Here is a 233,481-nt window from a genome sequence, read left to right on the forward strand (position 1 = left end):
CCCCAATTCCTTTCATTCATTTTTCATGTACATATAATATCTTATTAATTCGTAATGGTAACCATAAAATTTTAAAAAACTACAAAGCTCACTCTGCAGAGAAAATGTTAATTATCATTTATATGGGGGGGGGGAGGGTTCAAAGATATCAAAGCGGATGACTTTAAAATATGCAATGTCCCCTCTAACTATATATATAAAAAAAAAATAGACAAATATAGTGCAAAATATAGACAGCAGATATAAATTCTCAAAACAGACACATTTTGATCATTCAATTGAAAATAAAATCATTTTTCCTACCTTTGCTGTCTGGTGATTTCATGAGTCTCTGATTGCACTTCCTTCTGACTGCGCATTCTTTTATTTCTTTCTGCACTCAGGACAAACAATTGTCCCGTTCCATTCCCTCCTTCCCATGTCCTTAGTGCCCCCAGTGCCTCCTTCCCATGTCCTTAGTGCCCCCAGTGCCTCCTTCCTATGTCCTTAGTGCCCCCTTCCTATGTATTTAGTGCCCCCAGTGCCTACTTCCTATATCCTTAGTGCCCCTTCCCATGTCCTTAGTGCCTCCTTCCAATGTCCTTAGTGCCCCCCAGTGCCTCCTTCCCATGTCCTTAGTGCCCCCAGTGCCTCCTTCCTATGTCCTTAGTGCCCCTTCCTATGTATTTAGTGCCCCCAGTGCCTTCTTCCCATGTCCTTAGTGCCCCCAGTGCCTACTTCCTATATCCTTAGTGCCCCTTCCCATGTCCTTAGTGCCTCCTTCCAATGTCCTTAGTGCCCCCCAGTGCCTCCTTCCCATGTCCTTAGTGCCCCCAGTGCCTCCTTCCTATGTCCTTAGTGCCCCTTCCTATGTATTTAGTGCCCCCAGTGCCTTCTTCCCATGTCCTTAGTGCCCCCAGTGCCTACTTCCTATATCCTTAGTGCCCCTTCCCATGTCCTTAGTGCCTCCTTCCAATGTCCTTAGTGCCCCCCAGTGCCTCCTTCCCATGTCCTTAGTGCCCCCAGTGCCTCCTTCCCATCTCCTTAGTGCCCCTTCCTATGTATTTAGTGCCCCCAGTACCTTCTTCCCATGTCCTTAGTGCCCCCAGTGCCTACTTCCTATATCCTTAGTGCCCCTTCCCATGTCCTTAGTGCCTCCTTCCAATGTCCTTAGTGCCCCCCAGTGCCTCCTTCCTATGTCCTTAGTGCCCCTTCTTATTTGGTGCCCCCAGTGCCTCCTTCCCATGTCCTTAGTGCCCCCAGTGCCTCCTTCCTATGTCCTTAGTGCCCCTTCCTATGTATTTAGTGCCCCCAGTACCTTCTTCCCATGTCCTTAGTGCCCCCAGTGCCTACTTCCTATATCCTTAGTGCCCCTTCCCATGTCCTTAGTGCCTCCTTCCAATGTCCTTAGTGCCCCCCAGTGCCTCCTTCCCATGTCCTTAGTGCCCCCAGTGCCTCCTTCCTATGTCCTTAGTGCCCCTTCCTATGTATTTAGTGCCCCCAGTACCTTCTTCCCATGTCCTTAGTGCCCCCAGTGCCTACTTCCTATATCCTTAGTGCCCCTTCCCATGTCCTTAGTGCCTCCTTCCAATGTCCTTAGTGCCCCCCAGTGCCTCCTTCCTATGTCCTTAGTGCCCCTTCTTATTTGGTGCCCCCAGTGCCTTCTTCCCATGTCCTTAGTGCCCCCAGTGCCTCCTTCCTATGTCCTTAGTGCCCCTTCCTATGTATTTAGTGCCCCCAGTACCTTCTTCCCATGTCCTTAGTGCCCCCAGTGCCTACTTCCTATATCCTTAGTGCCCCTTCCCATGTCCTTAGTGCCTCCTTCCAATGTCCTTAGTGCCCCCCAGTGCCTCCTTCCCATGTCCTTAGTGCCCCCAGTGCCTCCTTCCTATGTCCTTAGTGCCCCTTCCTATGTATTTAGTGCCCCCAGTACCTTCTTCCCATGTCCTTAGTGCCCCCAGTGCCTACTTCCTATATCCTTAGTGCCCCTTCCCATGTCCTTAGTGCCTCCTTCCAATGTCCTTAGTGCCCCCCAGTGCCTCCTTCCTATGTCCTTAGTGCCCCTTCTTATTTGGTGCCCCCAGTGCCTCCTTCCCATGTCCTTAGTGCCCCCAGTGCCTCCTTCCTATGTCCTTAGTGCCCCTTCCTATGTATTTAGTGCCCCCAGTACCTTCTTCCCATGTCCTTAGTGCCCCCAGTGCCTACTTCCTATATCCTTAGTGCCCCTTCCCATGTCCTTAGTGCCTCCTTCCAATGTCCTTAGTGCCCCCCAGTGCCTCCTTCCCATGTCCTTAGTGCCCCCAGTGCCTCCTTCCTATGTCCTTAGTGCCCCTTCCTATGTATTTAGTGCCCCCAGTACCTTCTTCCCATGTCCTTATTGCCCCCAGTGCCTACTTCCTATATCCTTAGTGCCCCTTCCCATGTCCTTAGTGCCTCCTTCCAATGTCCTTAGTGCCCCCCAGTGCCTCCTTCCTATGTCCTTAGTGCCCCTTCTTATTTGGTGCCCCCAGTGCCTTCTTCCCATGTCCTTAGTGCCCCCAGTGCCTCCTTCCTATGTCCTTAGTGCCCCTTCCTATGTATTTAGTGCCCCCAGTACCTTCTTCCCATGTCCTTAGTGCCCCCAGTGCCTACTTCCTATATCCTTAGTGCCCCTTCCCATGTCCTTAGTGCCTCCTTCCAATGTCCTTAGTGCCCCCCAGTGCCTCCTTCCCATGTCCTTAGTGCCCCCAGTGCCTCCTTCCTATGTCCTTAGTGCCCCTTCCTATGTATTTAGTGCCCCCAGTACCTTCTTCCCATGTCCTTAGTGCCCCCAGTGCCTACTTCCTATATCCTTAGTGCCCCTTCCCATGTCCTTAGTGCCTCCTTCCAATGTCCTTAGTGCCCCCCAGTGCCTCCTTCCTATGTCCTTAGTGCCCCTTCTTATTTGGTGCCCCCAGTGCCTTCTTCCCATGTCCTTAGTGCCCCCAGTGCCTCCTTCCTATGTCCTTAGTGCCCCTTCCTATGTATTTAGTGCCCCCAGTACCTTCTTCCCATGTCCGTAGTGCCCCCAGTGCCTACTTCCTATATCCTTAGTGCCCCTTCCCATGTCCTTAGTGCCTCCTTCCAATGTCCTTAGTGCCCCCCAGTGCCTCCTTCCTATGTCCTTAGTGCCCCTTCTTATTTGGTGCCCCCAGTGCCTTCTTCCCATGTCCTTAGTGCCCCTTCCTATGTCCTTACTGCCCCCAGTGCCTCCTTCCCATGTCCTTAGTGCCCCAGTGCCTCCTTCCCATGTCCTTAATGCCCCCAGTGCCTCCTTCCTATGTCCTTAGTGCCCCCAGTGCCTTCTTCCCATATCCTTAGTGCCCCAGTGCCTCCTTCCCATGTCCTTAGTACCCCTTCTTATATCTTTAGTGCCCCCAGTGCCTCCTTCCCATGTCCTTAGTGCCCTTTCTTATATCCTTAGTGCCCCCAGTGCCTCCTTCCTATGTCCTTAGTGCCCCTTCCTATGTCCTTAGTGCCCCCAGTGCCTCCTTCCTATTTCCTTAGTGCCCCTTCCTATATCCTTAGTGCCCTCAGTACCTCCTTCCTATGTCCTTAGTGCCCCCAGTACCTTCTTCCCATGTCCTTAGTGCCCCCAGTGCCTACTTCCTATATCATTAGTGCCCCTTCCTATGTCCTTAGTGCCCCATTGCCTCCATGTCCACCATCTATGCAGTTTTTTTGGTTTTTTTTAACTGAATCGAATCAATTTGAACCAAGATTCAAACAGCACAACTACATGCAGGAGGACCACAGACCATCCTGCACCCATGGTGACTGCATCTGCAAATTTAATCACTTCACTCCTCGTTCCAATTTTCAGATCATTTATAAATAAGTTAAATAGCACCAGTCCCAGTACAGACCCCTGCGGCACTCCACTGTTTACTCTCCTCCATTGAGAAAAATGGCCATTTAACCCTACTCTCTGTTTTCTGTCCGATTACCAATTCATTATCCACAACTGAACTTTGCCACCTATCCCATGACTCTTTAATTTTCTCATGAGCCTCTCGTGAGGAACTTTATCAAAAGCTTTCTGAAAATCTAGATACACTACTGTATCAACCAGCTCACCTTTATCCACACCTTCAAATAAGTCAAACAAATTTGTGAGGCAAGATCTCCCTCAGCTGATCCGTCTCATTAAATATGGCCTGCAGTAATGTTTTTAGCACGAGGTACAGAAACTGTTTGAGCATTTGGCGCACAATAATGTGCATGCAAAGCCAGCAGTAGCTGACTCAACCAGGACCCATCAGATTCTGGAATTGAGAGGATACCGAGGTTGTGGGTTCAAATCCCACACTGCTCCCTGTGACCCTGGGCAAGTCCTTAATCCCCCATTGCCCCTGGTACATTAGAGTGTGAGCCTGCCCGGACACATAGGGAAAAATACTTGAGTACCTGAATGTACCCCACTTAGGTTATAAGAGATATATAAATGCTTTAAATAAATAAATAGAGATCACTAGGCCACTAGATGTCTCTCCATGCTGCAGTAGCTGCTTCGTGTTCAGTCTCTTCCTGCTGAGAGTTTTCTCTCCCCTCGGTTTGCTCCTCCTCTTTGGACTTTGGAAGAAGCCTTCGGACTGTTCGTGGGATAACAGGTTTGTTTCTAGAGATCAGGAGCCCCGATTTCCTATCTGATCTAATCTGCAGGAAATTCCTGTACAGCAACCCATGCTAAGCGGGGACGTTTGGTGGATTAGGACTCCTTTGCTCTGCATATGCCTCCTCCCTACTTGTTTGATCTCTGCTTGTCTTTTCCTGAATTAAAGAGGTGGGGGATCTGAGGACTCTTACTCTGTTGCTGCAACTCACATAGATGCCAGCACCCTCAATGTTATTTATTCAGGGGAGCTCAGAACTTTTTACATGAAATTATTCAGGTATTCAATCATTTTCTGTGCTGGTGGGCTCACAATCTATCTGGTGTACCTGGGGAAATGGGATTGGGTGACTTGTCTGGGGTCATGGGGAGTCGTAGGGGTTTGAACCCACAACTGCATGGTGCTGACGCTGCTGAAGTTTTGGCTTTGACCTGTGCACCACACTCTACTCCCCCTCCCCCCCCACCTATTGAGCAAATGTTTTTATTTTGGCCAAGGAAGGGATCGTACCCTCAATTTTGGGCCCCCGCCGTATGTGAACTGTCATTTGCTCCTTTCCTCTAACTATTGCAAAACTACGTTGAGGCTTTTCTTGTAGCCCTTCTACCTGGGTACCTCCATTCATGGCCTTTCTGCAGGCTATCTCCTTCTCCAGTTCACCGCTCCTGAAGTGGCTTTAGGGCATGCCTGCACAACTCCAGTCCTTGAGGGCCGAATCCAGTCGAGTTTTCTGCATTTCCCCAGTGAATTTGCATGAGATCTATTTGCCTGCACCGCTTCCATTGTATGCATATTCATTTGGGAAAACCTGGCCTGGCGAGGGCCAAAGTTGTGCAGGCCTGCTGTAGGGGAAAGGTCTGGGGCACAGCTAGCAGCATCAGCAGATTGGGATTGCACTTTGGACCCAGCAGCACAGGCTTAAACTGGAGGAAGAGGTTAGTGGTTAGAAGAAGGATAGCCGTTTGCAACCTGTGCCCGTAGGCAAAGTGTATTTCACCTTCCACTGCTGAGATCATAGTGTGGTTTTCAGTTTATCCACAAACACAATGCATATGCATTATATAAATTGGCTGGTTTGCAAGCTTCTTATTGGTGGTGTGACATTCTCTGGTTTGCATGCCCTTTATTGGTGTGGGTGTCTAGCTGGCATGAGCTGACTTTTATCGGTCACCCACCTAGCAAGCATTGACACTAAATATGCATGTAGCTTGAATGTATTCTCCAGAGATGCAGTAGCACCTTGCATGTGCCTTAGAATTCCTAGCTTTTTTCACTATTTTCGACCACAAAAACGTCCAAGTTTAAAACATCTAAATCTAGACCGTTTGGACATTGGAGGGGCCAGCTCTGTAATGGGCTGGCCAGATAGACATGCCAACAGGGCAGTGGGGGACATTAGAGGGCACTGCTGTGACCTACGCATAAAGGGGCTAGATATACATCTCACCATAACTCTCTTATAATAAGAACATAAGCAGTGCCTCTGCTGGGTCAGACCAGAGATCCATCATGCCCAGCAGTCCGCTCACGCAGCAACCCATCAGGTCCAGGACCTCCAAATCTCCCCCAAAATTTAATATACCTACCTAGCTGTCTACCACTCCAATAGCCCTTATAGCTGCAGGTGGCATCAATTTGGCAGTATAGCAGGGTTTTGGTGGCCTCAAACTTTCCACCATAAATGTAATGGGCTTGGGTCCTTCTGTCTTTGGTTCACTAGCCCACCCACCAGGCTACTTAAGACACCTGTCCTTGGCATCGCTATTGATTCTTCTCTCTCCCTCAACGACCACCTCAGCTCCTTGGCAAAATCATGCTTTTTCAGCCTCCACATGCTGAGGAAAGTAAGATCCTAATTTCACCAAAAACATTTCACCGTCCTCGTCCCAATCCATCAACCTCTCCAAACTTGACTACTGCAATACCATTTACTTATGCCTAACAAAAAAAAGTCTTCAAAGACTCCAGCTTATCCAGAATACTGCAGCCAAGTTGCTCTTTGCAAAACGCAAATCTGACCATGTCTCCCCACTCCTGTCCAATCTTCACTGGCTCCCAGTGATTTCCAGAATCCATTTCAAATGCTCCTGCCTGGCTTTTAAGATCATTCACAGAATCCTTCCTCCCCTAATCCCACTATCCTTTAACTCGAATCCTGACTCCACCAGACCCGCCCAAAGATATAAACTATCCTTCCCGTCTCTATGCGGTATTCTCTATGCAGGTAAACTGGGAAAATCTCTTCTCTTCAAAATCACAGGTCTCTGGAACAACCTTACTATCCCATTGCGGAACCTGGGCTCTCGCCAACTATTCCGCAAGCAATTGAAAACTTGGCTCTTCTCTAACATGTAATTCTATTTTCCCCCTTACTCTTCCATTCTATATATAAGCTCATGTAAACCTTTTCCTTTCTCTTCTTATATTTTAAGTTCTTGTAAAGCGTGCCGAGCTCTACTTCCGTGGAAAGGATGCGGTATATAAACTTAAGGTTTAGTTTAGTTTAGTTCAGTGTGCTACTCTATTTGGCTTTCTCATCCCAGGTGCTGCTATTCTAGAGACAGGTACTTCTTTGTACTGTTTCATTTAGATCTTTGTGAGATGGGAGGGGTCAGCAACCACTGGTGGAGTGTTGGGGGTTCATTACTTAATCCCTTCAGTGGTCATCTGGTCAGTTTGGGTACCTTTTTGGCACTTAGATGCTTTTAAAATAGGTCTTGTTTCGGATGTCTAAGTTCTGTCCTGGACATCTTGGGCAATGTTCAATCATCACTACAAGACGTCCATGTTCTAAGTACGACCAACACCCACCCATAGCAAGCCTCCAACATGCCCCCTTGAGCTTCGGATGCACAGCAGCTAAGAAGCCTAGAAGACATTCAGAAAGCCGGCACTTGGACGTTTGGGGGTCGAGAAAAACATCCAAATGATGATTTGTCATTTTTGGGCAGCTTCGTGTCTTGAAAATGCCCTGCTAGTATCCTGTTTCTTTGCTTGAATTACTTCTGGCACTTTTCCTCTTGCTCTTTGCATTTTTCTAAGAATCTAATACAGAAGATAGATGGTAGCCAGTTCAGGTGTCCTCTCAAGGTTGATCCCAAAATCCGTTCCCACTGGGCAGAGAAGCACAACATCCTGGATACTTCTTTTTACATCTCCTTTTGTGTATTATTTTACTCTCTCAGAATTGGCATAATATTTACCCACCATGGCAGAAGTCCAGATGGCAGAAGGCACCTTTGAGGTGGATGGACAGTCCTTGTTTTACCGTCAGGCAAAACCGGCACATCAGTCGCCCAAACTTTGTGTCCTGCTGTTGCACGGGATTCGCTTTTCTTCTGAGAACTGGCTGAAGCTGAATACATTAGCCAATCTAGCTGAAGCGGGCTATCAGGCTGTGGCCATTGATCTACCAGGTACAAATCTAAGGCTCTCTGTTTTTTACTGAACAACACATTTTCCCCTCTTTCTCTATCCTCCTTGATGATATCCCTATGGTACAGGTACAAACCCCATATTCACTAGGAGTCATTCTAGACCAGGGGTATGGAACTCCGGTCCTCGAGAGCCATATTCCAGTCGGGTTTTCAGGATTTCCCTAATGAATATGCATGATATCTATGTGCATGCACTGCTTTCAATGTATATTTATTGGGGAAATCCTGAAAACCTGACTGGATTCCGGCCCTCGAGGACCGGAGTTGCCCACCCCTGTTCTAGACAATGAGCTCACATTACAACACCGAATATATCAAATGATACAATGTTCCATCTATCAACTTTGTTTAATGATTAGGTCCATCCAATGTTTACCGTTTTCTTCAGCACTAAATATATTGATGCATGCTTTTGATAAGTCAATGCGACTATTGTAACTTTTTATACATGGGACTTTGGATCAAAGATCTCCACAGATTACAGATGATATAAAATACAGCAATTCAAATTATGAGCTGCTTAAAAAAATATACCTTGTCATCCCTCATCTAAAAAGAGCAAATTGATTTCCCATCCCAATTTTTATAAACTCAATATTGTTGCCAATCATTCCAACTGCCTTTCACCGGAAAGTACCATTGAACATCATCTGCATAAATCTTAATACCCGCTCCCAAATTCCTATATATTTGACCCAAGTCAGCAAGATCAACTTTTAAATAACTGAGCAGACAAGGCAGAACCCTGTGGAATGCCGTTTAAAACTGACCTGGTCTGAGAAATAACAACACTTTCACCAGAAAGATTTGCACGCTCAAATATGATTTAAAGAAATTCAGCACCGCTCCTTGTAAAGCCCCACCTTGCAGCTTCTGTAGTACTGCAATACATCAATATCCACTGTATCAAAAGCAGCAGACACATCGAGCATTACCAGACATATCTGCTCCCTTCTATTAAAGCATTTCCTCATACTCTCTACAGTGGATATTGAGCAGTGAATAGCAGCAGATAGCCCCATATAAACCGTTAAATCCTTTTGAATATCAACCCTATTGTTTTAAAATGTATTTTTAGGTTTTTGAATCACCGTAAATGTTTTATTTTCAAGATTTGAGGTATATAAGATTGTAGATATGAATAAATAAAATATGAGGGTTCTTCAAAAAGTTTCAACACTTTTCTATTTTTGCGGAAAATGGTTGGGGGCGAGAGAAGTAATAATAATAATAAATGTATTCTTTTAGACCGCTATTACCCAAGAGTTCTAGGCGGTTTACATCAAAGAAACTGAACAGTCAGCGAAACATATACATAAGGTAAAAACAGAGTAAAAGATTTAAAAAATTACAATCTTAAAACAATCTAGTTAAGTGATAAAGCAGATTTTACTAGTTTACGACATGGCTTGATGGATGCATTCACTGAGCCAACATTGTATTTTGCCTGCCTGAAATGCTAAAGTCCTTTTAAAAAAGGTCTTTATCTGACTCCATTTGGTTTAGGATAAGTAAATAAGTTGGATCTTCTTGTGATCCTTGATGGTCTGTATAATTCAAAGTGAGAAGACAAATAAATTGGTCAAAGAATGTTGTAGAACAGGGTATCGCAAACTAGTGTGCTGCGAGACGCTGGGGAGGAGGAGAAGCGTCAGCTGACTGCCTACAGGACGTGCTTCTCATGGCAAGAGGCATGGCGCCAGCACCTCTCCTTCTCTTTATGCCTCTTCCCTTCCAGCACCCCCAACTGGCAGCTCAGGGCCCGACTGGAGGGCCTTCACGCAAGCACAGATGTCAGCGTGATGACATCACGCCGACATCTGCGCACTTCCGGATGCTCTCGATCCACGAACACCATGTTTAGTGTGCTACGACTTCGCAAAGTTTGTGACACACTGTTGTAGAATGTCATGTGACTAGTTAGGCATGGAGTGATGTAATTTGCTTTTCAGATATTTAATAAATAATGTTTAGAAAAATAGTGCAAAAAACGTATTGAAGATCCCTCGTATTAGCTGAAAGAGACCGCTATAGCATCTTATCAGGACACTGCACTGGTACTGACTGAGAGGCTTAGTGGTAACTCAGATGAGCCAATCACCCTACTGAGCCCTTACCATTGCTTTCTGGAGCACCCGGGTGTCTGAGGATTGGTGTGGCCCAGCTCTGTTGAACCCCTGACATCTCAAGTGGTCTGGTCCAAGCCAAGCTATAAGAGCAAGCCAAATGATCTGACTGGTGCAGTGGTGCGTGCCAGCCAACCACCTAAAGGTCTTAATTTGTAAAAGTTCATTTATAAGCATATGCTAGGAGATGAATCAGGTCTGGGGCTATCCTGACAACTGATTGTGTTTGTTTGCTATTTTCCAGGATTGGGAAAATCTCAGAACGCGACACCCCCGGTCCCTTATGGACAGTTGGCTCCAGCTAACTTCCTGAAGACTGTCTTCGTGGCTCTGGCATTGAAACCGTCTGTGGTGATCAGTCCTTCACTCAGTGGCTCATATTCACTTCCATTCCTCCTCGAGCACAAGGACCTGGTGAAAGCATATGTGCCTGTGGCACCCATCTGCACCGAAAAATTCACTGCAGCCCAATATGCCAACATAAAAGTATGGAGTATAAATGATGTCCTCTTTCATTACTTGGGGAGGGGGGGGGTGGAATTACATTATGCTGTATAAGGGCTGGTTCTTCAGTGATCTTTAGTAAGACCTAAAAAAAAAAACCTGTCTTTTTTTTTACCCATGCTTGCTTAAGTTGATTGACTTTCATCACAGTAAATGACGGCAGATAATAACCAGCATGGTCCCACCCAATCTTCCTAGAAAGTTACACCCGTCTATATTTTTTTTTCTTTTCTTGTTCTGAGTTATTTATTCTCTGCTTTGAGTATAAATACTCTTCAGTTTTTTTCCATCCTCTTCCCATTTAGGAATCCTTCATGTATATTCTACATCTTTTTTTAATTCCTTCATTATTTCCATCCTCCCCACCTCCCACAAAGGAGCATTCTCGGCATCTAGGCCTAGATTCTATAAATGGCACCTGAAGTGAGGTGCCTTGCTCGGCGTGCCTAGCTGATCTTGGCACCTAACTTAATTATTTAAAAAAATTAATTGGGTGGTAGGTACCTATGAATTTCAGGTAGGCATCTAGTCCAAGGTGCTCACCAGAAAGTAGGGGTGGTTAGGGGCAAACTGTGGGTGGATCTTGGGCATGTTTTACATGTAGGCATCTAAACTGGAGTTAGGCGCGAGGAGTGACCGAGTAGTAGAGCTACTGCCTCAGCACTCTGAGGTTGCGAGTGCGATGCTGTGACCCTAGGCAAGTACGAGAAGAGACTGGAAGACCTAAATATGTATACTCTAGAGCAGTGTTCAACTGCCGGTCCATAGACCGGTGCTGGTCCGCAAAAATGTCCGGCCGGTCCATGAAGAATTAGTGTCACCTGCAAGCGCATATCCATCTTCCTTCCAGCTTGGCTGCTCCTTATCTTCAGCGTCAGCTGCACTTGTTTGCTGGGCAGTGGAAGTGGCCCTTGCATGCTGCATGTGACTACCCGCTGTCCTGGCAAATAAGTGCAGCTGATGCTGAAGATAAGGAGCAGCCAAGCCGGAAGGAAGAAGGACATGCACTTGCAAGGGACACAGATCTGGCTTCGGCAGAGGAGGGCATGCCCAGCTGGACGGCCCTGAACAAGTAAGGGAGAGAAGGGATAATGTGGGATGAAGGGAGAAAAGGGGGGAGGAGGAGGAACGTTTTGGGACATGGGAGGGGCATGAATTTGGGACAAAGGTTGAAAGACAGGGAGGGGGACACAAACTCGGGACACACAAACTCGGGACACAGAAGGAAGAGAGGAAGCATGAACTTGGAAGGGATAGAAAAGGAGAATTGTTGGGGATGAGTGTGTAAATGAGAGGGAAAGATGGTGCACATGGGGAAAGGAAGAAAAAGGAAAATTGTTGGGCAGAGAGATAGGAATGAGGTAGAGATACATGGGGAACAGAAGGATGAGAGGGAGAAATGTTGGATATGGCAGTAGAGGGAGTGGGAGAGATGTACCATGGACCTCTCTCTTTCCCCACACCCTGTATACGAGCTGCAGGGTTTTATTTCAGTCTTAGTAGTTTGCCAGTCCCTGAAATAATTCTTTTATTTCAGCTGGTCCATAGGTGTAAAAAGGTTGAAGAACACTGCTCTAGAGGAGAGGAAGGACAGGGGAGATATGATACAGACCTTTAAATTCTTGAAAGGTATTAATCTAGAACAAACCAAATCTTTTCCAGAGAAGGGAAAATGGTAAAACTAGAGGGCATAACTTGAGGTTGCAGGGAGGAAGACTTAGGAAGCACAGTTACTTACCGTAACAGTTGCTATCCAGAGACAGCAGGCAGCTATTCTCACATATGGGTGACATCATCCATGGAGCCCCAATGCGGAAGCCTCGCAAGCATACTTACTTGTAGAAAACTTTAGAAGTTTCGAGTCAGCCGCACCGTGTATGCGTGAGTGCCTTCCCGCCCAGCACAGGGTGAGTCTCCTCAGTTCAGATAGCTAGCAGAGAAGCCAACCAGGGGAGGTGGGTGGGTTGCGAGACTAGCTACCTGCTGTCCCTGGATAACAACTGTCATGGTAAGTAACTGTGCTTTATCCCAGGACAAGCAGGCAGCCTATTCTCACATATGGGTGACCTCCAAGCTAACCTGAATGGGATGGTGGGAGTATTGGCAACTTAGGAGAATAAATTTTGTAATACTTTCTGGCCAAAATGGCCATCCTGTCTGGAGAAAACATCCAGACAATAATGAGAAGTGAAAGTATGAACCGAGGACCAGGTGGCAGCTTTACAAATTTCCTCAATAGGAGTGGATCTGAGGAAAGCTATTGACTTTATGGGCTGTGAAGCGACTCTGTAGATGTAGTCCAGCCTGGGCATAGCAGAAAGAGATACAAGCAGCCATCCAGTTAGAGATTGATGTCCCAATTTGTTTGGATCAAAGGAGACAAAAAGTTGAGGAGCAGTTCTGTGTGGTTTGGTGTGTTCCAAGTAGAAGGCCAAAGCAAGTTTACAGTCCAAAGTATGAAAAGCTTCATTCTCCAGGATGAGAATGAAGCTTTGGAAAGAACACTGGACGAACAATTGACATGAAATTCTGAAACCACTTTAGGCAAGAATTTAGGATGAGTATGAAGGACCACCTTGTCATGATGGAACACAGTAAAATGTGAATCAGCAACTAAAGCTTGCAGCTCACTGACTCTTCAAGCAGATGTGAGGCAATGAGAAACACTAATTTCCAAGTGAGATATTTCAGATGAGCCGTAAACATTGGTTCAAATGGAGGCTGCATTAACTGAGCAAGAACAACATTGAGGTCCCAAACCACTGGAGGTGGTTTGACATTGAAAAGTCCTTTCATGAATTTGGAAACCACCGGATGAGAAGAGAGGGGTTTCCCTTCAACAGGCTGATGGAAAGCAGCAATTGAAGTGAAATGGACTCGGATCTATGTAGACTTGAGGCCAGAGGTGAATAAGTGCAAAAGATAATCCAGAAGAGAAGATAAGGAGGAATCTTGAGGCTCCTTATCATGAGAGATGCACCACGTAGAAAATCTAGTCCATTTTTGATGGTAGCATTGTCTAGTGGTAGGCTTTCTAGAAACCTCTAAAATGTCTTACAGGTTGAGAAAACTGAAGAGAAGTTATATTGAGAGGTACCAAGCTGTCAGGTGCAGAGACTGCAAGGTGGGATGAAGTACAGACCCTTGACTCTGTGTAAGCAGAGATGGAAAAACTGGTAGAAGGTATGGCTCCCTGCTGCTGAGTTGAAGAAGAAGGGAGTACCAAGGTTGTCTCGGCCACTGAGGAGCTATCAGAATCATGGTGGCATGATCATTCTTCAATTTGACAAGAGTCTTGAGAATGAGAGGGAATGGAGGGAATGCATACAGGAAGCGATTCATCCATTCCAGTAGAAAAGCATATGCCTCGAGACGATGATAATATATCCTGGAGCAGAACTGAGGCAGTTTGTGGTTGTGGGGAGATGCAAAGAGATCTATCTGAGGAGTTCCCCACTGTGAAAAAATGTGATGAAGAGGCGAGGAAATGAGTGTCCATTCGTGAGGTTGCAGAAGACTACTCAATTTGTCCGCCAAACAGTTTTTTGCCCCTTGGATGTAGACAGCTTTCTGGAAGGCGTTGGAGGATTGCCCAATCCCAAGCCTTCAGAGCTTCTTGATAAAGGGAGGGGGATCCCGTCCTTCCCTGTTTGTTGACATAGTACTTGGCAACTTGGTTGTCCGTCCGAATAAGCACTGAAGATCGCTCTGAGTTCCAACAGATTGATGCGACACTGACGATCCATGCTGGACTAGTGACCTTGAGTACGGAGACCATCGAGATGAGCCCCCCAAGCGTAGGTCAAGGAATCTGTCATGAGGACCTTTTGATGACAGGGCAATTGAAACAGCAAGCCTCTGGGAGACTGGAAGAGAGCATCCACCAGCAGAGAGACTGTCTCAACGAAGGAATGACTGTAATGTGTTAAGAGTGGTTCTCAAGCCTGCATCCACTGAGATATCAGGGTCCACTGAGGAATTCTGAGATGAAGTCTGGCAAAGGGAGTCACGTGCACTGTGGAGGCCATGTGACCTAAGAGAACCATCATGTGTCTTGCTGAGATTAAAGAGCAGGAAGACACTACATGACAGAGTTGAGGAAGAGCATCCAGATGTTATTGAGAAAGGAATGCTCTGAGTTGGATAGTGTCCAGAACAGCTCCAATTAACTGTAATAATAATAATAACTTTATTTTTGTATACCGCCATACCCAAGGAGTTCTAGGCAGTTCACATTTGTTTATCAAAAAAAAATTACAAGTGGTTCAAAACAATTGAACAATATTAGAAGCAACGAAGTAGTTGAGGTTAGAGAGAGAAGGGAGTGTGTAGGTCAGGGGGGGAAGGATTGAGGTGGGTAGGCTGGGTAGGGAGGTGGAAGGGGAAAGGGGGAGGTTGTGGTTCATTGGAGGGGGGTGTTAGGTGTCTTGACCATGGAGCAGCTCCAATTAACTGTAGATTCTGAGAGGGCTGAAGTTGGAATTTGGGGAAATTGATTTTGAATCCCAAGCTTTGTAGGAACCACATAGTCCGTTGGGTCGCTACAATAACCCCTTGCGATGTTGAATCTTTGATGAGCTAGTCATCTAGATAGGGAAACACCTGAAGACCATGGTTCCACAGAGCTGCAGCTACTACCACCTGGCACTTGGTGAACACTCTGGGAGATGAAGCCAGGCCAAAGGGTAGCACTCTGTATTGATAATGCAGATTCCCCACCCGAAATCTGAGATACTGATGGGAGGTCGGATGAATGGTGATGTGAGTTTAAGCCTCCTTGAGATCTAGAGAACATAACCAATCGTTATGATCTTGAAGGGGGTAAAGGGACACCAGTGACAACATGCAAAATTTTTCTTTGACTAAAAATTTGTTGAGAGCCCTGAGATCCAGAATGGGTCACAGATCACTTGTCTTCTTTGGAACTAGGAAGTAATGGGAGTAAAACCCCCCTGCCCTGCTGCTCCAGAGGAATGTCTTCGATGGCACAGAGACGAAGCAGAGCTTGAGCTTCCTGAAGAAGAAGGGCGGTCTGGGATGGATTGGAAGGGTACTCTCTTGGAGGCAGCTCTGGAGGAACCTGAGTGAAATGAAGAGAGTATTCTTCCCTGATTGACAGCACCCAGAGGTCGGATGTAATGATCTCCCATCGATGGTAAAAATGATAGAGATGACCACCTATGGGAAAGGAGGAGGACAGAGGCAGAACGGAGGTTATGCTCTGTTTTAAACAGTCAAAAAGGCTGCGCAGCCTTAGGCGCAGCAGAAGGCTGATGTTTCTGTTGCTTCTGCTGCTTTTTCTTGGTAGGTGCTCGAGTGTAAGGAGCCGCCCTTGGAGTATAATGCCTCTGGAAAACTGGAGTAGGGCGTGGAGGTTTTGCAGGAACTGGCTTTGGTCTGACAATGGAAGCAAAAGACTTTTCATGTTCAAACAATTTCTTAATGGCAGCCTCTATGGATTCATCAAACAGGTCATTGCCCTCACAAGGAATGTTATCCAGACGGTCCTGAAGATTAGGATCCATGTCAATGGTTCGAAGCCAGGCCAAGCGGCGCATGGCTACAAAGAAAGCAGTGGCCCTAGCAGACAGTTCAAAGGCATCATAAGATGACTGGAGAAGATGCAATCTGAGTTGTGACAGAGTAGCGGTGACTTCTTGGAACTCGAAATGCCTATGTTGATCCAGGTTCTGGAGAAAGCCTGGAAGAATTATCAATGAGAAACTTGAGATAAGTAATGAAGATAAAATTGTAGTTGAGGACTTTGGAGGACATCTTAGCATTTTGATAAAGACAACATCCAAACTTGTCCATGGTCTTACCCTCTCTTCCAGGAGGAACTGTAGCATAGAGCCTGGAAGGATGGGTTCTTTTCAAAGAGGACTCCACAAGGAGGGATTGGTGAGATAATTTTGAATTCTCAAACCCTTTAAAATGTAGAGTCCTATACCTTGAATCCAACTTGCCTGGAACAGCAGGTATAGCATAAGGAGTCTCCAGACATCATTTGAAAGTTTGAGACAAAAGCTTATGAAGAGGAAGCTTAAGTGACTCTGCAGGAGGTTGAGGCAGATGCATGACCTCGAGATACTCCTTAGAGTATTTAGAACCAGCATCTAATTGAATTTCCAGGTCATCAGCCATCTGACGAAGGAAGGAAGAGAAGGAGAGTTGATCCGCCAGGGCCTTGCCTCAAGAGGGACTCAATGACCTCGAGACGCCTCGAGTGGAGAACGAAGGCGAAGCCTCTCTGGAGAAGTGGCAATCCAAAGAATATGGAGACTTGGAGGAGGCAATGGAAGCAGCTGACTCCTCTGGGTCTGGAAGCGGCGACCTCGATCGAGGAGTTGAAGGCCTCGAAGAGCTGGAAGGTATGGAATGAGGTCTAGACAAGGAAGGCTGCTCTTTGGAAGGAGACCTGCACCTTGATGAGGACCTCAATCGACGATGAGAGTGATGCCTGGAAGCAGGTCTCAAGTAGGATCGAGGAGACTTCACACTATGTATGAAAACAGGCAATGTTGTTGGTGAATGAATAGGGCTAGAAGTTGTAGATAGAAACTCAGTGGTTTGGATCGAGGAATCTTGAAGCACTCCCAAAGACTCTGCTCCTTGTATGAAGTGTGAGGATTCCTGTCGAGACATTCGCAAAGAATCTACTCCTTGCATCAAGTGTGTAGATGCCAGACCAGACACTCGCAAAGACTCTGCTCCTTGCATAGAGTGTGAAGCTTCAGCTCCAGGCACAAGCAGCGACTTGACCTCATGGGAGACTGCTGATTGCCCAGGCTGGATTACAGGAGGCATTGTCGAGGCAGAACCATATTTGCTCAGTAATTGAACAAATTGCTGCTCCAACATGGTCTGGAGAGAAGCCTGTAAATGTGGATCCGCATATGAAACCGGACCACTTGCTGAGGTTAAAGGATCTAAAGTGGCAGTGGAGATGTGCTTCGACTTGGAGGTCTTGGAGAGCTTGAGGACCACTGCTGGAACCTTCTGCTTAGGTATGTGACCTGAGGGGAGCTCAGGGGAAGATAAAGCAGGTGTACTCAAGGCTAAAGACGATCCAAACAAAGACGTTCTGATGAGGCTCGAGGTCGGAGTCGTGGAAGCAGGAGGACCCTCATTGAAAGGTGGGACCGAGGCAGCAGTTGAGGTTAAGGGTGTCACTAAAGAGTCCATCTTGAAGAGTTTTTCCACTAAAACCTGATGACGTTTAAGGGCTCGAGGTTGAAGAGTAGCACAGCGCTCGCATGACTTAGGACTATGGTTAGGCCCGAGGCACTTGAGGCACCAGCAGTGTCAGTCCGTGAGAGAGATCGCACACTGGCACTGGCTACACTTCTTGAAGCCCGTTACTGGCCGGGACATAGGAGGGAAGATAGCCACTGCGAAGTTGAAGTCCACAGGCTGCGGCTGAGCGGCCTGCACCGCCAGTCATTCAATGAAGAAAAATAAAATAGTCTTAATTTTTTTTTAAATGAAAAGAAACTAAGTAACACAGTGATTAGCGACTAAAAAGAACACAAACCGCGGTGAGAGAAGCCACGAAGCAAACGAAGTTTAGCACAGATTGTCAAAGTACAGACTTCTCGGCTCCACGGAAAACTGAGAACTGAGAAGACTCGCCCTGTGCTGGGCGGGAAGGCACTCGCGCATGCGCAGTGCGGCTGACTCAAACTTCTAAAGTTTCCTACAAGCAAGTATGCTTGCGAGGCTGTCCGCATCGGGGCTCCATGGATGACGTCACCCATATGTGAGAATAGCTGCCTGCTTGTCCTGGGATAAATAATGTTAGGAAATTCTTTTTCACAGAGAGCACAACCAACCATTTTCTAAATTCTGAGCGTCACTTTGCTCCTGTAGCTGAAGAGCGTTCTTACTTCTTTAAGTGCCAATTTGCTAAAAGGAAATTCTATGTTTCAAAATTGTTTCAGATCATTGATTGAACCATATCCATGTCATTCTCTTCTTGGTTGGGCTGAGAACTTTTCAGCACCCCCTTGTATTTGTTAACAAATAGTCACCCCCTCACCCCAAAGACTTCAGCTTTCCACCATGCTCTTATTTAGCTTCTCGCTCTAGAGGTGAAGAGGCAATAGTCCCCATCACCACTGAACTGGCAATCTCACACTCACTCATCTGGACCATCAGGCTGGCCTAAAATATTGGTGTCAGGTCAAAAGCGCGCCGGGACAAAGGCGCGCCCAGACAATTGAGCGCAGCGCGGAGGCGCGCGCCACTCAAAATTACTGTTTTTAGGGCTCCGACAGGGGTGTGTGTGTGTGGGAGGGAACCTCCCCACTTTGCTTAATAGACATCATGCCGCGTTGTGGGGGATTTGGGGGTTGTAACCCACCACATTTTACTGAAAACTTCACTTTTTCCCTGTTTTTAGGGAAAAAGTTAAGTTTACAGTAAAATGTGGAGGGTTACAACCCCCCATAACGCCGGCGCGATGTCTATTAAGTAAAGCGGGAGGGGTTCCCCAACAAAAACCCCCGGAGCCCCCCAAAACTGTAATTTTCTTCGGCGCGCGCCTCCGTCTTGCGCTCAGTTGTCGGCGCGCACCTTTGTCTTTCGCAGCGTTGTCTATGAACTAAAATATTGGGTGTACTTAAATTACCACCTTTAATTCTATGCCAGTTGAATGGGCTCAATGTTTGTTTATAATTTGTTAATTTTTCTTAAATAATGATATCTCTAACTGTCTCCTGTTATATGGGTATTGATGTCTCTAAAAGAATCCCTCAGTGTTCGAAAAACCCTTTCAAATTAACATTTTTCATTTACACTTCTCTCTCCGTATTGGATTAACAGACCTGTGAACACAGAAAAACCGCAAATAACTTTTTCATATGTTATTCGCTGTTTTCTATTAAAAACTATCATGAATATGTTGAAACTGCAAATAACATGGTGGAAGACTGGGCCTGTTCCTGAATTAGAGACAAAAAAACATGGTGAAGAAAGTGCTGGGAATCAGAGATTTTCTTTGTTAACGCTTGGAATCCGTGATTTCTCTATGCAAACTGATGTAATTTGGGGGAAGCAGCCAGCATGCTAAAAACCGCAAATAATCAAAACCGCGATTGCTGAACCCGCGAATACGAAGGGAGAAGCGTACACATTAGCCAGTGAGCTCCAATGGATGTTTTTTTGTCAGCTGTAAATGCGTGTATCTAATTAGGTCTCAGTTGTTGGAGGGTCATTTAATGTGTGTTCGGGGGGGGGGGGGAGGCAGTATTTTTAGTATTTAGTTAAAATATAAATAAAATTGAACAGGAAAAAACATAACATTGTACAGACTGTGCTAGAGTAAATTACACCTTAAACCACGGTGGAACTTTGTATTATTGATTGACACTGTGACAGTTCACCTTTTGTGGGAGATGAAAAGTAACCAGGAACTTGCCAGTTCAAAGCTAACTTTGAATACATTGGTGTGAAGAATCTAATTTCTTCTGTATGCAATCTTTTTTTCTACCCCCAGACGCCAACACTGATTGTGTATGGAGACCAGGATGAGCAACTTGGCGAGCTTTCTCTGAACAACTTGAAGAACCTGGCCAATCACAAAGTGATGGTGATGAAAGGGGCAGGGCATGCCTGTTACCTTGACAACCCAGATGAATGGCATCAGGGGCTGCTCGAATTTTTGAAGACCCAAGTTTAAAGATTCGGCTTAACCTTTGTAGAAGTCATTATGTCCTTTTTTATGGTCTCTTTTAATCATATATGATTGGATCCACTGAAAAGCAGAAGTAATTTATATCAATTCTTTGCTAATTGCTTTTTACTGCGCGGTAATCATTAGTAGTTAATGTGAATCCAACATACTGAAAATTGAACAATGAAATTAAGAGTCTTTATCTTAATTTTTTTCTATCCTGCGTTTATGTAAATAGTTCAAAGACGGGTAACAGAAATTAAAGAACCAGGCCAGTTTGTCTGGGAATTACAGATTTCAAACAAAACTTACATAGCATAATTAAGCCCAATTTATATGAATCATGATGGAAATAGAAAAGATTTTAAAAAAGTTTTCTGAACCAAAGATAATGCCCACAGATATGTCGTCCCAAAGGAAATTGGTTAAAAAAAACTAACATGTTGATATTGAATTAACAAAGAAAATTGTCTAATAAACTTTACATTCTTAACCATAGGAAATTTCAATTGAAAAGAATTTCCCATTTGATATGTAGAAAGAGGGTTATAAAATAAGGACACTAGATTTGTCAGATAAATCGGGAACATTACCTGTTAAGATCTGATAAAGTGTACTTCTAACTTGAATTTTATTCTAGTTTCCAAAGGTACCAAGTGAAGTCTACTGCAATAGGGTTGCAAATGCTCAAATTTCCGTAAACAAAATATTAATCTTACTGCTGAATTTTGAACCAGCTGTAATTGATAAGAGATTTAGAGCCAGTGACCAATGCTAGGTTGCAGTAATCGATTATGGACAAAATCAAGGACTGCACTAAAATTGGAAAGGATTTAATCTCAAAACATTTCCTTAGAGTTCTCATATTGTACACGATGACACAGACAAGTTATTATCTAATTCTACTCCTAGTATTCGTGAATGTACTCAAGAGGAAAATTATTCCCATCTATAGAAATTGTGGGAACATATCTTGGATCTTAGCTACAGAAACTTTGCTTTATTTTTAGCCAGTTTAAGTTGTTGCATGGATGTCCAGTTTCCAATAATATTAAAATAGACCTTTATATTGGAAATTGTAGTTCTTAAAATGAGGATACTGATAATATCACTGTAATATCTACATATATGTAATGTTGAATTCCTGCCTGATCCAGAATAGAACTTGGAGATTGCATAATTATATTAAACAATGAGGGAGAGAGTATGGAACCCTATGGTCTCCCACTCAAAGGATACAAGGTATCCTCCAATTCCAAAAAATCTTTGGGGTTTATAGGTACTGTTCCTGAAATCCAACTTTTTGTATAATAAGAACATAAGAATTGCCGCTGCTGGGTCAGACCAGTGGTCCATCCTGCCCAGCAGTCCACTCACGTGGCGGCCCCAAGGTCAAGACCAGTGCTCCAAATGAGTCCAGCCTCACCAGTTTAGCATGAACTCGTCCAACTTTGTCTTGCAAAGCTGCTGTCCTCTGATCAACTCTTCTCAGAACCTGTTCCATATTCATACCACCTCTTCCCAGCCAAAGCTTTTTATTTAACATGTTTTATCCAAAGAGTAATTCAATATAGTAGTAAAATAATCATCATTCCATTTGGAGAGTGCAGAAAATAGCAAGCAGATCATTTTATAATGGCCTGCAGTGGGGAAACACCATTCACTTTACAAAAGTTGATACAGAACCAGAGGCTTCCATTTGGTTTAGGTACCAGCACAATAGGTGACAATTACTGGTGGATTCTTCAATGAAAAGAGGAGATTGAAGGGGGACATGATCGAAACATTCAAAATACTGAAGGGAATAGACTTAGTAGAGAAAGACAGACTGTTCACCCTCTCCAAGGTAGGGAGAACGAGAGGACACTCTTTAAAGTTGAAAGGGAATAGATTCCGTACAAACATAAGGAAGTTCTTCTTCACCCAGAGAGGGGTGGAACGCCCTTCCGGAGTCTGTTATAGGGGAAAACACCCTCCAGGGATTCAAGACAAAGTTGGACAAGTTCCTGCTAAACTGGAACGTACGCAGCTGAGGCTGTACTCATTTAGAGCACTGGTCTTTGACCCGAGGGCCGCCGCGTGAGCAGACTGCTGGGCACGATGGACCACTGGTCTGACCCAGCAGTGGCAATCCTTATGTTCTTATGTTAACAAAATTGAAAAGACAAAATGGCCACACTTCAATAGACACTAGTCATAAACTTACTGTTTGTGGAGTCTCACCCACATAACGCCAGCGTGCACATTCAATCAAAGAAAACTCATTTTTTTTTAAAAGACGCCGGTGCATGTGCTGTTTAAGTTTAAGTGCTTGCGTGGGAATCCTCATGACTCAATACTTTGAAAACACTGGCGCATGACTCAAAAGTATCTGATGTCACCAGATCTGGCAACGCTCTTGACTGAAGAATACTGTTCTTTGAATGGAAACCTCGGGCGCACCTCCTGCCTTGCAACTTTTGGAGGAAAGTTGAGAGGGGAAGGGAGTTTCTTTAGACCAGCTGGGCTTTTGTGTGTGTGTGTGTTTGGGAGGGAAGACTACTAGGGATCTTGAGTCAGCCGAGGTGAAGCTACACAAACGTGTTTTTTCAATGTTCAAAGAACGAATTGGAAAAGAACAGCGACAGTTGTCATCATTCTCCTGCTGTAGACTGTCCCAGTTCTCCTTTCTGCAGTTACTGCACTGCATTCAAAGAATGTTCTGCTTCTGTTCCCATCAGCTGGCACTGTCATTGCTTGATCTACAAAGGCCTTGGAGAACTCTAAGGAATAATTGACTACTGCTGCTGCTACTATTTATGATTTCCACAAGGGGGTGCTGAAGAGTTCTCAACCTAACCAAACAACTTTCTAAATTCTGAGCATTCATTTTGCCACTGTAGCTGAAGAGTTCTCTTATTTCATTACATGCCAATTTGCAGAAACAAAATTCTATGTTTTTAACATTGTTTCAGATCATTGATTGAACCATATCCAGATAAGGAGGGAACGGGCAGGGACAGAAAAAGAACTTGCGGGGAGGGGGGAAAAATGTGTCCCTGTGTCATTCTCTACTCAGAAATCTCATGCTAGCCTCAATTCTCCCTCCTAGAATTGGGTAACTTGCAGTGTGGGTCAAAAAAATTGGTTAGGCTAGCATCCTCTTGGCCCACCCCATTCTGCTGCCTCCAGTGTGAAACATTTTATTGTGACAAGATTAAAAATATATATAAAACCCTTTTACCAAACAAGGGACCCGACACGGTCTGTGTTTCGAACAAACCTTCGTCAGGGGTCTATGGTAAAAAAGGGGGAGACTCAAATATGCCACAAAAAATGGAGGATAACAACTAAGTGCCTGTATGTAAAATTCGCCGAGGATCGCCAACAACTGTAAAGCGTTACAATAAAATTTGCCTACTTCTTGTACACAGTCTGCCGTTTTGTTTTGTTTGTTCCTGGTTGGCGTTTTCTCTGCAGAATAGGTTGGACCTTTTTTTCTTTTGTTGCTCCAGTGTGAAACATTGCACCAATGCTCAAAACTTGTGGGCCGTGGGGGGGCTGAAAATATTTTTGCAAACAGCAAGAAAAACTGAGACTCCTGTCCAGCAGCAGAAAACAGTAAAAAAAAAAAAAAAAAGGGGGGGGGAGGCAGTGAACTCAATGAAAGAATATAGAAAAAAGGGTCCAAAATAACTAACTCCTTATACAAGACATACATTTCAGTGAAAAATATTCCAGTAAATCAGGGATGCAATATCAATAATAATAAAACCCTAAGCGTGCATACGCACTCCTACCTCCATGATCCCTGCCTCTTGTGATCCTTAGTTCCTTGGCCCTGCATGTGCAGTAGAAGGAGCCTGTGGCGTTGTGTGTGGCGGTTTTCTGGCTCCTACTGCGCATGCGGAGGCACGGAGTGGCATACACCATGGCTGTGACTCCCCCCTCCCGCCCTTACTCTGTCTAACACCAAAGGTATCCGCCGATGAGGAGGACTGTGTACTGAACCAAGGAGCCATGGAAAGGAGGATGGCCAACCAGCCCGTGATCCTCAACGTGGGCGACATGGTGAGGAAAGCCACTAAAACTTTAGGGGCCCTGCAGGCAACAGCATTGCTTACCAGCATCAGGGCACTCAAGTAGCACCAGAGAGGCCGAGTGGCATAATAAAGTGTTTTTGTAATTTGAGATGGGGAGAAGGAGGGCAATATGATAGGTTATTAAGGGGAGAGTGACAGAAAGATAAAAAAGACAGACAGCAGCCAGGGAGAGAGAGACAGAAAGATAGGGGGCAGGGAGAGAAAAGAAAGACAGACATCCAGAAAGAAAGAAATGCCTAAGTCTACATATCTATTCTAGCACCCGTTAATCTAACGGGCTTAAACACTAGTATAAGATACATGATTAAAATGTAGTGGAATGAAACAAGTTGCGCAACCCTATAGATTGAAAGACTTTGATTTATCGAATGTTATCCACTTAAGTTTGAGATACTTTGCATAACAGTTCCTTTGGGTCACTTTCCTGTATAACTCAGCAACTAAAAGACATTTTCAAAAAAGATTTCTGTCATACTCTGAAGGCAGGATGGACAGGGGGAAAAAAAAAATTAACCTTTTGAAAATAAGATCCATGCACTCCTAGGACATTTTTGCTTTTATTGTTGTTCAAGAAACAATAACAGAAGAGACATCAAAATTGAACAATACAGTCTAGTGGTGTATAAATGCCTCACTGCAAAGCCTGTAAATATGTGTTCATTTGTTAAATGGTGAAAGTGATTTTCTAAGCTTTTGATGTTTCAGACCTTAGGAGTTGTATTCCTGTCAAAGGTACCTGCTGTGATTCCAACCACTTGAAAGTCATTAATTAGATTTAGAGTCTGCCTTCGTTAGCTATTCCCCTTAAGCTCACAAAAAGGGTGCACTATTTTTAGTGTTCTGTCAAATTCCAAAATATTTCTTTAAGAGAAACTGGGATTTAAAGCTCCCTCCCTACACTGTACATGAAGAGAGTGCTACAGTTTGGCAATTTTATTTAACATCAGATACAAAATTGTACCGTTTCATGGCTTGAAATGGGGGTGGGGGGGAAGGCAGCCATCTGACAACAAACTCAGTCATCAGAAGGGAGGGCATGGCTCTCCCCCCAAAAAAATTGGTGGTAGCAAGTTATGACGTATAACTTCCTACTGCCTTCTGTGCAGTGTTTGCTCATCTCCGCCTGCACAGGATCACTGGCACAGCTGCCACAAGATTGCCCCCAAGCTGCTGCTTCCGCCTGCTGCCATCTGCTACTGTGCTGTCCAGGGCCTCCACCAATACTACCACAGGCCACTGCAGTTACCATGGGAGTTCTCTTCAGCTCCCTCCAGCCCTATTAAGGTAAGTTGGGCTGGGGCTTGGAGAGAATTGGATGGAGGGGGGCTGGAAAGCATCAGGAGATCTAGGGATGGAAGCCTAAGAGAACATCCTGCATGGGAGGAGGAGCTGTTGGAGAACATGGAGGGCTTTAGAGAAAAGCTGGAGAGCATGGGAGCTTACAGGAGAGCATCAGCGAGGGTATACAAGAGAGCATTGGGGAGGGGGGTTGGAGAACATGGGGGACTGTAGAGAGGACCATCAAGGAGGGAGCTAGAGAACATGTTTAATATAATATCCCAGAATCCTTTGCTTGCACTCTGGCTGCCAGCTTACTAATGCTGACAAAAGTTATATAAAAATGTCTCTGCATACAGTGTGCAATAGAGTAGACACCCCGGATGGTGTGAATAACATGAAGAAAGACTTAGTGACTCTTAAAGAATGGTCTGAAATTTGGCAGCTAAAATTTAATGCTAATAAATGCAAGGTCATACATTGAGCTGCAAAAACCCAAGGAACAATACAGTTTAGCGGTGAAGAACTTATGTTTACGACAGAAGAGTGGGACTTGGATGTGATTGCATGTGATGATCTTAAGGTGGCCAAACAGATTGAAAAGGTGATGGTGAAAGCTAGAAAGATGCTATGTTGCATAGGAAGAGGTATGGCCAGTAGGAAAAAGGAGGTATTGATGCCCCTGTATAAGACTCTGGTGAGACTTCATTTAGAATATTGTGTACAATTCTGGAGACCACACCTTCAAAAAGATATAAAAAGGATGGAGTCGGTCCAGTGGAAGGCTACTAAAATGGTATGTGGTCTTCATGATAAGGTGTATGTGGACAGACTTAAATATCTCAATCTGTATAATTTGGAGGAAAGGTGGGAGAGGGGAGATATGATAGAGATGTTTAAATACCTACGTAATATAAATGTGCATGAGTAGAGTCTTTCATTTGAAAGGAAGCTCTGGAATGAGAGGGCATAGGATGAAGTTAAGATGGGTAGGCTCTGGAGTAATCTACAGAAATGCTTTTTTACAGAAAGGGTGGTAGATGCATGAACAGTCTCCCAGAAGAGGTGGTGGAGACAGAGACTGGGTCTGAATTCAAGAAAGCCTGAGATAGTCATGTGGGATCTCGTAGAGAGACGAAGAGATAATGGTTACTATAGATGGGCAGACTAGATGGGCCATTTGACCTTTATCTGCCATCATGTTTCTATGTTCTATGTTTCTATTATGTATCGTTAATAAGGTTATATTGTGTGTATATGAAGAATGAATGGAAGACATGGCATTACAATTAGTACTATTATTATGGGGCAGGGTCTATGATGAAGCTTGGGTGGGTCTAGGGCGGAGCTTGGGCAGGGTTTAAGGTGGAGCTTTTGCCCTCCCCCCAAAAAAAACAAACAAAAAAAACAACCACAACCACCTTTTGCTGTCTATGAGTAAACTCCAGGAGCATTTTTACACTAGGTAACAAGACAAAGTTTAAACTTTCTTTCAAATTCAAACTAAATATAATTTGGAAATTTAAATCATAACTCAAAGTTTATTTATATACCACCTTTCCGGAAATGCCTTGAGTAATTAAACATAAAATTCTCAATGCATAAAACATGGCATTCATTCATTCATATAACCTTATGCAATAACATAAGTAAAGCTTTGACAATGCATAGGAAACTTCGCAAAATGTCAAACACCTCACAAACAGTTTCGTCATTGCATTTTGCTAGCAGCGATAAGTGTGGTTGGCCGGGAACATTACTGGATAATGGTCCCTTCTGTATCATTCAACGCTTTGTGTTTGGCTCAGGACTGTGAACTGTCAGCTTAGGCAGCTGTTATTTGATAACGTCGGCTCCTACTGGCACTGTGGCTTCATTGAAACAGTGAAGCTTAGCTCCCCCAGTGCAATCAGACTTAATTTTGATTTTGTCCTTATGTTAGAAAAACAACATTTGCTTCCTATCAAGCTACTTGCATTAAGTTAACACCAGAATGCTGCCTCTGCTCTATAAGTGGGAGCCTGATCTTGCTTATGTGCCATCTTCCATAGGATGTTTGGCAGCCCTGATATGCCAGTTCTTTTTTGTCTCAATTTCCAGACTTATACCATTTAACATCATAGCCCCAGAGTCTTTTCTGCTTTTTCCATTCTCTGCCTGTTGTCTTACCCCCCAGTACCAGTAAAGCTAAATCAGAAAGTCTGAGTGACTCCTGTGGCTGTTTTTGATATGTCCTCCCTGTATGTGGAGAGTTTAATCTAATGTACTATGAATAAATCCCATGGCTCTGCCAGATATTTGCAGGCTTGTGCAGAGAGAAAAAGAAAGGCCCTACTCTGTGAAACGTACATCAAGTCAAGAGGCGTAAAGAAGGAAGTAAGAGGCTTCTAGAAAAGAGAGAGAATCAAGTAAAGCCAGGGTTCCAGAATTCATTCCTTTATTTAAAAGTATTGCTCAATACTGTTCGTTATTTGAAAACAAGCTCATAAGGGGCAAGTCTTTAGGTAGGCTTAAAATAGTGGAGGGAGAGGCCTAGTGGTTAAGCAGGGATGCCCAAACAAACTCAGTTCTGCAAAACCCTAGGGTTTCTCAAACTGTCTTCAGGGGTTGACTTACCATATTTGTGAAGAAAAAAAAAAGGACACATGACCCTACCTACACTCTGCCCACATCCCACCCACTCCACCATTTCCTTGGTCCCCCCCCCTTCCCATCCTCTGTACCCTTTTAGTGCTTCTCTCTCCCTTCTTCCAGCCTTCCTCCACCATGGGTGCTTCTCTCTCTTTCCAATCCCACTCTCCTTTCCATAATGCTTCTCTAGCTCTCCTTCCATGTTGTTTCTTCAGTCCCCTTCATGCTGTTTCTCCCTCTCTCTCCCTCCCTCCATTCCGTTTCTCCTTCCCTCTTTCCCTTCATCCCTGCTATTTCTCCAGCTCTCTCTCTCTCCATGTTGTTTCTCCAGCCCCCTTCCCTCCCTCCTCCAATGCTGCTCTAGCTCCCAACATCCCCACCTACCTCTTCCCCAGGCAGGCTGCTGTAATCAAATCTCTGGGCAGCCAGCAGTAGCAAAAAGGTAATCCTGCTGCTGCTGGCCTGGCCTAGAAGCCATCTCTCTGCAAGTCCTGCCTATGCAAGAACAGGAAATTGCTGCAGAGAGGTGGCTACTAGGATCCCTCATGGACACTGCTTGGCAACACGTCAGCACAGGCAAAAAAATACTAATTATTCAACTTGATCTAACCGCAGCTTTTGACCTGATAGACCATGACATCCTACTTCAAATATTAGACTCATAGGAATCACAGGCAAGGTACTATCATGGTTTAAAGGATTCCTACATTCCAGAACTGAGAGTAAAGACAAACAAAGAAAAATCAGAACCATGGTCCAATCCCTATGGTGTACCCCAAGGATCACCTTTATCTCTCACACTCTTCAACCTATACATTGCTTCCCTCGGCACCTGCCTTGACAAACTAGGCCTGACCTCCTTCAGCAATGCAGATGACATCACCATCCTCCTTCCTTTTGACCAACCAACACCCTCCATGACAAGACACGCTGCACAGAACACTAGAAACAGTAGCAACATGGATGAAAGAGCACAAACTGAAACTAAATCCTGACAAAACAAAATTCATCCTCCTCGAAAATAGCAAAACCCCATCCTTAACAAACCTTGTAATAAACTATCACATACCCCATTCAACCCACTCTAAAACTTCTGGGAATGCTAATAGACAAAGGCTGTACCATGCAGCCACAAATCAACAAAATACAAAAATCATTCACATGAGAAACCTAAGACAAGTTCGAAAATTCTTCGACAGAAAACAATTCCAGCTAGTGGTCCAATCCCTAGTCCTAGGTCTACTAGACTACTACAACATCCTCTATCTCCCTTGCCCCGCAACCATGATAAAACCACAAACAGTACAAAATACAGCTCTAAGACTTATCTACTCACTGAGGAAATACGACCACATCACAGCGGCATACCACGACTCACACTGGCTCCCAATACAAACAAGAATACTCTTCAAATTCTACTGCCTACTATTCAAAGCCATAAACGGAGACAGCCCAGCCTACTGGAACAACCAACTAATTCAAACCACCACAACCAGACATAGGAGAACCCACCCACCATTCACACACCCTCCAATCAAAAACGTCAAACAAAAAAAAATGTACGATGACCTCCTAGCCACCCAAGCACTGTAAGGGTAGGTCATGCCTCACAAACTTATTGTACTTCTTTGAGGGAGTGAACAGCCAGGTGGATAAAGGGGAATCTATAGACATCATCTACCTTGACTTCCAAAAAGCCTTCGACAAGGTGCCACACGAGAGGCTGCTTAAAAAGATATGGAACCACGGGGTACAAGGGGAGGTCCACCGATGGATCAAAAACTGGCTGGCAAACAGGAAGCAGAGGGTTGGCGTAAAGGGCCACTACTCAGACTGGAAAGGGGTCACGAGCGGAGTTCCGCAGGGGTCAGTGCTGGGACCGCTCTTGTTCAATATCTACATAAATGACCTAGAGGCGGGAACAAAGTGTGAAGTCATTAAATTTGCAGATGACACCAAACTATACAGCAGGGCTCAAACCAAGGAAGACTGTGAGGAGCTCCAAAAAGATCTAACGCAGCTGGAAAAGTGGGCCGAAAAATGGCAGATGAGCTTCAACGTGGGAAAATGCAAGGTCATGCACGTGGGGAAAAAGAACCAGATGTTCACATACAAAATGGGGGGAACACCACTAGGGGTTAGTAACCTGGAGAGAGACCTGGGAGTGATGGTAGACGCAACACTGAAGGCATCGGCGCAATGCGCCACAGCCTCTAGGAAAGCAAACAGAATGCTGGGTATCATTAAGAGGGGTATTACGACCAGGACGAAGGAAGTTATCATGCCGCTGTATCGTGCAATGGTACGGCCGCATCTGGAGTACTGTGTCCAGTACTGGTCGCCGTACCTCAAGAAGGACATGGCGGTACTTGAGGGAGTACAAAGAAAAGCAACCAAACTGATAAAGGGAATGGAAAATCTCCCATATACCGACAGACTGAAGCAGTTGGGACTTTTCTCCCTGGAGAAGCGAAGACTTAGAGGAGACATGATAATAATAATAATAATAATAATAACTTTATTTTTCTATACCGCCATAGTCAGGCGACTTCTAGGCGGTTTACATTGTAAGAAGGCTGGACATTCAGCGAATAACAAGTACAGTACAATACTAATACAATACAATAAATCCACATATAATACAGTAGAGTGAGTCCAAATTCAAAACATACAATAAGTTTAAATACAGTACCGAATAAAGAGTCTAGATGCAGTACAATAGTCTAAATGGTAACTTACATATTAATTGGGGATCTAAGGGTAATGAGTGTCTGAAAGATTTAGAACATCCTTGAGGGGTCTTAGTGGGGAGGGGACCGTTTTAGCCAATGAATTTAGCGAAGAGGGTGGTTTTGATCGATTTGCGGAAAGTATTATAAGTCATGTTTGGTTCGTTTATGTGGTTTTTCAGCCAGGTTTGCTGTCTGTTCGCTTGGAACTGGAAGGTTCTGTCCAAGAAGGATTTGTATCTGCAGCCTGTTATCTTTGGGTATGCAAAGATGTTTTTGTTTCTGGTCGTTCTTGTGGGGTTGTGTAGGGTGAAGTGAGTTTGTAGGTAGGAAGGTGCTAGTCCCCAGGCTTGTTTGAAACAGGTGCAAGCGAATTTGAATAGAATTCGCGCTTCTATTGGAAGCCAGTGTAGCTTTTTGTAGTAGGGGCTGATGTGATCGTTTTTTCTTAGTCCGAAAATTAGGCGAACGGCGGTGTTTTGTATTAATCTCAGTTTTATTATTGTTTTTTGTGGGATGCCTAGGTAGATGATGTTGCAGTAGTCAAGGAGGGATAGGATCAGTGCCTGTACCAGCAACCTGAATGAAGAAGGGTCAAAGTATTTTTTTATGGTTCTTAGTTTCCATAGCGTGTAAAAGCATTTTTTCACTAGTGAGTTTGTGTGGTCGGTCATAGTTAGATAGAAACCTTCAAGATCCTGAAGGGCATAGAAAAAGTAGACAGAGACAGATTTTTCAAATTAAGGGGCACCACAAGTACAAGGGGGCATTGGGGGAAATTGAAAGGGGACAGGTTTAGAACAAACGCTAGGAAATACTTTTTCACTCAGAGGGTGGTAGATACATGGAACGCGCTTCCAGAGGCTGTTGTGGACAAGAAAACACTAAATGGATTCAAAGAAGGTTTGGATAGATTCCTAGAAGAAAAAGGGATTGGGGGGTACAGATAGGTATAGACCATTGCTCAGGCAATGGGCCTGATGGGCCGCCGCGGGAGCGGACCGCTGAGCAGGATGGACCTATGGTCTGCCTCAGCGGAGGCAACTTCTTATGTTCTTATGTTCTCTATCTCCCTTGCCCCGCAACCATGATAAAACCACAAACAGTACAAAATACAGCTCTAAGACTTATCTACTCACTGAGGAAATACGACCACATCACAGCGGCATACCACGACTCACACTGGCTCCCAATACAAACAAGAATACTCTTCAAATTCTACTGCCTACTATTCAAAGCCATAAACGGAGACAGCCCAGCCTACCTGAACAACCAACTAATTCAAACCACCACAACCAGACATAGGAGAACCCACCCACCATTCACACACCCTCCAATCAAAAACGTCAAACAAAAAAAAAATGTACGATGACCTCCTAGCCACCCAAGCACTGTAAGGGTAGGTCATGCCTCACAAACTTATTGTACTTCTTTGAGGGAGTGAACAGCCAGGTGGATAAAGGGGAATCTATAGACATCATCTACCTTGACTTCCAAAAAGCCTTCGACAAGGTGCCACACGAGAGGCTGCTTAAAAAGATATGGAACCACGGGGTACAAGGGGAGGTCCACCGATGGATCAAAAACTGGCTGGCAAACAGGAAGCAGAGGGTTGGCGTAAAGGGCCACTACTCAGACTGGAAAGGGGTCACGAGCGGAGTTCCGCAGGGGTCAGTGCTGGGACCGCTCTTGTTCAATATCTACATAAATGACCTAGAGGCGGGAACAAAGTGTGAAGTCATTAAATTTGCAGATGACACCAAACTATACAGCAGGGCTCAAACCAAGGAAGACTGTGAGGAGCTCCAAAAAGATCTAACGCAGCTGGAAAAGTGGGCCGAAAAATGGCAGATGAGCTTCAACGTGGGAAAATGCAAGGTCATGCACGTGGGGAAAAAGAACCAGATGTTCACATACAAAATGGGGGGAACACCACTAGGGGTTAGTAACCTGGAGAGAGACCTGGGAGTGATGGTAGACGCAACACTGAAGGCATCGGCGCAATGCGCCACAGCCTCTAGGAAAGCAAACAGAATGCTGGGTATCATTAAGAGGGGTATTACGACCAGGACGAAGGAAGTTATCATGCCGCTGTATCGTGCAATGGTACGGCCGCATCTGGAGTACTGTGTCCAGTACTGGTCGCCGTACCTCAAGAAGGACATGGCGGTACTTGAGGGAGTACAAAGAAAAGCAACCAAACTGATAAAGGGAATGGAAAATCTCCCATATACCGACAGACTGAAGCAGTTGGGACTTTTCTCCCTGGAGAAGCGAAGACTTAGAGGAGACATGATAATAATAATAATAATAATAATAACTTTATTTTTCTATACCGCCATAGTCAGGCGACTTCTAGGCGGTTTACATTGTAAGAAGGCTGGACATTCAGCGAATAACAAGTACAGTACAATACTAATACAATACAATAAATCCACATATAATACAGTAGAGTGAGTCCAAATTCAAAACATACAATAAGTTTAAATACAGTACCGAATAAAGAGTCTAGATGCAGTACAATAGTCTAAATGGTAACTTACATATTAATTGGGGATCTAAGGGTAATGAGTGTCTGAAAGATTTAGAACATCCTTGAGGGGTCTTAGTGGGGAGGGGACCGTTTTAGCCAATGAATTTAGCGAAGAGGGTGGTTTTGATCGATTTGCGGAAAGTATTATAAGTCATGTTTGGTTCGTTTATGTGGTTTTTCAGCCAGGTTTGCTGTCTGTTCGCTTGGAACTGGAAGGTTCTGTCCAAGAAGGATTTGTATCTGCAGCCTGTTATCTTTGGGTATGCAAAGATGTTTTTGTTTCTGGTCGTTCTTGTGGGGTTGTGTAGGGTGAAGTGAGTTTGTAGGTAGGAAGGTGCTAGTCCCCAGGCTTGTTTGAAACAGGTGCAAGCGAATTTGAATAGAATTCGCGCTTCTATTGGAAGCCAGTGTAGCTTTTTGTAGTAGGGGCTGATGTGATCGTTTTTTCTTAGTCCGAAAATTAGGCGAACGGCGGTGTTTTGTATTAATCTCAGTTTTATTATTGTTTTTTGTGGGATGCCTAGGTAGATGATGTTGCAGTAGTCAAGGAGGGATAGGATCAGTGCCTGTACCAGCAACCTGAATGAAGAAGGGTCAAAGTATTTTTTTATGGTTCTTAGTTTCCATAGCGTGTAAAAGCATTTTTTCACTAGTGAGTTTGTGTGGTCGGTCATAGTTAGATAGAAACCTTCAAGATCCTGAAGGGCATAGAAAAAGTAGACAGAGACAGATTTTTCAAATTAAGGGGCACCACAAGTACAAGGGGGCATTGGGGGAAATTGAAAGGGGACAGGTTTAGAACAAACGCTAGGAAATACTTTTTCACTCAGAGGGTGGTAGATACATGGAACGCGCTTCCAGAGGCTGTTGTGGACAAGAAAACACTAAATGGATTCAAAGAAGGTTTGGATAGATTCCTAGAAGAAAAAGGGATTGGGGGGTACAGATAGGTATAGACCATTGCTCAGGCAATGGGCCTGATGGGCCGCCGCGGGAGCGGACCGCTGAGCAGGATGGACCTATGGTCTGCCTCAGCGGAGGCAACTTCTTATGTTCTTATGTTCTCTATCTCCCTTGCCCCGCAACCATGATAAAACCACAAACAGTACAAAATACAGCTCTAAGACTTATCTACTCACTGAGGAAATACGACCACATCACAGCGGCATACCACGACTCACACTGGCTCCCAATACAAACAAGAATACTCTTCAAATTCTACTGCCTACTATTCAAAGCCATAAACGGAGACAGCCCAGCCTACCTGAACAACCAACTAATTCAAACCACCACAACCAGACATAGGAGAACCCACCCACCATTCACACACCCTCCAATCAAAAACGTCAAACAAAAAAAAATGTACGATGACCTCCTAGCCACCCAAGCACTGTAAGGGTAGGTCATGCCTCACAAACTTATTGTACTTCTTTGAGGGAGTGAACAGCCAGGTGGATAAAGGGGAATCTATAGACATCATCTACCTTGACTTCCAAAAAGCCTTCGACAAGGTGCCACACGAGAGGCTGCTTAAAAAGATATGGAACCACGGGGTACAAGGGGAGGTCCACCGATGGATCAAAAACTGGCTGGCAAACAGGAAGCAGAGGGTTGGCGTAAAGGGCCACTACTCAGACTGGAAAGGGGTCACGAGCGGAGTTCCGCAGGGGTCAGTGCTGGGACCGCTCTTGTTCAATATCTACATAAATGACCTAGAGGCGGGAACAAAGTGTGAAGTCATTAAATTTGCAGATGACACCAAACTATACAGCAGGGCTCAAACCAAGGAAGACTGTGAGGAGCTCCAAAAAGATCTAACGCAGCTGGAAAAGTGGGCCGAAAAATGGCAGATGAGCTTCAACGTGGGAAAATGCAAGGTCATGCACGTGGGGAAAAAGAACCAGATGTTCACATACAAAATGGGGGGAACACCACTAGGGGTTAGTAACCTGGAGAGAGACCTGGGAGTGATGGTAGACGCAACACTGAAGGCATCGGCGCAATGCGCCACAGCCTCTAGGAAAGCAAACAGAATGCTGGGTATCATTAAGAGGGGTATTACGACCAGGACGAAGGAAGTTATCATGCCGCTGTATCGTGCAATGGTACGGCCGCATCTGGAGTACTGTGTCCAGTACTGGTCGCCGTACCTCAAGAAGGACATGGCGGTACTTGAGGGAGTACAAAGAAAAGCAACCAAACTGATAAAGGGAATGGAAAATCTCCCATATACCGACAGACTGAAGCAGTTGGGACTTTTCTCCCTGGAGAAGCGAAGACTTAGAGGAGACATGATAATAATAATAATAATAATAATAACTTTATTTTTCTATACCGCCATAGTCAGGCGACTTCTAGGCGGTTTACATTGTAAGAAGGCTGGACATTCAGCGAATAACAAGTACAGTACAATACTAATACAATACAATAAATCCACATATAATACAGTAGAGTGAGTCCAAATTCAAAACATACAATAAGTTTAAATACAGTACCGAATAAAGAGTCTAGATGCAGTACAATAGTCTAAATGGTAACTTACATATTAATTGGGGATCTAAGGGTAATGAGTGTCTGAAAGATTTAGAACATCCTTGAGGGGTCTTAGTGGGGAGGGGACCGTTTTAGCCAATGAATTTAGCGAAGAGGGTGGTTTTGATCGATTTGCGGAAAGTATTATAAGTCATGTTTGGTTCGTTTATGTGGTTTTTCAGCCAGGTTTGCTGTCTGTTCGCTTGGAACTGGAAGGTTCTGTCCAAGAAGGATTTGTATCTGCAGCCTGTTATCTTTGGGTATGCAAAGATGTTTTTGTTTCTGGTCGTTCTTGTGGGGTTGTGTAGGGTGAAGTGAGTTTGTAGGTAGGAAGGTGCTAGTCCCCAGGCTTGTTTGAAACAGGTGCAAGCGAATTTGAATAGAATTCGCGCTTCTATTGGAAGCCAGTGTAGCTTTTTGTAGTAGGGGCTGATGTGATCGTTTTTTCTTAGTCCGAAAATTAGGCGAACGGCGGTGTTTTGTATTAATCTCAGTTTTATTATTGTTTTTTTTGGGATGCCTAGGTAGATGATGTTGCAGTAGTCAAGGAGGGATAGGATCAGTGCCTGTACCAGCAACCTGAATGAAGAAGGGTCAAAGTATTTTTTTATGGTTCTTAGTTTCCATAGCGTGTAAAAGCATTTTTTCACTAGTGAGTTTGTGTGGTCGGTCATAGTTAGATAGAAACCTTCAAGATCCTGAAGGGCATAGAAAAAGTAGACAGAGACAGATTTTTCAAATTAAGGGGCACCACAAGTACAAGGGGGCATTGGGGGAAATTGAAAGGGGACAGGTTTAGAACAAACGCTAGGAAATACTTTTTCACTCAGAGGGTGGTAGATACATGGAACGCGCTTCCAGAGGCTGTTGTGGACAAGAAAACACTAAATGGATTCAAAGAAGGTTTGGATAGATTCCTAGAAGAAAAAGGGATTGGGGGGTACAGATAGGTATAGACCATTGCTCAGGCAATGGGCCTGATGGGCCGCCGCGGGAGCGGACCGCTGAGCAGGATGGACCTATGGTCTGCCTCAGCGGAGGCAACTTCTTATGTTCTTATGTTCTCTATCTCCCTTGCCCCGCAACCATGATAAAACCACAAACAGTACAAAATACAGCTCTAAGACTTATCTACTCACTGAGGAAATACGACCACATCACAGCGGCATACCACGACTCACACTGGCTCCCAATACAAACAAGAATACTCTTCAAATTCTACTGCCTACTATTCAAAGCCATAAACGGAGACAGCCCAGCCTACCTGAACAACCAACTAATTCAAACCACCACAACCAGACATAGGAGAACCCACCCACCATTCACACACCCTCCAATCAAAAACGTCAAACAAAAAAAAATGTACGATGACCTCCTAGCCACCCAAGCACTGTAAGGGTAGGTCATGCCTCACAAACTTATTGTACTTCTTTGAGGGAGTGAACAGCCAGGTGGATAAAGGGGAATCTATAGACATCATCTACCTTGACTTCCAAAAAGCCTTCGACAAGGTGCCACACGAGAGGCTGCTTAAAAAGATATGGAACCACGGGGTACAAGGGGAGGTCCACCGATGGATCAAAAACTGGCTGGCAAACAGGAAGCAGAGGGTTGGCGTAAAGGGCCACTACTCAGACTGGAAAGGGGTCACGAGCGGAGTTCCGCAGGGGTCAGTGCTGGGACCGCTCTTGTTCAATATCTACATAAATGACCTAGAGGCGGGAACAAAGTGTGAAGTCATTAAATTTGCAGATGACACCAAACTATACAGCAGGGCTCAAACCAAGGAAGACTGTGAGGAGCTCCAAAAAGATCTAACGCAGCTGGAAAAGTGGGCCGAAAAATGGCAGATGAGCTTCAACGTGGGAAAATGCAAGGTCATGCACGTGGGGAAAAAGAACCAGATGTTCACATACAAAATGGGGGGAACACCACTAGGGGTTAGTAACCTGGAGAGAGACCTGGGAGTGATGGTAGACGCAACACTGAAGGCATCGGCGCAATGCGCCACAGCCTCTAGGAAAGCAAACAGAATGCTGGGTATCATTAAGAGGGGTATTACGACCAGGACGAAGGAAGTTATCATGCCGCTGTATCGTGCAATGGTACGGCCGCATCTGGAGTACTGTGTCCAGTACTGGTCGCCGTACCTCAAGAAGGACATGGCGGTACTTGAGGGAGTACAAAGAAAAGCAACCAAACTGATAAAGGGAATGGAAAATCTCCCATATACCGACAGACTGAAGCAGTTGGGACTTTTCTCCCTGGAGAAGCGAAGACTTAGAGGAGACATGATAATAATAATAATAATAATAATAACTTTATTTTTCTATACCGCCATAGTCAGGCGACTTCTAGGCGGTTTACATTGTAAGAAGGCTGGACATTCAGCGAATAACAAGTACAGTACAATACTAATACAATACAATAAATCCACATATAATACAGTAGAGTGAGTCCAAATTCAAAACATACAATAAGTTTAAATACAGTACCGAATAAAGAGTCTAGATGCAGTACAATAGTCTAAATGGTAACTTACATATTAATTGGGGATCTAAGGGTAATGAGTGTCTGAAAGATTTAGAACATCCTTGAGGGGTCTTAGTGGGGAGGGGACCGTTTTAGCCAATGAATTTAGCGAAGAGGGTGGTTTTGATCGATTTGCGGAAAGTATTATAAGTCATGTTTGGTTCGTTTATGTGGTTTTTCAGCCAGGTTTGCTGTCTGTTCGCTTGGAACTGGAAGGTTCTGTCCAAGAAGGATTTGTATCTGCAGCCTGTTATCTTTGGGTATGCAAAGATGTTTTTGTTTCTGGTCGTTCTTGTGGGGTTGTGTAGGGTGAAGTGAGTTTGTAGGTAGGAAGGTGCTAGTCCCCAGGCTTGTTTGAAACAGGTGCAAGCGAATTTGAATAGAATTCGCGCTTCTATTGGAAGCCAGTGTAGCTTTTTGTAGTAGGGGCTGATGTGATCGTTTTTTCTTAGTCCGAAAATTAGGCGAACGGCGGTGTTTTGTATTAATCTCAGTTTTATTATTGTTTTTTTTGGGATGCCTAGGTAGATGATGTTGCAGTAGTCAAGGAGGGATAGGATCAGTGCCTGTACCAGCAACCTGAATGAAGAAGGGTCAAAGTATTTTTTTATGGTTCTTAGTTTCCATAGCGTGTAAAAGCATTTTTTCACTAGTGAGTTTGTGTGGTCGGTCATAGTTAGATAGAAACCTTCAAGATCCTGAAGGGCATAGAAAAAGTAGACAGAGACAGATTTTTCAAATTAAGGGGCACCACAAGTACAAGGGGGCATTGGGGGAAATTGAAAGGGGACAGGTTTAGAACAAACGCTAGGAAATACTTTTTCACTCAGAGGGTGGTAGATACATGGAACGCGCTTCCAGAGGCTGTTGTGGACAAGAAAACACTAAATGGATTCAAAGAAGGTTTGGATAGATTCCTAGAAGAAAAAGGGATTGGGGGGTACAGATAGGTATAGACCATTGCTCAGGCAATGGGCCTGATGGGCCGCCGCGGGAGCGGACCGCTGAGCAGGATGGACCTATGGTCTGCCTCAGCGGAGGCAACTTCTTATGTTCTTATGTTCTCTATCTCCCTTGCCCCGCAACCATGATAAAACCACAAACAGTACAAAATACAGCTCTAAGACTTATCTACTCACTGAGGAAATACGACCACATCACAGCGGCATACCACGACTCACACTGGCTCCCAATACAAACAAGAATACTCTTCAAATTCTACTGCCTACTATTCAAAGCCATAAACGGAGACAGCCCAGCCTACTGGAACAACCAACTAATTCAAACCACCACAACCAGACATAGGAGAACCCACCCACCATTCACACACCCTCCAATCAAAAACGTCAAACAAAAAAAAATGTACGATGACCTCCTAGCCACCCAAGCAGCAAAACTAGACCAGCAATTCTCTAATTTACTGATCTCGACCACAGACTACAAAACCTTCAAAAAAGAAATAAAAACCCTGCCATTCAAAAACTACATAAAGACAAACTAACACAGCAAGATCCATCTCAAGTCCCATTTACAATCCACTTCATCTTTTAGCACCTCCAAAAGTGTCCAGGCAACTCCTAATGTACTCCTAAATGCCCTGACAACTCATATGTAATCCGCCTTGAACCACAAGGTAATGGTGGAATAGAAATCACTAATGTAATGTAATGTAATTACTTTGTTGCTACTGTCGGCTGCCCGGAGATTCAATTACAGCGGCCGACCCAGGGAAGAGGTAGGTGGGGGAAGTCGGGAGAGCCAGTTAAACCTAGACAGACTCCCCCATTTTTGAAAAACAGTTCAGGCACCTGTACAGAACTCGAAAAAGAGGACTATGTCCGGGTTTTTCTAGACATCTATATAGGTAACCCTATATTCAGTGGTTCCTTAAGAATTTGATTCTAGAATCTATTTGTATAAGTTGAGGGTTCCTTGGCATACTTTTACCATAGTAAAAAGTTTGGGAATCACTGGTTTAGGGGCCCTTTTACCGAACAGTGGCAAAAAGTGGCCTTAGCTTGTCTTAGCTATGCAGGTCTTTCCAGCATGCTAAGGCCATTTTTACTGCTGGGATAAAATGGCTGAATTTCCTATTTCTGTATTAACGGCCACACGCTAATTTTACCATTAAAACCGAGTAGTGCATGAGCCCTTACCACCACTGGGCAAGTCACTTTACATTCCATTGACCCAGGTGCACTAGTCAGATTGTGAGCCCACCAGGACAGATAGGGAGAAATACTCAAGTACCTGAATAAGAACATAAAAGATGCCACTGCTGGGTCAGTAAACCACTTAGGCCCAGATTCTCAAAACGGACAAACTGCCGGGTTTGGAAAATCCATCTGGGCAGTCCTCTACAAAGAGGACATTTCTGGGTTTTCTCAGATGTCTGGTAACCTTAGGACTTGGATACCACTTTTCTGTGGCTACAATCAAAGCAGTTTACATATTGTATACAGGTACTTATTTTGTACTTGGGGCAATGGAGTGTTAAGTGACTTGCCCAGGGTCACAAGAGCTGCAGAGGTAATGAAACCCAATTCCCCAGACTCTCAGGCAGAGGTGTAGTAAGGGTGAACGGTGCCCGGGGCGATGGCCACCCCCCCCTTCCTTTGCCCCATACCTTTTTAACTTCTCCGGCATGAGCAACATGCCCATGTCGGCTCACCCTTTGACGTCCCTTCCTAGGTGCGAGTCCCGGAAGTGACTCGGGCGCAGGGGAAGTAGAAAAGGTAGGGGGAAGGCAAGAGGTGCATACATGCAGCAAGGAGAGGAGCAAGGGGGTGGAGAGGAGGAGGGGTGCCATACCCTTAGAAAGACGATGCATGGAGAAGCACACCCCATCCTCCCCCTTACTATGCCACTGCTCACTAACCACTAGGCTACTTCTCCATTCTTTCTCTAATACCTCAAGTAAAGCATTTGAAATGTTACTGAAAAAGATGAGCAAAATCCAAATAAATACAGTCAGAGAAGGTGCATGACACAGAAAGGCTGTACATGGTGCAGACGTGGAATAAGCAAATATTAAGATTAATATTACTTGCTGAAGAGCTTGTGTTGAAAGTGCTCTTTGACCCCCCTTTTACACAACCGTAGCACATTGGAGTTTGGGGGGGGGGGGGGGGGGGTTTGCCGTCCGCTGCAGTAACAGCTGATGCTCACAGAACTCCTTTGGGCATCGGAGCTGTTACCGCCACAGCCGGCATTACAAACCGTGCTATGGTTTTGTAAAAGAGGGGTGTTACGGATTCTAATTTATTAATTTGCTCTCCTGAAGCGATTCTCGTGATAAATCACGACTGTATGAAGTTACTTTCAGCGAGGGGCGCTATCTTAGATTGTAGGGCCATGAGCCAAAAGAGGACCGTAAGAACAGAGGGGTGGCGTCGCAGCGCAACCCGGATGAAACCGAGAAGGCATCGTAGTTTGGCACTGCAACAAACAGAACCTTATTAATGATCTCTTTCTGCATCTCTCATCCTGCTTTATAATGACGGTGCTTGCTTCTGGAATATGCACTCGGCCGCCCCTGAGGGAATGTAACTGTGCCTCTCAGCATGCACTTAGTGCCTTTCAGCACTTTCTTCCTGCACGGTTTATGAAAGAGGGAAGAGTCAAAATCTGAGAGCTTCTAACACTGACATGTACTGGCTGAAATACTCAGCTAACATTTAGCTGCTCTTGAGCTAACCACTGTGACCTTTGGTTTCTCCAGGTTGATAGTCCTGCCTTGACTTTGCCTGGTTGGCGAGTGTGATGTGCCCCAGAACAACTGTGTACTGGGGTTGGGAAGCTATCACAGCCCCGTCAACCAGGTAGAGGAAAGGTGCTAAGTGGGGTACTTCTGGCATACTTGTTCAAGTTTTTCCCCTTCTGCAAAATATGGCAGCAAGATTAATTTTTTTTTAAATAAAAACATTTGATCATGTGCTCCTTTTACTGATTAATCTCCATTGGCTCCCAATTAAGCACATATTGGGTTAGAAAAGTTGTAAAAACCTACCTTTTTGCCTAGTCCCTCAACCCTTCACCAGCAGCAAATAATCCTATGTGAAGTTATATTGCAACACACTATGTGTAAACCCTATATTGTAACATAGAAACATGATGGCAGATAAAGGCCAAAAGGTCTGCCCATCCACAGTAACCATTACACTTCTCTCTCCGTATTTGTGGTTTCAGCATTCGTTGTTTTGATTATTCACGGTTTTTAGCTTGCTGGCTCCTCCCCCCCAAATTACATCAGCTTGCATAGAGAAATTGCCAAGCGTTTACAGAGAAACTAGTTGATTCCCAGCACTTTCTTCACCATGTTTTGCCTCTCTTTCAGGAACAGGCCAGGTCTCCCACCATGTTATTTGCGGTTTCACCATATTCACGATGGTTTTCAATAGAAAACAGCAAATAGCATAAAAAAAAGTTTTCAGTATTTGTGGTTCTGTTAATCCCCTATCACAGTGAATACAGAGGGAGTAACATAGTAACATAGTAGATGACGGCAGATAAAGACCCGAATGGTCCATCCAGTCTGCCCAACCTGATTCAATTTAAAAAATTTTTTTTTTTTTTCTTCTTAGCTATTTCTGGGCGAGAATCCAAAGCTTTACCCGGTACTGTGCTTGGGTTCCAACTGCCGAAATCTCTGTTAAGACTTACTCCAGCCCATCTACACCCTCCCAGCCATTGAAGCCCTCCCCTGCCCATCCTCCTCCAAACGGCCATACACAGACACAGACCGTACAAGTCTACCCAGTAACTGGCCTAGTTCAATCTTTAATATTATTTTCTGATTCTAAATCTTCTGTGTTCATCCCACGCTTCTTTGAACTCAGTCACAGTTTTACTCTCCACCACCTCTCTCGGGAGCGCATTCCAGGCATCCACCACCCTCTCCGTAAAGTAGAATTTCCTAACATTGCCCCTGAATCTACCACCCCTCAACCTCAAATTATGTCCTCTGGTTTTACCATTTTCCTTTCTCTGGAAAAGATTTTGTTCTACGTTAATACCTTTAAGTATTTGAACGTCTGAATCATATCTCCCCTGTCTCTCCTTTCCTCTAGGGTATACATATTCAGGGCTTCCAGTCTCTCCTCATATGTCTTCTGGTGCGAGCCTCCTATCATTTTCGTCGCCCTCCTCTGGACCGCCTCAAGTCTTCTTACGTCTTTCGCCAGATACGGTCTCCAAAACTGAACACAATACTCCAAGTGGGGCCTCACCAATGACCTGTACAGGGGCATCAACACCTTCTTTCTTCTACTGACTAAGCCTCTCTTTATACAGTCTCTTTCTCTCTCCAAGAGATCCCACGTGCCTATCCCAGGCCCTTTTGAATTCAGAGACAGTCTCTGTCTCCACCACCTCTTCTGGGAGACTGTTCCACGCATCTACCACCCTTTCTGTAAAAAAGTATTTCCGTAGATTACAGTACTCTGTAACCTGTTCTGAGCAAGTTTATTTTCAAGATCCGATGGTTTGCCTTTACTAATTTCTGCCTAGTGGCCGAGAGTCTTCCAGGTCAAGGAAGCATCAGCTTCTGAATTTTCCTTCTTTCAATTCAGTTTATAATAGGAACATACTAACATAGTAACATAGTAGATGACGGCAGATAACGATCCGAATGGTCCATCTGCCCAACCTGATTCAATTTTAATTTTTTAATTTTTTCTTCTTAGCTATTTCTGGGCAAGAATCCAAAGCTCTACCCGGTACTGTGCTTGGGTTCCTACTGCCGAAATCTCTGTTAAGACTTACTCCAGCCCATCTCCACCCAACATATTCAAGTTCAATTTATTTAATATACCGCAAATATAAAACCAAAAGGTAAATCTAAGCGGTTTGCAATAAAAATTTAGGGAACAAACATTAAACAAGCAGTTTAGATGTAGAAACATTTACAGTTTATTTAAAATTGGATGCACTGCTTAGCCCTCCAGGATACAGGCAGTTTACAAAATAAAAACAAAATTCATAAACAGAAAATGCCATAAAATGAAATAGTAAAGACCTACATCATTCATATATAAAAGGGACCAAACAAATTTCTTCTTACACGGTGGGGCTCACAATAAAAAAACAACAACCCTAAAACGTCCAAAAAACCGCCTCTAAGTCGGCACTTGGACAGCCTAATTGCTGGGACGTCTAAAGGCTAGATGAACTAAGAGGATTGGTAAGACCATGTGGGTCTGCACCGATCCGATTTTATGGCCGATTCAGAAATTGCTATTGATGCACCAAAAAGTTTGCATGCAAATGATTCACGCAGGTGTTCATCATAATCGTCTTTGCCATCCGATTGACTATTGTGAGAACAACTCTCATACATACAGAGCCCACTTTCTCCTGCCATGCCAACCTCAGGGCCTTAGACTCCTCCCCTTGTATCCTGGGATACAGATGGAGGAGCCTAAGGCCCTGATTGGCTCAGCTGCCTAAGGCCCCTCCCAAGGGGCGGCATCTTAGGCATCTGAGTCAATCAGGGCCTTAGGCCCTTCCCTGTGCATTACATGATGCACTGGGGAGGGAAAGGCCCTCCATTTTGAACCAGCGGGCCTATGAGTAGGACGGACTAAGCTTCCATCCTGCTCCAACTTCTTTAAAAAGTTATGGGGGGGGGGGGGGTTCAGTGGGTTTCCAGTGGCAGGAGGGAGTGAGAATCCCTCTTACCTTTTTCTTCAGGGGGAAGGGGGAGGGTAAGGGATGTTTGCGGAGGTGCCTGGAGCGGGAGTGGGCCTTTGGTGGCATGAGGAAATGGGCATCTCTCCTGCCAATTTTCTTTCATGAGGGGGGGTTGGGATGGTAGGAGGAAGTGGGCATTCCTCCTGCCTTTTTGCTGGCACACAGGGGGTGGGGGGTTCGCAGTGCCGGTTTGTTGGGGAGAGCTGTCATCGGCAGGGAGGGGAGTTCTTTTTTTTTTTTTTTTCTAATAGGGCAGATATTGTACATGTGTAACATGCACAGCATCTGTTCCCATAAAAAAAAAAGGTTAGACAGGTAAGTCGCTTTTTTTGGATTGCTAAAAGCGATCACTTTTTTTAGTGCATTAGGGAAACTATGTTAGAGCATCAATTGCTCTACTAGTTTACATGGCATTTTTATATTAATTAGTTTATTTGCATGGTCGGATCAGTGAATAAATGATTGTACAGAAAACCAGACAGTGAGCCATTTTCTGCATTGGGTTGGCAAATGCGATCATCACTAAAACTGTTAAAATAGGTTTAGTTTTGATCGCTGGCTTTAGTGCATTGGGGCCTAAGTGCCAATAATCAAAACCCTTTTCCTGGACTTCTAACGAGACATTTCTCCCTCTGTGCATCTAGAGGTCCAGGGACATGCTGGGAGGTGGGTTTCGGTGCTTGCTTCTGGAATATACACTCGGCCACCCCTGAGGGAATGTAACTGTGCCTCTCAGCATGCACTTAAGTGTCTTTCAGCACTTTCTTACTGCACGGTGTGTTTAACTTGGATGTCAAACCTGTTAAAAGACGTCCTGGATGGACCTTAGACGTTCAGAGCTAGACCTGTTTTAGAAGCATCTAAGTGCCACAAAGAGATCCAAACTGACCAGATAACCACTGGGTACTTTAAGGTACGACCATCCCTCCTCACTAACCCCCCCAAAAAAAAATTTGAATGAAAGAGTACATACCTGTCTCTAGAACAGCAGGACTTAATATGGGAAAGTCTAGTAAAGTGTCACAGGTGTCTTAAGTAACCCGATGGATGGGCTAGTGAACCATAGCGAAGAGGACCAAGGCCCATAAACCACTCTAACCACTACATTTATGGTGGAAAGTGAGAGACCACCAAAACCTACCAAAATTCCACTATACTGCCATATAGGTGCAACCTGTAGCCATGAGGGCTACTAGGGTGATAAGACAGGTAGGCATAGAAGGTTTTGTGGGAGTTTTGGAGGGATCAGCATAAATTATAAAGGGGTATATGGTGAGATGTACTTTGGCACTCTTTATGTGAAGTTCACAGCAGTGCTATCTAAGGTGTCCCACCACTCTGTTGGCATGTCTGTCTGGCCAGTCCATCACAATGATGGCCCTTCCCACATCCAAATGGATGTTTCAACTCGGATGTTTCTTTGGTCAAAAAAGGAGTATAAAATGAGGGATCCTAAGGGCTGGATGTCCTGTCGGCCTTGACATCTAAGTAGACGATTTTCAAAAAATAAAATTATTGGATGTTTAGTGGTTCGGCTTTCGAAAATGGACGTTCCTGTGCTTCCGACTTTGGGCGTTTAGTGGAAAACATCCTTTTCGAATGTGACCCTCCATGTTAGTATCTATTTAAAAACGGTTTTGTTTCAAAGAATCCTGATTAATTCTGATGGTTGCTAAACTTTATGGTTTACATTTGTGAACTTTTTGTAAATCAATCACTTTGGATATATATGGTTGGGGTTACGGTAGTCTATAAATGCTGAGATTAGACTAGATTAGAACTAATGCACACGGTCCTTCTTGATTTGACTGAGTAAAAATATCTGAGGTTGAAGGGTTTAGGATATTTAAAGCAACTGACTTCAGTGTCACATTCAGGCACCTTATAGTTTACTTATCTGGGTCCCACTGTGCTTTCAGAGCCTACTTTTCCTTCCCTCTAACTTCTGTGTCCTATCCTTTCTCTATTCTGTGTACTCTTATTCATTCTGGTGGCTGTTCCTTCCATTTACACTCCCTCTGCCTGTCCTCCAGTACTCCCCATCCTTTCCCTTTTCCTCATTCTTTTAAATTCCCAGTGGTGTACCACAGTAATGGTGAAGGAAGAACAGATGGGGCACTTTTGAAGCTGCTGGCCACAGGGCCACAGCTGGGCTTCCTTGCTTTATCCCAGCTGTTGGAAGGTCACAAATATGGAAAGATTCAGCAGGAGGAACTGGGAGGCAGATGATCCCCCACAGTCAAGACTCTCTGACTTGGCTGAAGATTATAACATCTCCTTACAGAAACCAAGGGCTGGCCGACAATCTGATAGAATAGAAATCAATCACCGTGTTTCCGTATTTAAATTTGGAAAAAATCAGCTTCATTCATGTTTACTTTTAAAATGTATTTCATTCTTGACTCAAACTAAATGCCTGAAAGCATTGCCCTTCTTGTTATGATAAATCTAATAAAATTGGGAAACCTCTGTGCTGTTCATCATCAGACACATGCCCTGTTCAAGCTTGATTTACTCAGAGTAAGAGTGCAGGGTGAAATGCCCAAAAGATTGATAAACACAAGAGTGCCGTTGACAGATGGGCAAATAAAACTTGAAATCTTGAAAGAAGATAAATACACCAGAAACTTGTACTGGTCAAATAAAATAATCTTCTTATCAATCTTCTTATCAAGTTTACAATTTACAGTAGAAGTGATGCATAGCAATTAGGCAGTGGGTGGGTATGGCCAGTGGTGTAGTAAGGGGGAAAGAAGGCCATCTTGGTGGGGGTGCCGGCACCCAGTCCTTCTCTCTCCCCCCTTACTCCTTCCTCGCCTCCCTTCCCCCATACCTCTTTAATGTTCCTGGCGCAAGCAGCAATCCCAACCAGCGTTAGCTCTTTCTCCGATGTCACTTCCTGGACCTGCACCTAGGAAGTGGCATCAGAGTAGCCGACGCTGGCGCGAGCAGCAGGTTGGGGGTTGCAGCTTGTGCCGGGAACATTAAAGAGGTACGGGGCAGGGAAGGGGTACGCACGTGCGGCAGGAGGGGACGGGGAAGGCGTGGGTGGGGGCAGAGAAGAGGGTGGGGGAGGGGCACCACCACCACCCTGGGCACTTCTCACCCTCGCTACGCCACTGGGTATAGCCCTTTACAAGATCCCCATTTATTCATTATCCCGGATTCCTGTTGCAATTAAAGGCTGGAAGGGAGGAAGAACAGAGCTGGACTTTCTAAATCTGCCCTCGGGCCAGAATATCTACGGTGCATTTGCAAGAAGTGGACTGGTCGCCACGGGGAGGTGCAGGAAGCTCCCGCGATGACTGAATTTAAAGTTTACTGCCGCTGCTGCTGGTTCTTTAAGTCAGTGGTTCCCAAACCTGTCCTGGGGGACCCCCAGCCAGTCAGGTTTTCAAGATATCCCTAATGAATATGCATGAGAGAGATTTGCATACCTGTCACTTCCATTCTATGCAAATCTCTCTCATGCATATTCATTAGGGATATCTTGAAAACCTGACTGGCTGGGGGTCCCCCAGGACAGGTTTGGGAACCACTGCTTTAAGTGAAGTCCACTGCACTGTCCACTAAGCTGCCCCCCTGCTCTGTAGCCAGATTACAGTCATCTCTATGGCTTCTTTTTGTGTGGTTTTCTCTAGGACATTTTTTTTTTCAGTGATACCTAAAGATTTAGATACTGAGCACAAAAACATCTGGAAATTAGAGATTACTGAAAAGCAAACAAAAAAGACATTTTTCTGGCTCAAAGATTACTATGTTCATGATTTAATTAAATTTAAGTTAAATTTCTCCCCCCCTCGTGCCCCTTTTACAAAACCATAGCATGGTTTTTAGCGCTGGCCATGGCGGTAATAGCAACGACTCTCATAGCTGGTTAATGCGGTGTCTTATATACCATTAAATCTCCCAAAGGATTCGAAGCAGTTTACCAAACAATTAAATTGACTTAAGTAATGGCCAAAAATCATCAGGTATTTTGAATTGCCCTCTGTCCCAACTAGCTCACTATCTATAGTACCTATAAAAGAAATAATTACAGTCAAACCTTGGTTTGCGAGCAGAATTCGTTCCAGAAGCATGCTTGTAATCCAAAGCACTCGTATATCAAAACAAATTTCCCCATAAGAAATAATGGAAACTCGAGACCATTCGTTCCACAACGCAAGAACTTTAATACAAAATACTATACGTACTTGTATTGCAAGACCTCACTCATTTAGAACAGTCACTACACTTCCGCATCATCAGAGAGAAAAGAACCATCGGCTCGGTTGTGATGTGACGTGTGTATGCTGTATGTACTCGTATTGCAAGACCTCACTCATTTAGAACAGTCACTACACTCTTGCAGTGTCAGAGTGAAGAACAAATCGGCTCAGTTGTGATGTGTGTATACTGTAAGTACTTGTATTGCAAGACATTGCTTGTATATCAAGTTAAAATTTAATAAAATGTTTTGCTTGTCTTGCAAAACACTTGCAAACCAAGTTACTTGCAATCCAAGGTTTTACTGTACTTAAAGTTTACCTGTACACTTCTCCCTCTGAATCCGCGAAGGTTAGGGGCAGAGCCGGCCTGCGAATATGGAAAAATCACGGATAACTTTTAGAGCTGATTCTGACCCATCCCCGCCTCACTCCTGTGTCCCAGACCTCCCTAGATTTTACCTGGTGGTCTAGCGGTGATGTGGGGCACGAGCGATCTTCCTCCGCTCCTGCCTCGTGCAGACTCGTCATCAAAAATGGCCGCCGTGAGTTCCTGTTGTAGTCTTGTGAGACCACGGGAATTCATGGCAGCCATTTTTGGTGATGGCTCTGCACAGGGCAGGAGCGTTGAAGACCGCTCCCACCCTACATCACCGCTAGACTACCAGGTAAGGTCTGGCGAGGTCAGGGATGCAGTGATTCAGCCTTTAAACACTAGGGGAGGTCCAGGGCAAAAAAATCGCGAATAACCGATTTTGCAGGTACTACGGTAAACCCACAGATTCGGAGGGAGAAGTGCATAAAGAGAAGGAAAAGAGAAAAGATAATACAATAAATTCAATACTATAGGTGCGTAAAAGGCACAACAGAAGGGAAAACCTCAATATCAAAGAACCCCAAAGAAAAATCCTAAAAATAAAAGCAGGAAAAAAAATAGCAAAATTAAACAAGCCCAACAAAAATAAAGCAAAAATAAACCCATCATTCTCACTCCCCTCAATCTCAGTCAGCTTCTAATTCCATGACCGCAGTCGAGCCAGCCCGTGCTGGTACCACAAAAGCGATTCCTCCGTCTCAATTTCCCTGCTCCTGAAAGGCTGAAACCAAATGCCGCAGCTGCAGCTAGGATGAAGTTAAGAGGTGATAGGCTCCATAAGAACATAAGAACTGCCATCTCCAGATCAGACCTTCGGTCCATCAGGTCCGACGATCCGCACACGCACCTGGCATAATTTTAGTCACCCATATCCCTCTATGCCTCCCGTAAGGAAATGTGCATCTAGTTTGCTTTTAAATCATAGAACGGTGGATTCCACAATAACCTCCTCTGGGAGAGCATTCCAGGTGTCCACCACTCGTTGCGTGAAGCAGAACTTCCTGATATTTGTCCTGGACTTGTCCCCACTTAGCTTCAGTCCATGTCCTCTTGTCCATGTCACATTGGACATTGCAAATAATTTTTTCTGCTCTATTTTGTCGATTCCTTTCAATATTTTGAAGGTCTCGAACATATCCCCTCGCAGTCTCCTTTTCTCAAGGGAGAACAATCCCAGTCTCTTAAGTCGTTCCTCATATTCCAAGTTCTCCATACCTTTTATTATCTTCGTTGATCTTCTCTGCACTCTCTCCAGCAGTTTTATATCCTTCTTTAGGTTGGGAGACCAATGTTGGACACAGTATTCCAAGTGTGGTCTGACCATTGCTCTATAAAGCGGCATTATAACTTTCTCCGATCTACTCGCGATTCCTTTTTTTATCATGCCTAACATCCTATTTGCTTTCTTTGCCGCTGCTGCGCATTGTGCCGATGGCTTCAGGGTCCTATCAGTACACCCAGGTCCTTTTCTTGTTCGCTCTTGCCCAGAGTTGCACTTGACATTCTATACTCGTGTTCCTTGTTCTTTCTACCTAAATGCATTATTTTTGCACTTTTCCACATTACACTTCAACTGCCATTTCTCCGCCCATTTCTCTAACTGACACAAGTCACTCTGGAGTTCCTCGCTATCCTTCTGCAATCTGATTGCCCGGCATAGCTTTGTATTGTCTGCAAACTTGATGATCTCACTGGGTGTTCCTTCTTCCAGGTCATTGATAAAAATATTAAATAAGATGGGCCCAAGTACCGAGCCCTGGGACACACCCACTAAGTCACTTTCTCCCAGTCTGAGAACTTCCCATTTATGACCACTCTCTGCTTTCTGTTCTCCAGCCATTTGCCTATCCATCTTAGTATATCTCCCTCTATTCCATGGCTTTGTAGTTTCCTGAGAAGTCTTTCATGTGAAACCTTGAACGCTTTCTGGAATGTCCACCGGTTTTCCACTATCAATTTGTTTGTTCACGATCTCAAAAAATTGAAGAAATTTCGTCAAACATGATTTCCCTCTCCTGAAGCCATGTTGACTGGCTCTCATCAGGTCGTGTGTATCCAAGTGCCAGACTATGCTATCTTTAATCAGTGCTTCAACCATCTTTCCAGGGACAGATGTAAAATTCACAGGTCTGTAGTTACCCGGTTCTCCTCTTGATCCTTTTTTGGAAAATTGGCGTGATGTTCGCTATCTTCCAGTCGTCCGGTATCTGTCCACAGTAATCTAAGCAAATACTTTTTTACAGAAAAGGTGGTAGATGCGTGGAACAGTCTCCCAGAAGAGGTGGTGGAGACAGACTGTCTGAATTCAAAAGGGCCTGGGATTGTCACGTGGGATCTCTGAGAGAGAAAGAGATAATGGTTACTGCAGATGGGCAGATTAGATGGGCCATTTGGCCTTTATCTGCCGTCATGTTTCTATGTTTCCGCCAGCCCACTCTGAGATGGCAGAACAAAGAGAGGTGGACTGTCCTCCCATGGGACTCCAGAAGAAGTCGTGGGCTGGGAGCTGGATGCAAGCGGAGGCTCTGGGCTGAAAGCTGGGTGAAAGTTATTCTCCATGTCATTAGGGCAACACCGCTGCAGCACCAGCCATAAATACTGGTTCATTTTAGATGGTTTGTTAGATGACCCCTTTTTAGATTGTAGATCACACAAGCGTCGGAACGGGGGGGGGGGGGGCACACAGGAGCCATAGCCTCCCCCAAAATTGGTGGTGGCTCTAATTTTTGGCATGTGGTGTTAATTAAGAACATAAGAAGTTGCCTCCGCTGAGGCAGACCAGAGGTCCATCTCGCCCAGCGGTCCGCTCCCGCGGTGGCCCATCAGGCCCATTGCCTGAGCAATGGTCCCAGACTATCCCTATAACCTACCGCTACTCTTATCTGTACCCTTCAATTCCTTTATCCTCTAGGAACCTATCCAAACCTTCTTTGAAGCCTTGTAACGTGCTCCGGCCTATCACAGCCTCCGGAAGCGCGTTCCATGTGTCCACCACCCTCTGGGTGAAAAAGAACTTTCTGGCATTTGTTTTAAACCTGTCTCCTTTTAATTTTTCCGAGTGCCCCCTTGTACTTGTGGTTCCCCGTAATCTGAAAAATCTGTCCCTGTCTACCTTTTCTATACCCTTCAGGATCTTGAAGGTTTCTATCATGTCTCCTCTAAGTCTCCGCTTTTCCAGGGAGAACAGCCCCAGCTTTTTCAGTCTGTCAGTATATGAGAGGTTTTCCATACCTCTTATCAGTTTAGTTGCTCTTCTTCCTTCCTCCTTCCCCCCAAGCGGGTCCCTGTGGCATGGCATCTCTCTTTGTCTCACAACTCTCCCACACCTCCTCCCCGGTTGCTGTTATTTTAAATCTTTGGGCAGCCGCAGTTCAGCCTTCAGCCTTCGGCCTGCCCCAGAACCCTTCATTCAGCGGCAGCCTGCCTAGGCAGGAACAGCAAGTCACTGCTGAATGAAGACTTCCAGGGCAGGCTGAAGGCTGAACAAAAGGGGACCAAATGTGATAGAAGGGGGCAAGAAAGGAGCGGATGGGGTAGGAGAGGGGCGCCATTGCCCCAGGCACCTCTCACCACACCACTGTTTGACATGTGATTTGCATAGCTTTTGTAAGTGTCTAATGTTAAGTCTTTATAAGTGGCTGCTGATTACGGCGCTGTTTGGAAAGTCTGGCCCTTAGTTCCACATTATTTAGAATCAAGACAAATGCATGGGACAGAGAGACACTGGAAATTTTATTTATTACAGAAAATGGTTAAAACCTATAGTTACAAAAGCATGGAGGGGGTGAGTGGCTTGGAGCAGCAGTTAAAACTATGTAACTGGGCAGATTAGATGAGCAAACTGGTCTTTATCTGAACTTAGGAAGGAGGTTTTAACCTCTGAAAGCTAATTTTTTACAAAGGTATCTCCTTATATTATTTTTTAAGTTGTTAAGTTTTCAAGTGGACTACCACAGCAACCACATTTACTAGTAGGAGTAGTAGTAGTACTAGGTTATTATGTAAGAACAATTAACCCTTTAATTGGCAGATGGTGAACCAGCTGCTTTACGCAACTTGATGTCGAACGAGAACAACAGTGTCAAGTCAGAGGTATTTGGAGATGCAGATCTCCCATAAGAGCCATAGAAAACACATGTTGATTCTGAGCAAAAATGCCTTAAACTGGATTTGTGTAAGGCTGGGGGGAGGCAGGAGAGAGAAAGTGCCAGGTTATGGATGTCTAAAACTGCTGTATGTTTATTTGGCAAGAAGGCATGGTCTGGGTGTGTTTTGGTCAGGACTAGGGAAGAGTCAAAAGATGGCCAACTGTGGAACAGGAATGGATCTGGGGAGACTGGGTAACAAAATGGCAGATTAAATTTTATGTGGATAAATGCTGAGTTTATAAACAGTTTGGGTGAAAAAGTCAATTGACTTTTGTTGAGGTAGACCTAGGGAGAGCATCTGCTTATACCCAGAGATAAACAAAGTAGAATCTGTTATGGGATATGTTTATACCTTACTAATCAGTACCTGTATACCTTCTCAGTGCTATGCTTTATATATATCCACACGATATTAGCACATATTCTTATCTCCAGTCAGTGGTGTAGTAAGGGTGAGTGGCGCATGGGGCAGTGATGCCCCTCCCCCTTGACCCTCCTTTCCCTGTACTTTGTACATTTCTCCATTGTGAGCAGCATGCCCATGTTGGTGTGTCACCTTGCCCTTTGACGTCACTTCCTAGGTGTGGGTCCTGGAAGTGACATCAAAGAGAGTATGCCGGTGCGGGCAGCAACCTCGTGCCAGGGAAGTAAAAAAAGGTACAGGGGAAGCCAAGGGGCACATGCGCAGCAAGGAGAGGAGCGGGGTGGGGTGGAGAGGAGAGGAGGAGGGGTGTCGCGCCCTTAGGAAGCCTGCGCCTCGGGTGGACCACCCCCCCCACTGTCTCCAGTGAGGCTCATATAAGCTGTATAAACACAGGTTCATCAAATCTCACTGGACTGTCGCCAAACTTACTTACTATATTTCATTTACCCCGAAGACCTCAGTGACACCACTCAAGACTCAAAAAGCTTTCACTGCCTCCAAGCTCTCTGTGTCCTAACATCATTAGTCTTCCTTCTTAGAGCAATAGGACCAGGAGGGGGTAAGTACTCAAGTGATGTCACCTCGACAGTGATAAATTTATCATTGTTGAAGTTAACATCTTTACGGCATAATGTATTAATGCTGGGTTTAGGTTTTGTCCTGGAGAATAAGACTAGATATATTTAAATTTAAAATTGTGTGGTTTTTTTTATTTTGGAGAAAATCGCAATTAAAGATGCGTTTCCAGGAGAATCCAGTGACAATAGATATTTCTGGCTGTAAGAGAGACTCACAATGGATCCAACCAGGTCCTATGGATCCAAGTATACAAACTTTTCAGGATTTGGTTTTGGCAGACTGGGCTGAATTTGAAGATTTTACATCAGGGGAAGTGTCATCGAAGTAATATAACCTGGGGAGAACGAGAAGCTTTCAATCAATTGACTACCAATGATTATGTGGTAATAACTAAAGCAGACAAAAGGTGGGGCAACAATAGTACAGGATTATAGTCAATACGATAAGAAAGCTCGACGTCAATTGTCGGAGGCGGTAGCATATCTGAAATTGCAAGAGGATCCAACGTTGACCTTAAGAAATGAAATTATGGACTGGTGAATAAGTTCTATAAACAAGGTATGTTAGTATCTCTTGAATCCTCCTGGGTGTCTCTTAATGAATACATTGGTGTTGGAACCTTTGTCAAAATTTTTAGATAATTTTCTGAAGAAGGAAGCAAAGTACAGTCGTATTTAAAGGACTCTTCTCATTTTTTGCATATTTTTAATGATGATTAAGGACTACTTCAGAATCCCCCTCTTTTATGAAGGAATAGCGCAGGTTCTAGCGCCGGCAGTGGTGGTAACTGCTCCAACGCTAGTAGAATTCCTATGCGTGTTGGAGAAGTTACTGCCTGCGCTATGTGTTCGTAAAAGAGGGGGAATGTTTGGTTAGTGACAATGGATATTATTTCTTTATATACGCTGATACTGCAAGAGGGAGCCCTACAGAATATAGAAGTTTCCAAGTTTATTAAAAGTTTTAAATACAGTACTCCCCTGCAAATTTGCAGCCCATGATTTGCGGACTCAAGTCATTTGCGGTATTTTCTGACCACCTCTTCTGGGAACTAAAGTCATGCTACACCAATCAGGAGCTGCTTTGACGCACCATATAGTGTGTGAAAACAGCTCCTGATTGGTGTAGAAAATACCGCAAATGACTTACATAGGCACCCACCGCCGCTCCCAATTCGCAAGCTCTAAGGATCAGTGACAAACAAAAGTTCCCCACATCCAGGTGAGTATACTATCCTAGCGAGCTCTTTAACTCTGGTGTTTCTCGGTATCGGATCTATTAATTCCTTGCCTACTCTTGTGATGGATTCATTTTCAACGAGACAAACTGTTTAAGTTATCTTGACTTACATAGGCACCCGCCGCCGCTCCTGCAGCCCTCTCCCGCCTCCAATCCGCTTCTAAACCACGTCCAATATTCAGTTTTTCAAAATTCGTGGATGCTCCTGGAATAGAACCCCCACGAATTTCGGGGGAGTACTGTACTACCTAATCAGGCTTCAAGGCGGTGTACAATAAAAAAAAGGGATTACTTAAATAGTATTAATAAAATCAAACATTACAATTAGTATATATAAACATCACAAGTGTAAACACATTAGTTAGGACAAACAGGTACAAGAGGAAAAAAGGGAGCCTCTATGTGAGAAATCACTAGTAAATAGATTAAGATGTTTATGGACTGAGATTCGAAGACTGTAGAGTGAACAAATCATACACAATCTGTGGAAACAATTTTGCATTATTGAACCAATTTGGTCATGGTAGGAGAATTTACTATTGAGGATTACTCCCAGTAGTTTAAGAGTAGAAACCTTTTGAATTGGGGATGATTCTATTATGATGGGATTGAGCAGAGAAAGTCAATCATTAATAGGGAAGATCAGTTTAATTTTATTGATGTTCAGAGATAACATGTTTTCGCTCAACCATGTTTTGATCTTACCTAATTTCTGGTTTATGTTGTTGACTTCCTCTGAGTTGTCTAGGTCAGTTAGGTGGATTAACTCAATATCATTCACGTAAGCATAAACAGAAAACCCAATTGATTGTCCTAAAGTTAGTAGAGGAGCCAATAATATATTGAATAGGGGGATAGAATTGAACCTTGGGGGATACCGAAATTATTAGAGAATGTGTTGGCTGTGGAAGAGTTAAAGGTGACTTCTGAGGTTCATTCACTGAAATAAGAGGAGAACCAGTCCATAACTTGACCTGAGATGCCGATTTCACAAAGCAATATAGTAAAAGATTGTGATCGACAGTGTTGATCGCTGCAAATAGATCCAGGGAAATTAGAACAGATTTTTGGTGATCAAGATGGTAAAGGATGTTTGTTGTAAGTCCTATTAAGGAATGCTCTGTAGAGTGATTTTTCCTGAAACCTGTCTGCTTGGGATGCAGTACCTTCGTTTTTTCAACAAAGTCAGAGATTTGGAGAAACACTAATTTCTCTGTAAGTTTAGCCAGAAAAGGAATGTTTATCGGGCGGTAGTTGGGTTTGTCTTGAGGGCTAGCTCTGATTTTTAATGGTGGGATATATTATGGATTCTTTCCATTCTTTTGGAAAGATTCCTGCAGACAAGCTTGTTTTGATGAGGTCTAGAATGTGAGGGCTGAAAATACAAAAAAAATTGTTTTAAAATGTATGGGTGGATTATTTCTAAATGCGATCCTCAGTTGTTCATGGTGTTTAAGCATCTTTGGACATCAGTGAGGGTAGGAAGAGAAAACCCAGAACATTTAGAAAATGATAGAGAATGAATAAATGATAGAGAATGAATTGTCCTCTATATTTAGCAGACTAATCTGATTCGACTAGGTTTTTTGCAGGAGGGTAGCTTTGATTTTCTGTATTTTGACAATAAAATATGTTGCGAGATCTTGAGCTGTGGGAGAAAGACCCACAGCATTGGATAAGCTTTGGATAAAAGAGAACAGCATATTTCAAAATAATTTTTGATGAAATTAACAGACTGGGTGATTCGATGCAATTATTTTTTATATCATGTTGAATATTTCCAACAACTCAGGGCGTAGCAATGGAGGCGACATTAGCCCCGTCAGTGGCCACCTTATATGTTGCTAAGTTTGAGCACCAGAAAACCTTTTCATCGGCGATTTATCAAAAAATTCTAATGTGGCAAAGATATTTTTTTTCTTATGGTCAGGTACTGAAGAGGAGTTGAAACAGTTTGTGATCTGGTTGAATTCTCATGAAATACATCTTCAATTTACTGTGAATTATAACTGTCAGGAGATTGAGTTCCTGGATGTGCTGGTAAGGAAATCTGTAGTGAGTTTTGATACATTATATTGGAAGCCAATTGAGTGCAAAACATTGCTTCACTTTTCTAGTTTCCATCCTTATTAGCTTCCAAGTAGTCAATACCTGAAAATTTGACGCACAGTGCAGGAATTTAAAAATCAAGCAAAAAATTGGAGAGATCTATTTTTGGTGAAAGGATATCCTATGAAAACGTTACGATGAGTTTATTTAAGAGCTCAATTTCCACAGACAGTTGTTGCTACATGAGTCAAATCAAAGGGGAAAATCCTCTCCTGCATAATACCGGAGAAAGTATCCTAAAGTAGCTAACAACTGGGGGAACTAGGCTCAATTCTCACTGCAGCTCCTTGCAACTCCAACCCTCCTTTGTCTCAGATACAAAATCAGATTGTGAGCTCTGTATGTGGTTTTACCCACGGGAAGGCCATATAGCAAGAATCTATAAAGTGCAGGTTCTATACACAATGTTTTGCTCTATTACAACTGCCCTAGGCAGAGAGGAATCTAGCACACAGGACAACTGTGAGCATAGATTTGTGTAGGCACCAGCGCCCTGCTCATTTAAATCTAGTGCTAATGAAGGTATTATGAGGGGGCCGCTGTAAAGTTCTCAGCCGAAACAAGATGTGGAGCCATGAAACTTACAAGTTATTCCACACTTTTCATTTTGGTCCCTCATATTGTGCTGTCATAATGCCTCATTCCACCAATGCCTAAGAGCCAACCTCATCGATGATGTCATAGTGGCTTCAAAGAAACATGACGACAAGATAAAGGCCAAATGGCCCATCCGCAGTAACCATTATCTTCCTCTAAGAGATCCCACGTGCCTATCCCAGCTTTCTTGAACTCAGACAGTGTGGAATAATTTGTAAGTTTCATGGCGCCACATCATTCTCTTCTTGGTTGGGCTGAGAACTTTTCAGTGGCCCCTTGTATCGTGATGTCATAATGCCCCATTCCACCATGACTAAGAACCAACCTCATCGGTGATGTCATAATGGCTCGATTTCCCTACAACTGTGCCCATTTGCTAGATGCATTGCCTTATTGAAATGAAAAATGCCATGAGAAGTGTGGAATAACTTGTACATTTCATGGCTCCACATCATTCTCTTCTTGGCTGGGAGAAGAACTTTTCAGCGGCCCCTTGTAAATATGAAACCTGGATGTACAGAAGGGGGAAGAAGCCCAGCACAGATTCTAACACGGGGGATTTAGCTCACGGGCTGAGAAGGAGAAAAAAAAAAAAGCTGTTTTTCTGTGGCTAATGTTGGTGACAGCTTCATGCTTGTTTCCTCTCTTTTGTGGGAGCACGAACTACCCACAACCCTGTTCTAGTTTTATTGAAGGGGATGGGTTAATTAAAATAAATGGTGCAGGATGAAGAGCTGAAGTATTTGCATGACTGAATGCAGGGTTAAGGGGGAGATGCCACAGCTGTGACACAATGGGCATGTCTTCAGCAATTTAGATGATACCAATCATATTTATGCGTGGAATTGCAATTGCAACATGCCGGCCCCTACAAAAGTGCACAAAATATTGATTCTGCTGGAAATGCATCCCGTGTGGGCATGTATCTCCTGTGTTGTGCACATTTTAGTGTGCAGTAGCTTTGGTCACAGTTTTAGGTGCAAAAACATTTCTTTATGCCTGCAAACTTCAACACACAACCTGTTACATTGGCTCCTAAATATCCGATGTTGGTTCAGCATGGCTCGGCCAAATTAAGTGTCCTCTGAAACCAAGCATTATACCAGTATGGAAACACATTAGAGTCACGATTTGCAGGGTAGAAAATAACCATTCAAGCATTCATTTTGGGGAACAAAATCTAATCACTTGCAATTTCATTTTGAAAAAAAAAAAAAAAGTAGCTGAAGCTTAGAAATTTGTGTTGAACAAGAGATAAAACCAGAATATTTTTAAATCAAATCTTCAGTTCCTTTCCCTAATGCTGTGGTGGGTGCTGTTTTAGGCTAATGACTATTTTGCAATTTTAAAACCTGTTATCCTTGTATTTTTCACAAAATGAATTTATACCGTATAAAGCGAAAAGTATAAAACCAATCTATGATTGTTTTAGGCATTATTCCTCTTTAAGACAAGTGCAACTAGCAATTTTCCAGGGCAGTAAGTACTGTGTTCTCTATTTTATTGGTTGTCATTAGAATTTAGCTAATCATTTTTTCCTAAAGAATATTATTGTATTTAACTTCATTTGCAAACTTGCAAATACAAGATGCTCTTTCTCTAATTGTAGAAGATGATTTTTTACAGTTTCATTCTGTATTGCTAATTGGAATTTGTTTATATTTCCTTTTTTAAATTTTTTTTTAAATTTACTTTTAAAATTATTTCTCCTTCATCACTGCACGTCTGCCCTCATCAGGAATAAGCTGCCCTATATGGGGTGTGTGTGTGTGAAGGAATACTGTGGGCCGGTGGTCGCGTTGGGTGGGGTGCCGGGAACTGGACACAGAGGAGAGGCTGGGGGAAGGGTCGAAATGCCACTGTCCTTGGCAGATGGTCTTACCCGGCGTGCATTGTTCCGCCCAGAGCCGGATTAGTCTGCTGTAATCGGATCCCTAACGGAGGGGGCGAAGGGGAGGGAGCCGGGATATTCCTGAGCCTGTGGTCTGCCTTTCTTCTCAGGCTGTTCATTGTTCCCTGCTGATGTCAATGCCCCCCCCCCCAACAAGACAGACAGACAATTGTCAGAGCCACACCACGCCTGGACAATGTTGGACTAAAGAGTCAGCGCTGCTGTGGAGAAGACACTGAAAAGGTGAGAGAGGGGCGATGGGACGGGGGACCATGTCCGGATTATAGGGTGGAGAAGGGGAAACAAAAAACCACAACTGAAGTAAGCTTAATCTATTTTTTAGTGGGTTAAATGTGTGTACTGAAAGTATCGTTATATGTTGTTCTTTGAATCAATGTGAATGTTTTATCTTGTAAATCGCTTAGTTGTAGGTGATTAAGAAATTTTAGAAAGAAAGAAATAAACCTTCATTGATGTGCTTTGCTCGGGAGGAAGGAGCAGGTGCCTTCTCTCATTCCGTTCAACTTCCTCTGGGGCACTTTTTGACACCCCCCACTTCGAGGACTGTGCTGTGGTTTCTGAATTTGGCGCTGGTGTTGGAGTTTAAGGGGTGGTGTGGGCCCCGTTCTAGCTCCTACCCTGCCCGCATCCTGGGTGACACCGGGCTCCTTTATGAGCTGGTTTGTGGCTGAGGGACGATGTTGGAAATGTGTGTGGGAGAAAATGAATCTGTCCAGGGCGGGCTCAAATACTGCTCCTTTCTTCTCTCTCCCACCCATTTGTTTTGCTCCTCTGCACCCTTTCATTTCACTTTTTCCCTGCCCTGTCTTGTTTTGCTCTGCTTTCACTCTTCCTCCTTGTTCCTGCTGTTTAATGCTGTGCATTTTGTACCTGCTCTTCTGTGCTAGAGATCCTTATCAGAAGAGTTGAGGGGGTTTTATTTTATAAACAGATATAAGTCACTGGAATAAATCACAGCCCCCAAACAGCAGATGGGGGTGGGCTGTTGGATAGATCAAGGCAGACAGGTGGACGAAGAAAGAAAAAGAGCAGGAGATCCCAAGGAAGGAGAGATATGCACCATCATGTTACTGGAACTAGCCAAGGGACTAAGGGCTAGATTCACTAAACCTTCCGATTGTGTCTCGACCAGTTTGCGATCGTTCCCTGACCCGATTCACTAAACTTCTACCCAATCACCTACCCGATCCAATCCACCCATGCAAATGAGTGGAAATGGCATACATAAGTAGGAAGCCATTGTTTCACTAAGCAGAAGAAGAAATTGGGTTTGCCAATGCGAAATGAAGCGATTGCTGAGAACCAGTTGCTTACTGTCGTTGCCGACTCTCTTGTTCTCTGCCGCCCTGAAATCCCAGTATCGAGGTTACAAAACAACAATCAAAATAAATATAAAACTGCAAAACATGCATAAGAACTCCCTTTCTGCAAAAAGCGCAGTGCTAGCCCGTGGTTTTAATCTGCGGGTTTAAAGTGTGTTCTGTTCCATAATCTGGCTGCACAAAAATCATTCCGTTTAAAATGTCCACTCTTAGGGCCAGCAAGTAAACTGCAGCCACCCCTCCCCCTTTATTTTGAACTCATTTGTGCGCAAAAGGCATCTACAACCAACAAGGATAATCTGCACCTGTGTCTCGATCGCTCTAGAGCGATCCGGGAGATCGCTTGTGGGCGTGCGTCCAATCAGATCATTTGCATGCTGAATCTGTAGCGAATCAGTCGCTCGTCAAAACTCGGCCACGAATCATCCAACAACGATCCAGAGCGGTGAGTTTAGTGAATCTAGGCCTATGGTAGGAGACCGGCACGTTAGACCCACACTGCCCTGACAAGTTGCCCAATGCGTTCATTCAAATTATCTTATCTGTTCTGTGCCATTGACCTCTTGAGCAGACAGAAATAGCAGTGTGAACGAGACCAGATTCCTCCTCGGTGTTTAAACCATTTTCCATAAACTCAGGGCAAAAAACCAACAACTAAAAAAACCTTTCAGGCTCCCTTGCTCCATCCAAATTTGATAATTACAGGCAACAATCATGATCACCCTATCATCATATTCTGGATCTATACTCTAAAAATACATAATTGAACATTATACTTCGAAACAAATTGCCCTCATTACATCTGAAACTATGAGGGTAATTTCTGAAAGCTACTTACCCTGAAAATTCTCCACCCTCCTTTAGGTAATAGTAAACACTGATGGATCTTTTGAGTTATGCGTGACTCAGAATCTTATCGTTTTACTTTGAGTGTGGCTGCCTTTTACTTCTCCCCTCCTCACAAAAGCTGTGACCTTAGGCAACTGCCTAGACTATCTGATGGTTACGCCAGCCCTGCTTAAACTGTAGAGCAGCACAGAGGGCCAATATGCCAGAAACAGCCATTTTCAAATGCAATATATGATATATTGAAAAGATTTTTCTAGGAACCCCCCCCCCAAAAAAAAAAATAAAAAATCCAGAAAGTATACAAGTAGATTCTTTGTTCTCGGAAACCAGGCTCTATGCCCTGACTGGCAGACAGTTCCACTGCAGGGATCTGGTGATGTCTGAGGAGGCTTGCCCTGGCCCTTACGATATCACTGAAACTCAGAGGAAGGGGGGGGGGGGGGCCTTATGAAGTCACTGGAATATTATTAGGTTACACTGCTGTAGAGGAGGAATGGTATTTGGGGGTTGGAGGCACCCCTCCAAACTTTCATCACAGGAACTTTAAGCTGTGTGCAATCCTAGCCCATGGACTACTTTAATCTATCCAAAACGCTGACTCACGAAGGAGGAGATTATTCATTGAAGAACTCATCTTTGCAAATGGATGAATGTTACCATTATTGAGGGTGATGCCTCTGAATTCTAAGGAGTCAAGGGAAGCTTTGTTTATAGAGGGGGTGCTGAAATGTTCTCAGCCCAACCAAGAAGAGAATGACGTGGATATGGTTCGGTCAATGATCTGAAACTATGACAAGAGAGACAATTTTTGGTTTTACAAATTGGCATTTAACGAAATAAGATAACACTCTTTTCAGCTACAGTGGCTAACTAACGCTCAGAATTTAGGAAGCTGGTTGGTTGGGCTGAGAACTTTTCAGCACCCCCTCCTTTGCATCTGCTGTATTTGGAGGACAGGGAGAGCTGTGACTTCTTCTTGGACTCTTTCTATTCTGTAGTTAAAAAAAGAAAGATGTAATTCACTGATTTAATTGCTGGAATATCAAGTTTTAAGTGCCCCGAGATGATTTTATAGGCTTTGAAGAGATATTACTATGTGCTACTATAAACTGAGAGGATGGTAAAGTGAAGAGAAGCAAGAATAGCTCACTTATCAGCTTACAACATAATATCATTTATATGTGTATACTGCGTTTGGTGCAATCAGTAGATCACATGTTTAAGATGCTCACGTCCTAGAGACATAGAAACATGACGGCAGATAAAAGCCAAATGGCCCATCTAGTCTGCCCATCCACAGTAACCACTATCTTTCTTTCTCTCTCCGAGAGATCCCACGTGCCTATCCTAGGCCCTCTTGAATTCAGACACAGTCCCGAGTTTGAATCCTGCACTGGGATTTCTGTAAGGTAGACAACCTCTGGCCAATTCAGCTGTCCATCCACTTTTGGTTGCCTCATCTGGAGTAAAAGGGGTGGGGGTGGGGCGAGAGATGAAGACGACCGGAGAAGACAATGGCAAAGCACCCCACAGTCTGCCAAGAACCATCACACAAGTGACTTGTTACTTGCATATAGGAGACTATTACTACTTATTTCTGTTGCGCTACCAGAGGCAAGCAGCACTGGACATTAACACGCAAGACAGTCATAAGAACATAAGCAGTGTCTCTGCTGGGTCAGACCAGAGGCCCATCACGCCCAGCAGTCCGCTCACGCGGCAGCCCATCAGGTCCAGGACCTGTATAGTAATCCTCTATCTAATCTAATCTAATCCTTAGGTTTGTATACCGCATCATCTCCACGTTCGTAGAGCTCGACGAGGTTTACAGTAGGAGAAATAGGAAGGAACTACAACAGAGGGTTAGAGGTAGAAGTGTGAAGAAAATTTAGAGGACTTGGGATGCCAAGATATAAGAGTTTCCTTGATTCCTAAGTTGAAGGGAGACTTACATTGTTTGAGAAAAGCCAGGTTTTCAGATGTTTGCGGAAAACTTGGAGAGAGCTCAAGTTCCGAAGAGGGGAGGTAAGGTTGTTCCAGAGCTCAGTGATTTTGAAGTGGAGGGAGGTCCCTAGCTTTCCTGTGTGGGAAATGCCTTTTAGCGAGGGGAAGGATAGTTTTAATTTGTGGGAGGATCTGGTGGTATTAGGGTTTGAGGAATTCCAAGAAAGAGGGATAAAGGGAGGGAGGATACCATATAGGATTTTGAAAGTTAAACAGGCGCATTTATAGTGGACCCTGGCGATTATTGGAAGCCAGTGGAGCTTGTCCAGGAGCGGGGAGACATGGTCAAATTTATTATCTATACCCTTCTATCCCCTTTTCCTTCACAAAATCATCTAATCCCTTCTTGAACCCCAATGCCGTACTCTGTCCTATCACACCCTCTGGGAGCGCATTTCAGGTGTCCCCAACCCTTTGTGGGAAACAGGACAAAAAGGGTGAATCTATACATGCTACTGAGGTAGGCAATTACAGAGGCAGATAGGGCAGTGAACTATAGAGAGAATGCTAAATGATATGGATGCTTTACAAGTTGGTTGGAGTTAGGAATTAAGTTTAAAAAAAAAAAAAGTGGGCTTTTAGCATGGATTTGAATACTGCCAGAGATGGAGCCTAACGTACTAAGTCAGGCAGTTTGTTCCAGTCATATGGTGCAGCAAAGTACACACACAGATCTTGTAAACACATCCAGAATGCTTCAGGGCAACAAAGACGGCTCTTCGCCTAACACAGCTCTAGTTCCCTGTCTCTAACTTCCTCTACCTATATTTACTGTCCCCCCTTTTACGAAGGCGTGCTAGCCAATTTAGCGCGCTATGTGATTTAGCGCATGCTAATCGATGTAGCGCGTGCCAATGATTAGCGCGCACTAACTGCTAATGTGTCCAGAGAACATAATGGGAACGTTAGCATATAGCGTGTGCTAATCGATTAGCAACCGCTAAATCGAATAGCGCCCGCTAAATCGGCTAGTGCGCCTTAGTAAAAGGACCCCTATATTAGGTGTGATGTACTCTTTAATTTAGTTTTCTGAAACACGGTACTGTACCTTTTGCATCCTATACTCTATATTTTACACATTACCCTACAAATCAGCATCTTAGTTGACTCTATACATTAACCTATCGTGTTTGTGCATATAGCACTTCTATCCTAGAACATTTCATCTTGTTTCTGGAGTACTACGTCCAATATTGGTCGCCGTACCTTAAGAAGGAAATGGCATTACTCGAAAGGGTTCAGAGGAGAGCGACGCGTCTGATAAAAGGGATGGAAAACCTGAGAGATTGGAGAAACTGGGACTCTTTTCCCTGGAGAAGAGGAGACTTAGAGGGGATATGGTAGAGACTTACAAGATCATGAAGGGCATAGAGAGAGGGGAGAGTAGACAGAAAGAGAGAGAGAGAGAGAGAGAGAAAGAAAGAAAGAAAGAAAGAAAGAGAGAGAGAAAGGGAGAGAGAGAGAGAGAGAAAGGGAGAGAGACAGAAATAGAGAGAGAGATAGAAAGAGAGAGAGAGATAGATAGATAGAGAAAGATTGGAGAAACTAGGACTCTTTTCCCTGGAGAAGAGGAGACTTAGAGGGGACATGATAGAGACATACAAGATCATGAAGGGCTTAGAGAGAGTAGAGAGGGACAGATTCTTCAAACTTTCAAATAATAAAAGAACAAGAGGGCATTCGGAAAAGTTGAAAAGGGACAGATTCAAAACGAATGCTAGGAAGTTCTTCTTTACCCAACGTGTGGTGGACACCTGGAATCATCAAGATCATGAAGGGCATAGAGAGAGTAGAGAGGACAGATTCTTCAAACTTTCAAATAATAAAAGAACAAGAGGGCATTCGGAAAAGTTGAAAAGGGACAGATTCAAAACGAATGCTAGGAAGTTCTTCTTTACCCAACGTGTGGTGGACACCTGGAATGCGCTTCCAGAGGGCGTAATAGGGCAGAATTCAAGAAAGGACTGGACAATTTCCTGCTGGAAAAGGGGATAGAGGGGTATAGATAGAGGATTACTGCACAGGTCCTGGACCTGTTGGGCCGCCGCGTGAGCGGACTGCTGGGCACGATGGACCTCAGGTCTGACCCAGCGGAGGCATTGCTTATGTTCTTATGTTCTTATGAAGTAGAAGGGATGGAGTCGGGAGCTGGCAGTAGAGGACAAGGGTACAGACAAGAGACTTACCCGATGTACGGAGTCCCTGGGGAGGGGTATAAGGAGAGACAAGGGAGGAGCTGCAGAGTGAATAAACTTGTAGGTCAATAAAAGGAGTTTGAACTGGATGCAGAAACAGACAAGGAGCCAATGAAGTGACTTGAGGAGAGGGGTAATGTGAGCATAATGACACCGGTGGAATATGAAGTGTGCTTTAAGAGCAAATTAAAAAGCTTTCTTTAAGGATGTATTCGATAATTAGAAATCCTGACTAGTAGCTCTATTTCAATTGCATTTCATTACTTCTCTGAAGTACGATCTCTCCCTTCCCAGTGTTTTTCCCTATAAATGTCTTTACTATCAAACTTGTATTTCTCTTCCCTTTCTTTCCTTTTGTTTTAATATGTTTGTAATATTAGTTTTTAATATGTCTTACAAGATTTAGTTTGTCGTCTGCTTTGTTGTCCCCTAAATTTTGTAATTGTACTGATTTGTACATCGCTTAGAATTTTGAATAAGCGATCAAATTTATATTAAATTTGAAACTTGGTTCAGAATTCTGAACAGATTGTCGAGGGCAGAGATGGTTTAGTGGAAACCCTGTGAGAAGCAAGTTGCAGTAGATTAGGCAAGAAATGATGAGTGTGGATGAGGGTCTTAGCAGTGTGCTCAGAAAGGAAAAGGAAAGGGACTACCTTTCCCGTCCCCAAAAGAAACCTCAGAGCGGTTCAAAACATAAGGTCAGTTACGATTAGGTAAATTCAGGGATACTTTTAAGAAACTTTTGAAGACAGTTATTTGTCAATGTATTTATGTGAACAAAAACACAATAAATATTTTTCTGATACTTAAAAAAAAAAAACAACTCATGAAGATTTAGTTATAGGACAGTTCATTTATGTGAACAAAATGCACAGGTTCGTAGTGGAGGATGTAGGAAAGTCTATGCAGTAGCATAGTAAGGGGGTGGGAGCAGTCTGCCCATGCTGCTGTCTTTGTGTGGACGGCACCACCCATCCTCTTCTCCGTCCCACCCCCCACTACCATGCACGTGTACCGTTTCCCTTCCCCCGCACCTCGTTAATGTTTGTGGTGTGAGCAGCAGCGCCCAACCTGCTGCTCGCACCATCGTCAGCTCTTCCCCCGATATCACTTCCTGCACCTGCGCTTAGGAAGTGACGTCAGAGAATATAAGTGCCTCCGCTGGGACAAACCTGAGGTCCATCTTGCCCAGCAATCTGCTCACGCGGCGGCCCAACAGGTCCAAGACCTGTGCAGTAATCCTCTATCTATACCCCTCTATCCCTTTTTCCAACAGAATCTTGTCCAATCCCTTCTTGAACCCCAGTACCGTACTCTGCCCTATTATGCCCTCTGGAAGCGCATTCCAGGTGTCCACCACACGTTGGGTGAAGAAAAACTTCCTAGCATTTGTTTTGAAGCTGTCCCCTTTCAATTTTTCCGAATGCCCTCTCGTTCTTGTATTTTTCAAAAGTTTGAAGAATCTGTCCCTCTCCACTTTCTCTATGCCCTTCATGATCTTGTAGGTCTCTATCATATCCCCTCTAACTCTCCTCTGTTCCAGGAAAAAGAGCCTGAGTTTCTCTAATCTCTCAGCGTATGAAAGGTTTGCCATACCTTTAATCAGACGTGTTGCTCTCCTTTGCACCCTCTCGAGTATTGCCATATCCTTCTTAAGGAAGCACTGATGCTGGCGCGAGCTGCCACTCACGTTGCAAAAGTTAAGAGGTACGGGGGAAGGGAAGGGCACGTGGCAGGAGGGGGGGGGCAGGGAAGGAGCAAATGAAAGTGGGGCAGAGAAGAGGGTAGGGAGGGGTGCCACTGCCCCGGGCACCTCTCACCCTTGATACACCACTGAGTTTATGAATATATGAGTCTGTATGTTTTGTAAAATGGCTAAAGTTTAGGTAGTATATAAATTTTTAAAACACTTCTCCTTCCGTATTCGCGGTTTCTGCACTCACAATTCTGATTTGCAGTTTTTAGCTTGCTGGCTCCTCCCCCAAATTATGTCATCCATGAGTGTAGATAAAAATTTTGGCACATTTTGCCATGCACAAAGAAAATCGCTGATTCCCAGCATTTTCACCATGTTTTTCCTCTCCTTCAGGAACAGGCCAGATCTCCTACCATGTTATTCACCATATTCCTGATGGTTTTTAATAGAAAACTGCCAACATATGAAAAAGTTATTCACGGTTTTTCTGTATTCACAGGTCTGTTAATCCCCTATTACCGTGAATATGGAGGGAGAAGTGTATTAATAAATTACAAAAAATTCCTGACATTTGCCAATCCAAACCCCTTTCTCACTACAGAGAGAGCTTTGTACCCACTGTAACTAAAGCGGTAGAAATGACACCACATTCCTTCTTGAATTCCTAGTGACAATACCATGACTGCTTACCCTAAATGACTTCTAGTGTCAGAATCATGGATTTGATATACTGCCTTTCTGTGGTACAACCAAAGCAGATTATATATTCTATACAGCTATGAGGGGCCACTGAAAAGTTCTCAGCCCAACCAAGAAGAGAATCTAAACTAAACTAAAACTTAGCTTTGTATACCGGGTCGTCAACCAACATGGAGCTCGGCTCTATTAACAGAGACTAAAAGAAACAAAGAAAAAACTAAAATAAGTTAATGTGCCTGATTTCCGAAGTGTTTAGCAAATAAGTTTTTAAAAGTTTGCAAAAAAGTTGAAAAGGACCAGGACCCGTTAAGGTAAGAGGAAGTTCGTTCCAGATAGTTTCAAGACCAAGAATTGACTGAAATTCCCGATTCCTTTCACTGAAGGAAGGGAGAGTTTGAATTGTTGGGTGCCTCTTGCATAGGAGAATCTATAAGCATTCCATAATAGAGGAACAAGAGGGATGAAGATGCCATATAGAATTTTAAAAGTAATACATGCACGTTTAAAGTGAATCCAGAGATGGACCAGAAGAAGCCAGTGAAGGTTTAGAAGCAAAGGAGACACATGGTCAAATTTACTTTTTCCAAAGATTCATTTTGCTGCGGTATTTTGTATCAATTGGGGTCTTTGAAGGCAGCTCTCAGCCCAGCCAAGAATGATGTGGAGTCATGAAACTTGCAAGTTATTCCACACTTTGTTTCAATGATAAGTGTGGAGTAACTTGTAAGTTTCATGGATTCCACATCATTCTTGGCTGGGCTGAGAACATATCACCGGTCCCTTGTATTGTGATGTCACAATGCCTCATTCCACCAATGCCTAAGAGCCAACCTCATCGGTGATGTCACAATGGTTTCCCTATACTTGTGCCCATTTGCTAGATGCATTTGCCTCATTGAAACGAAAAGTGTCAAGAGAAGAGTAGAATAACTTCACTGCTCCACATCATTCTCTTCTTGATAAAGCTTAGAACTTTTCAACAACCCCTTGTCCTTTCTCTGTAATTGGGATTATGGTCAGGTGACTTGCCTAGAGTCACAGGAAGCTGCAGTGGGAATTGAACCCAGTTCCTCAGCCACTGCACTATTAGGCTACTCCTCCATTCTGCTTCATTTTTCCCCTTTGCACAGGGCAGGATCTGGCATTTTATGAGCTGTCCCCCTCAAATCTGCAGCTAGAAAGTTCTTGTACGTAGCCCATGCAGTGGGGTGAGTGATGTTCTTTAATCAGAGTTGGCTTTTAACATGAACGGCTGAAGAATATATTCTGTAAGAAAAAGTTTTGATTACACAGGGTTTGGACCATAATAGCAGGTGTCTACTCTTTGTTCCAAAAAGGCAAGTAAGCATATGGAAAAGCCCCACTCGAAGATCAAATAACGGAAAAGGAAGCCAGGAATAAATCAGAAAAGGAAGCAGCTGGACCAAAATAACAGACATTGATTTTTGAAGAATCCATTCAGTTCTGGTGCTTTAATCTCCAAAATTAGGCATTGAAAATACTGATCAGACTTTCCTGCATAATTCCCAGTTCCCAAGTCACATGTGAATGAGATCAGTGTATGCATTTGAAAAAGCATTACAGATAGAGGATTTCATTAGACATGTGATGTGCCTTTATCATGACATACATATCTGGAACAACTGTTCTCAGCCCGTTGCAGTCTTTTTTTTTTTTTCATGATGAATATGCATGAGATAGCTTTACATCTGGAAGAAGCATTGAATGCCAATCTAAGCCAGTGGGTGCTCAAAGGGGCAAAGGAATACCATGGGCAAAATATTAGTAAGGTCCTTGCCTCAGTGGCTCACCCCATTCCACTGCCTAAGGGTGCCCACATACTAAATCCAGCCTTGACTATCAGTCCATTAAAGATCACCATTGTCATCCATTATTTTAAAATCCGACACCATTTTTGAAGGAGGATAATCAATGAATTTAGAAGGAGGAACAATTTACCCATAGGCGTCGGAACCGGGGAGGCCACAGGGGCCATGGCTTCCCCCCAAAATCGGTAGCCGCCCACCTTCCCAACTCCCAGAGTTTAACTTAAAATGATCGGGCAGCTGCCACCACGCAGCATCAAGGAGCAGGCCTGCCTCTGAAGTAGAATGAAGACTTCCAGGGGCAGGCCTTCTTCTAGATGCTGCCTGATCTTTTAAAATGGCAGCTGCTGCCACAATTTTGCTGGGGCCAGGACAGCGCGCCCTGGCCCCTCCCAAACAAGACAGAATTCCGCTGCCCCTGAATTTACCTTGTTGGAGAAAGTTTAACTTGGATGAGGGCTGGGATCAAGGTGTTTGAATTCAGCAGTGGGAGAATTTCTATAGCTATTTCTCAGTCACTGCTAAGCAGGCTATGGATAATAATTTGGCAGGACCATTAAGATTACTTTCTGATATTCAGAAATTTAAAAAGATATTGAAGACCATTTTGTTTATAGAAGCTTTTAATTGAATGGAAAGTGATAGTTATTATGAATTTATAGAATGCTATTTTTGTGAGTATGTTGGCATGTTATTTGATGGTATGTACGTAGTTTGGAGGGTTACATGGAATGTTGCTACTCTTTGGGTTTTGGTCGGGTACTAGTGACCTGGATTGGCCACCGTGAGAACGGGCTACTGGGCTTGATGAACCATTGGTCTGACGCAGTAAGGCTATTCTTATGTTCTTATAAATAAAGAAAATAAATAAGCAAACAAGATGGCATCTGTTCTGCTTTTTATTGCTTCTGAGGTCAACTATACCTAGATTTCCAGGTGGAGTTCCCACTTCTCATTGTAACGGAGACACCAACAGAATCAAGTTACTTTTAATCCAGGAAAACGAAAGAAGAAAACCTTCAAATGGTGGATCCTACCTGAAGGAAGGTGATTAAGTGAGAGCCGCAATGCTAACCTCACTTAAATATGAAAGCGGGGGTGAGGGCAGGGATTATTGGAAGTCTCAGGTGATTGTAAAGAAGGCAGATTTTGTATTTTTCTTTGTGTAAGCAGAACTCTTCTAGGTAAACTAACCATCTGCCCAGGGTGGCAAAATATGGGGGTTGCACCAAGGCAGCCATCAGCTTATCTAAAGGCCAAATTCTATAAATGACACTCAAAAATGAAAAATATCAGTGCTGATTCTATAAAAAACGCACAGTATAGAATGACATAGTGACAAATTTTTCACCATCCCCGCAGGAACTCAATTTCCCTGTCCCATCCTCAGAAGTTTTGTCACTGTCCCTGCTCCATTCCTGTAAGCTCCGCCTTAACCGCACAAGCCTTGAACCCTTATGATTTTAGTGTTTGAAGCTTGTGCAGATGAGGACAGAGCTTGCAGGAATGGGGCAGGGATAGGAAAAGAACTCGACGGGATGGGAAAATGAGTTCCCGCGGGGACGGGGAATAATTTGTCCCCGTGTCATTCTCTAGCACACAGCCTTTAAAGAATCATGCTTAGTGCTGATTCCCAGGCCATTACTTTAGGTGTCAGACCTGTACCTACAGAGACTCAGTATTCTGTAACAATGTACACAACATTTTGGAATGCTCCTGACACACCCCTACCCCTCCCATGACCAAACCCACTTTTGAGGTGCACAAGATGGGATTTGGGCACTATGGGGGCTCATTTTCAAAACAAAGACATCCAAAAAATAGCAAAAAGTGGCACGTGGACATTTTTCTTGCCAAAACGTCAAAGTTGCCATTTTTGAAATAGACTTTTTAGATGTTCTGCTAGGCTTTTTGTCTGCATTGCATCTAAATCTCAAGGGGGCGTATTGGAGCTGTGTTATGGGTGGGATTTGGGTGGGCTTAGCACTTGGACATTTTGCAACAATAATCAATGTGTTTACAAAACATCCGGGACACAATTTGGATGTTTGGAGCTAGACCTGTATTAATAACAAATAAGGGACAAAAAGGTACCCAAACTGACCAAAAGGACCACTGGAAGGATGAAGGCATGCCCCCTCCGACACTCCCCCAGTGGCTATTGAACCCTTCCTACCCCCCCCATGATCTGCATGAACAGGCTGTATGAAACAGAACGAAGGAAGACTTAGGAGTAATGTTAGGAAGTCCTTTTTCACGGAGAGGTTGGTGGATGCCTGGAATGTGATCCCGAGGGAGGTGGTGGAGAGGAAAACAGTGATGGAATTCAAAAAAGCGTGGGATAAACTCAGAGGATCTCTAATTAGAAAACAAATGGTATAAATTAAAGAACTACGGTTGGTATTGGACAGACTTGTACGGTTTGTGTCCCATATATGGTGATTTGGTGTAAGATGGGCTGGGGAGGCCATCAATGGGAGCTCCACTAACTTGGAACACGAGGACGTTACTGGCCAGACTTTACAGTACCTGTAGATATCCTGCAAACGACGGGATGGTTGGATAGGCTGGAGTGAGCTTAGATGGCAACTTCAGCAGCTGGAACCTAGGACAATACCAGATGGACTTTAGTCTGTGGCCCAGAAATATCAAGTTAATGTAATCATGTATTTTTAATGAGAATAACTAATGGGCAGACTGGATGGACCGTTCAGGTCTTTATCTGCCGTCATTTACTAAGTTACTGTGTTACTATGGCAGCTGCAGATACTATGGCCAGTCCTAATAGAGCTGCAAGCAGGCCTCTGGAGTAGCCTAGTGGTTAGTGCAGTGGACTGCAGAGAAGGGGACCAAGGCTCATAGGCCACCCTAATGAATACACTTGTGGGGAAAGTGGGAGCCCACCAAAACCCTCCCAAAACCCACTGTACCTACATATAGGTGACACTTGCAGATATAAGGGCTATTGGGATGGTAGGGAGTTAAGGAATTTGAGAGCTCACTATATAACTTATGGGGGATATGGTGAGATGTGCACCTGGCACCCTTTATATGAAGTTCACAGCAGTGCCCCCTAAGGTGCCTACTGCTCTGCTGGCATGTCTGTGTGGCCAGTGTTGTATAAATGGCTTGGTTTTGGACATTTTAAATTTGGACTATTTTTAATGGCCAAATCGTTAAGACACCTAAGTGCCAAAATGTCTAAATAGGTAATTTTCCCTTCCAAAAGTTAGATGTCTTGTGGATTCAAAAATGGTCATTTTATCCACCCAATATTTGGATGTTTTCTGGGAAAACATTCAAAGTCAGACATCCTTTCAAATATGCCTCTGTTATAGAATAGTGTGCAGCCAGATGCTCATGTAAGTCCTAACTGATGTCAATTAACGTCAATAATTGGTTGTTAGTGGCCAATTATTGCTCGTTGGCCAATTAAGCTGCATCTCGGGATTGCACTCAGTTTTAGACACCCAAATCCGGGCACCATATATAGGATATGGAGGATAATGGCCAGCGTAAGGTGTTGGGCTTCCACACATGCTTAAGGCCTGCTGGATCCTGTCCCTCCAAAACAAGAAGTTTGGATTGAGCAGGACCTGGCAGACCTTCAGCATTCTAGCATACCAAGGGCAGGGCGGTGGAGGTGGTCCACCCCAGGTGTAGGGAGTTGAGGGGGTGCATGGATCAGTCATGTGGGCTGCAGTCCACATATGCACGGCTGTATGCTCTGCTGGATCCCTCCCCCTCTGACATCAACTTTATGTTCCAGGGCATGGGACTGGCAGAGATGATGGCTGTGTGCATGCGGATTGCAGCCTCTCAACTGCTCCATCCCCTACACACTGCCTGTAAAGGAGGTGCTCTGCTCCAGGTGGCCACCAAGCCAGGTACATCACTGCTTCAGCATGCATAGATTCTCAAGGCCTCATGTAGGGAGTGTGTGTGTGGGGGGGAGGGGTGCATAAAGCAGGAACTGGTGTCTATGCTAGCAGTAGGCCTATAGAGAGAACGGAGTTATCGGCAGGGATGGTATTAGGCTGGGGCATAGGGCAGAAATTAAGAAGAGACATCCCGATTCCTCTCTTCCCTGCCCAATTTCTACACTCAAATGTCTTCCCATCCAGCATCTCTTCCTCCTTCCTTCCCTCCCTCCCCCACCCCTAGGTCCACCACATACCCTCCCATCCAGCATCTCTCCATTTAAAAATCAGATCTGTGCTGTTCCCCTCCTACAGTCCACCCCTTCTGAAGCAACTTCCTGTTTCTGCTTGAGTGGACCACAGCAGGGGAATAACGCTGAGGAATCTGTGAGCAATGCTAGGGAACTACTGCCATGCTGGCAATCCCTTTGCATTTTAAAAAGGTGAAGAGAGCTCCAGAACAGGGTGGGGAGAAGGACATTCCTGTCTATAGGTCCCCCTGGAGCCATGGAGCCTTCCCCCCCCCCCCTAACATCGATCCTATGTGGACACATACCACAGGTCCCCGCTCCAGGTGTAATTGTTGAACTATGGGGAGTGCAATCTGTTTGATAAGCCTGAATTGTTAATTTATATATGTTAGGTAAGTGTTATACATAATTTAAAAATTAAAAACATATACATGATTCATTACCAGCTCAGTGCACTGAATGAAGCGGGATATAAATGATTCATGCTAAAACCTTGTTGCTTCCTCTTATGGAATAGACTTACATTTTCGGCCGTCATGACATAAAGGATCAAACTTGTCACAACAATTGGAAAACTGTGGAAACGATGGACTTGATGTCAAAGATTGTAATAACAAATAGTCTTCATAAATGAAGGCAATGCAGTCAAATAAAATAAATCCATATAACACATAGAAAAAGATAGTGGTATGGACCTGACAGTCTGTTTCGGTTATGAATATCCTTCTGGGGTCCAATCGGATTGTACCACAAAATTTAGATATACATAAAAGCATCCCAAAATGTAGAGAGGAGTCGTCTTGGCGACCCTGAGTATTTGAAGAAAATTCCACAAAATCCTAAGTACCAGCATATTAAGAGCAGACTAGACCCTGCTCACACATTTTTGGATGCTTTTTTGCTTATCTAAATGTTGTGATACAATCCGATCAGAGCCCAGAAGAAGGTTACTCAACCGATACAAGGACCTTGTAAGGTCCATACCACTGTCTTTTGCTGTGTGGATTTTTGGGGGTTTTAAAATTATTTATATTGAAAATGGCACAACAGCCCAGACAGGCAAATACAATCAATAAAATAACAGTAACAGGGCAGAAAGAACCAAGAATGGAACAGGGAATCCAAGCAGGTACGCACAGCACCTGTAGTCCATGTGTGTTATATGGATTTATTTTATTTGACTGTATCGCCTTCATTTGTGAAAACCATTTCTTATTAAAAACTTTGACATCAAGACCATCGTTTCCACAGTTTTGTTTGTGTTTGGTTTTCCCTTTTTCTCTGTGGAACAATTTGGTGACTTCTTTGTGTTGGACAATTGTAAAAACCATACGAAGCCGTAGGACGTGTATGGTGTATAATATATACATAAGAACATAAGCAGTGCCTCTGCTGGGTCAGACCAGAGATCCATCATGCCCATCAGGTCCAGGACCTGTATAGTAATCCTCTATCTATACCCTTCTATCCCCTTTTCCTTCAGGAAATCATCCAACCTCTTGTTGAACCCCAATACCGTACTGTCCTATTACACCTTCTGGAAGTGCATTGCAGGTGTCCACCACCCTTTGGGTGAAGAATTCATAGCATTGGTTCTGAATATATCCCCTCTTAATTTTTCTGAATGCCCTCTCGTTCTTGTAGTTTTCAAACGTTTGAAGAATCTGTCCCTCTCCACTTTCTATGCCCTTCATATCTTGTAAGTCTCTATCACTCCCTCCTGCAAATCTCTTGAGAACATTCCCACAGCTAGGCCTCTGGATGCTTGCTCCTCTCATTTCAAAAATTAATGTATTTTGTTGAAACTAATCAGCTAAATGCAATCTGCCATCAGTCCCTGGCTGAGGATTAGCAGGCGTTGCCAGAGCCTTACGATTAATCTTAGCACAGCCTAATTTACTGTCTAGTGGAAAAGGGAGACCTGGAAAGGAGGAGATTTTAAACCAGGTTACCTATTCAACCAAAATCGTTTATTCTACAGGTTAGTCACTCCCATGGTACAAGAAAGCACAGTTACTTACCATAACAGGTGTTATCCAGGGACAGCAGGCAGCTATTCTCATATATGGGTGACATCACCGGAGCCAGCGCGTCTCCTCAGTTCAGATAGCTAGCAGAGGAGATGGGTGGGTTGTGAGAATAGCCGACTGCAGTCCCTGGATAATACCTGTTATGGTAAGTAATGGTGCTTTATCCCAGGACAAGCAGGCAGGTATTCTCACATATGGGTGACCTCCAAGCTAACCAGAATGGGATGGTGGGAGTGTTGGCAATTTAGGAGAATAAATTTTGTAATACTGTTTGGCCAGACAATAGTGAGATGTGAAAGTATGAACAGAGGACCAAGTAGCATCTTTGCAAATTTCCTCAATGGGAGTAGATCTGAGGAAAGCTACAGAAGCTGCCATTGCTCTGACTTTATGGGCTGTGACTACTGTGGAGGGGCAATCCAGCCTGGGCATAGCAGAATGAGATACAAGCAGCCATCCAAGTGGATATGGTACGCTTAGCAATAGGATGCCCCAACTTGTTTGGATCAAACATAGAAACATAGAAAATGACGGCAGAAAAGGGCCAAAGCCCATCAAGTCTGCCCACACTAATGACTCACCCCCCTAACTTTACCCTCCTAGATATCCCATAGCCCATCAAGTCAGCCCGCTCCGATTGCCCTCCCCCAATTTACCCTTTTAGAGATCCCACATGTGCATCCCATTTTTTCTTAAAATCTGATACACTACTGGCCTCGATCACCTGCATTGGAAGTTCATTCCAATGATCAACCACTCTTTCGGTGAAGAAATACTTCCTGGTGTCGCCTTGAAATTTCCCACCCCTGATTTTTAGCGGATGCCCTCTTGTTGCCGAGGGTCCTTTAAGAAAGAAAATATCTTCCTCCTAGGTATGACCGGTGATATATTTAAACGTCTCAATCATGTCTCCCCTCTCCCTACGTTCTTCGAGAGAGTACAGCCGCAATTTAGTCAGCCTCTCCTCTTATGAGAGATCCTTGAGCCCCGAGACCATCCTGAAGGCCATTCGTTGAACTGACTCAACTCAGCACATCTTTTCGGTAGTGTGGCCTCCAGAATTGTACACAGTATTCCAGTTGAGGTCTCACCATGGATCTGTACAAAAAGTTAAGGAGCAGTTCTGTGTGGTTTGGTGAGTTCCAAATAGAAGGCCAAATCACGTTTACAGTCCAGAGTATGAAGAGATACTTCTCCATGATGAAAATGAGGCTTTGGAAAGAACACTGGAAGAACAATAGATTGATTGAGATGAAATTCCGATTAGGAAGGAATTTTGGATGAGTACGGAGAACCACCTTGTCATGATGAAACACCGTGAAAGGTGGATCAGCAACTAAAGCTTGCAGTTCACTGACTCGAGCAGAAGTGAGGGCGATGAGAAACACTACTTTCCAAGTGAGATACTTCAGATGAGCCTTGTCAATTGGTTCAAATTGAGGCTTCATCAGTTGAGCAAGGACAACATTGAGGTCCCAAACCACAGGAGGCGGTTTGACATTGAAAAGTCCTTTCATGAATCTGGAAACCACTGGATGAGACAACCGAGCTGAGACATTTGAGCGCAAATTATTTTCCAAAATGTGCACCAGCGGGACAACTGAGCGCAAGACAACTCAGCACAAGGTTTCCCTTCGGTAGGCTGATGGAATGCAGACAACTCGGCGCAAGCAACTGAGCGCAAGACAACTCGGCGCCAGCAACTGAGCGCAAGACAACTCGGCGCCAGCAACTGAGCGCAAGACGGAAGCACGTGCCAAAGAAAAAGGGGGTTTTGTTGGGGAAGCCCCACAGTTTACTTAATACATATCGCGGCGGCGTTGTGTGGTGTTTGGAGGGTTGTAACTTCCCTCATATTGGAAACTTAACTGTTTCCCTGTTTTTTAGGGAAAAAGTGAAGTTTTCAGTAAAATGTGTGGAGTTACAATCCCCCAAACCCCCCACAACATGGCTTCATCTGTATAAAGTAAAGTGGGGGGTTTCCCCCCCTCCACACCCCTGTCAGAGACCTTAAAAATATTAATTTTGTTCGGCACGTGCCTCTGCGCTGCACTCAGTTGTCTGTGCGCGGCCTTTGTCCTGGCGTGGTCTTGACCCGAAACTGTTAAAGCAGAGATGATAGGAATGGGAGAGGAACAAGGACAGCAAATAACTCATAAGGACAGGATGGTGAAATTTAGTTCCTGTGTCCCTGTGTCATTCTCTATTTGGAAAAAGAGTTTAATAAACCAAAGTCTGCGCTCAATTGTCTTGCGCTCAAATGTCTTACGCTTGATTGTCTTTGCGCTTACTTGTCTTGCGCTCAATTGTCTTTGTGCTGAGTTGTCTGCGCGATTTTGTCCACGCGCGATTGTCTTGCGCGCTTTTGACCTGTCACCGGTTAGCTTTCATAAACTACAAAAGATCACAGAAAGAGGAAGACAGGCAAAAATATCTGGAAAAGTTGAGAGGCTGGTCATGTAGTCAGGAAAGCAAAGATGCGAATGGAAGAAAAAATAGCTGACATGGTAACAGGGAGACAAGACATTTTGATACATTAGTGATAGGAATAAGTGCAAAAGTGGCATTGTGAGACTCAAAGGTGAAGGGGAGGAATATGTAGAAGCTGATAAAGAAAAGGCCGAATTGCTTAAGATTTCTGTTCTGTATTCATGGCTGAAGCGCCGGGAGCGGGACAGCAGAAGACAAACGTGACTAGGGATGGAGGAGTAATAGACCCTGATCGATTTTCAGAAGGTTATGTTCGTGATGAACTAGCTAAAAGAAAGTTAGACAAAGCAATGGGGCCAGATGGTGTACATCCGAGGGTGCTGAAGGAACTTAGGGAAGTGCTGGTAGCTCCACTAACTGACCTTTTCAATGAGTATCTAGAGTAGGGAGTAGTTCTAGGGGACTGGAGAAGGGCAGATGTGGTCCCTCTCCGTAAGAGGAAGTAAGGAAGAAGTAGGGAATTACAGGCCGACTTCTATGGTAAGCAAATTAATGGAAACACTTTTAAAACATAGAATGGTCAAGTTTCTGGAGTCCTGTGGATTACAGGACCGGAGACAACATGGATTCACTAGAGGTAGGTCTTGTCAGACAAATCTGATCAATTTCTTTGACTGGGTGACCAGAGAACTGGATAGAGGACGTGCGCTAGATGTGGTGCATTTAGATTTTAGCAAAGCCTTTGACAGTGTTCCACACAGACATCTAATAAATAAACTGAGTGCCCTTGGGATGGGTCCCAAAGTGATGGGCTGGGTCAGAACTAGTTGAGTGAAAGGCAACAGAGGGTAGTGATCAATGGAGATAGGTCTGAGGAAAGAGATGTTACCAGTGGTGTGCCTCAAGGTTCTGTTCTTTAACATAAATGATATTGCTGAAGGGTTGTTGGGCAAGATTTGCCTCTATGCGGATGATACCAAAATCTACAATATAGTAGACATGCCGGATGGTGTGAATAAGATGAAGAAAGACCTGGCGAAGCTTGAAGAATGGTCTGAAATTTGGCAACTAAAATTTAGTGCTAAGAAATGCAAGGTCATGCATTTGGGCTGCAAAAACCCGAGGGAACAGTACGGTTTAGAAGGTGACGAACTTATGTGCACAACAGAAGAGCAGGACTTGGGTGTGATTGTATGTGATGATCTTAAGGTGGCCAAACAGGTTGACAAGGTGACGGCGAAAGCTAGAAGGATGCTAGGGTGCATAGGGAGAGATATGGCCAGTAGGAAAAAGGAGGTATTGATGCCCCTGTATAAGACTTTGGTGAGACCTCATTTAGAATATTGTGTACAATTCTGGAGGCCGCACCTTCAAAAAGATATAAAAAGGATGGAGTCGGTCCAGAGGAAGGCTACTAAAATGGTGTGTGGTCTTCGTGATAAGGCGTGCGGGGACAGACTTAAAGATCTCAATCTGTATACTTTGGAGGAAAGGCAGGAGAGGGGAGATATGATAGACGTTTAAATACCTACGTAATATAAATGCGCATGAGTCAAGTCTCTTTCATTTGAAAGGAAACTGCAATGAGAGGGAATAGGATGAAGTTAAGAGGTGACAGACTCCAGAGTAATCTGAGGAAATACTTTTTTACGGAAAGGGTGGTAGCTGCGTGGAACAGTCTCCCGAAAGACTGGTGAGGTGGTGGAAACAGAGACTGTCTGAATTCAAGAGGGCCTGGGATAGGCACATGGGATCTCAGAGAGAGAAAGAAATAATGGTTACTGCAGATGGGCAGACTAGATGGGCCATTTGGCCTTTATCTGCCGTCATTTATTGAATTACCTATAAACCATGCTGAGCTCTATCTTTATGGAGAGGATGCGGTATACAAACTTAAGGTTTAGTTTAGTCATGTTTCTATGACATGAAATACTGGTTGGAAGTTTTGTTGATCCTTTGTTTCAAATCATCCTTTTGCTGTTAACTTATTAGAAACAGCCTGTTTCCTCATTTCCTTGTATTGTAGTTGCAAAAACCTACTTTGTAATTGTTTGGAAAATGCTACTTCCAAAGAATGAAGTAACCCCCCCCCCCCCCTTAGTAGCAGCATTTCAGTATGACCAATATCCTGAAGATTCTGAATTTGTATACATGCGGTTTCTCCCAGGTGCCCTTTGATTATGGTGTCTGGGACAGAACAAAAAATTGATGTCAGCATGTCAAACTTTAAACCTGCCTTAGAGAAACATGGCTACATCTGGTTTTTGTTTAAATCTCTGAAATGTATTCCATCTGTTTGTTTATCCTAGCACCTGCTCAGTCAGTGATTCCCGTTACTCTTTTCATGCTATGCTAAATTCATATAGACTATGGGCACAACCTGCTTTGTTGTGATTCTATGTTGGCAGCACATTTGGCATGGAAGAACTTGGCATTTGTATTCTTGTATGATGATAAATAATTTCTACTTAGTCTAGATCAGACATGTCAGACTCTGGCCCACGGGCCAAATCTGTCCCGCCAAACAATTCTTGCCATTGCTGAGATTTGGCCCACTGTTCCTTCCCTTCCCTCTAGGTGAGGGAATCTCAAACTGTGTGCCTCCTGAGATTCCAAAGTGTGCCACGGCACACCGAAGAGGAAAAGAGGCACCTGCCAGCTGACTTCCCTATGCGGTACAGCGCCAGCATTGCCCGATTCACTGAAGGCCTGCACATTTCCCCCTTCTTTTTAGCGTCCTCCAGCTTCCTCCCTGGCCTCCCGATCTCACCTTTAAAGCTAATTATAGCAGCCTGCAAAGGATCACTGTAGGTAAAATGATTTTATTTTCAATATAGTGATTGAAATGTGTCAGTTTTGAGAATTTATATCAGCGGCAAGAAGGGCAAACAGAATGCTAGGAATGATTAAGAAGGGGATCAAACAGATCGGAGAAGGTTATCATGCTGCTGTACCGGGCCATGGTACACTACCACCTGGAATACTGCATCCAGCACTGGTCGCTGTACAAGAAGGACATAGTACTACTTGAAAGGGTCCAGAGAAGAGCAACTAAAATGGTTAAGGGGCTGGAGGAGTTGCTGTACAGTGAGAGATTAGAGAAACTGGGCCTCTTCTCCTTTGAAAAGGAGAGACAGAGGGGACATGATCGAAACATTCAAGATAATGAAGGGAATAGACTTAGTAGATAGACAGATTGTTCACTCTCTCCAAGGTAGGGAGAAAGAGAGGGCACTCTCTAACGTTAAGGGGATAGATTCCATACAAACCGTATGGAAGTTCTTCACCCAGAGTGTGGTAGAAATCTGGAACGCTCTTCCGGAGGCTGTTATAGGGGAAAGCACCCTCCAGGGATTCAAGACCAAGTTAGACAAATTCCTGCTGAACCAGAATGTACACAGGTAAGGCTAGTCTCAATTAGGGCACTGGTCTTTGGCCTAAGGGCCGCCGCAGGAGCGGACTGCTGGGCACGAGGGGCCACTGGTCTGACCCAGCAGTGTCAAATTCTTATGTTATGTGTGTGTATGAAAAATGAATGGAAAAAATTGCATTACAATTAGTAAAGGGTACTTAGTTTGAAGTAGTTGAGAAACACTTAATCCTCCATAGCCCCAGGTACATTAGATAAATTGTGAGCCCACCGGGACAGATAGGGAAAATGCTTGAGTACCTGATTGTAAAAACCGCTTAGAAAACCTTGATAGGCGGTATATAAAATCCTAATAAACTTAAACTTAAACTGCTGTAGGCAATCAGCTGGCAACAGCGCCTCTCCTTCCCTCCGGCTCTCTTCCCTGCTGGCACCCCCTACTGGCATCTCAGGGCCCATCTGGAGGGCCTCTGCACATGCCGTGGACGTCGATGTGATGATGTCATGCATGTGTGATGTCATCATGGTGACGCCGTGGTCACTACCTTTAGTGTGCCCCAGCTCGAGAAAGATTGAGACACTGCTCTAGGTTGACATGGTTTCTCATTTAAATAATATCTGAAAATAAGGTCAACAAAAGATTATAAGGATGCCTTTTAATTGGACTTCTATAACAGACAGTAGTTGTCTATTACTACTACTTATTAGACATACAGGAGACAATCCTTGCTCAATAAAGTTTATAATCTAATTAAGAGACAAACAGGATAAATAGGGGTTAGAGAATTTCTTACAGATGGAATGATTAAAAAAGACATGGGTACTTTACAATGAGTGGAAGTTAGGAATTAAAAAAGCAGCCTCGACAAAGTGGGCTTTTAGCCTAGATTTCAATATTGCCTGAGATGGAAATCAGGTAGTCTGTTCTGAGCATACATTGCAGCAAGATAGAAGGGACAGTCTGGAGTTGGGAGAGGAGGGTTCAAATAAGGGAGACTTACCTGATGAATGGCGTTCCCAGGGAGGAATATGAGGAGAGATATGAGGAACTGCAGGGTGATGGGATAATCGTGCGCCAGACGCCAGCGTGCCGACAATTCGTCGGAAGACAGAAGCGTGCGGGGGAAAAAAATAATTTTTAAAGAGCTCCGACTGGAAGTTTGGGGTGGCAACCCCCCACTTTATTGGTTAGTGTTCGCGCTGCCATTGTGGGGGTGGGGTGGGGTGGTGAACCCCCCCCCCCCATTATAGAGAAAACGGAACTTTTCTTGAAAAAAAAATCTGAAAAGTTCTGTTTTCGCTATAATGGAGGTTTCCAACCCCCCGAACCCCCCTCCAACAGTTGCCACCCCAACCCCCCCCCCCCGTCGGAGCTCTTTAAAAATTATTTTCCCCCGAACGCTTCTGTCTTGCGCCGAATTGTCGGCGCGCTGATGTCTTGCGCTCCACTGTCTATGAACCGAGCTGCAGAGTGAATGCACTTGTAAGTCAATAAGAGGAGTTTGAATTGTATGCAGAAACGAATACGGAGCCAAAGTGACTTGAGGAGAGGGGTAATATGAGCATAGTGACACTGGTGGAATATAAAGACGTGCAGCAGAATTTTGAATGGATTGAAGGGAGAGATGGTTTTGTTGCAAGTTGCAGTAATCTAGGTGAGGTGATAAGTGTGAATAAGGCTTTTGGTAATTTCCTTAGAAAGGTCAGATTTTGGTGATATTACATGGGAGAAAGAAATGACAGGCTTTAGCGGTCTGTTGGATTTGTGCACAGAGAGAGAGAGGGAGAGAGAGAGAGAGACAGAGAGAGGAGTCATTATGAAACAGGGAGGATGAGTGTTATCCACAGAAATAGAGAATGGGGAAAGAGGAGAGGTTGGTTTAGGTGGAAAAATAAGCTCAGCCTTTGCCATATTCTGTTTTAAATGGCGGTAAGACATCTAGGCAGCAATGTCGCACAGGGAGACTGAGACTTGGGCCTGGACTCCTGCAGAAATTTCTGGGGCCTGGACTCCTGCAGAAATTTCTGGTGTAGAGAGGTAGACCTGATATAACATGGACTTTGGGGTGCCAAGATATCTGATTGCATTGCAAGTGAGTCCATACTGTATTGGGTACACAGTGTAATGTATAATAGCCAAAAAACAGGCTCTAACCCTTGACAGTATATTGGATCCCATATATCTAGTTGTGTTATATTGGGTCTATAGCCATAAAATTACTAGGACAAAGGTAAATATGATCATGTCAATCCACTGTATAAATACTATTATTGGCTTTCAATTATATATCACATCCAATTTAAAATACTAGTACTCACTTACAAGTCATTTCATTCCTTAGTTCCTAGTAGAGAATGGCACGGTGACAAAATTCATCACCGTTCCCGTCCCCGCAGATAACCGCGGGAAACCATCTTCATGTCATTCTTTAAGGAGAGAGGGAAGAATCAGAGTATAATTGGGCACAACCACTGACCCACAAGCTTTGCTTTGAAGAACGCTGGTGTAGAAGGACTGAGGTTGAAACAGCCACTGAAGAATGACAGTCTCTGGTATCCAGAGCAGATCTTGTGATGTCATAATGCCTAATTCCACCAGTGCCTAAGAGCCAATCACATCAGTGATGTCACAATGGCTTCATTATCCTTGGCTCACATAAGAATCAGAGTATGAATGGCCACAACCACTGACCCACAAGCTTTGCTTTGAAGAATGCTGGTGTAGAAGGATTGAGATTGAAATAGACACTAGAAAATGACTTGGGATTATTTCCCGCGGTTATCTGCGGGGACGGGAACGGTGATGAATTTTGTCCCTGTGTCATTCTCTAGTTCCTAGCATTCCTTAGCTCTAACAATTCCCTATTCTCCAGACGTGTATTGACATCAATACAGGACAATAGGCTTGTTCTTCCGACATTAAATAGAACAAAATGGGAATCAACCCACACCAAGGCCTTCTATTTAACACCCAAACTTTGGAATGACCTTCCAAAAATATTAGGGTGGAGACGAATATAAAAGCTTTCAAAACGCTTCTCAAAACACATTTTTCTCTACAAGCTTATGGGTCAGATTCTCTAACATCAGATAACTATTGAAGATTTCAACAGATTTTCCTTATAATTCACAACGTAATTTACTTTTGAGTTATGTCATTTGTTCGTCCTCTGTGTGCTTTTCTATTTTAAATGGCGTTCTTTTATTTTAATTTACACATTTGATGTTTATGTAAACCGCTGAGAGCTCTTAAGATTTGGCGGTATAACAAATTTACATACAGTAGAATCTTCCTTAGTAATATATTTGTATCCAAGGTTCAAGACAACAGTAGGACCATCTGACTTAGAAGCCTACCTCCATTCTTCCTCACAGTTTTGACAGTCTTCCAAACCCATGACATAATCAGAAGATATAGGGTCAGGTATACTAAGGGGCTCAATCAAAACAGACCGTGTTGGGGTCCAGTATATAAAAAAGGATTTTTTTTATGCCTGCTTCATTTTATGTATATGCTATATGTGTATTATTGATTTATGATGTTTCAATAAATTGATTCTGCAGTTCCAAAAAAAAAAAAAAAAAAAAAGAAGATATAGGGTAAAATTCTGCCGTTTAACCTTTATTTAAACTGAAGTATCTCTCAAGCCCAAAGAGTGCTGCCAGTCTCTCCAGGGCCGTAGAGAACACACAGCAGAATGCGAGCCCTGACCTTTCCATTCCACCCTCCTCCTCTTCTGGACCCTGAACACTCTGGAGATTGTTTTCCGCACTGCTAAGAGATGCCTCAGTTGTGAAGGATAAAGCCACAGGGAGGAGGAGGCTGAGAGGAATGACGGAGAATTGATGAGGAAAATGCCCACCCACTTTCCTTAGCATTTAATTAGCGCTTGTGTAACTGTGTGTGAAAAAAAAATTAAAGGGAACAGAAGCTGTTAGCAGGGTCAGCCTTTCAGTAAGAGCTAGGGTTAAACTGCATTGAGTAACAGCCTCTGTCTGCTCCCTTCATATCTTTACTGTGCTGTTCTCGCTCTGGTTTCTTTTCCACGTGCCCTCGTGCTCGCTTTTCTTGCCTCTCTCCCTCATACTCTTCCTTATATATGCAGCTGCGTAGAGGGGCAGACAATGCACAGAATCCGGGACTCGATGCTACGTCAGTTCTAGTTCTGTCCTTGTACAGAAAATAAAAAGTTAACAAGCAAAAGTATGAGGTGATAGCATGACTTATTACAGTAACAGTTATAGGAAAAATAATGGAAGTGTTGCTGAAAAAGGATAGTGGAATTCCTAGAATCAAATGGGTTACAGGATCCGAGGAAACATGGTTTTACAAAAGGTAAATCGTGCCAGATGAATCTGATTGAATTCTTTGATTGGGCGACTGGAGAATTGAATCAAGGGCATATGCTAGACGTAATTTACTTAGATTTCAGCAAAGCCTTTGACACAGTTCCTCATAGGAGGCTCTTGAGCCAACTTAACGGCCTGAAGTTAGAACCCAAAGTTGTGAACTGAATTAGAAACTGGTTGACGGACAGACGCCAGAGGGTGGAATTCGCTCAAGAGGGAAAGGTGAGTAGTGGAGTCCCTCAGGGATTGGTGCTGGGGCCGATAATGTATTTGAAAGGAGAAGAAGACATTAGCAGCGAGAAGAATTTTGAAAGACATTGATATTCAGGATTTAATTGATTTCCATGTAGCAAGCATTTAGCCCTGAACAGAAGGCATAAACAATGTGAAGAAAAGGACATAAGGCAGCACATAATATTGGATTTAATTCTTGGATCAGGATACTGATTCCTGGATCAGCTACAGTGGGATGGTATGAAAGTGGCACTCTCATCTACCAGGAGGGAGTATGGATCACACAATGATATCATAGGCTAGATATAGGGCCACTGATTCTAGGGTTCCAGCATGAGCCCTGATGTGCAGCCTTTGGCTGGGGACTGTCACTGTAACTGTGAGGGGGATATAAAACAGAAGAAATAAAAAAATCCCACAGTTGAATGAAAGCTTTGGTGCCAGATTTGAGCCTTAGAGGGGTCAAAAAAGCAAACAGGATGCTAGGAATTATAAAAAAAGGGATGTTAACAAGACTAAGAATGTTATAATTCCCCTGTATTGCTCCATGGTGCAACCTCATCTGGAGTATTGCATTCAATTCTGGTCTCCTTATCTCAAGAAAGATATAGTGGTGCTGAAAAAGGTTCAAAGAAGAGTGACCAAGATGGTAAAGGGGATGGAACTCCTCGTATGAGGAAAGACTAAAACAGTTAGGGCTCTTCAGCTTGGAAAAGGCACGTCTGAGGGGAGATAATTGAAGTCGACAAAATCTAGAGTGGAGTAGAACAGGTACAAGTGGATCGATTTTTCACTCCATCAAAAATTACAAAAGCTAAGGAACACTCGATGAAAATGCAGGGAAATACTTTTTAAAACCAATAGGAGGAAATTTTTTTTCGCTCAGAGAATAGTTAAGCTCTGGAATGCGTTGCCAGAGGTTGTGGTAAGAGCGGATAGCGTAGATAGTTTTAAGAAAGGTTTGGACAAGTTCCTGGAGGAAATGTCCATAGTCTGTTATTGACAAAGACAGGTGGCAAGCCACTGCTTGCCTTGGATTGGTAGCATGGAATATTGCTATTCCTTGGGTTTTGGCCAGGTACTAGTGACCTGGATTGGCTACCGTGAGAACGGGCTACTGGGCTTGATGGACCATTGGTCTGACCCAATAAGGCTGTTCTTATGACCTGAAAGTCTATAGAAATAGAAAACTGCCATGCCCAAAAAGAGGGAAAAAAAGGCGAACTCTTCTGAGAAAGTGAGAAGATGTAGAGGAGAAATGATTTCATAATACTCATAAGAGAATGTGATGCCAATCAGGGAGGGGCTGACAATATGGTAAATAAACAAGAAGAGACAAGAAAGGGTGAGTTGTGGTACACAAAGAGTCTATGAAGACCTATAAAGAGAGGAAGGAGTGAGAATGTTTACAGCAGACTAGTTATGAGCAAGAGAGCCAGAGAAGAACGGGGAAATATAATCAAGATGTTAGCATGCATAATTTAGTAAGCAGCAGCTTTCTGGACACACTGGAGCCAGAGAGTGGAGAGATTTAGCAGAGGCAATGCTGAGGATAGGGCAGATTTGGGCAATGTTCCAGTGGTGGTAAAGACGCAGATTTATTCATGGGCGAAACACAAATGTGGTGGAGAATGGTAAAGCTACCAACAGAAGAGGTTTCAGTACAAAGAGAGCTGAGGAGGAAGGTTGTTCTGTTTTGGAGATGTTCCATTGGGACGTGCCAAAGCGGTGACAGAAGTGGCAGTGCTGGAGGTAAGTAGAGCCCTGGGCATAGGTCACTGAAACAATACGAGGGGGTGCTGACTAACTTCCTAAATTCTGAGCGTTATTTTGCCGCTATCTTATTTTGTTATGTGCCAATTTGCAGAAACAAAATTCTACATTTTGACATAATTTCAGATCATTGATTGAACCATATCCATGTCATTCTCTTTTTGGTTGGGCCGACAACTTTTCAGCATCCCCTCGTATACAGTAGAGATGGAAGTCAGGATTGGAGAATTCATATTGAAAGAGAATTGTCATCCATCTGTTTGTGAAACTATGCTGGATATTTCTTAGACGTTGCTGGAGATTCAAATATGGTAAACTGGTTTGGAATTCAGGGTGGTTAAAATGCTAGATGCTTCCATAAAATGGATGGAATCACATGCATTTGATATTCAATAGGCAAAATGACAGTGTGACTTAAGTGACTGCTAAGTCAGTAATGTTTTCCAAGCTTTCCTCTTTATCAATACAGCTAATATATAACTTCCACAAGTGATAAATTACCAGTGCTATAGTGAGCTTAACTATGTATACGCCAATCCTCAGGTATCCAGGGATTTTCAGCCAGCCACCCAAGTAACATCTCATGGTGGTAAAATCCTCATTAATCCCAACCTAGCATTTATGACGTTTTGACAAATTTTTTTCTCATCAGGACAGGTAAATCTACAAAACAAAGATACAGCATTTAAAAACTTAGCATTCCCTACCGGTTCAATATAATATCAGGGGAAGTGCTTTAATTCTAACTACATAACTTTATTCATAATGCTTATATGCTTCAACATAGTCTTTGGCAGCTTAAAATGGCCGAAGCATTCTCTATCACTCTAATATAGGGCATCTCCGATGACATCAGCCCCCATCAGGGCCAATCACAGCTAAAGAAGCTAAAGAATTAAAAAAAGGGCTAAAAGCAAACCCAGGCATACATACTCAAAGGAAGGAGCCCAACTTCAGAATAAAAGAGCTGAAAACCCGGACTGGATTAAAGCTACATCCTGAAGAGGAAGCTTATTTTTTCTTATTTTAAAAATCTACTTGAGCCATCCAGTCCAATGTTTCATTTAACCCAGGAGTCATGGAATTTAGATTATACATCCATCATAGCTCATTGATGTTCAAAATCCTATCAGGGTGGGAGGGAGGTAAATTCCATGACTCCTTTTGGGTTAAATGAAAATTATAAATAAAGTACATTGCATAGATGAAATAAGGAAAAAGAAAAAAATTCATTAAAACGTCATAAATGCTAGGTTGGGATTAATGAGGATTTTACCACCATGAGTTATGCTACTCAGGTGGCTGTCTGAAAATCCCTGGATACCTGAGCATTGGCGTATGCATAATTAAGCTCTGTAGTTCCTTATCACTTGTGAAGTCAATAATGTTAGCACCTCTTTTGATCAGAACCAAAGAAACTGTCCTATGTAATTTGAACCAGGTCTCACCGTGGGCATCCTGCCATCACCTTAATGGTATAGGCTGGGCTGACCAGTGCTGTAGCTGTCTCTTCTGTAGCACAGTGTCAGGGAGCAGCAGAAGCGCCCTAAGATCCGATCTGAAAATAAATCGCTAGTTATTAGCCACACGTCTTTTGATGTTTGGAGCCATTAAGTGTATAGATATGATTCCGGTACCCTGTTTTGTAGGGACCTCGTGGTCTTTTTATTAAATTTTTAATTGTTTTTTTTTATAATGTCAGTCAATTAAAACATTTAACTTAGACTCTGATACAGTGCCTACCAGAATCCGGGCCTAAACGTCATCAATTCATGTTTTCTCATGCGGCTGTGTCATAGGCCAGTCTCCAAAAGATTCATTCATGCAAGCCATGATATTGGCGTTCAATGTCTCCTGCCATTGACTTCTGCTTATAAAGATGTTATTTTATTACAGTACTCCCCAGAAATTCACAGAAATTCTAGGAACCCCTGTGAATTTTGAAAAACCGTAAATATGGTTTTTCGCCTGTCAAGAGGCAGGAGAGGGCAATTGAGGCACCAGCGGGTGCAGAAAATCTCTCGCGGTATGCTCCAACTGTCTCTTCCTGTTACTAAAGTCAGGCTACACCAATCAGGAGCTGCTTTGACATGCCAGATAGCGTGTCAAAGCAGCTCCTGATTGGTGTAACCATGACTTTAGTAAAAGGAAGTGGCGGTTGGAAAGTACCGCAAATTACTGAGCCCGCAATTTGCGGGCGTTTACTGGATATTGAAAAAAGTGATTAAAAAATGCTTAATATAGACGATTGAAAGAAAGACTAAATAACTGGATTGATGACGAATATGAATTTACCCAATTGCTGAATACGCAGAATGCTTTAGATATGGAAATATTCTGAGGGACCCAACACAAATTATATGAATATCACATTTCTGGCTAAGCATAAGGGTGGAAACCTTTAGTGAGAACTGTTTATTTCCCCCTTAAAAATAGTAAGTTTTGGTGGAGTTTTAGGTGTTATTCTTTGGCATATGGGTGTAGGTTGCTTAGCACAATTGCAAGGGGACATATGTGGACAGAGCTTGGATGCATTAAGAGTGTGTTACCAAGTCATGTACACAACTTATAGAATAATATAAGTTGTTTGCATTGCATGATGCTGTGAGGCGTACCATTTTACCCCAGCAATTGATGTGACATAAGTGGGCATTCCTAACTTTGGGCATGCCAGAGCTACTGGGCGCTATTCTATAATGGCTTAGGTGCCCACAAGTTGTTATAGAATCGGTGCTAAATGTGCCCTGTTTTGGTGCCAATGTATAGAATTACCCCCTTGATTATTAAATAGGTCCTATTAAGACTAATGGGGTTTGCATAACTGACTTGGGAAACCCTAGGGCTGCCAGATTTCCTCTAAAAAAAAAAAAGATAGAGTATGGTCCCATCCCATCTCAACCCCCAGCCCCGCCCCCCCAAACCTCAGGACCACGTCTGCGCTTGCAGGCAGACATGACGACATGTGCATGCATTCATGCAGATGTCGTCATCTCGTTGACGTCCGCACATGCTCAGACACCCTCCAGATGTGGCCTTGAGGTCGGGGACTTCCATAACCAGGACAAAATGCCGGGTTTTGGAAATCCCTCCGGGCACTGGGACAGATCTCTTAAAAAGAGGACATGTTTGGGTTTCCATGGATGTCTGGTAACCCTAGGAAACCCAAATCCAAAACTCCCATGTAAGGCACTGCATTGGAAAACCCCTCAGCAGTGGTTCTTAAACCTGTCCTGGGGGACTCCCAGCCAGTCGGGTTTTCAAGATATCCCTAATGAATATGCATGAGACAGATTTGTGTATAATAAGAGGTAGAAGACATACAAATCTGCCTCATGCATATTCATTAGGGATATCTTGAAAGCCTGACTGGCTGGGGGTCCCCCAGGACAGGTTTAAGAACCACTGCTCTATAGTATAACCCTTCCCTCTCCCCTTGAATGCAAGCCAGAGCCTTGATGGGAACAGCTGCCATCAGTGACAAATGGGAGAGATCAAAGGGCTGGGGAAGGAATTTAGAAGCATGGTCCCCACCTCCATCCACCTCCATTTATGCAGCTGTCCCTCTTCATCTCTTGTTTAACAAGAAGCTGCTTAGCTTGTTTTTCTACAGATTCAATGAAGGGGAATCCGCAAGGCTTTAGTGCTATTTTGGACCCGGGTATGCAAGGAAAAAAGTACTTAATTCTCCCCCCGACCAACCTCTAAGCTCCCTGTACTATTTTTAACCAACAATAGCAAAGTGGTGCATGGCTGGCAGAGCCCTGGATTGGATGGGGGGGGGGGGAAGGGGTGTTTGCTAGCTGTGGATTTGGGCACTGATCACAGCCATACCATGCCGCTGACATTCTGTAGATACTTTATACGTGTTGCTACAATTGCTGAGGGCCGCGCATGTGTCTGAAGGGGGGGAGAGGGGGTTCGAAGGTGACAGAGGGTAGTTTGCATGCAGCCTGAATCTTTCAGCTATGGCGTGTTCTAGTAAAGTGCAGAAATGAATTACAACGCTGTTGAATAATGTGTGCATACGTCTGTGAATGACCTTTGTAGTCCTCTTTAATAGGCAAGGCTTAATTTATAGACAAAAGAAAGTGAGCTGTGCAGTAGTGGTGGGGCCAGGTATAAACTGTGGTGGGGTAAGGAGGGAATTGTGGGAAGCATGGGTATAGCCATGGGTGGTCTTGGGCTCACCCAAAATTCCCATGCCCTCGTTACGGCTGGTGGGGGTCCCCAAGCTCAACCAGCCACAGGGGTCGTCTGGCGGCAAGAGCCGCTCCCTTTCCCATTTGCTCCATCTAGTTACATTGTCCAAGCATTGCCATCATGCTGGCCTCCTCTGTGCTGCACACTCTTGTTTTCACACATGCGGGAAAACTTAGCATGTGCCAGGAAACCAGGGCAGGGGCAGAAGCCGTTCTTGCTGCTGGAGGACCCTTGCAGCTGGTGAGGCTTAAGGATCCTCACTGACTCAGGTATTTAATGTTTTTTGAGTTGGCTTGAGTGGGGATTGCCCAGTGGCTCACTCAAAATTTGAAATCTGGCTACCCCTCTGGTGTGAAGGGTCATGGTCAGGGCCAATGCAAACTGTTGCTCTCTAAAAACTCCTTCCCCCCCCCCCAACATAGGTGTGAACACACCCACACTATTCCTCCTTCTTATCCTGGTGGAGCATTGGTGAGTGAAAAGTGGCTGGATTTCAACACTAGCAGAGGTTGGGGATGAAAGAACACGGGGATAAGGAGGAGAAAGAAAGTGGAGAGAACAGGGCCCTTTCTATCTTTGTCCTATTTTTTCCTCTATTCTAAGCAGTGGCGTAGCAAGGGTAGGAGGCGCCCGGGGCCCTCCTCCCTGCCCCTGATCCTTCTGCGCCACCCCCCTCGCCCTCCTTCCGTGCCACACTCATGCCCTCCCTTCCCACTCATACCTCTTAAAATCTTTGCCAGTTTTTCCAGCTTGCTGCTTGCACTAGCTTTCCCGCTGGCATCACTTACTAGCCCTGGACCCAGAAGTGACCCGGAAGTGATTTCAGAGGGAGCCAGGTCGGCACGAGCAGCACGCTAGAGTAGTTGCTCACACAGGTGAAGATTTTAAAGAGGTACGGGGTGGGGTGGGGAAGAGAGGGTGCAAGTGTGGTATGGGGAGGCGGAGAGGTGCCGGTGCCCCCATCAAGATGGCTCCTGGAGCAATCTGACCCCCTGTCCCCCCACCTTACTACTCCACTGATTCTAAGACTAGGCATGCCAAGTCACACACATTAGGCATGCATAACGCGACCATACATCCTGTTTTGAATGTGACATCCCATTTTTAGGCAGCCTGTCCCATTGTCCGCAAGCGCAGCTTCGGGACGCAAAAATGTCCTGTTTTTTAGCAACCCACTGCAAGGTTCTCCCTTACGCAGGGAGTGCCCAAAACGAAGGCAATGCGAGTTGATCTCCTGGGAACAACGCCGACGCAGGAACAGATCAGGTGCATGCAGCAACTGCACAAGCCTGCTTTGTGTTTTAATTTTATTATGGTTACCATTATGAATGAATAAGATAGTGTGTACATGAAAAATGAATGGAAGAAACTGGGGGCGGGACTGAAAATTAGTAGATGTCCCGTTTTGAGGAAAAAAATTAATAGTCACAATAGGCATGCAACACATTTGAGCCCCTTCTCAAGCACAGATGCATAAATGCCCTCATATGAATTCTGGGCACAGGTGTTGCTACAGGGCGACAAATCTCATCCCCCAAAATTGCTTTGCTATCCTAACCAGAATCAGCACCAGAACCCTCCTTAGGCTGCAGATATCCAATCTGGTATTTTCTCCTCTCTTTCAGCACCCCCTCCTCTCCTCTTTCCTGTCTTTCAATCCCCATCCCACTAATCCAGCATCTTCTCTTCTCTCTAGGCTGGAGTGGGCTTCAAAGACAACTCCAGTAGATGGGAAGCAGAACCAGGGCTGGGCAAATTCCTACAGTCTGTGCCCCAAAATTGGCAAGGAGAGAGAGAGAGAGCAAGAGCTTAAGTATCTTATCATATTCAAAGATATGTCAGTGGTTCCAAGGCCTGTACTGGAGGGTTTTGAGCGAGTATAGTAGCCAACTTTTCAAAATAATTGGGGGTGCTAAACCCAAAAGGAAATTACTCTTCCTTGGACAGTCAAGGAATTTGGTCAATATTGGGGGTGCTATAGCACCCACAGAGCTGACTGCTATGCCAGCCAGTCAGATTTTCAGGATTTCCACCATGGTGCTCAAGCCGTGGTCCCGGTGCACTTAGAGCCCTCGCTTCCCCCAGTGGGAAGCAATGTAAGGAAGCCTCATGAGGGAACAGGGCTCAGAAGGGAAGTTAAGAAACATGAAGTAGAATTCCAGTAGCTGGAAAGGGTTGTAGGGTTTTTGCGAGACAGGGAAAGTCAGAAACTGCATGGTTCAAAAAGCATTGGGATCATCAGCTCAGGACGTAGAGGGGCGGAGGAAAACTTTGGGCAGTACCTCTTTATTGGAAGGGATTTTAGTAGCCAAACAGACCCTATTATAATGGAAGGGAGTGTGTATGGGTCCCTTTAAAGGCCCAGGGTACAGGTGAATGTTCCAGCAGCCAGGGAGATGACAGAAGAGTGGAGACAAGCAGAAAAAGTGTTAGTGCTCCAGCCCATAAGGAGCCCAGAGAGTAAAGGAGGATGGCCAGTTGGAGTAAACAGGCTAGACAACCCAGAACAAGAAGGATGCCAAAGTAAGAGTTGTCAGGAAGTCATGGAAAGGAAATGAGGCTGGAGTACATGGACGTAAGAGGCTGATGAGCTGGACTGGAGAGATTGCAGGAAAAAGGAGGCTACCAAGATGAAAATTGTAACTTTTCTACTTTCCCTCCCGAATCATGTTTGTATTTTATGAAAAAATATTGTTAATATGTTAGTCTCTCTGTATTATACTCTATTTTTAATTTTGTTCATCGCTTAGTAATCCTAATAAGCGATTCAAATATACTAATAAACTTGAAACTTGAAGGATGGTGCTGGGGAAGTCACGATTTGGGGTGGAGGGTGTGTCAAGGGACCAGAAAGTTTTGGGGAGGCGCAAGGCTGAAGGTTTACCTAGGGTGCCTAATACCTTTTTACCAGCCCTGTGCAAAAATCAAGGCCATGAGACTGCTGCCATGTCAGGGTAAACAATTCCAAGGTGTCCAGCTCTGCTCTGTTTCTTCCAGAAACTGTCCAGCCCATTGGTAGTTCTGCTCCATTTCCATGGGTGAGTCAGAACTGATTTGCATCACCAGCTCTGCAATAATGAAAGATTGTCCTGCCTGACATTAAGTCCTTGGTAACACACATGGAAATGGATTGAATCTGCACAAATTTGATATTTGCAAGTAGTAATGCCAATCTTCAGGGCCAGGATTGACAACCTGAAGGTTAGAACTTTTATTCTCCAGCTTCAAACTGTGCTATTTCACCCTCATTCTATTTTTTTTCAATCCAGCAGAAAGAATTGAATATATAAGTCGCACCTAAAGTTATGTGCCAATTCTACTTCCAAATTTAGTTGCTGAAAAGTGTTCCAAGGGATGCAACACAAGGCACCGAAACAGGGCCGAAATGGCAGATTGGCATGGGAATACATTTACACATCCAAATGTAGCCATGTGCATGGAGGAACATGGATGGGTTGGAATGTTCTGGAAAATTGCACAGTATTATAGACTAGTGCAGATGTGCACCTGGTTTCAGTCATTTAAGCACTTGCACCCAAAGTTGAGCATGGAATTTGGAGACAACAGTATTCTATAAAGAGAAGTCATCCCAGAGCACCCTTTAAAGAATGGGTGCTATTTTTTTGGCACCCATATGTGGGTAATACAATAAATCCCAAAAAATGGTTGAATGGCATACAATAACGTCATATAAAAGAAACCATTCATATAGAAGTAACATAGGGCTAGATTCATTAAGCTTTGCGAGTCTTCTCCGACCCCGACCTGATTCACTAACCTCCTGGCCTGATCCAATCCATGCATGCAAATGAGAAATGGCATGCAAAGTAGGAAGGCGGCGATTCACTAAACAGAAAAAGGCCGATCCACAAAGAAGCGACTGCTGAGGACCAGTCGCTCACGTCCTTGCCAACTGTCCTGCTCTCTGCCTCCCTGAAATCCCAGTATCAAAACAAAAATAAAATTTTAAGCACATCTCCCTTGTGCAAAAAGCACAAGAAGGCAAGCTCTGCCAACTCTCCAGCTCTCTGCCACCCTGTCCCTGCCATCTCTTGCTTTCTGCCACCCTTCCCCAGTATGAGCCTGTGGTTTTAACCTGTGGGTTAAGTGTGTTCTGCTCCTGGCTATAGCCATTAAAGCCCCCCTCCCCTTGTGCGGAGAGCAATCTAAAGACAAAGAAGATGGTCTGCGCAGTGTCAGGATCGATCTGTGGGATCGGTGTGGGACGTGCCTCTGATCGTGTTAATTTGTATAACAACTCATAGTGAATCAGTCGCCCGGCCACAAATCGCCCACAGATTGGATTGGTGAGTTTATTGAATCTAGGCCATAGCAAATAAGAAAACTTCAGATTATTAAGGGAAAAACACCTCAGTGTTGCTCAGAACAAGTGAAAGGCTACGTTAGCCAACCACCACTGGCTACCAACTACTGATATACAATCAGAAGAGGCAAACACATCATGGGTATAAAAAAAAACTCCCAATGCACACAGTCCAGAGAATAAACTCCCAAAAAAAGAAACAAAAGTACTTCTTAACAAAGAAAGTCTTCAGATGCTAAAGTGTTTTAGTGGCGGGGCTTTAGGAATTCAAACAAAAATCCCAACAGCTACTATTTAGTCCAAGTAGAACGCCAAAGCTAGGAAATATCCAAAATACGGGGTTCACATATGTGGGTGCCCATAGAGGGTAATGCTGTAAGGAACTGCTGAAAGTTAGTTTGCAAGTACACCCCTAAATGCCAGTATTCTAGTCATTTAAGTGACTACGTATTACTACTGTTTAATTCTATAGCGCTGAAAGGCGTATGCAGCGCTCTACATTCTAAAGTCCATAATCTGGTTACGTAACAAACCATAGGCTTCTGTAGTGGTGTAATAAGAGCTAATTACATGGACTGGTGTTACAATGCATCCTCCTAAACTAATCACATATTACATTCACCCTATGCCTACCCACACAGCCCCTTTCAAACTATATAAACCAAATTAAAATCTAACTATAATTATAAAATATAGCCTTCTATATATACTGCCTTCTAGTAGTATTACAACCACACTCAAAACAGTTTACATATAGATACATCAAGCATTTTCCTTAACTGGTAGGGCTAGTCTCAGTTAGGACACTGGTCCTGGGGCAGTGGAGGATTAAGTGACATGCCCATGGTCACAAGGAGCATGAGAACATAAGAATTGCCGCTGCTGGGTCAGAGCAGTGGTCCATCGTGCCCAGCCGTCTACTCACACAGCAGCTCTTATGTCAAAGACCAGTGCCCTGAATCTAGCCATACCTGCTTACTTGTCTGACTTTGTGTTAAATCCCTGGAGAGATTTTTCCCCTACAACAGACTCCGTAAGAGTGTTCCAGTTGTCTACCACTCTCTGGGTGAAGAAGAACTTCCTTACGTTTCTACGGAATCTATCCCCTTTTAACTTTAGAGCGTGCCCTCGTTCTCTCTACCTTGGAGAGGGTGAACAACCTGTCTATCTACTAAGTCTATTCCCTTTAGTATCTTGAACGTTTCGATCATGTCCCCTCTGTCTCTTCTTTTCAAGGAAGAAGAGGCCCAGTTTCTCTAATCTTTCACTCCTCCAATTTGAACCCACAACCTCAAGAGTGCTGAGACTGTAGCTCTAACCACTGTGCCACACTCTCCTCATATATATATCCATTTACATCTGTAGTAATAGGTACTTACTTTCCATTTCAGAACAGGCTTCTATCAGGTGCCCCTTTATAGAACTGCTCCCCACAGATGGAGGGGGTGGCGACCCCACCGACAACCAGGGGAATCTTCAGGGTGGAGTAGGGGACAGGGACCAGAGATTACTAAACCACCAGGGATTTATTCTAGAGTCAAGCGTGTTGGAGGCTTCCCAAGCCCACTGGGCCACCAGGGAATCTTTGTGGGTTAGAATTCTTGGCATATTACCCTGGTATTCTTTAAAGAAAAGTAGACACCTAATTTTCTTTATACAACAGACTCCAAGTAGGCCGGTGTCTGGAGTAAAATTGTTCTTTAATACAATTTCCTTTCAAACTTTCAAAAAATCTTTGAAGACTTACTTGACAAATTTGTCTCTTGAAATTTTGGCTATGTATCGATTATGTGTATATATGCATTCTACTGTGCTTGACATGTACTCTTGATGTAAACCGCTCTGAAATGCAAGGTATACATAGTAACATAGTAAATGACGACAGATAAAGACCCAAGCCTGCCCAGTACTGGCCTTAGTTCCTTCAATGTATACCCATTATTTTCTGAATAGAGATCCTCTGTGTTCATCCCACGCTTGTTTGAACTCCGTCACCGTTTTCTTATCCACCACCTCCCTCGGGACTGCATTCCATGCATCAACCACCCTCTCCATAAAGAACAATTTCCTAACATTACTCTTGAATCTACTACCCCTCAACCTCAAATAATGCCCTCTGGTTTTACCATTTTCCTTTCTCTGGAATAGATTGTTTTACGTTAATACCTTTGAAGTATTTGAACGTCTGAATCATCTCCCCTGTCCCTTCTTTCCTCTAGGTCTAGGCCATATTCAGGGCTTCCAATCACTCCTCATACATCTTCTGGCACAAACTTCCTACCATTTTCATCGCCTTCCTCTGGACCGCTTTAAAATTATGTTATATCCTTTACCAGATACGGTCTCCAAAATTGAACACAATACTCCAAGTGGGGCCTCACCATCAACCTGTACAGGGGCATCAACACCTTTCTTCTACTGGTCATGCCTCTCTGTATACAGCCTAGCATCCTTCTGGCAACAGCCACCGCCTTGTCACACTGTTTATTCACATTTAGATATTCAGACACTATCACCCCAAGGTCCCTCTCCCCATCCGTGCATATCAGCCTCTCACCTCCCAGCACATAAGGCTCCTTCCGATATCTAATCCCCAAATGCATTACTCTGAACTTCTTTGCATTGAATTTTAGTTGACAGATATTAGATCATTCTTCTAACTTTTGCAGATCCTTTTTCATGTTTTCCACTTCCTCCTCAGTGTCTACTGTTACAAATCTTGGTATCCGCAAAAAGGCAAACTTCCTTCTAACCCTTTGGCAATGTCGCTCACAAACATATTGAACAGGATCGGCCCCAGCACCGATCCCCGAGGGACTTCACTACTCACCTTTCCCTCCTCTGAGCGAATTCCATTAACTACCACCCTCTGGTATCTGTCTGCCAATCAGTTTCTAATCCAGTTCACCACTTTGGGTCCTAACTTCAGCCCGTCAAGTTTGTTCAAGAGCCTTCTATGAGGAACTGTGTCAAAGGCTTTGCTGAAATCTAAATAAATTACATCTAGCATATGCCCTTGATCCAATTCTCCAGTCACCCAATCAAAGAATTCAATCAGATTCATCTGGCATGATTTACCTTTTGTAAACCATGTTGTCTTGGATCCTGTAACCCATTTGATTCTAGGAATTTCACTATCTTTTCTTTCAGCAATACTTCCATTATTTTTCCAATAACCGAAGTGAGGCTTACCGGCCTGTAGTTTCTCACCATCTCTAAGGCCACTTTTGTGAATAAGGACCACATCCACTCTTCTCCAAACCCCAGGAGCCACTCCTGTCTCCAAAGATTTGTTGAATAAATCTTTAATAAGACCCACAAGAACCTCTCTAAGCTCCCTAAATATCTTGGGATGTATCCTGTCCGGTCCCATCGCTTTTCAAGTTTTTTCAAGTTGTTCATAAACACTTTCTTCCATGAACAACACGGTATCTACTCCATTTGTGTGTGTAACTGTCAGACAATCTTGGTCCTTCTCCAGGATCTTCTTCCGTGAACACAGAACAGAAGTATTTGTTTAACATGTTTACTTTTTCCTCATCACTCTCCACGTATCGATACATATCTTTTAGTCTCGCAATTCCATTTTTCTTCCTTTCACTAATATATCTGAAAAAAAAATTTTCTCCCCTTTTTACATTCCTAGCCATTTGCTCTTCCACTTTCGCCAGACATATCTCTTGGCTTCTTTCAGTTTCACCCAGTAGTTATTATAGGTGCCTAAATATAGGTGCCCCTTCATAGAATTTTAATTTTCTGGCGAAGTTACATTACATTACATTACATTAGTGATTTTTATTCCGCTTGTACCTTGCGGTTCAAAGCGGATTACATAAGAAGAGAACTGGACATTTCCAGGATGGTACATGACAATAGAGAATACAGTTTGAGGATAGAGACTTAATAACAGAATGATAGTAAAGACTTAATAACATCGGAAGATGTTTTGGACGGCAGTGTTTTGGTTTCTTGGGGGATGGGTGAGGGAGGTTAGGTAGATTGTATATGCTTTTTGAACAGCAGTGTTTTGATTTCTTTACGGAATGTCTTGAGGTCTGATGTTGTGGTTAACAATCTGGTGATGGAAGGTTCGAGTTTTGCAGCATGTGTTGCCAGGAGGCTATCATAAAGCTTTTTGCGGTGAGTACCCTTGAGTGGTGGGTATGTGAATGATGTCAGTGTTCTTCTTGTTCTGGTTGGAAGGTTACGGTTTAGGCGGTCATTTAGGTAGGTGGGTGCAGTACCGTTAATTACTTTGAAGAGTAGACAGTATAGTTTGAATTGAATTCTGGCTCGAATCGGTAACCAGTGTGAGTCTAGGTAGGCATTGGTGATGTGGTCAAATTTTCCGAGTGAGTAAATTAGTCTAAGGGCTGTGTTCTGAACAGTTTGAAGTTTTTTGATCATGTTTGTGGGGCATGGTAGATAAAGGATATTGCAGTAGTCCACGAGGCCTAGTACCAGGGATTGTACAATTATCCTGTAGTGTTCTTTGTCAAAGAATTTCCTTATTTTTCTTAAGTTGCGCATTGTGAAGAATGCTTTTTGGGTAGTTTTGTTGATTTGGGTCTGCATAGTGCAGCATCTGTCTATCAGCACTCCCAAGATTCTGAGTGAGGTCTGGATTGGGTATTTGGTTGCTTTAATTTCTAGGTCTGTTATGGATGGGTTTTTGTCCGTTTCAAGCATTAGGAATTTGGTTTTGTCCGAGTTTAGTTTCAGTTTGTGGTTTGTCATCCATTTTTCTACTTCATCCAGAATTATTTCCAGGTGTCCTGTTGAGGTGTGGTCTTGGATTTCGAAGGGGAGGAGAATAGTTATGTCATCTGCGTAGCTGAATGATGTTACATTTAGGTTGTCTAAAGTGGTGCCGAGGGAGGAGATGAAGAGATTGAATAGAATGGGCGATAGTGGTGACCCCTGCGGGACTCCGCATGGATTTGACCATGGGTTAGATTTCGTGTTGTTTGTCTTAACTCTGTACGTTCTTGTTTTAAGGAATCCTTGGAACCAATTGTAAACCACCCCTGAGATCCCGATTGCATCAAGTATCTGGAGTAATATGGTGTGATCGACTAGATCGAAGGCGGCGGAAAGATCTAGTTGGATAATTAGGATCCTGTGTCCTTTACTGAGGTGTTGACGGGCTATGTCTAGTAGTGTTGCTAGTAGTGTTTCCGTGCTGTGGTGAGATCTAAATCCTGATTGAGAGGAGTGAAGTATATTATGGTCAAATAGGTAGTTGGTGAGGTATTGAGCCACAAGTCCTTCAATCAGTTTGACATATAATGGGATCGAAGCGATAGGTCTGTAGTTGGTAGGAGCGTCTATAGGGCCTTTTTGATCTTTCAGTAGGGGTGTGATTATGATCTCTCCAAGATCTTGTGGGAATTGACCTTCTATGAGAGTGCTTTGAATCCATTGCATGAGGTTGGTTTTGAATTTAAGGGAGGCATTTGTAAGCAGATACGATGGGCAGTAGTTCAAGTCGCATGAGGTGTGGCTGTATTTTTTGTATAGTCGGTTCAAATCAGACCATTGTAGGGTTGGGAATGTGGTCCATGTTCTGTCTGCAGATATGGCTTCTTCCGTTGTGGGGGTTATTATCTCGTAGAGTTTGGTGGTTGAGTTGTTGAAGGTATTTCTGATTGTAGTGATCTTGTGTTTGAAGTGGTCTGCTAGTTGAGAAGCTGTTGGTGGTTTATTGCCTTGAGTGGCAAGGAATGGGTTTGTGTCCGTAAGTTTTTTTACTAAGTTGAAGAGTGTTTTTGTGTCAGAGGTGTTTGTGCCAATTAGTTTAGAGTAGTATGTTTTGCGCTTTTCTTTAAGTTTGATGTTGTATAGTTTGATTTGGGTTCTCCAAGCGGATTTGGTTTGATCATTTTTCTTTTTTCTCCAAGATCTTTCAAGTTGTCTGCAATGCCTTTTTTGTAGGAGGAGTTCGGAGTCGAACCACTTGTCTGAGGATCTGCAGATTCTATGTTTGGTTTTTTCAGGGGCTAGCTCGTTCAAGGTTGTTTCACTTAGGATGCGGCTGTGATTTACGAAGTCAGTTGGGTCGATGGGGGCGATTATAGGGTCAACTTTATCCCAGAATGTGGCAGGCTCAATTTTCTGTCTAGATTTGAAGGTTGTTTTTTGTGGCTTGGGTTTTGTGTTATTTTGAGGCCAGTTGATGGTGAAAGTGTATTTGTGGTGGTCTGACCAAAGAGAGGGATGCCAGGTACCATTGGTGATATGAATTTTTGGGGTGTGGAGGTTATGAGACGTGAATGCTGCTATATCAAGTTGGTGGCCTTTTTCGTGCGTGGGTTCAGGATTGAGGATCTGGTAGGATAGGGCGTCGAGGTATGAGAGTATATCGTCTACTTGTTTGGATGTGTGGTCCTCGAGGTGGAGATTGATGTCTCCTAGGAGCAAATTGTATGTGGAGGTTAGAGAGTTCTGGAATATGAATTCTTCGAGTTCAAGTTTTGAAGTGTTCCATTTTCCTGGAGTTATGTAGCATAATAGACAGTTCAAGGTGTCTGTGAGTGTATTGTCGGAGAGTTGGCATGCAAGAAGGTCTAAGTGAGGGGTTGAGTGTTTGTGTAGAACTTTTAGGTTGAGGTTGTTTTGTACTAGAATAGCTAGTCCTCCCCCTCGTTTGTTTTCTCGACAAACCAGCTCTAATTTGTACCCTTTGGGGCAGAATTCGGTTATGCATGGGTCCGAATTGGATGTTAGCCAGGTTTCGGCTAGGAAGAGACAGCTTAGTTGTTCTTCAGTCAGCCAGTCTTTAATTAGGTTTGCTTTTGGGCTAATTGATCTTATATTCATGTAGGCACAGGTTAACGAGGTATATTTTGTGTTGGAATTAGGATTGCAATTAAGGTAGAGGATATTTTTTGGTGGTGTGAGTTGTTTTTGAGTAGTAGTCTTGTGCTTTGGTGGAGGTCTTTTTCCCCAGGTGGTGGGAATGTGGTCTTGGCTGGTCAGTGGGCAGGATGTTAGGGTTCTCGTGGTGTGGATTTTTCTGGGTGGTTGTGGTTGTCTGTAGGTTGTTGTCAGAATTGGGATGGGTGATAGGTGATATCCTGTGGTTTGCCAGTTGGAAATGAGTAGTGAAAGTATTAGGATGGCAAGTGTGGTTTTGTATATGTAATTTTCCATTTTGTTTGTGGAGTGGAAGATTCTTTGGTTCTGGTATGTCTCTGGTTTGGGCTGTGGTAATGGTGTTGGTGATTTCGAGAATATATATATATATTTTTTTTTTATTTATTTTTTTTTTTTATTATTATTCGGTAGTCGCTTTTGTGTTTAATCTCTAGTTATGGCTCCCGAAGGGGCGATTCTTTAAAGAAAGTGGATCCCTGACTCGGGGGAGGGGCGGAGCGGGGCTCACAGGTTCGCCTCACTGCTGCGGGCTGGGTTGGCTCTGTCGGCAAAAGCTCCCGCTGCTGGAGTTCCCGAAGCAAATCAAGAAAGTAAGAAAAATAACTGTAAAATAACTGAAAAAAAGTCTCCTCTCCCGTCTGGCAATGGGGAGGAGGCGGATCGGGGTTTGAGTGGCCTGTTTGCATGTCCGATGCTCTCCTTCTCTGGCGGCGTGGGCTGGCTCCCGCTGCTGGAGTTCCCGAAGCAAAATATTTAGTTGTAGGGCAAAGGCCGGCAATCATAAGTCTAAGTGGCTGTGCCTGATCCCTTCTACATCTTCAGCATGGATAAAATGGTAACACCTCTTCCCTACAATATCTACAGGAGTCAGGTCCATATAATCGCTAATCCTCTGAGTTAACTGGTATTGGCAGCTTCTGTATTCCGGCAGTCGTCCCTGCAGTCGCTTCCCAAAGGCGCGTGACAAAGGCGCCCTTCGACGGCGCGCCGAACGGCTGTGCGCCGTTCGCGCTAAGAATTTAAATGGCTCCCTTGCTGGGCAGGAGAGGGGCGGAGCAGGGCTCCCACGCTGACCTCTCTCAGGATCGGGTCCGGGACTGTGAAGATCCTGCTGGTGTCTGGTAAGGGGCCCGATTGAGGCTGTGCGCCGTTCGCGCTAAGAATTTAAATGGCTCCCTTGCTGGGCAGGAGAGGGGCGGAGCAGGGCTCCCACGCTGACCTCTCTCAGGATCGGGTCCGGGACTGTGAAGATCCTGCTGGTGTCTGGTAAGGGGCCCGATTGTAGTAAGTGCTGTAGTATGCCTTGACTTCCACACTACATTTGTTCTATTGAATACTGCATCCAGTGGCCAGTTTTCTATGGAAAGCTGGCAGTAGAAGCCAAGCAGTCAGAGGCTCTACTGTGTGGCTTCCTACACGGGTCTCATTCAAGCATTTTGCATGCCTGCTGCACAATCCTTTAGCACAGTGATCGTACTCAAGATTTTCCCATGCTACAAGTCTTTTTGCATGAGTAAGACTAGCATGGGACTAGAGTAACCTGTCGTACTAAAGCATGGCACAGTTTACTTATCCGGCCCCTCAGTGCCGTCTGAAAGGCAAAGTGGAATCCAGGCAGGTATACAGGTAGACACTCAGGACTAGGATAAGACAGTAATGAAACAATGGGGGGGAGGGGTAAGGAGGTGGCATAGAGAAACTATACAGCAGGCTGTTAGCTCTAGTCAATATTTTTTGCCATCTGACTGTGCAGAACTGTTGCTCTAGTCATTTTACAGAGCAGTGATAGCAATATGCCTTTATGGATTTCCTGGCACCCAACCAGATGGATTATGCAAGCACTGACAGTACAGTCAGGGAAATGTGCCACGGAGATGACTGCACAAATTCTTAAGAGGTCTTGATTCAAAAGTTTTATACGGTTAAAATAAACATTGTACTTCATAAATATAGAGCCCCTTTTACAAAGGCACAACAGCCATGCACTGAATCCCATTCAGTTCCTATGGGCTTCAGTGCATTTATAGCGGCAGCATCGCTACCGAGACTTTGTAAAAGGAGCCCTTAACCAGTCAAACACTTTCATTTCATTTGCTTTTGGGTTTTCATTATACTTGATTTTTTAAAAATATTGTTTTGTGTGTAAGTATAAGTTATTTGCAAACATATACTAAGAACATAATAGCCTTACTGGGTCAGACCAATGGTCCATCAAACCCAGTATCCCATTCTCACGATGGCCAATCCAAGTCACTAGTACCTGGCCAAAACCCAATGAGAGCAACATTCCAGAGCCGAGATTGTGATGTCATAATGCCTCATTTTACAGTGCCTCAGAGCCAACCTCATCGGTGATGTTCAATGGCTTGATTGTCCTATACTTGGCTCATGTAAGAACATAATAGCCTTACTGGATCAGACCAATGGTCCATCAAGCCCAGTAACCCATTCTCACGGTGGCCAATCCAGGTCACTAGTACTTGGCCAAAACCTAAGGAGTAGCAATATTCCATGCTACTGATACAGGGCAAGCCCGAAACATCCAGCCTCAGACATAGATGTCCTTTCGAAAATGCGCCTCCACGTCTCACGTCTTGACTTTGCTAATAAAAAGCAGTGTAATTAACTAAAAAAATAAAAGAAAAGCCCAAGTTTACCTATTGCCAAGTCTGAATGCCAGCAAGTAAATATTCCAACGAGGTTTTTCTTCCCCTTAGCAGGTCGGGACCTACTCAGCACCTCTTCGGTGAAGACGTTCATCTTGAATTTCACTTTTTTGATGAATCAGTTCAGATCCCTGTGAGCCAACAAGGAGTTGTTTTTGTGGTGTTTAGCACAACTCAATATTTCATTAACTATACAGAAATAGCATTTAAACAATTTTGCAAATTATGTTTTACTCCCATTTATATAATTTTTTTTACTGTACATCACCTTGGTGTTTATTTGAAAGGTGAACTATCAAATCCTGTTAAAAATAAATCCTCAGCACGTGGCTGAAACCCTGCACTTGGATCTTAGCTCAAAAGCAGCAGCTACCTGTGTCAGGTAGCTGCTGCTTTTGAGCTAAGATCCAAGTCACTGCCAGAGAAGGGGAATATCTTTCAGTACTCTATTGATTTAGTGGGACAGGAAAGGAGTGTTAGTAGGGGGTTAGGTGAGTTTCTGTGTAAAGGGTCGTCAGCTTAGGAGGCCTGGGTCTGGGCCAGAGTGCCTCCTCATTTTTCAATTTCACTTCCATCTCTAACCACGTCACTTCCATCTCTAATCACTGCACTTAAAAGCAGCTCTAAATGTAGGGACTTTAAAACCTTTTAAGTCGACCTTATGCCTCTCTCTCTCTCTGTTATGTTGCACTTGAGTGAACACTTATTCCATCCTCTTCCCTTATAGGGATCCTCTTGTTTGTATCCTGTGCCTTTTGAATTCCATTGTTTTTCATCCCCCCCCCCCACTACCTCCTGTGGCAGAGCATTGCAGGCATCTACCCTCTCCATGAAATAGCATTTCTTGGCGTTGCTTTCCAGTTTCCCCTCTTGCAGCTTCATTTTATGTCCTTTTACTCTATAGGAGTGTACCGCAAACTTTCTGAAGTCGCGGCACGCTAAACTCAGTGCTGTGGATGAAGGGCATCTGGAAATGCGTGGATGTCGTGATAACACACGTGTGTAATATCACATTGATGTCTGTGCATGCACAGAGCCTACTAATACAATGCTGGTGGAGGGGAGGGGGAGCTGGAGAAGGAGAGATGAGGCGAGGAGTAGAGGCACCAGCAAGGAGGAAAGATGCCAGTTGACTGCCTACAAGAGGCACATCCTATAAACAGTCAGCCGGTGCCTGCGCCCAGTGGCATAGTGAGGGTGAGAGGCGCCTGGGGTGGTAGCATCCCTCCCCTGCCCTCTTCTCCACCCCCTACATCCACACGCTCCTTCCCCGTCCCCTCCTGCCGCATGCATGCCGCTTCCCTTCCCCTATGCCTCTAACATTCCTGGCACAAGCAGCAACCCCCAGCCTGCTGTCACACCAGCATCAACTCTTCCTCTGACATCACTTCTTAGGTGCGGGTCCAGGAAGTGATGTCAGAGGAAGAGCCACAGCAGGTTGGGGGTTGCTCATGCCAGAAATGTTAGTTACGAGAGAAGGGAAGCAGAGGGGGTGGGGGAGGGCGGGGAAGGAGCAACAGGGAAGGGGCCGAGAGGAAGAAATGTGCATGCGCCCTCACCAAGATGGTGCCTTGTGCGGACCGGCCCCCACCCCTCTTACTACACCACTACCTGTGCCTCTCCTCCTTGCTGGCACCTTGTGGCACACGTGATCTTTCCTTTTTTGGAAGAGTTTAATTTATATTGTATCTCTCATAGTAACATAGTAGATGACGGCAGATAAAGACCCGAATGGTCCATCCAGTCTGCCCAACCTGATTCAATTTAAATTTTTTTTAAAATTTTATTTTAAATTTTATTTTTTTTCTTCTTAGCTATTTCTGGGCGAGAATCCAAAGCTTTACCCGGTACTATGCTTGGGTTCCAACTGCCGAAATCTCTGTTAAGACTTACTCCAGCCCATCTACACCCTCCCAGCCATTGAAGCCCTCCCCTGCCCATCCTCCACCAAACGGCCATACACAGACACAGACCGTACAAGTCTGCCCAGTAACTGGCCTAGTTCAATATTTAATATTATTTTCCGATTCTAAATCTTCTGTGTTCATCCCACGCTTCTTTGAACTCAGTCAGTTTTACTCTCCACCACCTCTCTCGGGAGCGCATTCCAGGCATCCACCACCCTCTCCTTAAAGTAGAATTTCCTAACATTGCCCCTGAATCTACCACCCCTCAACCTCAAATTATGTCCTCTGGTTTTACCATTTTCCTTTCTCTGGAAAAGATTTTGTTCTACATTAATACCCTTTAAGTATTTGAACGTCTGAATCATATCTCCCCTGTCTCTCCTTTCCTCTAGGGTATACATATTCAGGGCTTCCAGTCTCTCCTCATACGTCTTCTGGCGCAAGCCTCCTATCATTTTCGTCGCCCTCCTCTGGACCGCCTCAAGTCTTCTTACGTCTTTCGCCAGATACGGTCTCCAAAACTGAACACAATACTCCAAGTGGGGCCTCACCAATGACCTGTACAGGGGCATCAACACCTTCTTCCTTCTACTGACTACGCCTCTCTTTATACAGCCCAGAATCCTTCTGGCAGCAGCCACTGCCTTGTCGCACTGTTTTTTTCGCCTTTAGATCTTCGGACACTATCACCCCAAGGTCCCTCTCCCTGTCCGTGCATATCAGCTTCTCTCCTCCCAGCATATACGGTTCCTTCCTATTATTAATCCCCAAATGCATTACTTTGCATATCTTTGCATTGAATTTTAGTTGCCAGGCATTAGACCATTCCTCTAACTTTTGCAGATCCTTTTTCATATTTTCCACTCCCTCTTCGGTGTCTACTCTGTTACAAATCTTGGTATCATCTGCAAAAAGGCACACTTTTCCTTCTAACCCTTCAGCAATGTCACTTACATACATATTGAACAGGATTGGCCCCAGCACCGAACCCTGAGGGACTCACTAGTCACCTTTCCTTCCTTCGAGCGACTTCCATTAACCACCACCCTCTGGCGTCTGTCCAACAGCCAGTTTCTGACCCAGTTCACCACTTTGGGTCCTAACTTCAGCCCTTCAAGTTTGTTCAACAGCCTCCTATGAGGAACTGTATCAAAGGCTTTGCTGAAATCCAAGTAAATTACATCTAGCATATGTCCTCGATCCAGCTCTCTGGTCACCCAATCAAAAAATTCAATCAGGTTCGTTTGGCACGATTTACCTTTTGTAAAGCCATGTTACCTCGGATCCTGTAACCCATTAGATTCAAGGAAATACACTATCCTTTCTTTCAGCAACACTTCCATTATTTTTCCAACAACTGAAGTGAGGCTCACCGGCCTGTAGTTTCCTGCTTCATCCCTGTGACCACTTTTATGAATAGGGACCACTCCGCTCTCCTCCAATCCCCAGGAATCACTCCCGTCTCCAGAGATTTGTTGAACAAGTCTTTAATAGGACTCGCCAGAACCTCTCTGAGCTCCCTTAGTATCCTGGGATGGATCCCGTCTGGTCCCATCGCTTTGTCCACCTTCAGTTTTTCAAGTTGCTCATAAACACCCTCCTCCGTGAATATATTTATTATTTAAACCACGGTATCACTTCTCTCCTGATCCTTCTGTCCTCCCCTAATGCACTTGCACATTACAATGACAATTCTATAAGCAGGCGCATCATTGTAGTTGCCAAGATGCCACACAGGTAGTGTCTATTCTGTAAGGGTATGCAGATACCCAGAATCCATAAAAAAATTACTACAGCAACCTGGTATTGGCACACCTTAGATTTACACACCTGCAGTTACACCAGCCATAGACCTGGCATAACTGAGTACACCTAAATGTGGCAAGGGCGTGGGCATCCTACACTGTTCCATAAATTATCTGGGAGATATTCCAAATGATTTAACTGGCCAAACACGACTGCCGACCATCTAAATCGCTTGTTTGGGGATATCTGCTATATTTTTGGCGGCACTGAATTGGTTAGTGCCACTGAAGGTGACCGCTTAAGGGCTGATTCTATAAACAGCGCCTAGAAAAATGGCACCAGCCGTGTGTCAATCACACTTACACTGTTTATAGAATCGCATCTAGCGGCACCTGAAATGTATGCCAGGGTTTTAAGGGCTTACATTTCAGGAGCCTAAGTTTTTTTTTTTTTTTTTGGGGGGGGGAGAATCGTACTTGCAGTATCAAAGTCATACTCTACCCATAAAAATGCCCACTTAGGCATTAAGGCCTGGATTCTGTAAACTGCGTCCCGATTGTAGGCAACTATAGGCATCCTATAGCTGTCTAATCAGCCAATCGGGATGCATGTTTTCTAAAAAAAAATGCTCCCCAGTCAGGCCACCTATATTGAAGGTGCCTCGGGAACCTAGGGAGGCCCGCAAGTCTGCCTAGTTTATTTCAAGTTTATTATACTGCCCACTCAAGCCTTCTAGGCAGTGTATAAAAATGCCTTAGGCGGCCCTACGCGTCTCCCTAGTAAAGCGGGAGACACTTATAATGTAGACCCCTAAATGTAATGTAATGTAATTTATTTCTTATATACCGCTACATCTGTTAGGTTCTAAGCGGTTTACAGAAAATATACATTAAGATTAAAAATAAGAAAGGTACTTGAAAAATTCCCTTACTGTCCCGAAGGCTCACAATCTAACTAAAGTACCTGGAGGGTAATAGAGAAGTGAAAAGTAGAGATAGAGGAAAAATAAAATAAAAATAAACATTTTAACAAGACAGCATTGATCTAGATACTTTGGAAGGTAGAAGAGAGGAGAGAAGGAATAGATACAGAAGGGAGAACCGTTGAACAGTAACATAAGAACATAAGAACATAAGAATTGCCATCTCCGGATCAGACCCATGGTCCATCGAGTCCGGCGATCCGCACACGCGGAGGCCCAGTCAGGTATACACCTGATTGTTCTAATCACCCATATCCCTCTATGCCTCTCATAAGGAGATGTGCATCTAATTTGCCTTTGAATCCTAGCACAGTGGATTCCTTAATAACCTCCTGTGGAAGAGCATTCCATGCGTCCACCACTCGCTGCGTAAAGCAGAACTTCCTGACATTTGTCCTGGACTTGTCACCCCTTAGCTTCAAACCATGTCCTCTTGTCCGTGTCACATTGGACAATGTAAATAATTTGTTTTTCTGCTCTATTTTATCGATGTCTTTCAGTATTTTGAACGTCTCTATCATGTCCCCTCGCAGCCTCCTCTTCTCAAGGGAGAACAATCCTAGTTTCTTGAGTCGTTCCTCATATTCCAATTTCTCCATACCTCTTATTAGTTTCGTTGCTCGTCTCTGCACCCTCTCCAGCAGTTTTATATCCTTCTGGATAAATTTAAATGATAGAAATAGAACAAAACAAAGACAAAAGGCAAAACAATAGATAAGATTAAAGATAGATCATAAGCTGGAAAGAAAAATAAAAATAAAAACTTTGTCTTCAATCCACGGTTTCAGCGTCATTGATGAAGTGGAGCAAGTAAGTTTAGGTGGAGGGATAACGTTTCCAGAAAAAGGGCTGACAGTCCCAAGATGCCTATGTCTTCTCCCCTGCGATGGTCTCCTATCCATGTATTCCTTCCCAGACACACTGCCCGTGTCTCAGCCGCTCCAAGGAGGCTGCCCCAGATGAGGCTCACGGTGATTGCAGGATTTTCTCCTCTGCGGGAAAGCCGCCCGGATCTGATTGTCGGTGTGTGCTGACGCCGCTGGAAGCTTGGCAGGTGACTCTCGGTGTGTTTCAGAAAGATTTTGGTTGTGTTTTGCAGATAGGCAACGGCGGCTATCGACATGAGAGGTTCCAGAGCATTGAGACATTTGCCAAAAATAGGGTCCCAGAGTGGGACCTCCGAAGAGGGATGTCCGGATGAGGTCAGTGAGGCCAAGTAGGCCTAAGACAGCAGGGCCAAAAGCCGGGATGACAAGAGGCTTGGTCACTGCCGACACAGGCACCGACCTCCATACAGTGATCAGAAAAGGAGGTGGTCTCAGAGGAACAACCAAACACAGTTCCAGTGGAAGAGGCAATGACACACCCGGAGCACCACTCTGCACCCCAGTCCTCTCCCGTTTCCTCCACCTGGCTCCCCAGTCCTGAAGCCAAACCTGCACTCCTGTCCCTGTCATATCCAGGCTCACCGCCAGTTCCTCCCCCCGCTCCAGTACAGTCCAACAAACACATCTGGATAGTGGATCTTGCGGAAAGCTCCCTTCAGCTCCTCCAACTGCAGGCTGTCGACGCTTCCGGCCGCCCGCCCGGGATCCGCCTCCTCCTTTTTCGCTCCCAAATAGGGGCAAATTGCAGCACGCAGCCATCTGCACACCGGAGCAAAGGATTCAGACTAGGTCTTCCACTACCTCAACCAGGACAAGGTCTCAGTCCGGTCTCTCCAGCTGCCACCATAAAGTCAATCGAACTACAAGTGCAGGGCCCTTCAACTGCCGAGCTGGATCCAACGGTCAATCATAACACAGTAAGTGATTTGAAAAATAAATATAGAACAAAGGAAAAGAAACTCAGAAAAAGAAACTAAGAACAAAGACAAAAGCAAAAATTAGAAATCAATAATAAAAATTATATAAGACAAAAGAAAAGAAAAAAACAAAAAAGTAATCAGGAGATGGAACAGTAGATGACTTAACTGTCCGCCATCTTGTTAGAATGTATGAATGAGGCAGGAGGAATGCCCAATCCCTCCTGCTGGTAGGCCCCTCCACCCCCACCAAAAAAAGCCCAAAATGGGGGTCTCATCTTACATTTAGGTCACTGCCCACCTGCCCCCCTCCTGGACTTGTTGCCTGGTAGGGTGGTCCTCTCCCGTATACCACTGGACCACCAGGGATTCAAAAAGATACATGGAGAGAGGTAAAAAAAACTTTGACAGAGTCAGACAGTAGAGATCTCTTGTACCAGCCCACCAAATCATATGGCGGACCCGGTGGAGGCCTACAGGACATCGGGACAGAGGGGAAAAGGGTGCAGGGTGCAGATCCTAGCAGGGAGGGAGGGGAGACAGGGTGGAGAGCCTGGCATGGCAGAGAGAAAGGGGTGGGGCAGGGTGCAGAGCCTGGCAGGAAGTGAGGGGGCCGGGTGTAGAGCCTGGTAGGAGAGAGAGGGAGGGAGGGGGACATCGCACAGATCCTGGCAGGGCACATGAATATTAACTCCTCCCCCCCTCCAGTCTTATATTTGAGTCAACTTTTTTCCTCCATTTTATACTCTGATCGGCTTATATTCGAGTATATATGGTAAGATATAAAATTTTTCCTTTTCATCTCCAAACCAAATTAGTTCACAAATAGGGTGGGAGAATAAGATCATAGCTCAACATGTATAAGGGAAGCTCCCTAGAGAACAAAAATGAAAATATAAATAGAACTCTGAAGGAAAAGTTGGAGCAGCTAAATACTGCAGTATGTAAGAAGGGTAATGAATAGCGTGGAAAGCTCAACCTTGCAACTGTTGCCTCCTAAATGCATAACTTGGTGCTCTGCCCATGCCATACAAGTTTGCCCTCCATGCATTTGAACACTATCCCATTTACACACCTGTATAGAACAAAGCTTAGAGTATTTTGTGATGAATATTGGGCTAAATTCTATATAGCAGTGTATTGAAACTGTGTGCTGGGGAACACTAGCGTGCTGACCGATATTCCAGGTGTGCCACAAGACACTAGGGAGGAGGAAAGGCACTGGCACCGGCTAAATGCCTACAGATGTGCCTCTCGTGGCAAGAAACATCCTGTAGGCAGTCAGCTGGAGCCTCTCCTCTCCGTTCTTCTTCCCTTCCAGCACCCCCCTCCCCCCGGCAGCTCAGGACCCTATCTGGAGAGCCTTCGCACATGCAGTCATCAACATGATGTCATGCATGTGCATGTCATCATCACATCAATGTCCATGCACTTCCAGATGCTTCTAGCCACGGCCACCATGTTTAGTGTGCCGCAGCTTCGCAAAGTTTGCGAAACACTGCTTTATATGGGACCTAAAAAAAATCAGTGCTGAAAAAACTGCTATTCCATAAACTGTGCTTAAAGTTAAGTGTAGTTTAGAGAACACTTATGCCTGGGAATTGTGCTTAATTATAGGCGCAGACAGGTGCACCAACATTTTGGAGCAAATGCCTGCACCTAAATTTATTTTTCTCTATCAATTCACCAAATCAACATATGAAGTACAAAGCTTCCATAGATGATAAAGAATCAGTCTTATAGTGAGCTTAACTATGCATATGCCAATGCTCAAGCATCCAGGGATTTTCAGAAAGCCACCCAAATAATATAACTCATGGTGGTAAAATCCTCATTAGTCCCAACCTAGCATTAATGACATTTTAACAACTTTTTTTGTCTTATTTCATACATATATAGTTTATATTATACTTTATGTATGCATATAGCCAACTTAGCTTTTCTACGATTTCTGTCCCCTTAGCCAACATGTTTCGCTATCATTTCATCAGGACAGGGAAATCTACAAAACATAAAAACAGAGTATTTAAACGCTTAGTATTACCTCCCGGTTTCAATATAATATCAGGAGAAACACTGTAACTCTAAACACATACCTTGTTTCATAATGCTTACATGCTTCAACGTAGTCTCTGGCAGCTTAAAATGGCCGCAGCGTTCTCCATCACTCTGAAATAGGGCAACTCCGATGACATCAGCCTCGAACAGGGCCAATCACAGCTAAAGAAATCAAAAAAGGCTGAGAGCAAACCCAGGCGTACAACCCACAAGGGAGGGTCCCAACTTCAGGATAAGAACGCCAAAAACCCGGACTGGACTCAGACTACTTCCTAAAGGAAAAACTTTTTTTCTTTCTTTTCATATTCAAAAATCTACTTGAGCCATCCAGTCCGATGTTTCGTTTAACCCAAAAGGGGTCATGGAGTTTAAATTGTGCATCCATCGTAGCTCATTGATGGTCAAAATCCTATCAGGGTTACCTCCCTCCCACCTAACTACAGTCATGTCCATAACTCTCCATTTTAGATCTTTCATTATGTGGTGGCAGAGTTTCCAATGTTGCACTAAAGGTGATGTTTAATTTTGAGTATTAACCCGCGATTTATGCTCTGTCAATCTTGTTTTGATTGCCCGTGTAGTATGGCCAATATATAGTTTGGGGCACAGGCATTGAATTATATCACATAACTGGAGTTGCAGTTAGTTACATATCTGGATGTATAGCTTTTACCCGTGATCGGGTGTGTCCAAGTCTCCCCTGATAGGATTTTGACCATCAATGAGCTACGATGGATGCACAATTTAAACTCCATGACTGCTTTTGGATTAAACAAAATATCGGACTGGATGGCTCAAATAGATTTTTAAATATGAAAAGAAAGAAAAAAAAGTTTTTCCTTTAGGAAGTAGTCTGAGTCCAGTCCGGGTTTTTGGCTTTCTGATCCTGAAGTTGGGACCCTCCCTTGTGGGTTGTACGCCTGGGTTTGCTCTCAGCCTTTTTTGATTTCTTTAGCTGTGATTGGCCCTGTTCGAGGCTGATGTCATCGGAGTTGCCCTATTTCAGAGTGATAGAGAATGCTGTGGCCATTTTAAACTGCCAGAGACTACGTTGAAGCATGTACATATTATGAAACAAGGTATGTGTTTAGAGTTAGAGTGCTTTCCTTGATATTATATTGAAATTGGGAGGGAATGCTAAGCTTTTAAATGCTCTATTTTTGTGTTTTGTAGATTTCCCTGTCCTGATGAAGTGATAGCGAAACGTGTTGGCTAAGGGGACAGAAATCATATATAGAAAAGCTAAGTTGGCTATATGCATACATAAAGTATAATATAAACTATATATATAAATGAAATAAAATAAAAAGTTGTTAAAATGTCATTAATGCTAGGTTGGGATTAATGAGGATTTTACCACCATGAGTTATGCTACTTGGGTTGCTGTCTGAAAATCCCTGGATACCTGAGCATTGGCGTATGCAAACTCGCGGTCCGGGGGCAACATGCGGCCCGCCAGGTACTATTTTGAGGCCCTCGGTATGTTTATCATAATCACAAAGTAAAATAAAACAGTTTTTTGATCTTATATCTCTTTAGCTATAAATTACAAAATTATTATTAAGACTTAGCCAAAAGGAAAGATTTATAAATTATGAAGAGTTTTACCTCATGCAAAATTGTCATTTCTTTAATAAGACATTAACTATTTTTTCTGTGGCCCTCCAAATACCTACAAATCCAAAATGTGGCCCTGCAAATGGTTTGAGTTTGAGACCACTGGCTTATGCACAGTTAAACTTGCTATTAGACTGGTTCTTTATCATCTGTGGAAGATTTATACTGTACCTAAATTTAGGCACGGATGTCCTTGCTCTATAACTGCGCGCATGATTTAAAGGAATACCCCACAACCACCCATGTCCACGTTTCCTTTTTTGACTCACTTGTAAAATGTAGGCCTGGATTCTGCACCTAAATTTATGTATGCGACTTATAACTGATTTTAATTAATGCCAATAATTTCTGGGTTAAAAAAACCAATTATAGTAGCTTGTTCAATTAAATGGCATGCACAAATCAGGTATGCACCCATAATTACATGCACAATTTTCAGCTATTTTTATAGAATTAGGGGGATCGTGTACACAGGTGCCTAATTATATATTAGTATACTACATCAAGAGAGAGCTTTAATTTTAATGCAGTGATAAAGAAACTGCACTAAATGTTAGCATACATATTTTGCTACTGTTTCATTATATCAGCCTGTCACAGCCTTACAGAGATTTAAGTCCCCTCTTGGCCTTTTCATACAAAAGCACTTACTGAAATTAGAACCAGCAATAAGGTTCAGACTTCCTATAATAGTCCAGACAAAGATCTGTCTGCTGCTTTAATTTACAGGACGCTTCAGTATCTTGGCTAACCCTGCCTCTTTTACAAACGTCAAAGTGTAGCAGAGCTTTATGACTGACCAGGAAGTGAGCTGTAGTCGGGTATTATGCTGGCCTCACCCACAGTAAAAAGACATTTTACAAATGGAAAAACCTTTTAAGTTTAATCAAACTGTCACTGGTCCACCTTGTCCTCTAGATACAAAACTGGCATTCAAAAGAGAAGGGGACATAAGAATAACCTTACTGGGTCAAACCAAAATGGTCCATCAAGCCCAGTAGCCCGTTCTCACGGTGGCCAATCCAGGTCACTAGTACCCGACCAAAGCCCAAAGAGTAGCAACATTCCGTGCTACTGATTCAGGGCAAGCAGAGATTTTCCCCCATGTCTTAATAACAGACTGGACTTTTCCTCCAGGAATTTATCCAAACCTTTCTTAAAACCTGCTACGCTATCCGCCTTTACCACAACCTCTGGCAATGCGTTCCAGAGCTTAACTATTCTCTGAGTGAAAAAATATTTCCTCCTATTGGTTTTAAGAGTATTTCCCTGTAATTTCGAGTGTCCCCTAGTCTAATTTTTGACAGAATGAAAAATCAATCCACTTGTACCCGTTCTACTCCACTCAGGATTTTGTAGACTTCAATCATATCTTCCCCTCAGATATCTCTTTTCCAAGCTGAAGAGCCCTAACCGTTATAGTCTTTCTTCATACAAGAGGAGTTCCATCTCCTTTACCATCTGTCGCTCTTCTTTGAACCTTTTCTAGCGCCGCTATATTTTTCTTGAGATATGGAGACCAGAATTGCATGCAATACTCCAGGTGAGGGCGCACAATGGAACAATACAGAGGCATTATAATACCCTTAGTCTTGTTAACCATCCATTTTTTAATAATTCCTAGCATCTTTGCTTTTTTGGCTGCTGCCACACATTGGGTGGAAGGTTTCATCGTTTTGTCTACAATTATATTACATTAGAGATTTCTATTCCGCCAATGCCTTGTGGTTCAAGGCGGATTATAAAAAAGGTATTACATGAAGAAGATATCTGATAAATTCTAGAGGAGCTAAAGAGTAGATGAGGTTGCTTTGGGGAATTGGGAAGGTATTGGGGAATAGTATTGGGAATTGGAAAGGAGCTAGTGGTATTAAGTCATTTACAGGAATTTCTTGAAGAATAGTCTTTCTTTTCTAAATGTTTTGTAGTCTGGGGTCATAATTAATAGATTGGAGATTTGGTTGTCGAGTTTTGCTGCTTGTGTAGCTAGGAGGCTATCATAGTTTTTTCCATTTGACTTCTTTGATTGGAGGGTACATGAATGGAGTGTGGGTTTTCCTATGTCTAGTTGATGCAGTTTGGATGAGATGGTTGTTTAGGTAGGTTGGGCTGTCGCCGTTTATGGTTTTAGATAGTAGACAGTAGAATTTGAATAGTATTCTTGCCAGGATTGGAAGCCAGTGTGAGTTGAGGTATGTCTCTGATGTCATATTTCCTCAATGAATAGATAAGTCTCAGTGCTGTGTTTTGGATTGTTTTATCATTGTTGCTGGGCAGGGGAGGTAGAGAATGTTGCAATAATCTAAAAGACCTAGGACTAGAGATTGCACTAAGAGCTGGAATTGTGTTCTATGAAAATTTTCGAACTTGTCTTAAACTTCTCATAACTGCGAATGATTTCTGAATTGTTTTATTGATTTGTGGTTGCATGGTACAGCTTTTATCGTCATTCCTAATAGTTTAGGGTGAGTTGAATGGGGTAGTTGATTGTGTTAATTTCTATATTGGTTAAGGTCGGGACTTTGTTATTTTCGAGGACGATGAATTTTGTTTTATCTGGGTTCAGCTTCAGTTTGATCTCTCATCCATGTTACTACCGTTTCTAGTGTTCGGTGTAGTGTGTGTGTCCTAGAGGGCTTTGGTTGATCAAAAGGTATGAGAATGGTGATGTCATCAGCATAGCTATACAAGGTTAGACCTAATTTGTCCAGGCAGGCACCGAGGGAGGCAGTATAGAGATTGAAGAGTGGGGGATAGTGGGGATCCTTGGGGTATGCCACAGGACCAAGGTTGGACCAAGGTTCTGATTTTTCTTTGTCTGACTTTACTCTGTAGGTTATGGATTTGAGGAATCCTTCAAACCATGAGTATACCTTATCAGTGATACCTACTGTGTCCAAAATTTGCAGTAGGATGTTATGGTCTACCAGGTCAATGCTGCGGTCAGATCATTGTTTGAGCAGCATTTTTTTGCTTGTGCTGAGGTGGTGTCTAGTCATGTCAACAAGGGAGCTCTCTGCTGAAGTTGGTTCTAAAGCCGGATTGCGTGGGGTGGAGTATGTTTATATTCAGTATATTTATTGATTTTCAAATCAAACAACCAAGAATAACTTGTACAGAAAGCAAAATTAGTAATTTTACATGAAAGCAAGAGTAATTCAATAGCATTGAAATAATTATAACCAATATGCTCAAGTCCTCAAATTATAGGATCCAAGATTTTCTTAGTGAGTACAAAAGAAAAGAATTGAACATAATGTACATTCTTATGCATAGAAATAGCTATACTGCTGATTGCAGGGATTAATCTATAATCTTAGGGCTTATGATTTTTCTGCCTCCAAACGGGAAAGCGCTAGAAAGGAAGTCAACTGACTAGGCTTGAAGAAAACATTTAACTGCACGGTGATGGACTATACACTTACAAGGGTGTTGCAAGTAAAAAGTAGCACCTAAAGATATAACACCTGACTTCAACATAAGAAATTTACGGCAACGCTTTTGGGTCTCCCATGATAAATCAGGAAATATCTGTATTTTAAAGCCCATGAATTCTTTCTGCCTATTTTTAAAGAATAATTTTAACAATCAAACTTATCAATAGAAAGAACTACTGATATAATCAAAGTACTTGGTTCTGCTTCCTCTTTATCAGATTTCTCCAGTAACTCCGATACATTCAATAATCCTTGGTCCAAAGACCTTTTTAATAATTGATTCTTGTTAGGTGGGTAATAAACCCATGATAAAGGGGGTATCGAATCTTCCGAGCCCCCCAGAACTTCAAGAAAATATCTCTTAAATGGGGTGGAGTATGTTGTGGTCTTCCAGATAGTTGGTGAGATGTTTGGCTACTAGCCCTTCTGTTAGTTTGACATAGAAGTAATGAGGCAATGGATCTGTAATTGGATGATTGATCCATTGCTCCTTTAAGGTCTTTTTAGGATCGGTGTGATGGCTATTTGCTGAGGTCAGTTGGGAAGAGGCCATTTGTGAACATGGTTTGTATCCATTGTAGGAGTAGGGCACGGAATTTCATGCTGGAGGTTTTTAAGAGATGATGGGCAGTGGTTGAAGTCGCATGATGACATCCAGAATTCCAGATCCCTTTCTTAGGCACTAACACCCAAGGTGGACGGTAGCAGAAGTTACTGAACTGTGTCAAAAAAACATAGTAACATAGTAAGACGGCAGATAAAGACCCAAGCGGTCCATCCAGTCTACATGGAGGAGAGAAGATGGAAGCCATGATCCTGTTTAGGATTACCAGATTTTTTATTAAAAGAAGATGCATGACCATGCCATGTTCCACCCCTACCCTTGCACCATTCTACCCCTGGCCCCGCCCTGTTCCGTCAACAGCCCTGCCCTGCTCCACACCACAACCCTGGCCCCATACAAACCTCATCTCTTTGGGGCCGCGTCTAAAGGGCATCTGCACATGTGCAGATGCGACGTGACGAGTCATATGCACGCGTGTGATGTCATCACGAGCACCGTGCGCAGATGCCCTCCGGACAGTTTCAAATTAGAAAATTATCAGCAGTCATTGTTGCATGCATTGAAAACCATTTGGAAAATGGTTTCAAAACCTTTGCAGAGCATTATAAGAACATAAGAATAGCCTTACCGGGTCAGACCAATGGTCCATCAAGCCCAGTAGCCCTTCCTCATGGTGGCCAATCCAGGTCACTAGTACCTGGCCAAAACCCAAGGAGTAGCAGCATTCCATGCTACTGATACAGGGCAAGCACTGGCTTCCCCCATGTCTTTCTCAATAACAGACTATGGACTTTTCCTCCAGGAACTTGTCCAAACCTTTCTTTAAAACCAGTTAGGCTATTCGCTCTTACCACTCTTGATCAGTTTTTGGTTTGTATATCTTTGACTCCTTTATTACCTGCCATGCCTTAGCTGTCCATAGGTTCTCTGAGAGACAGGCGTTTTCTAAGATAAGAACTTGACGTTCTGCCATCTTGATTTCCCTAAAGCAGGATTGTTTCTATGATTCTGGGAGTCTTTCGGCCAGGGTGACTTTGAAGGGGGAATTCACTCCTCCACAGTAATACGGGGATATGCATTTGCAGCACTAGATCCTTGAGTCACATCTATAGTGACTAGCATCCATTCAGAAGAGACAAGACCATTTTGTGCTCAAAGGCCCTCATTCTACTGTATAAACACCTAATATATGGACACTAAAGAGCACAAGTGTCAATCATAAGCTAGGTGCCTTATAGATTCACACCTAGCGGCACCTTAAATAGTTTTAGGTGCTAGTAGGGATTGAAACCTTAGGCACAGTTCATTTATGCCAGGGTTTTCTTTGTCTAAATGAGCATGTCAAAATGTATAGTGCTGCATACACCTTTCACAGGGCTACTCAACATCCAGATTTCCCCAGACATGTCCTTTTGAGGATATGTCCAAGGTTCAGGTGGCTTTTCAAAACGCAGTACTTTGTCCGGGTTTTGAAAACCTACCAAATCGCCGTCAGGCAGGAGGACATCTGCACATGCGCGGATTCCACAAGATGACATCACACGCACGTGACATCATGTCACATGCACGGATGCCCTCCTGCCCGACAAGAGCAGGAAGTAGGGGACGTGGGCTGGGGCAGGGCTAGGGTGGGATTGGAGGCATGACTGGGGTGTAATGGGGGGAACTGGGCGAGTCCAGATTTTCCGTTTGGAAAATCTGGTAACCCTAGCCTTTCAGGCACCTACTAAGTCAAAACATACTCAAGATCTGCCCATAATCCATCCCAACTTTCTGGTAGGTGCTTTGAAGTAGATGCTTAACTCAAATTGGCTTTTATTTATTTATTTTTTTCTATACCGCTCTCCCAGGGGAGCTCAGAATAGTTTACATTAACTTATTCAGATACTCAAACATTTTTCCCTATCTGTCCTGGTAGGCTCACAATCAATCTAATGTACCTGGGGCAATGGGATTAAGTGACTTGCCCAGGGTTACAAGGAGCAGTTTGGGGTTGAACCCACAACCTCAGGGGGCTGAGGCTGTAACTTTAACCATTGCGCCACACTCATTCTTCAAGTTGCAACAAGATACTGCTGCTTTGGTATATTCTCTGGACCTAAGAAAAGAAGTCTTGGCCTTCGAAAGATAGTCAAAAATTGTATTTAGTCCAATATAAAAGGTATCACCTTATTTTCTATTTGTGTTTTGTTTGTTAATTTGTAATGTGGTGATTGCATATATGCCAATTTTTTATATTTTATATTTTTATATTTTGCACAGCATTGAGTGGCATGCATCATTGCTTCTCTTTCCCAGGTTGTTGCATTATCTGCAGAGTCAGGCTTTTTGGGGGTTCAGTTTAATTTTGGTGTACATATTTCTATTTTTAGTTTGATTCCTTATTCTGTACTTGGTAAGAGTCTGGCTGCATTCTGCATCTGTAAGAGATGGGGGTTTCTCTGTTAGCATGGATTGCTCCTGCACAGATATTTAATACTAATTAGGCTTGTTCAGTTTTCAAATAGGTAAACTGATGTTCTAATGCACACTGCCTTTTACTAGGTATAGGGTTACCAAATGTTCAGATTTATCTGGACATTTCCTCTTTTTAGAGGATGCCCGAGTGTCTGAACAGTTTTCTGGACTGGAGGGAATTTGTCCAGGTTTTGGACTTATTCTCTCCAGTCCAACCTCCACCCCGGAGTTGGGTCTGGCTCTCATAAGTCTCCCCTGTCCCTAGTACCTTCTCTGATGCTACAATTTTTAAAAGCTTTTGGCAGCTTTAGCAAGAGATGCTTCTGCCATTGGCCTACCCTGAAAGCCTTCACTTGGTAGCACTTCCTGGTCCCACATAGATGGAGCACCACAGAGTGAAGACTTCTAGGGCAGGCCGACAGCAGAAAGATCATCTCTCCAACACTGTAAGCTGCCTAAAGTTTTTAAATTTCAGTGCCGAAGAAGGTAATAGGAACAGGGGCACTCACTAGAGCCATACCCAACTCTGGGGTGGTCCAGGTAGGGGGCTGGAGAGAGAGAGACTAGTAGTACAGGCTGTGCGGGGGGTGGGGCAGGGGAGACTAGTGGGAGGCAGGGGTGGGGTGGAGCACCATGAGTGGGACAATGGGTGGCACAAAGGCAGGGCAGGAGTGGGGCATGGGCAGGGTGGAGTCAAGCATTTTGTGTTTTGACTTAGCAAATATGGTAACCTTAGTTAAAAATGCCCTTGAAATAGTGCTGCTGTGGTATGGTAGAATTGCTTTATAGATTGAGTGATAACTTGGGGTTGTAACAGCTCGGATGCTCATAGGAATTCTGTGAGTGTTGGAGCTGTTACCAAAGCAGCCTGCGCTAAAAACACTAGCATGGCTTGTATAGGAGGGGTTACGTAAACAAACATTCTGTTGGAATTTTTTATGCCTTGTATAAATAGATATGAGGTGGCCATTGTAGAGAAGTATGACTGGGTAGATACGATTTGGATAGATTTAAGTGATGGTCCCTACTAGAGAGATAAATTGAAGACTTGTAATTTGAAGTTTCTCCCCTTGATATTCAGTGCTGTTTAACTGGCTATCTGTTGCTCTGGGAAGGAGCCGCTGGCTGGGACGGTTCCCCCGGTAGTCTATTCAGCTATCTTTCTTTTTATCTTAGCTTTTCCTACTCATGGTAATTAAGTTTATCTCCTGGAATGTCCATGGTATCACATCTCCTGTTAAACGCCAAAAAATTCTTAGTGCATTGAATCGACAAAAGGTGGATATAGCATTTTTGCAGGAGACCCACCTCTCTTCTGCGGAACATGCTAAACTCTGCCGGTGGTGGGTTGGTGAGATCTTGGAGTCTTCGGGTCTGCACCGGAAGGCGGGGGTGGTCATTTTATGTCGTAAGGGTCTGCATTTGACTACCCATAAGGTATGGTCTGACCCGCAGGGGCGTTATCTGGTAGCTAAAGTGACACTTAATAGGCAGGATTTGCTCTTGTGTAATATATATGCTCCTAACACTTGGGATGGGTCCTTTATGCGTTCCCTTACCAGACTTCTTCATCAGGACCTTCCAGTGGTGTTGGGTGGGGATTTTAATCAAGCTTTTGATCCCACTATTGACAAATCTAATCCCCTTCCTCACGACAGGTATGCCCCGAATAGAGGCCTTCCCTTGTTTGCCTCTTCTATGTCTTTGATTGATGTTTGGCGGGTGTTACATCCTGGAGACCGCGACTACACTCATACATCTAGTGCCCATGCAACGCAGTCCCGTATTGATTATTGGTTGCTCACGGATTCCCTGTTTTCACAGGTAAGCTCGGCGGAGATTGGGGGATATGATGTTTCGGATCATGCTATGATTGTTCTTATTTTAGAGTTTCCTGGAGATACCCCTGGGGGCTTTCATTGGCGGTTTCCTCTCTCGCTCTATTCTGATCAGGAGTTTCATGCTTTCCTGGTAGATAAATGGAAGGACTATGCTTTTCACAATGCGTCTCATAGGGGTGACTCATTTCTTTACTGGGAGGCTGCTAAAGTGGTGTTGCGGGGTGAGATCATTGCTTACTCTAGCCGAAAGAAAAAAAGGCGCGACCGTCAGGTGCTCCGGCTGGAGCGCCAGGTTCAGGATGATCGTCGCCGCTATGGGGCTCACCCCACCGGAATCAATAGAGCGTTATTATTGGCTTCGCAGTTGTCGTTGCGGGAATTATTACATGATCGGGCTATGAAGTCTTTGGCATACTATAAATTTCAACTGTATTTGCATGCTAATAAGAGCGGTAAGCTTCTGGCAAATTTGATTCGACGTGCTAAGGGGTTTTCCCCAATTCTCCATCTCCGCCGGGCAGATGGTGGTTTGGTCCACAAAGATGAGGATATGGCGGCGGTGTTTCACCATTATTTCCAGGAGTTGTATGCTGCTCCACCGGTTTCTTCGTTGGCGGGTGATCTTTATTTGGATCAGGTCTCTCATCCGGTGATGACAGAAGCTCAGAATGCACGTTTGCAAGCTCCTTTTACAGTTGAAGAGCTATCGCTGGTTCTTGGTAGTTCTCCGCTGCAGAAGGCGGCGGGGCCCGATGGCTTTCGCAGTGAATTCTATAGACTTCTACTTGCGGACGTGGCCCCAGTTCTGGTTGATGTGTTTAACACTGCGGTACGCGAGGGGGCTCTTCCGCCTTCTCTTCGGGTTGCTCAGATTGTGGTTCTGCTTAAGCCCGGCAAGGACCCATTAAAGGCCTCCTCGTATCGCCCCATATCCCTGTTGAATGCTGAAGCTAAATTCTTTGCTAAGTTGTTGGCCAACCGGTTGGCGGGTATTTTGCCCTCACTGGTGGCGGAGCCTCAAGTTGGGTTCGTCAAAGGTCGGTCGTCCACTCGCAATTTACGTACTATATTGGCTTCGCTGGAGTGGGTGGAGCGGGAGCAGGTTTCTTCTTTGCTGGTCAGTTTTGATGCCCATAAGGCCTTTGATAGGGTTTTGTGGGATTTTTTGTTTTGTACTCTTCAACATTATGGTATGGGAGGTTTCTTTAGTGATGCGGTGGCTGCGTTATATCATGATCCGCTGGCCAGGGTGCTGGTTAATGGAGTTTCTTCGGCGGTGTTTCCAATTCAGCGGGGTACTAGACAGGGTTGCCCCTTGTCTCCTCTTCTTTTCGTGCTCACCTTGGATCCCTTAATTCGCGAAATCTCTGCTAATCCGGCGGTTCGGGGTGTTTCTCTTGGCGGCCGAGAGTTTAAGATTTCGGCATTTGCAGACGATTTGTTGGTTCATTTGACCTCCCCGTGGGAATCCTTTCCTGCTCTTATGTCGCTTTTTACGGAGTATGGCGATTTTTCGGGCTTCCAATTGAATTATGATAAATCTTTGGCATTAGCTACGGCCGAGGCGGTGCGCTTGGAGTGGCCGGGGCAGTTTCCTTTACGGTGGGCGGATGGCGTATTCAAATATTTGGGAGTGCAACTCACGAGCAGTGTGGGACGGTTATATCGTGCTAATGTAGATGTTTTGTTGGCCGCTACGGAGGGTTGTTTTGCAAAGTGGATGTCTCTACCTCTCTCTTTTTATGGTAGGGTTCAGTTGTATAAGATGGTTATTTTTCCCCGCTGGTTGTATGTACTCCAGTTGCTGCCTCTTTGTCTGCGTCGTAGCGATCTTCAACGGCTTCATAGGCAGCTGACCCGATTCCTCTGGCAAGGCAAGAAGTCTCAGATATCGATCTCTTATCTGTTCGGCTCGGGAGGGATCGGTGGTGTGGGGCTCCCGGATATTGGCCTCTATAATCTGGCTTGCTTGCTGCGATTTTTGGGAGACTGGTGCTTACAGAGTGATGACTATCTTTTTCGGGACTTTGAACATGCTCTTTTCTCTCCTTGGCACTTGTTTTCGCTGTCTCAGTTACCTGTTCGCCTCTTGCCTCCCGCGTTCCGATCTAGTTTCATCCTTAGGTCGTGGCGTTTTTCTTGGAAGGCATTGGTAGGGTTACTGGGGGGGACCATCAAGTTTCGGATCAGTTGTCTATACGGGGGAATCCGCAGTTTCTGCCTGGCTGTGATAACTCGGTCTTTGTGCGATGGACTGGAGAGGGGTTTCTTCTTCTTGAGCATTTATTGGATGAGGATGGGGCGATGAGACCTTGGGGAGATTTTCCCATGCTTCATTCTTTGGGTGTGGGAGGTCTGTTTGCGTACCGGCAAATTCATCATTATGTGGGATCCTTGGCGCGCCCGGGCTTACGGTTTCGATTGGGTAACCAATTTCGTCTATTTTTTGCCCAATTTTATGCTTGTGGCTTGACGGTGTCTGCGTTGCATGGGGCTTTGCGGCGGCTTACTCCTCAGAAGTCTTATACGGCTCTGGAGAGCCGCTGGGGTAGAGATCTGGGCATACCTGGTGAGTCCTTGAACTTTCCTTCCCTTATTGGTCGTATCTCTTCTATTTCTATTAGTGCAGAACTGAGGGAATGCCAATTTCGAGTGGTGTATAGGGCGTATTTTTCCCAAGAGCGGGTCCACAAGGTTGGGGGCATTTCTTCTCCAATCTGCCCTAAGTGTACACTGGGTTGCAACTCCTTTTTTCATGCATTTTGGGGTTGCCCTCGAGTGAAAGTCTTTTGGAGAGCCATACTCCGCTTTTTGGAGCGGCTGGTTGGTCACGCTATTCCGATGTCTCCGGTAGGCTTGCTTTTAGATAGATATGAATCTTTGCGAGTGCCTGCTCGGAGACATCGGTTGCTGATCCGGAAGGGTGCTGTTATTGGAAAGAAGATCATTCTTAGCGTTTGGACGCAAGACATAGCGCCTGCTTATTGGGCTTGGAGGAATCGTTTTCATAATTTGATGCTCTTGGAGCAGCGCCATGCTCGATTATCTGTCCGGCGGTCGAAGCTTTTCCTGCAGACCTGGGACCCCTACATTTCCTCGCTTTCCCCTAGGGCCAGAAGTCTGGAATTCACTCTGTTGTTGATACCTTATGCTCTCAGCTGTTTTCCCCGGGTTGGTGGGTGGATGTTTGGGAGAGTGTGAAAGGTGGGTATGAGTGGTTGGACGTATGTGGAGTTCAGGGGGTAGGGTGGGATTACACATTGTGGGTGGGAGGATGGGAATTGGTTCTCTTGTTTTGTTTGATCTGTGCTGAGCGGCATAAGCAAACAGCTTGCTCAGCATAATCCTTTCTTGCTGGGGGGGTTTTTTTTTTGGGTATGGATTGGGTCTCATGGTGTGGGTTTGGGTTGGGGTGGGGGTTTGGGATTTGGAGTGGGTGGGGATTGGGGGGATCCTTTGGTTGGGGTGAAAATGTGTTTGATGGTACATTTGATGTTCGCGACCTTGTTGTATGGTCGTGTTGTCTTGTGTATTTACTGATGATGTGCCAATAAAACATGATTTATACTAACTGGCTATCTGTGAATATTCAGCAGGAGATAGAAACATGATGGCAGATAAAGGCCAAATGGCCTTTTGAATTCAGACAGTCTCTGTCTTCTACAACTTCCGAGAGACTGTTCCATGCATCTACCACCCTTTCTTTAAAAAAGTATTTCCTTAGATTACTCTGGAAGCTATCACCTCTTAACTTCATCCTTTGCCCTCTCACTGCAGAGTTTCCTTTCAAATGAAAGACTCGACTCGTGTGCATTTACAATACATAGGTATTTAAATGTCTATCATATCTCCCCTCCTGCCTTTCCTCCAAAATATATAGATTGAGATCTTTAAATCTGTCCCCATACGCCTTATGATGACCATATACCATTTTAGTAGCCTTCCTGTGGACCGACTCCATCCCTTTTATATCTTTTTGAAGGTGTGGCCTCCAGAATTGTACACAATATTCTCAATGAGGTCTCACCAAAGTCTTATACAGGGGCATCAATACCTCCTTTTTCCTACTAGCCATACCTCTCCCTATTCAACCTAGCATCCTTCTAGCTTTCACCGTCACCTTTTCAACCTGTTTGGCCACCTTAAGATCATCACATATAACACCCAAATCCCACTCTTCTGTTATGCACATAAGCTCTTCACTCCCTAATATGTACTGTTCCTCAGGTTTTTGCAGCCCAAATGTTTGACCTTGCATTTCTTAGCATTAAATTTTAGCTTCCAAATTTCCGACCATTCTTCAAGCTTGCCAGGTCTTTCTTTATGTTGTTCACACAATCCAGCGTGTCTACTCTATTGCAGATTTTGGTATCATCAACAGAGGCAAATCTTACCCGACAACCCTTCAGCAATATCGTTTATAAAAATGTTAAAAGAACAGGCCCAAGAACGGAACCCTGAGACACACCACTGGTAACATCCTTTTCCTCAGAGCAATCTCCATTCACTACCCTAGTTATCTCCACTGAATATAGCCAGTTAGTGCTGATATATAGCACTGGGTTTAACATAGTATAATTAACAGCAGATAAATACCTGAGTTGTCCATCCAGTCTGCCTGATATTTACACACATTTTAAATTCATGATTATTTTAAATCGTCTTTTTTCATAGATATTTCAGGGCCAGAGATTGTAAAGTCCGTCCAATACTGTCCTTAGGTTCCAGCTACTTGAGTTGCCATCGAAGCTCACTCCAGCCTATCCAAATCGTCTCGTCATCTGCAGGTTACAGACCATAAAGTCTACCCTGTACTGTCCTCATGTTCCAAATTACTGTAGTTCCAGTTGAAACCCTCCTTAGCCCATCCTAAACTGAGTTGCCATATACAGGACACAGATCGTGCAAGTCTGCCAAGTACCAGCCTTAGTTCTTCAATTTACACCATTCGTTTTCTAATTATAGATCTTCTGTCACCATCTTCCTCCTTTAGCGGTTAAATAGGACTGCATAAATAATATGGGCCCCTTAGTGAATGACTGGGTTAGGAACTGGCTGAGTGGAAGGTGGCAGAGTATAAAGTTAAATGGGGCTCACTCTGAGGAAAGGGATGTTATCGGTGGTGTGCACACGATTTGGTTCTTGGACCTGTTCCTTTGAACATTTTTAAGTGATATTGCTGAAGAGCTGTCTGGTAAGATTTGCCTCTTTGCGGATACCAAAATCTGCAATAGTTTAGACACCTCTGATGGTATGGAGACTATGAGGGGTGTCTACCCTATTGAAGGATCTAGTGAAGTTTGAAGAATGGTCTGGAATTTGGCAGTTAAGAGTTAATGCTAAAAAAATGCAGGGTCTTGCATTTAGGATGCAAAAATCAGAGCGAATGGTACAGTTTTAAACTTTTGGTGTGAAAGAGGAGAAGGAATTAGGCGTGATCATATGATCTTAAGGTGGCCAAACAGGTTGAAAAGGTGACAGTGAAAACTAGAAGAATGCTTGGATGTATAGGGAGAAGAATGTCTAGTAGGAAAATGCAGATAATGCCCCTGTATAAGACTGAGATCTTATTTAAACGTTGTCTACAATTCTGGAGTACACACCTTCAAAAAGATACAAACAGGATGGAGTCAGTCCAGAAAGGCTACTAAAATGGTCAGTGGCCTTCATCATCCTACAATAAGCAGCATAAAATCTGTTGTACTACTTGGGATATTGCTAGGTACTAGGGACCTGGGTTGGCCACGGTTGGAAACAGGATACTGGGTTTGATGGTCCTTCAGTCTGTCCCAGTATGGTAATTCTTATGTTATTATAAAGTGTATGGAGACAGACTTAATCTCAATATGTATACTTTGGAAGAAAAGCAGAAGAGAGAAGATATGATAGAAACATTTAACTACCTACGAGGTATAAATGCACAGAAGCGAGTCTTTTTTTCAATCAAAAGGAAGCTCCGGAATGAGGGGGCATAGGATGAAGGTGAAAGGGAACACACTCGGGAGTAACACAAGGAAACACTTCCTCACAAAAACGATGGTGAATTCATGGAAAGGCCTCTTAGTGAAGGTGGTAAAGAAGAAAACTATCTGAATTCAAGAAAGCTTGGTACAAGTACTTAAGCTCACAAAGGGAGAATAGATGTAGGGTTACCAGATATCCAGATTTTCCCAGACATGTCCTCTTGAAAAGCTGGTGTGATCGGGGCTGGAGAGCATCTGTGCATGCCCAGATGCACTTCAGCCCTGGCCTGAAGAGAAAAGGTTTGTGTAGGGCTGGGTTTTGGGGTTTTTTTTTTTTTGGGGGGGTGGGGGGGTGGAGCAGGGCAGAACCAGGGACATAACATGGCAGGCCTGGGAGCATAATGGGCGGGGCCACGTATCCTCTTTTACCAGATGGAAAATCTGGTAGCCCTAAGTACATGACATGGATAGTCAGACTGGATAACCTGATGTGATCCTGATTTAGCCTCCTTGCATACATGGAAGTAAAGTACTGATTTTCAAAAGGAAAATAAAATGACCTCTTATGAAAATAAACTTTCATTCTGTCCAAGGCACAAGCATTAATCAGGTTATGGCTGGAAATGATGATGGAGAGGGGAAAATCTGAGCACTGGGAGGAAAAGAATTTAATTCTTTCTCGGCATCTTTCAAGACTAGATGCTAATGTCTGAAGAAACAGCAGTAGTGTGGGCACAGCATGAAGCAACTCTGCCTACTGGATGTGCTCTCTCCTGCACCCACTGCCCACACGGAAGTGCAGATAGTCAGTTTTCCTGCTGTACTTGCATCTGGAGCTACAGTGCTAGGATAAGGGGCTAGCACATCACTAGTTTGCCTGCCAGTGAAGAAATCACTCTGCCAACTCTTAGCATGCACCCACGGGTAATGATAGAGAACTTGAAGCAGGCCATAGAGGCTGAGACGGAATTAGCTTAGCTTTCTGTGGTTGTACATCGCAAGGTATGTGCCATTGCCAGGGGAAGTACAGCTTGATCCCACGTTTCTCGGAGCCCAGGCAGGATTAGTGCTCACCGATTAAAGATGGAAAAGACAATGTAGGTCATAGGGAGCTAAATCCCAGAAGGACCTAGCAACCGACAAATACTCAGAGGACATAGATTCTAAGACTATAAACTAAGCCTGCATTTCTCACACTTTCCAGGGATTTCTAGGCAAATATATACTGTATATAAGAATACAATACATAATTTTCTTATGTACCATCAAACCAAAAGCTCTAGGTGGTTCACAACTTACAAAAGAAAAAGTAGAACAATTGCCTACTGAATTCCAAAACCATATTATAGCCAGGTTGTCAAAGATTTACAGCATCTCAGATAATTACATTCAGATCTCAATGAATTTGGAAGAGTATTCCACAAATTAGGAACAACTGGTTTAAACATTTTTTTAGTTGATATGGTAGATGGAATATCAATTTTACTAAGTTATGTTGAGTGATTCGGTATAGAACTTTGAAATTATTTGGATCAAGGTGGCCAAATAAGGACTCATTTTGTGAATTATATAAATAACAAACACAAAATCTTAAACTCCGTTCCAGCAGAAACTGATAAAAGAAAGCAAGAGCACAGATACCCCTTCAGATCTAGTTTTACACAGGATAACCCTAGCTGTCTTTTTTTTTTAAATTAACTGTAAATGGTGCAGCTGTTTCAATCTAATAACCATATATTACAGGAATCCAATTTTGAAAGAAGACAAGCATATTTAATTTTTCATAAATCAATGTAAACCCCCCCAAAACAAACCCAGAGGAAATTGTAAAGATAAGTGGCCAATGTTTCCAGGAGCTTGACACCAAAAATACTTGTTTCAAAAGGCATTTCTTCTACAGAAAAGGCCCTAATGTACATGGTTGAGTCTCATTATGATCACCGCTTACCTCAGACATCAGGGATGCACAGCAAATGAATGAATGCACATGTCGTGCCCAGACTTCGTTGGTATATAAGGTGGGATGTCAGCAAGTTGCCAAAATAGCAACCATGGCTGTCATGGGGAAAAAGCACAGTTACTTACCGTAACAGGTGTTATCCAGGGACAGCAGGCAGATATTCTTGACTGATGGGTGACGGCACCGACGGAGCCCCGGTACGGACAATTTTAGAGTGATCTCACTCTAAGAACTTTTAGAAAGTTCTAGCTCGGCCGCACCGCGCACGCGCGAGTGCCTTCCCGCCCGACAGAGGCGCGCGGTCCCTCAGTTAGTATAAGCCAGCTAAGAAGCCAACCCGGGGAGGTGGGTGGGACGCAAGAATATCTGCCTGCTGTCCCTGGATAACACCTGTTACGGTAAGTAACTGTGCTTTATCCCAGGACAAGCAGGCAGCTATTCTTGACTGATGGGTGACCTCCAAGCTAACAAAAAGAGGGATGGAGGGAAGGTTGGCCATTAGGAAAACAAATTTTGCAAAACAGATTGGCCGAAGTGACCATCCCTTCTGGAGAATGCATCCAGACAATAATGAGATGTAAAAGTGTGAACTGAGGACCAAGTAGCAGCCTTGCAGATTTCCTCAATAGGAGTGGAACGGAGGAAAGCTACAGATGCTGCCATTGCTCTGACTTTATGGGCTGTGACAGAACCTTCCAGTGTCAGTCCGGTCTGAGCATAACAGAATGAAATGCACGCTGCAAGCCAATTAGACAACGTACGTTTAGAAACAGGACGTCCCAATTTATTCGGATCAAAGGACAGAAAGAGTTGGGGAACTGATCTGTGGGGTTTCGTACGCTCCAGATAGTAAGCAAGAGCCCTTTTACAATCCAAAGTATGCAGAGCTTGTTCCCCAGAATGAGAATGAGGTTTTGGAAAGAAAACAGGTAAAACAATGGATTGGTTGAGATGAAATTCAGAAACAACCTTGGGGAGAAACTTTGGATGTGTACGCAGAACCACCTTATCATGGTGAAAAACCGTAAAAGGTGGATCTGCAACCAGTGCATGAAGCTCACTGACCCTCCTGGCAGAGGTAATGGCAATAAGAAAAAGTACCTTCCAAGTGAGAAATTTGAAAGGAGAGGTAGCTAAAGGTTCAAATGGAGGTTTCATTAAAGCGGAAAGAACCACATTGAGATCCCAGATAACCGGAGGGGCTTTAAGAGGTGGTTTCACATTGAAAAGCCCACGCATGAACCTGGATACCAGGGGATGAGCTGAAAGAAGTTTTCCATGGACTGGCTCATGAAAAGCTGCAATGGCACTGAGGTGGACCCTGATGGAAGAGGACTTCAGGCCAGAATCAGACAAAGAAAGAAGATAATCCAACAACGTCTCCACTGCTAGGGAAGTGGGATCAAAATGATGAAGAAGACACCAGGAAGAAAATCTTGTCCACTTTTGATGGTAACATTGTAGAGTGGTTGGTTTCCTGGAGGCATCTAGAATGGAACGAACGGGCTGAGACAAAAGAGTATCAGTCGAGTTCAGCCCGAGAGATACCAAGCCATCAGGTGTAGAGACTGGAGGTTGGGATGCAGAAGGGTTCCCTGCTGTTGCGTAAGCAGAGAAGGAAACAGAGGAAGAAGAAAAGGTTCCCTGGAACTGAGTTGAAGTAGAAGGGAGAACCAATGTTGCCTGGGCCACCTCGGAGCAATCAGAATCATGGTGGCTCGTTCCCTCTTGAGCTTGAACAAGGTTCTCGACATGAGAGGTAGAGGAGGGAAGGCGTACAGGAACAGATTCGACCAGTCGAGGAGAAAAGCATCTGCTGTTAGACGGTGTGGAGAGTAAAGTCTGGAGCAGAATAGGGGCAGCTGATGATTGTGAGGAGCTGCAAAGAGGTCTATCTGAGGAGTGCCCCATTGATTGAAGATAGAGTGCAGAGTTACGGGATCGAGTGTCCACTCGTGAGGTTGGAGAATTCTGCTGAGTTTGTCCGCTAAGGAATTCTGTTTCCCTTGAATGTATATAGCTTTCAGGAAGAGATGATGATCTATGGCCCAAGTCCAGATCTTCTGAGCTTCCTGGCATAAAAGGCGAGAGCCTGTCCCACCCTGTTTGTTGATGTAGTACATCGCAACCTGATTGTCTGTGCACAACAGAAGGACCTGAGGAAAGAGAAGGTGTTGAAAGGCCTTGAGGGCGTAAAACATCGCTCTGAGTTCCAGGAAATTGATTTGATGCTTCCTTTCCTGGGCTGACCAAAGACCTTGAGTCTGGAACTCGTTCAAGTGAGCTCCCCATGCATAAAGAGAGGCGTCGGTGGTGATGACTAGTTGATGAGGAGGCTGATGGAACAGAAGACCTCTGGATAGATTTGAGGATACCAACCACCATTGCAGAGACTGACGAAGAGATGATGTCACAGATATGTGTCGTGAGCAAGGGTCCGACGCTTGGGACCACTGGGTCGCAAGGGTCCATTGAGGAATGCGCAGGTGAAGACGGGCATGAGGTGTGACATGAACTGTGGATGCCATGTGTCCCAAGAGCACCATCATTTGCCTTGCTGAGATGGACGGCAGAGGAAGTACCTGGTGACATAGAGACTGAAGGGTCTGAAGACGATTGGATGGCAGAAAAGCTCTCATGAGGAGTGTATCTAGGATCGCTCCAATGAATTGAAGTCTCTGAGTTGGAATGATATGGGATTTGGGTAGATTGATCTCGAATCCCAGAAGTTGTAGAAATTGGATGGTTTGGTTGGTGGCCAGAAGGACCGCTTGGGCAGAAGTGTCCTTGATCAACCAATCGTCCAGGTAAGGAAATACATGCAGGTGGTGAGAGCGTAGAAAAGCCGCCACCACAATGAGACATTTGGTGAATACCCTTGGAGATGAGGCAAGACCGAAGGGCAGCACCTTGTATTGGTAATGACAATGATTGATCATGAATCGGAGATATGGTCTTGAGGTCACATTGATCGGTATGTGAGTGTAAGCCTCTTTGAGATCGAGGGAGCATAGCCAGTCGTTTTGATTTAGAAGGGGATAAAGGATGGCTAAAGAAAGCATCTTGAATTTTTCCTTTACTAGATGAATGTTGAGATCGCGAAGATCCAAGATGGGTCTGAGATCTCCTGTCTTTTTGGGAACTAGAAAGTAACGGGAGTAGAATCCCTGCCCCTTTTGATCTAGAGGAACTTCCTCTATAGCGTTCAGAAGGAGGAGGGATTGGACCTCCTGAATAAGGAGGGCTGATTGAGGACTGTTCAAAGCAGACTCTTTTGGCAGGCTTTGAGGTGGGAGAGTCTGAAAGTTGAGAGAGTAGCCGTGGCGGATGATGTTGAGGACCCATTGGTCCGAAGTGATGACTTCCCACCGGCTGAGGAACAGAGAAAGTCGACCTCCTATTGGTTGAGGCAGGAGAGTAGGAATAGGGATACTGGCTATACTGCGGAGAATGAAGTCAAAAGGGCTGTGACTTCTGCTGAGGAGGTTGTTTTACAGCTGCTTGCTGCTGCTGTTGTCTGGGAGGCTGACGTTGCTGTTGCCTCTGACGCCTAGGTTGTTGAGCAGTGGTAGGCAATGGACGGGCTGTGAAACGGCGTTGATAGGCCGACTGCTGCCTGTATGGTCTTGGCGGAGGAGGCTTCTTTTTATTCTTGAGCAGGGTATCCCAGCGCGTCTCATGAGCAGAGAGCTTTTGTGTGGTTGAGTCCATGGAATCCCCAAAGAGCTCATCCCCTAGACATGGGGCATTGGCTAACCGATCTTGATGGTTAACATCAAGCTCGGATACCCGAAGCCAGGCCAAACGACGCATAGCTACTGACATTGCTGTCGCTCTGGATGTAAGTTCAAAAGTGTCATATATGGATCTCACCATAAACTTACGCAATTGGAGAAGAGACGACAAGCATGTGTGAAAAGCGGAATGCTTTCGTGAAGAAAGATATTTCTCGAAAGAAGCCATGGTGGTAAGGAGATGCTTTAAATAAAAAGAAAAATGAAAAGCATAATTACTAGCCCTATTAGCTAACATAGCATTTTGGTAGAGCCTCTTACCAAATTTATCCATGGCCCTTCCTTCTCTGCCAGGAGGGACAGATGCATATACACTGGCTCCTGAAGTCTTTTTAAGGGTGGATTCGACAAATAAGGATTCATGTGGTAGTTGAGGTTTGTCGAACCCAGGAATGGGAATTACCTTATATAGAGAATCCAGTTTACGTGGGGCCCCTGGGACAGTTAAAGGAGTCTCTAAGTTCTTATAGAAAGTTTCCCTCAAGATGTCATGAAGGGGAAGTTTCAAAAATTCCTTTGGAGGCTGATCAAAATCAAGGGCATCCAAAAAAGCTTTAGACTTTTTGGATTCAGCCTCCAAAGGAATGGACAAGGACTCACACATCTCTTTCAAAAAACTAGAGAAAGAGGAAGTGGCCTGTTTGGAGGATGGGTCAGGGACAGCCGAATCCTCCTCCTCTGAGGAACATTCTCCTTCAGAAAGAAAGGGTTCCTCTGAGTCTCCCCACAGATCAGGGTCCCTTACATGGGAAGAATGGTCCCGAGACTCAGGTGTCGACGTTTGCATATGTCGGGTTTTGCGCATCGACTTACCCGACCTCATCGATACCGTGTCCGGAGAAGTTATCGGACGCACCGGTGCCGAAGTCTGCACCGATTGATGGTGAGCTCTCGGCTCCGGTGCAAGGACTGGCATCGATACCGATGAGGTTAGGTGAAGCGGTACCGAAACAGTGGAAGCGGTTAATACGGGTTCCACAATCGGTACCGATACGGGTTGTTCAACAACCGGTACCGATGGCTCGGTGCGGACTGGCACCGGAAGGTTCGGTGTTATGATAGCAGGAAGGAGTCGTTCCAATTGCTCCTTAAGCTGCACCTGAAGGATGGCCGTAATGCGGTCATCGAGGGATGGCACCGGTACCGCTTTTTTCTTCTGCGGTACCTGCGGTGCCGCTCGACGCCCCGGAGATGAGGAGCCCGATGTCGAGGGACTCACCTCGATAGGGGCGGAGCGCTTCCGCTGGCGTCGAACCGGCGGCAGGATTGGGCTCACTGCACTCGAGGCCGGAAGACGTTCCAGCGGGGAAGGCTTCTTAGCCGGCTTACCTGACTGTTGGGATGCCGGTGTGGAATCACGCGGCGTCGAAGACGAGGGTGCCGACTGAGTCGGTGCCGAAGCCGGAGTCGAAGGAACGGGGTCGGACATCTCGGCACCGAACAACAATCGCTGCTGAATTAAGCGATTTTTTAATGTTCGTTTTTTCAAAGTAGCACAGCGGGTGCAAGAAGAGGCCTGATGCTCAGGACCCAAACACTGTAAACACCAGTTGTGTGGGTCCGTGAGAGATATAGGCCTAGCACACCGCTGGCACTTTTTAAAACCCGGTTGAGGGGGCATGAAAGGAAAAACGGCTTCCGCCAAATCGAAGGCCGAGGCTTCGATGGTGGCAGAAGGCCCCGCCGGGGAAAACCGAAAATTGAAGAAAAAAATGAAAGATTTTTTTTTTTTTTTTTTAACAAAATAAAAGAAAGAAAAAAGGCAAATTAAGCCAAACGTTTACGCGAGCGGGAAGGTTATGAAAAAATTTCAACAGCCGTTGAAAACGCGTCTTCTTAGCTCCGCAGAAACTAAGAAACTGAGGGACCGCGCGCCTCTGTCGGGCGGGAAGGCACTCGCGCGTGCGCGGTGCGGCCGAGCTAGAACTTTCTAAAAGTTCTTAGAGTGAGATCACTCTAAAATTGTCCGTACCGGGGCTCCGTCGGTGCCGTCACCCATCAGTCAAGAATAGCTGCCTGCTTGTCCTGGGATAAAGCGCGATTTATCAGACATTGAAAAAGGCATGATCATCGGATACTGGGCCAAGTGTGGCCGCATTTCGGAAACAGTGGAGTTTCTGAACTCTTCACGGGCTGCTGCGGTTAAAGTGTACCGTGAATGAATGAATGGAACTTGTTCGATGACCCGACGTGGTAAGTGTGAGGCAGAATGAGCCATCGATGCGAAAGATGAATGTTGGCATTCAGTTTAGGCATCGGTTAGTGAAGTTCTCTCTAGGTGCCTAGATCCGCTAGGTACCTAACTTTAGAATCAGGGCCAAAATACTTAGGGCCAAATTGGTAAAAGTCCACTTTTTTAAACTCCTTTCACTCAGATATCTGGATGGGCCATTTGGCTTCATCTGCCTTCAAGTTTCTCTGTTTCTATGTAGTTGAACATATTTAAACTCTTAATCTGTCACATCACCCTCCCTTGTGATAAGGGCCCAGATGTGATCGTCTAAACATTTATCCAAAAATCATGTCTACCTTCATTCATAGATGCATTCTTCACGTGCCCACTCCAAAACAGAAATGGCAATTTTGCTATTCAAATGTATTGAGCAAGTTGACACGAACTCTATATGGGGTTGGCACACGGGGCTGCCTAGTGCTTGCCCTGTGGAGTGGGAACCGGGCACACAATCAAATTTATTAGTTTAGCGGGACCAAGGCCAATACTGAATTATTCTAGGAGGCTGAATAAGCAGTTCAGACTTTTTATAATTCTCCACAAAAATAACTGTCAGCTCCAATTGTGCTGTACCAGAATCTTTACTAATGTCTTAAAGTCAATCATAACAGCGATAAGACAGTTCAATATGTATCCAAACAGAGCTTCAGCAGTTGCAAATGTACATGCAAAGTCTCATACTTCGCTTCTGTATCTCAGATGTGTTTTCTTCTTTTTAACTCCCATTCTTGCTACTGTACTAGAGCGGCAGGGGTTGAAAACAGGGGCCAATTCCGAAAGCCTTGTGATAGAGCTGTAAACAATGAACGTCAAATCACTACTGCTTTTAAATCGCAGCAGTAATCCCCAGATTATTGTAAAATGTCACCTTTCCTGTCAGCGCCTGAGCTGTGATTGGCTCTGGCACTGACAGAAAGGGTGACATTACAAAAAAAAAATTGCCAGTGGTCTGCTGTTTCACCCATCTCAGCCCGACCCTGTTCCCAATATTAAAAAACCAAAATCCTTGGTATTTATGTAATGTAATGTAATTTATTTCTTATATACCGCTAAACTCCGTTAGGATTCTAAGCGGTTTACAGAAAAAATAGACAATAGGGTACATTAAAATTATAAGTAAAATAGGTACTTAGATATTCCCTTACTGTCCCGAAGGCTCACAATCTAACTAAAGTACCTAGAAAAATGACAATTAGTAGAGTAATGAAAAAATAAAATAGAGATAGATGAGAAAAAATAAGAAAAACATTCTAATAAGACTACAATGGTCTAAAGGACTTTGAAAGGTTGAAAAAAGAGGGGAGATAGGAATTAGAAGCAGAAGGGAGAACTGTTGAAACTATAGAATTCTTGGGAAATTTAAATGAAATTTAAATAATAAAGTAGGAAACAAAAACCAAGTGGCAAAACAATGAATGAGATTTAAAAATAAAATATCATAAACTAAAAAAGAAAGTGAAAAAAATAAAAAACAAACAGTCAAGACTGAAGTCCAGCTTGAAATGACTTCACTGCTTTGGCTGCGAAACTTCTCCAGATGTCATCCGATCCTTGTCAGCAAACCGGAAGCCCCAAATCCAGTGTCTCCGGTCATCAACTCGTCTAAGATGTTCACTCTCTCCTCCTGCATGTCAAATTCGCTGAATCTGTCTCCTTTCAGGACAGCCACCGCTCGCGTCTCTCTGACCGTTTGCGGCGCCAACCATGGCCTCCCCCTCGTGGTGGCGGTGGTGGTCATGGGGGTCGCTCCTCATCATGGCCAAAGCTAGCGGCTGCAGCGCCTTCTCTGAGTCGATGCTGCTCAGCAGGCCCAGGCTGGCGTCGGGGCCGGGTGCCTCTAGCGGCGGGCGAGCGCCAGGTTGGCTGCCGGCTTCTCAGCAACAGGGGTGACGGCAATGAAGAGATGGAGGGGCTGGGTGAACGATTGCGCCGGAGGCATCTCCTTGCCTGCATACTTCAGCTCCAACTCGGCAATCCTCACGGACGTGACCTGCCCCAACAATGCCCGATAAAAACAACACAAATGCCGTGCCGTCCGTTGCAGCACTCGAAGGGTAATGACGGTTGGGCACCGCCTCCTCCTTGGAGGAAGAGAGGTGGCCTGGGAGCTCTGGAGATGTCAGTTGCGGTGCGAGCAGGCAAAAGGCAGGAGCAGGCGAACGGCTCAACTGCCGCAGTTCAGGAGGGTTCCCAGCTGCTTATGGGGGGGCGGAGCTTGCTCACATGCCGAGCCCCAGAGGAAGAGAGGTGGCCTGGGAGTCCCGGAGGTGTCAGTTGGTTATAGGCCCTTCCACCCCTCCTCCCCCAAATGAGAGATATAGATATTGATATCCAAAAACAAACATATATGAACATGTACACACATCACATGGATACATTCAGATGGGGTTGGAAATAAGTTTGTAAGGCATGACCACATGCTTCTTCCCCTGCTTCCCCTTGGCTGTCATAATCCTATCCTTACGGGATTGGTTCTTAATGATTAAGAGGCATATTTTCGCTACTGTAAATTCTACTATGAAGCCTAGTGACTGAATCATTTATCTTTCATAATAGTTGCAATACACAGTGACCTGGAGACTGAACTGTCTACCATTAACTAGTGGTAGAGAAGCAGAGAAATACCTGTTGTCGTGGCACAGTAGTATCAAATGGCTCGACTACACAATCCATCCTATTAACAGTGATTGACTAGTCAAGAAGGGGTGTCCAACCTGCAGCCCTGTGAAGTATTTTGTGTGGCCCCGGTCGAGGGCGATGCAGTGTTTTCCTCTGCTGCCCCTGGGTGACTACCATCTTGCCGGCTCCCTCCTCTGTCTTGCTGCAGGTTTGCGTGTTTGTGCGGCCCCAGAAAATTCTTTTTCGGCCAGTGCAGCCCAGGGAAGCCAAAAGGTTGGACACCCCTGGTCTAATGCTTTAATATTCTATGAGATTTGATAGTTATTTATTTAGCCTCCCCCTCTTATCAAACCGCAATAGAGCGTTTTAGCACTGGCCGGCGAGGTAAATGTTCTGATACTAATAGCAACTGAATGAGCAACAGAGCATTTACCTTGCCAGTCAGCACTAAAACGCTCTACTGCGGTTTGATAAAAGGGGCCTTACTTATTTCAATTTCTCTCATGCCTTTTCAGTAGTAGCTTAGGTAATATTTTGGGTTATAAATTTGTAAATAAATCCTTTCTAAACTATTTCTTTCAAACTGCCCTTCCCCCCCCTCCCACCCCCAGGTTGGAAAAAAAATTCTATAAGCCATGCCGCCACATGATCTTCCCCATTTGGAAATCTCTTAACTGATTTTTTGTTTTGTTTATAGCTTTCTTTTGGTTTCTGTTATGTATTTTTGTATTTATTTGATGGTGGGGTGTTTGAACATTTGTATGTAGTTTAATTGTATAAGTCAAATACAGATTGAGTGATTGGCGTGTATGAGAATAATTAATTGCTAAGTGCAGTTTGATAATAAATATTTGTTCGCATGCTATTGTAACACCAAATACTTTCATATACAATTAATTATACATTTTAAATGTTTGAAACCAGTCTTATGTCAGCATGAGGCCATACATGGCCAAAAGGACTGATGCATTCACTTCGGGGATGAACTACCCTGGTGGATTAGGTGTACTTGTTCTAAGAATAACAGAGGTTCTGTTTCTATTGTGTTACCTTGTTCGCTAAAACAAACGTAAGCTGTTTCCTTCCAAATGGAGTGCAGAGGACTGCAGACCCTGCTGAGGGGGTAGTATACCTACGGGGGCCCAGTGCTGTGGTAAGGGGGGACAGGGAGGTGGACAGCCCTGGGCGGCGGCATGGTGAGGGTGTTGGCACCTCTCTGCCCCCCTCCCATGCCACGCTTGCACCTTCCCTTCCCCGTCCCCCCAACTAAATCTATGTCAGCATGAGCAATTACTCTAGCCTGCTGTTTGTCCCAGCTTGGCTCCCCTCTGAAATCACTTCCAGGTCACAGGGCCAGGAAGTGACATCAGAGGGAAAGCCAATGCCGGCTCGAGCAGCAGGCTGGAGAAGTTTTAAAAAGCTGGCAAAGATTTAAAAAGGTACAGAAGTGGGAAAGGAGGGTGCAAGTGTGGTGAGTGGGGGCGGGAGAGGGGTTTGGCATGGAAGGGGGGTGGCATGGAAGAAGTGCAGGGAATAGGGGGTGCAACCACCCTGGGCACCTCGTACCCTCACTATGCCACTGCAGGGGCCTACTGATTTCCTTTACTGTCACTTTTGTCTCTCTGCAGGAAGCAGTCTCTCAGATTTCCTCCCATCCCTCTACACTTGGGATTCTTTGTTAAAAGTTCATGCATTCCTTCGCTGTGGCATCTCCAGACAGAATGAGTAACGAGGAAAATGACCTAGAGGAGAACGGGCTGAATATCACCCTCACACTACGCCTTCTAATGCACGGAAAGGTAATAACAGATATCACAGCATCAACAAGCCCAAAGGGCAGAGGCTATCAAGTGCAGGCTAGCTCTCCACTGCCGGTCCATAGGTGTCAAAGGTTGAACACTGGAGTACAGTGGAACCCACACATGTATCACTACAGGGCGCCAGACCTCAAAGTGCATAGCTGTTACACCAAGTGTTCACAGGGACCTGTTTTTCTTTTGTCCTGTATCTAGTCAATATCTACAAGGCACTTGGAGTTCACAATGTGCATATTCTGCTGTGGAACTGGGCAGCAGAATGCAAATTTATTCTGTGCTTATTTCAAGAGGAATTATATCTTATCACACTCCCCATTCCTAGATGGATCATTTGGGCTGGTTTCACATAAATCTAAGTCAATCTAAGGTGTTAAATTTGTAGAAGGTAGTGAAGCAGGTGATATCATCCATCCCTGTCTAAAAACAGTGTCTAGAACAGAGCTGCCAAGGGGTCCCACTTTTTGGAGATTCAGCATTGGCCTGCAGCCCGCCCTGCCTCTCCCATTGTTCTGCCTAGTTCCGCCCATTGCTCCATCCCTGGCACAGTTGATTGGCTGCCAGAGGCAAAAGGAGTTGGCTTCTTGTGCTGGTGCAGCAGGAAAAGTAGGGTTACCAGATGTCCAGCTGGATTTTGAAAACCTGGCAGTTTGTCCAGGTTTTGGAAGGCCCCAGCTCTGCTAGAGCTCAGGGCCATGTCTGGAGGGTCTCCGAACATGTGCGGCGTAGCATGCATGTGACATCATTGTGTCGCATCTGCGCATGCTTAGAGGCCCTACAGACATGGCCCCGAGCTCGGAAGGAGAGGAGACAAGGTTTTGTGGGGGTGTGGCTAGGGTTACCGGACGTTCGGATTTCCCCAGACATGTCTGGGTTTTGGAAAGAAATTGTGTCAGGAGGGGGCATCCGCGCATGCAATGCGGTGACATGACGCCATCAGGCAGTGGGGTGGTGGCGCTGGGGCGGAGCTGGGGTGTAATGGGGCAGGGATGGGTGCCTGGTGGTGGGTCTAGGGGTCCTTTCTTTTTTTTACTACTTTGAATATGGTCATCCTAAGGAAAAGCCTTCATAAAAGGTCATTTCCTGCTGCTGCGGCACGGGGAGCCAACTCAGTAGGAGGGCAGAAGAAGGCCCAGGTCTGCTATAATATAACACAAAAACAGTGGAGATGTCCAAAAATAACTGGTGCTCTTTATTAACTCAATGACTCAACACCTGTCTATAGTGTGCAAGTACAAGGGATGGTATGCATGTGGGCGGAGCATTGGCAGGCCTATCAGGTTGAGAATATTGCAAGTTATGCTTCCTCCTACTGTTACTCCAAAACTTATTGAAAAAACTTATATTCCACTGTATCAACGTTTCTAGGTGGATTCCAACAAACATATATAATTTATAACAAATACATTAAAACAGCAATTACTTGCGTTCCCTTTTACTAAACTGCGATAGCCGTTAGCGCAGGGAGCCGTGCTGAATGCTCCGGGTTGCTCCTGATGCTCAGTCGGGAGCAGCGCGGAGAATTCAGCGTGGCTCCCTGCACTAATAACTGCTATTGCGGTTTAGTAAAAGGAGGGGTTAATAAACTTCAAAACACTTAAATCTAGAAAAATGCATATAAATGCAAGGTTACGCGGTCTAGAAACTGATTTTATGTTATGGGACCCTTATCTACACCCTCATCACATTGCGCGTAGACTACTGCAACTCACTACTCTCGGGCTTAGCCATCTCGCTCCCCTCCATCCAGAATTCAGCCGCATGACTTATATTCTGGGAGAGCCGCTTTTACTCGCGTTATCCCTCTCCTAAAGTCACTTCATTGGCTTCCCGTCTGTTTCAGACTAATTCAAACTCCTGTTACTGACCTATAAATGCACTTGTTCAGCTGTCTCACTATCTTCACTTATCCACCCCTTTGTTCCCCCTCCCCCCATGAGCTCTGCTTAGCTGGTAAGTCCCTCCTATCTGTTCCCTTCTCTTACTCTGCCAACTCCAGACTCCGTTCCTTCTGCCTTGCTATGCCATATGCTTGGAACAAGCTGCCCAAATCCCTATGGAGGGCTCTATCTCTGGCAGTGTTTGAGGCCCAGTTAAAAGCCCACCTCTTCGAGTGCTTTCGACTCAACTCCTCTCACCTTGGGTTCTGCATCGCCTACACTCATGTCTTGTCTGTCCAAGTTAGATTGTAAGCTCTTCTGAGCAGGGACCATCTAGAAATGTCAGCCCACCTCTCACCTTGGTTTCTGCATCCCGAACCCTATATGCCATGTCTGTCAGTCCAAGTTAGATTGTAAGCTCTTCTGAGCAGGGACTGTCTACAAATGTCAAAACGTACAGTGCTAAATACTCCTTTCAGCATTATAAGTGATAAGTAGTAGTAGTAATGTGAACCCAAGATGATTTGTGCTGTTTGCCAGTCTCACATAGAACTGCATGGTTGCAACCTGGGACATGGATGACACTTAGCACGACCACTTTCCACAATGGCAAGGGCCTGGAGTTCCTTCTCTCCAGCTCCCAATGAGTCCTACACAAGCAAACTCTACTGTCATAGTGGAGGGAATGAGATAGAAATGTAGACAAAATAGACTGAGCGATCAGGAATTGATGGATTTGAAAGGGAAAACGATGACCTTGGAGCCCAGGGCATGAAGACTTTGACACTGTCTACTGCCTAAATATTGTTGAAATCTAAAATCATATGCATATCATCTTACCTTACAGACTGCTGCTATAATGTCATGCTCTGTGTCTCTGTTGACGGCAGCACTGAACGGAAGAGCTGCTGGAAACTTGCCAGAGCCTTACAGGACTGAACCTTGTGTTGCATCAGTAGGATTATTACGCTGGAATTGTTATGATATAATCAGTGATATCATAGCGAGGCGTCTAGCTGTGTTGCTGCAAACTGCCAAGAAGTTGAAAATCTCTGAGATACTGCCAAATCAGAAATATTAGTTAAAGTGGGATGGGGGTCCCCAGCTACAGTTTTCAGAGCTTGGTTTTCCATGCTATCACACTTAGGGCTCCTTTTACAAAGCCACAGTAATAATGCTGTCAAGTCAAATGCACCAAAGGTCATAGGATCGGAATGGGTTTTCATGCATTTTCTGTGGCAGCACTGTGGCTTTGTAAAAAGGATCTTAGAACAGCAAACTAGTTCCAGCTTTGCCTGGCAAGCTGAACTAGTCCTGGGTTTACTCTACTGCACACATGAACTTATAGTCTTGCATTCCTTAGGGAAGTCCCAGGCAGTGGCATAGTAGGTGGGGAGGGAGGGGTGGTCCTCCCTGGGCGCCAGCACCTCTCCTCCTCTTTGCCCCGCCTCTTCCCCTCACCACACGCACACCACTTTCCCTTCCCCATACCTCTAGTTCACTGCTGTGAGCAGCAACTTTAACGTGCTCTTCGTGACTGCATCGTCTCTCTCGCTGACGTCACTTCCTGGTGCCGCGTATAAGAAGTGATGTCAGCAGGAGAGACGACGGGATCACGAGGAGCACGTTGAAGTTCTAGTTGCTCGTGGCAGTGAACAACTAGAGGTATAGGGGAAGGGAAGGGGGGCGTATATGCGGTAGGGTGGACTGGGGAAGGAGCAGGGGGCGCCTCTCACCCTCGCTATGCCACTGATGAGCTGTGCTGCGTCTCTGCTGCTCTGCTGGGTGCTCTGGCTCTTAAAGCTTTTCCCTTCCTGGTCTATGATTCCACTGCCTCATCAGCTACCAGGCTTCCCTCTTTTTCTCCTGCAGGAGGCACAGCTTCATTGCCTCACCACTGCTGCATCTCCCTCTACCTTAAATTCTGGGAGTGACACTGGTCAGAAAAGGCTTCTCAACATTATGGAAACTAAGAACCATCCGAATGTACTTCGATACAATCTCATTCCGCTTACTGGTGCAATCCTCCATTCTAAGCTTACTTGACTGCTATAACATTTATCTGGGGTCTTTCAAAAAAAACATTCAAAGACTCCGAATCATCCAAAATTTGGCAATCTGATTGATCTTTGGGTTAAAAAAAAATGGGAACAAATAACTCCCTACTACCAAAAACTCCACTGGCTGCCCCTGGAAGCAAGAGTGCTGTTCAAATTTGCCTGTCTCTGTTTCAAATCCATTCTTGGTTTGGCCCCCATATACTTGGTTCCCCATTTTAACTTAGATTGTTCATCCAGACCCACACGCAGAGTTCATCTGTTTAACCATCCGACACTAAAGACCTGCCGTTACAAAAGATTCTTGAACAAAACTCTTGCTTTCCAAGCAGGTCAACTGAACGATTGGCTGTGTAATATTATCACACTCCTCTTCCTTTCTAAGTTTCAGAAAATTAGTAATAACAAACCTGTTTAACTGATTTGTAACCTAAGACCTCTTATGCCTTACCTCTTATTTCCCAAGATCTCTTATGCCTTACCTCTGTATTCTGCTCACCTGTTTTTGGATGACTTTACATTGTACATTGTCCAACTCTTTGTTGTAAACCGCCTCGAACTACTACAGCTTTGGCGGTATATAAGAATAAAATTATTATTAAAGAGGCCTATTTTACCACTTCATCTGCTGCTGTAAACCTGCCAGAGGCTATCCATTGCCTGCACACAATGCCTTCCTCAGGGGCACTCTTGTAGAGCGCTCTGAGAATGCTGAGGAGTAATCTCATATAACAGAGTGCTCTTTTCAGTTGTTACACGAGCTATTACTCCTCAGCGTTCTCAGAGCGCTCTACAAGAATGCCCCCCTGAGGAAGGCGTATCGATTACTCCGAAACTAGGATCCTCGTTGGGACAATATTTTTGAGCAAGGTCTCTGTCATGAAATAAAGACTCTGTCATTGGTGGAATGAAACGTCTCCCTTGCCTTTTATTGGACTGTCAGATAAGGGATAGGATTCTAGTCTGGGTAGGATTATCGTATTTACAGAGACAAAAGGAGGACACAAAAAATAAACATGGTTGCTACCTTTGCTAATGAGATATTTAAATATTTAATCACAGCAAATGTGTAAAAGGCTTTTAGTTACTAAACACACATTAACAATGACTGGAGGGTATAGCTGAAGATGTCAAAGGAAGACATGTCCTCTTAAAGGAAGTTGGGCACAACTGTCCCATTCCTGCAAGTTCCACCTTAACCGCACAAGCCTCAAACACTTTTGATTTTAAAGTTCTCGAGGCTTGTTCATATGAGGACAGAGCTTGCAGGAATGGGGCAGGGACAAGGACAGAGCTTGTGGGAATAGGATGTGGAAAATTTGGCAATCCTAAATATGGGGAAAGGTTACAGATGTGTGAGGTTAGGTTTAAAGTTTGAAATAGGGTTAAAGTTCAGGGCTTGGTTTAGGATTAGGGTTAAAGGTAACATGGAAAAGTACAGAGTTAGGATTAAAAGCTGAGTTAAGGATGGGGTATTGTATAGGGCAGTGACTAGAATTACATACGTAGAAATATAGAACATGATTGCAGATATAGACTATATGGCCTGCCCTATCCAGTCTGCCCATCTACATCAACTACTATGTCCTACAATCCCTTCCCCTCTCTCATAGAAGTCCTCTGCGTTTGTTCCATGCTTTCAGCTACAATTCTCATCTCTACCCCCTCTGGAAGCTTATACCATGCATCTGCCATCCTTTCTATAAAGAAATATTTCCTTCAATGGCTACTTTCTTTCACCTTATTCTATGATCCCTCTTTCTATTGAAAGAGGCTTAACCCCTGTGCATTTATTGCTTGGAAGCATTTAAATATCTCTAAATTATAAAATTATAGTTAACAGATGTAATACGGAGGCTTTAAATAGAGTTATCCTTTGCATTAGGATCAAGGTTAGGGCAATACAAATGAAACTTCTATTCTGCAAATTACCAAAGACGGCCTTACACAGATCACAAAAAGAGAATCTAGACATTTCTAGGAAACACAATTGCGTTTAGAATGAATGTTCAACTCCTATTGCATACCTACAAGTGTGTTCATTCTGCTGACCCTCAATATCTCTCCTCTCTTCTCTCTCCTTATACACCTCCCAGAGAACTCTGTTCTTTAGATTATCTGCTCTTAGCTTTACCCTTCTCCTCCACTGCCAATTCCAGACTTCGTTCCTTTCATCTAGCTGCCCCCTATTACTGGAATAAATTACCCGAGTTTGTTCACCAAGCCCCTTCCCTTATCTTGTTTAAAAGCAGACTCAAAACCCACCTTTTTGACATAGCCTTCAATCCTTAACCCTACTTCTCTGTCCACCAACCAAGCCAGCAGATTAACTGTTCCCTTTAACTGTATCCATGACATCCTGTTTCTCTGTCTTGTCTATTTAGATTGTAAGCTCTTTCGAGCACGGACTGCCATCTTCTTTGACTCTGTACAGTGTTGCGTACGTCTGTAGCGCTAATGAAATAATTAATAGTAGTAGTAGTGTGAAGAGTATTAGTCTTTGGGAAGCAGAGCTGGTATTGTGATGTCATAATTCCTCAATCCACCAATAAGAGCCAACCTCATCAGTGATGTCACAACGGCTTGATTGTCCTGTATTCCCCTCTGCCCTCCAACCCAGCCACCAGATTAACCGTTCCTTTTAACTGTATCCATTTGTTTGTCTTGTCTATTTAGAGTGTAAGCTCTTTCGAGCAGGGACTGTCTTCTTTGTGACTTTGTACAGCACTGCGTATGTCTGGTAGCACTATAGAAATGCCAAAGCGACAAAAAGGCAGCATAGAAGTCCCCATTCCCTTTCTCCTTTCCAAAAAACTCATATCATTATTTTGAGATCTAATTTTCAATGGCAATGCATTCCAAGTCAATGCTGCTTGATACTCAAAAGTTTCAGTGTCCGTCATTCTCCCTAATTTGCTAAGTATTATGCTAGGAAGGACATTTATTCCCAGTAGTTTTTACTATTTGTTCCTTTTATCATAGCTTTTTATTATTTATTCACATTTATTTTTATTTATCAGCACTGGGTTTTACTAAACTGTGGAAGAGCTTCTTACCGTGGGCCGGTGAGGTAAATGCTCCGACGCTCATAGGAATTCAATGAGCATTGGAGCATTTGCCTCACTTGGCCACAGTAAGAAGCTCTTCTGCAATTTAATTAAATTTAATTAATTTACACCCCTACTACAAAACCGTGATTGCAATTTTTAGTGCAGGCCGGCACTCTGAAAGCTCTGCGCTGCTCCCGACACTCAGAGTTCTTATGAGCATCAGGAGCAATGTTCACTGAACAGCAAAATTTAAGATGAAATGATCCGTTTGTATAACAAGGTTTGCAATAGCAAAATCCTCTTCCCAGTTTTACTGTTTCATTTGGTTTATTGAGGAAATATCATTTATATTTCCCTTCCTGAACAATAGCTATGTGATGCAAGGTTGTATGTTAGAAGTTACTGCCCAAGAAAAGGATCTAAGTGTCATTGTCTACCTCGGCTTCAGAAAATTACTTACCTCGGCTTCAGAAAATTACTCAAAACTCACCTATTCCGCAAACAAGACCCTTTCCCCCCCCCTCCCGCAATAAACCCTCTACCCCCTCTTTCTCTCCTCCCTTCTAACCTCACCCTCATCTCTGCCTGCAACTCTGATAAATGTAAATCCGCGTGTCATCGCGGATCTTAATTGATGTGAACCGCCTAGAACTCGCTGGGTATGGCGGTATACAAGAATAAATTATTATTATTATTATTGTTGTTGAGGATACGTTGAAACCCTCAGCTCAATGTGTGGCGGTGGCTAAGAAAGCAAATAGAATGTTAGGAATTTTCCGGAAAGGAATGGAAAACAAAGATGAAAATGTTATAATGCCCTTGTATCGCTTTATGGTACAGCAGCACCTCAAATTCTGGTTGCTGTATTTAAAAAAAATTCTGGTTGCTGTATTGAAAAAAAAATAAAAATAGTGGAACTAGAAGAGGTACAGAGAAGCGTGACAAAAATGATAAAAGGAATGGGACTTCCCTACGAGGAAAGTTAATGCAGCTAGGGCTCTTCAGCTTGGAGACGAAGGCTCAGGGGTGATATGATGGAGGTCTATAAAATACTGAGTTGAGTAGAAAAGGTAGATGTGAATTACTTGTTCATTTTTTCCAAAAATACTAGGACTAGGGGACCTGCGATGAAGCTACTAAGTAGTAGATTTAAAACAATTCGGAGAAAATATTTCTTCACACAACATGTAATTAAACTCTGGCCAGGGGTCTAGGTGTGGTCCAGCAGTACAATTTTGTAGTACTTGTTGGATACATAGAAACACAGAAACATGACAGCAGTCGGCAGATAAAGGCCAAATGGCCCATCTAGTCTGTCCATCTGCAGTAACCATTATCTCTCTGAGAGATCCCATGTGCCTTTCCCTACTGAAATCTTGATATCAATATCTTCAGGTCACAGGAACACTTTTCAAAACAAGAATGTAAGGAGCGCATAATGATGATGTCAAATGAAAGATCATTTGAACAGTTAGCAATTAATTTAATAGTTGACCATATCTTATTCCAGAAAGATTGAATTTTAGAGCATTTGAAGATCATGTGATAACATTCCTTGTGATGAAGAGTAATGCCAACAGAAATCTTTAATGAGGTTCGATCTCTTCATCCTATGAGGGGTCCAAATAGTTTTTCATATGAGAAATATAAAGGATTGCGATAGACTTGTTGATTGAAGAGGTCTGTTAGTTTCATCTCGGCAAGCATTGATACTTGTGACTTTCATCTGTCCTAGAGGGAGAGCAGACACAGGCAAACATAGTATAAATATTAGGAATGTTTTAATGAATGGATGTATCTCTTGAGTGATTGTTTTGACTTTCCTATTTATTAATGGCATTCCTTCTTTTTAATTAATTTTTAATTGTTTTATTTTATTTACTATTGTAAGATGCTATGACCTATACTAGTGGGGTATCGAATGCGTAATAAACAAACTTTACAATTGCTTTGCCGCTTTGTAGTGCTTATGCTATGTCTAATCATCAATGTTTCATTTGGTTTGTAGGAAGTTGGCAGTATCATAGGAAAGGTAAACTTTATTTTCTTACTATAATTGTATCATTTGCTCCTGTTTTCTTTCTAGTTTAGTGAGTCTCATTCATTTTATTTCTTATCTGCAGAAAGGAGAAACAGTAAAACGAATACGGGAAGAAGTAAGGAGAACAGCGTCTCCTCTCTCTCCCTTCTCATACTCTCTCTATCTTTGTCTCTCCTCTTGCCAGTTTACTTGTTAATTTTATCTCTGCTCTGCTCTAATTTTATCTCTGCTCTTTCCAATTCATTTCCATCTACATATTAAAAGCTTTTATCGTTACTTTGCTTTGAATTCACATGAATTAACCAAGGTGAGTCTTGACCATCAGTGTAAGTTTCAGCTGTATTTCTTAAACATGAGAGAAAGATAGAAGAAAGCTATATTTTTCATGATTCATGGCAAATTAACCCCAGCCCCCCCCCTTTATGAAGCCACATTAGAGGGTTTTTTATCATTGGCCGTGGTGGTAAAAGCTCTGATGCTCATAGGAATTCTATGAGCATTGGAACTTTTACTGCCATGGCCAGCAATAAAAAACCCTAATGTGGCTTCATAAAAGGGGAAGGGGTAAGCTTGTATTTCTGCACTTATTTGGATTTAATGTCTAGTATTCATCCACTTTCCCTTTTGTTTTCTTTCAGAGCAGTGCTCGGGTCACTATTTCTGAGGGCTCCAGTCCCGAAAGGATCACCACAATCACTGGGTCTACTGATGCAGTCTTCAGGGCCTTCTCAATGATAGCCTTCAAATTAGAAGAGGTATTATGAGTCATACATGAAAGGGGACAGAAACATAGCAGAGGGTGGAACCAAGGAGATTGCTTTCTTTTATACCTTTTGGGGAGCGGCTGATAAAAGCTGAGGGCACCAAGTAATTTGACATTGGGCTAGATTCACTAAAAAAAAACAATCGTGCACCAATTGGTTTGCAACCCCTTTATGACCTGATTTTACTCTGGCTCAATTCACTTACCTCTCTGCTGATCCGATTCCGATCCGCGCATACAAATGAGGGGAACAGCATGCAAAGTAGGCAGGGATGTGATTCACAAAAAATATTTCACGATCCGACTAGGCTGGCCAATCAACCCAAGAAGCGGCTGCTGGGGACCAGTCGCAAACGTCCTTTCCAACTCTCCAGCTCCATTTCTGCCCTGCTCTCTGCTGCCCCGAATCTCTCTTGCCTGCCGCCCCGAATTGCTGCCCTGCTCTCTACTGAATCGCCACCCTGCTCTTCCCCGAATCTCTCCTGCCCTTTCCCACATTGCGAGCCCATGGTTTTAACCCGTGGGTTTAAAGCAGGTTAAAACCACAGGCTTGCTGGGCTACTAAAAGTAAGTAAAAGTTAAAAAAAAAAAAAAGTCGTGGCTCAGACGGGTCTTAGACGCATGTGCAGACCATCTACAGATGGTCTGCGCATGCGTCAGGATCGCACACTAGCAATCTGTGCTGGCATATGGGGGCGTTCCTCCAATTGCCCCCATTAGAATATTGCCGATGTCTGAATCCATCAGACCTGCCCGGATCAGATACAGATCGGTCATGATCGGGCAGGTTAGTGAATCTAGCCCATTGTCTAGAATGAGATTTTTTTTAAAATCTAATACAAAGAAGTTTGCGAGAAATATTTGCTTTTGTTCTCCAAAGGATTCAAAGTGGGTGTTCATGTAAGAATGGAGGAGTAGCCTAGTGGTTAGAGCACCCGGCTGCCTCTATGCGTAAAATAGTAGTGGTCCGTTAAAACAGTCTTGTTGGAACGAAGTCTTTGTAGGATCAAAGTCCCGACTTGGACCCCAGTTTTGGCATTTGAAAATGCCTTCATCAGGGGACACTAATGTATGTTATCACATTAAAGCAACAGAAAGGCATTTTTAAATGCCAAAACTGGGTTCCAAGTCGAGACTTTGATCCTACAAAGACTTCGTTCCAACAGGACTGTGTTCTAACGGACAACTGCTATTTTACGCATAGAGGCTCTTTTTAGAGACTGATTGCGTCAATGCTTATTTATTGAAATAAATTACAAGGTTGCACAGACATCTTTCTTGCCTTTACTTTGTTGTTGTTCACATATTCCAAGGCAAGAATCTTCTTTCTTTTCTTTGTATTCAGACTGCAAGTCTTCTTTGTGTACCTGATTATAACTTGCATTAAGGCCTAGATGCACTAAGACCATGTGGGTCTGCACCGATCTGATTTTTTGACCGAAGAAAAAAGGAACATTTCTGATATATAATACATAACAATCTAAAGAGCTTTATAAATGATCCCAAGAACGATATTTATTTATTGGGATTTATTAACCACCTTTATGAAGAGATTCAACCATGTACAGTTCAACGTAAAACTTAGTTTTGATGACATCTTAATAGCAAAATGACCAGATATAAATAAACAAATACAATAACCCTCCTCCCCTTTTACAAAACTGTAGTGTGGTTTTGAGCATTGAAGCTGTTACCGCTGCGACCAGTGCTATAAACATTAGCGCAGTTTTGTAAACAGTGGGGGAAGGTGGTAAATGAGGTAAACTTGAAATCAGCAAATGATTTAGTGGCCTGGAGATGGAAGAGATCTTACGTGGAAGCTGACGCACAGTCAGCAGAAGCAAACCAGCGCATGGCGTGGATCACATGATCCTTAGTTTCCAACGCTTTCTTATTTCTAAAACTTTTCTCTTTCAGGACCTCGGTGCAGGGCCCCCCAACGGCAGTCCTGTTTCGAAACCACCTGTAACTCTAAGGCTAGTCATCCCAGCCAGCCAGTGTGGTTCTGTCATCGGCAAAGCAGGCTCCAAAATCAAAGAGATCCGGGAGGTAAGACGGGAGCCTGATAATGCAGGTTATTATATTGTAGCCATTCAATTGCAGGCTGAAGGCGATTCTGGATCGTTCCCAACCATTCCTTCTCATCTCTTCACCTCTTGACTTCCATTTCCCTGGATCTTTCCTCACTCCTTATTGCTGTAGCTTGCCTTCTTCTGGATAGGGCCTTTCCCTGCTACCCCTAGAGTCTTAGACTTCACTTCCAGTCCTCAAGAGCCACTAATAGGTCAGGTTTTCAGGATATCTCTAATGATATTGAAGGGAATTGACTTAGTAGAGAAAGAGACTGTCACCCACTCCAAGGTGAAGAGAACGAGAGGGCACTCGCTAAAGTTAGAAGGGAAAAGATTCCATACAAACGTAAAGAAGTTCTTCTTCACCCAGAGAGTGGTAGAAATCTGGAACGCTCTTCCGGAGGCTGTTATAGGGGAAAACACCCTCCAGGGATTCAAGACGAGGTTTGATAGGTTCCTACTGGAACAGAATATACATAAGTAAGGCTAGACTCAAATAGAGCACTGGTCTTTGACCTAAGGGCCGCTGCGTTAGCGGACTGCTGGGCACGATGGACCACAGGTCTGACCCAGCAGCGGCAATTCTTATGTCCTTATGAATATTCAAGAGAGATTTGCATAGATCATGCATATTTATTAGGGGTATTCTAAAAAGCTGGCCCATTTGTGAGAGCTGTGAATGAACAGCATGGTCCTAAAGGGCAATTCTATTATTTTATTTACTTATTTATTTTTAAAATTTCTATATCGACTAGCCCTAGGCGGTTTTAAGATCAAACATACCTAATACTTCAAACAATAAAGGACAATCGGACATCAAGATTTAAATTGACAATAAATCTTTGATCAAAGTGAGTCAGACCATATAAATAAGCAGTGACAAACAGTTGTGTTTTTAAGGATCTTCTAAGTTCCTCTGTCAACACCATGTAGTGCCATGCGATAAGGCCCCAATTCTATAAATATTTGTTTATATGGATTTATTGTTTATTGAAAGCTTCTATCCTGGTACTAATGATTGGGGAGTCAATTCACTCAAGGCAGTTAGTGTTTAACTCCTAGGCGCCGTTCGGTGCGGTTGTCAATCATCCGCTAGGCACCATTTATAGAATCACACCAAGCAGCGCCTAACTCCCTCTTCTACAAAGTCATACTAGCGGCTGCCACGCACCAATAGTCCTGAAGCCCTTTAAATCTCTATGGGCTTTGGTCCCATTACTGCGCGGCTTTGTAGAAGAGGGGGTAAGTAGTCTTAGACACTGGTAAGTGCACAGCCATTTAGGCCATGGTTTTCTTGGCTTAAATGAGGGCACCTAAGTCAATCCACACCCAAACCGCCTCAAATCCAGTCCGAGTCCACCCCTAACCATGCCTACTTACTAGTACATGCCTTGGCATAGACACCTACCTTGAAGTGGTAGGCGCCTACTGGCTAATTTTTAAAAAATGTTTTTGTAATTGGTATTTAATGACACTTTCAATTATCAGCACTGATTAAACCACTTAAAAAAATTAAGGCCCTCCCCTTTATCAAGCTGCGTTAGAGGGTTTTTATCGCGGTAAAAGCTCTGACGCTCATAGAATTTCTTTGAGCGTCGGAGCTTTTATTGCAGCGGCCCGCGATAAAATCCCTAACGCAGCATAATAAAAGGGGGCCTAAGGTGCCTAGATAAGCTCTGATTCTCTAAATGGCATCTAACTCCTAGGCACCATTCGGTGGAGACGTCAATTATCCGCTAAGTGTTGAATCCTTAGGCGAAGTGCCATTTAGGCCAGGGTTTTCTTGGCTTCAATAAGTGCACCCAAGTCTATCCATGCCCAAACTTCATCCAAAATTGGCCCCTAACCATGCCTAGATTTTGTCGACTTCAATCATATGTTCCCCTCAGCCATGAAAGGGAGATCTAGAATTATAGAATTGTCCTGCCCGTGACTGCTGGAAGAGTATGTGCAAAGATGCATCCTCAAAAATGCCTCCTCCGAATGTGGTAAAAAGTCAGGGCACAAATTTTCAGCCACCTTGAGTGAGGGCAGCTTCCGGCACCCTATTTGTCTGGGTAAAATGCTTTTTGCTTCAGAAACTGCTTTGAAAATGGCTCAGCCCGGGCACTGCAATCTGCCTTCTCCAGTCAATTAGTGGGTGAGATTGCTGCTCTGAGGTTCAGATCTTATGGCAACTAATGAATAATTTCTTCTGCTCTGGTACTAAGGAAGGGTAAACCCCTGCATTTTAAGACACATCTTTTCCCCTCCCCTATAGGGTAATTCTCATCCATGGTTATGGGTAGTGAAGTCGCATGCTTTACTCTTCACCCCTTCTCTTGCCCCTTGTACCAAGTCACACCCATCTCCCTGACACTCTTCTCCCTTTATTCTCATTCCAGAACACAGGGGCGCAGGTCCAGGTGGCAGGAGACCTGCTTCCCAACTCCACCGAACGTGCTGTCACCGTCTCTGGCACACCCGATGCCGTGATCCAGTGCGTGAGACAAATCTGTGCCGTGATTCTGGAGGTACCTTGTAACCTGTTTTCTCTTTGACATCTCTCTGTTTCTTCCAGGGTCTGTGTGACTCAGTAGCCTATTTCTGTACTGTATTCATTAATCATAATGATGAACCTTTGTAATGTATATTTTACATCACAATTGCATCTTTCATGGGGTTGTCAGATTTTACGATTTTAAAATCCAGACACCCTAGATCTCCCTCCCCAGGCCCGCCCATCTCTGCCCCAGTCCTGCCCTAGTTCCACTTCCCGCTGCCTGCTTTGGTTGGCAGGAGGCAATCCGCACATGTGCACATTGTCTCCTGCCCAACCCGATTGAGAGGAGGCTTTTCAGAACCCTATTATACAGCTGAGACTGGCCAAAATGGAAAGCAGTATGTGCTCAACTGCTTCTTCTTGCTCCCCATACGCATGCTAGGCCAACAGTTTGAAGCCTCTCCAAGCCCTTTTGGAACACTGCAAAAAAAGATGCAGTCTATCTCTGAGCCTGGGTCCTAATTGGTCCTGCAGGATCTGTTTTCTGGCTCAGAACATCTTATCGTGGTTGATAGCTTGGCTTAATGCAGGTGGTGGGTCCAGGCAAGTTCATGTTTATGAATGGCAGGAATCTCCTTTTCTTTCTTGCAGTCTCCTCCAAAAGGAGCCACAATCCCGTACCGCCCAAGCTTATCTTTGGGCACCATTCTCTTCTCAGGGAACCAGGTAAGAACATCTGGATTACTAACAGGAATGCTGAAATGTGCTTCCTTCGCTAATGGGTGAAGAGTATACAGCAGAGCCTTCCTACAGAGGGGCAGTACCTAGTATGAACATGTGATGACACCAGTGGTGTAGCAAAGGAGGTTGGCACTTGGGGTGGTGGTGCCCAGCATCGTCACACCATATGCCCCCGCTCTTCCCTGCCACTTGAGCACCCCCAACTCTTCCCCGCTGCTTGAGTGCCCCCGCCTCCCACATACCTCTTGAAATGTTCACCAGTGCGAGCGGCATCTTACGCTGGCCTTGGCTCCCTTCTGACGTGACGTACTGGTCCCGTGACTACAAGCAGCAAGTGAAAGATGGCACTTGGCGATGGCACATGTTTAAAGAGGTGCGCAAGGGCAGAGAGAAGAAGAGGCGCCGGTGCCCCCTGCAAAGACAAAGACCCAGAGCGGTCCAAGCCCCCTCCCCCTTTACTATGCCATTGGATGACACAGTGGTGTGCAGTCGGGGTCTTCAGGAGATTCGCCCCACCCCTTAAAAGGCCCTTGGGGCACTGCTCTGAATTTGATTGGCTGAGCAGCTTCTGCTTGTTGCCTGCTCAACCAAACAAATTCAGATCAATACTGTCAGGGCCTTCAGCGGGTTCGGAGAATCCTCAGCCCAAGAGCCCTGCTTTTTTTTTTCCTTTTTGGTTTACTTTGTTTGCAGTTTGACTGCCTACTCAACAAATCAAACTGCATCAAAGAAAAAGTAATCAAAAAAATAAAACAGCAGGACTGTAGAGCAAGGGATTCACTGAATCCCCTGAAGGCCCTCCCAAATCCCACTGCTTATAAATGTGCTGTAAGAAAAGAACTGTTTTCACATTACATATGGGTGATAAGAGGAAAACAATATCCAATCATTTGTATACGTGAGGGACCTTAGGACTTCCAAGCGCCCTGCCTCTGAATAAAAATATCCAGTGAAAAGAACATTTGAATTTATCTCATTGAAAATGTTGATATGGTAAGATTGTGCTCTTTAGAGTGTCCCCCTTTTGAAAATAACAGGGAGCTGCTAGACAGCTAGAGTATGGAACACAAGTCCAGCAGAAGGTATTATCAATCAAGCTCTGTGCTTTTGCGCTAATCTAGTGTTATTTAATTTAATTTTAATTTTAATCCAAATACTATCCCATTATGATAATTGACCTAGGTGGTTTACAGTTCTCATAAAGGGAAAAGGGCAGGAATTTTAGTGCGAGATGGACATGAACAGCGAGGGTAGGGGGCAAAACTATAATATTCCTGAAAAGGTAAACCACATAAGGATTGTTCTGTGTTCCCATGAATCACCTGAGGGGGGAGATTCAGTACAGTATAATAAGAGACTGACGTTAAGTGTATGCATCCTTAAAGGACGCAATTTACATAAAAACAAATGTGAATAAATATTATACAGTTTTTAAACATCTAAAGAACCTTTTGCTAAAGCTTAACATGCAGTAGGGCCCATATTCTACAAATAACGTCTTAAGTTAGGTGCCATTATGCATCCTACCAGAACATAAATGAAGTTGAAAATGCAGTTTATAAAAACTAAAAGCATTTTAAGAGAAAAAATGTAGGTGCCTACTGTTGCCTTATGAAACAGCACTTGTATCGCGCCAATGGAGGCATTTTACAATGCCTAACACCACTGTAGGCATGGCTAACCACTGAAGTGGCGTTAGGCATCATAAATCGCCTCCAGAGGTGCGATTCATGTAAGGGGTAAGTGCTGGAAATGTAGGCCTTGAAAATCCTGGCCTGCATTTCCGACGCCTACCTTTACGAAGCCACGGCTCTATAAACAGCGCCATCAACGTGATTTACACGTGATCGGCCGTTTTTAAGGTGGCCATTGGCATTTATAGAATCCAGGCCTAAATGCTACACATCCTATTTTATATCTATGTCAAGTGGTGCTCAGCACATGTTAATGTCCATTAGTGCGTGCTAAACTTTAGAAAAGGGACTCGTAAGAACATAAATTCTAAAACACCAATACAATTCCCCTTATTGCTGCCTCACCCAACATTCTATTGCTACTAGTTTTTTAGCCTGTTACATTAATGGGTGCTAGAATAGATGTGTAGACGTAGGCATCCAGCAGCACCCCTTCCCTGCTCCCCCTGTCCAGCAGTAGCCCTTCTCCCTTTGTTACCTCTCCCCTGTCCAGCAGCACCCCTTCCCTGCTCCCCCTGTCCAGCAGTAGCTCTTCTCCCTTCCTTTTACCTCCCCCTGTCCAGCAGCACCCCTTCCCTGCTCCCCCTGTCCAGCAGTAGCCCTACTACCTTCCTTTTACCTCCCCCCTGTGCAGTAGCCCTTCTCCCTTACTTTTACCTCCCCCCCTGTTTCGCTCAGGACATGATGTCCGATCGCAGCTATTCTCCCTTTTACCTCCTGCTCCTTCAGAATGCCGAAGAGCTATGGTCACCCCCCCAAACAAGATCGCTCAATGCTCCCCTTTCCCAGCACACCCTCCTTTCACTAAACCAATGAAAGATCGTTCACAGCTGCCCCAGCACACTTATTTTCCCCAAAACAAAGCAAAATAGCTTCCTTCCCCAAGCAAGCTTATCTGAGAAGTGTCCCTTGTTTTCGGAGGCAGATTTGACAGGGGCAGCTGCAGGTTCTTTTTTTCAGCTTGGGAAACCACCGCACAAAAACCTCAACCGCCACAGGTTCCCAGCTTTGGCAGGGCTCGCCGCAGGCTCCTTTCTTCAGCTGGGGAAACCGCTACACGAAAATCTCACCCGCACAGGCTACGTTTTCAGCAGGGGAAACCGCTGCATGCAAAACACAACCGTCGCTGAGGAAAGCGCCGTGTGCGTACTTCCACATGCTTGTTGTACTGTGCATGTAGAGGCATCACGGACCCACGGATTTTGAAGTGCGCATGTGCGCTAAGGGTTTTTTTATTATAGCGGATATACAATGTAAAAAACATAGTAAAGCATCATAAAAATACATATGAAAAGGATACCAGCTTGGAAGTCAAAATGAAAAGTATGTGATGTTACTACTACTTTCAACAACCCACACCCCACGCTTGCAGGCTGCGATAGGGAGAAGTAATTTATTTGTATATTTTCGTGCCCAGCAGCTTCCTTCCTCTGCTTTAGGTTTCCAACTCAATCAAATCCTGTGGGATTCCATGAGATTTCATTCATAACCATATAGTTCCCTGTCCCCTATCTAAACTAAACTAAGCCTTAGGTTTATATACCGCATCTTCTCCACTGAAGTGGAGCTCGACACGGTTTACAGAGTTTAAAAAAAAATATGGGAAGAGAGAAGAGAAAGAGTTTACAAAGCATAAAAAGAGGGGATGTAATCAGGAGAAGAGATTATTATATGCTAGAGAAAAGCCAGGTTTTCAGTTGTTTTCGGAATAGTTGGAGGGAGTCCAGGTTCCGCAGCGGGACAGTGAGGTCGTTCCAGAGGCCGGTGATTTTGGAGAGGAGGGATCTACCCAGTTTACCTGCGTGGAGGATGCCGTGTAGAGAGGGGAAGGATAGTTTGTCTGTGGGCAGATCTGGTGGTAGTTGGTGTCGGGGCGAGGAAGGATAGAGGGATTAGGGGCGGAAGGATTTTTTTAGGGTAAAATATTGTAGAAACTTTATGGGTTGGCTAAGCTGAAATACTGCTTTGGGGGGGGGGGGGCTAGAATTTGAGGAAAATATACAGCCTTTGTGCTAGAAAGTACTTGTGTTTTAATTTTATGATGTGTTTAAAATTTGTGACCCGCCTAGGTTATAAGTAGGATAGACATTTTAAAAATATTTAATAAATAAATAATAAAACCTCCCCTTCTCCTCATTGTTAGGTGATGACCTGGTAAGAACAGTAAGGTGGTGACTTCACTAAGGATACTTGCTTGATATTTGGTACTAAAGCTTTTATAATTTCTTAGTGTCCTCCAACATAAAATGTTCCTCTGATTCTTGCAGGGCTTTACAGTCCAGGGACAGTATGCTCTTCCCCAGACAGAGGTGAGCTGTGCTACGCATCATCTTATATACCCTTCTCATATATTTAATTTTCATCTCCTCATTTTTTCCCTTTTGTATCATGTACGTCAATGTGTAAGTGCTTCCCTCCTTTTAGTTTAAACATGTTTTTATTTCTATTTTTTTATTTTTATATTCTATTTTACTGTTAACCATTTAGATACCTGTATGATAAATGGTATATCAAAAATAAAGAAACTTGAAAATTGAAATTTCATACCCTACAGAGGAGGAGGCAGCGGGGTACATAAGCATAGGGAGTGGCCTAGCGCTAGAGCAGTACAAAACAGACCTGCCAAATTACCCAGAGGCAGAGATTTTAGGCCAGTCCTGAATTTCTGACAGCCCTGTTATGGTGCATTGTGGGACTCATAGTACTAATTTCAGTGGGATGAATCAGGAATTACTAATACCATGTTTTGGGCTGTAAGATCAGCTGCCATTAGAAAACAAAACAAAAAACAAACATTAATTGCAGCAATAAACTTAATTGAAATAAAACTTGTTTAAAAATTAAGACCTGGGATGATTTGATTCTCTGGCACAGCCCTAAGTTGGTCTTGAAGAGAGAAAATATAAGATGAACTGAAGTGAGACAGGACTGTTGGGAGACTCAGCTGGTAAGTTCCTCCTATCTGTGCCCTTCTCTTCCTCTGCCAACTCCAGACTCCTTCCCTTCTACCTTGCTACACCATATGCTTGGAACAAGCTGCCCAAATCCCTACAGCGGGCTCTGTCTCTGGAAGTGTTAAAGGCTCAGTTAAAAGCCCACCTCTTTGAGTGCTTTCGACTCCTAGCTCCTCTCACCTTGGGTTCTGCATCCCCAACCTTATGTCATGTCTGTCCATCTAATGTAAGCTCTTCTGAGCAGAGACTGTCTATTAAATGTCAAAATGTACAGCGCTGCTTATGCCTTTCAGTGCTATATAAGTGATAGATAGTAGTAACAGTAGACTAAATGCTAAACATGATGGTAGCCCCTTCCAATGGTCCAAGGGGCTGGGGTTCAGGATTTCCAGGGTATATGTGAAGGGGAGATAGGCTAGAGGTCTATAAAATAATGAGTGGAATGGAATGGGTAGATGTGAATTTCACGTTTACTCTTTCTAAAACTTCAAGGACTATTTGACACGCAATGAAGTTACAAAGTAATACATTTATAACAAATTGGAGAAGAGATTTTTTCATTCAAGGTACAATTAAATTCTGGTATTTGCTAGAGAATGAGGTAAAAGCAGTTAGCTTAGAAGCAGTGTTCACAAACTGCGTGGCTGTACACCTTTGGTAGGAAGTCTTAAGAATTGCCATACTGGGACAGAGTGAAAATCCATCAAGCCCAGTATCCTGTTTCCAACAGTGGCCAACCCAGGTCCCATGGCCTATGGACTTCTCTTTTAGGAAATTATCCAAACCTTTTTTAAACCCTTCTAAGCTAACTGATTTCACTACATGCTCCGGCAACGAATTCCAGAACTGGAACATGAGGACCTTCTAAACCTGTGGCAGTGGCAGCAGCAAACTGAAATCCAGCTATTGCGGGACCTTCCTGCATCTACCTGTGCTGGACAGCCGCCTCTGACATCACTTCCTTGTTCCAAGGCAGAGCTGGCAGCTGCGGGTAGGTGCAGGAAGATCCCATGATGGCTGGATTTCAGTTTTCTGTCACTGCTGCTGGTTCAGGAAAGCAGCAGTGGTGGGGAGATGAGGGGGCAGGAAGATGGATGGAAGTGGGATGGAGGGAGAGGGAAGGGGACAGAAGCTGGATGGAAATGGTGTGGATGGAGAAAGGAGAGCAGATGCTGGATGGAAGTGAGGGGAATGGCAGAGAGAAGGAGCAGATGCTGATGAAAAAGTAGAGTGGAGGAAAGAGAGAAGGAGGAAGAAGCTGGATGGAAGTGGGGTGAAAGGATAGTTGCTGGATAGAAGTGATGGAAGAGGGGAGCAGATGATGGATAGAATTGGGGTCAGGGGAGGGAGAGACGAGGACAAACACTAGATGGAAGTGGGGCGGAGATAGAGGTGGAGGAGATGCTAGATGGAATTTGGGAGGGGAGAGAGGCAGACGCTTGATGGCAGTAGGGAGGAGAGAAAAGGGGCAGACACTGGACGGGAATAGGAGAGAGGGGGGAGGTGGTGGGAGGAAATGGGGCAGTTACTAAGGGCTAGATTCTGTAAAGAGTGTCTAAAGCTAGGCGCCTTTAAGGCAAAATCCCCTTAATAGCTTCAATAATTTAAAAAAAAAAAAAAAATTAATTGGGCAATAGGCACCTATCCGATTCTATAAAAGGCAGGCACCTATTGCATGGTGCTTAATGGCACTTAACAGCTAAGTAGGGTTTTTTTTTTGTTTGTTTTCAGAGCATGATTTAGGCACTGCTAAGTGCAAGTCTCCAAAAGCTTAGGTGCATGAGATATAGGCCTTTAAAGCACTGGCCTACATTTCGGCTACGTTTTTACATAGGTGCTGCTAGGCATGATTCTGTAAACGGAGCTTAAGCGTGATGCATGCTTTTTTCTAGGCGCCATTTACAGAATCTGGGCCTAAACAGAAGGGGTAGAGAAAGAAGGCACATGAAGGATGGTAGGAAAGGACAGTTAATGAGATACTAGGGAGGTATGGAAAGAGATGGCAAGCTGTAGGTAGACACAGTGAAAAGAGGGGAATTGAGAACTAGATAGTAAGAAAGAATTTAATATAGACAGAGGCAAAAAATAAATTGAAGAAAACTGAAAGGAAAAGGAACAGAGAAAAAGCAGCAGAAAAGAAATCCTGGCAAGAGAGTTAAGGACAAACAAGGAAAGAAGATACCAGAGATGGAGACCAGAATTGGGGGAAAAAAGCAAAGGCAGAAAAAATTTTTATTTCCCATTTAAGATAAAAGTAGTGTGGTAGCCCTGTTAATAAACATTAATAAATAAAAATAGAAAAAGGGTGTTATTATTTCATTGAACTAATTTTAATATCTTTCTGACTAACTTTCAGAGACCAAAACCACCTTCTCCAGGTCAGAACTGAATACCATAACAGCAGTATACTGTGCTAACCTGAGGAAGGGGTATTGGCCTTTGAAAGTTAATTGAATCATGTATCTGGTCTAATAAAATGGTATCATTTTCTAGTTTCGGTTGAATTTGTTCGTTAGTTTATAATATAGTGATTTGAATGTCAGTTTCTGAAATTTACATCTGATATAAGAACATAAGCATCTATCTCTTTGATTTTTGATCTTGGTCATGTATTATATGTTGTTACAGCAGGGGTTTGGGGAAGAAGGCGGGAGAGGGGCGCCACTGCCCCAGGTGCTGGTCACCCTCCTTATGCTTCTGATTGCTTAGAGTTTTTAAAAGGTTTAGACAAGTTCCTAGAAGAAAAAAACCCACAAACCATCATTATGGTGGTCAGGGGGAAATCCACTGCTTATTTCTAGGATAAGAATTATGGATTCTGCGAGTATTTACAGTTTTGGGATTCTGCCTGGTTCTTGTGTCCTGGATTGGCCAATGTTGGAATCAGGTTACTGGGCTAGAAGGACTTTCAGTCTGTCCAAGTACATCCAATGGCGTAGTGAGGGTGGTGGCACCCCTCCTCTGCCTTCTTCTCCACCCCAACCCCCATCTGCTCCTTCCCTGCCTCCTCTTGTCAGGCATGCATGCCCCTTACCTCTTTAACGTTCCTGACGTGAGCAGCAACCCCAACCTGCTGCTCGCATTAGCATCTGCTCTTCCTGTGATGTCACTTCCTAGGCACAGGTCCAGGAAGTGATGTCGGAGGAAGAGTCAACGCTGGTGCGAGCAGCAGGTTGGGGTTGCTGCTCGAACTGGAAACATTATGGGGGAAGGGAAGGTGTATATTCCTCTTTATAACGTTATTGATATTCTCTATGGCTCTTGAGAAAGGTATGTAAATTCTGATGTCATCTGCATAAATGAAGCAGTGAATTCCTAAAGCTGAGAGAGCTGAACCTAAAGAAGACATCATAATATTAAATAGTACAGGTGTGCAATAGTGTACGTGTGCAGTAGTGAGAGGTGGAGAAAGGAGCACAGGAGCTGGCGCCTCCACCAAGACGGCACTACTGAGTACATCAGTGCATATGTACTTGAAGGATTTAAATGTATAACTAATGACATCAGGCCCTTTCTGTTTGAAATACAGTACTCCCCTGAAATTCGCAGGGGTTATGTTCTCGGAGTGATCGCAAAAAAATGAAAATCCGTGAAAAATGGATGTGGTAAAAAATGCCCTCCCCGCTCTGTTTTTGGCTGCTTCCATTGGTTGCCGTCAGCTGGAAGGCGCCATCACACATGCGCGCTCTACCGCTGCAACTCTCTTCCCCCCTCCCCAATCTCCCTCACAGCGGCCGTACTGGAAATAGTAGGTGCTACTGCAACAGCTGGCAGGCCAGATTCCACGACGTGAGGGGTGGGGGTGGGGGCAGATGAGCACCGGGCGCTGGGACCGTGTCCTCCAAATTGCTTCCCACACGGATGCAAGCTGCTGCTTCTCCTCATGGGTCCTTCACCTGAGCGCTGGCCTTTCTCGAAAGCAGTAGGAAGAAGAAAAAACCCCGCGAATGACTGAGGCTGTGAATGGTGAACCGTGAATTCGCGGGGGGAGTACTGAACTCTAGTGTTATGACTTTGAACCTTTCTAATATGGATGTTAGGGTATCTAGAGGTCTCCCAGAGCTGTAGTTTAGGTTAATGGTTTCTTCCTCAGCTTTACTTTAGGAAGGCTGATCCCGTCCTCCCCCCGCTTTTATGTGATATGATAATGTAATTGCTCAGGGGCAGCCCAAGGGAGATGTGGGGGGGACGTATGAGAAGGAGCCATGTGTGGAGACGTACTTTGGGGCCTCATTTGCAAAGTGAGCAAGGGCTGAAAAGCAAGGTAGACAAGCGGAGCCACGTACAAGAAATACAATCACTTCGTGGCACAGTCAGCCTTGGAAGTGCTTGCCATCCAGGGTAGAAATCGCTCCAGAAATAAAGGGAATTGAGGGAGGGGAATGTTTTTCAAGGAGCGTCTGCCAGTAAAATGGGAGTTTAAAAAGTGCATTTTAGAATGGATTGTAGCACTATGCAGATTTTCCAGCCAGCCCAAGGAGCCGAAGTCTGGCCTGAGAACGGAAGCGCAGGTCCTTTGCAGAGCAGTGCACACACAGTACTTGTCACTGCCCAGGCTTTAGTTTCATCATGTGCTATGAACTAAGTTTCTCTCTTTCTGTTTGCACAGATGACCAAGCTGCAACAGCTCTCTATGCATCCCAGTCCATTCTCTTCCCTTGCTCAGGTGTCCTCCATGATTCCAGGTAAGAGCAGTGCACCGCTGGTCGCATGAGCCTAGGGTCACCAGATTTTGCATCTGGAAAAGGAGGATGCGTGGCCCTGTTCTGCACCCCAGCCTCACGCAAACCTCATCTCTTCAGGCCGAGTTTGGAGTGCATCTATGCATGCTCAGATATAACATGATGAGATCTCACGTATGCGCGCATGCATGCGACACCACCACTTCGCATCCACACGTGTGCACACATTATACAGACTCAGCCCAGATCTCAACAGCTTTTCAAAACCTGGACATAGTGCTGGGTTTTGAAAAGCCCTCCGGACGCCTGTACAGTCCTCTAAAAATAGGACATGTTCTTTACCCAACGTGTGGTGGACAACTGGAATGCGCTTCCAGAGGGCGTAATAGGGCAGAGCACGGAACTGGGGGTTCATGAAAGGATTGGACAATTTCCTGCTGGAAAAGGGGATAGAGGGGTATAGATAGAGGATTACTGCACATGTCCTGGACCTGGACTGCTGGGCACGATGGACCTCAGGTCTGACCCAGCAGAGGCATTGCTTATGTTCTTATGTAACTCCAGACATTTCTAACCCCTACATGAACCCTGGTACAAATCTTCATTTTGTATCCCCAACATTTCCCTTCCCGTCTAGCTGCAGACACTGGCTCCTTCCCCCCCTTCCAGCTAAACTGTTTGAATAAGTTGTACTGAAGCAACTTAACACCTCCATTGCAAATTACAAATGTCCTACATGCAAGACAATCAGGTTTTAGAAAGGGGCGTAGCAATGAGACCATTTTGACAGCCGTTTTTAGTGACATTTGGGAATGGATAGTGGATAATAGTATAAAACCCTCTAATGGTGATGTGATGAAATTACATTACAATATAATTACAATTAAATGTGTGAGATGTTAGCATCACGATCAGACGTTTCAATAGGTTTCCCCTTAAATTCACACTAACACAGAGGTTAAACATTTAAATATTTGTATTTATTTTGTTGCAACTTAAAAAAAAAAAACAGTTGAGGGTGAAAGCAAACTATATAGGTACTACTCTAGGCAAGTTACTCAATCCTTTTTTGCCCCAGGTAAGTTAGATAGATTGTGAGCCTATCGGGATAGATCGGGAAAATGCTTGAGTACTTGATTATAAATCAATTAGATAACTTTGATAGGCAGTATATAAATACCTAAAATAAATAAATACAGAGTTGGCCATCCTACTCCAAGGTGCCTCCAACAAATATTCCACCAGAAATCTTTACCACTTAAAATTCCCAGCATGCAACAATATAAAGTCTACCAGGCAAATCACCTTATCCGTCCAATATCAATTAGCAAAATGCTGGAATCAACTACCCCTTAAACTACGATCCTGTGACCACTATCTCAGATTCGGAAAGCTTTTAAAAGCATTTCTGTAGCAAGACATCAAGCAAGCCCTGACGTAACTGAAATGGTTAATTGTAAAAGCCCATTTCTAAACTGCCTAATGCGACCCCTGAGACATAATGACAAGCCCTGGCGGCCTGTGCAGGTTGACCCGAGTAAAATGGCAACCCACAGACTATCATTGAAATCTTTGTCTTTCTTATGGCCATTTTCCACTTCATCTCTTTTTCTTTAAGGAGCTCTAGAAGCCAGTGCTCAGACCACCTCTCAGGAGTTCCTCATTCCAAATGATGTAAGTAGAAATCCATCTTCCTTTTATTTACAGGTCAAGGTGTGAAGGACAAAACTGTCTATCAATACCCAGAGGGTCTCTTTATCCCCTGAGGCAGAGGTTGGCATGGATTATCATGTCGTGGGCATGAGGAGGAGGAAGGGTTGGGTGAGTGAGGTTATGCACTAATCTCTGATGGCACCGGTAAGGCATTGGCCCCAAATAATGGCCACATACTCTTATCTTGTGTTCATACTGGGGGTGGGTGATCCTCCTTCCAACTAGATGGTATGTATTTATCTGAATGCGCACCTAATGGTGTGTTTTTGCTTGGTTGAGTTATGGATGGTGCATATATTTCAGGAATGAACCTCAAATGTGTATGTATGTATTGTATTCTATAATGAGCCACAGATGGCATCTGTTTATTAAAGATTGAATTGCAGATTGAGTTTATCTGGTATATACTTTTGCAGTTTGATACATGCACGGTAAATATTTTTCAGAGATGAATCTTAAATACTTTATGTTTTTAGTGGGGTCAATGAGGGGTGTAATTTAAGATGTCAACAATACAATGAAATCAATTTAAAATCATACACTGTAATAACCTAAAAACAAGATTAAACTCCATCTGATCATGTTTCAGCAGATGCCTGCATCAAGGGTACAAACAACTGATGTATCTTCTAATTAGTTCCCAAGGATATATACAAACATATTTAGCAACAGCAAAATATGATTTTAAAAGCTTCTTGTAGTAGGATGCTTCTATATGCACAGCTCTTTGAGGCTTGATTTTTTTTTGGTCTTATATGCTATCCTAGCTATTTGTGAATTTTCTGCATGTTTTTCTGCAAATTGCTTAGTTTTAGGCAGGATATAAGATGTAAATAAATAATAAGAACATAAGAAATGCCTCCGCTGGGTCAGACCCGAGGTCCATCGCGCCCAGCAGTCCGCTCACGCGGTGGCCCAACAGGTCCAGGACCTGTGCAGTAAATTTCTATCTATACCCCTCTATCCCCTTTTCCAGCAGGAATTTGCCAAACCTTTCTTAAACCCCAGTACTGTACTCTGCCCTATAACTTCCTCTGGAATTGTATTCCAGGTGTCCACCACATGTTGTGTAAAGAAGAACTTCCTAGCATTAGTTTTGAATTTGCCTCCTTTCAACTTTTCCGAATGCCCTCTTGTTTTTTTTATTTTCTGAAAATTTGAAGAATCTGTCCCTCTCTACTCTCTCTATGCCCTTCATGATCTTGTAAGTCTATCATATCCCCTCTTAATCTTCTCTTTTCTAGGGAAAAGAGTCCCAGTTTTTCCAATCTCTCAGCGTATGAAAGGCTTTCCATCCCCTTAATCAGTTGTGTCGCTCTCCTCTGAACTCTCTCGAGCAATGCCATATCCTTCTTAAGGTACGGTGACCAATACTGGACGCAGTACTCAAGATGTGGACGCACCATTGCCCGATACAGCGGCAGGATAACTTCTTTCGTTCTGGTTGTAATACCTTTCTTGATTATACCTAGCATTCTATTCGCTCTCTTAGCGGCAGCTGCGCACTGTGCTGTCGGCTTCATTGTCATGTCCACCATCATCCCCAAGTCCCTTTCTTGGGTACTCTCATTCAAAAACATCCCTCCCATCGCATAATTATACCTCGAGTTTTTGCTTCCCACATGCAATACTTTACACTTCCCAACATTGAATTTCATCTGCCATCTCTCTGCCCATTCCCCTAGTTTGTCCAAGTCTCTTTGCAATTCTTCGCAGTCATCCTTTGTCCGAGCTCTACTAAATAGTTTGGTGTAGTCCGCAAATTTTATTATCTCACACTTCGTCCCTGTTTCTAGATCATTTATGAATATGTTAAAAAACAGTGGCCCGAGCACCGACCCCTGCGGAACACCACTCATGACCTTTCTCCAGTCTGAGTAGTGGCCCTTCACCCCTACCCTCTGTTTCCTACCTTCTAACCAGTTTCTGATCCATCTATGCACGTCTCCGTCCACCCCATGCAGTTTCCGGAGTAGACGTTCATGAGGCATCTTGTCAAAGGCTTTCTGGAAATCTAGGTATATGATGTCTATGGGGTCTCCTCTGTCCATTTGTTTGTTAATTACTTCGAAGAAGTGCAGTAAGTTAGTCAGGCACGATCTTCCCCTGCAGAAACCATGTTGGCTGGTTTTCAGAAGTTCGTTTCTTTCAAAATGTTCATCGATGTTTTCTTTTATCAGTGCTTCCGCCATTTTCCCCGGAACCGAGGTCAGACTCACCGGTCTGTAGTTTCCCGGGTCCCCTCTTGATCCCTTTTTAAAGATGGGCGTAATGTTGGCTATCTTCCAATCCTCCGGAATCACACCTGTTTTCAGAGATAGGTTGCAAATTTGCTGCAGTAGTTCCACTATTTCCTCCTTTAGTTCCTTCAGAACCCTTGGATGGATTCCATTCGGACCCGGCGATTTGCCAGTTTTTAGTTTTTCTATCTGCCTGCGCACCTCATCAAGGCTCACTTCCAGGCTCACTTTTATTACTAATGCTTAGTAATAAAATAAAGGAGATATCTTCTGCAGAGCTTCTATAACCATTTGGCATCTGCTTCTTCCTGAGAAACCAGCATGTTTTCTCTCTGAAATGAGACCAGGTTAGAATTGTGGCCTCGCTTAAAACTGGCAGCACTTAAACATTAAAGACTGTAAAATGGGGCAAAAAGAACCACCAGGAATCTGAGATATGCAGATGATACTACCCTGCTAGCAGAGTGAGAAGGACCTCAAGAAGTTGATCCTGAAGCTGAAAGAAGAAAGCAAGAAGATGGAACTTACCTGCACATCAAGAAGACCAAAATCATGACTACCATCAACAAGAAAGTTCACATAAAGATCAACAATGAAGAAATAGAAGTGGTTGACAGCTTCTTTTTCCTTGAGTCCCTCATTGATCACAGTGGCGGTTCGACAGCAGAGATCAAGCGTTGATTAGCACTGGGACATGCAGCCACGGTGAGCATGGACCAAATATGGAAGTGCAAGGACATCTCGCTCACCATCAAACAGACTCATCACTGCCATTGTGTTCCCAATCTGCGAGACATGAACACTCATGAAAGCAGATAGAAGAAAAATCAACACCTTCAAGCTATGGTGCTGGACAAGATTTCTATGAATCTCATGGACAGCTAGGATCACCAACAAAGATGTTTTTGATCATATAAACCCAGAGTTGTCCCTGGAAGGCAAGATTACCAGACAGAAAATGACTTATTTTGGACATGTGACGAGGATGAATTCACTAGTAAAGGAGGTGCTACTCAGAATGGTCAGTGGTAAAAGGAAGCAGAGGAGACCACAAGCCTGTTGACTGGATAACATCAAGAATGACACAAGAATGAACATCAATCAATTGAAAGAAGCTGTGGAAAACAGGGAAGCATGGCGAGGACTGGTCTAGAGTATCCAAGGGTTGGACATGACTGAATGGATAGAGGTATTAATATATACAGAGGCAAGCACAAGCAAGACATCTAACAAAACTGCAGTGGTATATAGAGTCTAAGAAAAAAAGAAAACTGCAGGAATGGTGTACAAGATGCTAAGTCTTTAATGAATAAACATAGATATAATCATAACAGTTTGTATCCAAAAGGTTGGTGAACCTGGACCCGACACGGTCCGTGTTTTGAAGAAATACTCCTTCCTCAGGGGTCCAAGAGTGTATCATATATACAGGGAAACCTTATGGATAACAACTGGAAATAATGATGTGATGAACAGCTGAACAAGCTGTGTGAGCTCCTACGTGGTGCAGGAACCAAAGTGAAATATATACATAAATATGTTGCCCGCCTCACTGCTGTAATTTCACACAAGCGCTTTTCTGCATCCTCTCCACTCCACCTCACAATTGCGTACAGACGCAGGAAAGCACTTACGTGAGGTTACAGCAGTGGGGCGGGCAACGTTCCAGAACAATAGTAACATACTGAGGGCCTCAAAATAGTACCTGGCGGGCCGCATGTGGCCTGTGGGCTGCGAGTTTGAGACCACTGGCTTAGACTTAATGATAGGCAGTATATCAGATAAACAACAAACTTGAAACTTGATGAACCTACAGTCTGTCCCAGAATGGCAACTCTTTTGTTCTTATCTTGCTAGTGTTTAAACAAATGCTGACCACCTCTGGGAATGAGAAAGAAATGAATGAAGGGAAAATATTCATCCCACACACGCTGAGACGGTCACTGACTCTGCCATCTTTCCCTGACAGTTGATTGGTTGCGTGATTGGCCGACAGGGAAGCAAGATCAGTGAGATCCGGCAGATGTCTGGCGCGCACATCAAGATTGGAAACCAAACGGATGGTGCAAGTGAGCGGCATGTGACGATCACAGGGACTCCCAACAGCATCACTCTGGCTCAGTACCTCATCACAGCCTGGTAAGGGACACCAAACCGGAGCAGGAAACAATGCAGGCCTAAAATTGTTTCTGGTTATTTTATTGGCATGTAATCTTCTGGACTTGATATCACACCTTAGTCAAATAAGGTTAGGGTTATCAGATATCCAGATTTCCTCAGACATGTCCTCCTTTTCGAGGACATGTCCGGGAGTCCGGACAGCTTTTCAAAACCCTGTACTTTGTCTGGATTTGGAAAAGCATCCTGGAAATCACGTTGGGCAGGAGAGCACAGCGGGGGCAGGGATGGGTGGAACTGGGGGACAGGTCTAGGGGGTCCGGATTTTACTAGAGCCTTCCATTTCGATCTCGTTTTGGTACAACCTTCCCAAAGATTCAATTTCCTATGTTTTTACATCAGCCGGGAAGGTAATTTGATTATCTTTCAGACATGGGTGTAGTGGATTATGGCAGATTGAGGGATTTCCCCTCTCCTGGACTGCTTTTATGCCACTGGGCAGCAGAGGGTACCATGTATTTGAGAAGGACTACAGGTCCCTGCACTGCTTGCCTCAGTGCTGAGTCGGAGGGGCGGGTCTCAGGGAGGAGTATTTCTGCCCAGGCTTGACTCGATTAGAGAGAGGTTCCCAGGAGAAAGGAGAGGTCTGAGCTAGACACAGCATTTGGCTGACGTAAACCAAACTTCTTGTTTGAATTAAGTGTGAGGCAAACTACAGAAATAAGTGTTTTGTTCCTATGCTACTGTGGTGTGGTTTCTGTGTGCTGACCTCTCCTAGAAAGCCAGGACAGCCTGAACAGCAGGTGGTCTGTTACAAAGATGAACAGAAAAATAAGTGTTTATTAAATGTTAGAAATGTTCCACGATGCCAGCAATGATGGATGAATCTGTTGTAGTAAAAGTAAGACGCTTGAGCAGCTGGGCACATGATGGAAGCATAGGCGTCGGAATGGGGGAGGCATCAGAGGCCATGGCCTCCCCAAAACTTGGCAGTCTGTTATGACTCTATTCCCCCACCTACCTTCTTCCGGTCAATGTAATTTTAAATCTCCGTGCAGCTGCCGTGCAGCATCAACAAGCAGGCCTGCCCCAGAAGCCTTCATTTTGCAGCATCCCCCCCTATGTGGGAACAGGAAGTCGCTGCAGAATGAAGGACTTCCAGGGCAGGCCTGCTTGTTGATGCTGCACGGCAGCTGCCCAAAGATTTAAAATTACATCGACCAGGGAATGTAGGTGGGGGAGTAGGGAGCTGGAGCGAGATCATGTTGCAGGATTCTGCTGGGGCTAGGGCAGAGCTTTTGGGACCCCACCCCAATAAAAAGTATTTAGCTGCTTATGGATGGAAGGACATTGCAGATGACAGACAAGATGCAAATAATTTCATTTAACAGTACAGTAGTTCATTAAAATCCAAAAGCTGCTTCTGTCTTTTTTTAAATCATTGAATTCAGTTGCTAATTGTGTAAGATGTGTTAAGTTTTTACTTCTTCATACTAGTCAAGTTTTTAGAGAATTGGTACAGGGACATGTCTCTGTCCCCCCCCCCCCCCCCCCCACAGGCTCTGATTCTATCCCTGTCCCTTGGGTACCTATCCCTGTGTCATTATCTACTTCTAGTTGTGGCCCAGCTGATAAGTACTGCTCATATAGAGGACCTGAGTTCAGGTCCCAGCTCTGGACTTTGCTGCTTGGACCAGCAGAGGTTGAGGTTGAATTATGGAGACAATGTTCATAGCCCCAAGGGAGAGGGAGTCTGTCATCCACCTACTGATCAGGCTTAGACAACAGAACAAAGGTATATAAAATATATCTTCTTTTATGTTCTTTCTGCAGCTTAGAGACGGCTAAATCTACCTCCCAGATCACTTCAACGTTGAACCCTGATGACCTCAACTTGACTTTCTCCCCAGCTCCCAACTCTTCCCCAGCTGCCAGTCTGGCCACAGTCGCCACACAGCCTCCCACCTTACTCAGTACACCATACTCCTTCCCACTGTCCGGCTTTGTTGGCATGAAACCTTATTCGTTCCTAGCCATGTCACCCTCCAACGCAGGACTTGCCAGTGGGAGTCTGACCACCTATATGGCCAAGATCAGTGCAGGCAATGGAACAAAGAAGATGGAGCGTCAGAAATTTTCCCCCTACTGAAGAGAGATGAAAAGATGGACCTGTTCTGGAGAAACTGAAAATTATTTCCCTTTTGACTAAAGGCCAGGTCACTAACAACATTTCAAAGCCATAGCAACACTTTAAGGCACCTCCACTTATAGAAGAGAGGGAGAAGTTTTTCTAGCGAGAATAAAATACAAACAAAAGAACTATTAATTAAGAGAAAAGGGCTGAACAGAGCAGAGAAGACAGAAATAAGTTCAGTACTTTAGAGTAAATTAATTATGGTGTTTAGTGTAGACCAATGCGCCTCTGTGCCCTATACTGTTTCTATACCCCAAAACTTTCATTATACCAACCCAAGTAAGAGCTTTTTTCTATACCTCAAAACTCAGGGCTCTCTCAGTCCTATGGTGGAAGTGAGTTGGTCCTCAACTTCTCACTCATGGAGCTCCTGTCTCACACTGATAGATGGTTTTCTCCATCTCTCCATGAAATGGGGGGGAGGGAGAGAGACTCCATAACGGCAAAATCCTTTGCCTACAATGTAAGTGACTATTATAATTATTCTATAAACCCATAACTGGAAGGAACTTTCTCTTTAGCTCATAACTCTCAAATCTCCCTCTGTCCTGTGCAGACAAGATAATCTATGCCTCCCTAAACTCAGAGGCTCCATCATCCTTCCTTTGTAGTGTTTCAGTCATGGTGGGCTTAGCCAGTCGATAGACTGGTTGGTCAGCCAGAGCGGCAGCTTCTGGCAGATAGCAAAAGACCAGCTGCAGTCATACCAAAACAATAGATTTTGACAGCCATGAAAATCAAAGAACAATCAACAGACAACTTTCCCCTGCAGGGAAGATGGGCAAGCATCAAAAGCCCAGTTACCCAGGTACATGACTTTTGGAAACTATCTTTATGTTGGTAAACAGTTTAATATTTGAAAGTATGATGTCCGATTTATGCATTTCACATGTTTGTTCTATGAGTAGTTTTGGAGTGATCATGATTGTTGAGTTTAAGTATTAAAATCTTTGTGGAGGGGGTCCTAAGGCCTGAAATTAATTGAGGGATAACCTAACAGCTGTGTACTAGCCCTGGTTTCTCTGTTATGTCTCAGATTGCCCTTTACAGAACAGAGCTGACCCTTAATCCTGGATTATATGGCAAGGGGAGATTAGAAATGGTCTGTTAGCAGCGATATGGAAAACATCAATGACATACCCCATGTCATTAACAAGCAAAAATGAGCAGAAAAAAACATTTCTGTGTTTTTTGTTTATCATTAATAAGTACTCACTACATACAATACCCCCTTCCCCCCCCCCCCCCCCCACACACACAAAAACGCACTCTTGATAACATAACTTCTGATACAAAAAAACACCTGGAGACAAAACAAATAAAATGAAGATTCCTGGAAATGACATGGGATAAGATGGGGGAAAAAATGTTTCTGGCTACTCATTCTTAGGAGAGATTATGGTTGTACACATTTGCAACTGGGGTTACCGGGTTTGTTCATGAAAAAAAAAAAAAAGAGGACATAAGGCCATGCCCCATTCTGCCCCACCCCTGTCCTGCTCTGCCTTCCAGATGTGGCCTCAAGCTTGGGGCCTTCCACAGCCCGGTTTTGAAAATCCACCCAGGCATCCAGACAGTCCTCTGAAAAGCAGACAATGTTCAAGTTCTTGGACATTTGGTAACCCTCTTTGCAACCTGACGACATGTATACCACAATAGAATCTGTCCTCCTCCCCCCCCCCCCTAACTTGAAATTATATTTAGATTTTCAGAGAAAGGGGTCATACTTGAATGAGTAGGCAAGGGCATGAGACATCCCAGGAATCTAATTTGTAAATGAGAGAAAGAATAGCCTGCCTGCAAAGCATTATGGGTAAGTTTGTATTGCATTCTTTCAAGCTTTGGCCTTGTTACCTGCAGATTAATCCATGTTAATGCACCCAGGATGCTTTGCATGGCCATTTTGGGATGTATCTAATGGATCATGGCCTTGGCCATGTATTGTAATTAGGAAGGCATTAGGATTTCCTGGTTAGGATTTTTCTAATGTATTTATTTTAACATGTTGTTCTCAATTTTTGTGCTTTATTTAAAAGCAACAAAACCTGTTTTTCAAGCTCTGTATACATAAAGCATGCTTTTTTTTTTTTTTGCAAATATAGAGATACAGTGAGCGCTGGATTCAGTCTGGGTTGGCCATTTTGTGCACGAGAAAAAATGCCCTGTGTGAGGGATTCCACAGCTACTCAGTTTTAGACTTACAGCATTTGTTCTTGTTTTGTTTCTATAACATCCATGTTTTGGAAAGAAGCACAACCTCCCTCTGATGGGACCCTGTTTGGGACTGGAGTACTGATCTGAGCACAGGAAAACAAGAGATCTTGAATTGTCAGCAATTTTGTTGTTTTGATTTTCAAAGAAAATGTGTATTTTGGGGGGCTGGATAAAAAGCTCGAGAGGGTCTCCCCACCAGCCACCAAGATCAGTTAGAAGAGCAAAGAATCAGGAAGTGAAATAGTAGATGAAAAAATAAATAATCAGCAAATTAAATAAATGTGAAAATTGCTTTAATAAACACCATTCACTAAAATAAATATAGCAAAAAGACATTTAGGGGTCCTTTTATCAATGCGCGGAATACTGTGTGTTAAACCGCCTGCCGCACTAGCCGCTAACGCCTCCATTGACGAGGCGTTAGTATTTTGGCTTGCCGCGGGGGTTAGTGCGGATGAAATGTCCGATGCGCTAACCCCGTAGCGCACCTTGATAAAAGGAGCTCTTAATTTTAGTTGACGACAAATCATTAACACAACATATTTTGCACATACATATAAAAATAAAGAAAAAATAAGAAAAAGCAATTGTATAATCTTGTTAAGTTGTTGAGTTGTGAATTATCCCCGTAGGCAATTCCATTAAGGCGTAGGGTTACCATATGGCTCCAGAAAAAGGAGGACGGATTGAGATATTTGGGTTTTACTTCCATTGCTTTTTTTTTTTTTTTTTTTAATTTATAGAAATTATAATGATAAACAAGTCAATGCACTTGCATAACGATTAGATACAAAAATAAAAAAGGAAATCATATACAGTACTTATTTAGTCCACATGAACAAGGAAAAAATACAAGGTATGCAAAAAATCAATAGGATAGAGTCGAAGACATGATATTAATCCCCAAACAGAAGGTTCTAGATTAATGGTACAGCCACTGAACCAATAACTACTCCCCTTCCCCTTTCTTTAGCCACAATAAATTCAAGTAATTGTTTAGGCTCCAAAAAGAGAAAATTTTTATCCTTAATGAGATAAAACATTTTGAAGGAAATTTCAAGATGAAGGATGTACCTAGAGCCTTTGTTTGGTTTGTAGACCAAAAAGTCTTTTTTTTTTTGTGTCTCTTTAGAGATGTCAGGAAACAATCTTAATTGTTGAGCCCAGAAAGGTATCGTTCATATGCCTGAAGTAAGTGCGCAGAATTAAGTCTCGGTCAAATTCCAAGGCAAATGTCACAATTAAGGTAGTCCTCTCTGTTATTATTCTCAAGAAAATTCATCAAATCTAATTGATTCTCCTGTATTCCCGCACTTTCATCAGGAGTGGAAGCAACTTGTTTTTTCACCCCTGATGAGATATACTGGGCTCTTGTTATAGGAGGTTAACTTTCTTCTAGTATTAACAATATTTCTTTCAAGTATCTCCGCATCATTTCCACTGGGGAAATTATTGGAGATTTAGGAAAATTCAACAACCTTAAATTATTTCTTCTTTGCCGATTTTCCATATATTCCAATTTTCTTTGACTGGAAGATCTTTCTTTAATTCTTTAATTATATCTCTAGTGCCAGAGATTTTATTTGAGTGATCTGTTCTTCATGCTTCTTAATAGATTCACTGTGATCTTTTAACATTACCCCTTGTGTATTGACCTGAGTACTAATAAGGACACAATCGGAGCGTACCGTAGTTAAGGCTTTATAGAGGTTGGAGTCCATGGTAACAATGGCTCTCCATAAATCCTCCATACTAACTTTTGCACGCTTAACTAACTCCTCAAACTGTTCTACTGGCGAGGGTAAGGTCTCATTGGGCAACATTGGTCAGGCTTCAGCGGGAGAATGTCCCTCCAACTCCTCTGCTCCTGCCGCTCCTCCGGGGTTCAATAGCTGTGTTGCCATACTGTGACCAGGTAAGACCTGGACTGGATTAGCCCGAGTCCTGACCTGGGTCATGCAAGCCTCGGCCGAGCGAGGCATGGAGGGTAGAGAGGTGTCTGCATCAAATAAAAATGTTCAACAATGATGTTTAGTGTGAATTATTATTTCTTTATTTTCTGGCTTATACTTTGGTGACATGAAAACCAAACCCCAAACGTGCTCTGGTGACTAAACAGCCTGTTAACCCAATCAGGTTTCAACAATTGTCCAGTTCCACAATCTGGCACTTTTCCCACAAAACATGTGCTTGTAGCAAACTATGCTCTGCCAGTCTTTATCCCAAACAACAGAAAAACCAAACTTTTCATATCAAAGTCCTGGAACTGGCTGGGGCCTGCTCGGCCCGGTGCTCACACTGTACTCCTGTGTTTTGTGCAATATCAGAAGTAGTGCTTCCCACTCTTCTGTCCCCCTAATTTAATCAGAAATAGTGATTCTTCATTCTTCTGTTATCAGGGTTTGTGAGGCAATTCCACCTTATTAAAAACAGCATATGGTTTTCCCCAAGCTTTGCTCTATAAGCATGTCTTTAGGCAAACAGGAGCTATTAGGTTCTATTTCATAATCAATTGTGCACATTTCTTCTGGCATTTCTAAGTGTGAATTTGCATTCATGTGTGTAATCCAGTGATTCTCAAACTTTTTACAGTGGTGGAACTCTTATAATATTTTTCATGCATTGAGGAATTCCCTACTTCCTACCCCCTACCCCCCCCCCCCATACAAGTTTCTACTTCCCTTCCCCTCCTTTCCCCCTGAATATCATCTCTCTTTCCTCCTGCCCTTCCACATAGTCCAATATCTCAGGTCTTTCTCTCTCTCTTCCCCCTCACCCCCCACCGCTCCATTCCTGAGTTCAATAACAATAATTTATTATTTCTATAGTGCTATCAGTCACACACAGTGCTGTACATTAAACAAGCAAGAGACAGTCCCTGCCCAATAGAATTTATAATCTGATTATGACAGACATACAAGACAAAAGGGTGAATCTATACACGCTGCTCAGATAGGGAATTAGAAGGAGAATGATGAGACGGCTATGGTGGGGGACTATGGAGGGAATGACAGCAGAAATGGGTGCTATACAACTTGGCTGGGTTAGGACCTAAACGCAGATTCATAAAAGTGGGCTGGACTGAGCATGAACAGGAGTGCCAGTATCGGCAGCTGAAGCACAACACTGACTTCTTCGCGTGTGGAACCCCTGAAAAGAGCTCATGAAATCCTACAGTTCTACAGAACCCAGTCTGAGAATCACTGTCATAGCCTGTTATAGGGCAGGAAATTAGTAGCTTATTATGGATGCAGATTCTGTGTTGTAGATAGTGCATAATGGTAAGTGAATCCTTGAACATAAGAATAGCGTTACAGGGTCAGACCAATGGTCCATCAAGCCCAGTAGCCAGTTCTCACGGTGGCCAATCCAGATCACTAGTACCTGGCAAAAGCCAAAAGAGTAGCAATATTTCATGCTACCGATCCAAGGCAAACAGTGGCTTCCCCCATGTCTGTCTCAATAACAGACTATGGACTTTTCCTCCAGGAAATTGTCCAAATCTTTCTTAAAACCAGCTACGTTAACCACTCTTACCACAATCTCTGGCAACGCGTTCCAGAGCTTAACTATTCTCTGAGTGAAAAAATATTTCCTCTTATTGATTTTAAAAAGTATTTCCCTGTAACTTCATCGAGTGTACCCTAGTCTTTAATTTTTGATGGAGTAAAAAAAGCGATCAATTTGTACTCGTTCTACATTACTCAGGATTTTATAGACTTCAATCATATTTACAACATCCTAAGTTGTGTAGAACGGGAACAAGTCGATCAATTTTTTACTCTGTCAAAAATTACAAAGACTAGAGGACACTCGATGAAGTTATGTGTTTACTGTATGATAAAAAGGTTTTTCTGAGTAGAAACTATATGGCAAGATGCTGGGACGGTTCCCAACACTTAGCTCACAGGCTTTGAAAGAGCCCCTGGGCAAATTATGATTTTTTAAATTCATCTTTGTAAAAGTGAGGGGATTAGCCAAAATTTTTATAGCAACGTGCTCATTTGTGTTGTTCCTCTAAGCTGCCTGGAACGACAGCTTACTGTGCTTTTTACATGACACGCATACAGCTACGAATGAATGAATGATAAATATAAATTTGGTTGAGCATGATTCACTACTGTGTAATTAATCTTTTGTATAGAATTATAGAATGTGATTTAACAAAGATTTTCTGATTTGGCTTTCTACAGGGTGACAGTTGAACATTTTGAATTTGATGTTAATTGACTGTGTGTAGGACTCCTGATACAGGCCAGGCCCCAAACCAAATACTTTTCTATTTTAATGAATGGGGTACATTAAAGGTGTTTTCAAGTTTATTTATTGATTATTCATTTAGTTTTGGACTTTTTGGCCCTTGGTTTTTAGCGCCAACCAGCACGCTGAATGCTCTGTGCTGCTCCAATGGGGGGGCTGAAAAGGTCTCAGCCCAAGCAAGAAGAGAATGATGTGGATATGGTTCAATCAATGATCTGAAATGATGTCAAAACATAGAATTTTGTTTCTGCAAAATAACGCTCAAAATTTAGGAAGTTGGTTGGTCGGGTTGAGAACTTTTCAACATCCCCTAATATGTAATAAAAGTGAGCCATGTATAGGACAATGAAGCCATTGTGACATCACTGATGAGGCTGGCTCTTATTGGTGGAATGAGGCATTATGACATCACAGTATCAGCTCTGGTTCCTAGAGACTGAAACTCTTCATGTTAGAGGGGGTGCTGAAAAGTTCTCAGCTCAGACAAGGATATGGTTCAATCAATGATCTGAAATGATGTCAAAACATAGAATTTTGTTTCTGCAAATTGGCATTTAATAAAATAATATAATACTCTTTTTAGCTCCAGTGGCAAAATAATGCTCAGAATTTAGGAAGTTGGTGGTTGGGCTGAGACCTTTTCAGCGCTCCCTTGTATGTAACACTGGTCAACAAGCATTTTGCTACTGGAGTTCTGTCACCTGTACCTTAACAAAGGCCACATGCTGACTCTAAATCTGAAAACAGTTTTCGTCTATCGTGTCCTGTTTTTAAGTTATGCATCAGTTTGTGTTTAGATCATTCTCCTCAATAATACAACCGTGAAGTGTCGGTATTTTACTGTTTCTGTAACACTATATTGCATTTTAGGACAGCTCACCGATCACATATACCGGTAATTTGAAAGTTTATACTAAAAAGTGATTGTGCTGCTTTTTCTACCTGTGAATTTTTATATTTTGTTTGGTTTTGTCTAACATATTATAATTATTATGAACAGATGAGGTTGTGTTAGCCATCCTGAGAATTTCTGTTGGTTAAAGCTACAGCCAATAAAAATATAATAAAAAAAAAAAATATATATAATAAAAAAAAATAAATAAATAAAAATATAATAATAAAAAAAAAAAAGCTACAGCCTCAGCACCCTGGGATTGTGGGTTCAAATCCACGCTGCTCCTTGTGACCCTGGGCAAGTCACTTAATCCCCCCATTGCCCCTGGTGCATTAGATCGATTGTGAGGGAAAAATGCTTGAGTACTCATGTAAACCGTTCTGAGCTCTCCTGGGAGAACGGTTTAGAAAATGGAATAAATAAATAAAAAATGTCTATGAACAATTTACAATATAAACGACTGGGTGATGGTCAAAAAGACAAAGATTGTTCCTCAAGAACAGTGGCAACTAACTAAACTAATGAAGGAACAATAAAGCTACTTCAAAACACTTTTAACCTTTGACGGTGCTCAGAATCCAAGATGGATTTAGGACCCAGCTATACCAACACTAGTTGCAATCTTCAGTTAAGTCATTATATTTTGAAGTTCACTAGTTGAAAGTCACTTTAAAGTTGGATTATACCTCGCAAGTCACCAACGATTGAATACTATGAATTAATTTATCAAGCACTTTAAATTACCTTTTACAGTCACTATGGTGCAATGATAGATACCATAAGAGTCTCGTTCTTAAATTCCATCTTGGATTCTGAGCACCGTCAAAGGTTAAAAGTGTTTTGAAGTAGCTTTATTGTTCCTTCATTAGTTTAGTTAGTATGAACAATTTACTGCACAAGATCAGTGAAAAAACTCTGTCCTGCAGACTTCAAAGTCCATAAAAGCATAATTTTGGCTGTAAAGTTGGTGACCAAGATAAAGCATGGGCAGCTCATGTGTGCTGCACTGTCTGCTATTCCGGATTAACACAGTGGCTGAATGGGAAACAGAAGAAGATGCTTTTCGCTGTGCCCATGGTGTGGCGTGAACCAACAAGTCATCACTCAGAGGAAAACTGCCCACCATGACTTATAACACCACTTTGCAAAGTGTAAAAAGTGCTCAGAAATAAATGAATGGTGAAAAGAGGGTTAAGCCAAGGGAACCTGTCACCAGGAGGGGGATCCCTAGGATAGTAGACTTGGGGGTGGGTCAGTAGAGTGGGCAGACCTGATGGGCTATGGCCCTTATCTGCCGTCATCTTCTATGTTTCTAAGCTGTGCCTTCAATCACTTAAGTGGTGAAACGACGATCCAAACTTTTAAGATTTTTATCAAAAATAGTACTCTTCTCAGAGAAGGTGTCCAATTACCCTGTGTTCTGACGCATTTCGCCAGACCGGCTTCCTCAGAGAACCCACAAATGACGAGCTTTAAAGCAGATTCATGTATCGCCCACGGGGTATTGAATTTATTTTCCCATGTTACCAGCTACTGGTTACCAGGCACTGAAACTCTTGGAAAGATGTGGATATGGTTCAATTAATGATCTGAAACAATGTCAAAACATACGATTTTGTTTCTGCAAATTGACACTTAACAAAATGAGATAACATTCTTTTCAGCAAAATAACGCTCTGAATTTATGAAGTTGGTTGGTTGGACTGAGAACTTTTCAGCACCCCTTCGTATTAATAAAAACATTGAATCAGAGTTTATCTCCCAAGATCCGCTAGACAGTAAAATAATTTTATTACAATTTTATCAAAATAGAAAGTGAATACGTTAAAATCGGGTGACTAAATAAAAGAAGTTACTTAAACCATCCTCAAATATAACTTGCCAAATCCAACATAAAATCCAGGAGTATCTTGCAATCGTGCTTAAACAGGGGCACTTGCGCGTAGGAGTATATATATACAGAAAAAAAGCTTACAAGTGGGTGGAGCAAGAATGTGAAGAACAACACAGCCAGTGTTAGCAAAGTACAGTACTTTATTGGACTGAAGGAAGTACACTTAATACTTAAAGCATGGTGAAAGAGTGACGAAGAATGCTGTTCTCAAGGATTATGTAGCCCAGGGATCTCAAAGTCCCTCCCTGAGGGCCACAATCCAGTCGGGTTTTCAGGATTTTCCCAATGAATATGCATTGAAAGCAGTGCATGCACATACATCTCATGCATATTTATTGGGGAAATCCTGAAAACCCGACTGGATTGCGGCCCTCAAGAAGGGACTTTGAGATCCCTGATGTAGACCGACAGACTGAGATGAGGAAGAGATTGAATGAATATTCTTCTAGCCCTGCAATTTATCCTCCAGTAGCAGAACTAGAGGGAAAGCATGAACACACGGTTTCCAGAGCGATTCCTCCCACTTCTGTGATGAACATTTCATTCCGATATCAATATAATTGCCTAAAGGGACAATTTCATGTACTTTGCTATGAAGCATAACATTTTCTGGAAATATCATACGAGGGGGTGTTGAAAAGTTCTCAGTCCAACCACCTAACTTTATTAATTTGCCACTGTAGCTGAAAAAAGTGTTATCATATTTTGCTAAATGCCAATTTGCAGAAACAAAATTCTCTCTTTTGACATTGTTTCAGATCATTGATTGAACCATATCCATAAGAACATAAGAAGTTGCCTCCGCTGAGTCAGACCAGAGGTCCATCCTGCCCAGCGGTCCGCTCTCGTGGCGGCCCATCAGGCCTAATTGCCTGAACAGTGTCCCTGACTAATTTTGTAATCCTATCCCTATTACCTACCTCTACTTCTATCTGTACCCCTCAATCCCTTTGTCCTCCAGGTACCTGGTTGGGCTGAGAACTTTTCAGCACAGGATGGGCTAGGGAGGGCTTCAATGGCTGGGAGGGTATAGATGGGCTGGAGTAGGTTTTAACAGAGATTTCGGCAGTAGGAACCCAAGCACAGTACCGGGTAAAGCTTTGGATTCTTGCCCAGAAATAGCTAAGAAGAAAAAATTAAAAAATTTAAATTGAATCAGGTTGGGCAGACTGGATGGACCATTCGGCTCTTTATCTGCCATCATCTACTATGTTACTATGTTACTCATTAGCTGGAGGGGAGGTCAGCATAAATCTCCAAGAAATGAGGGAAAACCCTTCCCTCCCTTACTACGCCACTGAGTACAGGACTACAGAGGGAATGACAAACAGATTTTGGGTAAATTTTCCTATTACTTGGAAATTAAGTTCTATCTGAAGAAGAATAGAAGCTGATTGATTAAGAAACAAGATCCAGCTAAACTGTACAGGGACCAATTTGAAAGCAGAGCTGGACCAATGAAATGTTGGGAGAAGTATCTAGAATCACTGTGTGAGACGGACAAGAAAGAACAGAGAGTTGCTCGTGTACAAGCGGAAAATAATGTTGCCCAGTGAACTTACAATGTGGAAGTCTCATCCCAGTTGGAATAGGAAGCAGGATGAGACATCTACCAGTACAACTAGCAATAAGGAACTGACTGAACTAAATATCAGAATGTCAAGTACAAAGTCCAGCTCAAAAAAGGAGACATGCTATGGCTAGGTATTAGCAGCATGAGCAAAGCACACAACTCAAAATACCGTAAATATCTGAATATAAACCAAGATTTGTGGGCCAAAACAATGGTCCAAAAATAGGGGTCTCGGTTTATATTTGAGCTAACCCCATCCCACATCCACCATAGGCCTCCAGTACTGGTCCGGTGGTGCGGGGAGCCGGAGCTGCCATCAATCCCTCCCTCCCGGCGACTTTGTGCAGCTAGCCCACAGCTCCCCTCCCGGTCCCCCTGCAGGTCTACCCTCGGTCCCCAGTGGTCCAGCAGTGAGGCAGGGCAGGAGCAATCCCTTTACGCTCCTGCCCAGCAGTCTCCATAGTGAAAAAAATGACTGCCTTGAGGTCCTGCGGCAAATCTCATGAAGTTTGCCCGGGCAGGAGCATAAAGGGATCGCTTTTGCACCCTTCATAAAGCCACAGTGGCAATGCTGAATGGGCTTTGGTGCATTTACCATTGCAGCATCACTACCACAGCTTTGTAAAAGGGGCTCATAAAGTGTAACAGTATGAGGAGCTGCTGAAAAGTTCTTAGCCCAGCCAACAAAGTTGGGACAGTGTCCATCGAGGGCTATACACTAACGTTCAGTGATTTTCCACTTTTTTTTCATTCTGTTGGAGCACTTTACAAAAACATTTATCCACATCCACATCACATCACGCTTAGATTACTGCAACTACTCTCAGGTCACCCGCTCAGCCATTTTTCCCCCTTCCAATTCGTCCAGAATTCGACTGCCTGACTCGTATTCCATGAGAGCCGCTATATTCACATTACCCCTCTCCTAAAGACACTTCACTGGCTTCCCATCCGTTTCCAAAATACAATTCAAACTCCTCTTACTGACCTATCAGTGCATTCATTCAGCTGCCCCTCACTTTCTCTCTTCACTTATCTCGCCTTATGTCCACCCCCTCCCCCCTCCCGTGAGCTCCACTCAGCTGGTAAGTTCCTCCTATCTGTGCCATTCTCTTCCTCTGCCAACTCCAGACTCCGTCCCTTCTATTTTGCTGCACCATATGCATGGACCAAACTGCCCAAATCCCTATGGTGGGCTCCGTCTCTGGCAGTCTTCAACTCCAAGTTAAAAGCCCCCCTCTTTGAAAATGCTTTTGACTCCTAACTTCTTTCACCTTGCATTCGACATCCCCAACCCTACATATCATGTCTGTCTGTCCAAGTTAGACTGTAAGCTCTTCTGAGCAGGGTCTGTCTATTAAATGTCAAATGTGCAGTGCTGTGTATGTCATTCAGCACTACAGAAGTGATAAATCATAGTAGCTCGTATAAATTGTAGTATCAAATATACTTTGCTTTAATGTAATTTTTATATCCAAACACTTTAGTTCACTAGAATAATATTGAACATCAAATTTAATTGTGGAATGACAAGATTTAAATAGGTCACAAATTCTAAAAAAAAACCTCTCTACTGTGCCATTCCAAAGAGGAAAAATATAATGTCTAAAGGGTTTACTGAAAGGCTGCCATGGCAGAGTTTTGCCCACAGATGGCTGCAATTCTAAAGGATCTAAAACAGAGGGAAAATTTATCTCCTTCCGATATTCGATGCTATTTAGTCTGCCGGGAAAGTCTCCTGGATGGCTAAATAGTGCTAAACTGGCTAACTGCCAATATTCCAAGTTTTATTAAGACTTTCTATCCCACACATTATGATAAAACTTTCTCGGCGGCTTACAATTCTAAATAAAATTTAAGGGGTGTGCCATTTAATAAGACTAGACAGTGAGGGTAAATCAAAGAAATACATTAATTTAAGGAAAAGAAGGGGAAGGATCAGAGGTGGCCCTATAATGAAACCAACTGAGGCGGCACTGTTGAGGGAGTGCCATCTTGCTGCCGGTCAGCATACCTGTTGGTCGGCTCTCTCTGCCCCTCCCCTTCCCAACATATAATGCTTTCACCCTTCATCCCCCAATTGGCTTTTTTCCCATTCCACCCCCTGCATCTACCTTCACAGAGCTACCCTGCTGCTGGTCCCGGCAGTGGCGCAGTAGGGGGGGGCAAGTGGGCCAGACTATCCCGGGCACCATGTTAGGAAGGACGCTGCACTCACCTGTGGCCCGCCGCTCCAATGCAAAAATCTAAACACCACGGCCTTGCCCCTGCCCCAAGAGAGAGGCTTGTCTTGCTCGCTCCAGTACACGTGAAACCGCTGAGGCCGAGCATTAGTAGTGGACTGGAGGCAGGGTAGACATGGTGGGGGGGGGGGAGGAAGAGAGAGCACACATGTGCCCAACCAAGAGTCATTAGTGGACTGGAGGCAGGGTAGGCATGGTGGAAGGGGGGAGGGAGAGAGAGCACTCATGTGCCCAACCAAGAGTCATTAGTGGACTGGAGGCAGGGTAGCTGGCGGGGGGGGGGGGGGGGGGAGAAAGAGATCGCGCATGTGCAGACTCAACTAGAGAGTTGCACAGGGACAGAAATCCCACCCGTCTCCACCCGTCCCTGTGAGGAATCCCTCTGTCTCAACCTATTGGACTACGGACCAGACTGCAGCTATCCAATCGACAAACTTGTCCCCGCCAAGAATCCCTCCGTTCCCACCCATCCCCCTCTAAAAGTTACCTGTCCCCCATAAAAAGCAGCAATTACTTCAGAAAGTTTAGATTTTTTTTAAGCCTTAATTTATTTAAACCAACAATAAAATACAATCATTTTTTAACACTCCCCTCATTTTTTTTAATACCCCCCCTCCTCTCTATAAAAAAATATTTTTCGTAATAATCCATATGCTGCGCCGATTCCAATGGGTAGAATCAGAGATTACAAATATCACACTGCTTGGGGATGTAAGTGCTACACCAGGCCTGGCTACAAAGCCTCCAGCCTTAAACTAGATAACTTGGCATCTCTATTACTATTTTCTTTCCTTCCTTTCCCCCTCAGCAGGCTCACGGTTACTACCTTAATCTGGGCCAACCAAAGAAGTTGATCCACTCATGGTTTTTCCCATGGCATCAGTTATACCGCTCTGATTTTTACCATGCACGCCAGGGAGGCAAAACTAGGTCTTTTTAAACGCCTGACTCCTGCCGAACACCTTCACCACTTGGTCCTTCTGTTGCTCTACCCCGTTACGAGCTGCTAAGGGGGGGGGGAGGGGGAGAAGATGGTCAGTCTGAGATCAATGCAACAACCGCTGCTCTCCCATAACGGATACTAACCCTTCCCCTGCACGGGATTCACCTGGCTGAGAATGCCAGGGCTGCGAAGACACACAGAAGCAAGAATCGTTCCAGTCTGGAGCTCATCACGTAGGCATTAAGCTCAGCACAGGCACACATTAGTTCAGCTGCAGCACAATGGGCCAATCACAAATGACCTTAGAACTCTGAGCTTATTTGTGATTGGCCCGTTGTGCTGCAGCTGAACCAATGTGTGCTTGTGCTGAGCTTACTGCCTACATGATGAGCTCCACGCCTACGTGACATGCTGCTGATTCGTCGGGACTCGGACAGAGCTCAGCACAGCGCTGGACTGGAAATAAGGTAGGCCTTGTGTCGGGAAGATAGGAACCCCAGTTCCATCCCCATGGGAGTCCCTTGGGCCTTGGATGGGTCCCCGTGGGAGCCCCGTGGGCCTGGGAGGGGTCCCCATGGGAGTCCCATTGACCTAGGGGGGATCCCTGCAGGATTCCCGTGCAGACCTCTAGACTCAACCGGCCTGGCCCATTGAATCTGCACCTGTGCGCTCTCCCTCCCCCCCCCCCCCACGCCTACCCTGCTTCCAGTCCACTTGGCCTCGGTGGTTTTGCGTGTGCCGGAGCAAGCGAGATGAGTCTCTCTCCTGGGGCAGGGGCAGGGACAGGGCCACGACACTACAGTAAAAGAGTTTAGATTTTTGCACTGGAGCGGCAGGCCATGGGTGAACATGGCGCCCTGCCTAAGTTTCAAGTTTCAAGTTTTTTATTTATTCTTGATTAATCGCTTTCTCTAATTCAAAGCGATGTACAAATCAAATTTAGTTAAAAGAGAGCAAACAAACAGACAAACCAAACTTTGGGATTTACAATGCTTACAAAGGTTAAAACTTATTAAACTACATTGGGTAAAAATAGGGTTATGAAATACATTCGTTATATAAAAGATTAAACATAGGAAAACACATTAGGAAAAATAATAAATAAAAAATCAGGAATTAAAAGCATCATTAAAAAGAAATGTTTTTAATAGTGATTTAAATTTTACCAAATCTTGATCGTTCCGTATAAAAATTGGAAGAGCATTCCAGGTTTGAGGGGCTGTTACAGAAAATATAAATTGTCGTCTTGTATTAATCAATTTCAATGAAGGTACTGTTAATAGATTTTGATCAGTAGATCTTAATGTTCTAGTTGGATGGTAAGGTATTAAAAGTTTATGAATAAAAGCAGGAGTCTTATATAATAGTGTTTTAAATGTAAGTAAACAGATTTTATAAGTTATTCTATGGATGACAGGTAGCCAATGTGCCTTTTCAAGTAGGGGAGTAACATGATCAAATTTTTTAGGTTTTGTAATAAGTTTTATAGAGACATTCTGTATAATTTGTAAACGTTTGATTTCATTTAATGCAATACCTCTAAAAAGAGAATTACAATAATCTATTTTTGATATGACTAATGAGTGGATAAGAATGTTTAAAGATTGTGCATTCAGAAATTTTGAAATGGATCTAATTTGTCGTAATCTGTAGAATGAAGTTTTAACAATATAACTTATATGGTCATGAAAGTTTAATTTGGAATCAACAATTACTCCTAATATTTTCGTTTTATTGACTATCTGTAAAGGGATATTTCTTATAGTAATAGGGGTGACAAGTGTGGGATTTTCCTTCCAAGGAAAAATCATCAAATTTGTTTTTTTTATATTAAGGGCCAGTTTATTAGTATTTAGCCAATCTTGAACTTGATCGAGTTTCTTACTAATCTCATGTATTTCTGAAATATTATCCGTATCTACAGGGTGTAACATGGCCCAACCAAGAAAAAAGTCTTTAGTGGACCAGAGGTAGCCGGGCGGAGGCGGGGAGAGAGAGAGCGCACATGTACAAACCCAAGCACACATGTACGAACCCAAGAAAATAGTCTTTAGTAGACTGGAGGCAAAGTAGGCATGGGGTGGGGTGGGGGGGGGGGGAGTCAGTCGGAGGGAAAGAGGCCATACCCACAAGTCGCACATGAGCGTACCTAGGAAAAGGCAACATCTTACACACTGCAGCGAGCACTGGAGCATCAATACACCCAATGTACAACAAACCCAAGCCAGATTAGAACAGATCAACCCTGCACAATTAATGCTAACAAAAAAACATGTTTTTCGTACACACAGAACACAGAAACACCCTCACTCAATATGGAATAAGTAATCACAAACTAAAAATAGAAATATGTAGACAAAAGTTAAACCAGACTCTGCATACAATGCAACACCACAGAAACAGTAATGCATGTCCCCTAATACAGGTACTCGTCGACTTACAACCGTAATTGGTTCCGACTGACAAGTCGGCCTATGTTAGACTAAGGTAAGAATACTGTATTAGACTGGGTAATGATATTGTAATAATCTTAAAGTCATATTTTATCAACATTTTATAGATGATTGTTGTAAGATATTATTTTTATGTGGTATATATTAGTTGTATATGAATTTGGGAGGGGGGGTGGGGGTTAAATCTTCTTGGTATATGATATTGAAAATTTTTCAAGTGATGTATTATATTTGGTTGATATTTACTGTACACTTGATGTAAGTTTAAAAATGAATAAAGAAATTATAAAAAAAACAAAACATTTTCTTACTTTCTAAGTCAAGCACAGCACAATCCCTTTGTGGTGAACATTCATTGTGGCGCCTCCTCCTCTTTATATTATTACTGCTGCCTAGCGAGACTTGGGAGTGCGGGAGACTGGGGCCGCTAACAGCTGGCGGGGGAAACGGTAGTAAATGCGTCGTAAAGTCGAACAGTCGTAAGTCGACGAGTACCTGTATTGTACAAAATATAAAGACAGCAGATGTATATTTGAGAAAAGAGAAATAACAAATCACATTACAAATTAACAAATAAAAATTCATGCATAATCGTCTCTCTCAGATTTTGAAGGTTTGGGATCCATACATCAAGTGGTCATCGGCCTCCTAGTGGTCTAACCCAGCTAATTTGGTGATCTCTCGGTTTTCTGCATACAAATGGGATGGGGGTTGGGGTGGGAGAGGAGGTGGGAGGGGCTGTGGATGGGGGTCATGTTCTGTTTTGGACTGTTTAGTCTTGTACTGAAGAATCCCAGTATGACTTTTGATGGGGTGGGGGGCTGTGAGTGTTAGTAGGGTGGTTGTTTGCCTTGTTCATGGTTATGTATTTTTCTGCATTATCTCAATAAACTTTTGGGAAACCCCCCCCAATAAAAATAAAACAAAAAATGGAAAATAAGATAATACCATTTTATTGGACTAATACATTTTTCAATTAGCTTTCAGAGGTCAAAATTTCTTTCCTCAGGTCAGTAAAGTATCCTGCTGTTACAATATCTTGTCCTGACCTGAATAAGGAGGATTTGGTCTCTGAAAGCTAGTCAAAATTGCATTAAAATAAGTCCAATAAAAGGATCACCTTATTTCCATTTCAGTTTATAAACGTTTATCAGCACAGCTACAATACTGTAGTACTTTATCCTGAAGCAAAAAAATAGAAACAATGAAATAAATAGAAATTTTTTTTCCTACCTATTGTCATTTAGTTTCTGCTTTCCTCATCTTGTCATTCTCTTCCTATCATCCACTGTCTACCCTCTCTCTGCCTCTTTTGTATGGCATCTGCTCTCTTTCTATGCCCCTTCCAGAAACTATATGCCTCCCCCTCCAACACCCCCCCCGCCCATACATTGGTGTGGCATTCATCTTCTTCCCTCCCCCCCAACTGGTCTGGCATCCATCTTCTTCCCTCCATACCTCCCATGGTCTGGGGTCTCTATCTCTTCCCTCACCTGTGGTTTTTAGTGTCTCTCTCTTCTCATTTCCTCCCTTCAGATCTGGTATCTCTGTCTCCTTCCCCCTCTCTTTCCTTTTCATCCTTCTCAATTTATTTTCTGCCTCCATCTATTTATTTAGGCATTTATAGACTGCCTATCAAGGATATCTAGGCAGTTTACAATCAGGTGGGCTCACAATCTATCTAATGCAGGGATCTCAAAGTCCCTCCTGGAGGGCCGCAATCCAGTCGGGTTTTCAGGATTTCCCCAAGGAATATGCATGAGATCTATGTGCATGCACTGCTTTCAATGCATATTCCTTGGGGAAATCCTGAAAACCCGACTGGATTGCGGCCCTCAAGGAGGGACTTTGAGATCCCTGATCTAATGTACCTGGGGCAGTGCAGGATTTGAACCCACAACCTCGGGGTGCTGAGGCTGCGCCACACTCTCCTCCACTAGATTCAGTTCCCCTCTTTTCCTTCACTAACTCCAGAAAATACCCTCTTTTTCCACTTCCATTCAGCATCTGCTCTCCCCTCCCCCATCTGCCCCTCCTCCTCCCTCCACCCCAATTCTATCGCCCCCCCCCCTCACCGTAGCTGCTGCTTTCCCACACGCACCTCAGGGAACATAATAAAGCTCCAGCGCTACTCGGCCTCTCGCCCTTTCCCCTCACCTTCGCCGTCGCCTCCCCACATCGCCGTTTCCTTCTTCAGCGGGGCCTCGCGCCGCTGCCGTTTTCATAAATGGCGCGCGGCTGGCCCGCGCGAAGCTTTCCTTCTGACGCAAGCGGCCCAGGAAACAGGAGGTTACGTCAGAGGGGAAGCTTGTGGCCGGGCAGTCGCGCGCCACTTCTGACAACGGCAGCGGCGCGAGGCCCCCCTGAAGAAGGATTATATTATATTCAGTGCTGAAGGAAATACAAGTGATCGAATGGAGCAAATTAACCTTAATTTAGAAAAGGAACGTTTAACAAGTTGAGTTACTTGAGCTTTAAATGTGAGTTTAGAATCTATTATTCTTAACAAATTTACTTGGGGGGGGAACAGCTATGTTATTTAAATGAAAACCAAGTGGTAAATTAATTTCCTCTTTCTGATCCAACCCAGCTGGCTATCTCCCACTAAAGCCTGGTCACAAGCTATGTTGTGTGATATAGCCAGTCAGCGCCAATCATTGACTGACAGGTCAAGTCTAGTGGCCAGAGAGAACCACCTATGGCCGCTGTGACTTGGCCTATCGGCCCATGACTATTGGCTCGGCTGGCTACGTCGACTGCAGCTGAACCTAGACTGCAGATTCAGGGCTGGTGGACAGATACAGCCCTGGCCTAGAATTTCCAGGTTCGCTGCCAACGGTGGGAGGGAGCTGGGCTGCCCCTCACGATCTGACCATTGGTCCTTCTGTTGCTGCATCCCGTTTGCACAGTAGGCAGATAAGATGCTTGTGCACTACTTAAGAACATAATAGCCTTACTGGGTCAGACCAATGGTCCATCAAGGCCAGTATCCTATTTCAAGAGTAGCTAATCCAGGTCACAAGTACCCGGCAGAATCCCAAATAGTAGCAAGTTTCCATACTATCGATCCAGGGCAAGCAGTGGCTTCCCCCATGTCTGTCTCAATAGCAGACTATGGACTTTTCCTCCAGGAACTTGGCCAAACCTTTTTTAAAACCATCTATATTAAGCACTCTTACTCATACCACATTCTCTGGCAATGTGTTCCAGAGTTTAACTATTCTCTTAATGAAAAAATATTTCCTCCTATTAGTTTTAGAAGTATATCCCTGTAACTTCATCGAGTTCTCCTAGTCTTTGTCATTTTTGATGGAGAAAAAAATCGATCCACTTGTACCCGTTCTACTCCACTCAGGATTTTGTAGACTTCAATCATATCTCCTCGAAGCTGTCTCTTTTCGAAGCTGAGGAGTCCTAACCTCTTTAGTCTTTCCTCATACGAGAGGAGTTCCATCCCCTTTATCATCTTGGTTGCTGTCCCAAAATCTCAAGCCTGGAACTGGGAAACCGGGTAACCTAGCATCACTGAGGTGCTTCATGAGCCAAAGCCTTTCCCAGAGCCACCCCATAGGAGCCAGCTCTGTGGGTGCTTGAGCACCACCAATATTGAACATACACCTTGACTATATCCAGGAAGAGGTCTTTTATATTGGGTTTAGTTGGCTCCTCTGCCCCAAGCCACACACACTTTATTCAGCTCTTCAAATGTGTGGGTTTTCTTATTCATAAGAACATAAGAATAGCATTACTGGGTCAGCCCAATGGTCCATCAAGCCCAGTAGCCTGTTCTCACGGTGGCAAATTCAGGTCCCTAGTACCTGGCCAAAATCCAAAGGGTAGCAACATTTCATGCTACCGATCCAGGGCAAGCAATAACAGACTATGGACTTTTCCTCCAGGAAATTGTTCAAACCTTTCTTAAAACCAGCTACGCTATCCGCTCTTACCACAACCCCTGGGAATGCGTTCCAGAGCTTAACTATTCTGTGAGTGAAAAAACATTTTCTCCTATTGGTTTTAAAAGTATTTCCCTGTAACTTCGTTGAGTGTTCCCTAGTCTTTGTCATTTTTGACGGATATTAGCTTTTAGAGACCTTGTGCAGTGACATTTCACTTGCAGAGTCAATGATACCAAGTTTTAGCTTCAGAAATTCAGCATGAAATGTTCCCAGTGAGAAGCAGCCGGGGTCAGCCTTGTTTGAAATAAATAATTTGCCTGCTTCTAATGACACTGTTCCTACAACATACTGCTCTAAAAATAGAAGCAAAAACTACACAGACAGAGCAGCTCCCTGGAAGATGAAGGGCAGCATTAAATATTTAACGTTTGCTGCTTTAAATAGAAAGTTAAATTTATGGTTTATTTTATAAATTTGTAAAAAATAATATTGTGTCCAATCTGATGCCAATTATGAGCTCCAACGATGGGTAAGGGGCTCTTACAGATTTGCTGCAGGGATTGAAAAGGACAAGCCGGTGACCTTCACTGTCCCCAGGACTGTAACAGGCTTGTTCTGTGTGTGATTCTAACTTACGGTTACGGTTTATTAATTTAGATGCTGCCTTTATGATAGAGAAATGTGTATACATATTCTGGGTGTATCCCTGATGTACATTTCTTGTTTCTTGTTTTGTGCACTAGATAATAATAATAATGAGAATAATAAACATGACAGTCAATATTCAACCAGCATCAGTCAACATTTTTTGAAACAAATTCACTCCTGCCTGATGACCTACTGGGCCACCAGGGAGCTTAAAGCAGGCCCTTGGGACAAAGAGGAAGGGGCTCTGTGGGTGTGTGGTAATGGTGGCTGAGGGGAGATATGATTGAAGTCTACAAAATCCTGAGTGGAGTAGAACGGGTACAAGTGGATCGATTTTTCACTCCGTCAAAAATGACAAAGACTAGGGGACACTCGATGAAGTTACAGGGAAATACTTTTAAAACCAATAGGAGGAAATATTTTTTCACTCACAGAATGGTTAAGCTCTGGAACACATTCCCAGGGGTTGTGGTAAGAGCGGATAGCGTAGCTGGTTTTAAGAAAGGTTTGGACAATTTCCTGGAGGAAAAGTCCATAGACTGTTATTGAAAAAGACATGAGGGAAGCGATTGCTTGCCCTGGATCAGTAGCATGGAATATTGCTAGTCCTTGGGTTTTGGCCAGGTACTGGTGACCTGGAAGCTGCATGTGAAAGATCAGGGCTACAGATGAATGTGGGGAAGAAAATGGACAGGAAATGAGAACAGAAATAGTAAATGGACAGGAGGCCCTTGACACTGAGTTAAGAGCACGGAAAGAGGGAAGCAGAATCAGAGTAGGGTTACCAGACATCTGGGAAAACCCAGACCATGTCCTCTTTTTAGAGGAATGTCTGGGCTCAAAGATGGACTTTTCCAAAAGTTGGCATGCTTCAGGCCCTCCAGACACAGCTGGAGCTCGTCCAAAAGAAAAGAGGAGGCTTTGTGGGGGTGGAGCTGAAGGCAAAACTGGGCAGGGCTAGGGTGGAATGGGGTGGAGCTAGAGGTGGAATGGGGTGGGGACATGTGTCTGGGGTTTCCCAGAGAAAAATATAGTAACCCTAAATCAGAGACTGGGACCACTATGATCAGAAAAATAAAATCACCAGACAATGAAGGTAGGAAAAATCATTTTAGATTCATTTTACTGATTAGATCATATATCTGTTTTAAGAATTTACATCTGCTGTCTTTATATTTTGCACTGTACAAGAGGAAATGTATCTCTGATTTTCTGAACTTGTACTGAATGCAGAGTCTGGCTTCATGGGGTTAATTGTTGTTTACATATTTATATGTGTATTTTGTGGCTACTTATCCTATATTTGAAGAGGGGCTATGCCTGTTTTGCCTATATGACCAAGCCAAGTGTCTGAGAAGGGATCTGTAGCGATTCAGCTTGTTCAGTTTTCCAAGTTTGTATAAGTTCTAGGGCTCATTATAGTATTCGCAGTGCTGATGCCTTTTCAGGTTTATATTGCTGCCATTTTGATGGGGGAGAGTGTGGCACAGTGGTTAAAGCATCCTGAACTTGTGGGCTCAAACCCACACCACTCCACATTACCCCAGGCGCATTAGATAGATTGTGAGCCCACCAGGACAGGCAGGGAAAAATGCTTGAGTACCTGAATAAATTCATGTAAACCATTCTGAGCTCACTTGGGAGAACAGTACAGGCAGTCCCCAGGTTAAGAACAGGTTCCATTTTTTTTTAAACCATTCTTAAGTTGAATTTGTATATAACTCAGATCCTAGTATTCTTCCCACCTTATTTATTTTTTAAATTTTTTATACTGTTCTCCCAGGAGAGCTCAGAACGGTTTACATGATTTTATTCAGGTACTCAAGCATTTTTCTCTGTCTGTCCTGGCGGGCTCACAATCTATTTAATGTACCTGGGGCAATGGGGGGATTAAGTGACTTGCATCCTTTTGCATCCATTCCACTGTTCCCTCTCCACCACCACATCCAACATTTCTCCCTCTCATCATCAGTCATTTTTCTGCAGAAAGCTGCAGCTCCTAAGCATGCCACACAGCTGAGCCAGAAGCCTTCCCTCTTTCGTCAGAGGAGCGACATCAGAGGGAAGGCTTCTGGCTCAGCCGTGGGATGTGCATACGAGCTGGTGATTGCAGCTTTGTGCAGAGAAACGACTTTGGCAGGAAGGAAGAGGAAGCCGGGCAGAAGGCAAACACCCATGGGTAGTGGCTCCTATGCCTATCCTGAGGCTGAGCTAGAAACCTTCCCTCTGATGTTGAAGGAGCTTCCTCAAATGTCAGAGAGAAGGCTTCCGGCTCAGCCATAGGATGCGGGTAGGAGCCGCTGCCCATGGCTTTGTGCAAAGAAATGACTGCGGCAGGAAGGAGGGAGTCAGCCAGACGGTAAACACCCATGGGCGGTGGCTCCTACGCGCATCCCGTGGCTGAGCTGGAAACCTTCCCTCTGATGTTGAAGGAGCTTCCTCCAATGTCAGAGAGAAGGCTTCCGGCTCAGCCATAGGATGCGGGTAGGAGACGCTGCCCATGGCTTTGTGCAAAGAAATGACTGCGGCAGGAAGGAGGGAGTCAGCCAGACGGTAAACACCCATGGGCGGTGGCTCCTACGCGCATCCCGTGGCTGAGCTGGAAACCTTCCCTCTGATGTTGAAGGAGCTTCCTCCAATGTCAGAGAGAAGGCTTCCGGCTCAGCCATAGGATGCGGGTAGGAGACGCTGCCCATGGCTTTGTGCAAAGAAATGACTGCGGCAGGAAGGAGGGAGTCAGCCAGACGGTAAACACCCATGGGCGGTGGCTCCTACGCGCATCCCGTGGCTGAGCTGGAAACCTTCCCTCTGATGTTGAAGGAGCTTCCTCCAATGTCAGAGAGAAGGCTTCCGGCTCAGCCATAGGATGCGGGTAGGAGCCGCTGCCCATGGCTTTGTGCAAAGAAATGACTGCGGCAGGAAGGAGGGAGTCAGCCAGACGGTAAACACCCATGGGCGGTGGCTCCTACGCGCATCCCGTGGCTGAGCTGGAAACCTTCCCTTTGATGTTGAAGGAGCTTCCTCCAATGTCAGAGAGAAGGCTTCCGGCTCAGCCATAGGATGCGGGTAGGAGCCGCTGCCCATGGCTTTGTGCAAAGAAATGACTGCGGCAGGAAGGAGGGAGTCAGCCAGACGGTAAACACCCATGGGCGGTGGCTCCTACGCGCATCCCGTGGCTGAGCTGGAAACCTTCCCTCTGATGTTGAAGGAGCTTCCTCCAATGTCAGAGAGAAGGCTTCCGGCTCAGCCATAGGATGCGGGTAGGAGCCGCTGCCCATGGCTTTGTGCAAAGAAATGACTGCGGCAGGAAGGAGGGAGTCAGCCAGACGGTAAACACCCATGGGCGGTATAGCAGCTTGTATATATTCAATGTTGGCTCTTGGAGTATAACTACCTCCCCCCATTCCCAGAGAACCCTGGTCCTAAGAAAATAAGGATTTCTATGCCATGAAATTTTATATGGGCATGTAATACATGATTTGGTAAAATTGATTTACTGGCAGTTGTAAAAACTTAGCCTGCTATTATGTCCTGTTCAATCTTTAGTGAGGGGCAACAATAATGAGAAATTAAAGGGACCGTTTTCAGAATTGTGTCCTTTGTCTAAGAGCTCTACAATTATAGAGTACATTATGGAAATGCCCACAAACATCATTCAGTTTCTCACTTGGTTATCCTAATCCATCTAAATCCCTTCCAGAACTCATGTGTCCCACATTTCCCATCAACTAGTGTCCTCTGGAATTTGTCCTGGGATTCTGAAACCAGCCAGGTTGTCCTCTAGCATACTCCTGGGGCTGGAACTGATGTAGCTTGATCTGCTTTCCAAAATGTAGCTGGTCCGCTGCAGGAACTGAAGAAAGTTTTCTTGAGTGGAGCCTTCGTTGCTCGAACAGGCAAAATCTTGGTTTATGGTTCTATTCAGAAAGTGACGGCCCAGTTTTGAAAACTCCTCTCTTATTTGTCGATTCAGAAATCCATGGAAAAAAGGATTGAGAGCAAAGGAGGAATAGGCAAGCCAGGTGACAACTGTTTCTACATGGCTGACAGCTGGGATAGGAGAGTTGATGGAAAAGTGGAGGTGGAAAGAGAAAAAAGGCAACCAACAGAACAAGAACTGTCCAACAATGAGAATCAACATCAATGCAGCTTTTCCTCCTCCAAGGATCCATTCTGGTGACAGTCTAGCTGGAAGATTTCTTGTGGTGATAATAGTTATCTGACTATTAACAGAATCTGATCGCCGTCTTGAGTTTACGGTCCATGATGGCATAGGTCCATGTTGAAGAGAGGCAATCCGAGCAACTTTATAGATACTGCAGTAGACAATGAAAATGATTAAGGTTGGCAGCACAAAGGACATGATGCTGAAGCAAATAACAAAGATTTTTTTATAGGCTCCAGGGCACCAGTATATAGAGCACTGGTTAGAGTTTATATTAGCATGATATGCTGGCCATCCCATCAAAGACAAAGAAGCAACTAGGACAGCCTTGATCCAGATGAAGACCATTACGGTGACCACCAAGGTTGCTGTCATCATGACTTCATATCTCATAGGGTGAACAATGTAGTAATACCTTTCGATGCTGATCACTGAGATAGTGAGGATGGAAGCAGTGATGAAGCAGACATTTAAGAAAATGAAGGTCTGGCATTCCATGGAGCTGAAGATAACCATATTAAAACAAGAAAAACTAGAAACAATTCCTAAAGGCATTAGGAGAAGAGCAGAAAAGAAGTCCACCAAGCACAAGTGGCACACAAAGACAAATTTCCTCAATACTTGGGTCTTCAGGATAACCACCACCAAGGTCATATTGGCCAACAGTGCAATGACATTAAGCAGGACCATGAAGAAAATGCCAACAATATCCTGGAGCCGGGTAGTTCCTGTAAAGAAAGGTGATGTTTTGAAGGGCTGGGAAACATTGAATTCGGTTCTGTTTGCCATTTAGTTCACTAGCTAATACCACAGTCCCAACTCATAGGTGGCAAAAACATTGTTTGTGACGAGACCAGAGCAGCATTTTCCAAAGAACGATCTTGCCTTCATCACTGGTGAGTCACTTGGCCACTGATTGCTCTGAAAGAAAACGGAGGAAAAGAGAAGAAAAATTAAACATGCTGCAATTTCACTTTCCAAGGGCTCTTGGTTTTTAATGAGACAAAGACAAAAGGAAACTTTGGTATGGAACAGAAAGGACGGTTTCCTCCAAGAAGCCTGACAACTGATATGTCCTTCACTTGCCATGCTTTTTATTATCTGCTATTTTTAGGGTTGCCAGATTTTACTATAGTAAATCCCAGACTTCTAGACCCGCCCTCGGGCTTAACCAGTTCCACCCATGCCCTCGTCCCAGGCTTTGAAAAGCCATCCGGACAGCGGACATATCCTCTAAAAGGAGGGCATGTCCGGGGAAAACCGGACGACTGGTAACCCTAACTATGTTTCTATACCACAAATCTACCTTCCTCCATTACTGTGTTCTCCTCAGAAATTTTTTCCAGCCGGGTGGCACGAAAAAGTAGCTGGGTGGGACGGGGAAATTTGGTGGCGAGGAAAATGAAATGTGCACTATTTTAATTAATTAATTTATTTATTTATTATTATTATTTTCCAATGCTCAATATGACTTCCTTTAAGGTTTGACACTTAGGCAGTGTTCCAGTAGCATTTAAGCCACCCTTGAAAAAAGTATTGCAGATCCTCTTATTCCAAATAATTATTGGCCAATATCAAACCTTCCATTTCTTTCAAAACTACCATATTTGAGAGAATGATATTCAACCAACTTCAAACTCATGTTGAATCTAATGCCTGCCTTAGGGCTCATTATAGCAATTCTGCCACACCAAATGCACTGAAGCCCATAGGAATTGAATGGACTTTGGTGCATTTGCCATGGGAGAATTGCTTTGTAAAAGGGGCCCTAACTGAGTGAACTCCATAGTCACCTAGGCCAGTGTTTCTCAACTTCTTCAAGTCTAACAAATACCAATCAAGTACTCCAGCCCAAGCTCCGCCCCTGACCCCACCCCCATTATAATAGTACTTGTAATGCAATTTCTTCCATTCATTTTTCATGTATTAATTCATAATGGTAACTACAAAATTTAAAAAAACCCACAAAGCACACTGTATGCAGAGAAAATGTTAATTATCATTTATATTTGTTTTATTTTTCAAAGAGATCAAGGCAGATGCCTTTAAAATATGCAATGTCACCTCAGTAACAGCTATAGAAGAATAGACAGCAGATTATAAATTCTCAAAACTGACATATTTCGATCACTAAATTGAAAATAAAATCATTTTTCCTAACTTTGTTGTCTGCTGATTTAATTAGTTTCTGGGAGGAATTCCTTCTGACTGTGCATTCCCTTCCCCCAACCAACATCTCTCTCTTTCCCTCCGTGAGTCCAACTTTTCTTCCTCTCTCCTCCACCCCTATTGGCAACATGTCTTCCTCCTCTATTATGATCTTGCATCTCTCTGTTCTTCCTCAGGGTCTCTCTCCCTCTGTCTCTTCTGTCTGCACCTCCCATAGTCCAGCATCTGCCTCCTGTCTTTCCCCTTTGGTTCAGGCCTATCTCTCTCTGTCTTTCTTCTGCTTACAACACCCCCCCCCCCTCCACACCCATGTCTAGCATTTGTTCTTCTTTCTCTACCCCGCTCTCCCTTCCTCCCTCCCTGGTCCAGAATCTTTCCACCTCTCTGCAGTCTCTCTCTCTCTCTTTTCCCTCTATACACCCCTAAGTCCAACATTTGCCCCCCTCTCTTCTGCCTCTGTTTCAGTTTTCTCCCTCTCTCTATCTTCCTTCTAACATCTTGAGTCCTCCCACCTTTGATCCGGGTCTTTCTGTCTCTCTCACTCTGTCTTCCCCCCTCTCCAGGGCCTGGCATCTCTCTCTCCTCAGTTCAGGGTGTTTCCCATATCTACCCCCTCTAGTTCAGCATCTGCCCTGTCCCTGTCTCCCTTTTGGTTCAAGTCTGCTTTCCCGTCCCTCCTCAAGGTCTTTTTCTGTTTCTCTCCCTCCCAGATCTAGTGTCTCTATGGCAATCCCAATTCCGCTGGGGCCCTCACGACGGGCGGGGCCTTACCTCAGCTGCTTCCCACACCCAGCGTGAGAGGTCATTTTTCACACTGTGACCGCCGCTTATCGAGGACCAGTCTTTAAAGCTAATTAAGGCAGCCTGCAGAGCGAACCTAGTAGGCTGCTGTTGGCCTCCGCAGCACGTTAAGAACATAAGAATAGCCTTACTGTGTCAGACTAATGGTCTATCAAGCCCAGTAGCCCGTTCTCATGGTGGCCAATCCAGGTCACGGTACCCAGGGGCGGCAAAGGGAATGTTCTGCGGAGGCCGACGGCAGCCTGCTAGGTTCGCTCTGCAGGCTGCCGTAATTAGCTTTAAAGGTGAGACAGTGAGACTAGGGGGAATCCGGAGGATGCTGAGGGGGAAGCGCCCGGCTAAAAGGCGCTAGGGAGAACACTGCTCTGCTTGGTTGGGCTGAAAACTTTTCAGCAGCACGTCGTAGTTGCAAATGAAGGGTCATGGGGCACTAACAAAGCTGAAAAGCATACAAGAGGAACAGACTCACAAAATTATCCTAATGATTTTAGTCTGCAATATTTATGAAAACCCATCAATTGTATATTCTTCACAGCAATTCCATGCAGTTCCATTTACCTGTATCAGATGTACATAATACTCCAGTACTTGTTTTTCAATGCATATTATTTTCATTTGCAAAATTCTACCTGTCCATTATTCTGAAATGTCCCTTCTGAAATTCTCTGTTTCTAAAAGTTATGAAATGAAGAGTAAAGTGCATTTTCTAACCACCTTATACAATTGTTAACCTGCTAAAGTCATCCCTCACTCACCCCTACCTGCTTAAGCAGGGCAGGATTAATTCGTTGAGGGCCCCTAGGCACACAAGTACATTGGCCCCCAGCTCCGCCCCACCATGTGCCCAGGCGGAAACAAGAAGCTGCGTCAGAGGGAAGCTTTGGGCAAACAGCAGCACTTGCAAAATTACAGTTCCTGTTGCCTTTCTTCCCCGCATTGCTTCCTTGTCTTACTTTCCGTTGATGGGGGGGCCGCATTGCTGATAGGGGGGCCCGCGTTGCCGATCGAGGGGGGGGGGCATCGCCGTTTGGAAAAAACAGTGTTGATGCCCTCATTCATCGGGCCCCCCTGACCATTTCGGTAAGTAACTGTGCTTTTCCAATAGTATCAGCTTATTTTAATTTTTTACTTTCTCGCCCACGATTTATCCACAAGCTGAATTTTTTTATTTTGTTATGTATATGTGGGTGTTTACTATATTGACTTGCACTCACTATATATCCACATGGCTTTTCTTGCTATTTACACATCACATTTTAGCATCTCTTGTTCATCATATGATTTGTAGAAGTCGCAAGATTATTGGCGGTATATAAGAATAAAGTTATTATTATTATTATATTATTATTGTTCTTTTCGGTTTTCGATATTTACTCCTGTTTTGGCATACGTTGTATTTTCTGGACCTTCATTTGTGATAGAAGTCATTTTGGGCACCTTTTACAGGTTTTTAGCGTGGACCAGCACAGCGCTCATAGAATTCATGTGAGCAGCGGAGTAGAGAGTTGCACGGGGACAGAAATCTCACCCATCCCTGCCCTTCCCCACCAGGATCCTCTCCGTCCCCGCAAGGATCCTCTACGTCCCCGTCAGGATCCTCTCCATCCCCACCCGTCCCCGCCAGGATCCTCTCCGTCCCCACCCGTACCCGTCAGGATCCTCTCTGTCCCCACCCATCCCCGCCAGGATCCTCTCCGACCCCAACCATCCCCATAAAAAGCAGCAATTACTTCTGACAGGATCATCAATTCCACAGTTTCTTTTGTGTTTGCGCTGCAGTTTTCCTTGTGGGATCTCTTTGGTGGAACCCTTTTTTTGTTTTCTGTTCAGGTAATTAACTTATAAACCCCCTCTTTTACTAAGGCTGACGTGTCCATTATATTATATGGACAAACCCTGCTTCCAAAGCCTTCCATCCCCGTGGGAGTCCCGTTGGCCAGAGGGGGGTCCCCGTGGGAGTCCTGTGGGCCAGAGGAGGGCCCCCGTAGGTTAGGAAGGATTCCCATGGGACCCCTGTGGGACCCGTGGGATTCCCTCGATCCCCGTTCCCGTGCAGATCTCTACAGCGGAGCACTTACCTCGCTGGCCCGCACTAAAAACCTCTGCACTGCTTACACATCACGTTGCCTCCTTGGGGATCTTCTTGCAGAGCTAGCACTTGAGCGTTTTAAGGGTGAGACACTGACTAGGGGGGAAGCGCATCATTAGAGGAAGACAGCAGAAGAATTGTTGGGGGTGTAGGAGAGGAAGGGAGAGATAAAACAAAGAAGTAGAAAGGGGTTAGGGAGAAATCTTGCATATGGTGGAGGGGAGGGAGACATGCATGGAGGAGAGAGAGGGAGAAATGTTGGACATTGGGTGGAAGGCAGGGAGAGATGGTACATGGGGAGAGATTACTGCGCTTAATTCTGGTCACTGAATCTGAAAAAAGATATAGTGGAATTAGAAAAGGTTCAAAGAAGAGCAACCAACCTGATAAAGAGGAAAGACTAAAGAGATTAGGACTCTTCAGCTTGGAAAAGAGAGCGCTGAGGGGAATTAAGACTGAAGTCTACAAAATCCTGAATGGTGTAGAATGGGTACAAGTGAATTGATTTTTTTACTCCATCAAAAATTGCAAAGACTGGGAGGCACTCGATGAAGTTACAGGGAAATACTTTTAAAACCTATAGGTACTTATGACCTGGGTTTGTCACAGTAGAAACAGGATACTGGGCTAGATAGACTATTTGTCTGACCCAGTATGGCTATTCTTCGGTTATGTTATGGCCCTGACATTAAATATCTGAGACTGCAGGAGATAGCCGGTCTGCCTCCTGTGGTTGTAATATCAGGTCCTATGTGTTTACCCTTGTGGATGCTTGTAAGCTCAGGACAGTACTTTGGTATTTTCATACCCTTGATACATATTTTTATTTGGTTGGCATTTTAACATAGGAGTCCTTTTACTAAGGTGTGCTAACTGGTGTAGCACACGCTAAATGCTAAGACGCCCATTGGATTATAATGAACGTCTAAGCATTTAGCATACACTAATCATTAGCATGCTCTAAATCAGTTATCACACCTTAGTAAAAAGGACCCCATTTTACATCAAGGTCTAGTTGGTCTAGGTCAGGGATCTCAAAGTCCCTCCTTGAGGGCCGCAATCCAGTCGGGTTTTCAGGATTTCCCCAATGAATATGCATTGAAAGCAGTGCATGCACATAGATCTCATGCATATTCATTGGGGAAATCCTGAAAACCTGACTGGAGGGACTTTGAGGCCCCTGGTCTAGGTGAAAGATTATGTAGGTATGGAGTTCACAATGTAAAAAAAAACCTCTTATTTAGTTTACTGCTACAGGACTCCAGTGACAATCTTTCCATTCATAGAAATTCATGCATTTGTTTATTCCAGTGTATCGCAAACTGTGTACCGCAAAATGCTGGGGAGGAGAGTCGCCGGCATTAGCTGACTGCCTACCGCAGGGGTAGGGAACTCCGGTCCTCGAGAGCCGTATTCCAGTCAGGTTTTCAGGATTTCCCCAATGAATATGCATTGAAAGCAGTGCATGCAAATAAGCATTGAAATATGCATTGAAAGCAGTGCATGCATCTTATGCATATTCATTGGGGAAATCCTGGAAACCCGACTGGAATACGGCTCTCGAGGACCGGAGTTCCCTACCCCTGGCCTACAGCAGCGGTCTCATGCTCAAACCCTTTGCAGGGAAACATTTTGGATATGTAGGTACTTGGTGGGCTGCAGAAAAAATAGTTAATGTCTTATTAATGAAATGACAACTTTGCATGAGGTAAAACGTGTTATAGTTTATAAATCTTTCCTTTCTGCTTGAGTACCTGAAAAAATGCATGTAAACCGTTCTGAGCTCCCCTGGGAGAATGTATAGAACAGGGGTAGGGAACCATATTCCAGTCGGGTTTTCAGGATTGCCCCAATGAATATGCATGAGATCTATGTGCATGCACTGCTTTCATTGCATATTCATTGAGGGAAATCCTGAAAACCCGCCTGGAATACGGCTCTCGAGGACCGGAGTTCCCTACGCCTGGTATAGAAAATTGAATGAATAAATAAATAATTGCTTCTGATAATTTCAGCTATACACTGCTGAAAGCAATGCAACATGCAGAAAGTGAAGTTTAGATAGTTTTTCACTTTCTGCATGTGGCACTGCTTTCATCTGTGTATAGCTGAAATTATCAGAAGCAATTAAGGAAAGATTTATAAACTATAAAGAGTTTTACCTCATGCAAAATTGTGATTTAGATTCTAAAGTATCAACTGCAAGAGACAAGATTTTGGTGTAGTCCTCTAGGCTTTTTTGTAGAGGGGAGAATCAATATCCAACTTGTTCCTGGAAAACTTGTGCCTTAAGTGTCCAGTGGTCGCATCCGCAACCGCCTTCAGCTCTCACCTCCTCCAGCACCGGAAACAACCTCCATCTTACATCACACAGTCACCGCCAGGATAGGTGCCGAATTTCGTGAGAGTTCACGAGATTACGTACACACGCACAAGCTGTACTGCCTCCAATGGTTACCTTACATTATAGAGCGTTGCCCGCCTCACTTCTGTCACCTCACGCAAGCGCTTTCCTGCATCTGTACGCGATTGTCCTTTTTACTCCAACTCACAATCGCGTACAGATGCAGGAAAGCGCTTGCGTGAGGTGACAGTAGTGAGGCGGGCAATGTTTCAAAACAAAGGTAACATACCGAGGGCCTCAAAATAGTACCTGGTGGGCCGCATGCGCCCTATGGCCCACGAATTTGAGACCACTGGCCTACAGGATGTGCCTCTTGTGGAGAAAGGCACATTCTGTAGGCAGTCAGCCGGTGCCAGCGCCTCTCCTTCTCTCCGTGCCTCTTCCCTTCCAGCACCCCCTACTGGTGGCTCAGGGCCCCGTCTGGAGGGCATTTACACATGTGCAGATATTGAAGGGATGGTGTCACGCATACACATGATGTCTTGTGTTGACGTCTGCGCACTTCCAGCTGCCTCAAGCCATGGCCACCATGTTTAGTGTGCTGCGGCTTCACAAAGTTTGCGAAGCATTGGTTTATGCCATTGAATTAGCGTTGGAGGATCAGTCTGTATCCAGTGCGTCTCTTCCCAATCAAAGATGCTTTATGCAAGAAGAGGCCTGAAATTCACGTGCCCTCTATTATATCACTTCCATCTTATAAGAGATGTCGATTATGCATGTTAAGATCGGAGCATCAATATCTGTGGCTAGTGTAGAATTATGAAATGCCCTGCCTGGTATTTTGCGATTCTGTATTGGGAGGATAAATAAGAAAATGTTGAAAACGCAATGCCTTCCTGTGCTAATGTTTATTCCTTTGATAATATTCTCTTTAGATTTCCCTGTTAGTAATGTATGATCTAAAGCAGGGGTGCCCAAAAGGTCGATCGCGATTGACCAGTAGATTGCAAAGGCAATGAGAGTCAATCGCGGAGCCCATCCCGGGCTCCGCGATAGACTCACATTGCCTTTGTGTTCTCCCCATTCCTTGATACTGTAACAGTCCAGACTGCAGAAGCGCCAGGCACACCAGCCTTCCCCCTCCCCCCGATGTCAATTCTGACGTCAGAGGGAAAGTTCTGGGCCAGCCAATCGTTGCATGGCTGGCCCGGAACTTCCTCTCCGACGTTAGAATTGACGTCGGGAGGAAGGCTGCTGGCCTGTTACAGCGTCGGGGAGCAGGGAGAACTCGGCGGCTTGGGGAGGTTGTTTAGCGGGCTGAGTTCAAGTTGCTGAGTGATAGTGCAGTGGCAGTGGGGGATTTTTTTGTGTTTGGAGCTGTTGTAGAGGGAGGTATTTGTTGGATTGAAAGGGAAGTTTTGGGAGTGATGAGTCAGTTGCTGGGGCTTCATTTTATCAGGTGGGGCATTTTGATGGAGGTAGGGCAGTGGTGGGGAATAATTTCAGAGAAGGGGCAGTTTGGTGGGTTGGGAGTTAGAGAACAAGGAGAAACAGCAGAAAGGAGGACTTGCCTAACTGCTATGTACAGTATGCATGCAAGTATCTGTGCTATAGGACCTGGAACTGCTTCTCCCTTTGAAATGCACTGAACCTTTTTTTTTTTTTTGGGGGGGGAGGGAGGGCTTATTTCATTGGAACCCTACATCTGCTTTGGCCCATTTTCAAAATCAATGTATCTATTTATCATTTTTCCCACATGTCAAGTTTCATCCTATTCTGTTAAATTTTCAGAGTTATTTTGCCCTCAGTCAGATAGGCAAAGAGAGAGACTTTCTCAACCCCTTTTGTACAATTCTTTCCAACTTCTATTGGTATGGAAAAAATAAAAAGGAGGGGAATAAAGTTTATTGTAAATGACTGTGGTGGAAGCTCCAATTTAGCCTCGGCTTGAGGAGAAAGAAAGACAGGTAGACAGAAAGACAGACAGGGAGACAGAAAGAAAGAAAGGGGAGGGGGCAGGGAGAGAGGAAGAAAAAGTTGGGGGAGGGAATGGAGTGTGGCAGGCGACAGGCAGGGAGAGAGGAAGAAAAAGTTGGACAGTCAAAAGAAGAAAGTACAACCAGACTCATGAAATCACCAGACAACAAAGGTAGAAAAAATGATTTTATTTTCAATTTAGTGATCAAAATGTGTCCATTTTGAGAATTTATATCTGCTGTCTATATTTTGCACTATGGCTCCTTTTTTACTAATGGCAATGGCGGTTTTTAGCACAGGGAGCCTATGAGCGTCAAGAGCAGAACGGGGCATTCAGCGCAGCTCCCTGTGCTAAAAAACACTATTGCAGTTTAGTAAAAAGGGAGGGGGTATATTTGTCTATTTTTGTATAATTGTTACTGAGGTGACATTGCATAAATTCATCTGCCTTGACCTCTTTGAAAAAAAACCGGAATACAAATGATAATTCACATTTTCTCTACATACAGTGTGCTTTGTGTTTTTTTTTAATTTTATTGCTGGTAGATCATTTTGACTTGGTCATTTTAAAAGTAGCTGCTCGCAAGGCCAAAAAGTGTGGGCACCCCTGATCTAAAGCATGTTGTATTTCTGAATTGATGGTATTAGACTTGCTTTGCATGCTAATGTGAATTGGTGTGGCTATATACCTTAGAATTGATCATTTGATTTGATGTATATGTGGTTTTTCCTTGATTTTTGATATTTTATATTGGGGGGATGTCTGTGATGTTGTCCAGACATGTCTACGTTATATGTGGAAATCGTAGGGTAACAATATTTTATGTTCCATATTTTTAGTTCTATAAGACTCACCAATCCATAAGACGCACCCCCCCCTGTAGAGGAGGAAAAACCAAGGGAAAAAAATTCCTCCTCTACAGGCTGGCGCGTCTGGTGCTGGGAAGCCCGAAGCAGCATAAAGCAGCCCACCCACAGCTCAAAAGACCGCCCACAGCCCAAAGCCGCCTGCAGCCTACGCGGTACCTTTTTAAAGTTGCGGTGGTCCAGCACGTTCTCCTGCTGGACGGCTGGCTTTGGTAGCAGAGCTGCACGATGCAGGAACGTGACCTTTGCACTTCCTGCCTGGTCCCGCGCCACTCAGTGATTGGCTGAGGTCAGTTCTCATCGAGTTCGTAATGCTGTTCACACTGGGAAAATTAAAGAGGTATGGGGAAGAGAAAGGGGGGTGCATATGGTGGGGGGGGGGGGTCAGGAAGGAGCGGGGCAGAGGAGAAGAGGACGGGAGAGGGGTGCCATTGCCCCAAGCGCTACTCACTCTCGCTATGCCACTGGACTCAGGGCCATAATTTCTTAACTGCAGATGGGCATTTCAGTCTGCAGCCTCCAGCTGGAAGGCAGTTTTGCGAGCATCAACACAGCTTCATCGTCCTCTTCTTCCAACACATTGTAGACAAATGACAAATCCCTTGTGGAGCCTTCCTTTTTCCCTCCCTTTGTTTGTTCCTGTAGGCTCTTTCACCCATGTTATCTTGCTGTTTGTCCTTTTTAAGCATAACTACATCTAAACTTAGTCCCCTAAGGTGAAATGTGCCAAAACATGATGGGCTGTTGATCAATGGACAGTAATGTTAAATCTGTTATATATTGTTGTTGCTTTTTGTATGTACATTTATCCTGTGTTTATAATTGATTTTTACCTCATTGCTTGTGCATGGATTATTATTGCATCAGTCATGCCTTTGGTTTTCTGCTTTTATTTTCATTTTCAAATGGCTTATCTGGAAAATGGTTTTTGGAAACTGCTTTCATTATCTCTGTGTGCATGAATGTTTCTCCCTGTGCTCCTTCTGGAGAGATGGAGAAAGATGTGAACAAAGCCACCTCCTCCCTTTTGTCCTCTAAGTCAAACACAGCTACAGACACAAATGTACACTCATACAGAAGTTGGAAAGAATTCCATGAGCTATGCTCCACATGCTTTTCCCACTTGTAATGGAATATTTTGGGACGGAAGATGTTGGATGATCATGATTAAGAACATACATAACAATAGCTGTACTGGGTCTATCTAGTCCAGTATCCTGTTTGCAACACAGTACCTGGCAGAAACCCAAATAGTAGCAACCAGGGATCTCAAAGTCCCTCCTTGAGGGCCGCAATCCAGTCGGGTTTTCAGGATTTCCCCAATGAATATGAAGAGATCTATGTGCATGCACTGCTTTCAATGCATATTCATTGGGGAAATCCTGAAAACCCAACTGGATTGCAGTCCTCGAGGAGGGACTTTGAGATCCATATGGTCTAGATTCATATGGTCTAGATCAGGGGTGTCAAAGTCCCTCCTCAAGGACCACAATCCAGTCGGGTTTTCAGGATTTCCTCCATGAATATGCATGAGATCTATGTGCATGCACTGCTTTCAATGCATATTCATTGGGGAAATCCTGAAAACCCGACTGGATTGCGGTCCTCAAGAAGGGACTTTGAGACCCCTGGTTGCAACATTCCATGCTACCGATACCTAGGCAAGCAGTGGCTCCCCCCCATGTCTGTCTCAATAACAGACTATAGACTTTTCTTCCAGGAACTTGTCTAAACCTTTTTTAAACCCAGCTACACTAACTACTGTAACCACATCCTCCGGCAACAAGTTCCAGGGCTTAACTATTCTGAGTTTAATTACCAAAATCCTTAGAGGGGGCCCTGAAGAAGTAACAGGTAATTGAGGGAGTTCCCAGGGCTAAATGTGCATTTGGACCTACTACAGCAAAACCCTAGTTCTGGCCCTGAAGACCACTCATATATAAAGTATATATTTCATGTTCTTATTAAAACTGATCTTTCACTTTAAACTCTTGCAGCACTTAGAAAGAATCAAGGTGTCAAGAATAACACTAAAAGGACTCTCTTTGGCTTGGAGATTTTTCCACATTAGGTTCATTTATCTTTAAGAGCCTGGAAGTCTTTTAGGTCTCTTCGGAAGAATGTTCCATAAATGAAGAACCCAGCCAGCAATCCAAGTTTCTCTTCTAGGACTCCAGACGTAAATAAAGGGAGGTACAGACATGAAGCTGAGCAGACTGTGCAAAAAAAATAGGAAATCTAAATTAACCCTTTCAGGTCTGCTTTTAACTCTTTCATATCCATCCATACTGAAGAGATTTTTGCCACCTTTATTATGATTGTAAGTGAAACCTTTCTTCTGATCTTTATTTTGACATATCTAAGAAGATTGAGGTTGAGGGGTGGTAGATTCAAGAGCAATGTTAGGAAATTCTACTTTACGGAGAGGGTGGTGGATGCCTGGAATGCGCTCCCGAGAGAGGTGGTGGAGAGGCAAACGGTGACAGAGTTCAAAAAAGCATGGGATGAACACAGAGGATCTAGAATCAGAAAATAATAGTAAATATTGAAGAACTATGGCCAGTTCTGGGCAGACTTGCACGGTCTGTGTCTGTATTTGGCCGTTTGGTGCAGGATGGGCTGGGGAGGGCTTCAATTGCTGGGAGGGTATAGATGGGATGGAGTAGGTTTTAACAGAGATTTCAGCAGTTGAAATCCAAGCACAGTACAGGGTAAAGCTTTGGATTCTTGCCCAGAAATAGCTAAGAAGAAAAAATTTAAAAAAATTTAAATTGAATCAGGTTGGGCAGACTGGATGGACCATTTGGGTCTTTATCTCCATCATCTACTATGTTACTATGATTAATAGTGCCCACCTAAACTGAATTCAATAATAATGATGATATGGAAGTGGGTGATGATACAGAAATGTATGGAGATAAAGACCTGGGTGGTTGGGTTTTTTTTAGGAGTTTCTGCGACCACTTATTTAATGCCCCATTGGGAGCAACGACCAAGACCACTTTACTGCACTGCACTGAATATGTATACCCTAGAGGAAAGGAGAGACAGGGGAGATATGATTCAGACGTTCAAATACTTAAAGGGTATTAACGTAGAACAAAATCTTTTCCAGAGAAAGGAAAATGGTAAAACCAGAGGACATAATTTGAGGTTGAGGGGTGGTAGATTCAGGGGCAATGTTAGGAAATTCTACTTTACAGAGAGGGTAGTGGATGCCTGGAATGCGCTCCCGAGACAGGTGGTGGAGAGTAAAACTGTAACTGAGTTCAAAGAAGCGTGGGATGAACACAGAAGATTTAGAATCAGAAAATAAGATTAAATATTGAACAAGGCCAGTACTGGACAGACTTGCACAGTCTGTGTCTGTGTATGGCCGTTTGGTGGAGGATGGGCAGGGGAGGGCTTCAATGGCTGGGAGGGTGTAGATGGGCTGGAGTAAGTCTTAACAGAGATTTCGGCAGTTGGAACCCAAGCACAGTACCGGGTAAAGCTTTGGATTCTTGCCCAGAAATAGCTAAGAAGAAAAAATTTAAATGGAATCAGGTTGGGCAGACTGGATGGACCATTCGGGTCTTTATCTGCCGTCATCTACTATGTTACTATGTTACAAAGAAAGAGTTCACAGACATTGGGTTCTCTGAAGTAGCCCTAGGTGAAACACGTTAGAACCCAGAAAGTATTTTGAACACGAGAAGAATTTCATTAAGTGCAGCAACTCCACAATTGGGGCCTTGAATAAGTGCGATGACTGAAGAAAATCATACCGACATATACGTAATCCCGGGTTCACCTGGTTTTTGGTCTGGTGGTCAAATTTGTGAGTGCTGTTTTCACAGAAGCCTCTAATTGCAGTACACAGGATTACCAGTTTAGCCTTTAAAGAATAGCATTTGGCACCAGATTCACAACCAGCTTTGGATGTGAGGCTTTACACCAGCTGAAACCAGGTCTAAATCTTGGAGCGCAGGTCAGATGGGATACCCAGTATTCAATAATACTGCATACATATTTAGCGAATGCCCCTAACTGACCCATGCTCCTCCCATAGCCATGCTTAATTTAGAGTTGCATGCTACAAGATTTGTGCATGGATTTTTCTAGAATACTGCTTAGCAAGATGTGTACACAAATCCATATTGTTGTATATGGAAGCAACAAAAAGAATGTCACCGAGTAGTCAGGAAAGCCAAGAAAGAGTATGAGGAGAGACTGGCCAAGGAAGCAAGAAATTTCAAACCATTTTTCAGATATGTGAAAGGGAAACAGCCAGCGAGGGAGGAGGTGGGGCCCCTGGATGAGGGTGACCGGAAGGGAGTGGTGAAAGAGGAAAAAGAGGTGGCTGGTAGGCTAAACAAGTTCTTCTCGTCGGTCTTTACAATAGAGGACACATCCAGTGTGCCAGAACCGGAAAAAATCTTCAGGGGAGATCAAGAGGGGAAATTATCATGCATGGAGGTAAGCCTCGAAGACGTTCTTAGGCAGGTAGATAGATTAAGAACGGACAAGGCTCCGGGCCCAGACGGGATCCACCCGAGAATACTGAAAGAGCTCAGAGATGAAACAGCAGAGTTACTGCAGCATATTTGCAACCTGTCCTTGAAAACAGGGGTAATCCCGGAGGACTGGAAGATAGCGAATGTTACACCGATCTTCAAGAAGGGATCGAGAGGCGACCCGGGAAACTACAGACCGGTGAGCTTAACCTCCATTCCAGGGAAGATGGTCGAATCAATGATCAGGGAAGGTATCAATGAGCATATAGAAAAAAATAATCTGATGAGATCGAGCCAGCATGGTTTCTGTAAAGGCCGATCATGCCAGACAAATCTACTGCATTTCTTTGAGGGGATAAGTAAGCAATTGGACCAAGGTGACCCAGTAGACATTATATATCTAGATTTCCAAAAAGCCTTTGACAAGGTGCCCCATGAACGATTACTGAAGAAACTGTGGAGTCACGGGGTGGAAGGGGACGTGTACAGATGGATCAAAAATTGGCTGGCGGACAGGAAACAGAGGGTAGGAGTAAAGGGGCACTACTCTGACTGGATAGGGGTCACAAGTGGTGTTCCGCAAGGGTCAGTGCTGGGACCATTGCTGTTCAATATATTTATTAATGATCTAGAAACGGGGACAAAGTGCGAAGTTATCAAGTTCGCGGATGACACAAAACTCTCCAGCAGGGCCAGAACTGTTGAGGAATGCAAAGAATTGCAAAGCGACCTGAACAAGCTGAGTGAGTGGGCAAAAAAATGGCAGATGAGCTTCAATGTGGAGAAATGTAAGGTCTTGCACATAGGGAAGGGGAACTCCATGTACAGCTATACGATGGGAGGGAGGGTACTCGGGAAAGGCAGCCAGGAAAAAGATCTGGGGGTATTGGTAGATAACACAATGAAGCCGGTGGCACAATGTGCAGCGGCCTCAAAAAAAGCGAACAGAATGTTGGGCATTATCAAAAAAGGTATCACTACCAGAACAAAAGAAGTTATCCTGCCACTGTATCGAGCAATGGTGCGCCCACATCTGGAATACTGCGTCCAATACTGGTCGCCATACCTCAAGAAGGACATGGCAATACTCGAAAGGGTCCAGAGGAGGGCAACGAGGATGATAAAGGGTATGGAGAACCTTTCATATGCCGAACGGTTAGACAGGCTGGGGCTCTTTACCCTGGAGAAGCGGAGACTGAGAGGGGACATGATAGAAACTTATAAAATCATGAAAGGCATAGAGAAGGTGGAGAGGGACAGATTCTTTAGACTAGCAGGGACAACTAAAACAAGAGGTCATTCAGAAAAACTGAGAGGAGACAGATTCATAACGAATGCAAGGAGGTTCTTCTTCACTCAGAGGGTGGTGGACACCTGGAACGCGCTTCCCGGAGAGGTAATAAGACAGAGTACAATTCTGGGGTTCAAAAAGGGACTGGATGACTTCCTGGAAGCGAAGGGGATAACAGGGTACAGATAGAGGTTTACCGTACAGGAGTGTGTGGCGCAGTGGTTGGATCTACAGCCTCAGCACCCTGGGGTTGTGGGTTCAAACCCCACGCTGCTCCTTGTGACCCTGGGCAAGTCACTTAATCCTCCATAGCCCCAGGTACGTTAGCTAGATTGTGAGCCCCCCGGGACAGAGAGGGAAAATGCTTGAGTACCTGATTGTAAAAACCGCTTAGATAACCTTAATAGGCGGTATATAAAATCCTAATAAACTTGAAACTTGAAACATTGAGCGAATAGGGTATGGATATTTCAGGTTAGGTAGGGAACACTTTCAGGTCATGGACCTGGGGGGCCGCCGCGGGAGCGGACTGCCGGGCACGATGGACCCCTGGTCTGACCCGGCAGAGGCAACGCTTATGTTCTTATGTTCTTATATTAATGCCAATAATTGACTTAGAGCCCAATTACCCTCCAGGGATTCAAGACTAAGTTAAGACAAGTTCCTGGTGAGCAAGAGCGTGCGCTGGTAGGGCTGGTCTCGGTTGGAGCGCTGGTCTTTGACCAGAGGGCTGCCGCGTGAGCGGACTGCTGGGCACGATGGACCACTGGTCTGACCCAGCAGCGGCAATTCTTATGTTCTTATGTAATGCACAATTTATAGAATTCCCCTGTTTATGATTAGCGTATTGTATTTTTTTCTGCTTGTTGAAGCTCTTTAGCAACAATTTTGTTTGAAAATAAAGCATACATTTGCTATTTGAAATTAAAAGAAAAGGGAGCAGAGCCTTTCATACCTTTTCCACACAATCCCCATGCAAGACGACACATTTGTTGTATCGTTCAACTAGCTTTTGCAGAGAAGAAGTTTTTCGGCTGCTCCTGAAGCCAGGTGAGCACGTCTTCCTTTACTTCATCATGCTTTGTCTTTTGCTCTCCGGATCACAGCGATGCACCCAGGTCTCATCGCCGGTGACAATTCTCTCCAGAATACTTGGATCTTCTTCATAGCGTTTCAGGAACTGGGTCGCAACCTCCACACGCTGCTGCTTGTGCAGATCAGAAAGCTGTATGGGAACCCATCGTGCGCAGACTTTCCTGTATCCCAAGTCATCATGCATTATGGCAAATGCAGATCCATAGCCGAAATCCAAGTCTGCAGCTAGCTGAGACACCATTATCCGTTGGTCTCCTCTAATCAAGGCAATGTGCTCTTGTGTGCACGATGTTGATGGGTGACCAGAATGACCTTCGTCGGCTACACCTTTAAACCTTTTTACCCACTCATAAATCTTTCATCGATTCATGGTGCTATGTACATATTGAGTCACAGAAAGCACACAACTGCACATTGTTCTTCAGTGCAACAATCTTGCAATGGAGCGTCCGTGTTTCTGACCTCATGGCTGCCACACAACTAAAGGCAACAGGCAATGTACGAGTAGAGATGTTGCAATTTGCTAGCTCTGTTCCAGTTATCGCGTAATTTAACAGTTGCCTTTAATTTTTCATGTACCCTCATGTACTAGGAGCAGTCAGCTGATGCCAGGAACATACCATCCTGGAGAGGAAGTGACTCAGATCAGCTGCTGACCTGAAGGGGGTTCAGTAATGTCTGTCTCACTGAAGCCCTACAAGCCGTTACTCTGGTGGATTTTCTCCACGTTTGAGATATATTTAAACAGACTTGATGCGCTCTTTCAAGTGAATGTACTTAAGCTGCAGGGCAGGATCACAAGGAAAATCTTAAGGGTAAAGAAGTAAAATTAATTCCTGTCATTAGAGGTGATAATCCTGCTCTACAGTAAAAATATTTTATTAGATACAATCTTGAAAAATTAGTAACAGCGGGATCTGGATAGTCCCTGCTGCTGCCCATAAACACCCACTCTTTCACCTGACCCAACCCCTAATAAAACCAACACACATTATTATGGACTATAGCCACAGCTCTTTATTAATCCACAATAGCCAATAAATTAACTTTGCATATATTAACATCAATTGAACAACATCAACAAGCTCCTCCCGAGCTACCCAGTGTAAACATCAATATTTGCCCCCAACCCCGCCACAAACAGCAAGAGTCTGAGGGGTGGCATGACCTCATGCCCCTTTAACCCGGGTCACCTGACCCCAAGGCACGGCTCCCAGCCGACCCACTTCTCATCGCCGGATGAGCCCCAGCACCCAGTAGCTCGGGAGACCCGCCCTCACGAGCTACTAGAGCCACCAACACAAGGGCGGGCGGGTGGGGAAAAACCGCCCTGGAGGATCTTAAACAAACTGAGTCCTCCAAAGTCCCGGTTTTATCAACTCCCCCGCGCCGTCCATCATCCCGTTTGCCCAATCCTACACTCGCCTTTTGGTGTGAACCACTCCCCTATTACCTCCCTAACTCTCCCCTACTACCGCTCCTCCCCCCAGCCTGCCTCATGGGCAACACAGGGCCTCCCAGCCCCGTGTTACAATACGCCCGTCAAGACAAGCTCTTGGGCTACTCTTAATCTTATTCATAAGTCAATGAAATATTTTACTGAAAATATTTAAACCCCCCTCCCCCTACTGCCAGAGCAAGGGGAAGGGGGGAGGCAAGTGACACAGCATAGTTTAACTTCAATTGATAGCATAGATCGTTCTGGTATGCTAGCTAGCGTTTCCGACTGGTACAGGCTTTCTATATTTAATTTTCTTTCCAAATGTGTAAAAACAGCAGGTAATATGCTTTATATTTTGAAATCAATTGACCAAACAGCACAGTAGTTCAAGTTCAAGTGCTAGGTGGTACTTCTGAGGTTATATTTTGTAAGCCACAACAGTATGAGAATTTCAAGTTCATCTGGATTTCTCAACAAGGTATGGACGTTGAATCACATATGGAACTTTTCCTAATTGTGGATCTAATCTAATCTATTTGTGAGTGGCACAAACTTATACAAGCTCTAGGCCAGGGGTCTCCAAAGTCCATCCTTGAGGGCCAAATCCAGTTGGGTTTTCAGGATTTCCCCAATGAATTTGCATTGAAAGCAGTGCATGCACATAGATCTCATGCATATTCATTGGGGAAATCCTGAAAACCCAACTGGTTTCGGCCCTCAAGGAGGGATTTTGGAGACCCCTGCTCTATATGTCCCTTTCACCTTCCCTCCCTGTTTACTAAAGAGTAAACAGGGAGGGAAGGTGAAAGGGACATATAGAGGAAAGGAGAAAAGGCAGATATTAATTAATTGGATGCTACTTTTTGTTTGTTTGCTTGTTTTCCTGGTCATCTCTTGGGGACTTTGATATTGCTTCTTTTGCATGGACTTGCATAACAGGTTTTCTCTCCTTGTTTCCAAGTTTATTTCAATTTTACTACTCTACACCTAGGGAAAATCGTCAAGACAGCTTACAATCTAAAACAATTAATAGTAATAATAAAACTAATATACTTGGATATTAAAAGACCTCAAGGAGAATCTACTCCTACAGCAAAAACAACAGATAATGTGGTGGACATGAATTTGTCTTTATTTCTCGAAAGTTCCCTTGAGGTGGTAACAGATAGAACCACTATGTTGCTGACATTAGCTTTGGAAAGTGATAGGGAATATATCTTCCGTTTGTATTTCCGACATATTAATGATAAGTTCTTGGGCTCAACTCCGCTGGCAACTTATCACATCCCGAATAAAATTCAAATCATCCTGTATCATGCATCACATAATCTACGGAAACTCAGCAGCCCCCGTTATCAAACTCCACAGATACATGGTCCACTTCCCGCAGACTTCTTAACAGGATTCAACTGAATCTTCCCTCGACAAAAAATCTAAAGTACAAAAGAATTTTTCACTCCATGTTCACCTTCCTGGGAATCAAAATTTGGAATGATCTCGCAGAGACAATAAGAACAGAAGCAACCACACCTTATTCTGGAAGAAACTAAAAACTCTACTGTTTGACAATTAATTCCTACAAGATTCCTATAGACATCTGTCTTTGCTTAGTATGACTAAGATCTCTTTGGACACCTTCTCTGCAAATATGATTAGGCTATTCTTCTCCTTTCCCCTATTCTTCCTCCCCTCCACTCTATACCATAGCTACCCTTTTCTTTCGTCAAGTCGCCTAGAGCCTGTTTAGGTTTGTGCAATGTACAAATATTAGATTAGAATTTTCCCTGATTTGGCTCAGAAAAAACCCAGAAGCGAAGGAAGGAGTTCTTGACCTTGAGGCCAAGAGTCCTCACTCTTGGGGCTACTTTTTTTTTATTAAATTCCAAGCAAAATGACCTGCCATCCAGCTGTAAGATGAGTTATCTATTGCCCTCGCTTTAATATAAATTTGTTTCCTTTTTGTTGGAATTTAATTTATTTTCTTGATCTCCATAATGGTGGACTAAATCATAGTTAAATATTTCTATGTATACATATATGTATAATTACATGATTTTTCTTTTTATTGTTTCTGATCTGTTTCAAGTTGTATATGTTTGATTTAAAACTGAAAAAGTTATAAATAAAAGGTTTTAAAAAACCAACAAAACTAATATAAAATACATGAAATTGAGGTCAGAGGAAAGAACTATAAAATGAAAAACTAGGGAAAAAAATCTCTAAAATCACTAAAATGTTGGCTGTACAAAGACGTGTTTGAAACATGAAACTTTCACGAAGCTATCCCACTTTTAATGGAATACCATAAAGGAAAAGTTATTTCCCATCCCCTTTTTGTTTTTACCTTCTTATGTCTTTATTTTCTTTAATTTATTGTAGTTCCAGCCTCATTCCTTCTTGTATTGGTCTGAATGTACTGTAGTTGGTTTTCCCTATTTTTAAATTGTACAAAGCTTTGAATCATGATATTGTGATTTATCAATTTTTTAATTAAACTTGAAACAGAAAAATAATGAAAGACAAACACATTGGGATTTTTTTTTTCAGTTTTACATGATCTCAACAGCATTATCCATTAGAACAGTGGTCTCAAACTTGCGACCCGGGGGCCACATGCGGCCCGCCAGGTACTATTTTGAGGCCCTCGGTATGTTTATCATAATCACAAAAGTAAAATCAAACAGTTTCTTGATCATGTCTCTTTAGCTATAAATTACAATATTATTATTAAGACATAGCCAAAAGGAAAGATTTATAAATTATAGAGATTTACCTCATGCAAAATTGTCGTTTCTTTAATAAGACATTAACTATTTTTTTCTGAGGCCCTCCAAGTACCTACAAATCCAAAATGTGGCCCTGCAAAGGGTTTGAGTTTGAGACCACTGCATTAGAACTAAGAATATGCATCAGAGAAAAGGTAAGTTTTCACATTTTCCAAAACTTTAGACCATTGACAGAGAAAAGTGCATCTCTGACATGCTTATGAATTATTATTTCCTTTTTCTTTCTCCCATGTTATAGTTGAAATGTGTTGGAATTAACTCGGTGGTGGGCACAGGCTTTCCCATTTCCTAAAGGTTGTTCGTTTCGCCTACTTAACACGGTCAGAAGGCTCAGCTCTGCCTCCCCAGACTGGATGACACTTACCCGAGGTTGCTGTAGCTGTCCCGGTTTCCTGATGGATTCTCAAGTCAGTACTGTATAGCTGTTCCTCTTGCCTAGTACCAGCAGCTAGGTGTTCTCTCTTCGTTGGCATGGGAGTCTTCTCCTTCAGTGAGTACTAGAGATCCAAATACCACCTGCTACAACTCATGCACTACACAGCAGTCGCTTTCTAGGAATGGCAAGTTTACACTGTCAGCAGCCAGCTTTGCTTGTGGGATGTCTGGGAATTTAGACCCCAGTCAGTGGAAGAGAGCCCCTCCATCCCCACCCGTCTCTGCTCGTCCTGTTGGCTTTACATCAGTCCTGCTGCAAATTCTGCAGCAGATGTTCATGCCTCAGTGTATCTGTCTCCCCTTTGCTCTCTCTCTCAGGAAGCCTCAGAATCCGCTCAGCTTTGCCCTGTGTGGCACAGCCTGTCACATATGGTGATCTCTGACCAGCCTTTTCAAAGGGCTGCCAGTCACAGGGAGATTTCCACTGGGTCCTAATGGGGCACCTGATTTTTCAACACACTGCATACCCCGTCCTCTTTCTCCCTGCCCACAGTGGCTCCGAGGTCTTACAGCTTCAGACCCACTTATTACACACACTCGTAGGGTTGATATTCAAAGGGTTTAACCAGGCAGGAGAGGCTCCTGCACTGTTAAAACCTGCTGAGCTGACTGGCTGCTGCTAGTTAGTTCTATGACTACTTAATATTTCTACACCACCACCAGATGCACGCAGAGCCACTGATGTAGTGTGGGGGTGGGGGTGGGTGGACGGCCCCAGGCACCATCTCGGTGGGGGCGACAGCATCTCTGTCCCCCATGCCACGCTCACGCCCTCCACCCCCACCTCTTTAAATCTTCGCCAGTGCAGGCAACTTTTCCAGCCTGCTGCTTATGCCAGCCTGGCTCCCCTCTGAAATCACTTCCAGGTCATGGGGCCAGGGAATGACATCAGAGGGAAATCCAACGCCGGCGTGAGCAGCAAGCTGTCGAAGCTGCTTGCACAGGTGAAGATTTAAAGAGGTATGGCCGGGGGGGGGGGGGGGGAGGAAGGCGTGAGTGTGGCATAGGGGTAGGGAAGGAGTGCGAGGCGGGAAAGGAGGGCATGGAAGGCCACTGCCCTGGGCCCCTCCTACCTTCACTACGCCACTGTGCAGTACTCTATATTAAGTGTAGGGTCACCAGATGTCCGGATTTCCACAGACATGTCCAGGGTCCGTACAGCTTTTCAAAACCCAGCACTTTGTCCGGGTTTTGAAAAGCTTCCCGACACAATCGCGTCGGGAAGGGACATCACACGCATGCAACGTCATTGCATTGTGTCCGCGCATGCCATCTGGGAGCTGGGCTGGGGGCAAAACATGGCGGGAAACAGGCAGAACTGGGTGGTCCTGGGGGCATGGCCATGGGTCCAGATTTTCCCGAACGAAAATCTGGTAACTAACTCAGTGGCACGTAACTGGTTAGTGCCAATGAATTGCCAGTTATATTAGCCTTGGATATTTGGGTTGCAGGTCATATTCGTGCACCAGCCCTGACTATCCCAGGCTAACTGCAGTGGTGCTGGCCACCTGAGCTAATGGAGGTCCCAGTCAATATTCAGCCTGGGCCTGCAAAAATATATAAAGTGCCTTGTGCTCCTCCCACCAGGTGAGGCACCTGAAGCTGTGACAGAATTAATTCAATTTCCATCTGGAAGAAGAGAATCGAGACTACATTCTTCCTCGATTCTGGTGTTCCCTTCTTTCAGAAGAATAAAATTACTCCTGGTGAAATTTTGAGTGCAGAATTCAGTGCAGAAAGAGTCAGTGGAGGAGGAAGTGACCCACTGCCCAGCGGATCACTTCCTCTTCTTCCTCCTGTGCCACCTTAGACCCGACTGTTTATGTGAACTGCAATTTTGCACATGTACAATTCTGCCAAGAGTATAAAATATAAGAGTTTACCCGAGTCCTCTTTTGCATACAAAGCTTTATCTTCTAACAGACAGACTAAATTCCTCTTATGAAGTGTTTCTTAAGAGCCTAAAGACAGCATCATGCCAGAGACGTTTAATTTTATTTCTTACCATTGTTATTCCTTTGTTCTAGATAATGTATTGGTTTGTGTTTGATTACTATAAACCAGGGGTGTCCAACCTTTTGGCTTCACTGGGCCGCACTGGCCAAAAAAAATGTTTCTGGGGCCGTGCAAACGCTGCAGCAACACAGGGAGCCGGCAAGTTGGTAAACACCCGGGGGCAGCAGAGGAAAACACTGCATTGCCCTCGACTGGGGCCGCACAAAATACTTCATGGGGCTGCAGGTTGGACACCCCCTGCTATAAATCATTTTGTACTCAGTTTGGGGTATAATACATAAAATCTAGATTAGATAAAGACCAGCACCGTTACTATGGGGTATATATTCGGCCAGCAGCTTATGCCCCCATATATCCGAGCTCGGGAATTGAAGATCTGGGTGTGTGCAGATGGACAGCACATATCTAGTTAAGGGCAATATTCAGCCATCAGATAGGTGAAACGAGGCAAAGTTTGGACCCCATAAAACACAGTCCCATTTATCCAGTTACTTTAAGCAGTGGATATCGACATTTAACTATATAAGTGCCAACTCCGCCATCAGCCTTCATTTCTTTCTTTCTTTCTAACCAGTTTACAAAAGAATATGTGTAAAAAAAATTAAAAATACAGTACTCTCCTGAAATTCACAGGGGTTCCATTCCGCGAATTTCAAAAAACCACAAATGCGGTTTAGGTTTGGAGGCAGGAGGAGGAGAGGGCACCTGGGGCGCCGGTGGGTGCTGAAAATCGAGTGTGGGATCATTCTTAGTATTTTCCGACTGCCTCTTCCGGGAACTAAAGTCGGGTTACATCAATCAGGAGCTGCTTTGACACGCTAGCTGATGTTAGTAACCAGAAGAGGCGGTCAGAAAATGCCGCAAATTCACAGGGTATACTGTACATCGGGAAAAAAAATAATAATAAGAGAGGCATAAACTGCAGCTAGATTGATCTTCGCAAAAAGCTCCTATACCGCATCATCTCTATAAAAATAGAGCTCGACACAGTTTACAAAAATTAAAAGAAAAAGAAAATACATTAATAAATTAAGAATAATATAAAAGAGCAAGATTTACAATTTTGAAAACAGCCAGGTTTCCAGATGTTTTCAAAATATTTGAAAAGAGCCCAGATCACGCAGTTGAGAAAGAAATGCTCTGAACAAGGAATGCATATAGAAAGCGCTCATGCATTTAGGTATGGTGGTTTATTCACAATAATTGTGTGAAAAGTAAAATAATGGCTGAGCTGCCCTGATGTTGTGAACTTTAATATGAAAAAGCCACACTTGTATCTCAGGAGGCGAAACACACTTCCTTCTTCAAATGCCTCAAACAGAATCCTCCCGACAGCAAGTACTCCACGCTGCTGCATCGGGGAAAAGTAGAAACTGTCAAATTCTTCACGGATTTATAATTCTATTACAGCACAATCTCCACGCTACTGACGATTGGAACCCAGGCAGATCAAAAATGGCTCACTCAGCTGTTGCTATTTGCCAAATGCTTTGGAGTTTTGGGGGTTTTTTTTGCAACGAACACACTTATCTGATTTTTGAGAATACGTTGTTTGAAAAATGATGTATGTATGAGAAATTCAGAGTCTATTTATGAGTGCAGTTTTTTTCAGACCAGTGATGATCATACGGCTTAGGGTACAGTGCAGTCCGTGTATGAGGTCTGTTTTTCTTCACATTTTTCTGCTTTTGATTTTGCCCTGTGTTTTGGGATGATTGTCCTTGCAAGAACAAATTAACAGCACATTTCTAAAAGCTAACATATTCCAATTAATACATTCTGAATAAATACTTTTTTTTCTGTCATCTGAACATTTCGCTTTTCTATTTCACTTGTCTATTTTATGCTGGGGGGGGGGGGGGTTCTTGTCTTTGCAACATCTTTTGTTCATTTGACATTTCTTCTCTCTCCAGGACCAGCATCCACCTACATCCTTATCTGTCCTGTTTGACATCTCCGCTTTGTGTCCCTGCACCTTTTCTTCCTCCAGTCTCAACATCTGCCCTCAAAGTGTCCTGATCTGATCCAGCCATTATATTCATCAGTTTCCCTCTGTCTTTGCCTTGCCCAGTCCTGCATTTTCCTCTTTTCCCTATCCCCTCCTATGATCAATATTGCTCCCGTGTCCCTATCCCTTCTCCCTCCATACCTAACTTCTCTTCCCCTCTTTCTTCCTACTCTCACCCTGGGGTCAGGATTTCTCCCTCTCTCATGCCACTCCCCCTCCATCCCCAGTACAGTATGTCTCCATAGGTCTCAGGGTGTTTGCCCCCTCTTCCATCCAGCATCGTTTCCCCTAGTTGGTCACAGTAGGCCACCACCCTTCAAGTTGGTCCAGCATCTATCCATCTCCCTCTCCCTAAAGCACCTCTTCTTGTCTGTCCCTCCTTTCTGATCCAACAGAGCACTTACTTCTTCCCTCCCTTTCAAATTCAGCGTCGTTCTCCTCCTCTTCCTCGCTATACGTCTTTCTCTGTCCCACTCCCTGCCGTTCGATGGTGCTTGCTCACCTGCCTCAGTTGATGCTGGCAGAGGCACTGCAGCGATTGAAAGGAGCCACGCCGGGGCCTCAGTCTTCCCCATGCAGAACAGGAAGTTGCATCAGAGGCCGCAGGACACGTCACAGGGAAGACCGATTCCCCGGCACGGCGCCTTTCAATCGCTGCAGCATCTCTACCAGCACTGATTGAGGCAAGTAAGCAAGCACTATTGAACCACAGGGAGCAGGACGGAAAGAGAAAGCTGCCGGCGTCTATGTCAGGCTGTGCTGGGGAAAAGATGTCAGGCCATGAGGCCTCCTGGAACTGTGGGGCCCAGGGCAGCTACCCTATTTGCTCCCCCACACCAGCCCTGAACATAACAATTTCTATTTAAACCAGTTCATATCCATGAGAATCTAGACTCCTAAGCTAAAGAAGGCAGGGAAAGGTAAGCACCACCTCTGGTTTTGCCTTTCAAGACGTCACAAGCTGTTCTGGATCTAAGAGCAAATTATAAGCTGTCCACTGAAGACAAGCCTCCTCTCATGCCAGGAGAGGTATATATTTCTTTCTTCAGAACTGAAGGATCGTGGATACATCAGGAAATAGCCCAGGTTACAAGATGTACAGTAGAATAAAATATCCTTATACCTAAAGAAACATCTCAGGGTGGCCTCTTAGTAATGTCTGCCCTTGAATCTGACAAACACTGGAGCTGACATAAGACCATCTTCTTGAAGAGTTTCAAAGAAATGCAAGAGAGATAAATGATCATCTTCTGCCACTTGGCCAACACTCACCCTTTTGAAGGCAGATAAATTAACAGAGGGCACAGCTTTATTGGGAAACTGTAAAACCTCATTAGGACAAGCTAAAACATCATCTGTTAGGCAAACAACAGGCTTCCAGTGCATTAGAGAAGAGAATTGAGGCATAAGAAATTCAAAATATTGAAGGCTTTTGTTTTCCTTCCACATTTAATATGGACATAGGTGAGAGTGCAGTAGCCATTCTGGGGGAACAGAACCAGTGAGTTGGGAAGTAAATTTCAAGTTTATTAAAAATGTAGTATCCCGCCAAATCAGGCTTCAAGGCAGCTTACATCTTAAAAACAGAAGGGAAAACAAAGAAATTTTTTTTAAAAAAATAAACAAGCATATGCTTATAAATAAATACAAAATCATGAACTAAACTGGAAAAAAGGGAAGAACTACAATTTTAAAAAGTAAAGAAGGGGAGGGAAAAAACAAGGGGAAAGGGAGACAAGTAGCAGGCAAAAGTGCCGGTAGAAAGTAATAGCAGCGTCCTTACAAGGACGATCATAAATCAAAAGCATCTTTGAACAGGAATGTTTTCAAATTTGATTTAAAGGCGGGGAGTGATGTCTTTTCTCTTAAGTAATTTGGAACTGAGTTCCACAAGGAAAGGGCGGTCACAGAAAAAAATGTTAATTCGCATGGTGTTCATTTGTTTTAAAGAAAGAACAGAGAGCAAAGTTTGGTTAATAGATCTGAGACAACATAAGAACATAAGAACATAAGCAGTGCCTCCGCCGGGTCAGACCATAGGTCCATCCTGCCCAGCAGTCCGCTCCCGCGGCGGCCCAAACAGGTCACGACCTGTCCAAATCACCGGAAGGGGCCCCCATGCCACCTTGGTTTCCTATTGAGTCCTATCTTCCCATCAAAGTCCTAGCCCTCCGGTCTTGCACATGCACGACCTGGTCGGGTTTCTATACTTATTTTCTGGTTAGCTTTCTCAGTATCCCACGATCCCTTTATCCCTCAGGAATCCGTCCAGTCTCTGTTTGAATCCTTGTATCGTACTCTGCCCAATCACGTCCTCCGGTAGCGCATTCCAAGTGTCCACGACCCTTTGGGTGAAAAACGTTGAGAGGAGTGTGGAATTAATAATAATAATAGCTTTATTTATATCCCGTCATACTTTTTCAGTTCAAGACGGTATAGAGTAAAGTAGAAATACAATGTGGATATCGCAGGTATCGATACAAGTGTAGAGTCAATTGATGAAATCAGGCTGACCCAAGGCGCGAATTTTGTACGTAATGTACAGGGTGGGCCATGGAAAAGTAGCCCGCCTCTAATACCCGTCTCCCCTTGCTCTGTCTGACATTGTGGTGTTGCCCCGTGTACAGTTTTCCGACTTTATTTTGCCTTCCTATTCAGTCCTTCTGTGCGTAAGTGAATAAAAACAATCCACTTGCTCATTCATCTCGTCATACTATCGCCGGAGGCCGTCTACTTTTCCGTGGCCCACGCTATAGTAAAGATATTATTAAATGAGCTGAAGCACAAATGGTTGATAGGCTTTTCTATCGATAATTAGAGCTCCTAATTAATTATTATGATGTGGTTTAAAAAAAAAAAAGTATAAACTGCTTTGTTCTGATAATTGTAGAATGGTTTAACAAACTGTTTTAATAAGGCTGCTGAAAAGTTCTCAGAATTATCATCCAAGCAAAAACCCTGTCAGATCTGTGGAAGCTTAATCAACCATTCTTTTTAACATTTTAAAGATAGCTTTTGGTAAGATAGCAGCTTAATGGTTACTGCAGTGAACTGAGAACATGGAGATGTGGGTTCAGTTCCTGCTCGAGATCCTGGGCAAGTCACTTAACCCTCTATTGCAGTCGGGTTTTCAGGATTTCCCCAATGAATATGCATGAGATCTATTTGCATGCACTGCTTTCAATGCATATTTCATTGGGGAAATCCTGAAAACCCGACTGGAATATGGCTCTTGAAGATCGGAGTTCCCTACCCCTGCTCTATTGCCACAGATACAAAAAAACCAAAACCAAACTTAACCTCCCATTCGCCCCCTTTTACAAAACGATAGCAGTTTTTAGTGCAGGCCGACACGCTCAATGCTCTGTGCTGCTCCCCGACATGAGTGTCAGGAGAAGCGCAGAGCATTCAGCACACCAGCCTGCGCTAAAAACCGCTATCGTGGCTTTGTAAAGGGGTGGGGAGTGGGGTTTAGACTGTGAGCCCACTAGGGTCAGAGAAAACTACCTGCATAATTATGTAAGCCTCTTTGGTTATCCCACAAATCTATGACCTGAAGGGATTGCCTGAATTAGGCGTACAATTCTATAACTATGATGACAGCATAACTTTACTCATTCCACTAGACAAAATTTATTTACTTACTTATTTGGATTTATTAACTGCCTTTTTCATGAAGAGATTCACCCAAAGCCGTTTACAATCCATTGACTAGTAATCAGGTCTCTTAAGTATTTTCCCTATCTGTCCTGGAAGGCTCACAATGTAACTCTGGTACATAGGACAAAGGGGTGCTAAGTGATTTGCCCAAAGTCAGAAGAACAGGCTGGGATTGAACTCACAAGCTCAGGGTGCTGAGGCAGCAGTTCTAACCGTTAGGCCACTCCTCCCTCCACAATGTTTCAAGAATCTGGAGGACTGGACTAACTTGCACTTCCTAAAATGAAACAGAGATAAGATGAAGTTGTTGTAGAGGAGCAAGAGAGATTGGAGATCTTGAAATAGGATTACGTTTTTCTTACGAGACCCCCCTTTAAGAGTACTTGGTGCGATGCTTTGTCCTGACAAACATGGAACATTAGATTATTGTTGTTATTCAAAGGATATTTTGGAGGTTAAAGCAACAATGACAAATTAGGAGCAGTTTCTTATTCAATCAGTTTAAAATCATTGTACGAGCTTAAATTTGTCTCAGTTGCATCGCTGTAATAGTTTGTTTGCTGGCTACTCAAAAATTAAGAGGTAAAACTACCTACACCTCAGAATATAGCCACAAGACTGATACGTAGTATAAGATCGATTCACAAAGTCACCAATCGAAGCCCACATAAAATACTGCTTCGAAATTCATTAACCATATACAAAAGTTTTGAAGTCTTAATAGCTGGAACTTTAGCTGGACAAGGAGCATCCTACACGCCTTCTTTAACAGTACTCCCGTCCCGACCCAATCTTGAAAGTTTCAAGAAGCATCTGTTGCTACCCTTCCAGATGCATAAGACATAAGCCGATGTTGGTACCATCTTCCAACTTCTCATGCAGCTTCAGGCTGGAATGCTTTACCTGATGAAATAAGGTATTAAAAAGACTGTCCTCCTAATTCTGTAATCTTATGTTGAAGTGCTGTTTGCATGCTAAGATGAAAGCATACTGGCACTTTGGTGCGTGAATGTAACGTCCAAGTCTGTAAGTGCTGGTTGGGCATCTAAGAAGTATTCTACAATCTTAGCGCACAATCCACATAGCACAGAAATGCATGATTGGGTGAACACAAGAGCAGAGCATGAGAGAGACTTTGTAATACTTTTAGCAAACGTGAGAGCATTTAAATGGTGCACATATGCCAATTTATGCGCTATTCTAGAATGGAATCTGGGCCCCCAGATGCCATTATAGAATTTACGCATTTTCTTTATTGGGATTTATTAATTGCTTTTTCATGATGAGACTAATCCAAGGTGGATTTCAGTACACTGAATGATAATCACATACCATACTCGAGTATTTTCTCCTACCTGTCCTGGCAGGCTCAAT

General features: G+C 44.0%; 3 protein-coding genes and 1 long non-coding RNA gene across 11 annotated transcripts; 2 read left to right on the forward strand and 2 right to left on the reverse strand.

The window, feature by feature from the left end:
- The first annotated feature begins 4,532 nt into the window (after window positions 1–4,532).
- On the forward strand, window positions 4,533–22,163 carry ABHD14B (abhydrolase domain containing 14B). Of its 2 annotated transcripts, none has more exons than XM_033926750.1 (4): window positions 4,533–4,607; window positions 7,796–8,026; window positions 10,418–10,659; window positions 20,174–22,163. In XM_033926750.1, the coding sequence occupies exons 2-4, from the start codon at window positions 7,819–7,821 to the stop codon at window positions 20,354–20,356; spliced, it is 633 nt and encodes a 210-aa protein (XP_033782641.1). In that variant the 5' UTR covers window positions 4,533–4,607; window positions 7,796–7,818; the 3' UTR covers window positions 20,357–22,163. The 2 variants fall into 2 exon arrangements, with proteins under 2 accessions (XP_033782641.1, XP_033782642.1); XM_033926751.1 differs by lacking the exon at window positions 4,533–4,607 and adding an exon at window positions 4,680–4,889.
- Window positions 22,164–55,266: 33,103 nt separating this feature from the next.
- LOC117351215 lies at window positions 55,267–116,540 on the reverse strand. The gene is made up of 3 exons (XR_004537351.1): window positions 116,522–116,540; window positions 107,959–108,098; window positions 55,267–55,426 (listed from the first exon to the last, which is right to left on the reverse strand). It is a non-coding gene; the product is annotated as an uncharacterized LOC117351215 (long non-coding RNA).
- PCBP4 (poly(rC) binding protein 4) lies at window positions 61,026–181,658 on the forward strand. Of its 7 annotated transcripts, none has more exons than XM_033926195.1 (15): window positions 117,478–117,543; window positions 117,638–117,943; window positions 126,199–126,364; window positions 144,579–144,749; window positions 153,760–153,783; window positions 153,875–153,907; window positions 154,431–154,547; window positions 156,473–156,604; window positions 159,012–159,140; window positions 159,761–159,835; window positions 163,812–163,853; window positions 169,108–169,183; window positions 170,799–170,854; window positions 175,103–175,272; window positions 177,085–181,658. In XM_033926195.1, exons 4-15 carry the CDS (start codon window positions 144,639–144,641, stop codon window positions 177,398–177,400), a joined length of 1,281 nt encoding a protein of 426 aa, XP_033782086.1. In that variant the 5' UTR covers window positions 117,478–117,543; window positions 117,638–117,943; window positions 126,199–126,364; window positions 144,579–144,638; the 3' UTR covers window positions 177,401–181,658. The 7 variants fall into 7 exon arrangements, with proteins under 7 accessions (XP_033782089.1, XP_033782086.1, XP_033782085.1 ...); XM_033926194.1 differs by having other exon boundaries at window positions 117,638–117,923; XM_033926197.1 differs by lacking the exon at window positions 126,199–126,364.
- A 20,533-nt stretch (window positions 181,659–202,191) lies between these two features.
- On the reverse strand, window positions 202,192–203,421 carry GPR62 (G protein-coupled receptor 62). The gene has a single exon (XM_033926629.1). It carries the CDS (start codon window positions 203,419–203,421, stop codon window positions 202,192–202,194), a length of 1,230 nt encoding a protein of 409 aa, XP_033782520.1.
- Between the last annotated feature and the right edge of the window lie 30,060 nt (window positions 203,422–233,481).

The sequence above is a fragment of the Geotrypetes seraphini genome, chromosome 17, assembly GCF_902459505.1.
Source record: "Geotrypetes seraphini chromosome 17, aGeoSer1.1, whole genome shotgun sequence".
NCBI classification, from domain to species: Eukaryota; Metazoa; Chordata; class Amphibia; order Gymnophiona; family Dermophiidae; genus Geotrypetes; species Geotrypetes seraphini.

Excerpts from the sequence above, each read along its gene's own strand:
- GPR62 (XM_033926629.1), bottom strand. The coding sequence starts at position 203,421 with ATGGCAAACAGAACCGAATTCAATGTTTCCCAGCCCTTCAAAACATCA.
- PCBP4 (XM_033926198.1), top strand. The coding sequence starts at position 144,639 with ATGCATTCCTTCGCTGTGGCATCTCCAGACAGAATGAGTAACGAGGAA. Across the intron at positions 153,908-154,430 it reads TAAAACGAATACGGGAAGAA|AGCAGTGCTCGGGTCACTAT; the intron begins GTAAGGAGAACA and ends GTTTTCTTTCAG. Across the intron at positions 159,141-159,760 it reads TCTGTGCCGTGATTCTGGAG|TCTCCTCCAAAAGGAGCCAC; the intron begins GTACCTTGTAAC and ends TCTTTCTTGCAG.
- ABHD14B (XM_033926750.1), top strand. The coding sequence starts at position 7,819 with ATGGCAGAAGTCCAGATGGCAGAAGGCACCTTTGAGGTGGATGGACAG. Across the intron at positions 8,027-10,417 it reads TGTGGCCATTGATCTACCAG|GATTGGGAAAATCTCAGAAC; the intron begins GTACAAATCTAA and ends GCTATTTTCCAG. Across the intron at positions 10,660-20,173 it reads CCCAATATGCCAACATAAAA|ACGCCAACACTGATTGTGTA; the intron begins GTATGGAGTATA and ends TTCTACCCCCAG.